The sequence below is a fragment of the Hippocampus zosterae genome, chromosome 15, assembly GCF_025434085.1.
Source record: "Hippocampus zosterae strain Florida chromosome 15, ASM2543408v3, whole genome shotgun sequence".
NCBI classification, from domain to species: domain Eukaryota; kingdom Metazoa; phylum Chordata; class Actinopteri; order Syngnathiformes; family Syngnathidae; genus Hippocampus; species Hippocampus zosterae.
The window spans coordinates 7,686,431-7,900,376 of NC_067465.1; the positions used below are offsets into that span (position 1 = coordinate 7,686,431).

A 213,946-nucleotide genomic window follows, 5' to 3' on the forward strand; every position below is an offset into this window, starting at 1 on the left:
ATACACACACATGCCTTGTCAAGCAGAACACACACACGCACACACACATGCAAAGACCGGAAGAAGGTGTACTTTGTGGAATTAACCCCCCCCTACCCCCCATATACCCCCACCGCCCACATGCACACTAACATGGTGGCGGGTGTGTGTGTGTGTGAGGGGGGGTGGGCACTTGTTCTCGGAGGGTCCGCGGCTGCAGAGTGGTGTCATTGTTGATGACAAGCATCCGTGAAGCTTCCTGTCTGTGATCTTGGTTGTCGTGGCGACAGCAGGCCCCAGTCAAATAGATTAGCTTTGATCTTGAGGACGGAAAGGCAAAAAGAGGAATCCTTCAATTGGCAGCATTGGTCCACATCAAATGGACCGCTGGCACGACGCTGTGGCCGAGTCTGGAAAAGTCTTAAAGCAGCACTTTGGATCCACTTACACCAACATACTTTTTATTGGACTACATCAGAGCGCGCACACACACACACACACACACACATAAAAGGGGGAGGAAAGCAAGAACGTTTCCTCTAGACCAGGTGGGGGGCAAATTGTATTATGATACGGAATTGTACGACACTAAATACAAAGGGAAGAAAAATATATTGTATTATAGCGATATTTCCCCCAAAAATATAAGATAACAACTGACTGGATAACAATCGAGATATTATCATGATACAGCAATTGTCATGAATCAATATTTTAGAAGAATTCCATAAAAGAATATCAGCACATTTTGTGACTATGTGGCAATTATGATACCACGATTAGATGATAATCAATATACAGTTTTGGACTAAAGTCACAAAGCAATATCATGTTTCCCAACAATGAGGACATAATCATGAAACGGTGAATTTATTTTTATTTAGGGACCCCCTCCCCCCGTCCCCAGAGAAATCGATTCCGATACGGCTTCTGCGTACGTACACGCACACACAGACATTCATTCTTTAGTGCGTTTGCTGTCATCATATATCCTGCAGTGGCACATGTAGGAATGCGAATGATCTCTGCGGAATATCCGCCTCTTGAAGCGGTTCAAACAAAATGGGGACCAGAAGACGATCACAACAGAAGAAAAGCATTAGCGGGAAGCTAATCGGATTGGTGGACGTTCAAGCGTTAATGTGCTGCAGCTTTTGTTTGTGATGGGTGGGGGTCGGGGGGGGAGACGAGCGAGGTATGCGACACACATGCATGCAAAATGTTCATGTCACATGTCCGTGAGTGTGCAGGCTCCCTGGACATGAAATAAAACTTCAAAGATTAATATATACTGTATATATAAAACAGAAATGGAGCTACGATCAGTCATCTCCTCTACACGGATGACATAAAGCTGTATGCTAAGAGCGAAAGGGACATAGACTCCCTGATCTACACAACCAGGATCTACAGCAGTGACATCGGGATGTCATTCGGACTTGAGAAATGTAGTCGGATGGTGACTAAGAGAGGAAAGGTAGTCCGCACTGAAGGGGTCTCACTCCCTGAAGGAACAATAGCAGACATTAAGGAACGCTACAAGTATCTCGGTATACCACAAGCCAATGGCAACCTCGAACTGGCCAACAAGGAAAGCGGCTACGGCCGAATACCTCCAGCGAGTGAGGCAAGTCCTAAGAAGCCAGCTCGATGGCAAGAATAAGACCCGGGCAATAAACAGCTATGCCCTGCCAGTGATCAGATACCCTGCAGGAATAATAAGGTGGCCAACGGAAGAGATTCAGACCACGGATGTTAAGACCCGAAAGCTCCTAACTATGCATGGAGGGTTCCATCCCAAATCCAGCACCCTGAGACTGTACGCAAGCCGAAAGGAAGGAGGCCGGGGACTAGCGAGTGTGAGAGCCACTGTCCAGGATGAAACATCCAACCTCCATGAATACATCAAGGAGAAGGCTCCAACGGTTGACGTACTCAGAGAATGTCTCAGACAATGGGGAACAGAGGATGAGGTGCTGGAAGAGGGACCATCATGGGAGGACACGCCCCTACACGGGATGTACCACCGGACCATAACTGAAGTGGCTGATCTCAAGAAGTCCTATCAGTGGCTAGAGAGGGCTGGCCTGAAGGACAGCACAGAGGCACTCATCCTGGCTGCTCAGGAGCAGGCCTTGAGCACCAGAGCCATTGAGGCCCAGATATACCACACCAGACACGACCCAAGGTGTAGGTTGTGCAAAGAGGCACCTGAGACGATCCAACACATAACTGCAAGGGTGTAAGATGCTGGCAGGGAAAGCCTACATGGAACGCCATAACCAGGTGGCTGGCATAGTCTACCGAAACATCTGTGCGGAGTATGGACTGCAAACCCCAAGGTCAAAATGGGAAACACCTGCGAAGGTGGTGGAGAATGACCGAGCCAAGATCCTGTGGGACTTCCAGATCCAGACTGACAAGATGGTAATGGCGAACCAACCAGATATCGTGATCATAGATAAAGGGCAGAGGAAAGCCGTTGTAGTGGGTGTAGCGATCCCAAGTGATGGAAACATCAGGAAGAAGGAACATGAGAAACTCGAGAAATACCAAGGGCTCAGAGAAGACCTGGAGAGAGCCTGGAAGGTAAAGGTGACAGTCGTGCCTGTGGTGGTCGGAGGACTCGGGGCAGTGACCCACAAACTGGATGAGTGGTTGCAACAGATCCCGGGAACAACATCGGACATCTCAGTCCAGAAATGTGCAGTGCTGGGAACAGCAAGGATACTGCGCAGAACCCTCAAGCTTCCTGGCCTCTGGCAGAGGACCCGAGCTGAATGAGGGACGGACACCAGCCGAGGAGTGAGACGAGGAATTATATATAATAACACAAAATCTTATATACTGTATATAGTGTGCAATGACTGTATCGTGATGCTAGCGGTATCAATGGAAAAATCATTATTAAAATTCCCAAATTGACTCTGCATTACTGAAGTCAGGCAAGTAAACTATCAGTGACGAAATTTTCCATCCGTGTCCAAATATTACAAAGTGCTACTTCAATCTGCAACCAGAACATCCACGGATGAAGTTTTTCTGGTAACTTGTTGAGCTGAGCGTTAAAGTTAAGACGGGTCGGGTATCAAATGTGACCGCGTACCCCGACACCTCATCGGCTTTCCAAACATTCCCGCGGCTGCGCGTCCTGGCGCGGCCTTGCCCGTCATCTGGCGGAAGGAGCGCGTCCAAGTCGTCGTCAGACACTTGTCTCATCCTCTCAAAGCCTCCGCGCGCCCAAGCTCATTTGTAGGGACGCTAATGAACTGCGTGACCTCACCCGCCATTTTTTGGGGGGGTCACTCAAAGGTGGTGTGACAGACACACACGAACGCACGCACATCGGGGTCTTTTTGTCATTTGTCATCCTTTGTTCACTCGTGCGGCCGCCTTCCAAGTCTTTGCGATGCGATTCAATGAGACACATGCGGCAAAGGTTAAATCCTCTCTGGCTGTGTTTGTCTGTACTTTCTTAGCTTAGAATCAGAGCTACAAAACACCCGCATACGACTCACATTAATTTGTGGCCAACAATGTTGACAAGATACAAAACTTTCCCAGTGGGGGGAAAAAATAATAATAGAAAAGTAGTTCACATGTTGCGGAGTCAAACATAAAAAAAGACAAGTTAATCACCATGTAGACAATTAGGCACGTTTTCACCCTTAAGGAAATTGCTGCAGCCGAGTTGGATGAGTGGTAAGAGTGTCTGCCTCACAGATCTGAAGTTCTGGGTTGGAATCTTAACTGATTTCTGTGGCTTTAAAGCACTTTTTTTTTAAACAAAATACACAAATCCAAACAATACAAACGTATTACAATAAAAAAACTACTAGTCAAAAATATTACAAATATATTGCTGAATACACACACAAAATATTTTCCTAAATTAATAAAATGGGTACAAATATTAGACAGAAATGTAAAAAAATCTAGGTTATGACATATCCAAATATAAGTTAAAAAATATAAAGTGTGTCTACGTGTGTGTGTGTGTGGGCGGGGGTCAGGAGGGGTCAGGAGGGGTATGTAGGGAAAGCACTTTCTTGGCCACTTTTCTTGGAGTTGCACCACAATGTTTTCACGTTGACTAAAAATGACATCACATAGCTTAAGGCTCAGTTAACAACCAAACACGACCCACCTGTTTGCCGGACTTTGTCATGTGACATTCGCAAAGTGAACCCTTCCGCACTGTGATGTCATTTCCAGTCAACAGCAAGGTGAAATAGCAGCCCCCCTAGATGGATTAAAAAAATGATGAAATAAAAATAAAGAGGTGTACTGATCGGTTTTAGAGTCCACAAACGCAATCTTAATCTGAATGCTGTGTTTGGACTAGAGCGAGCGCATACAACATTTCCCAATTGCCAATTTGCCCCAGTGAACGTTGAAAAGTAAAGCAAGGCACAATTTGAAAAGTGGCACAAAACAGGCTCAACACTTTTCAATATGTTTATCGTTTTTGTCATCTGACTTTTTCTCCTTTCAAAAGGTCACACGGGGGGGGGCGGGGGGGGGGGTCAGTCATGGCAGCGTCATCCCGGGGGGAATTTCATTAAGCGCGACGAGACCGACAGACCTCCTTCGTGGCTGAGAGTGAGAACACCTGGGAGGGAGGACAACGGCGTGCACTGTGCCTGGAGCCCCTCCTGCACTTATCTCAACATTGACGAGGAGGTGAGCGAAGAATGCGAGGACAAACCAAAAAGGAGATTGCATGTGTATACAAATACTTGGGTTTATTTTATAAATCCCTCTCACTTGAAGCAAATTGGAATTGGAGCTAAGCTTGTTTACTTTTGATGCTATTGCACATTTCCTCTGAGTTGAGAAACATTATGTCAGGCTGGTTGCAATTCTTTTTTTAATTTTGTTTTTTTTTTTGTGAATGTGTATTTGTCCATTTATGTTATGTATCTTTTTGTTCAAATTAGTTTTTCTAATTGGGGGGAATCACATTTGATGTTTTAAATATTTTATTTTGAATCATTTGCGAATTGTTTTGTGAAACATTTTTTCATCAATAAAGCTTACCGCTGCAACTTGTGCATCAGTTCCATTCCTCAAGAGTCGACTTTCTCCATCTTTGCTGCCCATCACGCTATGATACCATTCGCCACAATGCAAATCACTTGATTACACGCGCAAGCTCATGTTTGCTTCTTGCACCATTTCGAATCTGCTTTGGTCAAACCGAATATTTGAGGGATGCGGTGGATGATCACAGGAGACGATGCGCTGCTCGGCAAGGTGAAAAGTGCAGGCTTTGGTGCACATGGAATTGTTTGTCTATACTTGTTGATATAGATTTACTGTATATGTGCATGTATACATGGATGTGAGAGAGGGATGAATGTAATTAAAGTTGTGTATGTGTGTGTGTATTTTTTTTTTAATTAGACGCTGTTCTTTTCTGGGAAGTCTGTGGCGGAGCTGGGTGGAGCCTCAGTGGAGACAGGAGGCTTGTGGTCGGGCCGAGGGAACCACGCCGGTCTCAGTAATGGAAACCGTGTGTGTGTGTGTGCATGCCTGACAGACACACACATACTCACACACACCCATGCAAAAACATATGCATACATTCTAATAAGGTGAAAAGGAGCTCATCCTAGCATGTCTGAATTTTTTTTTTTGCCCGCATGGTAAAAGGCAAGAATTCACACAAAGATAAGAGGACAAGAGTACTCGCACAAAACCACAGGGTCTCAAACAAACTCATGCGGGACAAGAATTTGTGTGCACCAATGCCCTCGATGTATTTCTATCAACCACACACACACACAGGTACTGTACTGTCGGGTCACAACAAAAACAAAAAGACCAGAACACACACCAACAAACTCAGTTACACAGACTGATGATGAAAAGAATGGGTGTTCAATTGCACAATTGATTTACCGCTCTGGCATAAATTTTGCCACACCACAATAAACCCAACAGAAGTTGAACAGAACAGAACACTTGGAACAGAAGTGAAGTTGGGGTGTTGTCGATATACACAAAAAACATCTACAACGCTCATCCGTTTGAACGTGGGGTGTCCGTCGATTTAAACAATTAGTCGTGATTAATCGCATGAGTTCCAGGTTTCATTGTAAAGTGCCCTCCCTGAACAGACAGTTGTGAATTTCCATTGGATGACAATCACGTTCATTTCACTCCGACGACGGAGCCCTGCAAAACTGACTGTGGATGACTACTGTGTCCCACTACTGTTGGACTATTGTCCCGATCTGATCAAAAGTAATCAACAATATTTACGTTTATTAGCATACTGGCGTTTGCGAAGAAAAGGCGAAACTGACTGCCAGGATGGTCAGCCGCATTTTTAGCACAAATGTCGGAGCACTTCAGATGAAATGTGACTTTTTTTTTTTTAAAGAAGGCAGTAAGAGATTCACGAATGCTTTGTCATCACTGAACCAAAGAGAGTAGTTAATTGTTTTTTTCATTGTTTACAGTCACTTCTCACCTTCAATGAAGCACTCCTCTTTTTCTCTGTTTCTATCTTCATTTTATGATTACTTTCAGAGCGGCCTTCAGCCTAAACATAATCTTCGTGCTTTCATGCACCAAACTGGTTGATTTCTTCTTCGTCCGTGTCTTCCAGCCATTTAACCAATGTACTATCGGTGTGTTATATGAATGTGTGCCACACACTGCCACTAAGAGGCCAAAGTGGGGAAAAAACGGAAGAGCACAGTTCACAGACACGCACAGGGCGCGCAAAACCAATTAAGGGCTGTTCGTGAAACGTGCGTTTAAAAAAATAAAATAAAATGAATGTCGATCAAAGGATTTTTTGTGACACCTCCAGGTTGAACATTAAATAATATCCGTTTTGTAGTGTATTCATATAGATTGAAAATATTTGCAAACAATTGTGATCTGTTTTGTTTCCAGCAAATTTATCGTCCTGGCCCACCACCCTATTGGCCCCACCCTATGAGAGAAATGCAGGCCAATAAACACAGGCAATATATCTATCTTATGTGACACACTCGGAAGAAAAACTCACAATTTCAGCTCCACGACAGCTCATGTCGTCAAGAATGTGTGTATACGCACTCAACTTTGTACACGCTGTCACACACACATTGCGTGTGCTTGACCGCCGCACCCACACACACAATAAACAAAAAAATGCATTTACATCAGTGCCTTGACATACGAGTGTCATTCGTATCGCCATAGTCTCTCCCTGGCGACCAACTGGCCTCCTATTGCAAAGCAACCTATGTAAATGTTTGGCGCCTGGATGTTGTGAAGTGTGCTTCGGCCGTCTAGTGGCGGAGGTTTGAAGCGCATTGAATTTTCATCTCATCCCAATACAAAAAGAAAATTGGGAAAGTGACAGCTTCTATCTCGTAAAATAAATGATATCATGGCACTCGTGTGTAGAGGCACCGCTGTATATCAAATGGGGAAAATGTTAGAGTTTGAGGTTATACAACAATGAGACAGAAAGACAACAACACATACCCATTCACAAATACACGCACACAAACACGATCCACCTCCCTAACTGGCAACGAAGCGAACATTCGCATGCGTGTCCACACGCGATGGCTGTCACTGTCACAGAACGTCTCATTACAAAGAATGTGCACGAACCCAGAGCGTGCTCGTAAACAAGTACGCACGCACACGAGATAGAGCATTACGCATGCGTGCGCACGTATCCATGCGTGCGACGCATACATCTCTGTATTTCGCCTCACGCACGATATACCCTTGCTCATCGAATCCCGTTTGAGTCGTCTTTTTGAACGCAACCATTCGTGACGTTGTTTCCGCCCATAAAAGGATGACGATGGCGATGAAGGCCAATGTTAGGAAAGCTCAAAACAAATCCGGAAGTTTCCATTGTGTCGTCTTCCAGCGCGTCAGAATAAACGAAGGACTCCACCTAGCGTCGCCGCGAGACAACGGCCGAGCCTTCCGTGTTTAACTCCCAATGTGCGTGACCGATTCCCACGCCACAGAGCACAAGCTGGTCCTCGTGATTCATCATGCTTCTTCGACCAAACAGCAGCAGCCGGAAGTTTGACCAAAATAAAAGTCTGAATTCTGAAAACAAAAGCAAAATCAAGCTACAGATTTTATTTTAAAATGACAAATATATCATATTCAGGAGACAGTGACAGTAGTTTTTTTTTGTTGTTTTACTTCCAAACAAAAATAAATGACAAGTAATATTTAGATGTGTGTTGCAGTAAGTCATTAAATATACAAAAATATACTTGCATCATGTGGGTTGAGTTTCACCTGTCAGTTATATAAAATCATATTAGACTATAGTAAAACCTTTGGTGACGTGATTTTTTTCATTCCCTGATTAGCTTTTTAATTTACAGGAACAATTGAACCAAATAAAATAGCATGAGCGCACGGTTAAACATGAAGGCATACAAGGGCCATACTGAAAATGACAAGGAAGGCATAAAGCAAAAGAAATCTGTTAAATTATAGGAATTGGAATTTGGAGAAACAGTCATTTTAATCAAGAAAAAAAATACATAGGCAAACATTTTTTGATCAAGAAAAAAATTGTAGTTTACAAGAATATAGTCTTAATTTTTTTATCGCTCCAAGAATCAAGTGGTATTCTTTTCATGGTCAGTAGTAATTTTTGGGATTTCTGACAATTAATATACAAGAATAAAATATTTTTTCAACAAAAATGTCAGTAAAGTTTCATTGTTTTTCTTTTGTAAAGTTACACAAAGTAGTTGGGGAGGGGTAAATCACATTAAGACTTCATTCTGGTAGAAGTACAGCTTGTTTTGTCACGAAATCACAACTTCAATCTGGTATTTGTCTTTTGACTTTCCTTTTGCGTGTGGCCTTAAACGCTTAAACGGTGCGCTCCGAACACAGCAACAAAAACACAGTAAACACATACAAAATGGTGTTTTATTGTCAAAGCGTCGGAGTGGGACAACGTTATTTATATTTAGATTCTTATATAAGTATGTGCATATTTCCTCATTGTGAACTCTAAGTTGTGCCACAAGCTAATTATGGTAAGTAAGCTACATTATATACAGACGTCCATCACTGACCGTTGACGCGTGTGTGTTACTGTATGACAGTAAATTCGTCAAAAGGCGACTTGACGCTTTGGTATTATCGCCGAGTGACAAACGCAGAAAACGGTCGCTTCGCTTTATCATACAGTGCGACCAATCCGTACTAACTAAACACATCCATTTAAAAAAAAAAACACCCACATGAATATATGCAACTCAAGTTAAAGGGGACAAACTATGAAAACATTTCACTTTCAAACTTTGTCTATTTTGATCCAAGGTCAGGAGACCTGAATCACGCCTGGGAACTCTTTTCCCCTCCAGTTATGTTGTCGGTCGAACTGACCTGTTAGGATCTGGAAGAAAAAAAAAAAAAGACAAGCTCATTCTGCAGGCCGTATGTTTTTCTTTTGATTTTTGAAAGAATGGGAAATGGAAAAAAAATGCATACAATTCATTCTGTTGCCATTACTTTACAGCAAAAAAAAAGAAAAGAAAAAAAAGCAGAGTAAAAAATTGTTAGCATAATGTTATAGTATGAGAACAAACAGTAGATCACATGGTTCCATTTGAAATCTAAAAAAAAGGAGGAATTATTCAGCTTTTTCCTATTCTTTAAAAATAAAACAATTTTGAACAGTTGTATTTTTTTGACCGTTTGAAAATCTAGATTTTTTTTTCTCTTTTAAACAGGATTCAAATGTATCCAGTTTATATACAAACACAGATTGTGGGCAAGTCTACACATGCGTGTTCAAATGTCAGGTTTGTGTGATATTAAAAAAGGCGAAAAGATTTCAAAGACCACCACTAATATGCCGTATAAATTCTAAACCTTGAAAACAATTAATCCACATAATGTTGCACAAGTGTGCACACCCTCTGAAAGGATTTTCATTTTTGTGACACGAGAGCTATGTCATGTTTCAAAGGCATCAGTCTTTGTTTTCAGTTGAATTGTACTTATAGGTTACATTCATCAAGTTCTGAAATGTACCCTGATCTCTTTTTTTTTAATATTACAAAAACCTGGCGATTGAACGGGTGTGCAGACTTTATTTAAACTGTATAATTCATTTAAAAAAACAATGCATATTATGATCCTTTTTCCTTTAAATTAGAAACATGAGAAAAGCAATTAAATTTGCATGGTATTATACCTTCTGATAATTATATGTGGAGAAGGTGACCGGTGTCCATGATCATCTAGAAATGAACGCGACAAGAAGGTTCAATTCTGGGGAGGGCGGGGGGTTGGGTCATAAAATGTATCCTCTAAACGCCTTGGTCATTGTTGGGCACCGTAAAACAAACAAAAGTAATTGAGACCATAATTCTAATGATGCTTTGTGAGAACAACTAAACATCGATTTTTTTCTTTTTTTTTTTTTACAAGTGGAAACCAAAAAAAACATCAAAGAAGAAGTAGTCTTTCGAGAATGCCATTCCTGGGCTTTTTTTCCCCGCAATGGTGTATGTCTGTCTCAGCAGTCAGAGTTGTGCGAGTGTGCGGCGGCCGCCGCCGCTTCCAGCTTCCAGTCCCGCTGGTCGTCAGCGGTGTGCTGCGAGGCGGCGGGGGACAGCGCCATCTGGCGTCGCGGGTTGCCACTGTGCATGGTGTTCCAGTGGCGCTTGAGGTCTGATGCCTTGATGAAGGCCTTGTCGCACGAGCCGCAGTTGAACGGCCGCTCGCCGCGGTGCTGCCGCTCGTGGTCCTTCAGGTGCGACTTGTGCTTGAAGGCCTTCTCGCACAGCTGGCAGGCGAAGGGTCGCTCGTTGCTGTGCACGCGCTCGTGCCGCTTCAGGTCGGGTCCACGGATGAACGCCTTGCCGCACACCACGCAGCGGTGCGGCTTGAATCCCGAATGGATCTTGAGGTGCTCCTTGAGATGGGCGGCCGTGGTGAAGGCCTTGGGGCAGTGCTCGCAGCCGTACGGCCGGTTGGCGGTGAGGAGCCGCTCCTTCTTGGCGCTGTGCTCCAGCGGCTTGGCGCCGGCGCCGGGCAGCGAGCCGTGGTCGCGGTGGCCGTAGAGGAGGTACTCCAGCTTCATGTCGCCGGAGGACGACGAGCCCCAGCCGTGCGCGTGCGGGTCCTTGCTCAATCCCGTGTTGTAGCCATGCGGCTGCGGCACGTGCGATCCCCCCGCGCCGCCCATGCCGTCCATGGCTGTGTCGTAGAAGCTGTTCTTGCGCACCTCTTCCATTGCCAGCTCCTTGAGTATGGCATCTTGCGCGCGCATGCCGTGGTCGCCGGGCGGCGCCTGGTTCTCGCGCGTCTTCATGTTGGTCAGCTCGCGCTTCTGCGAGCACAGGTTGTCCAGGAAGTTGATGCCCAGGATCTGGCCTGATGACATCATCATGTTGATGTCCTTCTTGCGAACGGCCAGTCGCGCCGTGTACATGTAGTTGAGTACCTCCTCGAAGATGTCTGAGCGGATGAAGTCCAGCTCTACGATGGAGTTGTCCTCATCTGTCTGCTTCTTGAACAGCTTCTTGAAGTAGTTGCTGCAGGCCGCCAAGACGCAGCGGTGAGCCCGGAACTCGATATTCTCCACCACCACCACCACGTCGCAGTGCTCACCTTCCATGCGCTGCTGGTTGAGCATCTTCAGGAAGGTCGCCTTGTGGTCGTAGTCGATGTAGCGTAACAATTCAGACATGGTGGTGAATGGGAGCAACCTGGAAATGAGTGTTCGGAGTGAATTTGAGTTGGACAAAATGTTTTACCTTTTCGCTAAATCCCACACAGTTGCCCCACAATACCCCCTATTTGTTCATCGCCATTTATATATTGATTGTTTTACACACGCCAAGACACTCGCATATCAGTCCCGCCTCTTACAGGCACATCCATTTACAAAGGCACTACACCACATTTATTTATTCAACACATCCGGTTTCAACACTAATGTGTGTTGTGTTTTTTTTTCTTAAATTTTACTTTTCATAAATGCGGGTTTTAATTAAGGTTAACAGTAGTATAACTTGAACATAATATTAGCATTTCTTTTCCCTCTGGATCCTCCTCCTTGTCCTGACTGGCATTATAATCTATCAATTTTGGCACCTCAACTTTCGTATTGATTGAATGAAGGTTAAGGGCTATCTTGGTCGCAGCATAAACGCCTTTTAAGAATCAGGAACATGTGTTTATGCTTGCAATTTGTTACTGTACAAAATGGTTTACAGTGTTTAAATAACTGCTCACTACACCCATAAATCTCTTTTATTTCGTCCCTGGCGGGTCCATTTCTATCTCCAGCTTCCGATCCTCTGTGCCCCCACTCTACAAGTCCATCCAGTCTCAACGTCTTCCACCTTCGTCTCCAAACCTTCCTAGTCTGAACTCGCTGCGGCTTCGTATCTTCAACACTGCCACCTCGAGCTTTGTTTCAAGATAACTCATAATGACCCAAAAATCACACTATCGAACCTTCCCTTTCATTTGTGATGGCGCTTTTCTATCACTGATCACCCGATATCCACCTCCCTCCCCGCCCCCCACCTCGCCCGGACTCTCTTTTTCGCCTCCCGTCCACTCTCCCCGTAGCTCTGAACGGTCGAGTCCAAGTACTTTAACTCCCGCATCGACTTCACCGGTAGTTCTCGTACAATGGTAAACAACGGCCTCCCTCGCATTGACACGCAAACAAAAATAAACAAGGTAAATATTCCGAGCGGGGAAACAAAACAAACATGCAAACCAAATAAAGTCAACGGCGACGAGTGCCAGGCACGAACAAAACGCACTTTAATTTCTATTCCGCGATGCGTTCAAGGCTTTCGACAGTGTGTCGGAGGCTCGCGTGAGAGGGAATATTTCACATTTCACTGCGCCCAGCCATTTTGACCAAGCACAAGCTCCGCTGGCATGTTGTTCACCGAGGAAGGAGGAGGAGATGGTGGTGGTGGTGAGGGGGGGGGGGTCGAGAAACGAGCGCGGAAACATAGAAGAGGTCGTACTCGAAACATAAACAACATTTCGATTCTACGAACACTTGACGGACCAAACGAAAATGATTCCTACCCGAAGCCCGAATGCGATTGCCCGTGTTGTCACGCAAGGCGAGTCGACGACGAATCCACACTAGCTGCTGCCGTCGTTTTTCCTCTTCCTCCTCTTTCTTGTTGTGACTGCCGCGCCGCACAGGAAATGCTGATGTACTCTACCGCCACTAAGCGCACCGGGGACGCTACTGCAGCCACACGTCGACTCGGACAAGTACAACTCACTCAATTGTGACCTAGACAGACAGGTGACTTTTCCAAGACAAAATTTAAAATATTTTATTTTTTTTGTTTTTTTTTCTTCAAGCCTTTGGCATGGAGAATGTCAAATTTGAATATGCTACATGTGCAACATACAGCACAGTTGAAATTACATTCCTCAGGAGAGGAGCCGCTGTGGGTGCCTGCGCCGCCATCAAAAGAACAGTTAACATAAAATGACAAAATAATACAACACAACACATAAGACACAGAAAGTCATGAAATCTTTAGCACTCTGCATACACTTTGTCGTTTGAAGCAGTTATAGATGAAAGACGAGCGTATCAAAGTGTCCTTTCACCAGTGGATCAAAGACGTCATGCTGAAAATATGCACACGTCTGCTACAAGCTAAGTTTGAAAGCGAACAAGAAGCTGTAGCGTCCATTGACGAAAAAGAGATTGGCTCACATCTCCTGTCACATGTAAATCCACTTCAATTCCAAGCCGCGACTCCCAGTTCCACATATGCATCGTCGCTCTGCGCTTACGCTCCTTTCTTCTCATCGTCGGCTCCACAAGTCGTCCATCCATCCGGCCGCAGACTGTCCAACAGCACCGACATTACCGTTGAACAAAGCGGGGCTGTGAAAAATGCTGCCCATTTCAGGCGCAAAAACACAAGCGCCACGGGGCTGTCCAGCAACGACAGATGGCGGCGACATTCCTCCCAATCAAAATCAGTGCTTGTATACGCGTGCTGCCGAGAAGGCGCAACCACCAAGCACAGATTCTTAATGTTTGTTAGAGCCCTGTAGTTGACCACAAAACGCCTTCTTCAAACCAAACTGGCAGACTTTTCAAGAATGGGTCCTTGAATTTTTCATACATTGTTATATTAGCTCGCAACATGGAATTGGGTGTACAAATTGAACTAGGCAACATTTGTTGTAACTTTCCAGGGCTTTGGGGGTTCATGTTTGAATCCCTGGCTGGCACGGTGGTTGAGTTCCTGGTTAGTCCGCCTCACAGTGCAGAGGTCATGCGTTCGATTCCAGGCCCTGGATTTCCTGTGTGGAGTTTGCACCTTCTACCCGTACCTGCGTGGGTTTTCTCCAGGTACTCGGGTTTCTCCTCACATTCCAAAAACAAACACGGTAGGTTCATTTAACACAATAAATTGTCCCAAGGTCTCATTGTGAGCGCATATGGTTGTTTGTGTATGTGTGCGTTGCGATTGGCTGGCAACCAGTTCAGCCAGCTCTAATTGAACCAGAACATTTATTGGTCGATTTAAGGGTCGAACACCTAAATTTTGCCGTTGAGCTTCTCGTTAGTGAACAGCAACTTGTGCACAAAGTATTGAAACATAAGTTGAGAGGTCACATCAAGTTTAGCTGTAAAGGTTTGAATGCATTTTAGGCGCATTCCGAAATTTCTCCCAAAAGATCCCAAACCTTTTGTGAGAGGTGTATTTTAGATCAGTGGTTAAAATAATGGATGGGTGGTTATTTCTTGTTGAACTGTTTTTTCAAGTAAAAGACCAGAGGCTTTACATTTTTGAGAATTGAGCGGCGGGCAAAATTAAAGGCTCTTTAAAGGCCCACGTGCCATAGGTTTCCCACCACAATGCGAGTCCCAGAAATGATCCATATCGCTCTTATTTCTGTTATGACGTGTTTTATTAACCGGAGAAGGAAACTGCAATTCAAAACAGAAACACGTCGGTGACATTTCTCAACCATCTGGAGTCAAAACGTATACTTGGCGACGGAGACGGGTAGCGCTACGAGGGGTTGGCGTAGAGCGGACACATTCAAAACCTGCACAGACTCATTCGCAACATTTCCTTGGCGTCTTGCTGATGAAAAGCCTTGTCAGAGCTTCAATGCGAACACACACAAAATAAAATACTGATATGATTGTTAAAAAAAAAGCATTTCAAGTAAAAATGACAAAAACAATAAAATCAACAATGAGAGATCAATAAACATGGCCCGTGTTTGTATTTAGTGGCATACCTGACGGAAAATCCATCGACAGGAAGGTTAAATAGTGCACACGCTGAACGTTTCTGCAGCCTCAGTGAGGAGTGATGGCTTTTACTTCATAAATAAAAAACAAAAAAAAGCTGGCTTCAATTACTTTCATTAAAATGCTTTAAAGTCATAAGGCAGTAAAAGCAACTTGCTTTAATGATTATTCTTACATAAAAAAAAAAATTGTACAGCTTTTTATGAGAACCTCACATGGGTGTCCGATGGTAAATATAATAATCATAATGCCATATTGAGTCCTTTGCGCATGCGTTCCATTTTTTTACTTTGCAGGTTGGATGGGTGCGACTAGCGGGCAAGCTGGAGGATGAGGAAGGGAGAGGAAGAGTTTCAGGTCCCACACTTGAATGTGGAATTCGGGGGTGACGCGGTTACTCCTGGAAAAGCAAAAGAAACCGCAGGTCAGTGCGCGAATGTCAGCGCAATGCCAATACGGCAGCCATTTGGGTCACAAATGGTGTGAACAATGCGGAAAATACTTTCCACAGGGAGTGCGCAAAATGGCCGCATCAGGGGTGAAGGTGATCTGGCATTTGGCTACAAGATCATAAGATGATGCCAGAGCCATCATCAGTTGTGGCGCGTCAACATTTAGCCGCTGACCCAGCAATATTTTCACCTCTGACATAATAACAGAGGCAGGGCGAGGTCTTGTGTTGAAGCGTGTTCCACAATGCCGGAACGAGGAAAATGTAACATGTAGCACTCACTTCTCCAGCCAAACTGTGTTGAAAGTAAAGTCAGCGTCACGGCAGATGCCGGAACTTCCTTACAATTCTTAATGCGGCAATTTTGCGGGCTCTCTGTGTGAAAGTGAATACTGACATAGTGTTGCACAGAACACCAGTGTCAAATTAGTACTTGAAATGCATTTTGTTAGTTCCACCAGGTCAGAACAAGATGGACACAACAAAGCACAACCTCCATAGTCAAACATCAATAAGGTCGAAACGTTATATTCTATAGTACAATCAGGTCATTGTGTTGATGGTTTTACTGTGGTTTTAACTTCTTTTACACTCGGCAACATGTGCTGAGAAGTAAAAAAACGAGATGCACATCAAAAATGTTTTTTTTTTTTTTTTGTCTTAATGCGACCAACACTAAATATCCTTTCCTATATTCCCCCAGGTATGCATTTGTTTCAATTTCCTTGATCGACCTTAGGAGGTTCCACTTTATGAGGTTTATAGCAGTGTTAAGCTTCTCAGGTCTTTGAAGTAAAAAACAAATCTATTCAGCAGAGATAGCACATGTGTCTGGGGCGCTGGGCAAAGGTGGCATCAAACCAATTTGTCATTTAGTATGAGGCGACTTAGCTCATGTTTGTTCATAATTAGATGGCAAAATCCATCAATGCGGGGGTTGAATTTCAAGTCGACATCAGCTCTTTGGCCATTCTTTGACCGCCCCGGCACCGTGTGTGCATCTATGCTCTGCAAAGAAAACTTTGAAGATCAGGTTAGTAGATCTATTTTGAAGTCAACAGACACTACTACACCGAGAGTAAGGCAGCAGAGACAAAAGGCAAACATTCCCATGTGTTGAGTCACACTAGCACACGCACGCACACTGGCTCATCCCAAACCAGCAACACATTTGAGATTGTTGCTGTATTCATGGTTCAGGAAAGTTGCACTCCAAAAAAACCGATGGGTCAAAATGGGACTGAGTGGGGTCCACACATATTGGGTTCAAATGAAACATGTTCTCCGTTCTCCCTCCCAGTTAGCAAAAGCCTGATTATCGGATATCTGAAGATTATCCCGAGCGCTAATCCTGTGGTGTGGGCTATGTTATGAGCAACTTTATTTCTGTCCATGAGCTGCTGGGAAAATGGTCAGCAATCATTAATGTTAAACCTGTTCAATATTCACGATCGGAAATCCTTACGTTTAGTTAAAATGGTACAGAGTATGTGCTGACTCCAGTTTAAAATTGAGTTTGAATGTGACTGGTTGATTCTGGAGCTGCCCCCGTCTGATCATTTAACTCATTCAGTACCAGCCAATTCTAGACCAAGTCTGAAAAGACGTTTAAAAACGTCTTTGGGAGTGAATGAGTTAAATTAGGGCCGATCACGTAATTTCCATCTGACCGGCTGAAAAATGTAAACGTTTTCTTATTTTTGGGGCCAACAGCTGGCTTCATGCGTTGGTGTATGCATCTGCTCAGTGCTTTGTCGTGGACAGCACCTAGGTCCCTAAAATGTATTCTGAGGGAGAAAGATATGGCCACATCTGCACCTTATTTAGAAAAAAAGAGGCGCAGAGTGAAATGTGCAAATGATACATTTGAATAACTTTGGATTCAAAGTATTTTAATATGTGCAAGAATATGACTAGTAGTATACAACTGAATATTTTGTGACCGACAAACTTGTGCCGGTTGCATTTGAAGAGGCCAAAGAATGTTTGTAGATGAGCAGAGTAGGAAACAGATTTCCTCAAGCGTAAAGGGTTAAAAGCAATGCCGTCTTTGACTCCATTTTCCTGCACCGGAGTTTCCGAGACAGCTTTTGGCCGACTGAGGCACGCCCGTGTGTGTTTCAGATCAGATTCTGCTGAATGTCGGAATGTTTGCAGGAGCCGGTCGAGCAGGTATTTTATCTCTCAGAAACTGCTGGTGCCTCTTTTGGCAAAGCCACACAATCTATGTCAAGAAATCAGTACTTTCAAACTTCTTTCATGTTTATATGAACAAAAAAAGTCATTTGGACTCGATGCTTAAATTGCGAGTCAAGTGTTCCGCGGTGTGCGGCGTTCTATGCGTTCTATTCGTGTCTAGCCGGGGGAGCGTTTCCACCGCATGGGGCTGCATGAGAAAGACAGCGGCATTAGTGGAGAGGGATTGTCGGGCTTGTCGTTACAAGTTTGAGAGCGTAATATCCCTTGTGTGCGTGCGCCCCGCCTGACCTCTTTCTATCCCGGCATCAACAACAAAATGCGTTAGCATAGAAGCGCTATGAAAAAAAATAAAAGGAAGAGTGCGACTGCTGGGTGATGGGAGAAAAAGCGGGCATGCCAGAAGCGGGGAGCAGGACTGCACTGGCTGGCTTACCTGGGTCAGTCCTCCCCCTCGTCTGGCGTGATCTCTGTCTCTTTATGTACCACTACTTTGGTCACTGACATGTCAGGGTGCTGCTCTTTAGCCTCCTTTATGGCCTGAGCCAGAGCCTACATTCGCACGGGTGCAGTGCCGCAAGGGAGGAATCACCAGGAGGGCGGCAGAGAACGGTGGGTGGGGTAAGGTGAGGGGGTTGGAGGGGGGGGGGGGGGTAGAGCAGGGATAGGAAGTCTCTGTTATCCAAATTTTAAAATCAAAAGTGAACAAATTCATTGGTTTCGAGGCTGCATGCTCTGCCCCTTCGATTGCAAGTGGCTCAAATTGGGCTCCTGAGAAGGACTGAAGGCTTCATTCAAAAGCCGTGACATCAATCCAACAAAAATGAGCATTTTAAAGGACAATACCTCATCATGGTCGATGTCGGAGTCTCCCGTGATGACGATCCTTTTCTCGATTCTTGTTTCTGAAATGCCTCCTTTTACAGTCTGACAGATTAGAGAAAAAAAAAACTATTTATTGAACTACATTACATCACAAAACACTAAAGTCAGTCATTTTACTCGATGCTGAATGTCAATAATGAAGTCTGACCTTAGTGATGTGCGTAGTGGTGGTGGTGCTGGTGGTTTCCGAGGTGATCGTCTGGGCGCTCAGCAACACGCCGGGGTCTGTGTCGCCATTCATGTCGCCCTGTTGACAAAGTAAGGGACAAATTTCGAGACGCAACCCGGGCCAAGTTTGAAGGCTAAACAGCGAAAGCTACGAGCCAGCAGCATTTCATCATGGACGATCGCAATTAGCACGGACCACTCCAGATTCATATGTGATGGTCTTAGTCTCTGTATGAACCACGGGCATCTCTTTGGTGCAGACCACGTCCTCTTCCGTACACTGCCGGACAAAAAAAAATCATCACCATCTGAGCTCTAGGTGGCGACGCAGCAACAGCCTATTTCTACATCGCGATTCTTAACCTTGTTACCGAATCCAACCCGTTCATATGCACGTTCACCGAACCCTTCATTAGTGAAAAATAAAAATGGGATTTTTTTTTGACAAATTCAAGACATTTGTAAAAAGCACATTTATTAAAAACAGAAAAAAGTAAATAACATTTCAAGACATAAGTATACGTTTTAAAAAAAAAATTATGACTATCACGACAGTCACTCGGTTACGACTGAGCAAAGTAAATTTCCTGCAGCACTGATTGGGCAAGCAATGTCATGTGATCATCCGCAGCCAGCCGGCGTGTCATAACTAATTGACATCTTGAGTCAGTTGTGTCTTAACCTCTATGGCAGAGGCTTCGTCGAACCCCTGAGAGCAATTCACCGAACCCCGAGGGTTTGATCGAACCCAGGTTAAGAACCAGTGCTTTAGAGCCTGGATTTTGGCCTTTTATTCTGATTTAACACCATTATTAATTTGTGCGTTGCGATCTTTGTTTTGGATACTCACTGCAGATTTTTCCGTCGCTGTGTCCATCTCCATGACAACAGGTTTCTTCTGCTCCGAGTCAGGTGATGCCTGTCAATGAAAATGACGATTGTGTGATTGAAGTGATTTGCATCATCAAAGTGGATGATGCATTCAGAACACACTGGGAAAAAAATGACTTCAATATCTGAAAAAAGTTGTAATTTCATGAAGTCAAAAGTTTAAAGTAAAGATGAATCATTTTATAATGTTTTTTTTAAAAAACAAGTCATAATTATATATATATATATATATATTTTTTCACGACTAAAATAAGAATACACATTTTGAGGGTAAAGCAACAACTTCACAAGAAAAAAGTCAAGACAAAACTTAGTCTGCTCGATTCTATGAGAATAAATGATAATGACAAATTGTACTTCATGGAAAATTAGGAAAAAGTCAAATTGTCATGACTGAAGTTATATTGCAACAAAAATTAGCAATTTGAAGTGCTTACAATAACTTTTTTTGTGAATGTCATCCTTTGGGGGTTGCAATTTTTCAACTGAATGGATGACAGATTAACATGACTATTTGTAAAAAAAAAAAGTAATGTTAATAAATAGTTAAGTGAGATTACCCCCTGTAACTTTAATAAAAGAAATGTAATCCAAAAGAAAAACTGAATTTACAAGAAAAAAAAGTTAATTTTTATGAGAATTTTTTTTAACCAAGTTTTTTTATTTTTATATAGCAGTAATTGAAACAGAATAAAGTCATAATATTCTGGGTCACAGCCTCTTTTATTGGGCTCTTTACTTCGGGAAGAGATTCTTTTTTCAACACCAGCGTGTCAAATAAAAACACCTGCTCATTTCCACGCATCACCCGCGAGGGAGATGAGATGCATTTTGACGACAACACATTGGGCAAAACACATCAACGTCAGCTCGCGACCGACCAACAAAGTGTGGTCACCTTTTCGGAAGTCACAGAAGAAGAAACCCATCCGAGAGTTGACTGGCAAAGACAAGACGAAGGATACGAAGAAAGAAGGAAGAGACAGTTGAGATGGAATATCAGAGCAATGAGAGGAGACAAGAGACGGGTGGGGGAGAGAACTGAGGAAGTTTATGGTGGATTGTATGAAATAGCAGAACTAAGCACTGTTTGATTTGTGTCTTCTTGCAGGTAGAAAACATTGTTATACAATGTTTTCAGGGACAAGGAGAGGCGAGGTGGGAGAAAAGCTGCAGTGGTGGCTGTGGGCCAGGTGGCGCCATTGAGTACGTCAGAGTGCTGCTTCACTAAATAAATAAATAAAAGTAAAACTGAAGGGGGGGAATTGTTGCAGCACAGTGAAAGCGTGTCCCACCTGACCGCCCTGCCGTTTGTTTTCTATCTCGGCTGTGGGAGCAGCTGCTAACTAGGCAAGTCCAGGCGTTTTGAGCCAACCCAAAACAAAAACAAGCAAAGGAAATTGGTGACGTGAAGGTAAACGGTGGATGTTAAGGGACGAGATGGCGAGTTAGCCATGCACAGCACCGGATAAAATTCTTATTTTTATCATTGTTATTATTAGTAGGAGGCTGTGTTGGCTGCTGCCGGGGGCAGGGGAGGGAATGAGTGGATGTTTTTCATACAGTTACCACTGCTAGGGGCGCGGTCTCCGAGAGCGTTATCGGAGCCATGTCGGGCTTTGGTTGCTCAAAGGTCTTTGTCACCTCCTCCGTCAACACTCTGAAGACCTCCGACTCTTCCGCTCTCGCCACCTCCGACACCCACGAGGCCATGGCCTTCTTGGGCGAGCCTTTGACCTGAGACATGTCCTCAAGCAGTGCCTCCATCTTGGTTATGGGGAGCTTTTCCATCTCTTCTTTCACTTGTGTTTCCACCTCGGCCTCCTTCAAGATGATGAGCATGCCCCTTTTGTCGGTGATGGCCTGGGACACTTCCTCCCTTACGGAGCCCGGGCTCATCCTAGCCGCGGACTTCTCAGAAAACTCTTCTTGGGAGTCGGGGGTTTTCTCCTCCGCTGAGAAAACGTCATCATCCAGAGCGCCCAATGGGCTAATCCCCTTCGGCCCTGTTGGGGGCGCTCTGTCCACTAGGGTACTATCTGCAGGGCAATTCAGCAGATATTTCGCCGCCTGGGGAGACACTTGCCTTATTGGAAATGCTATTGAGAAAAACAAGGCATCTCTGCAGCTAAATACTTTTAAAGATCTACCTCGAACACATTTAAAGGAGCGTTTTTTTTTCTTGTTTGAAACATGTCTGTCATATGATTGTCTGCTTGAGAGGGATGAAATTTCATCTGTGCTGTATGTTGCATATACTGCACATTTGACAATAAAGTTGTACTTGACTTGATATTGGAGCTATTGTCTGTAAAATATGTAAACTAAAAAATAAAAAGATTGCGGCAAAACTTGGCAGCTTCCTGTTAGCTGTATGCAATTACTTCAAAGATTTTTTTAAAATTATTTTGATCTGATAGAACTTGTGTTTTTTGCATATTATTGAAATCATAGGGTATGAAATAGTGAACACCGAAACATTATATTTTTTACGCACCGTCCCATTGAGAATTTGAAAGAGCACACGAAAGCTTTTACATGTCACTTTGGAAAACAATTCGGGGGAATCGATGTGCATTTAAGTCTTCAAATAATGCTGGACATCCATGTCTTGACACAGTTCCGCTGCCGACCCCCCCAACCCCCCATTTTTCATACACAACGAAGAGGAGAAGGAACGTAACGGAGCCAAAGAGAAGAAGACAGTGCCAGCTTTGCAGAAAAACAATGCAAAAAGAAAAAATAAGTCAGGAAAACAAATATGAGCAAAACATCACCTCAGTGGCTTTAGGCTCCGCCTTTGTCTCGTCTCTAGTGCCGGGCTCCTGATCTTCTTCCTGCAGAAAAGGGGGGGGGGGGGGGGGGGGGGGGAAGGTGAGACATAAATAAACACTTGGGGATCCCGGAAACTCAAAGTGTCATTTTCAGACTGACAAGTCTGGTGTCAGTGATTAGGAAATAGTCCAGAAATAATGCCGCAGTGAGGACAAAAAGAGATCAATAAAAAAAGATGGGAACCATCGAGAAATGTCATCAAGCCGCTGGTGCTAAAGACTCGTTGGATTTAATATGCAGCGCTCTAACCCCTGTCTGTTATCCAAGTGCCTGTATTCTCATTCCATGTGCACCAACATCAAATATATTGCTCCAGACACACACTCCTCGCTTTAAACACACACGTCATTATTATTCATCCCGTGCTTACATCCTGCAGGTCCAGAGGTTCTATCATGGGCGGCTCGTCCATTCGGGGCGAGCGCGCCGGGGATGAGGAGAGCCTCCGCTCCCACTCGGTGAGGCCTGGGACGCCGGTGTCCGTCTCCAGGAAGGAGCGCTTCATCTCGGTGATGTTGGTCTGGTGCTTGACCATCTCGGCGGGGGGCTCTTTGTCCTAAGTGTGTGTGGCCAGGTGACCATAATAAGAGGGGTAAGGGCCGGGACCGAGCAGCATTGCCATGCTTCAAGTATGTCAAGTCATCTTGCAAATGTTTTAAAAAAAAATGGGGATGGGGAAAAACAAAACAACAAAATAATAAAAAGGGAGTCAAAATGGAACCTGAGTGAAGATGCTTTGTAAGCTACTCATGAAATACAGTGAAACCTCCCAATGTTGACCACAATTAGTAATGTTAGCCATTGCCCCAATTTAAAAAAAAAACAAATTGGAATTTCCAGTTTGTTTATATTTTGCAACCAAAACAAAAGCTGCAATTTTACCAGGGTAAAAGAAACTAAAGGCTAGTTTGTGAGAATAGTTTTCTTGACAAAATAATTGTTACAAGTTTGATTTTTTTTTTTATGATAAAGAGTTTTGTGAAGTGAAGTTTACAGGAAACACGTAATTTTAAGAATTGATGTATATTTTTCACATGAAAATTTCTGACAAAGTTCATTTGTAATTTTATGTAAATACAGTTGAATGAAAAAGTAAGAAAACCCTTTGGATTTACCAGGAATTCGGAGCAGACTGTGCTTGTCCATTGTTTTGACTTAAATGAAGATCAAAACAATGCAGAAATCCATTTCATTCCAAAGTGTTCATACTTTTACTTACAACTGGATGTTGAATTAAATCATTTTAAAAGAATGACATTCATTTAAAAAAATTAAAAATAAAATGCACATTTTACGGCAGATAATTATACGGGGAGGGAGGGACGTTGTAATTCCTGCTTAGAAAAGCCCATAAAATTAAAAATGTAAACCCTGTGAAATTATTGAGTAAAATACAGTACATTACGAGTAACATCAGACCCAAATCGGATCTTTTTTGCATTTATCTCTACAATCAACCAGACTTCAGGCCATTTAACCTCAGAACTTCTATGCATTTTTCAGAGTTGAATTTTCCCAAAAACAACTGACTTCCAGATTGTACAACTTCAGCGTAGAGGTTCCGCTGTAGTGTGAAACCAAGAGTATAAATTCAACAAAAAGCAGCCACAATGCATTCAAACTCAGACTCGATGCGATAATAAATCACATGCAATGAGTCACAGAGCAACAGACAAAACACTCCCAACTCCTGTTAGCATTATAACGAAAGATTAAGTTCCTGCCGTTTCATCTCTGAATGCTCACAGGAGCAACTCGAGATGCTCGTATCCACAATAGGGAATCTGAGACACTGCACACAACAATGCTAGAAATTAGTACTGGTAGGATGAATATGATTTTCTTACCAACCTCCAGCATCAGATTACTGTGCTTGACAAATACGTTTTCCCCTTTCACTGGTCTTACAACACTACACTGCGGGGGGGACAAATAGTAGTTGATGGTTTCAGACTCTGGGAGGTACAGCATGACTACAAACCAAACATGGATGTAAAAAACCTGCAATCAGGAAGCCCGTTTCATTGACCAAAAACGAGACAAGTCAACTGAGTCGACTGGTACGGAAGAAGCCGAAGTGTGGGGAAAGATCATGAATTCAGGCAGTGAAGTGTGTGGCGCAGTGGCAGCAGGCAGCGGAGAGACGCGGCGCGGCGTTACCTGCGTGGGCATCTCAGAGTCGTCGTCTGCATCCGACTGGAGAGCGAGTGAGGAAATAGTGACGGGATCAAACGGGAGGTGGTAAATGGTGGTGACAAGATAGGAAAAGCAGGATATGGGAATAGGTGGCAAGAAAGGTGGTCGAAGAGAGGAAAGTCAGTGCCCGCGACGTTTTCGTGAGAAACTGTGCATTGATGAATTGTGCAGTGGAGAAGTAATGAGGCCACACTGAAGAAAAAAGAAAAAGGTACGAAACGCCACCATTTTTACCAGATCTAGCCTCAAAAACAACTCATCGTTTTCTCACAAAGTTACGACGATCTCATTAATTACACCTCACTTTTTTTTCTCTAAAATTGACACCATGATTTCCCCCCCCCCACATGGTACCACAACTTTTCTGATAACGTTATTCACTTAATAAATGTGTTTCTTGTAATCCGACGATGCAATTATCCAACTTCAATCTGCTAACACTGAATGTTTCTCTCACAATATTACAACTATTTTCAAACAAAAGTCCCAGTTTTTGTTTCCCAAAAATTGTGATTTTTTTTTCAAGTCACCCCCCCGAATACATTTTTTCCACTCACAATATATCAACACCATTCACAACTAAATTAGGGATAATAAATTGAATCTACTGTATTATTTTTTTTATCATGAACATTAGTTTTTATTTTCAGTGTGGCCCTTTGCAGTTATCGTGTGGCGGGACTTATAACCAGTCTAAAAATATTTCACGTGCATTAAAATCCATAAACGTCAACTAAAATGCAACATTACAACAACAACAGTACATGGCTTATTCATGCGCAGTGTTCCCCCGCCTCTCTCGACATACAGACCTCCGTGGCAGTTATATCTCCATCGAAGGCAAAGTCAGTTTGTTCGCTGTCTGTCTGCTTTGTCAAAGCCACGGAAAGCATTCCGAGCGGCAAAAAAAGGAGGAATACAAACAGAACAGCACCCCAACATTGTAAAAAGCATTTTGAAACGACACGCGCGTCTTCAGCCTTTATAACGACAGATGGAAACAAAATGGAAATGCAGTTTGCTCTTCCGAGTCAGACAAACGCTCCAGAGAAGGTTGGCAAAACGGCAGCGAAAGAAAATTCAAAGAAGAGCAAATAAAAAAAACACTGTAGCAAGCAGAACAAACTCGGAGGAAGCAGAGACCTTCAGTCAGTCAATTTATGTGGCGGGATTGAAAACCTGACTTCCAAGGCTCTCCTCTCCGTGCATATTTGACACTTCTCTGCATTACATCACGGAGATCATGTGAGATCCAAGGGCTTGCTCTTAGCTTGGCACTGCTTACCGTCGGGGAAAATTACTATTTCAATCCGGAGCAATGCAGAGAGTCAAGAATAATGGAAGTGTTTTCATGCGGTCTATAAGGAAAGGAGTCATGGATCGGAACAATGACACAGAGACGGACGGTTAGGCACAAAGCTGTGTGTTTAAATGGGATTTAGCCAGGGATTAGTAACTAAGCATAGGGTACTCAAAAGGGGACATATTATGGAAAAGTGACTTTTTGATGTTTGTGTAAGAAGTCTTTGGAGTGTATGCCCATCCATCAGGTGTGAAACCCTCAAAGACAGAATAGGCAAACAGATTAGAATTCAGCGCAGATTAATTTGTTAGGCTATGATAAGAGAAAAAAGCTCGGTCATAAATGGAGGAGTCCCTTTTGCTCGCTTTTTGTCTTCACATTTTGAACCGTGGCCTTCACGCAAATAGTGGCCACTTGCCTCGTGGCAATGCCTTAGCTTTGCTCTGGTTGTCATGATAACAAATGACACACACACACACACCATTTTGGCAAGAATATGTTCAGCAACACTAAAAAGAAGAAAAAAAAATAGTGCCTGATAATTCTTGATCCTACGGGTATGGACACAAAAGCGTGTCACAGTCATAAGTTAAGACATTTGGGAAATGTTTTAAAAACTGAAATCGCATAATATGTCTCCTTTAAAGTAAAAAAAAAGCTGGCCCCGAGTGTCTATCTCTCTTGTCAGGCCAGTCAAACATGAAATGGTGACTTCTCTGGATGACGATGAGCGATGGAGAATGTGAGGTTCTGAAAGTAGGACAGACACTGGGACACCACAAGTCTCCAGGTCGGCTCTGGACTGGCGAAAACAGCAGAGCGCCGTACGGGACAGGCGCCAAAGGGCTTCAACTCTTACACACCTCCTCTTCCTCTGAACTGTCATAGTCATGGTAGCCCTGGGCTATGCAGGCGGTCAGCGAGGCTGCCTTGGGCTCCAGGTAGCAGAGGCACAGCGCCAAGGGGAAGGAAAGAGTGAGGGCGTAGGGCACAGAGAAGGAGGTGGAGAGCAGAAAGAAGAAGATGAAGAGGAAGCAGGGGATGAGCGACGGGGACTTGATGGGCAAAAAGTTCTGCGCGCACTCTGGCAGGAAGCGCATCTCCGACAGGTCGGGGAAGCTGAGGTACCCGTCCTCGTCCAGGACAGCTGACAGGTCGGGCAGGTGCAGCGAGAAAGAGAAGAGCGTGCCGCCGCGCACCCCGCCTCTCTGCTCCAGCCGCTGCTTGCGGGCCGACAGCAGAAGCGCCCGCTCCGCCAGCAGGGCCGCTTGCCGATCCGAGCGGGCCTGCTGGCGGCGACGGCCGGCGCTGTCCTTCACTGGGCTCACCGAGGAGGCCCGCTTGCGCGTGTTTTCCCTGCACCGTCGCCGCACTTTTGTTGATGACACGGGGGATGAGGGGAGTGAGAGCTCAGAGCCAAGCGGGCTGGTGGTTAAGGCACAAGGGGAGCACTAATGGATGGAGAGGACGCGCGGGTGCGCGTGAGCGTGAGTGGCGATGGGGAAAGGAGGCCAATACGCATGAGCACACATGAGTAAAAGTGTGGGGTTAAAAGGAAGGACAGGAGGAAAAAGCAAATTAGTAAAGCATAGAGAGGATGAAAAGCAAAATCTAAACTAGAAGCACGTGGGTTATTTTCATCAGCCACAAGGAAATCTCAAAACGGAAATGGATTTCAAAGTTGTGGAATATAAACACTACCGCGGCCTCTAAACGCTTCTTTGTCTCATGGCGCCGAACCTGCTGCATGACGGTGATTTACCTTTGCTTCTTGTCTGAGCGGCGTCAGGGTGCCGGCGGCGGCTTCAGTCGTATCCGCACGGGCATCCTCCCGCTCCGCCTTCTCTTCCTCTGCCTTCTTCTCGGTAGTCACCGTGGTGATGATGTCTCCCCTGGCGTTGGCGGCGATGCCGCTGTCCTTCATCAGAGTATCGTGATTCTCGGTGATGGGCGCTGGAACGGGCAGAAAGACGGATGAGATCTGGAAGGTTGTGGGCATTTTGTTATCCTAAAGGAAACAGCATAGTGGTGAAAGCTCAGCAGCTCACGCGACACCAGTTTCCCTTACTCACGATTTCTTAGGCATCTCTATTATGAGTTAGACCCATATAAAAAAGCTCCAAAACCTATTCCTGAAAAGACACATGGAATTTGGAATTTGCCTTTGAAGCAACCATTTAACTCATCCACTCCCAAAGACGTTTTTAAACGTCTTTTCAGACTTGGGCCAGAATTGGTTGGTACTGAGTACTGGTAATGAGTTAAAGGCATTCTGAAAGAAGCCATTTTGGCTATTTCCAGCCCCACTTCAAAGACCACTAGACTTTGTCCGATTTGAACCACCTGAACTGGACAGATGTGCGATAACTGCATCATTTTTCTTTTTGTCTTGAGTGTGGACAAAGCAAGGCGACAAAGTCTGAAGACCCGCCGCAAGTCTCATGCGATGACCCTACCTCCGTCCAAGCTGCGTGACATGTTGTAACGTTTGCTGGCGGAGCGCTCGAAGAAGGGCGCAGGACGAATGATCTGCGAGCTGGCCCTGCGAGTCTGCGCCTGCGTCCTGCCGCTGTAGCGGAACTTGGAGCCGAGGGTGAGGAACTTCTTTGGGGGCGCCTCAGGTGACACCAACCTGTTAAAAGTTACACGTTACAAATCAAAGCCATAGTAAGGTGGAAAGGATTTGGTTGAGTGCTTAAAAATTGTCTTCGAGTGACCAGGATGTGTCGAATTGCTTGCAAGTTTTACCTGAAGAAGGTGTGGTGTTCAACACAGACCTTCCACAGCCGTTTGGCAGCACGGTGGTTGGGAAGCTTGAAGCCGATGGTACTTTCAAATTGCTCAAACTTGAAACCAAAAATCAGATGGACTAAAACAAGTGAAAAGCGTCTTATTGTAGAAGTGATAAGAGTTCTTTACCTCGCCGGGCCGGATTTTGATGTAGAAGTTGTTCCTCTTGTAGGAGATCTTGAGGATTTTGGGCCAGGCGAAACGGTTGATACGCAGCCTGTCCCTGTAGATGAGGAGACCACTGGCACACACTCCTAACATAATCTCCACGCCTTCCGAGTCCTAAGAACAAACACACCAGAGGACAATAAAGGACACACAGTACCACACCATGTATAGGACAGCACTGACTGTTATCAGGATGAAGCAGGCAGGTGGCGAGTGGAATCAAGCAAATGGTTCTGCTACCTCAAAAGTAGGACCGGAGGGGTGCCTAAGCAAGAATGGCGGATGACATTATGCTCTCAGGTGGAAGCCATTTGCTAGGGGAGAGCCGATCCAAAGCGGGAAGTCTTACAGGGATATTGAAAAGTGTGTTCAACCACATGCACATGTGGAAACTGCACACGCGTACACACAATAGGCAGCCGCTTACCTCTCCCTCGGCACGAGCCAAGCCTTGATAGAGACGCCCTACCAACTTTGCATTCGGTGAGAGAGGAGACAAAAGAGGTAGGCCGGTCTCATACGCTGTGTAACTTCTTGTCATTTATTCAACAGGATAATACTGGACCGGACATTGACAGTCAGCAACGACGCTCACTCGGTCTCATCAAGACTAATTTATCGACTCGGGTCGTCTTGATATAAATCCGCGAATGTAACAATCTCTCGCTCGGCTGTACTTGACAGGTCTAAGAGATCCACGTATGATGGCATGGTCTCAAAAGATGCCAACTCGGCTCCTCGCAAGCCAAAGTAGAAGAGGTGAAATGATGAGTCAGCAGTGCAGCAGCGGTGGCGGTGGTGGTGATGGCGCAAGTGAGGCATCGCAGTGGCAGCCATGACTGCTGATAGTGTGCATCAAATGCATTTGTCTCAAGTTGCCTTGAATTAATCATCATGTATAATCAAGACAGAAACACACATTACTCAAACCAATTACCCGTTTCCACTCATCAGGGAAAAAAACCCTGAAATGAACCATCACTCCAGTAAGTTAGGCACCACCCAGTCTTCCATGTTTCTTGACATGTCGCCACAATAGTGTTTAACTTGAAATTAATTGGACAGAATTATTACTATTAACGTTGTCTGATATTATTCTCAAAAAGCTCTGACCCATTCACCCCCCGCTGCAGTTGAGTAAGTAAAACAAAAATTCATGAGCCCCCTCCAGTTGTGCACAGAGACTAAAGCAAACCTAAGACTATAATCGAAGCATTCTGGTTACCTTGGCGTGGTGGAGATCCACACCGTACATGGAGAGTTTCTTTGCATTTTCCAAGAAATGCATTTCGGCTTCAGCCGGAGTCATCCCCCTGATTGAACGACAAGAGCACACACGAGGAATATTGAAGAAAGGACTGTGAAAAGCAGATAACACTGGAGAATTCAATCAATTTCAACAGGAAGCGGACCTAATTCGGTTGTATCACATAAACTCCAAAGTGAATCAATTTCCTCTTGTTGTGTTTGTGGATGTTTTCAGTTGAATCTCCACCAAGCAGCTGTGACTACATCCATTTTTAGTACGGGCAGGCCTTTTGTGAGAGCCTCACACTGACTGCTCCTGTGCTGCGGCCTCGACTGGACCAAATTACTCACAAATCGTTGCGATGCAGAAGGAATATGAGACTAAGATGCACAACAGATGCCCCCCCGCCCCCATTTGTGGAAAGACGCAAATCCATTTATAAGGAAGGTGTGGTGCCTTCCTGAGCGTTATCACAGATGCTAAAAAAAACAACAACAGCTTAACTTAAAATAGTCAATTCCTAAGAAATCGCATTGGACTAGTTTACTAATTCCAACAATTCCTCATATAGTGGCTTACATACTTGTTTTTTATTCAACTAAGTGCTAGGTATTTCTTGAAAATAAATCATATAATGGAGAGAGGCTTTATTTATACAAAAACAACCCAAACAGAGGTACAATGAGGAACTGATTAAAAACTCATTCAGTCCCAAACACGTTTTTAAACGTCTTTTCAGACTTAGTCCAGAATTGGGTGGTACTGAATGACTTAATCAAAATTATAACTTTTGGGGAATCTGATTCACTGATTAACCGACATAATCACCGGTAGTTGCAGCCCTATAATTTACCATCAAATAAAATTTCCTCCCTGACTGAAGGAGGCGTCTATTTGCGGTGCTGCATTTAGTTATTCACGTGGCCGTTATTAGAGGAAATACGGCATTTTGCAGCTCTTTTCTACTGGTCCCAGTATAGGCAAACGTATCATTGGACCTGAGATTGCATTTGCATTTACCAAAACAAATGGAGAAAGGTCATTCTAGCCAACTTTACAAGGTAAAAAAAATAGGCATCAGAAGAGTGGCGATGATTCATTTACTGTAAGTGGGCACTCTTTCAGAAAATACTTGATGACGGCTCTTTTGTCACCTAGCTCACAAGACTTACTTGTAGGACTTGTGGAGCTCCATGACTTTCTCCTCCAGCTCTTTGGTCTGGTTGGGTGCGAAGCGTAGTTCGCTGATGTAGTCGCTGCCCAGCTCCTCCGGATCAAAGTCGCCCAGCTCCGACTGTGCGGTGTACGAGCCCAGAACAGTGTGGGTGGCGAAGGAACAAGGGAGACGGCCTGAAACGACGTCATCTCGAAGCTGCAGGCACAGGTAGTACCTACGAGGATGGAGACAACGGGATTAGAATGTCACTTAAAAAGAAATGAGATTCTTATCATGCTGTGCCAGTGACAATCAAAGAAAATGTCCACCAAAAAAAAAAAAAAAAGAAACAAGCCAATACACCTTGTGATATCCTCGGTCAGCTGGGAGGGGTCCGGAGGATAAAACTTCACGTTAAAAGCAAAGTTCCAGGGGCCGGCTGAGAAGCAGAAGGAAGTTTGGATAGATTTTATCGAGCAGCATTTACAGTCTTCATCTGCTTGTCCCAGTAATACATGAGTTGTGCTATTGGAACCTGAGTTGTGTTATTGTTTTGGAAAATGAGTCATGAAAAGCATTGTATTAGATATACATAAAGACACATACTCCTGATCTGCTTCTTCAGGTCCTTAGTCGGATCCAGCCAATTCTGCCATAGACAGAGAGGAAAAATAAATATTTCAAGTTCTATTTTTGAAACGGAACCGACACATGGGTCTTGACATTCACGGTTGTCACAATACCTTTTGTTTCTCCACATCTCTGTACGTAATGCCAAAGTAGTCCTTCTCCAACAGATTAAGGTGATCGCAGACTTTGTCAAAGAGAAATTGGCCTTTGACCCGCTTCTGTGAGGGGAGAGCAAACATGTAACTGACGTCTAAAGTCAACCGATGAGTGCAGTGATCCCTGGCCGCTCCGAGCATCAAATTTTGCGGCTTAAGTGTTTCACGTTTGCTTGTTTTTTTAAATACCAAAATTAAGCTAAGGTGCGCTCCAACCCCGCCGAAGCAATGTATACCGACTGTGGGGGAGAATGTAAGGCCGCTTGTCGGCAACGGGAGGTTGGTTCGCAGCCTTGACTGTGTTGGGAGTCTTATTTTGAAGGTCTCACAATTTTTTTTTTCTCAGCGGCAAATCCCACCTTGCAGTTGTCATCTTTTGCCGGGGGGGGGGGGGGGGGTGTCTGGTTCCCATCAACAGTGACGAATAAGGGATTCCTGTATACATATTTCATCTTACTACGCCATCAAACAGGACCTTCGATGCGGGTTAAGCGGGACCCATATATACCGATAAAGTGAGCATTTTCTTCTCTTTCCGATCAAAGTCAGCGATGGCCCGATTACCGGATGTCTTTGAAAGGTTTCAGGTTAGTCTTTTGAAGGCCATGGATAAACCTGTGGCGAGGGGTGTGTTTAGAGGGATTTTCCACATTGATCTGCTGAGTCAGGATTGACATTCCTAAAAGTTAAACCAGTTTAAATATTTACGAGATTTAATTCCTTATGCGGATGGTGAAGACCGAATTAGTCCGAGCCGGGTCTCCATGAATGTGCGGCGAGACGTAACAATAGTAAATCAGGAAACATGTACATCTATACGGTTGTCTCATTGTAGCACAGTCAGTTGAGCCATTAGCTTAGCACCACTCACTCTGCTGAGAACTGTGCAGCGTTCCCGTGTAATTGTGTAAGAGCCACAGGAACAATTGGTGGGAGATTTAATTCCACCAGGATGTCTCAGAGTATTGGCAGAGTCTTGTCAGACTAATGGTTGCTGCTGCTGCTGCTGCGGCATTGACGGCACTGCTCAACACTTTTAACCCACACACCGCACTGGCATTGCCTTCACGCCCACACAAGGGTTTTTCAAGAGCTACTTTTGTTGAATATTTTCCTATCACAGTGTTTAATTTACATAAACCACACCAAGTTTCGCTGCCCATGACATGGCAACAGGCCGGGCACAGATCCAGAGCTACATTCAAACGAAGGCTATAGTCCAGCATGCGGAAGACACTGTCTAAAACACTCTCGCAAAGAGGTACCGTCATGCAGAAACGCATGCCTCTTGGGATAGTCGAATCTCAGAAACTTCGTTCCACATTTCCTAAACCTTTGTAGAGAACGTCGTCGGGCTAACATTGTTGGTCATGAATTATCTAAGCTAAAGTTGCATTATAGAGGCAACTCTTCTGATTATTTTAAGTATTTAAACACCCTTTTATTTCCAGGCCATCGTGCTTAGATTAGAATGTTCCGAAGCATTAAAAAAAATAAAATAAATAATCCAAAAAGGTCCACATGCATTCACCGAAGCCAAAGTAAGCAGAGCTGCACTAAATTTTGTTGGCTGGATGGCTTAGTGTTAACAAACAGCATTGGATTCTGACAATTGGCCCACATGATTGCTTGCTTACATGTGGAGTGTTTGATGATTTGTCCATTCATACCAAATACACACAATAGAGTGTATGAAATACTGTTTCCATGTGTAAAAAATGCTTTTATTGTCATTATAAGCACTATAAATTGTAAATCAAAGGAAAAGACTATAAATTCATTTGCGTCCCTAACTCCATACAGCGGGTCTCACCTCCACATTCAAAGTGTAGTCAGAACCGTCCAGCAGTGTCACCTTGCATTGCATGATCTTCACCTTCTTCACTCCTTTTAAAGGAGACCTGGAGAGACGACTGGTGGATGACTGGCGGGATTCTTGGTCGTCTTCTTGCGTCTCCTGATGGGTGAAGATCATACATATTTCAGTTTCTCAAAATTAACACACATAAAAAAAAAACAACAACAAATTCTAGCAGGGGTAAACTGAAATCATGAAAATGTGTCACATTGTATAGAACAAGGGTCACCAGTTCGGTAGCCGTCAATGACCACATGACTAGCTCAAGGACTTTTTCTACAAATAGATCACCAATGAAAATGTAAACACTGGCTTGCCTGTTCATATCTATCCATTCCCAAATTTTTGTGAGAAATTGTTAACATGATCAGTGTCTTCAGAATAAGTTAAAATATTTTATAGTCATAAAAATATTCACTGTAACTTGAGAAAATTTGCTTTTTCAAAAATATGTATCAAAGTGGTAGCGCTTTGCATCAATCAGTCCCCAAGAAGTAGCTCTCATATTCAAAAAGGCTAGTGACCCCTGGTTGTTTAAAAAAAATAATATATTTAATGTTTCTATCAAATTACTATTTGGATAATACAAACGTTTTAAACGTGCATACGAGCAAAACGGGACTGTTTCATAGATGACTGCAGAGGGGAAAAACTGCGTTTGAAGGTGATTTGAGGAAGAGGGTGACACATCTCATGGCATGTTATCGTTTTTAGCTGAATTAATGACTTTAAATTGCGAAGAACAATGATTGGCGAACAGAAACACGATCCAACTTCCACTTTCATGGAGACGTCTTAAACTAACCACCAGTTCTGTCACATGTCTGCCAGCTAAAAATAGAGCGCGCTTCTCCAAATGAGTTCCTGTCTCTACATGATAATCAAACACTATTCACAGACGCTTTCAATTGTAGGTCCAGGCAAAAACGTCTGGATCAATCACATAAAACTACAGAGGCCTAAAGAAAAAAAAAAAAGGTTTGTATCAAACTTGGATTATGTAAGTATTATAAGCCTGTGTTCATTCATATTCAAGGCATGAAAGCAACTGTTCCATAATTCCGTCCTGGCAAGAAAAGCCACATAGCTTGGGTCAGTGGGTTTGAGCATCAACACTTTTTTTTTGCATTCAGCACTTAAAATTGGGACACTGACCAAAGTCATGCCGTCATCATTCTTGTATTTTTGCTCAATCTTCAGCCAAAATATGACACAAAAAGGGAACAGCTGCATTCTCATAGCAAACGCTGTTAAGCCACAGATGTACAACATGTTCACACATTTGTGCAGCTGCTCTTAACATGAGCTCATGATTGAATTAATATAGTCAGATGATTGGAAGAAAGTATACAAAGGGGTGGAAATTTTGTAGAAACGCTCTCGAAAATGTTGGTACCTTTTTGGTAATGATTATTCACAAAGCATTGTTGTTGTTTTTTAAAATGTAACATATACAAATATAAGTCAATACGCGAGCAAACAAATGTTATCTTTTTTAAATAAAAATGTGTGAGAGCAACAAACAAAAACATTATTTTTGATGCATTTTTAAGTTGTGATATTTACAATATAGACATGCTCATGCCCATATTATGATAAAATACAAAAACACTTTGGGAATTAATTGTACAGGAACTAACTAGAAATGTTTTGTAAATCTTACATTTTTAGTTTAAATTGGAATACATATGTAAAACACAACAAGCATAACTTTGTGAAATGTTTGTAAAAAAATTAAATAAAATAAAAAAAGATAATGCTATGACATTGTAGTCCATTTATATTATTCACTTTATAGACTCCTGTTTGAGTTTGAAAACATTTGAATTTGAAATGTTGTAACTCCAGTTAGTTTGCATTTGCACCGCGCGGAAAAATACTTCTGGATTTGTTCGCCAGTCTTCTAACAATGTTGCTAGGTAGAATTGAGAGGTGGCTGGGTTTGTAGGGAATCCCAACAACCACGAAATGCACTCAGGTAACTTCTTGATTGTTCCTTAGCAGGTAAAAATTCTATTAATACGTGAATCGCAGTACTAAAGTGTGTACCCAAAGTCATCATTTACCAGTGGAAAGCGAACACCTCCCCTCTTTGTCATGTGTTCCTCTGCCTCTGCTCCAGGCAGAGAATGATGACTTTTCCCCACACAAAGGCACAATTGACTCAGGCTGCACCGCCGGGATTTACGAGCAAGATATGATAGAAGTCGGCCATATGACCTGTTCTTTCCTGGCCGGCGTGCTGTGTCCCACGGCGGCCGGAAGCTGCTCAGGCAGGTTCTGAGGCGTAGCGGGTTCAGCGGCTTTCGGGTTCTCGCTGGGAGTCTCTGTGCTCTCCTCTTGCTGCTGCTGCTGCTTGGCCTCAGAGTCTGCGCCTGATTCGGTTGTCATGGTAAATTACGCTGGAGCGGAAGAAGAAGAGGATGAGTCAGCTGACTACTTAAGGGGTACGGCGCACTCCATTTGTTTCAGCTCTGTTAACCGAACAGAAATTCGAGATACAAGCAAAGATTTCGAGATAGGGCTGGAGAATGAACAGGTGATATGAATAACCCATGATAGATGTTTAGTACTGCTTTGTTGTTTGTTCGTTTCTACTTCCTGTTTTGGTTCTTGTCACCTGGACTGACTAACAGTTTGTAAACAAAAACACTTCCATTTAGAAATTGTGATGGATGTTCAACATTTGAGTTCACCTGTGGTTTTATTTTGGCGGGTTTTTATAATCCCCATTTTGGTTCACATTTCAGTTGGTTTGGTAGGAAACCAGAGCCGGTATTGACTAACATTTTGTGAACAAAAGGACTTCGATTTTGATACTTCTGATTTCGGAGTGCCATTTGTTTGTGCCGTTTGACACGAAACGACTACATGAGCTTCTTGCACAAACAGTCGGCGGGGCGCCCTGCCATAAACTTGTCGCTTGTGATGAAATCGTGTTCCATGTGTGCATTTAGTTTTGTCTTACATGACAGCAGTTGAGTTGATTTTATACTTTTATACCCATGTTAAAAATGTGGTATGTGAAGTTGAGGACATTTTGTGAGATCTCACAAAGCTATCTCGGGATTGAAGGGTAGGTCAAAAAAGAAAACCGCACGCGTTATGTCCCACGGGTCCTAATCTGAGCTAATGAGAGGAAACAAATGACGGCACGTTTTGCCAAACAAGAGTGACAGATCGTATTTGGTGCTCTGGGGCCCTACTGGTATTAGCTAACCCACGGGCTGTGCTCGAGAGATCAGAGGGCATGTGTGTAAGATTTGTGGGTGTCTTGCTGTTGCGGGGGTTGCTAGTGGTGGACGATTACCATTCTGCGGCCGCCCTTCTCTTACTCCCTTCGGCTCTATTTATAGGGCTCTGTTTATTCCACGCTCGGGAGGATGTCGGGGACACCGGATCAACAAAGGCAGCACTGTCGTGTGAGGTATTCCCCCGAAAAATGCTTTGCACCAAAGATCAAACTCAAAAGGATCACGAGATTGCAAAACATAGCGCTAAATAAAGAAGCAAAACTAAAAGTGGCCCCCACGACTGCTTTTTACATTAACAACGCTGCCATATGTTTGAATGCAATAGGCATAAACCTTTCACGTTTCAGGCTTCCCGCACGGGTCCATATGTCATTCAGAACCTGGACCAAAATGTAAGGAGCCTGGCTGCACAGAGAGATTACATGATTACAATAACGCTGTGATTCAACAATAATCAAGGACGCCACTTGATATCAGCGTGCAAAAATATCTTTGCTCAAAACAGAAACAATCTAACAACTCCAAACTGTAACGATATTACGTACTGCACAATTGCTGGTACTGAATCGGCTGTTTACTCGGGTTCCCATTTCTGGACTTCAGCTTTGAATTATTTAGTGCAAAAGTACATAAATGACTTCAAATGTGAACTAGAAATAAGTATACAGGAATAATGAAAGAATAACTTGAGATCAGAGAATAATATTGTGAAAATCATAAACGGTGGTACAAAAATCTCTGTTGAAAGAAGTGACCACGTGATTAACAAAGTACTTTATATTGACATATTGATAGTGATACTAACCCCACTGGTGTCAGTATTTCTTTTTCATGCGATAAAGAGACTAAACAGAACCCAACATGAGCTCACACTTTAACAGCCTCTTTAACTCCCAAACTAAAGCACATTACACATGTATATCAATGTCAAGGGCTACCAAGACAAAATGAACTCCTAAAATGAACGGTAAGGAATTTCAAAGCGGCTGTAAATCCCGCCTCAGGGCATTTATAGCAATTCTGAAATTGCTTTCCCTGAGTGGATTTAACTTTGGTCCTTCCAAACATGCTGATTGGGTTGCTTTCAAATACCAAGACGATGTATCACACCGCAAGGTTGCAAGGAGTTGATTAATAACATATCATTTACAAGCTTCTGCAGCAGGAAGTGATCAAGTCACATGATCCAAATGGTAGGGCAGCGAACCTTTGCCTTCCACAAACTATGAGGATAGAGAAAAGTGGATCTCAGCATGACAGAAATGTGGAGGAAGAATAGGTTCAGTCACACAACCCAACAAAGCACACAAGTCATCTTGTGCGTGGACCACTACAGGCATTATGCGTAAAAGAAAGATGCCTTGACCAGCCATTTTAAGATGGTATAAAGAGAGGAAGGCGATCCAATTCAATCACAACAAAAGTCACTGCAGTCTTATGCTTTGACAAGGCACTTTTAAGAAATTGCTTGTGTGTTGAAATCAAAGCTCAGCGTTTATCGCATTTAGAATTTCAGCATGTCCAGATAGCCATTGGAGTGTTCAACAAATGCCAGCTTTGCTTCATTTGCTGTTTATTTGCGCGCATATCACTTGATAGCTCGTACAGCATACTTCCTCTTTACATTCTTATGACTTGTGATTTTTGGCATCTTTTTTCAACACCAGAATTGATTTTTCTTTAGTAAACTACATTTCAAACTATTCAAATAAGAGTCAAGTTAAGTAGGCAAAAATCAAAAGCACAATAAAAGCGCTCACATGTCTCCCCTACATATACAAAGCATGAAGTTTTCACCAGGGTCCAAAATAATCCCAACGATGGAAATATTCAAATATATCAGATATTTGAAATTGCAGAATTTGCGAAATTTACGATCAGCATTCACTTTCACCTACATCAATTTCTTGTATAATGACTTTTACTTTGCTTTCTGCATCTTTCATTTTTATTGCTTTTATCCTCTTTTCGAGCATTAAAGCTTTTCTTCACTCCTTGGTCTGCAAAGGTACGTTTTTGTAGCCATTTTAGCAATGCAACGTTCGTGCTGCGTCTGAAACCAACAATAACAAATACATCTTGTACTACTGCGCATGTGTAAACCACTGTGGTGTTTGCTATTGCCATTTCGGAGCCAAGCAGTAGGAGTCACTGTAGGCTGAGGTTGGATTAGACTTTTGCGGAAGGCTTGTTTTCGTTATAGTCAATCTCGTTGCGAGGCAAGGGCAGAGAAAAAGCTTTCGTATAACTCAACAGGGGGATTTTTCATTGTAGGGGGAGCAGAAAAGTGGGAATGGGTTTAATGCATGAAGATGTTGTCACACTAGGGGGTATTTTCACCCTTGTAGGTTTCGTTGTAGATGAGTTTCACTGTATCTCCCAACAGTGTAGGTTTATGTACAGTGTATGGCTACTTTACATCGGTGCCACTGAACGTGTCAGTGCTAGTGAATGGATGGACATTTTGAAAGTTCCATTTGAGATCACCTCACATATGCACAGGATGAGGCATAGCCATCTGCGCCGAGTGCCATTAGCCCGTGTACAACACAGCTGGGCCCCCGCCCCCCACACTCCTCACTCCCAAGCACCCCGAGGCGCGCGGGGTTTGCATCGCCGGCGTTTTTCTGACACATCACTCCAGCTGAATGGCAAGCCGGCCCCTACCCGACATGGCCGCTGGGGCCTGACAGCTGCCACGCACAATCCTAGCCACTGTAACAGGAAACCATGTTGCTGGGTCTGGACGTTCGGATTAAGAGTTTCCAGATCCCTAAAGTGCTTTTAAGTGGCCTGAATTGCAAACAGAAGGGAGGGCTGCACGATTTGATTAGTTTGGTCCAAAACGACCTGTTTTCTTCTCTGTAGTCATGAGACTATCACACAATCTCTATTTAAACCCAGTTAATGTCTTTTTACATTGAATTTGAGATAGTCAACTATTCTCCATCTCTAATTGCGATGCTGGTCAACTTCAGATTATAATGAGACGAGACAGAATTTAACAGCGGGACCGGATGATTCCAGATTTAGGAACGTAACGCGAAACGCGTAACACCAAACGGAATGAAAACATACGCGGCCATTTGAATGGGTCAGATAGTTATAGAAAAAAAACATGTACCACACCGCACTGTACTGTGCCTTACTTAAATGTCAACAGTGCAGTATATGTTAGCTATACCCATTGAAGTGGACAGTGGGCACTTGTGACATCAATTTTAGTCGACAGCAGATGGCAGTACAGGACAAAATCTCAGTCTAACCTAAACGTGGCAGAGCAAGGATTGAGATCTGGGGATGGTTAAGAGGGATAAAAAAACTCCACAACAGTCTGCCTCGGTTATGGTGATCCGTGACTATTTCATGTACAGTAAGTCTCGGTCCATAATCAATTCCACTCTAAGAAGTGTCACAAAAACAACGATGTCTTTTGCAAGCATGTTGGCAGTCAAATTCAAAAGTTGACTCGAAGGCATTTTTAAAAATGTACAACTTTGGGGAGTGTTCAACGGATTGCATTTCGGCTTCCTTTCCAAGAGGACATGTGTAAAACATTGCGGGGCTACGCTTTCAAAATCCTGCTGCTTAGAGCGATGCGTCGTACCGGCCTTAACAATTCCAGCTATCCAAACAAGCCATGCTTTCGTCTTCAGCGTCTTCTGCCAGGACACTCAAGTCGGCTCTCAATCCAAGCGAAACCGTATTTCACACACGAAAAGTACAAGATCGTCCAAAACTCCCTCATTCCCTTTTTGCATGCGCAACAAAATACCACCATACAAATATCGGCAAGTCGGCAAAGGGGCTCTTGCGGCTGCCTCGCCAAACTTGCTTTGGTCTATCTTTGAGACAACCCAACTTTAAAATGGAAACTACAAAGTGGCAAGCTTTGATCATTCACACAACGCTAGCTCGCTGCAGTAACAACATCACAACACGTCACTCACACCACGTCCTCACCTGCAGTGATAAAGTGGGCCAGGCCATTTGGTCCCTCTTTATGTTGGAAATGCAAAAAGAAATGCATACAGTGCAGAACTCAATTGTTTGGTGGAAAAGGGGTTTACTGTACCTCCCAATAAAGCAGTTTCTTGTGTTTCTTGGGAGGCTGGTACAAATGACTGACATTTAAATTCCTTTCAAGATTGGAAAATGAGTTGTTATAAGAGTACACTGGCCAAAGATCAGCCGGTCACAGAACAAATGAAACTTGTAAGTCAAGGAACTATTGTATTAGAATATAAATAGTTTAACAGTTTATGCATCATGATGTAATGCTTCACTGGCCATTATGATTGTGCTCATTCTCATGTACACTGGACATACAACTATTGTTTTTTTCCGCAGAGGATAAAGAATGCATGCTAGTGAGAATTGTTATATCGTCTGCCTACATGTATGCCTGTACCAGTTGCTTGTTGTCAAATACTACGGCAACCTAACTAATACTTTAGTTCGCCGGTCTATGGCATTTCCATTGCACATTAAGTCTAATCCTCAACCACTATTTAGTTCTTGAAGCTGAAAATTTCTCTTCCCACTCTGGACGAACCCCCCCAATACCCAAGTCATATCAAAAACAAAAAATAAATCTAAAATTGAGGTAACACTGTATAAGGAGTCAATCCGATGAGACTTAATTATCCTAAAAGTTGAGCACATCATTCCTTTTGGTTTAGCCACAAAATGAGAATCCACAGACATACTCATTAAGCAGATGAATGGAAAACAAAGCCTACAATGTTGAACATCAACAGGCCAGTGTGCATTTGTCCACTGACTCGAGATCAGCTCCTGGGAGGATGCGAGGATGCAAAAGCAGCCATACCGAGTGAGTGTCACCCTGACCACGCCTACCCGCACTGCAGATCACAAACAGCCCCACAAAATGTGTGCCGTCCTGGCAGCCGATAACCTTGCACATTACACCCCCCCCTCACACACACACACGCGCGCACACACACATTTACACACACTACCACGCCGAACCACCACTGGAGACGTCATTTTGAATCAAAGTTGCTGTCGCCAGTTGTTTTCTTTCACTTATTTTTCTTTCGCCTCGAGGCTACATCAAACAAGCTAGCTCACCTTTTAACGTACAGCCTTGTAGCTTTAGCCACACATCAACTTTAGCCTCTTGTGCTAACGTTTAGACAGCAAAATGACTTATTTGAACGCGGCTCTCCTGACAGAAACGTCACTGTGTGTCACCAACGTATGTCCACGACCGTGAAAGCGGCGCATCTGACGTGACGACGAGCACCCCTCCCCCTATTTACCGTGACGAAACATACCAAAAAATGTGACAAAACTGTTTTCATTACCAGAACCGTTCCTCGCTGGGCTGGTTACGCGGGTTGCATACGCCGTGCGTAGGCTTGTGTACCCTGACAGCTCCGCCGATCTACCGCCGTTCGCTCTCCCTCCGCCCTCAGTTGCGTCCGTGCCGCCCCGAGGAGAATTGTGGGAAATCGAGGCGCACGTACGCACACACTGGCGTTGCGTGCGCACGCTCACGCGCGCTGTTTCCCACTCTTGTGCGCGCGCACGCACGCACGCACGCGCAATTAATGGACGAGGCTGATTTTTATTGGGAATGATCCAGCACTGTTCAAAAGGAAATGCGTGACGTCACCAAGTGGCCTCTCGTCAAACGGTGCGTTGAGTGGGCACAACAGTGGAATATGCACTATAAATGTGGTCATTTTCATAATCAAAAATGTAACATATAATCAGCAAGAATTCCTGTCATATTTGTTGTGTTAATTTTTCCTCATTTTTTTAACTTGATAAATGCAACATTGATTGATCGAGAATAATGAAATAAAGACGGGTAAAATAAACTGAATAAACAGAAGGTCAGAGCCAAGATTCAAACCGGGACTGCAAAAATGTGAGGCAGACATGTGAAACCTCTATACGGTTCACCGTGCTGCTGACCAGAAGTTCCAGTGCAACAATACATATCACACAAAATTTTTACTCTGCGTCCAAATATCACAAATATCAGATTTCATGTCAGCATGTCAGTGTTTTGCTTGTTGATAGAAAACCTTCAGAAGTTCACTTGCAAAAATAACGTCTATATACAAAATATCGTCATTTGTAGATCATTCAGAGTAGCTTTTAAGATATGTATGACATTCTGGGCCTGTGGAGTCAACGCTGGCAAATGTAAGTAAACCACAGGCACACAACTCGGCCAAACTAAAAGCAGTCATCAATCACTGCTGCGTCCCTGGAGGTGTCAGGCAATGAGGTTGACCACAGCTCTCGACGAGAGTGCCTCCATCACGCCCATGCATTATGCCTTTACCATTCAACATAAATTTAGACTGGGTGATTGATTGTTTCCCCTCCCCTCCCCTATGTTTGACAGCGCCTAACTTCTTTTTACACTTGTGTGGCCACAAAGAATGTAACGTACACTACTAGTTATGCGATTATAGCCGGAGGAAACCCACACAGGCATGGGGAGAACATGCAAACTCCACAAAGAAAGAATTGAACTCTGCACCTCTGCACTGTGAGGTGGACATGCTAACCAGCCGTCCACCGTGTGGAGGTTTTTATTAATTATTATTATTAAAACCAGGCATGAGAGTAAAAAATGAGGCGATTCGGAATCAAGGCAAAATAATCTCGAAAGGTTTACTTGCATCTATGCTTTAAACATTTAGTCAAATTTTTTTAAGTGCACCAAAAAAAGGTTTTGTTTGAATTGACTCAATTTTATTTCATCAGGGGGTTTCACAAAATCAAATAATCTGGATGCAGACACACACTTAAAAAAAAAAAAAAGTTTCTGGATGCAGATATTTTATTTCGTGCACCCACCTGACGAACTAAAATTCAGTAACTTGAACACACTTTTTTTTTCAGTGTGTAATTAATTACCATATTGTGTGACACTGCTGACGCAAAATTAACCGCACTACTTAGCTGCAACCAGCAGAAGTGCCGTTGATACAGTCTTGCTTTCTAAATGTCACCGGATTCTTGTGATGAGCGCGTGCATGAAACACGACAATATTGCATCATTAGAAACTCATGGAAGCTCATCTACATGTAAGTTTCATAAATAAAGCAAACCACTCAAAGTGCTACTGATGAACTTCAAAGACACACTCAGAAAATCAAAGAGGTGCGACAAAAATCCTATGTCGAGTACACAAACGCATCGCCATCATCGTCTGCTGCTGGCCAGAACATGTGCACGATGTCACACAAATACACACAGAGCATGTTTTTAATGAGGTTGCTCCCTCTGGGTGTTTTTGTGCCTTTTTGCCTCCTGCCTCCCAGAGGGAACCTGACCAAACTGGGTCAAATGTTTGACTTTTATTTCATTTAATTGCTGACATGTTGCGTGCCAGCACATACTTATGTCGAACACATTACCGCTCCACTTTAGAGCACAACTTCAGTGAACAGCAACAAAGACGTGCTCGAAATAGGTGATTCCTAAGCAGCCGCCGAGCTAATTGTAGCATGCATCATAAAGCAAGGAGAGTGCGAGAAAGAACTAGAAATGCACAGTTGTACAAAGATATGAACACAATGCAGGGGCTGAGTGGGACTCAACTTCAGTCTTGGAGTTTCAGGACTCAGACCAGCCCACTTTAACCTTTATTAGTGTATCAATCTGAACTATCTTAATATTCTCTCTAATGATATTTATATGGTATTTGATCAGAAATCTAATTTACAATTGCAATCACGATCGGTGTTGAATTGAATAAGAAGGGGAACAAAATTGGTTAAAATGGGCAAAATGATATATGAGGATAAATGATATACATAACACATTTTACAGTTAACAAGGCAGACAACCGCCGATACAATTAAGGGAGTGAGCACTGCACTTCCTGTTTGTGTTTTTATTTTGAAACCTATTCACGTCCTTCTGGCTTAATACTTGGCAGATTCATGCTAACTTTATGACAGCTACAGTAATCGGAGGAGATGTGTTTTTATTTTGAAACCTATATACGTCACTTCTGGTTTAATACTTAGCTGGTTGTTGCTAACCCTATGACAGCTCCAGTAATCGGAGGAGACTTACCCATCATGCTTTGTTGCCGTTACAAGTAACACTTGTGCCTGTGCTGTGCTACGCCTCTTTAACGTGTTATTTTCGCTTGTGAGTAAAGCCGATAACCCAAAATCTTAATAAATATGATGGGATATTTCTCTACGTGATTCAGATTTAGTAGCAATCACAAAATAAATGTCATTGTCGCATCTCTGTTTGAAGGCAAGAATTCAACTAAAATGTTGCTCAATGAAACTGGCATCAAACGTTACCGTCATATTCAATTTCGTGGCAATCTTGAGGACAACATTGTCTTCGAAGGACCCCTTGAAATGGCCAAAATGTCATTAAAATGGTCGCTTCCAATCAAAAAGGCGTGTCATCAAACTTCACCCACAGGCAATGATGAAATTCTTGAAAATACAAGTGATAACACTTGTAATAAAGTACACGTGTCAGCTGCGTTTATGTGCGGCGTGACTATGGTGGGGGGGGGGGGTATGTGAGGAGATCACTGCCTCGTCACACATGCTGGCTCAGCACAACGACACAGGACATGTGACGTTCGGACTCTGTTAGCTTATGTGGCTGCTTAAGTCGTCATTTTTTTTGTTTTACTCTGCATACACACGCTTCCCTGTTCCTGTTCCTGCGTTGCTGTTCAGCAGCCAACCTTGACCTAGTTTAACCCCGAACCAGTCATTTTTACGGCAAAGTCTTGGTGCCGATCAACCGATCCATGTGGACAACATCACACTGAATAACAGATGACACAACCTGGTTAAACAATTTCACGAATGAACCGGTCGCAGTTTCCTTTCAAAACCATCACACCAGACCACCAAATCCATCCCCCATGACAAAAATGTGCCCAATTTCACCCATGTCAACAACACCAACAATACAATTAAGATAAGATAAGATAAGATAAGATATCCTTTATTTGTCCCACAATTGCACCCTATTGTCACCTAATCACAACTGATCACAATGCCTGTTCGCAACGAACCTGATTGCACATCCCACATGACCCACTTTTGACCAAATAATGGGCCGCACCCCCCTGTCAAGCACCACCGATCACACACCATGTTAAAAACGGATCGCACTTTCACATCACTGACTCGATGGTGAGCACCCAATTAAAACCCATCCGTGTTGAGAACCGACGACGACAAGTTTGGACCCCAAACAAACAATCTCACCCACTTGACAACAAACAACTGCACCCCCACATCACCAACTCTGTGCCATACAGTCGATCACACCCCGGCCACAACCATTCGCAACACCTCCGAATAAAAATTTTACAACAAAGGACCGACTGTGCACTGCTGTGGATGAGTTCTCTGCACATCAAATCACACCCGCCTGGCCACAACATTGTGTCACACTGAACACCCGATCCCACACCCCCGCATTAACTTCACATCTAATAATCAATCGCACCCCCCACGCCAAGAACTATGTGCCAAAAAACAGATCTCACCCTGATACCAACTTCATACCGATCACACTGAACACCCGACCACAACCATCTCGTTGACGATTTTGGGCCAAACTACTGGTCAAGTTAATTCTCCAAAAACCCTTTGTGAGCGACGACTGATAGAAATTAATCTGTTGTGGCAAAGAACAGATCGCACTCTTGTCTACAACTACAGTATTTATTTATAATGTCCAAGGTCATCTTCCTCCTTTTTGTACACAATAGCATTTTTTTGGGGGGAGGAGACTCTGAGTGTCATTGAGCTTGGAGTCTGGAGCTTGAACTGGATGAACTCCAAACAAGTTGGCTCCCAGTCTGCTTGTTTGTATTCTACTTCCCAATTAGTCAAAACTACTGCCCCCTGCTGTCCAGCTCCATTCAGTAAGGCAGGTCAGCGAGCACACAAATGGCAACATTAAAACCTGATTTGGATGCGACAAACTGGGCCAAAGGTCCTGCGGCATCCCCCTGCCGCTTCGGGGGAACGGAATGTGAACACACAGTCAGCATAAGGAAAGCGTGTCTTATCACAAAGGGTTATAAAGAATGTTTTTGCAACCTTTGGAAAGTGACCCGCTCATGAGTGGGATTGTCAAGGAAGCAGTTTTGAAGGAAAGGGCGGTGCTGAAAAACTGAATGAGTCCTCGGAATCATTTGATTTTCAATCAAGGTTACGGTTATGGAGGAGTCAAGCCACCAAGTGTATCACTACATCAGCGACTATTCAAAAACACTTACAAATAATCATACTTATTGTCCTTTTCCGTTAACATGTAAGACAATAAAAATCTTAACTGAAACTCAAAAAATATAAAGCTCGAAGTTTTTCGTGAAATCAAAGACAATTCTAATCTTAAAAAAAAGCCAGACAGTTTTGAGTCTAACATGGACATACCTGTCAACTCATACGGTTTAGCCATAGGTCATACGGATTTTGTGGTGAATCTTACGTATATGGCCTTATCACACAAATCATACGGATTCTGAAAATTTCCGTTTTTTTTTTCTGATTTGGAGTTGGTGAAAAAAGTAACGCAGGAATACAACTCTGAACACAGTAATGCCACTAAGAAGAATTAACATTAACATTAACACAAACATTAACCAGACATTGTGTTATGGAGATCTACAATAAATATCATTGAAAATTTCGTGGGATTTTTTTCTGCCGTTATTTTGACTTATAAAATGCTTTGGTATATTATCAGGATTTTTTGCTCCTTATAAGGATTTTTTTTTGTAGTTTATACGGGTTGGCGCTCCGAAAAGTTGACAGGTATGCATGGAGCTAGCTTACTTTTTACATCAGAGAAAATTGAAATTCTTCAATGAACTAAGCATTGTTTTTTGTGTTTGTTTGTTTTTTTTTTTTAAACATAAACAGCAGCTGTGTCCAAATTAGGCCGCGTCCTCGGAAGTAACCTTCGCACGCTGGGGTGTAGCCTCCGGGGACCGCATAAACAGTGGCGAATTTGAACAAGCCTTACTAATTTAAACTCATCTGCGAGTGTGTTCTTCGGGAGCGGAAATGCAGTCTGTCACTTACTAGTGATTCATCGCAAACCTCCGATCAGCAGCTAGCGTCAGCGGGCGAGATGGGTCGTGGGGTGGAGGGGGGGGGTGGACTTTACTGATTCTGAATGGACTGCCGTGCTAATGTCATTGCCAAGTCAGCGTAGAAGAAGTGCAGAGCGACGCAGGCTGCGAATGTGTGCTCCGAAACTGCCTTCATCTCCATGGAAACCAAAGCCAGATTTGAAGGCTATGTGAACTGGACCACGGTGTGCGGTCGAGGCGGACCGGAAGTTACGTCGTGTGGCCGACAAGTTCGGCCTTTGGGGGGACGCAATTTACTAATTCGGACACACCCACTACTGTGCATTCTTCAAGATTAAGCAGGGATAGTTATGAATCTTTAATTTTTTTTTTAATTCCAAAAACTATTTAGAGAACCTTGGTTAGTTTCTCAACATCCAAAGTCTTAGAACAACAAAACCCATGTTGGTAAACTTCAAAAGATTTTTTAATCTTCAGTGAATCAAAAAGTTTTTTGTTAACATTCAAAGAGAGTAGTGTGTCAAACTCAAGGCCCGGGGGCCAGATCCGGGCCCACAACATCATTTTATGTGGCCTGGAAAGGCAAATCATGTTCATTGACTTCATGTTTCTTGCAAATTGTCTTCAGTTTGTATGTTGCACATGCAGAGCATTTGACAATAAAGTTGTACTTGACTTGACTTCACAACACTGACATATGAGATACTGGAATTTTTTTTTGTTCAGAATCCTTTTTTAAAATAAACGGAAGCATCGTTGAACACACAACTTACTGGCTTCTGATTTCAAAAATTCTTATCCATCGATTAGTTGTATAAGTGATAACATCAGGTGATCATACATTTATATGGGTTCACAGTCATAACGGCCCTCCAAGGGAAACCATAGATACAGTGTGGCACCACTGGTTTGGAGTCTCTGTTGGAATACTTCTCATATTTTGTTAAAATGTACTTTTTAAATCATCACAGACATCTATGAGGAGCTAAAAAACTTTTGGTAAACATCAGAGAAAAGTTTGATACTTCCAAAAAATAAACGCGTGTCAAATTAAAATTACCCAATCCCAGGCTAATCATCATTCGCGCTATAAATAAATTACTAGCATTGTCAAGTTCCGTAAATGGCCAAACTTTTTATATCACCGTCAAGTGATCAGACCTACGCAAGTGGTGAGATAACGCCTCTCGCAAACGGCTTATCTCACCACTCGCCAGGATTGAGTCATAAGCGTTATCTCCCGCTGGCATTGAAGGCATCCCGCACACCAGTTTGACTTCGGACTGCTTCCCATTCACATTTCCAATCCGCCCAGTGGTGTGATCAGGATGACAAACTGTTGATCACTTCATTAGGTATGCCTGCGCTATTCACGACTATTTTGACCAATTTATGTCATTAACGTATGAATAACAATTATAATAATGATACATCATTATTAATAGTAAAAATAGTCAATTTGGTAGGTGGCACTGTAGACGACTGGTTAGCACGATTGCTTCACAGGTTCATGTTTCGATTCCAGGCTCTGGCATTCCTGTGTAGAATTTGCATATTCTCCCTGTGCCTGCATGGGTTTTCTCCGGGTGTTCCATTCAATAACCTTTATTTTGTGTGCTGCGCTACACCTCCTCATTTTCCTTCTCCTCCACCTCCAGCACAATGGCAGACGTATTGATCGTGACCTGACGTGACAGCGGTATTGATCGGCATTCCCGAGATGAGCGGTGAGAGACAGGCAGATCGCCTTCAATGCTGACAACATCGCAGCAAAGTGAAAGTCTGTAGACACCCGGTGGTTAAAATGCGACAAAATACTGCACTGCAGGCCAAAATGGGAACCAGGGAATTCCCTGATTTCAGTCCCCGTAATTATAAAACTCCCTGTGTCTCAGTGGACTCCTTGGGAACGGGGAAAAAAATACTTTAATCCACCTTTGCTTCCGTCGCCTTCATTTTCTCTGTGCTTCATTTCTTGTTTAAACATGAAATGTGCTACATTTGTTTTTACACTTGTATGAGTGTAAAAACGGGTTTCAAACCCGTGCCCCGATTTGAAACCCAACAGCAGCGATGGACAACTGGCGGCCTGTGTCCACACCTGGAGTGGCCCTCGATTAATTTTTGAAAACAAAAATAGCAGAGCAGTTTTAAATTGTATTAACAATGACCACGAGATTGAAACCCTGACTTCAAACCCTATTGTGAAAACCTAACCCTGGATTCAAATACCAACCTGGCTTAAAAGTCAACTTTTTGAAACCCTAAGCCTTGCTAGAAAACCAAACCCTACTTTGAAATGGTAACCTTTGTTAGAAAGCCTACTTATGGCTTGGGACTGTTTTTAGAAATTGTAACTCTGATTTGAAACACTTAAACGTGTTTAAAATCATAACACGAAACCCTGATGCGAAATCCAAGTAATGGCTTGAAATCCTACTCTGAAACCCTAACCCTACTTTGAAACCCTAATTTTGGTTTCAAACTAACACTGGCTGGAAGTTTTCATTTGAAACTTTAACCCTGAATTGAAACACTAAATTGAAAAGCTTAACCCAATTGAAACCTTAACTCGAGCTTGGCACTCTAATTTGAAACCTTCGCCCTCACCAAACCATTCATTGAAACCCTAATTATGTGATGATAGGCAGACAAACTAAGAAAAAGTCTCCCCCACCGGCACACCGTAACTCAAAACTCAAATTGTCCACTGGCGAATACTCAAAGAGAAACGAGCTTGACAGAGCACAGCCGGGATGGGTGCCACAATAACTCTCACGGAATTTGCACCTCTTTTATCTCTCTGGCCCTGTACATTCACCTTCATCGGTTACTTCACTCATAAACTAGCAGAAGGTCCACGTGTCCATGGACACATCGCCCAGCAATAAAAAAAAAGTGCAGTCAGTCAATAACTTTCTTACTTTTGATCCATTCACAGTTTCTATGGTAGCCAGCGGAAACACACACGCTGAGCAAACATCCCATTTCCACAGGAAACATCTGATCAAGAATGTGTGTGTGTGTGTGTCTGAGAGAGAGAGACAGAGACCGAGAGAGAGCGAGAGAAAAAACAAAAAACGTCCACTCAGTACTGTCAGTCACCAAAGTATTTAAAAAAACAACGTATTAGACACTAGAAAGTGATGTTAATATTTGTTTCTCCAACAAATATTCATGGGTCAATATGACAACATTTTACATTTTACATTTCATTTTAAAAAAATCCCCTGAACTAGTTGCCAGCCACTCGCAGGACACATATAGACAAATAACCATTCACTCTCACAATTATACCTAGGGACTACTGTGTTACATTAACCTACTATGCATGTTTTTGGAATGTGGGAGGAAATTGGAGTACCCGGAGAAAACCCACACAGGCATGGGGAGAACATCCAAACTCCACAAAGGAAAGCCAGGACCTGCCTGGAATCGAACCCATGACTTCTGTGCTGCGAGGCAGACGTCCTAACCAGTCGGTCATCTATCTATCTATCTATCTATCTATCTATCTATCTATCTATCTATCTATCTATCTATCTATCTATCTATCTATCTATCCCTATAGATACTCTCTTATATCATAACATCAGAAAAAGTTTTTCACCCGTTACTTTTTATGAATGTTTAACACTGCATGGCCTCGTAAAATTGTATATGGCCACCTGTTGACATGGCGTGACAAGTGCCTATATGTTCGAGTCTATTTTGCTCCTGTGAATAAATGAGGACTCACCATTTCACATTCCAGGAGGTCAGAAAGGGTGGGCCGGCGAGAGTGGGGATCGTAGGTCACATTATGCAGGAGAAGGCACAGCAACAGAAGCACACATTAAAAATGCAATCAGAATCAGATTGTGTATTCATGCCCCAAAGCAGAATGGTATAAAACAGCTAGTACAGCACCTCTACATGTACTATGATTTATGTGCATAAATTAAACAGACGAATAAAAATATAGTTTATACCTGACTCTTCCAAAAAAAAACCCCTCCGGGCTGTGTTGGGGTCTTCTGGCAGAAGAAAGGAGTAGGCACCTGTAAAGTCAGCTGCATTCACTTTACAGTCAGGAGGAACCAAGCCGGCCTTAACCACGCCCCCTCCTATTCTCAAAACGCCCCTCTGCGGTGCTCCAAAACAGGCACTCCCACCCCCCAGTCACAGCGGTACAACTATTTAAAGACGACTTGAAGGAGCGCTGCAAAAAAAGAAAGAAAATCCGCTGCAGATTTTGTCCACTAGAGGGCAGTCATGCTGCGAATGAGATACAGTATTCATACGCCGTGGAATAGGGAAAAAAATTCTCAGACACATTCATTCCATTTGCTGTTCTATGGTTGTGTGACACATTCAACAACAGTTAGCAAGTAATTTCATTGGCACAGTCAGTCCATGAATGATGATATGCAGTACATCAGAACTGAGACTTGAAGCATATCACTACGCCTCACAGGAATCAGCATGTATTGTATTGTATTGTTTTCTAGTACTATCCCCAAAATGTTTTAACTCTCCAAGTACCACGACCATGACTAATGTTAAAACACATTAGCGTAATTCACCAAAATGTCCATAAAAATGAGAGAGATTCTATTCTTAAAAAGTATTAATACTATTGTAACTAACTAAAGTTATGCGGTTTGAAGATTAACACTGCACTTGAACATAAAACCTGGACATAAATAGTTGATGAATTAAAATCTGTGTCCCACATTAAAAAAAACGTACCCACATAAATGTTGAACCACCCCCGCCCCGAGTTATTACAGATTAAATGCAAATGCACTTCAATTGGAAGTTAAAAACAACTGAACTGTACTGTACTTAGGCAGTGCTTCTTTCACATACCACTAGAGGTAACAGGCGGACAACTACTGTTCGTACCTCGACTGCACTAAGAATCTCTGTTCTAAACTGTTAATTTGGCCTACATCAACATGGGATTGTTAAAACTTAGCTTTGCAAAGGTGATCCATATTTCCAGAAATAACATTTCATTTGGAGTATGAATGTTTGCAGTGAGATAACTGCAAACCTCCGGGTGTGCTCATGTAATTAAATGACACATTCGTGGAAGAACAGGAGTGGACACTCTGCTATCATGCTAATGAGGCTAACAAGTACACACTCGCCACGTCAGGTGGCTTCCCTTTGCATTCCTTGAATCTATTGCAAATCTATTACAAAAAAAATCAAGTCTCTCAAACTTATTTTGTTATCTTTTAATGCTTTTCCATGATGCAAGTGAAACTATTTGGCGCAAACAATCTACTTCGCATTCGCTTGTGCACAATAGGACGCTAGTGTTAGGAGAAGAGGGGCCAAAAGGGGAGGGTTGGTGGGGATTGCAGTTGTAGTTCAAAAGTTTGTCCACCATGTAGTGAAGTGTGCAGAGAAGACGCCGTCCCCCTCACAGAGCTCCACGCTGGCTCCTAAATCAAGCGTCTACCTGAGTTTCATCTTGACAAGTGTAGACTTTTAAAGTTTGATGCTACAGGTGCTTCAGTCAGTCGCCTTCCAGTAACGTCTGTGCTTGTAACAAGCTACAGTCCGCCCCCCCGACCCTCAACTGCAATACCAAAATCAAAGGTAAAATCCAATCCTGCATTTTGTTTTAAAGTCCATTCAACAATCATTAGTATTGCTCTTGCTACATTGAAAAAATAGAAAACTCACATCTGAACGGTTGAGTTGTGGTGTGTGCAGAAAAGGAGGTGCCTTGCCCTTTCAATCTTCATGGTCTCGCTTCCGGAAAATATGAAGCAAAGACAGATTGTAGCTCCTTTCACACTGGCCATCTCTGCAGGCATTTTCTCGCTCTCCTCCGCGTCAAGTACAGTTGTGTCATCTGCGAATTTGCCAGCTTCGTAGTCTCAACGATTAGTGGAAAGGACCACCACTTTGTGTCCAAAGCCCGTTACACACTGCCCATATAAACTTTTTTCCCAGCTCACTGCTATTTGTGTAAGTTACTGGGATAATCATCAGGTGAGGTAAACCCACACTTCTGATGGCATTTGATGTAGTAGATGAGTGGCAGAATGGCAGCTATATGAAAAGGACTATCCCCTTGGGTTAAAATCTCTTTTAACACTGGCCATCTATGGTATTTTTGTTTTGTTTTGTTTTGTTCTGCTTACTATTCTGTATGTTGGGAACTAATGCTAAATGCACCGGTGTTGATGTCAACCGGAAATTAGTTGGTTTCAGAGACCTAAAGGTTCCACAAAGCCATTTATGTGTTGTCTTACCCACTTCAATCAGCTTTATTCTAAATTCGCTATTCTATGTTCAATGCATCTCAGATTGCAGTTGTCCCACAGATTTGTTGACTCCTGACATAGTATCGAAGGAAGCATTCCTTTGCGCGAACAGCCCCATTTACGATGCCGATCTCAGCTTTTTCCTGGCTTGCTGTCCTGCGTGTAGGCTACAGATGCTGGTGGGTTCACTTCAACTTGTGAATTTGTCGGCTCAACAGTTGGACAGTGTGAAAGAGGCTTTATGAGAGTTTTTAAGGGCTTTGAACACAGGTGCCTAACTCCGGTTCAAGAGGCGACCTGCCCTGCATGTTTTATATTTCTCCCTTCTCTAACAACTCTTAATTCACTTGACCAACTAATCAGCAAGCTCTGCAGGAGCCTGATAACAATCCTGATCATTTGATTCAGCTACATTGGAGAAGGGAAAACATTCTGGATAGTGACCCTCAAGGACACCTGCTGCTTCGAATTTGCTAGCTTTCAACAAAATATTTGAGCTATAACACCAGTTGTGTATAAGGATCAATACCCGAAACCCACTGGCCACACTCCCTTTTGTGGTGAAAGCAGTTGTATCTGTCTGATGCTAACCATGCATCTAATTATCTGAGGGTGTGAACCTACGGGGGCTATGTGGATATGGCCATATACCAGAGCTGAAGAAATGCCGTTTCAATGGTTAACAGTGTGAAAGGGGCTTCCAAGAGTTTCTCAGGATTCCTTTTAGGATTCTGTAGAAGTGCTGGGTATCGCTTGTCCCTTGCCTTCCTGAGCATCCTCGTCCACGGTTGCCACCGTGTCCGTCACTGCTACTTCCTGCTCGCCGTCCCTCTCGAAAGAAGTATCGGGTGCTTCGAAAGACTCGCCCCCAAGATCGCTTAGTTTGAAGTAGCCCTTACTGTTGGAGCGCTCCAGGCGGGGACAGCTGAAGCGCCTGACCCGCTCACTCTGGTGGCACACGGTCACCGACAGGCTGCAGCGACGCGCTGACCTCGGAGGGTCCGTGAGTGAGTTGAGGGACAGGCGTGAGCCCAGCGCCCTGTCGACCGGGGACGGTGGGAACAACTGGGGCGGCTCAGGGGCAGGTACGGCCTCGGGCAGAGGAATCGTCTTTTCTTCGTCACCCTGCGCTTCCTCGTGGTTATCCTGCGCCTCGATGACCACGTCTTCCTCCGCCTCGCAGTTATTGAGCTTGATGACCGGCAAGGTGAAGGCGTTGACCGAGGAGGTGACGATGGAGGTGGGGTCCCACTGGCGGGGCTGGGGGGCCTCTTCGCTGCCGTTGCTGTAGTCCTTGTAGATGCTGTACACTGTGTCAGTGAAGGTCTGTACGTCCTTGGACCAACTACGTGACGGACGCCGGAACACCTCGTCACTACCCAATGCGGCAGAGGAGGGCCAGGAACTGCGGCCCGGCAGGTGGCTCCCCGATGAACCCTCTGCGCTCTTGGACTGGGTGTAGTTTACCAAACCGTTGAGAGGTGAATACTCCTTGGAGCGAACGCTGTGCAGGTCTATAACCGTGGAGTAAATATCCCTCAGGTTGATGATTTTAGTCTTCTTGTCACGGTTCTCGTGAAGGACAGCATTGGCGCAGATGAAGAGGAAAATCCCGATGCCCATCACCAGTGGTCCAAAGACTTTGAGGTTGTCGGAGTACAGGTAGTTGTCGAGGAAGCCGCACAGAAAGCCGCAGTGGGCATGGGACGGAGCCAGGTTGCTGCCGTTGGAGTTGCTCTGGTTCAGCAGGTTGAGAGAATCTCGGCCCACATTGGAGGATGCGTTGGGGCTTTGGGAGTAACTCATCCTGCCATGGTGCACCCCCGTCCGGCGCCGTTCTTGATATTTCTCCTGGTTCTGGCTGGGCCAGTACCCTAGAACAGCCATGGAAATGCCCACCATGAGGACAAAAAGCCCGACGGCCGCTACCAGGCCAGCAGGTGAGCATAGGTTCAGTTTGCCTTTCACTACCACCACGTCATTCTTCTTCTTCTTCTTTGATTTCCGTTTCTTCTTGTTCTCGGCGCGGTTCTTGGAGCGCAGGGAATCCTGGCGCCGGTTCATACGCAGCAGGCCGCCGGTGGCAATCATGGTGGCGCTCGGGGAGCGGGCTTGTCACTCGACCTGGAGGGGGCGGCACAAAAGGCAGAACATGAGGTTCGACATCGAGCAGATGGCAGACGCTCGCTGTAAACTATAGATTATATGCGTAATCCTGATTTATCACAACGGATGGATGGATTAGCAAATGAGGTTCCGCCAGCAGATGTTCAGAGGGAACTATTGTTTATTATACTATATATATATATATTCTACTATGGGCGGCCCAGTAGCCCAGTGGTTAGCACATCAGCTTCAAAGTGCAGAGGTACCGGGTTCGATTCCAGCTCTGGACTCCCTGTGTGGAGTTTGCATGTTCTCCCCGGGCCTGCGTGGGTTTTCTCCGGGTGCTCCGGTTTCCTCCCACATTCCAAAAACATGCGTGGCAGGCTGATTGAACACTCTAAATTGTCCCTAGGTGTGAGTGTGAGTGCGAATGGTTGTTCGTTTCTGTGTGCCCTGCGATTGGCTGGCAACCGATTCAGGGTGTCCCCCGCCTACTGCCCGAAGTTAGCTGGGATAGGCTCCAGCACCCCCCGCGACCCTAGTGAGGATCAAGCGGTTCGGAAGATGAATGAATGAATGAATGAATGTATTTATCCATTATAATAAAAAGTAGAGAATAAAATGTGATTTGCTTTGGTCATCACTGAACTTCCCAGGAGCACAACACACTCAGACCAAAACTTGGCATTTACACAACCTTCTGGGCAGCATTCACATAATTATGCACATTTTGTCACTGACAAAGCGGTTACGACTCTGAAGCCCCATTTGTAAAATGATTATATATGAAGCAATCTTGATTCTTACAGCTGTTTTTTTTTGGAGTGACTTCCAATGTGCTTTTGCCCCATGGTGACTCACTCGCTCCACTGCCAAGTGATATTTTAAATTCCTAAATAATAAAGAGCAGTACTGTTTGCCATGAGAGATCATCAACTTGGCGGCGGGAAATGATCCAGTTTCATTTAATTGGTCCAAAATTATTTATTTATGACCAACTGTATATATCTTTGTCAATATCTCAATGCGAGCGACAACTGCCGACAGGCAAAACGATTCAGAGCTTTTCCACTAGAAGACAGAAGGTCCAATTAACCTGGGTAACCATTTGTTGCCAGTTATACAACGGAATGTGTTCAACGAAGCCGGCCCAGATTTTACACCGAGTAACTTCATTTGTGAGTAAAATGAGATGAGATCATTGATTTTGAAATGTGTTTTGAAAGGAAGGTTAGCCCTTCTTTTTTGGAGTAACATATTTGTCATTGCAATCCTTGAGAGAAGCATATCAGACAGTAGGTGGTAGTACTACTGGGTCACCTTCTGCTCGGTGCTTTTCACACAGAATGGGGGGGGGGAGCCTGTAAATTTCCCCATTGTGGGACGAATAAAGGACATCTTATCTTATCTTATCTAGCAACCAGTGAATAAAAAAAAAATCATGTAGACCACCATTTTTTAAATGTTTTACATCAAGTTCCACAAACAAAAATACCCGGTTCTCCAAACACTGCCATCGTGGCAATATTGAGTACATATGATAGATTGGGGAATATGGATGGGAGATTCCACAATTACTTATACCGATTCAGTAAACTGTTCCCGATACCGATACTGATGCTGATACTTCACAACATGTCGCGTAAGAAGAGGTGCTCATCACATGTGCTCCCATTACCCATTATCATCTTTGTCATCATAGTCCAATATCAGGAATGCCAGTATCGGCTTCTTGACCCACTCTTGTTTTGATCAACGCCATTGGCACAGGGACAGAAAGTAGGCTCGAGATTTCCGGCAACCATTGACACAAAGTCAACAAGTACAGCCTCAGGAAGCGCTTTAAAAGCGTATATCATGCAAAAATAGAACTGCAACTGTTTATTTTTAGCTTTAGTGGGCGAATCACTCCAGTTGGGTTTAACCTCCCCGGCGGTAAACGCACCACCTCAGCTATATTAGTCATCAAAAAGCCAATCTGATACCACTGGATCTATACGGCGAAAAGAGGGAACAAGGAGTGCTTGGCTGTCTGGCTGCTGCTACACGTCTATCTGTATGTTTATCTAAATATCCAAGTCGGGCCTTGGCAGCCGTGAGTGGATGTGATGTGTCCAGACAGGAGGCCAGCGGGAGTGTTAAGCCCACCTACGCCCTTTACGCCCTCCCACCCACCCACCTTCCTGCTCTCTGAGCGAATCAATCTCAGCACCAGGTTGCCTTGAGATCTCTCACACACACACACACACACACTGTATACCCTCACAGAACAATGCTCATATGTTATGGTTACGTCGCAACACTGTCGTATTGGAATTCGCGAGGTTAGGCCACATTATTAGGTACACAAGCACAACCTGATGCCATGTAAATATATATATATATATATATATATATATATATATATATATATATATATATATATATATATATATATATATATATATATATATACTTTTTTTTTTTACAGTGGTAATACTGCTCACTTTTGACCGGCGCTGTCATATATATTTGAGGCTTACTGGGTGTAGGAGGAAACCGTAGTGCCCGGAGAAAACTCACGCAGGCACGGACGGGGAGAACATCAAGTCAAGTCAAGTCAACTTTATTGTCAAATGTGCTCTATGTGCAACATACAGCACAGATGAAATTTCTTTCCTCTCAACCACAGGAGAGATAGGAGCCATGAACATGAGAACTCCACACGGTAAGGCCGCAGGCGGAATCGAACCCTGCACCTGCGCACTGTGAACCGGACATGCTAACCAGTCACCAGCCAGCTTTTCCTAATAAACATACTGTAATAATTGGAGACACACGCATGCACACGCATGCAGTTGTTTGTAGGGCAATAATAATTGCCACTGCCATGCATTTCCTGTGCCCATTCTAAAGACTGAGATCTGAGGACGCCTGCACCAGAAGGAACAGCACAATTTTCAATTCAAATTAAAATAAAAACATATTTTTTGTTTTTTTGTGCGCAGACTGGAACAGATTAATTGCACTTCCATTAATTTCTATGGGGAAAGATTATTTGAGAGTGTTTCGGGTTACGAGGGTGGTCAATGTGCGAATGAAAACGGCATCTACAATTTACAAAACGACAGAGATCGCTCAACTTTTTACCAATCGCCTCCTTCATATTGTGTCTTCTCCTATTTTGCCCATTCTCATCTGCTTACCACGTCGTCCATGGACAATAAGCGCACTTAGAGCAGCATCTCCGTGACATCTGTCAATCAAAATCTAATTTGTGAAGGCAAATTATTCACATTTGACCTCATCAGCTTGTGCAGGCAAATCTAATGGAGTGTCTCGTGCACACATGTAGGGGCGTAATTACTCTATATCAACCTTATCTGGTGATTACACCATCATAATTAATCTGGAGATGGGCAAACTACTATCTAGCTTCCCGAAATATGTATTCATGTTTTTTTTTAAATTGACTTGGGGGAGTTAAATGAAGGGGCATCTTTAGTGGGTGTGGACCGTTTTGCGTGTCTGCAACGCTGCTTGGTTCGGGTCGGGTCTATATGTTGGAAGACGATGAAGAAGAGGAGGAGGAAGAGGAGGAGGAGGGTCGGAGGGGGTCTTTAATTTAGCGCGATGTTGCACGCGTATGTTCCGTTGACATGTGTTTGTGTCTGTTTCCCCTCCGAATGTGCTGTATATCTGTGAGAGCGTGTGTGTGTCGAGCTGAAAATGTCCAGAACCGAGGCTCCAAGCACGACCGAATTTGGGAGCACAAGACGCGGCAAAATAAATAAATAAATAGATTTTAAAAAATAAAATTTAAAAAAAGCGCACACATCAGCTGCACGCGCGTGAAACATTAAATGCGTGATGAAAAGAACCGCGAAAAAAACAAAAAAAAGTTCGGCCGCATCGCTCGGAACCGCGGTGCATTCAAGGTCTTCCATAAATGCGGCACGGGCACTCCGATCCAACATGGTGTTTCTTTTAAAACCAAAAATAAAAATCATTTGAGTTGCAATTCGAGATGGATGTAAATCGGTTTTACCTGCTTAGAAATTGGGGACATCCTCAAAAGGTGGCATCATCGTCGATGTGCGCCACTTTGGTGGCGGTGGAGCTGCAAGGCAGAGAGAGAGAGAGAGAGAGAGAGAAAGGGGAATCGAAGAGGGAGCGAGGGAGAGAGAGATCCGTGCTCGCCACAATGGATGCGCCTCAAGCTCAAAGGCAAAAGGAAGCAAAGCAAGGCAAGGCAAGTCAGGCGAAGCAGGGGCGGGCCGAGCAGGAGAGGAGATGAGAGGAGCTGCTCTCCCTGATGCCCATTTGTCATCTTTGACTTTTACGTATGATGGCAAAAATCCATTGTTTTGTCTCAGCAAATGCACAGTTAGAAACTGTAACATTGATTTTGTGAATGCAAACACTTTGCCTTTCTTCTTTCTACCCACAATCTTGCTCCTGTAGAGTGTACATTTCCCAAATAAAGGATATCTTATCTTATTTGTTTATTTAAGAACTGATATAGCATTTATTTAGCACTGTGTTTCCATTATTATCATTCATTTCTTTATAAGCCGACAGTATATTTATCAATGTGTGTTTATGTTGGAGTCTGTTTGATATATCCTACTATCCCTTATAATAAAAAATCTTATTAAGATTGTTATTATTTTCATTGGGCGGCCTCGGTAGTTCAGTGGTTAGCACGTTGACTTCACAGTGCAGAGGTGCCGGGTTCAATTCCAGCTCCGACCACCCTGTGTTGGTTTTCTCCGGGTGCTCCGGTTTCCTCCCATATTCCAAAAACATGCATGGCAGACCACTCTAAATTGTCCCTAGGTGTGCGTATGTATGGTTGTTCGTGTCTGTGTGACCTGCGATTGGATGGCAATCGATTCAGGGTGTCCCCCACCTATTGCCCGAAGACAGCTGGAGTAGGCTCCAGCACCCCCCGCGACCCTAGTGAGGATGAAGCGGTTTGGAAAATGAATGAATGAATGATTTTCATGATTATTTTCATTGTTATTATTATCCTTTCAGCCATTTTCTAATCTGTGTATCCTCACAAGGGTCGCGGGGCGCTCTTTTCGAGCAGTAGGCAGGAGAGACGCTGAATTGGTTACCAGCCAATCACAGGGCACACATCGACGAACAAGCTTTCACCCTCACAGTCACACCTATGGACAATTTTAGAGCGTTTCATGAACCTGCCATGCATGTTTTTGGAATATGGGGAGAAACCGGAGTACCCGGAGAAAACCCACACAGGCACGGGGAGAACATGCAAACTCCACACAGGAAGGCCGGATATAACTGAGATTGATGGTCAGCCATATTCAACACGAGTGAAGAATTATGGGAAATTGACTGACAGGTTCTATCATTTATGAGTCAATAAAGTGGGAAAAAAATCAATTCTCAGGACACTGCAACACCCCGAACTGGTCGCCAGTCAGTTGCAGGGCACATATAGAGAAAAACAAGCATTCACACCCACATCCACACCGTCACTGAGTGGGAACCGCTTCTAGGCTGCCCACACACAAGTCAGGCGAGTGTAACACTACATCATCAGTGAGATTTAGCAACACATGTAGACTACTTGCAAGAATCTCGATCCTATGCAAAAGGAGGAAAATCATTGAAGATTGACACACTTCTGTTTGTCTGGATGAGCAGCAGAATCAATTCAATTGAAACATTAAATACACAAACCGTTTAATTAGTTGACAATCTATTTATTTATGGGATTGTTTTTTTTGTCATTTGGTACTCGGTCGCACAGTAAGAATACATAACTTGCATTACTTTCGTTTTGACTCTGAAAGATGTTTTATTTTGAAAAATTACCGGATCCTCTGTTACATCCGTCAACAATGTCACTTTTGACGCAGGTCAAGGCACACTTCTCAGTCACATGATACCTTACTGCTAAAATGAAACCCGGGAGCTAGCATAGCAAAATGAATAAAAAAAACAAACGTCTTTGCGAAGGGGAAAAATCCCTCGCCAGGAGACAGAAGAAGGCTAAATTTAATAGACAGTATAAGGAGTCCTACGTAAAATGCGGATTTATCTCAACAGGAGATTCCCACTCACCAACCCTTCTCTGCGTAACACGTGGCGATGGTGAGTCGCATTTTTCATGCACTTTGTATTTACGGCGTATCTTATTTTGAAAGAACGTTTAAACATTACCATAGCGACCAGAGAGTGTTGCGGCCAGATAGGACCTTCCTCGTGTTTATTATTATGTTTCGAAAATACCACCGTTTTCATGCGGGTCATATCATATTATTTTGTTGTATTTATCCGTCACACCTTAAAGGCCGGCTCCTGAAAATATCGTCTGACATTAAACCGGTCCGTGGGACAAAAAAGGTTGGGGACCGCTGTTCTAGACTAAAATATAGAATGGCATTCCAGTTCACTTCAGTGGAAAAATAGGATTGAGATACCAAATCCACACCCATCACACATCATGTATCATAACGGGACATGTCTGCTCCTTGCCGCATTCCGTTTTTTTTCCTCTCTAACCCAATTACTGCCCTGCTCCATTTCCAGCCGTGCTCGCCTGCTGTCAGAGACGCATGGCTGCCCCCGACCAACCTCCCCCAAAACGTCTACCTCCCTCCGTGGCCCGCATCGCTCGACTGGCCCCCTCCGTGCATCTCATGAAGCCGGACGGATGGAACTCGCAAGGACTTGAGGTGTTTGATTTACGAGCAGGTTACACAGCGAGCACAGACTGCATGCGGCGATGAAGGTCAAGCCTATTGAAGCGCTTTGGTGAAGCTACTCGCAGACATTTATGCTGGCCTCGCGGGATTTGTTGACACATCCAGGAATGCGGCACACTGGGAAATAATCACTGGGAGGCTGGCGTTGACTTATCCGACTGCCGCTGGAGCGGATGAAATAAATCCACAGTGTGAGACGCATGTGACAATTAAAAGTTCCTTCCCCGGCGAAGGCCTTACTTTCTAGGCCGGCTCAGGTGAATGTAATTACACCAGGACGTCTCGCTAGTAAATTATTCAAAGTCATTACGACAAGTGGGAAAAGTCCACAGAGTCAAGTAGTCCTGTTCTCTTTGCGACTCCCCAACGCAGATTCCACTATCAGTATTACATCACAAGGCGCCAAGGACCAATTCATGGTAGGAAAGATTTTTTTATTTTTGGCAAGCCCGCAACCAATCGTTAACAGCCAGGGTTGGGGTTGCAGACGTATATTTTCGCCACTAATGTAATCGCGAAGGATGTTGGGGGGGGGGGGGGCAACGGTGCTCACACATATTGTAGATTAAGCCGTATAAACTGTACATATGTATATTAGTGCTGTCATGTGATTAAGTTTTTTTTAAAATGAATAATCACATAATTTTTCATAATTGTGGTTAATCACATTGTTCTACTTCTATGAAGCTTGTAACAAATATTTTAGTTTTCTAAAACCTTGAAATTAATGATCAACTAGAAAGTATTGGGAGATTCAAAAACTGTTCTAATCTTCTTCCCCGATCCTTGAATGCAATTCTCCTGCAAAACGCAACAGCTGAAGAAAACGATCAAAACTGACTGACAGCATTACTGGCATGTTACTTGTACAGTATTTTTCTCAGAGGAACAAATTTTCAAAACTTCTCACATTCAGGTTCAATTCTGAACATAAACAGAACACTCCAGCAGCTTTGATTTCTCTCTCTCTCTCTCTCTCTCTCTCTCTCTCTCTCTCTCTCTCTCTCTCTCTCTCTCTCTCTCTTTTAACTGCCCAAATATGACTTTTCTTGTAAAACTGAATGTAAAAGTCTATCCATCTTAGTGAAGTATGCTGTGGGGAAGAGATGGTGCTTAAAAACCACACAAGCGATATCATGATTTTTTTGATCAGAAGAGTGCTTCAGAAATTGGGAGGCTGAGTCTGTATTTTTGTAATTGGGGACGGAGATTGGGCTAGAGAGCGCATCCAACTTTTGCGAGAATTCTCCATAAAAGCTGAGTTTGCGCGGACTAATTAGAATCCTCATCAGCAGGATTCTCTTGGCCATGTTTGTGTTTCGTTTTCTTTGAGTGCAGCGAGGCCACAGTTGTGCAATCAGGGAATTATTCTCGCCTGGCCGCCAAGACGCCAGTGGAAACAAAAAAAATAGAGTCTTCTTTCATCTCTATATAATATAGGTCATCTCTTCAGGGATAAACAACAAACATCAAATGAGACGGGGGGGGGGCAAACTTTTCCTCATGTATTGTATGTGGGCAACATGGTGAATGCGTGCTTTGTGCTTTCTGCCTCTCTTCATAAATTACAAGTTTTAAACTGGCTATACCAGTTTGCATGTCAATAATGATGGCGACAATAGTCAAATAAACAATTTTGCATGTACATTTAATTAAAAAAAATGTTAGCTGGCAAAATAATTGTATTAATGCATCATAAACAATTATATTTTAAAACGGAAATTGATTATTTTATGATTCAAAATAGTTATTTTTAACCTGAAATAACTAAAAAACATAACGCATCGATTAAAATAAATAAATAAACAAATATATATATAGTTTTGATATTTCCTACATATTGCACATGTATACTACATTTAAAAAAAAGTCCCATTGTGATAAATAAAGGAGATGCTTTTATCAAGAATTACGTCATTTTTTAAGAGAAAATTCAATTAAAGAGAAGCTTTTGGGGGAAATTTTCTGGTCATATTTTTGGTAAGTCTAAAAAAACCCACACAAATTCTAAAAACATGCATATTAGGCACATCAAAGCCTCTGAATTGACTGTAGTTGCTGATGCTGGTCTGTCTCTACATGCGCCCCGTGAATGACTGATGACCAGTCCAGGGTATGCCCCGCCCCTCAGCCCAAGTCAACTGGGACAGTAACCAGGTCACTTGTGACCAAATGTAGATAAGCACTAGAGAAAATGGATGAATACATTTTCCAAATGTCTTCCTTTCTCTTTTCTGTTGCCTTTGGAAGAGGAGATGGGTGCTGGGTTACCATGGCAACCGTTTCACAATGCTCGGCAAACTACCTCAGAACACGTTGCCTTTTTATCTGGGCCTCGGGGCGTAAGTGACGGTTGATGAGGGGATGGGGGGGGGGTTATTTCTCTTGCTCCTCAACATGCACACTGTGCAAAACAAACAAAAAAAAGCACAGTGGAGATTAGGCGGGAAAAGTGATGATGTAGGGGAAATGTCGGATTGACACAATCTGCTGCTGAATTTACATACAGTATTTTTGACGGCTTGCGCGGGAAGTTGGCCAGGAAGCCTGTCTTTGTAAGTGTGTGTGTATGCTCATATTGGAAAAGGCCCAATAAGCAGAAAACAGAGCAAGATCAGGCCCTGGCTAGGTGGGGGGGGGGGGGGGGGGGGCTGTGTGGAGGAGTTGGCTGCCATGGATACGGCGTCACCTGAGCAGGTTAACTTGTTGCTAGCTCTGACCTTTGGTAGCCTTGCACCTGTATCCTTTCGCACGCTTTTGAATTGAACCTCATGGTATCAAATTAAACTGTATGGACTCATATGGAATTATATACAATTAATTTGTAGCATACCAATTTGTACTGAATTCATCAAATGGTGTCGAATTGACTTTTAATGCAGCAAACTGCATTAAACAGAACTGTGTCGTATCAAATGGAATTGTATGGCATCTTCTTGTAAACTGTATTGTACTGAAACTGCTTCCTACCAAATCAAATTTGTTGGTATCTACTCGTAAGCCTGCACCTGGATGGTATCAAATTCTAATCTAACACACCCTACTGAATGTAACTGGTTTGTAGCACATTGAGCCCAATCAGATAACTTATGAAACATTTAGTCAGTAAAGGTTTTGTATATCATTGAATAGGCTAAAAGTGAAGTCACATTGCACCATGTGGTATCACATTGCATCGTACTGTATCGCCGTATCATCTGTTTCTCAAGTGAACATGAATCGCAAATGAGAGCCACATATCTTATTTGATAGATTTGTGATGAGTTTTTTTGGCCGTTTACGTCGCGGCGGTCGACCTGACACAGACTCTTGATTGCTTTTATGCGTAGCAGCTTTTAAGCTGTGGCTCATCTTTTCACATGCTAATAACTTCATCAACATTAAAGCTCACCAGTGTTATTAACCTTCACGAGTGGAAGGACACTGAAATTGCTAGGAGATACTGTCGCGAGAGAGAGCCTTTGTCAGTGTTTGACAAGTAGTACACATGGTAATACTGTCCAGAGTCTCAAAAAGCTCATGGCAGTGGACGGCGAGCAGCAGAAGGCAGTGATGTAATGCTGCGCTTGAGCATATCCGCCACAGTGGCAGCACACAATACCTATCGACTATCTGTCATCTACGCACCTTCATGGGGTCACGGGAGGGTCGATGCTTTCACTGGCAAACGTTAGGACAGGAAACACATATATTTATATGCTATTGAATTGTGTTTACTTGGTATGGTATTGAATTGAAGAGTATGATATCAATGATAACGAACCGTATCAGAAAGTAACTACATATATTGTATTTCCCTGTATTGGATTTCAAATGAATGTATCAAATTCAACTGTATAGTTGAAGGGACTGGTATCGAACAATAATATATCATATCAAAATCAAGTGCATGGTATCTACTTGTATTGAACTCTGACTATTGAATTTAATCGACTTAACTGAACCAGACGGTATTGAGCTAAGTGTATGACACTCCATGTACCACTTGAATTGTATGGTATAAAATCGTATCGGGAGTAAGTGTACTTTCTATAAATTTGAAGTATATGGTATTAGCTGTATGGTACAGAATTGAAATGCACGGTATCAAAATGTATCACACTGAACGGTATCAGACCAAATTAACTGCATGGAAATTACTTGTGTCTTATTGAACTCTACGGTACTGAAATGCGTCAAATTAAACCGTATGTCCAGGGATGCTACTTTTCCCCACGCTGGGAGGAAGACAAATAGTGGTGGCGGGAGGGACAAATCAACAAAAACAAAGGAAGGTGACCGTTAGCTGGCACGGGCCCAAATGCCGATTCATCACCTTTCGCACCGCCCTCAAGAACGCAAACCAAGCAAGCAGGCGACGCGTGTCTGGCGGGGGGAATGAGCGATGGGCTGCGTCGCCTCCACTGCATAGGGAGACAACAACATTGTTTCTCGGCACTTGACGACAGCGATGCGTTGTAAATGTTCCGAGGGCACTAAGTGGCCTCATAAACACTTTTTGTTTGCAACATGACTTTCTTTGTAGTTCCGGCTTGTTTGCCAAAAATAAGGCAGTGTTATAAATGACCAGGCTACATTGTGGTTATCTACTAGTGCAGATATCAGGTTGATAAAACATCCGCTAGCCCTTTAAAGAACCATATTTGCAAACAAATTGGGCTGCGACAAGAAAAATCTGACAGTGTTACAGAACTCACTGGAATAATACTGTCCCAAAAAAAGAATCCTTAGATTTACACAAAATACAATCATTGAATTCTATTTTATATAATTTATAGATAAAACATGTGATGGAATTGTTTGTGTGTGTATGTGTGTGTGTGCATGTGTGAAATATTCACAACTACAAAAAAAAGTACAAAAAATGTCTTGCAATCTACCTCAATAATTGACGAATTAAATTTGAATTTTAGAGCAATCTAGAGAGAGACACGATTCTAAATGAGAAAAAAAGCCACATTATAAATTATTTGCCGATAAACTCCTTACACAACATGAAAACTAATATATCAATCACTTACAAAAACATTGAAAACATATTCTGAAAACATATATGAAAAGTATGCCCTCAAAAAGGCCTCACCTGTAATAATAATAATAATAATAATAATAATAAATAATAATAAACACCTTCTGTCTATCAAACACATGATCAAAAATAATAGAAGAACAAGAAGCTGCGCATGGAAAAATAAATTAAATCATATTTTAAAAGACAGACACAAACCGAAAACGAATGACTGTAGCATGACTAATATAGATGCATCATAAGTGTGATCACAAAGTAAAGTAAATCCTAATCTTTGTCCATGCAAGTAATGACAAACCGAAATAAAATATAACAATAAAATGTTTCAGAGCATTCCCTGGGTCAACTTTTCATAAGGAACAACGGTGTTGTGAGAGGCTCATGAATGCGCCATGGTGGTCATGCGGGTCACTTGCATGCCGGCAAGTTTCAGGCAACTGAACAAGCAAACGCGCTTCCGCATCGCCACCTCGCCCGATTGCACTTCCTTTCCTTTGAAGGCCGCTTGCCAGATCAAGAAACAGACTCCTCAATGCCCACCGTGATGGATCTATCGGTCGAAACGCAACGCTTGTCGCCCTGGCAACAGATGAATACACGCGGTCCTCGCCGGATGAGGGGTGGGGGGGGCACTGCTGGTTCACCCATCAGAAAAAGCTCGGCGAGGCTGCCATGGCAACAGACTGATCACACGTAAGGGAGGAAGAGAAGGCTGGCTACCACGGCAACGTGGAGGGCCGGGCAGGAAGTGACATGAGCTTCGACCAAGGACTTTGACCCCGGTTGTACTGCCGCCACGGACAAAGCGATGGAGAGAGATGCGTAGAATACGATTGCGGCAAGTGGCGACATCTCTTGTTGCTAGGCAGAACTTTTGAAAAATAGAAGGGGGAGGGGGGAAAAAATGCTACGCTAACACTCCTTGTCCTTTTTCTGCCACATTGGGCAGCGCAGTCCTGTGCCCCAGATTGCAAGAAAAGGACCAAAAAAATGTCTCTGTCGGAGAAAAATGACCAATCTAGATTATTTAGATGAGCATTAAAACCAATTAAATATTCAATGTTTTTTTAAATTATAAAAAAGATTCACAAATGTCATACAATTTTTGAATAAATAAAATACTAAAAATGAAGATGATCACTGATAAACATCTAATTAAAAATACACATATAAAAATGATTTAAATATTTGAAAATGTTATGAAAGATTGAAACAAATGAAATATTAAAAAATGAATAAATCAACACTACCTTGAATAAACACCTGATTAAAAATGTTTACATATAAATCTAAATTTAAAAAAATGCAATGCATTGAAAATGATCTGTCAACTTAAACTGACCTCTAATAGAAATCTGGCTAAAATAAAATCATAAATACACTTTAAATTTGATGTTAAGAACGCCTTTTTGCAAAGACCCTCTCTCTCTGTCTCCGAGTACATCAACAAGCCATTTTGAATCTTGCCTCCCGTGGGGCAAAAGAATTGATTTTACAGACATGTGAGCACTTGATGCGCTTCTTGTACATCTGCACCGCATGAGTGATCCCACTCCCGGCTGCCAATCGCTTGATGGCAAGACTGTCGGCCAAAGCGAAGACCACGGAATCATTGGAAGGCGGCGACCGGCACCTGCGACCGCCGTCTGCCCAAAAGAGAAACCTGGTCTTTGGGGAATCAGGCGATGCTATTTGCAGGTTAGGCTAGATCATGTGACCAGTCCAAATGCGGAAAATTGGGGCAGTAAAATAAAAATCCAGCTTGTCATGATAATCCACAAGAAAGAATGGCATCACACATTACATACATGATCTAGAATGTGATCTCATTATATAAACGTGTCATTATGGTGTGGGGTTGGGTTTGGGGGTGGCGGGGGGGGGTGTGTCTCTGCTCGTGAAATAAACAATCTAAATAATCTATACTGTTAAAAAAAAAATCGAAGGCACCCCATGTATCATGCGTCTCATATACTAAATGGGATGTTCCACGATTGAAATAAAAAACCCGAAAAAACAATCCAAAGAATAAGAAAAAGAAAAAGAACTCGACAGCAGGTAATGTGATGTCTCCTAGGGTCATTACTGCCAATTTGCAGACTAAAAATAAAGATAACAACTAGAAATAATCCATAAAGTAAAAAAAAAAAAACTCCCTTTCATGCACATGGATACGCTCATTAGTTATTCATCATAACATCTACCACGCACAATAGAAATAAACATGACTAGAAATAATCTATAAAGTAAAAAAAAACGGCAATGCAAAAATTGGACAGTACGTGCCATGCAAGAAATGCGACGCTTCCGTTTGTCAGTCATTCATAACAACCACCTTGCAACATAGCAATAAACATCAATGGAGATTTCAAAGAAGAAATAAATCATTGGCAGCCAATGTACGTGCTGCATCTTTAACGTGATGCCTGATGATAACAACTTGCACGATCAAAATTTAAACCTTATGAGAAATAATCCATTTAGTAAACCTGACAAGTCCCTTATGGCTCTCACGAGTTATTTATCATCACCACCACTTTAGCCCAATAGAAATCAACATAAGAGTGTGTGTGCGTGTATGTGTGTGTGCGCACACCAAAATGAAAAGCATCGTAAGCCACTTCGTCCTTGATCGCTCAATTATTCATGTCTAGATTCATTGCGTTGGAGAGGAGAGGGCGCGTGTGGAAATATCCTGTTGTGCCCATGAAATTGCACAAACTCATTCGAAACACCTCACTTTCATTGTCAGCCTCTTTGCATATTTGAGGGTAAATGCAAATGAGGCCGTGGAGACTCAATGCACCTGATGATCTTAATTTGACTCAATGCTGTAAGATCATGAAAAATTCAGCCATTGAAGTCATGCCGGCTATTTTGGGAGAAAGTGGATTGTTGCAATGGCAGGGGAAGGGGAAGCTGTCACCTTTGTGTGTATGTTTCGGTTCTATGGTTGTCATCGCAGAACCTAGTATTGTATTTCAGCAATTAATTGAGTATTCAGATAAATATGGATTTGCATTTGTAAACAACAATGCCACACGTGAGATGCAGGTATTCACCAGCTCCACTTGATATCGGTGACTTTGAATGTGTATGGCTACAAAAGGCGGGGTCAGGAATGGTGAGTGATGTGGGTGTCAAGGATTTCAATTAAAAATGACAGTTGGCTGGTTGTTTAGCTCTGATTAGTCACTGTCGGAGTTCCATTTCCTGTTCGGTGGTTATCATCATACTTCAAACCACCCTCGCAAAGACCACGTTTTCATGCTCACTGATCTGAAGTTTTGTGAGGATTGCAGATTAAGTCATGGTTTATATATATATACATATATATGTATGTATAATCTATGTATTTTTGACCTGTTAATTAGTTGGATCCAAGATCGACTTCCTGTTCAATGGTTATTGTCATAATTGCAACATGGATCCAAACTGATGTGGTCACTAAGCTGGAGTCTCCCAAGCTTTGATCAATGACACAACATGAATTGCTTTTTTTTTTAACCTGTATGTATTTTTACAATTTAGTAATGAGTTCAATAGTCTGTTCCATGGTTACCGTCACACAATAAAAATAATTTCTGAAATTAATCCAAATTTCCATTCTCGCTGAACTGCAGTCCTGTGATAATTACAAACGTGATGACGGGTTGAATTCCAATTTCTTGAATCCTTATATTTTTCCAATTTGTTGGTTCTGTTATCAGCGTCCAGTTGTTAACTTCACACTTGTGGTTATGAAGCGAAATTGACGTGCTTGAGATTTGCAAACAAACTGGAACGCTTCCCGTGCAGAAGCATCCATTTGTTTCCTGGGTACCGGTATCTTGTGGACGTACAGGCTCAGGCAACATTTTGTCTTTTGCCCCTTCTATCAACACTTTCCTCCTCCTCTTTTTTGCATTTTGCTTCCTTCCTGCTCGTCATCTTCCCTTGGGTTCAGTGTGCGCGCATAATGATTCTCAAAGCAGGTCAGCTATGAAAAATGAAAGACATCCGCGCGGCAGCATCCCCGGGAGCGGATTGGATTTAGACAAATGCGAGAAGTTTCAAGTTAGCGCAACAAAGTAAATCAAGTCGTCGGTGAGCATGAAATTAGAAAATGGCCGCTCATTAGCAGCATTCGGTGCAGCAGCCGCATCCTTTGCATTAATACACACGCTTCATTAAGCACTCCGCCCAATAAAACTGGAATAGCATTGTAGTGTGGGGTTGTACTGCCCTCTTGTGGTGGAATGGCTCACATCGGCTTCCACATTTCTTTTCCAAATGTAAATTAAGCCAGTAAATACACAAACATTAATATATTATCTCAGAATAAATGAATAAATAAATAAGTTATAAAAGTCAAAGAATAATGATAAAAGCCCTCAAATCCTGAAATGTAATTAGAAAAATATGAATAAAACATAATTCAAACAACCTAAAGATCTTCAAAGCAAAACTCGGTTGTTTCAAAGTTTCTCAAATAGTTGAGTTGAAGAAAAAATGCAATAATGAAATTAAATAAATCATAATATATAAATCATAAATCGTGTGCAGTCCCAAAATTGTCCAACAGATGCCCGTATCACGCCATCTTCCACACGCCGACAAAAAAAAGACACGTGACACGCTTCATGTTAGAGAACATGTTATAGAAGTTTTTCTCTTTACAAGCAGTTATACAGGAAGCTCAAAAGAAAACACACGATACGGTCCGTAAACCCAAAACTATGAAAACATATGATTGTCACTCACTTACTGCCAGTCACAAATAAAGTTGAGAAATAATAAATAATCTACAGAAATCTGTACAATATGCACACAAAGAGAAAAGAGAGTAGCTTTGGGTCCCCCGTACAATGAAAAGAAGCGGACGTACACGAGTCGCGACTTCACAGCAACATTCAGCCACTTATTTTTCCTTTTGCTTCTTTTTATTTTGACCTTTTAATCAATTCATGGGAGCTTGAAAAAAGCAGAAAAGGGGGGCAACATAATAATAAGAAAAGAAGGACATTTCATTATTTACATGCGGAACAACCTGTTCCCATTCCATAAATGTTTGGTGCTTGTTGTCTGGTCGGGATCAAGGCAACAAGCGCGGGACAATGAGGAGAGGAGCAAACCAGTGTGTAAGTGCGTGTGTGTGTGTGTGTGTGTGTGTGTGTGTGTGTGTCGGCTTGCTGCCGAACAACACATTTGGCACGTCGGACACGTCGTCAAAGTCTTTGGAGTGTCACTCTCCGAATTAGCCGGAATTCAAGTATTCCAGGGCCACTTCGTAGCAGAACTTGTACTGCTCCTGCAATGGGGAGAAGGCGTTGAGAGGGAGTTGAAAATCAACAGGGTTCTTCAACCGGTCGACACAACATGGTCACTGAATGTGTCATTACAATTTCTGTGTTTAAAACGAACGGGCCACTATCTTAATGCTAATGCTAATTAGTCTCCGTCGCAATGCCTCTTAAACCTTTAAGCAACAAATTGAATGGTGGTTCATGTACAACATGGAGGCAGACAATATATCAAGACTCACGACCATATACTCTTTATCCTCTGCATAGAATAACTCATTTTAGTCCTGCACGAGCAGTGTATTACTTTCAACAGGAAAAATATTCCTCGTTGAATAACGACAACGCTCTCCTCTTCTCAGTAGATGAAAGCAGGGAAATACGTAAAGAATGTGCATTAAATAATATATGAGAATGTAATCATAACATCCGAATTGAGTTAGCAAATACGCAAATACATTTTGGTAGCAACACGGTAATAATGCACTCCTAACAATAAAATACACCTCAAAGAATAAATATTTGTACTTACAGACATTGCGTCTTAAAAGATGCAATTCACAGAGAAAAACGTTCGGTCAGCCATGTTTTTCAGTATCGGTGGCTGGTATCGGCAGTATTCATGAGCCTTGATACATTGCAATAAGGTTGGTACCAGTTGTCAGGGTGCGCGTCAGGTGTATTAAAAATCCAAAGGGAAATGAAATAAATGAAATGATGAAGATGAGTTTCAAGTCACATTATGGCGCGGCAGCTGCTCTGATAATGTTGATTGCTGCAAATCAAGAGGTTTCCCGCCGTCACTGCCCTAATTTAAAAGTGTGGAGTTGGGGGGCGGGGGCCTCACCAGCAGGTCCACCATGTTGGGCTTGTTGTTCCTCAATGTCTTGACAGCATGAAAGACGTCAACGGCACGCTGGTGCTGCAGCATCTCGCACACGATACTGATGGCGCAAAAGGTCCCGCTGCGCCCGCCGCCGTTCCTAACAGAGAATTCGTCAGTTCCACGTTCAAACTGCCGCCGTTGGAAAACTTGAACGATGTCCTGTAACATTTTCGGCACGGCCGATCGTCATTGTTGCCCAGTGTGAAAAGAAGAAAAATATAAATGTAAAGGGAAATTATATTAAATTCGCGAATTAAATTCACTTGATAAAATTTGATTTACCAATGGTAAGAGAGATATTAATTAAATTAATTAAAAACCAATGGTCATTATTTTCTTATTATTGTTGCCTGTTATATACTACATAATTACTTCTATATCTATATGTATATAGACATAAAATTTGTTTTCTGTTAATTATATACAGTACAGTATTTTTTTATTGCAATAAATTAATTGATTTAATTTGAAGTCGTGTGTTTATTATTTTATAATACTATAATACATTTGTATTATGGTTATATCTTCCTTATCGTTACATGTCACTTGGATAGTGCAGGTGCAGTAAACGTGTACGGCCACTAGATAGCGCCGTTTCCTCTCTAACCTGATGCTGTGAGTTGATGAACTTACAAACAGTGAACCACAGTGCGTCCCTCGCCGCCATCGTATTCGTCCTGCCACTTGTCCACCTGCCGGATGAGCTTGAGGAAGGAGCGTTTGGACATGGGCGTGTCTCGGTACATGGGCCAGCCCAGGAACTGGAACTGCTGCACCATGCGGTAGCCGTCCTGAGGCTGACCAGGCCGAAATAGCAAAAAAGAAGACGGGTCAGAACCACAAAGCAGGTGTGAGTGTTGGGCTGCTTGTAGACCCCGAGGGGCGGGGCCCCAAGTGGGAGAGACAGTATTTTTTTGTGATTTTGGTCATGTGACATTCTCAAGCTGAGGCCCTTGGACTCAGTGATGTCAATTTCAGGCGACAGCAGATGGCAGCACAAGGCAAAATGGACGCCCTCTGATTGAATTTGATGGATGTTTCTGTTTCATTCATAATCTACAAAGATAATCAAAATCAGAATGCTGTGTTTATGCAATTGCTGTGTTTCGAATGCAAGCGTACAGAACATATTGTCAAGTAAAATTTTAACATGACTTCCCTTTTAAAATTAAATTTTAGGCCCGTCACACGACTGAAGTGGACTATTATGAAAAAAAAGTGGACAGTTGGTGGACTCTTCCCCATATGCCAAGCAAGGCATATTATCTGTTTTTCAGGCTCCACAGATAACAAACCGTTTCATTAAAAACAATTTTTTTTTCATTGAACCACAAAAACATGGCGCAATTGTCAAGGAGGGAGCGTATGAACACAAAGAAAGAAAACGGGTCATAATAAAGGTTTTGAGAACTGCAATTTGCGGAACAGTGCAATATCGGAGCATTTTTAACAATACCAAGTGCTGGATAAATGTACAATATCTGCACCATCACGATACTGGTATCAAAATCAGTGCATTCCTAATATGGACCAATAATTACGATTCGTCTCGCAGGCCCCACTTCAGCTCAGGATGCTAGGCAATTGTCTAAGTTGCCTGACTTGTTAGGTCAAGTGCGTGCGTGTGTGTGTGTGTGTATACGTGTGTGTGTGTGAGAGAAATGCGAAGGCTAAGTGCGTAGTCCCTCCTGGGAGACGAACATTGATGGATGAGCACGGTTACTGCGGGAGACTCGCAGTTAAGCAATCAGCAAAGATCCAGACGATCTAAATCGCACCCAGACACGTCGATCAATATCTGCTGTCAGCGATCGCCATGTGATTGGATGGGCCCGGACGCAGCACACACACACAGAACGTTTGGTGTCATCAAAGCTTTTAAACAGTGGTCGCGTGTGAAGTCAGCTTTCGCCGTTGTTGATGGACATGGAAGTGGAAAAAGAGGTTTGAAACTATTTTGGGGGATTTCGTTATTTGGTCATTTCATCTGCACAATCAACTGGATTAAGGATTCAATTTAGAAAAGAAAAAAAAACACGAAAATTCGAAGAAAAAAAATGTGATGTTTTTCCAAGTAAAAAAATACATCTTGAAAGTATTTTTTCAAGGGAAAAAAAACCATGAGCAAGCGACCGGGATGTCCCCGTCAAAGAACAGAAGGCCTCGGCCTCTGCACAGCTTGAACAGACAAATGGTGGCGTCTGAGTGGGACGTGTGAGGTGTGTACGGGCAGAATAACTTGCTGGGAGAAGAAAACAAGCTCATTGGAAAGCCGGCAAAAAGACACGAGAGAGAAAAAAAACGAGCAACTTTTCTTGCACTTACCCGTGCTGCATTGTAGATGCGGAATATTCTGCTGATGATGTCCTCTTCCAGGTCGGCGGACACAAATTCCACCTGGATGGGGCCGTGACGGTGGACGCCGTTTTCGGGCCAATACTGCGGGCACAACTGCAAACAAACGCAACACGAAGCGAGTCGAGACATTCGTCAGACAAACTTGCTAGCCTCCAAACGGAGAGTTTTAGTGACGAGGTTCAATTTGTGAAAAAAATACGTAACGTCGAGTGAAACTGACGTCACATTGTCCCCGATTCGTCTCGCGGCCGTCATGGCTCACCCGTCACCTATTTTCTGGGTCTGGTCACATGACTTTGGCAATGTGATCCCATGGGCTCATTTCAACAGAAATGGGCGGTCCTTAAAGTTGATTTTGCTGCTTAATTCGTATTCTACAAACGCAATAATAATCCTTTTTTTTCATCATTCATTCATTCATCTTCCTAACCGCTTGATCCTCACTAGGATCGCGGGGGGTACTGGAGCCTATCCCAGCTGTCTCCGGGCAGTAGGCGGGGGACACCCTGAATCGGTTGCCAGCCAATCACAGGGCACACAGAGACGAACAACCATTCGCACTCACACTCACACCTAGGGAGAATTTAGAGTGTTCAATCAGCCTGCCACGCATGTTTTTGGAATGTGGGAGGAAACCGGAGCACCCGGAGAAAACCCACGCAGGCCCGGGGAGAACATGCAAACTCCACACAGGGAGGCCGGAGCTGGAATCGAACCCGGTACCTCTGCACTGTGAAGCCGACGTGCTAACCACTGGACTACCGGGCCGCGCAATAATAATCCGAATACAATATTTAACCCTTTCATGCACCCTATAACCTGATAACATGATAAGCTGTCCACTGTAGTAACCGCTGTCCTTGAAAGAGTTAAACTAGTGGGGGGGGACATATAACCTACTGTTGCAAAAATAACTTTGGACTTATTTTTATTTAAAAAAAAAAAGACCTCAAATGAAGGCATCAGTCATATTTGAAGTCAAATTAGGCTTCCATCGCTTCCCAGAGTGTGTGTAGGTTGGGTGTGTGTATCCCACTTGTGGATCACTTACACGCGAACGGCCAATACTCGGTCACACGGCGGCGAACAAACAAGAGAAAACAAGCCCACTTGAGAAGAGTTGACAAGGCACCCACTCCCAAGCGCGGGTATAATGTGTGTGTGCGTGTGTGTGTGTGTGTGTGAGAGAGAGACAGACACGAATACAGACAGTGATGGTGAACACAGTACGTTGCCTCGCCGCCATCGACAGCTACACTTCCTGCCTTTCCACATTGGTGGGCTACAGTGAGAATATTGAATGAAGGATATATTCCCCCCCCCCCCCCACCTGCCACCTCTGTTTCACTCAGGGAGAGAGGAAGACACGAGGAGGAAGAGTGGGAGGAACGCTGGGCTTTGATGGGCGGGTGTTATGACAGAGCCTCGGGCTGAGAAATATGGAGAGCGACCAGAGTTGCTCGTTCAGCTCATTGACAACACACGCACACGCGCACACCGCTATTTTCCCACAGTGCACTGCTACACAACATGCCGAGGCCTCCGCTGGGACCACGTTTCCAAACTTCGCAAAATGTATTTTGACCTTTTCAGATTTTAAGACCAATTTTACTGTCTTACATAATCAACATTTTTATATGTATCTCCCCTCATTCAATATCAAAATCATATTCAAACATTTAAAATTATTCAACAATTTTGACATTAAAAATGAAGGCCCAGACTAAAAATTAACGTTAAAATTCTCAAAAACAAAACAAAACAAAAAGTTCAAAAAATAAAATAACTATTCAAGCAATTAATTATAAATCATTCAAATATACTTGAATAAATTATAATTTATTAATGTATAATAAAGATTATAAATTAAATTGAAACCAAGCTTTTTATCTTCTCTTTTTATTTGATATCACAAAACCTTGGGGTGTGTAGATTTTTAATATCCACTTGACCTGATACCCCGTGGCTTTTTTTTTTTGCGTACCTGGGCGGGGTCGACGTCATTGAGCATGACGATCGAGGTGCAGTGATAGTCCAGCACCAGCCTCCAGAAGTCTTTGACCGTGTTGGGTAGAGGATGCTGCGTGACGATGAACGCCGACGGCTGCTTGTAGCTCTGCCGGGATTGGACGACGGCAACAGATAGACGTTTGAAAGATTTTGGATAAAGTTGGAAGCACACAAACGTTAGCGCATAATGTACAAACTCCATAATGCGGTGTTCAGTTGGAGGAGATGTGATGTTTCTCCAAAACACAGCAACCATCTGGCAGTCAAAGCTGACACGCCAGACGGTCGCTTTGACCAAAGCGACACGTAAGAAACAGAAATCTCTTTCCAGGCCATGACTTTTATCAAGTATCAAGTACAACTTTACTGTCAAATGCGCTGTATGTGCAACATACAGCTCAGATGAAATTTCTTCCCTCTCATAACATACAACAAGAGGAGCCGTTGCGGGTGCCCGCGCCGCCATTTTTAACCCATGCTATTCAGTTTGGGGCCATTATTGCATGCAAACTTTTCTTTAGCATTCGTTTCATGTCAACTGTTTTGATAAAACTGCGGCTAAAACCCATGCTAATGATTTTGTGGGCCACCCTCGTTGACAACCCTACATTATGATACTTTGAATGAAAGCCAAGGTCGGATCAAACTGCTGCTAACACACGAGCTACATTGTTTCAAAAGTCTTTGCTAGTCTTTACGTAAAACACATACCCCCCCCAAAAAGAAATGTCATTGCTGCTCGGTGCTAAATACTCATGCTAACCCTCCCGCGGCTACCAGTCCTTCGCATCGGTGAAAAAAAAAGTCACGTCTTACGTCCATGAGGGCGGCGTTGATGTAGTTAGAGCTCTCGCCGTCGATGGTGATGAGGAAGGGCAGACAGCGGTCGGGCGGCAACACGTCCATGCAACGGTTCTTCTCGTGGTTCCTCGGCAGCAGCGCGATGCTGCAGTCCTCCACCCTCAGCGTGGGTGTCACCATGTTCAACGTCTGGACCCACGGAAAGAAAAAAAAAATAACTAGCATGCTAACAGTGTGCTGTTATTGGGAATGTGACAATTTGGGCCTACCCGGAATTCTTCCTTGATGGGGCTGGAGTTGGTCTGCGGGTCAAGGCGGTTCATGTCGTAGTAGACGGAGCGAAACTGTCCGGCGGGGATGGTGGTGTCGCCGCACAGGCACGCTTCCAAGATGGCGTCGTGGATGAAGACGTACTGCTCCTGCGAGACAGGGCATCCTCATTGCGAAGCCGTCAGGGAATCGAGTACGGTACAGGATATGGCGCAACGATGCCCCTTTGGAGACCTTTCCATGAACCGACCACGTTGGTCGCCGTGCACATCCCCAGGCTGTTTACTCTGACTAATGTTTGTCTTTGGTTGCATTTTTTAAAGGTCACATGACATATTTTGCTGCGCTTGGTGATCACTGCAGGACCTACAGTACCGCCAATACTTTGACCTTTTAAGAACCCCCCCTGACCCAAATTCACACTGACAACCAACCCCGTTGCTAGTTTGCATTTTGAGTGTTCTGTTCAAGGCCACGCACCCACTTTTATATTCGACAGTTGGTGCACCCCCTCTACGCCCGTTTAAAAATGATAAAAACATGAAAATAGGGCAATTAAGGGATAAAGATGATTTTTTTGGGTTTGTTTTGAGGTATTCATTAATTAAACCAAATGTTTATTGTTGTACTTTTAGATGCAAATAAAGGACTGGGAGATGCAACAGGAATACAGTCAGAATTTTTAAGCATTCATACGTGATTGGTATTTTTTTTTTTTTTTATTGATTCATTCATATAATTCATTGATGATAATCAAGGAAAACAACAAATCAAGGGGACAGTACAAGAAAATCCAGCTTTTTAGGGTCATTTTTTGGGGGACGTATCATCTTTAGAGACGTCTTGTATCAAATTGAAATTTGAACCCAGAAATCCAAGCAAGCTTGTTTTGCACAGAGCATAAATGAGCATTCTCCTGATTACATTTACAAAATGTTCGAAACATGAAAAATCAGTTTTTAACCCTTTCAGGGACAGCAGTCACTACCGTGGACAACTTATCATGTTATCAGGTTACCTTTTATCATTATTGGTGCATGAAAGGGCAGATTTTTGATCGAACCTAATGAAGTGGCCCGTGACAATAGGACGCAAAACACGCAAAAGGGAGCAGGCTTCCTTTTCCTCGTGCAGCCATCAGTCAAGCCGCTGTCACGGTGACAGCGCTCGGGGCTTGATGGAAATCTGCTCTGAAGTGACATTTTCAGCCGACACCCGCTTGTCGTCTCCCGGTAAAATCTGCACGCACGCACAAGGTCGGTGATGAGCGGGACTCACAAAAAACGCGTGTCACTATTTAGCTAAACCTCATGTGGAATGCGACCTTTTGACCGTAGCGCAGTTGTCGCTGCGGCGCCCGAGCCGCAATCCACCGAGCGGTACATCGCTACAAACTAGCTAGCAGCCAATCACGGTAGGGCAGGCACACGAGTGACAAACACCTGCAAGGCTGAATAAAAAAAAAAGAAGACTTTTTTTGGTACACTTTGAAGGTCAGTGAACATGAGGAGTTAGTCAGCATGGGTGCAGGAGCCCCTCTGAAACGTTGGCCCATTAAGAACGGTGCTTGGTGATTCAGATTTTACTTTTATTTTTTTTAACATTTATATATATTGTTATTATTTCATACATTCAAACTTTATTCTACGATATTATATATTCTAAAACTCCTCAAACCTCAAAATAGATATATAAATCAATATACATTGATTAACAAAAATTTGTTAACAAAAAATTGTCTAAAAAACATTGAAAATGTTTTTTTCAATGTTTTGAAAAACATTGAAAATGTTTTTTAGACAATGCTATATATTATACATTATTAGTTTTTTTATTATATATTTTATTTTGTGATTTTTCTATACAACAAAAAAATTAAACATCACAAATAAGAAAAAAACAAATCAAAATCTTTGCGTGATTCTTCAAACATCAATTAGCAATTAAAACAAGTTATTCATTACAAAATAAAAAAAGCACTATAAGAAATAAAAGCTAAAAATTCAAATGCAAAATATTTTGCTTCAAACTCTGCGAATGCCAGTGAAGAAACGGAAAATGGTAGACGGGGGTTCACTTTGAAGGTCACTGAACTTGAAGAAAAAGTGAGTCGGGACGAGCGGCACTCGGGCAGCAGCGGCGCTGACACGTTTTGCCATTAAGAGCAACGACGCTTGCCGATTTAAAAGGGAATTACGAGCTAACGATGCGTTCAAGTGGTGCCAGATGGCCAACGTTCAGGAAAGTCGCCTTATAAGCCTCGAAAGCTCTTTTATGACAGCGGGACATGCCAAGCGAGCGTGAGGCGCAATAAACACTTTTTTTGTGAGGTGCGTTCAGGTAAAAATGGGAACCCACATTTATGTGATTTAAAAAAAAAATTCTGATGAGGTCATGAATTAATTATGTAAAATTGATCTGTCTCTTCCCTGTGGCCATTTCACATGTGAGGAACATGGAGGAGACGGTGGAAAAAGCTTTCACAATATTTTGTATTTAATACAGAGTAGTGATGAGTGGGTTCCTTCTGGTTTTCCCTGTTCTTTCTCTGCTATGTTGGGCAGCTGAGCCCATTGGCCCAAGTTGTCAATCAAGCCGTTCTGTGCATCACTCAACATAAAAAATAATATATATATATATATATATATATATATATATATATATATATATATATATATATATATATATATATATATATATATATATATACTCATTCATTCATCTTCCGAGCCGCTTGATCCTCACTAGGGTCGTGGGGGGTGCTGGAGCCTATCCCAGCTGTCTTCGGGCAGTAGGGGGGGGACACCCTGAATCGGTTGCCAGCCAATCGCAGGGCACACAGAAACGAACAACCATCCACGCTCACACTCACACCTAGGGACAATTTGGAGTGTTCAATCAGCCTGCCACGCATGTTTTTGGAATGTGGGAGGAAACCGGAGCACCCGGAGAAAACCCACGCAAGCCCGGGGACAACATGCAAACTCCACACAGGGCCGCTATATATACTCTCATGTATATATATATATATATATGGAAATGTGCCCCATGATTTCCACCTAGCAACAAGTGACATGTGAGACAAATGCCATTTCACAGCAGAAAAAGCTTTGACATTTTATCTTCAATGTATTATGAACATGACTGATATAGTCTCCTTTTTTAGAATAATTAAATGGCGCCTCATAAATTCTGTCCAGCAACAAGTGACAAGGCATTGAGCAGATATGGCAGCATTTCATTGTCAATGGTTCTGAGCAGGAACGTGGTGGCAATCGGAAATTTGGAGAAAATATGTTTCCCGAACGGCCGGTGTATTTCCGGGCTGGTCCCGGCCACTACCAACCCTCGTTCCCCCCCGTCGACGATTATGCCACAGTTTCAGCCCAAGATGGCCGAATCCCCACATACCCCTCTCCCTGGGTGCTTGAAGCCGCCTACCTCGGTCTGGACCATGTTGACCCGACGCGATCGTAGCTCCCGGACACAGTTATAGATGTCCACCACGCCTTCGCGCTCCGCCATGTCCAGCATGATGTCGATGACAATGAAGCAGCCCGTCCGACCGGCGCCGGCGCTGAGAAGTGAAGGAAAACTCAAAACATGAGCGTGAAATCGTTTTTTTGAAGGTGACCTGGTGGTACTGACTAATTGCTGGTTGACATACTTGTATAATTTCAACATTTTGTGAGACATTCACTTATACCAGAGCAGAAATAGCAGAAAGTTGCCTCTCAAGCAAGACAGAAGGAATGTACCTCGCATGAATGGACTTGTACATGTCCTACGGTCCAGTATTGATTGTTTTTTCAAACGCACACTTGAGTGTTAATTGGTGACTTTGCTCGGTGTACCTGCAGTGCACCACCATGGGCCCGGCATTGCTCAAAGTCTTGGACTTGACGCGGCGGATGAAGCCCAGCAGCCCCGTGGAGTGGTATGGCACGCCGTGATCCGGCCAGCCGGTGAAGTGGAACTGACGGATCTCCCGGATCTCGTGAGCGCCTCGCTGAAGAGACGGTGACGGACAGGCGGACACGCGTACATCGGGGCACCCGTTAAAAAAAAAAAAAAAATCAGGCCTGCAGTTGTGAGTAATTACACTGGTCAAGAGCAAATTTTAATCAGGGAAGACTTTGTGACCCTAAATTTTAAAAACGTCTTCAGCTTTTTCGATCACATCAGGTTTTGGAGATATTTTCATGTTTCATCTCTGAGTGGGTTAACAACAGGTGAGGGGCGGGGCCAATGTGGTCGTGCAGCATCAAGCGCAAGGTGGACTCTTTTTGGACTGTGGATTATTTATTCGCGTTCTGTTGATTTCGACTGTGCAAGTTGGCGTGAACCCTTGTCGGGGCGTCACCGTACCTTCTCCACGGCGAAGGTGCGGATGACGTACTCTGAGAGGAGTTCGGTCTCGATGAGCGTCACCTTGATGTCTCTGTAGATCTCCGTGTCGTCCGGCCAGTATTTACAACACTTCACCTAAAACAGACAAAGACGCACATAAATCGCATCTGATGAGCGCAGTAAAGCCGCACAGTGCGCCGGTTGTAAAACGGATAATTGGCACGACACGCCGCCGCCTGATGTCTCGGCTCTTCGGTCACGTCAGAATGAGCCGGGCGGCCCCCTTGTAAAACCCCATCAGCAAAGAGGGGGGAGGAGGAGCGAGGGCGTCTCCATTCGCACGTTATTGCTTCTCATCCGACGGTGCTTCGGCCATGGCGAAAATGAGTTAAATGGTACAGAACTTGAGCGGCCGGGGAGAGCGAGGACATGAAAAAATGCATGAGGGAAGGGAGGTGGCAGTCCAATAATGATGTGAAATAATAAACCCTGGGTTGTTAAGAACAGATTTCCCTGCAGGAATCTAAAACACTCCAGTGGAAATATTACTGGTATTAGCCATAATAAGAGTGCAGAGTTACCCGCCCTCCTCCTCCTCCTCCTCCTCTTCTTCAATTAAACTGTTGCTGGTGAGGGAGATGGAGAGATGACGAAGACCCGCGTTCACTGCTCCTCTGAGGAGCCCGTGAACTGGTTAGCGTTGAAATGAGAATTTGAGAGGACGCGCACACGCGCGCACACACACATACACGAACGCACGCACACGCACTAAAGTAGGGGGTGACTAAACCCTGCGTCGACGGCCACTTGCAGCCATTCAGATGTCGCAATGACCTGTTCCACTCGGTAACAATTGGCCTCATTAAAGGTTCCATCCTCCATCCGGACTGGATTATTTCCAGCCATTATGCTTGTTTCTATCCAGCAAGTTTGTAGTGGTTATGAGTGATAAGAGGACGGATTGCATAATGGTGCCATTTCCACATGTGACCAGAGTGTTTTAGATCATTATTTTGGGGTTTTTTTTGCGCTGTGGATTATCTCCAGGCATTTCGTTTATTTCTAATGTGCAAGGTGGCCGGTTATGGCGACTAACGGACAAGCACAGATCACGTCCCAGTAACTGAGAGGGTGTGTGGGTTTAGTTTGACATTTCCGAGTGACTCTCATATTTCCACTCATTATGTTTCTTTCTATTGAGCGTGTTGATTGTCACGAGTTGAGAGCAGCAGTCACAATTGCGTGACACGGATTCGTGTTTATTTGCGTTGTGCAAGCCGGCTGTTATCATTGACAACTAGACGAATGTTTCTGTTGCGAATTCTAAAGTGACTGGATTTTTTTTTTCCCCCTCGAATAAACGTGTCTATTTCTATTGTGCAAGGTGGCGGCTAACAGATTATTTCCTATGGGGTCAAAACTGCGGGAATGAAAGTGATATTTGCTTGCTTCTTCTAAATGAAAATCTGACTCTCTCATACATCAAGGTGCACCAGGACCCGCCTCCTTGTGCCGTGGAGTGTGTGCGGCAGGATTTCCCAAAATCCATCAGGCCAGCGCACCAAGCAGATGGCCCGTCGCGCTACGCTTCGGCAACTTTACGAGCAAGCCCGACTGTGCGGCGGCAGCCGCCATTGGCCGGGATCATAGAGCAGAAGCTCATGGGACCGCCGCGGGGCCGCAGAGGACGCCGCCCGATGCCGCTAAGCAGGTGTGCAAAAAGGTGAGGGGCGGGGCTCGGCGGGCGCGGAAGCGGCCTAATGAGGTACCAAGAGAGCGGCGGGCGGGCGCCGTGAATCATAGAGCAGCTCTGCTCCGCTGCAGAATCAGCAGAATGGGAAGAGGTGCACTTGTTTCTCAGCACCTTTCGGCCACCGGGCGCTTAAATTAACTGCTTTATGCCGCACTTCGACCCTGCTCAGCGAGCCAAGTGCAACACATTAAGGCCGGGGGATATAATAACACGGAGTGCAATATTTAAAGAATACCAATTGTTCTCCTCACTCAATGAGAACGCTCCCCGGCTGCCTTCAATTTGGTCACACCCACACCAGGAGCCCAGGAGGTGGGCACGTGACCAGAATTGGCAGTGAAGCATGCTTGCTACTCACCCGGCCGACTTCCACCAGGTTGGTCACCATGACGATGGCCGCCGTGTTCTCCTGCCACACCATCCGCCAGAAGTCCAACACCGTCTCCTGCATGGGGCCTGCAGATGCAGAAGAAACTCTAGGAAACCCACCACAAAAAACAAAAACAAAACAAACAAACAACCCCCCCTGCAATTTGCATATTTGTCCAGGAGATGGCAGTAACTGCAATTCATAGCATTTTTCCACCCCAATAACTTATCATGATTGAAGAATGTTTCTGGTACAACGATTAATGGATTAACTGCCAATCAATGGATGATCAAATAATTGGAAAACTACTTTGATAAACTATTAATTGTTTAGAACCTTCGTTTAATTTAAAACGGCCAAAACCCTCGGAATGTCAGCCTTTCAATAGGAAATATTCTCAGATTTCTGTTTTCCTCCATGAAAACAGACTTACTATCTTTTTGTGCTTTTTTTGTGTGTGCAGACATCAGCTTCTACTTTGGAAAACAATGTTCAACATATTTGCCAATTTTCTGAAATTTTACAGACCAAACCAGGACCTGAAATAATACTTAAGTTATCTATGTGTATTTTCTACACTGTCAATAAAAATTGAAATCATTTTCTGGTTTTCAACAAAGAGAAGGAAATTATATATTTTTAAATCCGATTCATTAATCAATCTCCAAAATCATCAACAGATTAATCAATGATTAAAAGCGCTCTATCGTGTAGTGTTTCATTCATTCTCGGCAAGACAGTTTCCATGTCATCAATTGTCAATGAATGAGGAGCTCACACTTTGGAATTATTCAGGTTAATTAGAATGATGATCATTAGTTTAATTGAATATGCGGGTTCGAAATTATTACAAATTAATTAGGGTATGCAAATCAAATCAATGCGCAAGGCCCCCAATCAACAGCAATTACCTGGAGAAATGAGTAAAATTACGCAAAGTTGATTATTAAAATGAACTGATTGTTTTACTTGTAGACAGCGTGCATATTAATTATATATGATGAGAACCGGGGGCAAAATGTGACACGAGATCGAAATAAACACACACCATCGTCCGACACGTTCTTGGCCAGGACCTTTTGTACAAACCAGTAACAGCTGTGAAATGTTGCTGCATGCTTTACATGGAGGGGGAAAGTCCCATTTGGTTGACAAATTCAACATATTGATGATTTTCATCCTTCCTGAAGGTCAACATAAGCAAGTATATTTAAAACTCATTCAGTACCAGCCAATTCTAGACCAAGTTTGAAAAGACGTTTAAAAACGTCTTTGGGAGTGAATGAGTTCATGTTATGATTTCAATTTGAAGTGCCTAATTTTTTTTTCATTACGCTCCGCCATTCAAAGCATGCAGCAATACTGTTATGCCTTGCTGTGTTTTCTACAAGGCTTTGATCTGTTTGCGTGCCACACCTCTTTTTTTTTGTGTACTTCATTGTCACATTCCAGTCTGTCAATTTTGTGTGATTTTTTTTTAAACTCCTGCTAGCGAGTGTGCTTTTGAAAACCAAATTGAACGGTTTTATTTTCAAAAGACAAGCGAGAGGTGACCTTGTGTTTTATTCTCACTTTTTTTTTAAACCCACATATGTAAAACAAACACCCTGTGCTCGTCTTCTTTTTTTTTTAACAACAAAAGAACTTTGGAAATCTGCAGCGTAGCACCCGACTACCTCCCACACTTCTATTGCCCGTGGGAGGGAGGACTAATAAGGAGTTTGGGCGACGAAGAAGCGAGACAGCTGGTGTGTAGGTAGCACACGAGCACTTGGCATTGTTAAATTATTGCAAAAAATCATCATCATCATTCAGTGTGGTTCTGGTGCCAAGTTGGGATGTGGAGGACTTTATTGTTCCATATGCGTGCGGGGACCGGTAGAGGAAGACTCTTTGATATCAACAACTCCGAATGAGATTTTATTTTAATATTATGAGACAAATGAAGTTACTCATACTCCTAATGTCTCGCGTGCGTTTTGAACTCTGTTGCTCATCAAAACCGCAGAACCGGTGTTAAGATCGCCTTGCAACAGAAAACGATCCCAACGGTCACCCGTGACCTCGGTTTCGAAGTGATATTTTTGGATTGAATAATTAATGGCTGAGTCCATTTGAACAGCACCGAGCAAGTCATGTGAACGGCGTCTCAGGTGCTTTAAAGCAGCAATAAAGATGAAGTGGACGATGACGTGGGGTCATGTGATTTTCAGGCTCGAGTCTGACATTTTTTTGGTGGGTCACATCACGATGGACAATGCCGTCAAATCCTTCCTTGAGGACTTTGACGGACACGTTGGAGCAGTATATTGGGCTTTGCTCAAGATTTATGAGCAGACAAAACCATTGAGTACATCCACTCCAGGTTCCAGGAACAGTGGAATGTGTGACCCACAAAAAAAAAAAAAAAAAATCCATGAGAATCCTGAGAAGATCCAGAGACATTTTGATCTAAGCGATCATTTCAAGATTTACGTGTGGTAGCAGCTCCGGAAATATTTTGAACAATTCAACCTGAGAAAACAGTTTTCCTCAGCAACATAAAATTTACAGGTAATCATAACATAACACCTATCATGAGAAAACCCACCAAAAAGGTTTCAAGAGGCTATGCCCGGAAAAAGGAATCTGGTTTGAAGAGATGCGAAATTGCGAGGATTTTGAGTTTTTATTGCGTGTGACCTTGGCATTGAGCCGAAGTTTGATGACTTTCTTTATTTCGGGTGAATTTTTCAGCAATAAAGTCAACCCCGCGCTTATGCAAGCACATTAGTGCCACTAATGAGACACGTGTGCCTATTTTGCTCTTTCTCAGTGGAGAACCTTGCCGACGGGCTGCTCGCTCACACTCTCTGAGATTGAAGCGGAAGAAGCGGAAACGTTTGAACGCTCGCTCGCTTGGGGAACGCCAAGGTAAGAGCGGCAAGTTTTTTTTTCTGCTAAGTTTGAAGATAACTTCCTCTCAACTGGGAGGGCTGTCGTTAGCATTGTGAGGGATGCTGCTACGTTTCTTTTTTTCGTCACAGGCAAGGAGATGTGACGGCGATGCAACTAACGGTAGCCGGCCTGGTACGGCAGTGACATGGATCAATAATTTTGAAAACACTAAACTGAACCACTGGCGGTCATTAACAATACAGCCGGCAGAACGTAGCAATAGCAATGCAGAGATGTTTCAATCATATTGGAGGAGATGGCACTTTTAATTCAGTTCGCTGCCTGACTTTAGTTGAAAAAAAATATTGTATCAGGTACACCCTGATTTAGCGGCCATCCAATTACAGATGAAATTTTTTAATTGCTCAGCACACACAATTACGCTCCACGACCATGTGTTGAATTTCTGGAATCCATATTACATATTTCAACTGAGAATAATATGCAGTCTTCTGGGAGTTACTCTTGGTTGTTCTGCAAAACTTGTTGGTGCCATGACCCGGATTTGAATATAAACACCTCTGGGCAGTCTAGAGCAGGGGTCACCAATGTGATGCCACCAGGTACCAGTTAGCCCCTGAGGACCAGATGAGTAGTTCGTGGACCCGTTCTAAAAATGAACATTGTGATTTCCTCGGAATCTTGTAGAAGTCAACGTTTGATAATATGAACATTCGAAGTAATTTTTAGACAGAAAAAAATGTTTCATCTTGATGTTTATCTGTTGCCTTATTGTGAGAACTCAGCATCGTCAGTGACGTCATATCAATGAATATCGGTCATTATTAATAACAACATATAATAATACCATCAATAATGGTGATTAAAAATTTCACCAAAGTAAAAGTTTCAAACAAGCATTTCTTGGATTTAATGCAAATGTATTGTTCTCAACAGTTAAAACTGAATAGTGCTTAAGCAGTGACTCTTTTGCATTCCACTCGAGGGAGCCACACTTTGAGAATCACTGGAACGCTCCAAATTTGTGCTGATTTGAGGCATTTTGTCGATACTTCCAGTCCATCATCCTGGTCGATGGATGAAACCGATACAAAAGAAAGAAAAAAAAAAGGTGGTGATGTGGTGCTTGAAAGGATCCTCACCACATAAAAATGGAACAAGGTGAGAGAAATTTACTGTGGCGGGTAAATGAGCCGCAGTACGAATACATCAAAATACGTAATGAGCAGGAGAGCTCGGGCAATGAGGACTTTTTAATAGAGTGACAGCTGCTGCACCTGTCGTCATCACCTTGACGCCGCCGAGGGACTCGTCGGTGGCCCCCGAAAGCTAATGAGCGACGCTCTTGGCAATTATTTGGCATTGAGGTTTGTCGCCCCTTTTTGACGTTTTGCTTCTGTGTCAGGCTTCCTCATCGCCAATGAATTCCTAAAATGAGATTGCTATATTTCTCCCGCAGAGTACAAATGTCTGCATTTGTGTTGGAGGCAAAAAAAGACAAACTAACGAGCAAAATAAGTCGGGCTTGAATGAAAAGTGCTCGACATTTTGCCATTCCAATTTCATGCACTCCATAATTACTTTGAGTTTTGATTTCTAGAGCCCATTTCGGCAGTCAGCTAGATTTTTTTATTTTTAATTTAAAAATGTCCCCACTCCAAACCTTACTCAGATCCTTTTCATTTTTCGTTTAGAGTTCTACATCAGCCCATTTAGGCAGCAACCTAGTCTGACGCCAATTCAACGTGTCGTTCTTTGCATTCTTTTAGCTCAAAATGTTCCCATATCAAATTCATAGCAATGAACAACTTGTCAGACCCTGATTGAAAAGTGCCTTCCGCCATGTTTTTTTTTCTTCTTCTAACTCAAAATGTTGCCGCAACAAACTTGAGCCCTACAATTTCACTTTCTGTATGTCCGCCGTGAATTAAAAGCTCAATATTTTTCTGTGACAAAATGTCGCCTTTCGTTTTAGTCTAACAAATCTGTTAAGGCAGCCAACTAGCCAGGCCCGAATGAAAACTTTTTGGTTGACAGCTATTTCAGGCAGCACACTCGCCGTGTTGTTCTTCTTCTTTCAGCTCAACTTCCCCGCCCGCATTCGATTTGTACACCAGGCAGTTCAGGTGGAAAACCACTCGTGCCAACACCACATGTCATGTGATCGGCCAAATCTCTCAAGCCATCAAAAAAATCGATAAATTGATCCCGAGGAGACGGATTAGTCACGTACGTGTGTTCGGCAGGACAGTCGGCGTGATGCGAGCACGTCTGGTAAGCAAACAGAGGCTCGGCTTTAATTGAGACGCTGAGGAGTAGCGGCGCCGCGCTAATGAACAGCTAATTATGCAACTCCCAGCACCCCCCGAGCAGCTTGTGAATGCATTAAGGCCTTCTCTTCGCTCAACAACAAATGAAAAACAACAACAACAAAAAAACCCGCCTCACTTTTTTTTCTGTATTTTTTTGACTTCTTTTTTTTTTTATTATTAAAGTAGTGTGGCGCAAACATCCAAAAGTGGCACGCAACCCAGCACTGGCTACATGAGGGACTAAATTGGTAACAATTGAGCACCAGTCAATGGTTAATCTCCAGGGTGGCGCTAAGTGCTCGTCGCCTTGCAAAACCACCAGCCGGAGGAGGAACACAGTGACAAAATGTGCCCGCACATGTCAGATAATCCATTTTATTTATTTATTTATTTATCGTTCATCCCCCCCCACCCCCCAGCCCGATTAATTGCTCCTGCCACGCAAATGGAAGAAAGAGCTTGACAAGGCATGCCGCAGCATCCCTGAGTGCTCATGCACAAGACGACCAAGCATATTTTCATATTTTAGATGGATTTAGATTTGCCTTTGGTTTCATCATAAACGTTTACGGCCACAAACTAGTCGGGTCTGAATCAAAAGTGCCCTCCGTCATGGTCAGCTCAAACTGGACCAATCATTCACTTGCCGTTTACTCGTTGGGTTGATTTGCGAAACAGCCCGTTTAGGCAGCAAACTAGTCGGGTCGGAATAAAAAAACTTCCAGCTTTGCTCATTTCACCTTTTAGCGCTAAAGTGTTCCAATGTGAAATCTTCACTCACTTCCTGTTTACCTTTGATTTTTACATTGGGCAGATGAGTCACTTTTAGCCTTTTTGTTTCAGCAGCGACCTAGTCGGGGATGAATTTAAAGGTAGCCTCAGCCATTCTATTATTATTACTGAAGCTCACATTGTTCCAACATCAAACTTACTTAACTTTTTTCTTTCTTGCATATGTTTGATTTCCAACAGCAGCCCGTTTAGTCAGAAAATTAGTTGGGCCAAATCAAAAAAGGCCTTTGACATGTCATGTAAAGAGCAAAATATTTGTGCACCAATCTTCATTCACTTCTTCTAAACCTTCGGCTTCTATTTTATTTCACTTTTTTAAGCCTGCTCTTTGAAACAGCACATTAGTCGGCTCTGAAGCGAAGGTCCCTTCTGTCGTGTTATTCTTTTTCATTTAGCTCAACACTTTTTAACACCAAACTACACTCATTGGTTTCACGTTTCGATTCTCAAGACAGCTTGTTTAGGCAGCACACTAGTGGATCAAAAGCACGGCAATGGTTATTTTATCCCATAAAGGCCAGACCCTACTTTGTTTATCTTCCACTTGTATCAGACGATACAAGCCGCTGACTAGTTGGGCATAAACCAAAGGGGCCCATTGCTATTTCAAATTCTTCCTTTTACATAAGATAAGATAAGATATCCTCTATTTGTCCCACACTGGGGAAATTTACATGTTTCAACACCAAACTTTATTGACTCTACTTCTTTGATTACTTTGTTTTGATTTCTAATGCAGCCCGTTTAGGCAGAAACTGAATCAGGCCTCAAACAGAAAACCCTCTTTTGTTATTTTCTTTCCTTTTAGCTTGAAATGATCCTGCCCTAAACTTTGCTCAACTCCCCTGACTTGCCGTTTCAATGTTTAAAACATTGAAGCAGTCCATGAGTCGGGCCTGAATCGAAAGTGGCCTCAGACAGGTTATTTTCCTTTTAACTCGTGATTGTTGTGCAACCAAACTTCACTCCCGTTCCATTTACAGTATGTATCGATTTTTGAAATTGGCCATTTAGGCATCATAACTGTCGGGCTTGAATCAAACATCGTCTTACCTTGAGTGGCAATGTAGTGATTTGGCCTGTGGTATCCCTGAAGAGAAAAAAAAAACATTAGAAAAACATTGTTTTGTTTTCATCTGGTAATACGTGCATTTGTGCAGACATGGCCAAGTACACACCTATCATGAATGTGTGCTTACACGCACACACACGTATACGCGCACCTCTGGAGCGAGGCGCCAAAGTGTCGATAATCCCTGCGATACGACTAAACAGCATCCCTCTTCACAACGAGTTTCCAGTCTGTGAGATTACGCTAATCCCTTCAAAATGCGCTCGCCCAATTCCTTGTCTTCTCCCCGGAGACGCCAGGCGGGAAACAAAACATCAGGAGGACTTAAAGGCTTCCTTCGCCCATCATCATCATCATCACCTTCCTCCCTCATATTCAATTGAGCCTGGACTCTGCCGAACGCACGCGGACGCAAAAAAAGTATGCCTCCCTTTCTCCCCCTCCATTTTTAATGATTTCTTTATCCTGTTTGTGCTTTCATGTGATGTCCTGTCAGGCGGCGTTGCCGCATTAGACACTTGTCAGGTGAGAAAATGGACGCCGAAGAAGAAGGTCATGAGTGGAATAAATCAGGTGTCGAAATGGGAATAAAACATGTTTCATGGTTTGTTTCTGTTTTCTTGCACTGCTGTGATCATTTACATGTTGTTTCTAGTATCGCCACGCATTTTTGCCAGTTATCAGCGCGGCCTGTCTGAAACGTTCAGCGGGCAGGAGCGTCCACCCGCAGGGCTTTATTTATTGTTGGGTTTTTTTCCTGACTGAATTAGCACATGTCTGCAACTGGGAGCTTCAAAGCCACAACTGTTACATGCATCTCACTTTTTCTACAAATAAACGCTGGAAGGAATGGACTAAATGTTCCATCAACCTGCCATGTATGTTTTTGATATGTGGGAAGAAACCGGAGCACCCAGCAGAAACCCACACAGGCATGGGGAGAACAAGCAAAAACTCCACACAGGAAGGCCGGAGGCATAATCAAACCCTGCAACTCTGCACTTTGAGGTGGACGTGCTAACCAGTCGACCACCATGCTGCCCACGGGTTAATGATGGCTACAATAAATTCTTCAAGATTGCACTAGTTGAACTAGGATTAATTTAAATCCCATTGAAAAAATTGTGCGGATTCAAATTAGACTACCATAACTCACCCACAAAATTGGGCAGGTTAAAACAAGACCACCATTAACGCCAGCCGTGTTCGCCAAAAGTTGCAATACATAAGACGGTCTAAAATTGTTCGAGTTCAAATAGGACTACCTTAAATTCCGCAAAACTCATTAATCTCGTAACCAATATTAGCAGAAATAGCCCGCATGCTGAGATGTTGAAGGAATTTATTTATTTATTGTGGCAAAATATGGCTTAGGCCATTATTTTAAGAGGCCGACAAGATGCTAAAAGAAGGCTCATCGTGTAATTGCCCCCAAAATTCCACTGGTGAATGCTAATGCTAATCATGCTAATAAGTAGCCCATTTACACCAAAATATAAAAATGACCAACATGCTTGATTTAAGCCGAGTGCTTTTGCATTTACTACTACGTATGCTAATATGCAATCAGAGCGCGGATGCTGTTTCTTAGCCTAATGTTTACCGGTATATTGACTCGCTTACTACCCAGCCCTTGCTAAGACCATCATCATTATCATCTGGAGGCTTCGACGCAATAACAAAAGCAGCGGGGGATGTTGCATGCACAGGTTTTTTATTACCACGTTCTGACGAGTTAAAGAGTAAAAAAAAAACAAACATACAAACAAAAAAACATCGTTAGCCATCTGTCTGCACTCTCTTCAATGTGCACGTGTTCTTGACTTTAAGTAGGCGCCGGCTTTGTATGGTGCAGCATAATGGACCATAAAACCAATAGCAGCCAAAGGTAAATAATTGAAGGTGCACCTTGCATTATGAATTGATGTGAGGAGAGCATAACAAGAAATTCCAAATGAGCACATCGGGCAAGTACATCACCAGGCTATTAGCGGCCCATCTTCCTCATGGCGGCGTTTGCGGGGGGAATCAGCTCATATAAGCCAGTTAGGATGCTCCGCAACACGCTTTTCATGTGTCTTTTTTAATGACTTTAACGGAGCATAAAAGCTGCGCCGAGACACTGGAGTGAAATACAAGTGCGGCTTAGCATGCAAGGGATGGCGCGGACAGATTGGAGAATCCTATGATTCTGTTCCAAATTGAACATGTGGATGTTGAAAGTACGCCTGGACAAGTCATGTACACTTCCCAACATAGGCTAAACTTGGCTGCCTCTACAACAAACAAAGCTCATCTCTCAGTGAAGATACAAACTGTGTACCTCCTTGAGACCAATTTTCTATTTGGAGAGGGATTTGGATTTCAGCGAATAGCTGCAGATCGGCTCCCCATGATTACTTTGTAAATACCGTATTTTCCACACTAAAAGGCGCACTGGATTATGAGGCACACCTTCAACGAATGGCCTATCTTGTAATTTTCATCATACATTGGGCGCACCGCATTATAAGACGCAATCTAAAATGCATCCACTAGATGGAGCTCCGCTCAAGGAAACACCAACAGAACGATCATATGTCAGTAAAACGTATTTAATAAAGCAGCGACACAGTTCACTTAACCCACAGCAAGTTATAACATTGACTCGTTAACGGCGAACTCTCGCCGCTGCTCTATTTCCGTGTTCAACTGCGTAACCTGCGTCGCCTTAAGTTTGAACTCTGCGTTGTCAACATGTCTCTAGCAAGGAGCCATTTTGGGATCGAAATATTACTTTAATGAACATACACAAGGCGCATCGGATTTTAAGGCACGCTGTGAGCTTTTAAGAAAATGGAAATGGCTTTTAGGTGCCTCCTTTTAGTGCGGAAATTACGATAGTAAACCGTAACTATGTGAGGGAACTCTGAACATTACATGGCATGTCGTACTAAAAATTACAGTGACTTTTGTGTTCCAGGTAAAGCCTCCGTGGAGGTCCTCTTCATTCCCCTCTTTAGTATCAAGCTCTTTTCCTAGCATGTGTTTGCTCTTTTTTTCTCTCGATATGAGTGCTGTCATCCTCTGATCTTTATTGCTCTTAATTTAACACACACACAGATAGAGCAGGTCGCTACAGTGTTTGTGTGTGTGTGTGACCAGTCCCGTTCCCTCAGGGGCCCCTGTGACGGCGGCGCCGGCACCCTCTCTGCCACCCCCAAGAGGAAGCGCGGTGACCTTTTTGTGTCGGTGGTGCTGGCTGGTGCATGTGTGTGCGTGTGTGTATGCGTGCGTGGGTGTACTTACATCAACGTAATTTGCATTAATGTAATCGGAGCTCTGTTCGCCCTCCAGGGCCTGCAGCCTGACACGCGAGTGATCATCTGGAAAAAGAGAGGAAGAAGAAAGCAGCCTGGAATTAATGACATTAACCAGGCCAAAACACGGTGAGGAGGAGGAGGAGGAGCAGGGGGAGGAGGAAGAGGAGACGTATGACTGACCGCCACTTTCCATGGTTTCAAAGCATCGTGGCCACCTATTGGGAAGCGGTTTTCTTGTCCGCGCTCAAGTTTGAGGCCTGCCGCGTGACGAGCAAAACCGGATCTGTCGTGCAGTCTTGCCAACCAGTTTTGTTATGTTGCTTGTAATGTCTTATTTGTTTTCAATGCATCTAATCCTGACAAATAAGGCCCGTACCATTTTGTAGGAATATCTACAAAATTCAACAAGCATTTTAGGTGAAGTAACTGCGGCAAGATAAATATGTAACCATGGAGCAGAAAGGTCAAAGCTGCTTTGGCCGTGCTGATAAAACTCTTTTGTTTCTTATTTCGCATCGCAAAGAGCGTGTCGCAATAAATCAGCCGGCAAGGAAAAAAAAAAAAAGAAAAATCCCGGGCGCGGAGGAGTTGTGGGGTACGCACATGCAATAATGTTGCCGTATCGGTTTTTCATGCGGTTCTCGTCTTTCTTCGCCGAGTCCCACGGCGCCGACTGTCCCTCGAAGAAGCGCTGCAAACAAAGACACAACAGCAGGAAGTGAAACGCGATGTTGGCATCGGGAAACACTTGAGTGCAAAAAGACAAAGAGAGGGCTTGTGAGATCATCAGTCAGTGGAAATTGTATGCTATAAATCGTATGGTATTGGGATTGCTTTTTAAAACATTGAATGTCTATCAGTGGTTTTTGAAGACTTTTTTGGGGACGGTGGTTCAAACCCCCCCCCCCCCCCAAAATGCCACGTGCATTTCAAAGGACGTCAATTATATACAGATTTTTGAGGAGTGTAGTCGGTAAACAAATAGCGGCTCCCTGAAGCGGATAAAAACCGATGGATTTTGTTGCTTAATTCATATTCCACAAACACAATATATCTCAAAATTCTGTCTTTAGACTAACAGGGGGCGACTAGAACATATTGTAAGGTAAATCTGTGACTTGACTACCCCTGCTCCCGCAAAATGGATGACAGCCAGAAGAACTTGCCGAAGTGCTGGGCATATACTTTGACCAAGATTTACTTGGGAATTCGCCCAAAGTAATGCTAATCGGAATCAGGCATCCTCGACAAAGGGTCGACACTAAATTCTGAAGCTTCTCCTTGCTAAGGCGGGAGAAAAAAAAGCATCAAAGCTTGAGGATGATTACGATGAATTCATCTCAAAAGCTTTATACTAGCACATTTGACATAGCACAGGTGTCGCACATGCGTGTGTGTGTGTGTGTGTGGGAGGGGGCGGGGTGGGGGGGTGAAGTGGGTTACTTGGTAAATGCCCTTTTTCTTGTGCATCGGCTTACATTTGCCATCTACTGCACATTTAACATGATTTCAAAACAACAACAATAACAGCAGTGGTCTTACCTCATTAATCTGATCCAAAGTTAAGGTACAAGAAAAAGCAGGGGTCAGAGAGAGATAAAAGTACAATGTTCAGTCAACGGGCGCCACACGCTCCAGTTCAGTCATCAGTAAAGAAGATGGGGGGAAAAAGGGCATTAACCCGAGGAGGACATGATGATGTCATGGTGGAGATGCAACATGCAAGCAGGGGGAACGGGTGGGGGCGTAAGAGTTTTTTTTTTACATGTGGCGGCGGCAACATGAAACCAAAACATGCGCCTGGAGGGATGCCCATGGCAGAACAATGATCCTCTTGGCAGAGGGGGTCACGTCTATTGTTGAACCCTCTAAAGGGTAATTTTCTGAAATATGCAAGGGGTTAAAAAAAAATATATATTTTTTGTACTTTTGTCGTTACTTTTTTGTCTTAATAGGTAATAAGTTTTATTGATGATACAGCAGTCATTCTTGCCTCAACCAAACGTGAGGGGGTGTACTTGTGAATGCTAAAACAAAACAACAGAATAAAAATGTTCAAAATATGACATACACAAGTTACATATTAGGACTGATTTTTATATATTAATAAATATTTCCAATTTTTTTGTCTTCAATTTATTGTTCATCTTAGTGTTGATATATTTAACTTACTATTATTCACTAGCCTAATCGCAACAATTGCATAGTTTTTTTTTTAATTTACTGACACAAGTTCAATTAAAAAACAAAAAAAAAATGTTCAAGCTAAATCTTTTTTTTCCCTGTATTCCGCATTTATCCAAGTCACGGTAAGCCGCAAAAGTGGACTCAAATCAACCTGACACTTTTTGTCCTTTGAATTTGCTGCGTTTTATCTTGTCTTCTCTATTTTGGTTATTTTAGTTACCGGTAATTTGTAGTTATTTGTTTGTAGGCTTTTAACACTTCCAGGCTGACACGAAAAGAGTCTATGAACTATGACAAGCCATAATAGAGCATATATTTAAGTCATCGGAAATGTTTTATATGGGCCTTGGCACTCTGGTTTTGTGAGGCTATCTTGATGTTGATTTTGGGGGAGATTGGATGATTTAAGACAGGTAAGGACACAGTTCTGCAAGGGGAAATGGGACGAAGGCAGCATTTGATACAAAAGTGCACAAACACTGATAACAACGAAGGAAAAAAAAACCCACAGACAACAAAAGACATAGTAAACATACTGAGCCAGGAGAAACATTAACAATTCATTCTAAAAGTGCAGCTACGAAAAAGTACGCAACACACAGAACACAGATGAAGAGAGGCGGACATGTTTTTAAAGTATGACCGCATGTCCAGAGACCCACACAAGGCTTTTTAAATAGGTATTGTATAAAATTATATTTTCTTTACTAATTGTCATTTAATAATCATTCAAGAATGGTCTTGAATTTTTTAATAGAATAGAGGTTTCTGTTGTTTTTTAAATTTTTTTTAAAAGAATTTATTTACATATTCATTAGAATAGCATTATGACTACAGTATTTTGATATTTTTTTTTAACAGAATAATGTTCAGGTGTCTTCATTGTTTTTCCCCACAAACTTTTTACTCAGATTTCTATAGCTTTTTTTTTTTTTTTTTTTTTCAAAAGGTGAACTTGCGCCAAAGAGTTACTTGGACCCGTTGTGTAACCAACCGGAAACATATATTCACAGTGAGTTTCCCGATGATTCCAAGGAACTGAGTGATTACCTCAAATTGTACACTGGGTATGGGATTTAAAAAGTCTCTGATAAAGGTCAGAGGCAGAGATGTCAAATCCAGGTCCAGAAAGTTAAAAACCCCGCGATAGCTTGGCTTTAACCGCAGATGCTTCCATGAAAGAGCTCACTTACCTGCCGGTTGCGGAGAAACCTGTGGCTAAAGCTAACCTGTCGCTAAAGGCAACCTGTGGCGAAAGCTAATCTGTGGCGAAAGCCAAACTGTGACAAGGCTTTTATTTTCTGGACCTGGTTTTGAGATTTCTAACTGCCTGTGTTTGTGTTTTATCCAGCCATTTATTCATGCAGGACACTTGCTTGATGATTCCGACTGGCTAATGTTTCTTATGGTGCCTTTTCCACAAATTACTATCTTCATGATGTGATAATTCCTTATTTTTAGTTTGTAAATCTTCATCAGCATACAATACCCCAAGACATCACTTTCTTCCTGATCCTGATTGGTTCATTGTTTTGCTACGTTTAGTCTTAAAAATGCTTTTAAAGATGCCGGTGGCCATGTGGACATGCGGGCTAGCTTTTGGGACAGCAGTCCACTGACCTCGTACTCCTCCTTGAAGCCGTAGCCCTCGGCGCATTTCATCTGCGTGATGTGCTGAAGCAGGTCGGCCACGCGGATGGCCGGGTGCAGCTGGCCGCTCTGGTACGGCACGTCCACCGCCTCGCGCTTCCTCAGCGAGTGCGACTGCACCAAGCTGCTGGTGTCGCTGCCCATGTTCTGGCTCTCGTCTGCTTCGCAAAGCAAAAGGGACAAGGCCCGCAAGTCAGCGCCAATGCGGTGAAAAGCAAAGCAGGGCGACTGGGTGACACGACGCTTGAAAGCGGTAAATGTTGTGACATTCCAGGTTGCTGCAGATGGCCGCTTATCTCATTTACTGCTCAGCATTATGTCACCAGCCTCCAGATTGACAAACAACTCTCCAAAAGTAGTAATCTGCATGTAATGGATGGTCACAACAACACAACGCCATTGAGTGGGAGGATGAGTCATGTGGTGGGAAGGTTTAGGCCCATCTGTTTCAGAACACATTTTACGAACCGAAAGCAATCGCGTCAGCATTTAGACTTTTTGGTTTAATGAAATATGTTTCACTACTATTCTTATAATGGGTTTCGTTTGGCCATGTATGACGACGACCGTATGAACCCTCGTGCGCTTTGGGTCACTTGAACTTCATGTTGTGTCGACATTGTTACATGTTCTGTTAAAAAGAAAATATGGTACCATTGCTTTGCTAGCGCGTTTCATTTGGGTGTGAATGAAGCTCGGTGTGGTCACACTTTTGGTTTGGTTTGAAACACTTGAAGTGCTGCTGTCAGTTCACTTGACCACCAGACAAGCTTTTAAGAAAAAAAAAAAACGCAGTTGCGTCACATAAATAGTCAAGTGTAAATCATGTGCATCACCTGAACCCTATTGTGGTTTTGGTTCAGTTCTGCTTGAAGGGGAAGTCAATCCCCAGAGTTTGTTTTGGTTCACCTTTTAAACCAGTCAGTGGCAGACGTGAGGCACAGATGTAGTTGGCGGGGAGGTGGAGGAGGTGGAGGTGGTGGTGGCGGTGGGGTGGGGGTGCACCCAAAAACATGGAGAAAGGGGAACTGGTGGAGTGGTAGTGGTGCAAAGGGGTTTTTGTGGGAAAGCATCACACAAAGACAACATTGATTCCACCCTAGCTGACCTGATCTTCCGCTAAAAAATAAAATAAAAATAAAGAAAAGAGCCCGGGAGGGAGGCGGAGATGAAAATGACGCTACCATATGGCACTCAGCTCATGCTGTGTTAATGTTGCTAATGACGGCATAGGATGGAGAGGACTTTTGTGGGTGGGGGTGTGAAATGCTAACAGTGGTCATGCAAGTGATGTCACAAAACGTCAGAAGCGCTCAATCGCATTCCGACAGAACAACGACCCCATTCCCCCAACCCCGGCCCACCCAGGGGCCCGCATGGGAGAACTTACCATTAATTGGCACTTTTTAGATAGCAGATACATAAGAGGTGACGGATGTGGGAAAAGAGAGTGCGAGGGAGAAAGGAGGAAGGAGAGAGAGAGCGAGAGAGAGAGAGAAAAAGGGCATAAGCAACAATCCAGCATGAGAACCTGTTACAGTGTTTGAATGCTACGCTATACATGGACCAGCTTCGGCCCAGTCAGGGTGGGAGGAGGTTGGGGGCTGACTGATGGATGGTGGGGCAATATAAATGACAAAAGTAAAAATAATCAAACGAGGGAATCGTGGATTTAAGGGAGGGGGGGAGGGGAGGAAAATGAATCAAACAAGGATATCGTGCATTTTAAAGAGGGAGAAGAAAATGTTGGCTTTGGGAAAGAGTGCCAGATAAATTTAGTAGGAATTTATTTAAAAGTGGAGCGTGTTTTGGGGTTGGATAGAGATACACACACACCAATAATTAGGTTGCTTGTCCTTTCCCGCTTTGAAAGATTTTTTAGGGGGCTGGGGGTCGCAAAATATTTTTTTGCCAAGCATATCGGACATATTTGGGGACAAAATGGCAGATTTGGGGTTGTGGGAATTGTGAATGGTGGCATCAGACAAAAATGAATGGCAAAGTTGAAGAATAACTAAAAAAAATGACCCTGCAATGCTATCAATTTTAAAATGATAGAATAATAATAATAATATTAGTAACCTGCCATTTTCTTTAATGGCAAAATATTTGTGCTTAGCATGTCAGCCATATTTGTGGAGCACGTCTTCAACGACTTAGCGACCTGCATATAATCATGAAGAGTTATTTGGACACTTCTATGACAAATAATGTTATTTATAATTTAAAGTGGAAGGAGTACCGTGAGCTTTGTGAAGTATGGTGTCAAATAATTTAGGTGGACTTTTTTAAAATCTTAGCATATACTGTATTTGCGGAAAATGGCGGGATGGGGATTTTTTGGAATTTTTAATGTCGGCTTTATCATATTTTTGTGGCAATTCATAAAAAAATGACAGCATTTTGGGGTTAAATGAAAGTAAATATCCCCTCTCAAATTACATTAACAAAATACTAAAAATAGCTTATCATGTCGCATCAATTCTGTTCACCAGCAACAGTGGTTAACTCCATTGTGCACTTGTTTGACAATTAAAATTATTTATATAACATTTTTATTTATTATTATTATTTTTTTATTCGACAATAAAGTTGTACTTGACTTTACTTAATAAAACATTTGAAATGGTGACAGTTTGAAGTGTGGAACACATTTTTTTTTCAAATTCTTGATGCCATTAATTTTCTTAATTACTTTGACAACTGTCACCGCTGCAACCTCGTGCCAATCGGGCCCCGTTCCACTTCATTAAAAACTAACGGCGGCATATGGCGGTGATGAAAGACGCCCCTTTAAGTTACGCGCGCTGTTAAACTCCCCGTCTCTTTCTTCTGGAGAACTCAAAAGTGTGGCGCGACGCCCCCAATTTGTCGTCGTGTGATGCGTTACGGGGGCCGCGTCGTTTTATCATTCCATTTCATCGGGAAGCGAGAAGCAAAACACAAACAAGTAGGCCGCCGAAGGCGCGGGCGACGATGACATTAAAAAGAATAATAGAATAGCTCGTTGTGTCGCGGGGTGTGAGGGGGTTGGGGGGGGGGGGGTTGTCTAAATGAAGAGGAGGGAGGGGAAGACATGGATGCTTTTGTTGAAGGGGAAGGTGGTAAGACTTGTTTCCGCCTCCCAAGCTGCATTTACTTGTGTCTAAAAAAAATTAAAATGCTAAAATGTTGACCTCGCCCAACCCCAGCCTCACACACCTGCCGGCCCACACGTCTGTCCATGCATATGACAGATCAAACACATATGTGACATCACACGCAGATGGGATGCAGCAAAGCCAGCTACCCCCCCTCCCCCGTCCACCAACACGGGAGAGACACTGGTTTGAGCGGGAAGGTGGGGATGAGAATGAGGACGGGCGAGCAGGCAGCTATGATGAAGGGGAGGATATTTGGAAGAAAATAAAAGAAAATCAGGAATAAGCTCAACAAAACTGAAATGATGGTGTGGGGGGAGGTGGGGTGGAGGGGGGAGAGGGGCTAAATCTGTGCTTTTCAGTCCTCAATTGTGTAAATGAGTCATTGCAGGTGTGACAACAAAGAAACAAGATTCACTGCCAATGGGCTAACTGTTGATGTTAAAGGTGTTGCGCAACATCTCGCCCTTATTCTGCAAGCGCAATGATCACTTCAGTGCCCGCGCTTCTTCTACTGGCATTTGTGTAGCGCACAACTTTCACCCACACTGTTATGACTTCTATCACTCTTACAGATGAGAATTTGAAATTTTGGTACAAATTTTAGCAAGCATCATGCAAGTTGATTTGCTTTTGCGGGCCACATAAAATGATGTGGCGGGCCAGATCTGGCCCCCGGGCCTTGAGTTTGACATCATGAATTAGTGAAACAGAGCAACAAAACCACTCGAAAAATTAATCGAAACAAACTGAAGTCAGAAAACAAAAGTCAAAACCAAATATAAATAAACAAACGATAACGAAAATCCTCAAATATTACAACACTGCACTGGATCGATGCTCAAAGTCGGCTAACCGATAATCAACATGTCTTCAGAATCTCGTCTTCCCATCAACCAATTTACACTGGACTCAAGACTAGCCCATATGCTATCGTCCCCAGACTATAACGCTCTGTGAACTGTTTTCATTTGTCAGCGTGGGGCCGAAAATAAGAAAATCGTGAATGAGGATAGCGGTTAGCCACTGATATATTTAGCTAGTCTTTAAAATACCGTGTACGCCCTTCCATCACGGGTTCCGGAGAAAAAAGCCAGAAGGAAGCTTGAGAGAAGTGAACAATTTTCTTGAAGAACAACAGCGAGATGTTGTCTGGCGTTTCGGTTGTGACGTCTAACACAGTACATAAAACGGGTCCTCAGTGTTATCTAGCAGCATGACGGAAAGGAATTCTCACCTAAAATGGCGGTCGGCACAAAGGGGTCTGAGGGCGTGAGTTTGAGGAGGAAACAAATAGTTGCAGTCAATATCAATCCAGAGTGAGTTTAGCTTAGCGTCTCTAGCGACAAATTCTGTGTGGGAAGGTTACCCGGGTAGAAGGCGCTGGTCGGGATGGACGTGCTCAGCGTGTTGGCTTTGGGCAGTGTGAAAGAGGAGGGCGATGATCCCGCTGCAAAAAAAACACAGTGGGATTTATGAGAAAATTGTCAAAACAAAACAAAACATTAAAAATAGGAAACGTTTAAATGCTTCATGTTCCTTTTTCAGGCTTTTGTGTTGGACACCACCATCACGCTTTGTATGTGAGCATCTTTTTCAAGCTTTTTTTGTAGCGCTTTCTAGTTGTTATTCTTTGCCAAAGCCTGAACACTGTCAGGCTTTGTCACCGTTTGTGCATCTTTTTCAGGATTTTATTTCAAACCAAATCGGAGTAATGGACTGCTTAGATTGACCATAAATAATTTTCCATGACAAGGTGGTCACATGATGAGCTCTGGTTTGTGGTCTCATTAACTTTAATTTGGCGTTGGGTAACTTTTCCATCTTTTGAAGGATTTCAAAATGCATACGCCTTCAATGCAGCACGCGCTTATCTCACTTTGTATGACTCTGTGCATCTGTTGGAAGAATCTATGAGCAAAATTGTATCATGTTTAACGTTTCGGTTAATTTGGGCATGTCTGGACATGCTCAGCGCAGAGGTTTCGGCCGTTTGGGCGGAGGGCCTTTTTCTTGAGTAATCACGTCAAAGCAAGGGGGGCGAAGGCTAAATTCAATCACAGAGTGGGGGCGAAGGCTAAATTCAATCACAGAGTGGGAATAAACAAATTGGGAACAAAGAGTTGTTGAATACCAAAAGACGGTTTGGGAACAGCTGTCGCGCCCAGGTGGACATTAGTCATCAGCCAAGTCTGTGACTTGTGTATTCGGGTAGATCAGATCACTACCGGGGGGCGCGGTATGCTAATCTCTGGGGCAAAGTCTTTCTTGTATTTTGCAATAAAAGTTCGAACCAGCGGAGAGGGAGCGAGTGTGATCGCGGAGCAACAACCGTCGTTCGCTCTCAGAGGTCGCCTCCCGCCGATATTGAAGACAATTTTCCTGTGTGCCGAGTCGTTCCTTTAACTTTGTCCGAGAAAATCTCTGACAGCATCTTTTTCCGAATTTTGTTGAGCACAACACTGCCGGGATTGTCCATTCTGTGCTTCTTTCTCAGGCTTTCATGTTGCTCACCACTGTCTCACGTTGTCTTGCTCTGTGCTTCCTTTTCAGGCATTCGGTTTCGCACACTGCCATCGTGCTTTGTCACGCTCTGTGTGTATGTGTGTGTGTCACTTAGCATACCACTGTCCCTCTTTTGTCACGCTGTCATGTTGCGCTTCTAATTCAGGCTCGGTGCTTTACGGTATTTGAAAACATCCTAGAAGCTTGTTAGCCTCCGCCGTCAAGGTTGATTTGCTCATTTTAAGAAGTCAGCTAAGTGGCCACAGTCACCATCAAGTGAACATGTGGATTTCAAAAGGGCACGTATGTTCGAGATTAAGCACAAAAATAAAGTGGATGGCGGATCAAACTAAATTCCAGAGTCAATATGCTCAACGTTGAGACGCAAACACTGTTATTACGACTCGTGTCTAATCTATCACGTCTTAATCCCAAACAGCACTGTCACTTAAGGTCGCCGGCAGCGACGCCGATCATAAATCAGCCGTTTAAACCTGAAAAGCTAGCAGACAACAGATCTGCAGTCCGCCCCGACAGACAGTTAATCAAGGTCAGCGCATCATTGGGGCTCCTGCCTGGCAGGGGTGTGTGTGTGTGTGTGTGTGTCTGTCTATGTGTGCTGGAGGAGGGCTGCTCTGGTTGCTTAATCTGATGCTCAGGAGGCGGGATTATGGCGAGTGGAGCCCCCCAGGCGCCGATTTAGCCCAGCTGCCCATCAATGGAGGATTAAATGGACCCTGCGAGAAGCCGAAATGAAGAGGTCACCGCATTGTGATTGTGTGCGGGTGTCATAGTTTAAGGGGCAGAAGTGATTTGAAAAAGTGCATCCCTGTTCAAGGTGTTCATTTATGGAACAGAAATGAAAAGGTGTGAATCACTCGCTCTGCTTGGAAAAAAAATACGTTTAAATCCATAGTAGAACAAAATATATAAACATTCATTCATTTTCCGAACCGCTTTATCCTCATGAGGGTCGCGGCGGGTGCTGGAGCCTATCCCAGCTGTCTTCGGGGAGTAGGCGGGGGACACCCTGAACCGGTTGCCAGCCAATCGCAGGGCACACAGAGACAAACAACTATCCGCACTCACACTCACACCCAGGGACAATTTAGAGTGTTCAATCAGTCTGACATACATGTTTTTGGAATGTGGGAGGAAACCGGAATACCCGGAGAAAACCCACGCAAGCACGGGAAGAACATGCAAACCCCACACAGGAAGGCCGAATCCGGTACCTCTGCACTGTGAAGTCGACGTGCTAACCATACCGTCTAGTGGCAGTCTATATTGGGCCGCCCGATATATAAACAACTATACTATAATATAAAAAGAAGGACAGAGGGATAAGAGTCAACAATATTGGACTTTTTCTTCCCGTCGTACCTCGGCCATTGAGGGGGAGCGCGCACTCACTCCGCGCGTTGAGGGTGAGTGCGCACTCGCTGCGCGCGTTGACGGTGGTGAGAGCGCACTCGCTGCGCGCGTTGAGCGTGTGGCTGTGCGTGTCCATGAAGGAGAGTGCTTCGTCGCAGTTGGTGCCCTGCTCCGTGTAGCTCTTGTCCATGGAGTTGACCATCACCGTCATCTCCTGCCGAGTGCTGTTCAGCGTCTCTTTGCGCTTCTTGGCCAGTTTCCTTCAAAAAAAACAAAACAAAATCAAAGTAAAGGACTGCTCCCATTGACCCATAAAGTCATTTTTCATGAGAAGGCGGCTGACATCATGAGCTGCGGTTTGTGGTCACATTAACTCTTATGAGGCGTTAGATGACTTTCCCTCATCTTTAAGATCAACAAAAAATGCGTAAAGATATTGAAAGGGGTTGGACTTCCTGACCCAAATCCATCAGAGGTCATCATGATTGAACGTCCACCATCTTGGACATCATGGTGTGAACTCACAACATTATGTAGTGACCCACTTTGAGCCCTTTTTTTTCTCACTATTACAACTGCCATGCACTTATTCCCCCATAATGACCAAGTCCATATTTAATTCATATTTTAAAAAAATGTCGTGAGTTAGTTTTCTTTTTTACGTATCCTAAGCCTCGGATGTGTGAAAGCTCCAAATACTGTATATCTTTGTATGATCATAACAACTTGGTCAAGTGATTTATTTTATTCATCAATACAGTGGTGCCTCGGTTTTTGAGATTAATCCGTTACAGTAAATCGGAGTAAAACAGAATCGTACAAAAAAGAAAGCAATGTTTCCTATCAGATCATCCACCAAATTAGCTTCAAGTTAGCCTAATTCGGATCAATCCATCCCAGACATTCATAAACCAACAAAAAATACATTTATGGAGAATAACTGTAGTTTTGCATATAGATAAGTGTGAAATTAATACGAATAACGAATCAAGCGGATGTTTTCCTTTAAGACTTGATGGCGTATGGAATGCAGGAGGAGGAAAGTAAGCGAGTTTGTTTCCTGAGGTTTTTTTTTCCCTTGGATTCTATTGTGTTTCTGAACTTCTTTATCAAACGGCCGGCACTCAGAACCTTCTGTTATATTGTGTAAAAAAAAGGGTTGAACACAAGGCAAGGCTCCTTCCTCAATGCGAGTTTTTACAAACAATTCAAGGCAACAATTAGCCAACATTCTGTCAAAAGTCAGGCCTTCAACTACTTTTGCTTGTTCAGTGAGTACAACCGCAAAATAAGCCAACTTGCAGACAAAGAAAGTGAGGTCAAACTGTGTTCTTATAGTGTGTGCTTTTATTTTGAAGGTCTGACATTTGACAGGATTTATCACCAATTTTGCCCCAACGTCAATACACCTTGGCGCTTCCACAGACTGCACATCAATTCCAGGATATCAATGGCCGAGTCAGGCATTTCTTTATATATATATATATATATTTTCAAACGGATGTATGAAAATTGGAACAAAATTTTGCTGAATATTTTTTTGTGAAAACTGAATCTTATGAAAATTAGGAAATAGGAAAAACAAGGTTCCATTGTAACTATATTGTAGTTATTATAGTAACGAATTAAGTTTTCTATTTATTCCATATTTGCTGTGCAAAAAACGGTTTCGATTTTATGTTGTTGTTTTTTTAATAGCAAAAGAAACTCTTAAAATTAAGAAGAAACTCTTTTAAAAAAGCAAACATGAAAGTAAATGTGACAAACTGTGTCTGCACTACATTTTGTATGCGCCATCCTGTCAATGATGGTTAAAAGTTAAAAAAAAAAAAAGGATGAGTAGACCCACCGAGAGCGAATAGAGGAGAGGGATCCCTTCCTTAATCATTGTCATTTCTTTTGTTGTATTTCTTCTTTTTAATTAGAAAGGCTGATTGTTTCCCTCTTTGATTTCAAGCCCTCAGCTCCTCTCTTTCTGAATATTTAAAAGTGTTTTTTTTTTCTTCTTAGCTAATCACACCACTCATACGTGGGAAACCTTAAAAAATGGAAAGTCATTCTAACTTCAAAATGTGGAATTTCTTTCCCCCCCTTTTTGACAGAGTAAAAGGGAGATTTCCCACCGGAGCATCTCTCTGAAGCAGAGGCTGACCTCAACTACGAAGGAAGAAGAGAATAGAAGAGCGTCCCCGCGGTGATTAATAAAACATGGAGTCAACGCTCCGTTATTCCACGAAACGGAGCCGAGATGCCGTCTGGAACGATCGCCTCGCCTTGATGACCCCTCCGCTGTGCTCTCCCGCTGCTTTTGTTGCCGCAAATCTCCTCTGTTTGTTCAATTTCCTGGCATATGGCGCCGTATGGGGAGACCCCCCACGGGCCCCCTTGCTCCAAGGGCCTCGGCGTGACGCTAATGGCGCGAGCCGTTTTCCTCGGCGAGCGAGAAATTGACAAAGATGTGACATTTTGACGCCGCCGGATGCGCTCACTCTTTTTAATCTCCAATTAAGTGAGCCAACAACAACAACAACAAAAAGGATGTCGTGGGTAAGTGCGGCGCAGGAGGAGGTGGCGAAAGAGCGCTTTCATAAAAAGCTAGTAGGCTTTACACAATCGGGATTTTGGAGTTAAAATAAAAAATAAACTTGATAACCAAATCGATGAGTGAATTGGACCAATCTATCTAATCTATTTTTAAAAATTATTTGTTTATTCTAAAGTCAACCACAGTTTATCATGGGAGATTGGGACCAGCTCGGTCCAAAAACTTTGATAAGGATTCAATACATGGAAAATGGAGGGGCGAAACCCAACACCTGCCCCAAAAAGCTCCAAATGATTGAAAAAAATTGGAAAATACTCTTGGCTGTATATGATGAGAAATATTGGATTATTGACAAGAGAGTATCCTCGTTGAGTAGGAGATTGTTTTGGGTGTAATGCCTCATTTTTCAGATCTCATCAATGATGTTGGTGATCAATGTGCCAAATCCACTATTTTGTGTAAAATGCGAAACATCTGCCGATCTTGCCTAACTGATCAGACCTGTGTAAAGTCTGGAAAATAGTACTGTAATATTGTACATGATAAAAAAAACATACAATGGTACACATTTACATTTAAGAATGAAAACAGTTTTTGCCATTATTTTTCCTGTAATACGTTGCTTGTCTTGATCATCTGAGGGCAAATATTACAACCACACATTGATCAACTCCACAGTAACCAGCAATAATATTAGTCATTCTTTTAATTACTGTATCTGTCTACATGTGTTGCTCCATAGTTTATGTTCCAATAAGCGTTGCTTACCCCTTTAATGTACCCTGTCACCTGATAACATGATAAGCTGTCCACTGTAGTAACCGCTGTCCCTGAAAGGGTTGAAGGGATATTTGTTGGCCCATCAATGGCGTTTTGCACTGTTAGCATTTTGCTAATAAAAAGACTATATGGTTGTTTCAGGGAGGGTATGTTCTTAGCGCCACGGGATGACGCCCAATTCAAATTAATGTTAAATCCGGTCTGTTTATATCATTGTTCATATTACAAAACCAAACATGACTTCTCATGTGAATGGAATATGTTCCTGAAGTGCATGCTCACAAAACGAAAAATGTCACATTATACCGCTGAGTGACATTCTCGTTTCGTTTCAGCATCTGCTACCAGTGGAAGAGGCGCGGGGCGGCGTGGCACAGATGAAGGGAAGCTGCTTGCTCGGCAGCGCGGCTGATGAAGATGAACGACGGCGCTAATGCTGTGCTAATTTATATGAGGGGGGAGTTTAATGATGGATGACTGGATTAACGCCTTTAATGTGCCACCAGAGATAAGTTGGAGAAAAGCGAGCAGTAAAATGTTTGCGCGACTTGATAAATGGGGACCATTCATCATGTCGCGATACCAACAACAAGAGCACTCAGATGAGCGTCAATCTGCGTCAGGGATCGTGAAATCCATGTGAGTGAACGGCAACGGTCTACGCGTAACGTTAGATCGTTTTTAACGCTGCCCATGCTCGCAATAAAAACTTCATACTACTTGAAAAGGCTGAAGTATGTGGTTGTGTAGGTGTTGCTGTTTTGGTTAGCGCTATAGAGATAAAGGGACTAACGAGTAGTAACCTGCCAGATGTTTATGTGAACTGCAAATTTGAGCAAATTAAATAATGACGACAGATAATCAACTAAGTCAACTCCCCCCCCAAAAAAAACAAACATCATTGTCATTGTATGTCATACAAATGCAATGCTAATGACAGGCTACTGTCAAACTAAACATCAACTAAAGATAACATGCTTTCTATTTAAAGCGCCCACAGCCTCCGCTACTTGAATGTAAGCAAACAACGGCACATTCAAATTTGCTGACGTCGGGTCGAAATATCCTCTTTCACAATTTGGGCAAATTAATGTTTTTCTTTTGGGGGGGGTGTCCACATGTGTGGGTGTTAATTTTACTGATTACTGACCAATCTAAAGTGTTTCAATGGCTTGCTCTCTTTAATGATTCAATGGTAGTGGTTGAACAAACATGCCGTTTTTTGGGGTGGGAGTGTCTCCTGAAAGTTTTTTGGCGGTACAAGGTTTCGGCCCGACGCCAGCAATATTATATAAAATTCCAGGTTCTGGTTTTAAAGAGGCTGGAAGATTCATGGCGTTTCCATTCATTTCAATGGTGAAAGATGATTTGAGATACAACTATTTTTAGTTCAGATGGTGGTCAGGTGACTCGTATCTCAAGTTACCACCGTCGTCAGTCACTTGTCTCATTGCGCTCATCAAGGAGCTACTTTTGAGACGTGTATACGATCAAGAACAACCAGTGGAAACTAAAACATTGCCAAAATCCATGCCGAGTAGCAGGGTTTTGAAGCTCCGCCTTGAAAGCGTCATTTCCTGCTGTCGCAGTTTCCCCCGTACGTTCAGTTGTGGGCTGAACTCCTGCAGCTCCGAGCCGCAGACACTGGCGCTAATGAGGCGCGACTGATGTCATCGCCCGTGGCGTTTTTTTATTTTGCCTCCGCAAACACCTCCGTGCACTCTCACGCTTGTCTACTGTTATCCATATACTTCGTATGACATATATTTTTCAACTCCACCAAGTAAAGTCTGTCTTGATTAGATTCGTTTTGGTTGTGTGCGAGTTCCAGTCATTTAATTTAGTCGACACGTGGTATTGATCACACCCTTGCCAAATTTTGAGATGTTTTTGAGCCCGTCATAAAAAATAAAATAAAATTTTAAAAAACAACATTAGAGTGCTTTTATGCGGATTATTTCCTTTTCAGTGCGCTCTCACTGTTTTATCTTTTTGGGTGTGGAACGGGCAAGTTCCGAGTGAATTCATCTTTTTATACGCACATTTAAAATCTGCAAATGAACTCTAGAAATAGAGAGACGATCTAGAAATAATCCACGCTAAAAATAAAATATTCATGCAATGTACAATAGGTGCCATGTACTTCTTGGATTGGGTCCTCTTGCCAGTTGTTCCAAGATAATGGCCATATTGTGCAATGTGAATAAAGAGAAAGATGAATCCAAAGGCAAAAAGCACGCTGTTAGATTGTGTCACACAATTCCAGTAATGCTGTTGTTGCACAATAGAAAGAAACAGAACGATTAAAAATAACCCTGCCTGTAAGAAAACAAGTCCACGGTCGTTCACAATGCGACACGTGCCCTGTAATTAACGTGATCACTCCTAGTCTTTCTCCAGTTATTTATGTTCAACAGAGGTACTTTCCTGATAAATAAGGTACCAAGTGTCGTTGTTCCTGTCCCCTTTCACGCCAAACCAAATACAGTGGTACCTCTACTTACAAAATTAATTGGTTCTGGAAGAGATTTATGAACTGGAAAATTTTGTAAGTAGCGTTTCCAATGTAAATATTCTAATCCGTTCCAAGCCCCCACAAAATTCAGACATAAATGTTTTCTAAAGCATACAAATGCATCAAAATACGTCACAAATATATGTTACAATTAGATCATTGTACAATAAATGAGAGTTGTGCATAATTTAAAAAACAAAGAACTTTTAACTGCGTCCTCATCGTTTTCTGCCCTCTTTAGTCCATGTTCTCTCTCAGAAGTGTTTTTTGCCGGTAAAGAACTGATCCAAGGACGTTTGCTTTTGTCGGATTTTAAGCCTTCAAAAATGTCCAAGGCAAACGTCAGCATAGTGAGCGGCTGCTGAACAATTTTTCTGGGTGAGTCACATTTACGTGAAACTATCGGAACACTTCATGGCCCGAGGGGCGAATAACAAGCATGCTGCAGAGACACATATCTATGTATTTCCACACATAGACACATACGGTAGAAGTCCCTCTGAGCCAATGGGATGCCAGGATGATGCTCGGTAACAGCCAATGGCTGCGCAGGTATAAGTATGTTGCGTTCAGGAAACTTTTTACCTTTCGTATCTTGAAATTTCTTTCGTAAAAAAAATATTTTCCTGTTGAGATGTTTCCCAACTTGAAAATTTCGTATGAATGCGCTAAATTTAATTCATGACCAGTAAAGATACCAAAAATTATGGATGGGTAAAGAACCAAAATGGCTCCCTTCCTCATGCTCCTATGAAACATAAGATGCCAAAAACAGTTTTTCAAACAAAAGGATCACCGTTTAACAGTTAATAAAGACGGCAACATCATAACATTGTTCATAACAAGAACTCAAGGCTTCCCCTCTAATAAACGGCTCCCTGCCACTGTCCCACAGGCTCGGGCCCCTTCCTTTCCAATTCCTCGTCCTGCCCGCTCATCATCATGCAGTGCTGCTACACCACTGGATCTGCCAGGCTGCTTGTACCAATTAGCGCGAGTCTTACTGCACGCTCGCCGCGCGCCGCCTTTAATGAAGGCGTTTGCTCACCCGCCTCGAGCGCGCTTGGTTTTCACACACACAGCGTTTAGCGCACCTCCCGTCTCCTGACGCTGTACTAGCAGTTGTTTATGACATGGTTATGTACGAGCGCCATAAAAAGAAAGCAAGGGCATAAGCTTGAACTTGCCGCTTGTGTTGGTGTCTTTAGCAGTCAGTTATTCTAAATTAACAGTATCAAGGGGTCTAAGAACATTGCAGCCACCTGAAAGTGGTAGAAAAGTCACAGATATCAAAATCACCTCCTTCCAGGGGGGTTTCTCAAAAAAGATGGCGTACTGCAAAAGGCCCCCGGGGCCGCAGTATGGTCATCCCTGATCTAAAGGAATCCTTACATTCAGATAAGCTTTAGGATCACTCTTCTTGGAAAGCAGTTAGTTTCGCTACTGTTTGCTCACGGGGCCTCGGCAGCCCTTGAACGTCCGACTGCCACGCTACCACGCCAATAACGCCCGTGAGCTGGGGGGCCGGCCAGCTGATTAAAGGCCACGCTTTTGACACCGCATATGAGGGCACATGTGAAGGCATGCCTAACGAGGATGCCGAGCGACTTCAGTTGGTTGCCACCTCTGGTGCCATTGGCTGAAGCGCATATTTTGTGACGGAGCCTTTGATGCGTGCGTAGAAATATTCGCGGGACTCATCAATGATACAGATGACTGCTTGCATGTAGGGAAGAAAGACGCTCCGCAGGATCCCCTAATAGCTAGTTTTCATTAATTAGGGATTAAAAGATTGATAAGAACAGCTGCCATAAGGCAAAAAGTGTCCATCTAATAAATTTGACAAGTAATGCGCTTGCTAGCATGCAGCTAAGACGCTCCCAGTGTAGGGAGCGTCTTAGCTACGACATGCTAGCTAGTTTAGTTTTTTTTTTCTAATTAAAGGTAACTAAAATGAATAAGAACAGATTTTCACAAGGCAATTTCATCAAATTAACCAGACTGTGCGATGCTAACATATATCTCCACGGTCTCATGTATTTGGTGATGGCCAGCATGCAGGGAAAACACACCCAGGGAAGGAAATATATTCCTTTTTTATTCATTTAAGAAACATGAACAAGAACTGACACGAATGTAAAATTTAGCATTTCATAAAATAAATATGACCGTCGAACGCTAATCACATAGATTCATCAAATGACTTGTAACATGACGGCCAGAATGTAGGTGAGATGCTAATCGTGAAGCGCCTGTAGCTATTTATTAATTATGCGTTGAACCGTGTTCCGCATGTACTGGCAAAAGTCTGTAGCTGAGAAACCAATGAAAACGTGGTTAAAAAAGTGACTGTTTTGAAAAAGTATTTTCACTGGCGGCCAGAACTATCCTGAAAAACATTTAGACTGGCGATGATGCCCCAGAAAGTTCGTCATTATTTATTATACCTAAAAAAGTTTGCATTTCATCCCGAAAAAATACCAGTCGCCGATGATAACAGCGCGCGTCTGCCATATGATGTGTCATGTAACTGCTATTATGCAGTGAATCTGCTTCCACGATAGCCTGTAGCAATTTTTTTTATGAATAAGGTGTGATCCTGACTGTAGTCACTTTTCAAAGTGTATACCGGTTTGCTGAAAATCCAATGTAAAGGTCGTTTATAAGGACATATTTTTCACAAGTGGTCCCCAGAACGGTCCTTAAAAAACACAAGTCCACTTTAAACTCTGGAGAATGGTCCGGAGGAGGACACAGTGATGTTTAAGAATTTGCCATCAACTCTTTCATGCACCCTGTAACCGGATAACATGATAAGCTTTCCAGTGTAGTAACCGCCGTGTCTAAAAGGGTTAAAATTGTGCTCTCCCTGGATGTTAACCGGCTATCAAAAAAAAGAGTTAAAACTGTCATGTTTTGAACAACAACCTCCATTGGCCACCCTTAAATTATTTTATTTTATTTTTTTTTTAGACGAGTCATGATGTTCCAGAAGAGGTTCTCTTGTAAATTCTTTAAATTATTAAGTCAATTTTAAAACACAAATGAGAGCCTTTCAGCCAATAAATGCACAGAATTTCATCCAATTCACTTCAGCAAGGCAACGTGAGCGACATGCCGAATGTATTATCTGCAGGTGCATTGTGGGATGTCCTTTTGAAGCGAGGCAGCCACCGTGCCATTTCTGCGATCACCGCAGATTAGCCACACACAAAAACAAAACAAAACAAAACCAAAAAAACCCCCGCTTCGCTGCACAACGTAAGCCTCTTCACCGCATTCGCTATTTTGGATTGTTTTGTGCCTGTATGTGACTTTTAAACTAGAAACTGGAAGAATAAAGTCACAAGTACACGTGCAGTAAGTCGGAGTGTGGTGGGGGGAAAAAGAAAATCAGGTAAGCCAAACAAAAACGCATGAGATGGGAAATGTGGTAGGATGACGTGGGGGGGGGAGGGGGGAAGAAGAACTGCATGCTAAGTATGCGAGAAGCGCTAAAGCGGCTAATCCTGAAATGAAGCGTGGCATGTCCAAGAACGTGAAATAAGGAGGGTGTGGTGCCACTAGCATGCGTGCGGCTCAGAGAGAAAGCATGGCGACGAACATGGACGCCGAGTTTGGTTACTTACAGGTAGTAAGTGTAGGAGTGATAGGTTCTTCTGCCGAGTGGGGTGGTGGTGGTGGTGGTGGTGGAGGTGACGGTGGTGGTGGTGGTGGTGTTGGTGGTGGTAGGTTTTAAGCAGTGGAGGACGAGGAGAGAAAGGGGAAAAGGACGGGGATGGAATGGAAAGAAAAAGTAAAAATAGATTAATGTTATTGGAACCAAAAAAAAAAAAGAAAAAAAAATCAGGCATGGTGGCAACACGAGGATGCTCGGCTTTGTGAGGTGAGCGCGATGATCGCCGCGCAAGTTCACCATTGTATCGCTATTTACCTGCCTTAGCTGTTCTTAAAAAAAAATGGATATCCACTTTCAACAAGGCGTAGACATTGTGCTGATGGTGTTCTTGATTTGATTAAATGGAAATAATAATGAGCAATTGTTCTTGTGTATTATTTAAAACACACTGTAAAAAACATAACTTGTATTCATTTACATTTCGGTGAATTGCCCCAACTTAAAATTTCTGAATTTTGTTGCCTTGAAATTTTGACTTCAACCATTTTTTAACAGTTTTTTGGGGGGTTTATGAGAACTGTTGTTCAAAACATCTGTTGTTCTAAACATCTGAGGATTGAGAATAGCAATGAGCATTTGACGAATCCCCTTAATCGATTCGATGAGCAAATTAATGATTGACTGTGATCACTTTTAAGATTTAAAATGCTGCATTTTGGACAAATCGCCATCTCGTTACGGATCTTCATTCATTAAAAACATGAATGAGAATGCCATGATTTCACCCAATCACGATATAAATCCAGCATATGATCCATTTTTACTTCTGAACATCAGTTGACTCCTTGCTAGCCTAAATGTATTATTTCTAGCATGTTGCTGAAGAACCAATTTAAAAAAAAAAGACGTCTCATCATGCTGTGCTTTTAACATGTCTCCTTTTGGCTTGCCAGAACCATCCTTCAAAACTTGCATGGCAGCGAAGGCATTACTTTTCTCGTGTACATTATTCCTTTTTTTTTTCCATGCAAACTGTCGGACGGAAATGTGATACACACATAATTCATAATAATAAAAAAGGTCCACATCTGACCTCCCGGGATGGAACTTAACGAGACGCTTGCATGTCACCGCACGCAACTTGGATTAGCCTCCCCGACACCCTGGATGGCCCGAGTTATTTGTGGCAAATTCTCCTGCCTCGGCTTCAATTGAGCCTAAGTGAAAACAATTACCGCTCGGATGGAAACCCGCACGAAAAAATGAAAACTCTTCATTAGCGGCCGACAAAACACAAATCAATGGACGGGTTCCATTTTTACCTGTCTTCTGCTATGTTTCAACCCATTTAGCGCAAAAGGAATAAAGAGTTCAAGCACAAGAGCAAAAAAAAATATTCTGTCCCTGTAGTACTACACCACAGATGTAATTTGGCAATTTAGATTGTCCGTGAGTAGTTTTCCTGCTTCCAGTTGGGGCTCATCAAGGTGAATTTTCTCATCGGAGATGGTGAAGCTCAAGTTCTGAAATTGGCCCAAAATGGCTGCTTTAATACAAAATGGCCGACTTTCTGTTAACTGTGGCTTTTTCGTGTGTTCTGTCATGATAGACACATCCAGCCAATTTTATGTCGATCAGGGAAACTTCTTGATGTACTTTCCATGGGGCGCAACTGAATTTCAGGGTGGTCAAAGATTTCAGGCATTTTAAGGTCCTCCTTACCTCTTTTCCAATGTATTTCGCCACATTTATGTCACCGTCATCATCAGAATTACAGAACATGAACAAATCTTCTGTCTCCGGCACAACGAGACGACACACATGGCAGCAGGATGGGAATAAAAAGTATAAACAGTCAGAGTGGAGGGGAAAAGACGCTTGCTATTTGCAGAGCTTTGCGTCTTATTATCGCAGCCATATGAGCAAGGGGCCTTATGTAAACGTACCCTTTAGCTACGCATCCATACACTTTCAGAATATTTTACAGACTGGATTTTTTTTTTTTTTTTACGGCTTATCTCCCTTGCAGGGCTTCTCAAGCTCCCCGTCGACGGCGTTTGTTGGCGGGTACGGCGTAAAGCGATTAATATTTTTTCAATGGGGCGTGACTGCCTGATTGAATTCATTCTTCACACCAAACAATGCATTCGCACAAGAAATGACCGCTTACCTTTTTTTCATGAGGAGCACCACGCCGAGGAATATGATGACAAAGAGCAGGATGCCGGCGATGACCCCGGCGATTTTCACCGTGTGGTCTGTCTGCTTTTCTGGTTCTACGGCATCGGGTTTGCGGGTGGCGGCGCCTGGCAGCCCCAAAAAACAACAACAACAAAAAAACTTAATTATATGAATTTGGTGGCACTAAACATGATCACCATGCTTGGGAAATTTTATGTTGCTCACGTAAACTTGCTCATTAAATTTTGCCATCATAGACATGACCAAAATGAACCTAAAATGGCCGCTTTGTAACCAAATAGCAAACCTCCCGTGTCATTTCGGGCATTATTTCTTTGAGACGTTCAGTAGGTCTCCTCATGACAGACATTAAAAGCAATGAGAACAGACCCTTCTTGGTGGAGGTAATAAATAAAAAGCAGATCTTGTTAAAATTCCGCTGGCTTCCCACTAGCTGCGCGAGTCGCTCGGAGAATCTCAATCCCACCGGGTGGGGGTTCGAGATGAGAATACAGACGAGCCTCTTCCACTTTCCCGACGAGCTCAAAGGGTGGATTTGTCACACGTTTGTGGTCAAGAAACCCCCGCATACCCCCACCCCACCCCTCAAAACCCTGATGTGTGTTATCAGCTCCATCTATTCGCATCTGATTGCTAAGATGTCAATGCAACCAATGGAATGACGAAAAAGAACAAAATCTATTGATAGCGTCGCACCGAAGAGAGAACAATATGTCAGTGGGATGGATATGCATCTTTTGCCTTGATAAGGAGAACACACCGAGTCACGATTGACTGACGTGACAATTCATCATTCTAAATTTAGGAACACCGATAATCAGGTGCAAGACACATTGCGTCTTATCACCTTAAAACTCTATTCCTCACGATTGAGTCTGGGCAATATCTGGGCCAAGACCGGCTGACACGTGGTGTTTTGGTTATTTCAGGCTTTTAGAAAAAAAGTATCTTTTGGGGTTTTATCTTTCCCCTCCCACTGGTCTGCCTCCAGCATCTTTTGTCAAGTGCGCTCGGAGAGTGCCGGCCGCAAACGTGATTAAGCGAGGGTGAACTTATCTCGCATTGAGCTTCGCGCAGAATGCGGCGAAAGGTTGCGCGTCTCCAAGAGGACAATACGAAGTTGCCGACATTTATCTAAGCCGCTATAAGGCTTTGAATATGTTTGCGGTTTTCAACATTAATGCGTGTTGACTGTTTCACCGGAGCACACAAGAGATGGTTAAAAATCGAAAATGCGATCTCATTTCAGCAATTTTGAAAGATATATAATGTCGCAAATAAATAGAATAACTTGTCTTGCGGGAAATTTTCCATTTTCACCTAACCGGGCTAATATTTTGTGTTTATTTATCACAAGGGTGCTTAAGAATTTTTTGTGCGTCTGCTTATAATGGAAAACAATCAGAACAGTTTTGTGAAATTGGAATCACTGGTCTAGGTCATCATTGTTCAATTTGAAACTTTTTTTTTCATGTGTATTGTTATAATAGACTTGTCCCACCTAATTTCATGTTGTGAAGTGAAACTGGCTTTGGGGGATGAATTAAAAAAATAATAGTAATCATAAGATTTGAAGCATTTTCATGGCTAATCCTGAAAATGACAATCATCTTCGACACCACGCTCTAAGGCAAAAGAGTTTCCCCAATTTAGCATTGCCCACCGGACGAGGATGCCTGCTTGGAATTGATGCTCAGTTGGAAGAATTCCTGAGGAAATGTTTGTCAAACTATGTGAGAGCCAGTATAGAGAATATTTCGGGGAAGGGGATCCTGCTATTTCATTCAGTGAAATAGCTTTCGAGGCAGAATTTCCCTCAAAGCGAATTTCCAGCCCACGTGACCAACATGAATGCAGGCTGCGCCATTTCTGACCTGTGAGCTGGTGGTCACCGGCCGCTGGGGCGATGCGGAGGTACGGCGTGGTCAGCTGAGTCACCAGAATGGCGGCTGAGCGTGACACGGGGTGAGTAGATCCACGATGCCATGCAGCGGGTAGAGAGAGGCACACACGCACACACACATGCATGTAAAAAGAGAAACCACAACTCACAACTCTGCTGAGTTGTCCGAATAATTTTGTCTATGCAATGTAAGGCTGCTGAAATGAACATTCTGTGGCAAATGGAAAATGTAGTTGTTCTCCTTCACAGCATTCCTTCTTTGGCATGGACGAGACAATTCTATTGATTTTTCATTTGACACACAACACAAAACAAACCAAATTGGCTGTGGGTCAAACGTTGCGTTTACTGTAGTTGGGAATTTCCGAATTAAATAGATGCAAGCATCCTTGAGAATTTGAATGATAGCTAACAGATGTGGGTTCAGGAATCATGAAAAATCCATTGGGCTCATGAACCGTGAAGGCACATAAAGCGGGTTGATAACTGCCAAAATATGAACCATGTCAATGATTGACTATCCTTGTGTCGACTACAAAAAAAATAAAAAATTGGAAGTGGTTCAACTTCTCCAATTGAAACATCTCTGCTCAAATGTGTTAATTTGTTAGAGGTGACCACGCGTAACATTTTAGAACGTGGTCCTACCTTTGGTAGCGACTCGGACGCAGTCGATTTTGGTCTCCTGTACAAAAGAAAGAAAAGAAGGTCAGAAAAAAGGGATTACAAAGGATGACAATAATGCATCTTAAGCAGAGTACATACAGTGACACTCACAATTCGCTCAGTGACTGCGACAAAGGCATGTACTTGAACAGGAAAACCTTTGATGCACATTAGCGCCAGCGAGCTAGCCGACAGCAACGTGTGTTTGGTTCCTGCGACAGACCTTGTGTATGAATATATAATAAATAGCTAGTTCGACCTCGGAAAGGTTTTGCCCTCACAGAGCAAGTGAGCGAGAGAGAGAAGTTTGTCAAACACTTGTGCTAAAAAAAAGAAAGGACACATGCAGGGACAAGGAGGTTTGTGAGCGACACAAAGGACACCGATGTTGTGTCCCTGAGCTGGGCCTGCCTGCTAAGGTTGACCAATGATGAGCCAGACACTCACCGGCCACTTGAATAGCCAAGCGCAAAACATTCTGTCCTTAAAATCAGAATTATAGCCCTTAATTGAAGTTGGTGCTTCATGGCGGAAAAAATAATCGCATATTACATCGCAGTGGAGGTTATTAAAAAAAATAAAAAGACTGATTTTGTATTTATTTATTTTTAATTGTCCCTGAATCAGTTGGTTTGTTGGTTGGTTTTGACACTCATTGACTGGTGCAGGAAAGGTTTGAGTATGCGTTGTATTCTGGAGTGCCAACTAGCTAATTGAATTCAACAGCAACGAACGTGCTGCCCCTGCTCAAGGAGGCCCGAGGTGGCACATTCTCATTCAGCTCTATCGACTGGCGTGCTCTGCAAATTGCTATCGAGCGGCAAGCGAGGAGGGTCGGTGGAGTGAGGGTCACGTAGCACCCACTTGAAGACAGGGGGCTGGCGACCTGTACGATCGCTTGGCTGGCTTTCCTACCGCCGCGCTCGCAAAGCCATGCGACGATTACCGGAAACCCAACCAATGCACTAAATTTAAGTCTGGGATTTGGCAATAAATCCAAAACGCAGACCCTGCTAGCTCTGGGTAGTATGGCTGAAGAGTGTATCACGATACAAATATTTCACATGAGGCGATAAATCTGCACAATATATCAATAAAATATTGTCACCGCAATAACGGCACAGGAAATATGCATATCGCTGCAGCAGCACATGTAGACAGACAATAGAGCAATATTCAAAGGCATCTATTATTTATCCTCTGTGAAGAACAAATAATTCTGCATATGACTGTGTCACTTACTTTAGTTGAGTGAAATCCTTTGTTTGTCTGCATGAGTAATTTAGACTGCCGCTCGGCGGACACACACACCAAAAGGTGCCGCAATGAATTCATCATGAAGTTCAAACTGTTTAATCCTACTATTCGATGGAATTATGTTCTTATTACAATGTGTTTTCATGAACTGCTATTTTCCCGTGGTCACTGGCACCAAGCATCTGTTTTGTCGCAAAATGTCGGTCCCACTGAGTGACTGTCGTTGACATCAATGCGTCTCACCCCGTTCGCAGTGCTGACGGCCTGGTAGTAGATGCTGTAGCTCTTCTGGGGCAGCAGCGGCGCATTCCAGTATCCGCTGTAGGTCCTGTTGTCGCCCACAGTGAAGGGTTGCGGCCCGTGGATGCTGCCGGCGGGGAACTGGGCGGCGAAGTAGTAATGCGAGTTGAGCTGCGTGGAGTTCTGGAAGTGGATAGGCACCGGGTAGCAGCGCAGGATCTCGGCCGTGCCCCGCACCCGTCTCGGACGCTCCTCCTCCACCACCATCTGGTAGGCACTGCGAAAACAGCGCAACACAGACACCAACATCTTCACATAGAGCAGGGGGAGGCAAGACAAAATGTTGAAAGATCCATAAAAACAAACAACAAATGTGTGGAGCCACAAAAAAATTAAAAGCCTTTTGAAGCCTTACAATGAAGGCAACACATGCTGTATGTATCTATTTTAGCTATATTAGCTGCTGTTCATCCTGTAGTGAGGCAATACCCAAACATTTTTACCGAAGATTTACTTTTCGATCTACTAGGGCGGCGCTAAAGAGCCGCATGGGGGTCCGACGTTGAGAGATCGGCATCCATGCATTCACATATTAGCGGGGAAGGGCGGTAGTTTTTAAAGGATAATAAATAAATATTATCATTCATTTAAAAAAAAAAAAAGGTTTAATTTTTCAAAAACTATTTTTATGGATTTTTATGAACTGCAACTACATGCGCATTTGCTACTTGGGATTTCTCCCAAATAACCCCAGTTGATAGATCCTGGACACATGAGCCTTCTTGCCTATGCCATACAAAGGGCCGGAACATGGTCTCAAAGTTGGACTATCACTTCACTGGCCCCTTAAGTTGCTCACGTGTGCAGTCCCTCTTTACCCTTTGTCCCGCCCGCCACTGTAATTAGAGGCATAACCCGCCTTCCTGACAGGATTAAATATTTCATCACATATCTAGCCACCGCTAAACAGGCAAGCCGCTGTAAACGTTGCCAATGGCGGCGCGAACGAGGGCCCTCGTGATTAAATGTCGGGTGAAAGCGTGCATGCTGTAAACGCTAAGGTGCACTTCATCATTCTCGCACCAACCGCAGGGAACAATTGATCATCTGCGCCGCGTGTTTGCCCGTGACCATCCGAGAGTACCTTAGCTAGCACATTCCGTTGATTTGATTCAAATCGGTCGCAGAAGCCTTTCAGCTATAAAGATTGATACAAATGCTTTAGTTGTGCGTCAGAATGCGAATATTGCATGCTATCAAACTGCCAACCGTAACAGAAGATTGAATCATTCGTAGCATTTAAGTTGTTGTTGTTGTCAAATAATGGACAAGTTCAAATGCCAAAGAAACTATTTTAGAATGTTCAGCCTGACAAAAAACAATAGGGCACCCTTATTCTGAAATCAATGCAGGTTAAGAAGGCGCTGCACATTTTGTTGTTGTAAATTACACTTGACTCGCCGCTAGTGCATAAATTATCTACAAGTGCATAAAAATGCCGAGGGATGTTTTTTGGAAAATGTAAATGCCGATTCAATAAATATGAGAATAGTTTCAGATCGTTAGATTTGAGAAAAACAATAGGGCACCTGAAGGAGGAGCTATATATTTTGTCTTTGATTCAATTTGACTCTCTAGAATGGATGCGGCTATTATACTTTTGAGCAATGAGTCCGACTTGTTTTTAAGTAATAACAAAAAAAAATGCTTAGAAATAAATTAGAAAATAGTTAAAAAAAAAAAAACAATAGCTCACCCATATTTCTAAATAAATAAACATTTAGAAGAGATTACATTTTGACTAGCTATAATGAAGGCTGCCTGAAAAGGTTGTCGTTTTTTTGTTTGTTTTCGTGACAGGCATTTTTGTTATTGCGGTTGTGAACATTCAAAAATCACAATTAAATAATTTCACAATTTTGGGCCCAATCACATTTCATCATAACACTCGGCGGAGGTTTCACACACAACACTGTCAAGTGGCACTGTTTCACAACACAAACACATTTTCATGCATGTAACATTTCCGCATTTAACATTTCGGTAGTCATGAAGCCGTAATCACGACCACGGCGCAAACATCGGCGGCAGCTGTGAGCGGACTCTTTGTCAGTCGGCAGCTTGCTGACCTCCGTCGGCACACCACACGCATAATAAACCAGACCGTCTACGAGACGAGCAAGTCTCTGGTCCGACCCCAGTTGGTCGACCCAGCGGACAAAGTGGTCTCTGTCAGACGTACAGAGGCTCCGCAGTAGTGATCCATTTGGATACACCCGAACGTAAGGAAGGGAAGGAGAAAATGCAAAGCAAATAGTAATACAAAGTTGCAGAGATAGTTGACATTCTTTTGACTTAGCAACGGTTGAGATCCTTCATGCAATATGACTATTATTTTTTTTAATACATGTGTTAAGGGAACATTTACTGTAGTGCCTACATGAAAAGTATTTCAAAAAACTATCCCTGCATCCATTTTTGGATCCGTTTATCCTCACAAGGGTCGTGGAGCGTACTGAAGCCTATCCCAGCTGTCTTCGGGCAGTTCGTGGGGGACACCCTGAACTGATTGCCAGCCAATCGCAGGGTACATCACACCTAGGGACAATTTAGAGTGTGCAATCAGCCTGCCATGAGTGTTTTTGCAATGTGGGAGGAAACTGGAGTACCCGGAGAAAACCCACGCAGGCCTGGAGAGAACATGCAAATTCCACACAGGAAGGCTGTTTAAAAAATAAAAATGCATCATGGAAAAAAAAAACATTCAAATAGAATTGTGCTGGGGTCAAATTATTTGAATTTGTATGATATAAAATACAAAACAAATCTGTTTGGACAAAGTAAGTATAACATATTGAAAACAGACTGCAATGCAAATAATATTAGCAGTAAATTGCTGCAACTGTTGGAATTCGTTAACGGGGAAAAAAAGTAAAACTATCTTAAAAATGTTGGAATCGCAATTAATCAGGATGCTTTTCAGTATGTTGGTGGCATCTGAGAGTTGCCTAAGGACTGTTGTAATTGAAAGTACGAATAAACCAAGGCGGCACGGAACAACCGGATGTTGTTCTTGTCAGCTAGCTTAAACCAAAAGACACATCAGTTGTGAAGGTTTGGCGAGGGAAATGAATTTCTACTCTTGCTCGAATGACTTCATCCAACGGCAGGCATATAACAACTCTTCCGAACAAAACAGCTGAAAAAGACGAAGTGAATCTGTACTTTCTGTTCCGCCTATCTGCATCTTGCAGGGCGGGAAGGGGGGGAAGACAGCTTCAAAAATAAAAATGAGGCTCCCGCAGGTGTCTTTCTCTGCTGCTCCATGCGCCATTTAATGCTAGAGCACAGGGAAAGCAGCTTTTCCTTTCCCGCGGCAAAGTCGAGCTCGCCAAAGGCTAGGAGGCTCTCAAGGTTAAGAACTCATGTCATGTGCAAATCTCAACCTGCTGCTTCGCGTCTGCGGCAGCTGCAGAGGCAAACGTACGATTTCGGAAGGATCAGGGACAATGATGACAAACCTTTTTCAGGAGTTTGTTTACATGGAAAAGCAACATTTTTGCAGGGGCTGGAGAATGCACATATTCTGCTTTTGTTTTTCAAAAATAATCACTGCTGTCATATTCATGTGATTTGCTTGCCATCGGCTCACAGTTGCAAAGGATGACTCACTTGGACAGGCCCAAGTCTGAGGACACAAACACAAGGATGCCGGAAGACATGAAAACAAACAAGCCTCATAGCGCCGTTTTTTCATAGTGAATTCTCCCCCAAAAAATCAAATTGGCACTCATATTAGCTGAGATGGGTCAAAATGATTAAAAATTGGGGGTCGTATGGCTAAATTACCTTGAAAGAGTTCAAGAAGTTCGCAAAATAGATTATTCAAGGCAAAATGGCTGACTTCCTGGTTCAAATTCAAGAGTAGGTTCTTGAGATTTTTTGTATTCTTCGTCCACCAGATTTTATGTTGATCGCTGACACGACAGGTGGGGCGGATTTTTTCCCCAACTTTCAGAGGGAGCATTAGAGAGTGAGTTTTCGGCATGGTGTCCAGGACCAAGATTTTCGCAATTAACAAACAAAAAAAAAGTTTTGTGGGTCAATTCATCAGTCCTTGCAGCCGACAAGAAGACCAGTTTCACCAATGAACATGACATTTGGTGGATGTGCATATCATAACAAAACTGAAGAAAATATCTCATGGACCCATGCCAGAAATTTAACAGGATTTCAGCTATTTTGGGGTCAACAGGTCAGGCAAACTTAAAGACCTTTGAAGTACTTTGGGGCTCATTTGGAAATGAGTCAAACGGAAGCGGGTATCTCCCCCCCCCCCCCACCCCCCCCCCATGCCTTCTAAGTTTGATCATTTTGACATCACTGCTAATTATTTCTTTCCTGATTACATTTCCTCATTTGCCATCGTTACTTTCCTGTGTGGCTGAAGAGGACCTAATAGTTAATAAAGCATTATAGCATAATTTTAAAAGCATCACGTGTATACGAATAGATTTATTTGATCTCAGCTCTTCACAGTGGCCTGACAGAGGCCCGAATGTTATGGCCACAACCTGCGCCGACACCAATTAGCCCCCCTCGCCTCTCTACGCAGCTCATCGCATAGATTTCCCCTCCGTGGACCCATTATGCCGGATTGACTCGCCATCGAGCGGACAGTGGCCACGGGAGTCAGATTTATTTTTCATGTGGGCTGATAACAGGGGCGCCGGCCTCTCCATCACCATTTTGACTCACGCGACTGCTAACGGGGGCTGATTTAAAGCGGCCGTAAACCAAACAACTCCGAAACAGTCATCGGTGCTGCTCACAAGGTGCGAGAAGACGATGATTTTTGTCACAGCTCTTAGTGCCTCCGGCAAAGAAAGTTATTGCTCATTTTAGGGGTGTCTCAAATCACTTGCCGTGCTCTAGTGCAGATAATCTGGTGCTACAGGGCAGGCGGGGGGTAGCTGGGGGGGGGGAGCACATTTGCAAATCAAAAGGAGTTTAGCATGATTCAGAATATTATTTTCAAAATATAGCAAGGTAAAAAACACATCTGTTAAGGAATTCTCTATCTCTCTCGCTCTCTCTCGATACATATATGTAATTTCAATTGGAAAGTAGGTTTTGATTTCAAAGATTTAATTGCATCTAATCATTCCACACAAATATAACGAGATGTTTTTTTAAACTGTCACATCACAGTGATTTTTTTAAATTTTATTTTTTTTAATCACCGAGCATACTCCGGTGCAGATTATCTGACGCTCCAGGGGACAACCCCCCCCCCCCCCCATCTCATTTGCAAAACCACACATCGTATTTGAAACATCTCCGCTGGCTGGAGGCAAAGGTGACGCCGGCAGAAGAGGTCTGATTTCGTGGCAGCAAAGATAAGCGGAGGCATCGCCAATCATTTATTGCCGCACAAGCTTGTAAACATTTATTTTGATGTGAGGTGGGTGGATTCTGGCCGCTGACGAACGGGGCAAACGATACAGCGACATTATTGATAGACAGTCGCCTTAATCCTCTTAAAGGAACACTGTCCCCTCTGGTGAGAAATGTTCCCGGAGATTAGCGTCCCAATCCAAGCGGTATGTATTTTACATATGATAGCAATTAGCTTCTTCTCGGATAATCTCCGCTATGACTCGAAATCCGGACGGAGTGGCGGATGCTTAACGGACAGTCATCATGGCGTTATCGTGTCATCTTCTAGCGGACTTCCTGCAAAACATTTCGAAGATGCCCGCCAGCGCTATCAGCTAAAATAACCAAATCAGCGTGTCACATGATCAAATCAAATATGCTTCTGCTGATTTTGCTGCTGCTGCTATAAACATCACCGCTCCCCCCCCCCCCCAAAAAGTGAACAAATCCCTCTCACTCATCTTCCCTGACGAGGGCTTTATAAGTGATTTCCTAAAGTGTTCCATTTCAGAATGGAATTAAACATCATCTGAATGAAAGACCTTTTCCAAAATCACATGCAAGGTCTTCTGTTTCACCGAGGTCATTTTCTGTTATTGGGTGTTTGTGAGTGTAACGCGCCCCCCCCCCCCCCACCCACCCATCCCGCCTACAATTAAAAAAAAATAAATCCGAGAGATCTTAAATCATCTTTGACATGTTTTGCCAAAAGAAAAAGGATCTAAAACAGATGAAACACTTTTACATCCCCTTCCTTCTCTGCAATCAGCCCGTTTTCAAGGGGTGGTTCTGTCTCATGAGCCAGAAATCATCCAGCTTGCCCTCTCCGACAGGGTCAACGCCGAGTCTATGTCTTTCCTCACCATGACAACGAGGGGCGACGTTAAGATTTGTAAAATTGTTTTATATTATGAACTTTGACAAATATATTTTAATTGCCTATTGATTTCAGAGAAAAATAATTTCTAGCTTTAAATCTGCACATTTTTAAAAATACTAAAATATTTATACACTATTTACATTTGGTTTTGCTGTCCGATGAGCTGGAGTTTGAATTTTTTTTGTTATATTTTTTTTGTTTTAGATTTTGTAAAAACCTGAAAAAAAAGTTCACATAAAAAAACAACAATGAGATCATTTGAAAAGAATAATAATTTGCATTTGAAAGAAACTACGCAAAGAATAACAACTGATCGTGACCGACGAGGTGTCAAAAATCTGCGGTGCACTCGCGTGTACACTCATACACTCAAAGAATATGCTTGAACAAAGATTATGAAGGTCTGAAATCAAGAAAAGAAGAAAAATGTTGGCATGATTCAGCTCAAGTTAGCCTCTCCAAAGAATTTTTAGAGGGTTGGCGGTAAACAAAAGCAGCAGCCTGCTTTGCTAATTAATGGAGGTTGCAATTCACCACGCGCTTTGTCATCATTTGAGCTTTGTAATTGGCCCGCCGAAGAGACGCCAGGCGGAGCGGGTCCTCCTGGACGGTACCTGCGAAGCGATTAAAAAGCCATCTTTCTTCCTGGGAAGGCACGCCTCGCTAAACACTGAAATTGTCACGACACGAAACTGCAACTTTGAGTCTCTTGAGTTTTGCTGCATCCCCAAGAGGGACTGTGCTGCTGGGCACTCATTTGTCACCCGGTCCCCGCAGCAAAGTCTGGTTCATCAGAGTTTAATGCCGAGCTAGGCTTACTCAAATTGTTGCCCACCGAGGACAGGTATCACTTTATGCTCACCTACACCTAAAAAAAAAAAAATGTGGAGCTTTCCTTTTTGTTTGTTTGTTTTTTAAATTTTATTTTAATGAGAGGTCCAGAGCACAAATGAAAAGACTTTTGGATCTTTTAAAAAATGGTTATCGCTGCATTCACATACAGAAGACCGACTAGAGCAAGTTCCATAGACTGATACCGTCTATTTTAAAAAATGATGAAGCAGGTATTTATCCTTCAGCAAACGAAAGTGATGACTTTGCTTAAGTCCCGCCACAGAGGCGCTAGCTAACAATGCCCTGTAAACGTTCCAACTAAACGAGTTCAAACGAGTTCCTCGGCCGCTCGGAAGCCCATCGAGGTTCAGGGTGAGACGCCCCGCTAACATAAAAGACTCGCAGAGGCGGGACATCCTGCAGCTAGCTTGCGCCGAGTTTTATTTCTGATCTTCAAAGCCAAAACGCTCGAAGCTCCAAGGACCAAGTCCTTTGATAATTTTCCTAGCGTCGTCATAACGCTCGCTAAAGTATTTGTAGGTGCTTTTACTGCCCTACCTGACTGGAGCACCTCTGCTCTGGGCGGGCTTCAGCAGGACAGTCACCGTGCTGTCTGTCTGGTTTAGCGATGTCTCCTGGTCGTACATTGGCATGGATGGAGCTAAGGGAGGAAGCCAAGATGGGTTTATATTAGTGCATAAGCATGAAAATAATCATTAAAACATCATACAATTTAATCTTGCGCTTCCGTGACTTGAACGGGGGTTGGAAACTCGCGCCATGACTTATTCAACAGGCCCATAGAAACTGACCTGAAATCTTGGTGGTGAACTGGGTGGCCACGGCGGGGCCGTAGCCCTTGGCTGTGCTGGCACGCAGTGTGAAGGAATACGTGGAGCCCGGGTGAAGGCCCGCAAAGGCGTGGGTGGTCTCGTTGCCCGCCTTGGCCACTTTGCCGCTCTGGTTGGAGAGGTCCAGCTCGGGGTCGAAGGAGCTCACCGCCTTGTAGGAGATCTATGAAGGAGATGAATATTCAGTGGGGAGAGTGTGCTGCTGCTGCTGCTGCTGCTGCTGCTGCTGCTGCTCCAGGGTCTGCGCTTGAAAACAGCTCCTACCATTCAGTCTGTTCTTGTGAGAATCTAGTCGGATTGAGAAAAAACAAACGAACACACAAAAAATCCGAGCAAAAAAACGCACTCCACTGCTTTGTGAATTTTCAACAGTTTATATAACATATTTATTTATCTTAATATTTAAGCATCCATCCATTTATTTGTAATCAAAGACAATTTAGTCTTCGCATGTTTCCATCCATCCAACCATTTTCCGCTTTATCCTCACAAGAGTCGCGGGGGGTGCAGGAGCCTATCCCAGCCGTCTTCGGGCAGTAGGCGGGGTACACCCTGAACCGGTCACCAGCCAATCGCAGGGGCACATAGACGAAAAACCATCCGCGCTCACACTCACACCTCGACTCAATTTAGAGTGCCCAATCAGCCTGCCATGCATGTTTTTGGATTGTGAGAGGAAACCGTAATACCCGGTGAAAACCCACGCAGGCCCAGGCAGAACATGCAAACTCCACACAGGAAGGCCAGAGCTGCGAATCCACGACCTCTGCAACTGTGAGGTCAACACGCTAACCACTGGACCACCGGGCCGCCAGAAATCAAGTATGTCTTTGCAGATGCCGTGAACAGGATTCGAACCAGGATCGTTCATACCCACCACAACGCTGGGTACGAACCACTACACGATGCACATTATATTGGACTACAAAATGGTGTCATTTTTAAAACTGCTCCAACTGTCAATCAAAACTTGAAAGGCTTCCTATATGGCGACAAAGTGTGGCTAATAAAGCCGGTGCCGCTAAGTGCTAAGCTGATCGCTCCCTGCTCATTTTTTCCCCCGCCATAAGTCATTGCTTTACCCGACTCGTTTATTTAGAGCATAAGTGGCGAGGTTACAGCCCATTTGTTCATCCCCCCTTCCCCCGACACCGCACGCGTCTAAGGTGTTGATGATGGCATACGTATTTATATTTTATGCATTTGAGATGCTTCATAAATCCCGAAACCCAGCGTTGAGGAAAAAAAAATTGTAAACCAATATTACGCGGAATGGGATTTGCCGACATGTTTTCCATTATTTCTGCTGTCACATTCATTAAGGACGTCGGGAGAGGCGGTGACGGGTAATTTCAAACTGAAACATGGCGATATGCGCTTGGGTGGCGCAGACAAAAGGATTTAAATGAGAGAAGGCTTCCGAGCATTTCCAAACTTGATGGACACAAATTATGAGGCGCTCCCAACTCCCTTTTGTGTGCCTTAATTGGAATGATAATGGAGCTTTTTCCTTTTTACGAGCGGCGCGTGTGGTGTTTTCTTGAAGTGGGGACTTGAGTTATTCTGAATGGATATTAGTGAAAGCACTTGCCTTAATGCCTCCCCGCAGAACCCACACAAAGAAAGCCACTGCCACTTGCAGGACGGCGAAACTCGTACCTGACAATCACGGCGCCGTTGGCGCCATAACTGGCCTCGTTTCGGGGATGTTGGGGAAACAAAAGCTTTTGACATTACGTTTGTGGCTGATTGAACTTTCAAACGCTGTGTGCAAGTCCGGAATATATGAACAACAGATCCGGGATTGTTACCAGGAACAATAGCCAGCAGGCTTGTATGTTATGGAAAAAAACCCGACAGAATACACATATGGAAATGGAAACTACCTCACTGAATAGAGATGGAAAGGTGAAAAGCCGCAATAATAGTCAGAGGCACTACCCTATTTTCCGCAGTAGAAGGCACACTCAAAAGCCTTCCATTTTCTGAAAAGCTCACAGCCCGCCTTAAAATCCGATGCGCCTTGTGTACGGTCATTGCGGTAATATTTGGACCCAAAAATGACTCCTTGCTCGAGACATGCTGATAGAGTTCAAACTTAAGGCGTTAGGGTTATGCAGTTGAACACGGAAATAGAGCAGCGGCAAGAGAGTTCAATGTTAACGAGTCAATGTTATAACTTGCTGTTGGTGAAGTGAATGTCGCCGCTTTATTAAGTAAGTTTTACTGACATTTGATCGTTCTGTTGGCCTTTCCTTGAGCGTAGCTCCATCAAGTGGATGCATTGTAGATTGCGTCTTATAATGCGGTGCGCCTAATGTATGAAAAAAAAAGCCATTCGTTGAAGGTGCGCCTCATAGTCCAGTGCGCCTTTTCGTGTAGAAAATACGGTACAGTGACTGCAGCACAAAAAGTTCTAAATCTATCAATAGCAACGGTATCTGCTCTAGCTATACATTCTGTTTACAGTATACGAATCACAAACCGCGCATGAATATTCGATACCATGCATACCCGGAGGTCGGTGTGAAAAGCACGAATCGGAAGCGCCGTACGTCGGAAGCGCGAAATATATGAATTTGCATCTTAATCAGAATAGTCAGCAGCATTATTGGCAGCAAGGAAATAAATGACTAAAATGGGGGTGAATTTACATGTACAATAATCATAATAATAATAATAATATACAAACAATGACGCTACGCGGATGTGAATGTGAAAAGAAGGCAGCAAAATCAGTTAGCTCGATTGTATGAAATTAAAAGCTGGTTTAACAGAGGGGGGTGGGGGGTTGCAAGTGAACAAATGAAGAAAAAAGCCTATTGTTTACGGGTAGTAGCAGTAAGTGGTGTGTTGTGAGAGCCGGGAGGCGGTTATGTTCCATAAAGTGGATCTCACACACACAAACACGGGCACGCACGGGAACACACTTCCCATTTACGTGTCGTATGAAATTTTAAAGAAGATAAACAGCCGAGAAGTGTCGCTCTTGAAGCCATTAAGCCAACCTGCTGCGTGTGGTGTATTTTTCTCTCTCCTTTTTATTTATTAATTTTTTTATGGACATTGTTTCTGCATCCACTCGACTAAACAAAGACCCCCATCGCCGCCGCCGCTCAATCCTCGTTCTTGTCCAATGAGAGGAGACCCCCGCTAACCCAGTCAAAATAACGTAGCGCGGTGAGCAAACACCGACCAGAGAGGGAATCAATCTGTGGGAAAGGCGGCGGAATTACTTCCCAAACCAAAGGCTTGGTTAAGATCAATCTGTGTGTGTGTCCGTGTGTGTGTGTGTGTGTATTTGCCTTGTGGAGGCGTGCACAAGGGTGGCGAGCGGTCATGAGTCAACATTGACTCGCCACCGCAGCCTCGGCGAGAGAGAAATCGTGCTTTCAATACTGTTAGTTCAAAGAGCGAAATGCGACTTGATACACAGTATTGTTTTTACTGTCAGTCACTTGTACGTGCGTCTTCATTTCACAGGTTCGGGTTGAAAGCGGTTCGCTTATATTTGGACTTGTATAAGCGCATTTTATATTCACGCATCACACTTGAGGGTGTCTTCTTGATTTCACATGTTATAACTGAGGGTTGATCACTTATTTTTACACTTGGACGTATGCCTCATTATTTATCTTATCTTATTGTTGCACAAGTACAAGAGTGTTTCTATCACACTTAAAAGACTGTCTCACTGTTTTTTAGCGACACAAGTGGTTAGAGTGTCTTATTGTTGTTAACGCCGAAGGATTGAGAATGGTGAGCTTATTTTTGCACTTGCACAAGAATGAATGCCGCCTTTGAAAATAAATTATTAAAAAAAGATTACTGAACTTTCATTATTAACTATAATTGTGTTTTATAAAACGCGTGGACTTGCCTCTTATTGATGATATTTTATTTGCGACAATAATAATACATGCGTTGGAGCCTAATTGGACAAAAATGAACTGAGATGAATTTTGGGGGATGTGCGGGTACCTCATACTGCGTGATGACGCCGTATGTCTGCGCCGGCTCTCGCCACGTAACCACAATCTTCTCCTCGTAGGCGCTGCCCTGGATGGAGTCCAGGGGAACGACGCCGGGCACTGCGGGGGACACCCACCCGCGGCACAGATTAGTGACACCGATGAATAAAAGTGGCATGCACTGGCTTCGCTGTGATTTATCCCGCCGTTGACAATCATCCAAAGAGCTTTTCAAGGACGTCCATTACGCAAATGGCCGACGGCCAAAGTCAAAGATATTTTAATGGGAATATTTCATGTCGTTGACAATAACGATACGCATGCTGCATGTCGTATGGCGGAGATGAGTGGCATGCGGGCGCACATAAATAAAAGGAGGCCGAGTGCCATCTCTGACGGGACGTTGACGGGGGTCCGTGACATTGTTGTAGATTTTTTCGCTAGCTACAAATTTTGATCCAATATGTTTATCAATGGGCTGCTTCTATAGAGGGGGTGTCAAACTCATTTCACATTGTGGGCCACATACGGACTCGCTAGATGTCAAGTGGGCCGAACCATTAACATTATACCATATTGTGCTATAAATCACCAAAATATCATCCATTTCCTTTGCTTTGGTATTAAGAAGCATTGATTGGCACTTTCCTATCATTTGCTGCGTTAGGTGTACTTCAGTGACAGACTGAGACTGCTGTTTTCCTCCCTAATCAAAACAATGTTGTCTTCTACTGTGATCAAAACAGTGCGCCCTCTAGCGGATAATCCACGAATAGCATTTTATTTAAAATATTCATTCTGTCTTTAATGCATTTTTTTTTCACTTTTAAATTATCCCGCAGGCCGGATCGAATCTCCTTGGGGGCCGGTTCCGGCCCGCGGGCTATGTTCTATAGTAATGCTGAAGGGAGGCGTGGCTAAAAAGTTTGGTTTTGAGCCACTAAATTAACAATCAAGTGTGCCTTGCTTGAGGTAGCTAATTTCTGGGACTCTTTTCAGGGGTGTGTCATCTCAGACAGGAAGTTGTACGTGGCTTCAAAAGTTGCACCAAAAAAAAAATAATAATTTAACTCCGCCGATTATCCAAACAGGCTCTCGAGCTCACCGTCTTCATCCGTCTGCACCTCCAGCTCGGCGCTCTCCTTGACGCCCTCTGGGTTGCGCAGCACCAGCTTGACGCTGAGGTTGGTGTAGGGCGTCAGGTTGTGGATGGTGTGCTGCGGGTCGCGGCCCTGTGCCTCATAGCACACCTCCTCGCGGGTCTCGTCTTTGCCGCCCACCCGCGAGCGGTACTGCGCCGTCAGGTTGTAGCTGTGGCAGCGCGTCACGTTGTAGCCTAGCGGCTCCCAGCGCACCGTCACCTGCTTGGATTGGACGTCCAGCACCTCCAGACGGCGCGGCCCGTGCATGGGCTCTGCGGGGACGAGATGGAGGGGAGAGTGTGAGGCCACATGCAGACAATCAATTAGGCCTCATGAAACGCCAGGTGGTGCGCATTAGTTTCGGCAAATGGATGATACGTATGCGACCGCACAGCCTCCGCCGCTGTTCTTTTCTCTTTTCTCAACGTTTTGGCACACAAATTTCATCCGTTTGAAGCCGATGCGTTTCCTGTTTCAAAGGCGCAGCGCAATGGGGAGCAAAGAGGCAAAGGCACATCCCGTCGCGGCGCTGCGTGCATGCCGACGCACCGGCAGCACCACCGCCGAGGCGCTGCTGCTGGTGCAAGGCCTCTGCAGGGGGGGCCCCGTCATCCCTTCAGAGAACGCCATCTTTTCAAATGGCAGGTGGCTATTAATGGCGCCTCGCAGAAACGGAATAGGTCACTCGGACTGGAGGTACATTATCACAAGGAGTGTGCCCCCCCCCTGACCCTCCACGATTCAATACGTTACATAGGGTGCAATAGGATTCATGGAGGGGTCATTGAATGCCTCCATTGGATTAAGTGGAATTATTCTTCGATTCAATATGGTATATGTACATACATTCATTCATTCATTTTCCGATCCGCTTTATCCTCACAAGGGTCGCGGGGGGTGCTGGAGCCTATCCCAGCTGTCTTCGGGTAGTAGGCGGGGGACACCCTGAACCAGTTGCCAGCCAATCACAGGGCACACAGAGACAAACAATCATCCACGCTCACGCTTACCACCGAGGGACAATTTAGAGTGTTCAATCAGCCTGCCATGCATGTTTTTGGAATGTGGGAGGAAACCGGAGTACCCAGAGAAAACCCACGCCGGCCCTGGGAGAACATGCAAACTCCACACAGGAAGGCCAGAGCCATGACCTCCGCATTGTGAGGTCGACACGCTAACCACTAGTCCACCGGGCCGCCCCATGTACATCCGTATATACATAAATACACAATGTGTGTGTGTGTTTGTGTGTCTTCTTGATCCAAATGCAAACCTAAGTCATGTGATGTTTGCATATAACCAAGAACATCACACGTCTGTAAAATGGCTGTTGCCACGTAAACATCAGTTTGGAAATCGATCACGTCACATGCACGTAAACAGTTGAGATGAGATCTTCAGTCAAAAGGATTTCTGGAGCAATGACAAAAAGTCTGCATGTCAATATTTAATGACAGTATGTAGATTCTGTGCCGATACTGGTATGGATATTTTGTCCCTCCACTATAGGACAGTACCAGTCACCCTTCCTTCCTGCTCCATCTCTTGCTATTAATTCCCAATGATAAGGAGTTGGTGTACCCTGGATGGGACACGACCCCCCCCCCCCCCCCCCCCCCCAAGCCATTCCTATCACCTCTAACCATTCTTGCTTTAGCCGCTGCCTTTTCCGTGGCTTTCCCCTCCATTCCTAATCCCTATTTTGCTGCCGTCCCGCCTCTCCGACAAGGATGTGAAGGCGGACGGCCTTGAGATAATGGGATCAATTTCCATTCCAGGTTAAATTTGCAGCCCATTTTCTCTGGAACTTAACACTTTAGCAGCTATTATGGAGGAGAGAGGGGCTCCATTTCGGCTCCCATTCGCCCCTGGAGATACGCAACCCTGGCGGCGGATCGGGTGGGCGGCCATGTTTAACATTCATAGGGTGTACCCGGGCGGTTGATTGTGTGGAGGAATCTACGCCAAAAAACACCTTCGGAAGGAACACTGCAACATCTGGAATGAGAAGTTACGAGACACGGAGAACATCGAGGGGAACGTTGGAGAAACGAGGTCATCACGTTAGCTCGGGAGGCGCTAACGCTCGAAGAAAGGCTGAGCGACAGACGCAACAGCTGCGAAGCGGCGGATGCGTTCCCTCCCGAAAGGGAAGATGAAACAGCTTCACAAACTACCACCCTGCGGGCGCTGTAGCAGCACAGTGACGGCGGTTCACGTTGAGCTGGAGCGCTGCAAACGTACCAGTCTGCATAGTGAAAAACATCTGTCTGGGGGGTTGGTGGGGGTGAATGTCTGAGCCAATGATTTTATGCATCAGTTTGAAAATTTGTTTGAAACTGAAGCGAAAGGCAATACTGCGAACAGTAACAGTAGCCTAAACTTTGCAAGATATTTGAGAAAGATCCGGATTGCGGTGGTTAAGCTAAAAGCTGATCAATTATGTTTCACTTCCGCCGTTTTCAGACGACACAAATGTAGCCCAATTTTGAGCCGACACAAGTGTCCCAGACAAACATGTCGTCTTATGGCCCGTTTTGAGTTGCCTTGATGCGTCGTAGCGCATGTATTGCGACATACTCAACGATTGGCATGTCAGGATTTTTTCCCCCCGTTTTACCGTATCGTGTGACATGACGGCGCCTTCCAACTTGTGAAGTTAGAGACTGAACGTGGCCCAACACAATCGTAATGTGGTGTATTGTGTAACGAAAGGGGGGGAAAGTATGGCTATCATTTATAATCATGCTACGTTGGCTAATTGCAAAGCTAAGGGTCTATTAGCAAACGTGGTGCCGAAACGACTACAGCTGCGTGTCCCACTGAATTTTAACCGGATCATGTGACGATTGGCTGGGGTCTGGTTGGAGACGGACTCACTTGTAGCGTCCAAGACGCCGAATCTGGGCTCGCTGACAGCGCGGCCATTGAGAATGGCAAAAATCGTGTCGACGCATGTCAAAAAAGTCGTAGTAAAATAGTTGAAAAAGTTTCATGCATCCATTTTCCGATCGGCTTATGTTTAGAAGGGTCGCGCGGGGGGGGGGGGGCCTGGAGCCTATCCCAGCTGTTTTTGGGCAGTAGGCGGGGGGACACCCTGAACCGGTTGCCAGCCAATCGCAGGGGGTCGAGAAGTTCTTAAACCTGCAAAATATTTTGCTGTAAATAGAAACTTTGCGGGCGGCCCGGTAGTCCAGTGGTTAGCACGTCGGCTTCACAGTGCAGAGGTACCGGGTTCGATTCCAGCTCCGGCCTCCCTGTGTGGAGTTTGCATGTTCTCCCCGGGCCTGCGTGGGTTTTCTCCGGGTGCTCCGGTTTCCTCCCACATTCCAAAAACATGCGTGGCAGGCTGATTGAACACTCTAAATTGTCCCTAGGTGTGAGTGTGAGTGCGAATGGTTGTTCGTTTCTGTGTGCCCTGCGATTGGCTGGCAACCGATTCAGGGTGTCCCCCGCCTACTGCCCGGAGACGGCTGGGATGGGCTCCAGCACCCCCCGCGACCCTAGTGAGGATCAAGCGGTACGGAAGATGAATGAATGAATGAATAGAAACTTTGCTCGCATTTATCAATTCACTTAATGTACTTTTAATGTGTTTGCAGCTTTAAAAACATCGGGTCACTCGTAACTCAAGGCACTTTTTCATTTAGGTTTTTTTTTTTTGCATTTTTCTTTATCGATTTGAAAAAAATCCCAATCATGATTTCATATTTCATCTAATATTTGAGCATTTTTTTCTTCAATTTCTCACTGTCAGCATGAAATATTGTCCTGTTATCTTTTAAGAAAGGGATGAAAATGAAACATATTTTTCAATCCGATTCATTGATGAATCGACAAAATAATAGACTCATCGATTATTAAAATAACGGTTAGTTGCGGCCTGTCGTGATTGTGTTGACATCATGCCGAGTGCCGTCGCACAAGTTGTTCAGAACACGGCTAATAGCTCTCTTGACACCGAAAAGCAAACGTTCAGCTCTTGTGATATTTTCTCCATGTCTGCAGTTTGTTGACACACGGGCCCATTTATCAGAGGCGTTCCACCTAGATGCAAGTGTGACACCCCGCACAAATCACGGAGCCCGGGCTTGTCGGCTTGAGATTCACACGTTGCCGCTTTCTTCCCTTTATTTATTTATTTACCGCCCTCTTCCTCAAAGCGTTAATTTGATTTGTGTGGCCGGCCACCGTGCAATTTTGCCGCCGTTAAGCGCGTCCCTTTTGGCCCGCCTGAGTGCAGCCTCCAGATAGTTCCGCAAATAAAGGGGCTTAAAACTTGCATTTTCTGCTCGACTCACCGCGATCAGACGCTTTTGAATTCCATTTTTTCCTTTGTTGCGTTTTACACTTTGACTCTTTTTCACTGCATGATAGCAAGCTCAAAGTGGCACTACTTCTTAAATTAGGCTAGTGGACAATTTTATATTGAGATTTATCAAATTGTTTTTAGTCATTTTTTTTTCTTTTTCTTTATTGTACTATTTTTTTTTCATTTTTATTTCCATCTATCTCCCCGGGACTGCGTGGGTTTTTTGCGGGTGCTCCGGTTTCCTCCCATATTCCAAAAACATGCGTGGCAGGCTGATTCAACACTCTAAATTGTCCCTAGGTGTGATTGGCTGGCAACCGATTCAGGGTATCCCCCGCCTACTGCCCGAAGACAGCTGGTATAGGCTCCAGCACCCCCCGCGACCTTAGGGAGGATCAAGCGGTTCGGAAGATGAATGAATTTTTTTAAACAGAATAATTGTGTATTTAAATTAGACAGCAAAAAAAAGGTGAATATTTTATATTACATGTACTTTGTTCCAGTTTATTGTAATTGATGTAATGTTCTATTTTGGTCAAATATTTATTCAAATTGGTTTCTGTTTTTGTGACTTGAAAAGTTCCATATATTTTGAGTAGTAGTAGTCTATTAGATCTTTCTGTTTGTCAAGGTATTTGTGTACTGTTTGTCTATTTTTGTCATTTTTCTAAATGGTATGTATTGTCATATGTCACCGAATATGCTTCAAAAATTTCCTCGCATGTGTACAATTTTGATTTACTTGAATACAGTATTTCTTGAATTAATTTCGGAATTGTTTACTTTTTGCAGGATTTACAACTTAGCAGTTTTATGGAGCACTTTCCAAAAAAAGAAACATTTTCAGCCGTTTTATCAGATTTTTGAAAAATTATTCAATAAATGATTCACTTCGTTTGTGAATTTCATTCATAATTTCATTTGAATTTTTGATTTCATTGTGGCCCTCACTATGTTCCTCCTTAGATCAAAGAAGCCACTTTTTATGGTTAGCATTTTGTGACCTAAAATATGATTTTTACCATTATACCCCAAATATATCGTAGTGTACCTTCGATATAATTTTCTAGTCAATTTTTGCATGAGCACATGCTGTAGCAAAACCCCCAGTGAATCTTCTTTCACATCCCATACAAGCCCCGAAGGCTTCATCGAAGTAAAAGTACAGTACTGACAATGCGAGTGGAATACATCCCAACATAGCCTGAATCGTATTTCTTCTGACAAAGACCACAAAGGTACAGACAAGAACATCTTCGGGTTTAGAAAATAGCCCCGGTGAACAAATGATATCACCGCCGCGCCGCTGAAAGAAGTGAATCATTTGAATTTGGCATTTACATTCCCCCTCCCTCATCGCTATCATCATCATCATTATGGTATGACATTTGAATCGCGTTTGTCACAAATTAGCGGCGCGTTAGCTCACCCTTGTCAAACAATTCCCCAACCGCGCAAGTTTGCGCACCTGTTTGAAAGCACGACAAAGCTTTAAATGTGATGACACAGGTAAAATTAAAATTGAAGAAGGAAAAAAAAAATCATTTCTTTCACGGATCTTTGCCGCTAGTGAACTTAAAGCGCTCTCAGCGTAGCATCTGGTTCTGCCTGGCTGTTGAACGGAAGAGCAATTAGCTTATCAGATCATCCTCGGGCGCCACAAGCACACAGAGTCTTTATCGGATCCGCATCGATTAAGGGCAGAGACGCCGTCGACTCCCAAACAAGGATGAGAACACTTTGCCGGTGATTAGACAACAGTGTGGAGTCGAGACAACAGCTCCGAGGCTAGTCGCTATCTTGTTGCTAGAGTAACGACGTGCTGTTTGCGTCTACTGAAATACGACACGATACAATGCAAAACAGAAGAGCAGAAATGTCTCTTTTGATATTTCTCCCTGCCGCGAATTAAAATAGATCAGAGTTTCTCGATTGATACTGTATTGTAACGGGACAGGATGTGATTCATTGCTTTCCATCAAGCGACGATAACAAGATATAACACGTGTATCGTTACTTTGATACGATATATTACCATACAAGGATTATGTACGACTGGAGTGTACTTATTAGTGACAACATAGCGATTGTTTGTTCCACTCCTGGCTAAAGATGAACAACATATGAAATGTGTGTATCAATACTGATAGGATATGTGAACTAGAAGACGAGTGTGCATGTGGCTTGCCGATGGGGAGGGAGAAAAGAAATTGGAGGGATTTTGCATCCTGGCAGGAGCAGAAAACATGTGGATGGGCAACATTAAATCTCTGTCAGTTTTTTTTTTTCCATCGCCTTTGGTGAATATGAATAAATGTTTAAAAAAAAAAACATCTAATGACCCCCACTCCCCCCAAAGAAAGGCTTTGCAGATTCTATTGCACTGCGGTGGTAGCAGCGGTGGCTATTGAGGTAATGACACGGCTTGAACACTCAGGAAATCCTTTTCATATCCCACAGAAGCGAGACACGATGATAGCCTGCGATAACCGACAATCAGAGCACCCATCACCTGTCTTCGAGTGCTCAAGAAGAGGCTCAGGCGGGTGGGGTAGGGGGGGTGACGAAATGGAAGTCACGAATGCTTACGTGGATGAAAATATCATATGATGTGATTTTCTTTCTTTTATGAAACAGTAACGTGATGCAAAGGTCGTTTTTTTTTAACTGGGGCCGAGACCAAATATCAACATTGGGGTGCATCATTTCATTTGTTAAGATACATCGAAGTGGGATAACTTATCCCAAATTCAGTGGTTGTACAATAGCGATACACAAGTACGGCTGCTCTGCTTACCGTATTTTTCTGCTTATAAGTTGCTAGTAGAAGTCGCACCAGTCAAAAAATGAAACAGAAAAAAACAAAAACGAAGGGCAACTTTTAGTTCTGAATCTGGAACTAAAAGTCACCAAAAAGTCTGAACACCCCCGTTTTACCGTATTGATACACAACCCCCATTTCCCCATTGCAGGATTCACTGAACTGTGTTTGATTGTCTCCCCCAAGGACAAGGTTTGTGTTGGCATCAATGGCAACAAGTGCAAGCCTTCATTCAGCCTGACAGGCGTGCATGTCTTCTAACAGATGGCATTTAGGAAGGCGGCGCATGTGTTCCTGCGCGGCTCTTACATCAGCCTCTACATCCATTACCAAGTCAAAGACAAATGCTCGGCGGTTCAGGGAGGGTGGGGGGTTGGGGGGGGCAGTACACCCCGCCCGCACACCTATATACAATATCCATATACACACAGAGGCTGGGCGGTACACCTTGAGGGCGGGGATAATCACCAGGATTTATTGAATGGTGCCAGCCGCTCCTCACTCTATCAAGTCCTTTTTTTATAGGCCCGCTGATAAATGACACTGCCACCCTGACTGAGGTTGGCGGAGGTGTTTGGAGGATGGGGGTGATGGGGGGGTGGGCCGGGGAGGTGGGGGCCTGAGCTATCTGATGAGCCGTCCCCCTCATTCCACTCACCACTAAACTGTGAAGGTGGCAATGGATGGCTGATTGTCTGCCTTCAAAACAATCGAAATGGACCTCAAGTCTTGTTTTGACACGACACGCGTCACCATATCAGTGACTTTGCGGCACAGGGATTATTCATCTATTTTGTCCCACCCCTATTTTGGGCTGAAAAATCAATCGAGATCAATCAAATGTATTAACACGACATTAATGTGAATCATTTATGGCGTTTTGCATTGTATGTTAGCACCTGAGCTAACTTTTTTTTTTTCAAGACAACACAATGTGGTTGTTTTAAATAGACAAAGTGTGGATCTCTTTGTTTGATGTTTACTTGGACAGGAAACGAAAACTTGACAGGGAGTGACATTAAACAGCTTGACGCCTCTGTTTTGCGCACGGCAACTTGTCAAACATCTCTCGGATACTCGCGGCAAACATCGATCACTTTTCACCAGGGTAAATATTTTCTGTCGTCATCCAGGATCGACACGGCATTCAATTTTAATTTTAACCCGAGGTGCTACATATTGATGTCATGCGAAATCTGGGCCTTTTTTAAGACATGAAAATCTACAAGTGAATACGCGGTTTAGTTGTACCGCACTTTCTGCTATCGAGGGGAAGAGCATTTTAGTGTTCTGCTGTCACTATACGTCACTGACATAGCTTTGATGAGCAAAGCTACATTATTTGTAGGAGATGATTTTTGGACTGATCAAGAAAACTCGGATCTTTTCCCGCAGCAACCCTGATAAACGAACAGCGGTTGCAAATCACTACCTTAGAGAATTGCTTCCATGACATTTTACAAATTAGCCAACAAAATTCCCATGTTGCACTGGGGCGGGTGGCGGGGCACGACACTCCTCACGTCATCATTTTTAAGAAGCTGCAACACTATTTTGGTGTCCGCGCAAAAATGAGATTTGGTTGCCTTCTCTCAGGCGCTGAAGGTCACGAGATTATTCATGTTTAGTCGGGACAGATCGGGATGGATGGCCCCAACCTGAGCCGCCCCGCGAAGCCCGTCGGCCGGGCCGCCAGTCAAACGGCGCAAGATGGATGACGCCGGCTGCCGAGGAAGCGGCTCTTGATCTCGTCCGGCTTCTCTCCCTGACAGGGCCTAGCGTCAGCCTCGGCTCCTAATTGAGCGGTTAGGACTGGCAGGGTGGGGTACGATACATCACAGCGGCCCAAGACAGGACGGGACGCTTCCTCGCTCTCCCTTTTGCTCATCTGGGACGCGCTAATGAAAATCTGCGGGGCCGCATCTGTCGCTTTGCAAATTGAGCAATGTTTGTCAGGACAAAAAAAGAAATAAAAAATAAATGGGACGCTTGAATGCCAGGGCAAGGACATCCAACATTCACTAAGCAGGGCGGCCTTGAGAGGTTTCACCTCTAAAGCGGGGGCCCGCGCCATTGTTGTCTGCCACTCTTCTTTTCTTCCCTTTCAAGGGTTTGCACGAGTATTTTATTCTTGTTATCCTCCTCGCTTAAGTGCACAGATTTCACAGCTTGCTAACGTTTTCCAAATGCCTCCATTTTTCAGCATTTGGCAATAGCACTCTCGCCTCCATTTTCCTGTGAAGTTTAACAAGCCCTCTCTCCACAAATGATCAGGCGGTGGCCCCGGCAAAGCAGCACCCGGGGTGGTAACTCACACTTTTTTCGGCAACACTGTCGAGGGGCCGTCGTCGCGTGGAGGAAACCATTTCCAGCCCCGAGCGAGGAGGCGTATTAAACTTTTAACAACATTGCAGTGGAGTTGTGTTGTTGAGTCCCAGTAGCGGCAAACATAAAACCTCACAAATACAAAATAGCTATATAATATACAGCGGTGTCTTCAGTGACCCAATTCGGTTTTTCAAGATACAGGCCATCGCCGTATGGTGACACTTGGGCAGATTGTAAACACTTCATCAAAAGAAGAGGCTTCAAGTTGTGTTATTGCCACTCCCGGTCGAAGTTTACAGTCAAACCAAAAGTGAATGATCTTGTGTATTTAACACAAACTCACAACTTCTTAAAGTCTGTTTAGCTTAATGCTAACAAACAATGCACAAAGCCATTGATGGGCTAACAGTTGTTAACTCATTCAATCCCAAAGACGTTTTTAAATGTCTTTTCAGACTTGGTGTAGAATTCGCTCCAAGTATACTTTTTAGGGGGGGGGGGGGGTTACCCCCACGCACACTTTTTGAGGAAAATGCAAACCGGAGATGTTTTATTGAAGTGTGGTTAAATTTACATTCCCCCAATGCAGTTCAGTAGGCGACAATTATCGGCCGCTTTTCGCTCTTTGCAGGTTGGCCATATCCCCAGCTGCGGCGAATAGCGAAGGTCCACGAGAATATTATTGCAGCTTACTTTGTGAGAGTCGATTTTTATACTGCCACCATATGCGGCCAAGACCACATGGAGCAGCGAAATGTCCGCTAATTTGAAGACAATAGGAAGCGTCGTTGAAAAACGTTTTGAAAGGCTTGAACTGTTTTACCGCGTGAACACGCAACACAAATGTTGACAAACTCATTGACTGATTTGGAGCAGAGAAAACGAACCGCAAGCGTGAAAGCAGCCAAAGTCTGCCTTGCCGTGTAAAGGTTGGAGATGAACTCCATCCATCTCCTTGTTGTCTGCCCGGTGAGACGTGTCTAATTAACGATGCCCTGAATGAAAAGCCTCCTCAACGCGTCGCGTCTGAGAGCACATGCATCCACGTACAATGTGGAGCGGCCATGTGACATCACGTTGGCGAGGTGAGTTGAAAAGACCCTCATAATTTATTGGCCCTGGCAACAAAAAAAAAAAAAAGCTGGCGAGATTGAGTTCTGTAGGAGGTTGTGGGAGGACGACAAAAGTCTCTTTTTTCTAACTATTATCAGCCAGTAAAGAAGTAGAAAGGAGAACTGGGCTCCTATAATGTCGGTTCTGCAAAAAGGCGATTTGCGCATAACTCAAGGACGCATCTTCAAACAAGCGGCAGAGGAGAGCAAACGGTATAGACTCTAGCCTTATTGTTACTTCCCTCCTCTTCAGACACCAACTCGTCTGTTGACTGGAAGCTGAGGGACCCAGGCAAGCACATGTACGACACTCAATGGATTAAGTTGTTGACATTTGCAATCCAGGGACCAGAAACACTTCAGCTGGTCTCAAAAACGTTTTTAAATGGTTTCTATGGAAGGTAACATTATGGGAAATATCACGTTTCTGTGCATACCTTGTTGTCAAACTCACAGTTGAACTCACTTGAATCAAGCTTTTCCTTTTAGGAAAGGGCAACATCAAGATAAGATAAGATAAGAGATCCTTTATTCGTCCCACAATGGGGAAATTTACAGCCTCCAGCAGGAAGAATGTATGTAGAAAGAAGAAAGGAGAAAGAAAAAAAAACAACAAACATCTTTCAATTAAATACAATATGAACACAAATGGATAAAAATTATTATTATTATTATGATTGTTATTTTTTATTCATCAGCCTGACAGCAGTCGGTAGGAACGAGCGTCGGTATCTCTCCTTCTTGCAGCGCGGGTGTAACAGTCTCTGGCTGAAGGAGCTACCAAGTGCTGTCAGGGCGGGCTGGAGGGGGTGGGAGGGACTGGCCATCATAGCTTTTAGCTTAGTTAGCATCCTTCTGTAATCAATAGTTGGTGTTCTTTTTAAGAAAGTTATGCACCTTTTAAACCTACGTGTAACATGTTTTTTTGGGGCGGGGGGTGGGGGTCAACGTCATTATTTTCGGAAAGAACGTCAGTTATCTGTTTTTTTTTCTTATGAGGAATTTTTGTTAGTGTGTCACACTGTCACACTGCCAAAAGCTTTATAACTAACTGTCACATCCGCTAGTCAAAGCCTGAGGTGCACAGTGTTTGTTTTCAGTTCTTACAAATACACATTTTGTTAGACCCCAGTTCTCTGCCTGGATGTTTCAAGTGGTTGTTTTTCATTAATTTATATGAAATCCTGATAGGAAGTGACATAAGTTGGGATTTGAAAAATAGATAGCATCAATGTTGTTTTGGCTAGTCCGGGAGCCTAAACATGCTAACATTTGAAAATGATTTTTTAAAAACCATTTGTCTGTCATTTGGCCAAGAATAAAATTGTAAACTACAAGGACAATTGTGGATTTACTGTGCAAACATTTAGGAACATCTCAAGCACATTTATGAGAATTACTAAAGAATGATTAAAGCCAACGACTAACCGAGTATGCACATTACATCTTTTTCAGGTCTGCCGTCAAGTAAGATGGTACACATTCTTGCTAGCTTCTTTCCAATCATGCTTGCTAAATAAAACTCATCACGGCAGCTGGTGTGTCAGCTCAACTCGGGAGCCACCGGAGAACTCAAGTAGCATTAATTTATTGGCACTCCTTGGTGCCATCTCCTCATATTTATAAATTCAAACAGAAGAGCTTCTCAAGGTCTTTAAATGTTTTCCATTCACCCCCTTTAATTATTCATGTGCTATCTGCTGTAATTTTTCAGATTTTTTTTTTTAACCACCCCTGCCTCTCCCGCCATGCTTTTTGCTAAATTATGGATGTTGCGCTCCCCTCGCTCGCTCGAAAGCTCTCATTCAGTCGGCTCGCGTCGCTCATAACATCTCCCCAAACAGGCCAGCCGACATGCGATTTATTCGCCGTTTTTCAGCCCCACCCATAAAAGCTTTATCTCAGATTTCACGCGTCTCCTGAGTGGGGAGGCGGTGAGCGCTTGGCAAAGTGCTTGATTTTGATTTACGCTCTTGACGGGGCGGATTGTTTTTTTGTAAATGACAGTACATGAAGAATTACACCGAGTGTGGTGTTTGTGTCGTGAAAAATAAGGATTTGTTGGCATCCCGAGTTTTTTGACTGTTGAAGATTTCACGCCTACATGAGTTACTTATGTTAGTCCTTAACTAGCTAGCCATCTCAGCTTTTGAACTGATTATGTACAACTTCACATGAGAAGTGAATATAAAAGGTTTTGACTGAGTGAAGATGCACTCAATGTCAACCAGAAAAGGCGATTTTTGACATACAGCTACCCCCACGGAAAAAGACTCTTTCCTTGTACTCAGCCTTGTGACCTCTTTTGTGGCAGTACACTACATCCACGCTGACTCCAAACACCTGCTCAGACTCCACATCTATCACGCCAGTGACTTTGCTCCCATCTGGCCGGGCCGCGCCACGTGGGAGTCGGCCTCATCTGCTTGTTTTGGGGTTTGGCGTCAAAGGCGATGTGGGAGGGAATTTGCTTTTTAATCAGGTTTCGGACCTCGCTCGGAGGGAGCGGATGGAGTTTGTGGTCAGTCACATCAAACTGGTGACTTCAACAAAACATCAGTATGTCACAAGTGTTTGACAAAGTGCTAACTAGCTAGTCATGAGAGCCATTGAACTGCAAATGGACGACCAGGCCCAAGACATCAGTGTACAACACAATTTTTTATTAGCTGCTAACTAACTAGCCACTTCGGAGATGTTAGCATACATCCCGTTTTTTTTTTGACTGAGTAAAGACAGAAAGCCATGAGTTTACTGCGCTAACTATTAAGCAGTTTGCCACTTCATGTAGGCTACAGCCTTGCGAGAAACGGCAGCATCTTTCGCAAAGTTTTAACAGAGTGGAGACAAAAACGGACTAGTTACATCCTTACATCAGCCTCTCATAGGTAGCCACTTTATGTATGACCTATAGCGAGACAACCCCGTACAAGTCTTTGCCAAATAATCAGACAAACATTCTCACAAAGTGACAGTTACAGGAATGTAAACTCACCGGCACATTTGGTCCGCGCCCTCAGCGGTGGTCCGGGTGCACCGGTGCCACCCTCCAGAGGCCTGGTGAGCAGAACGCTGATCTCGTATTCAGTGTCAGGGTCCAGGTGTCCGATTTTATGCGTGGTTTTGTCAACAGGCTGCAGGTCGTACATGGTGCCCGACACAGTGCGGTATTCAACCTCCCGGTCAACGATGGGGCCGTCGCCGTTGATGGAATTGGCGTTGAGTTGGATCCACAGGTAAGTGGCACCCACGGCGGTCAGCTGTGGCGGCGCGATGGGCACCGGAGGCTCTAGAGGGGTAAAAGGGTTTTAGTTGGATATTTGATGACCATCTTCACTCCATTCACCCTTTTTCACCAAAGGCATTTGTTACTATCCTACAACTATTTTATACTTCACACCAGACACTGAAAACATTCCTCCTTTGGAGTTAGTATTGGCTCTGGAAGACAGAATTAACAGAGGATGGATAGGTTGAACAGCAGTCAAATTTTAACCCAAGTCTGTCTTCTTTCGCCCCAGCGCTTTGAAAGGAATTCTTGTTGACCAATTTTAAACCTCGACAGGTAGTACCAGAACCAGAACAGGGGTAGGAGACTGGAAAACTGGGACAAAGGTGAAAAGTTTAACTCCTGACACACCCTTCTTGGGCCTTGTTGCGTTGAAAGCTATTTCTGCTGTCCAATTTAATACTTAACAGACACTGAAAAGCTTTCGCCCTTTGGAGGTAGGATCAGAATCTTAACGGGCTCGACACCGTCTGCCTGTTAGTGGATTCAGCTGTGCCGGGGCAAGGGTGGGTGCACCTTATGCTCACTTCTCCTTCCTTTTTGTGTCAAAATAGTTGGGTTTTTTAAAAAATATATATAGATTAAATGTTATACGCCACACCACACGCTGCCATTTAACGCCTTTGGAGCTCGTGTCAAAACCACAACAAAGGCGTGCCGCAACCAACGTGTAAAGGTATGCCGCAAAGCCGGAACTGGAGTGTCAAGTTCAAATTAATTTCTCCCACCCTGTTGTGATGGAAGCAATTACCGCTGCCGGACAATTATTTCAGCCATCACGGAAATATCAAACTCTGTCGGTTTTTGTGTGAAAGACGTGGTAGTAAACATATGACGACTTTGACAGTGACCTTTTCCTCCATCGCATTCCAAATATTTGTTTAATCTGTTTTAAACCTTATGGCATCTCGGCCTTAATGAGCCTTCTGCACATCCCAGCACAGGTTCTTTCATCTATTTCTGGCATTTTAATGTGCCAACATATCATATTCAATTTTCTAGACAACTATACATAATGTAGAGATTTTTTTTATCTCTTATTTTACGTAAATGTGAATCACCAAGAAAAAGTGTTCACCAGTCAGGCGATCGCTCATTATGCTGATGTTTGCCTTGGACATTTTCGAAGGATTGTTAAAAGCTGACAAAAGCAAACGTCCTTGGATCAATTTTTTACAAACCACTTCTGAGAGAGAACATGTACTGAAGAGGGCAAAAAAAACAATGAGGATGCAGTTAAAATTTAAATGACCATCATTTTTAATTATTTGCTCTATTCTGTTTTTACATTATGCAGAAACCTCATTTATTGATCAATAATCTAATTGTAACATGTATTTTTTTACGCATTTTGATGCATTTTTATCCTTCATAAAATATTTATGTCTGAATTTTGGGGGGCTCGGAACGGATTAGGGCATTTGCATGGAAAACGCGTCTTTACTTACAAAATTTTCAAGTCAAAATTTTTTTTTCCAGAACCAATTAATTCCGAAATAGAGGTACCACTGTATTTAATGTTCTGTACTGAACAATCAGTGCACCAAATTTACATTACATTTAATGTTCGACACAATTGAATGTCATATTTAAATTGCATTTAATGTTCTATAAAACTAATGAACTGCGTCTAACCGCGTCGTAAGAAATTGCATGCATTTTTTTTCCCAGGTCTCAACTCTCATTTGCATACTTAAAAATCTTCCACATCCTCGAGTAGAATCCTCGAGGATGATCTCCCACGGAGTCATCACAGAGTTTGGCCGGTGGAGGTTGTCCCTCATAGGAAGCAGATGGTTTGCTCACACTGACCTCAAGTCACGGGTCCCTAAACTGCGTCTAATCCAAGCTGTCCAACATCACCTCGAGCCAACCAGCTTAGGGAGCAGACTGTCGGAGGTGTTCGAGTCCGTCTTTGTTTTGGTGGGTTTTCGGGTCAGATGTCTTTACATGTCTGAGTCTTTTTAAACCACGCCATCCCTTTCAACATCCCAGACATAAATGGTGCAGGCCTTCTGCTCACATGCTTTCAAAAACAAATTTTAAATCGTTGGGTGTCGTCTCGATAATGCGCGATTGGCTCCTTGGGCGGGATTTGACAAAACCTTTAACAGACTCGCAAAAGAAAACAAGGCTAGGCGAGACGGTCGAATGAGTATCGCATGGTATAAATTGAACCCCAACGCGGGTCAAACCCCAAACTCCGGCTGCCTTTCCCAAATGTTTCCTGCCATCCTGACAGAGGTGCCGCAAGCTTTGTCCGCCGCTCCACAAAAGCGCAAGTAGCTTACGGTGATGAAAGCATGTAGGTGCACTAAGCCTGGCGTGTTGAAAATGACAGATTAACGGCGTGAAATACGCTCGGGCGCGAGCACACGTGAGGGGTATTAATGACTTGCTTTTTCGACCGCGCGTCGGCTTGGAGACGGCCGACGGTGGGCGTGCGACACGGGCGGCTAAACGCGGGGGTCGGCGAGCAGCTGCCGTCGCGATGTTTGACCACACGGCCGAGCGGAAAGGCGACAGCTGCGTCCTCCTCGAATGCAGCATCTGCGGACTAACAAATTCTTAGCCTACATACGTGTCGAATGTGTGAAAATAAACCATATTATGCGCAAGCTGGACGACGACTGCAGCGCAAATTTTACATTTCTCAGTGACATTGTTTGTGGTTATGAATCATTTTAAAGCAACTTTTATTGACATAATATGATTTTTTTTTAATGTCATCCTATTCCTGCATTTCACCCCCCCCCCAAAATTCACTGAATTCCAATAACAGTAGTAGTAGTAGTATGCAACAGTCGATGTGCAAAGCAGCTGTGTCACTGTCCTGTTGATTGATCGTAATAATAACAATATTATTATATTATTAAGTTATTATTATGTTATTATTATGTTATTATCCTGCTTTCATTTTTTTGAACCGAGAGCTGCCTCCTCTCTTGTTAAAATGGGAAAGGTCCTCGTTACGCTCCTAACCGAGCTGGAAAAGACAATCGATCGCCTCTGAGAAGACAACTGACGAATCTGGCTTCGATTTCGATTATGCCCCCCTGTCCCTGTTCTCGGTGGCTGTTCTCATTAGCGCCGACACGGGCCAGAATGCTCAGCTGGACTTCCGTGAACCCGAGGAAAAGGAGCCCGGGTCTAGACGGGGAGAATAATTATCGTCCCTTTCAGAATCACTACGGGAGAGCCTATCACCAGGATGGAAAAAGGGAGGAAGGTTCAAGCGGGCCGATCCATATGGCGCGCGTACTTCCACATAAAACTGGCATGAAAATCAGGAGTGATTATCAAGGATAATCAAGCGGTCATTCTCCTCCTGTTGACCAAGGCGGCGTATTGTAATGAGGCGGGATGAAAAATCCACACTCGCACTTAACTGTGGTCACTCCCATACACATTTAAGGGAGGATTTACAAGTCGGGGCGGCCCGGTAGTCCAGTGGTTAGCACGTCGGCTTCACAGTGCAGAGGTACCGGGTTCGATTCCAGCTCCGGCCTCCCTGCGTGGAGTTTGCATGTTCTCCCCGGGCCTGCGTGGGTTTTCTCCGGGTGCTCCGGTTTCCTCCCACATTCCAAAAACATGCGTGGCAGGCTGATTGAACACTCTAAATTGTCCCGAGGTGTGAGTGTGAGTGCGAATGGTTGTTCGTTTCTGTGTGCCCTGCGATTGGCTGGCAACTGATTCAGGGTGTCCCCCGCCTACTGCCCAAAGACAGCTGGGATAGGCTCCAGCACCCCCCGCGACCCTAGTGAGGACCAAGCGGCTCGGAAGATGAATGAATGAATGAATGAATTTACAAGTCGTGGCTCCAAGGAGTGAGGAGAGGTGGTGTGGTGTGGGAGGGGGGGGCTTGAAAAGATGACACTCGGATGCGTGAAAAGGCCGCCTTTTTCCTCCCTCGCAGAGATTTTAAAGGGGAAGACGCATTACGACCAGATCAAGTTAATGACATGAATATTTACGATTAAAGTGCTGTTTGGAGTGCAAAAGATGGAAAGGGGGGCGGGGGGTTGTATTTGGTGAGTGAGCCCTTCCCCCGATTCCGCGACACAGAACCCATCTCCTTCAATGTCGCGACTTGGAAAAGTATATACATCCCCACAAAAGACATGAATCTTGCTGGATTTTTTTATGAAGGAGCACTTTTTATCCGAAAAACAAAATCCTGAAAAATGAATATTTATTTGGCTATTGAAATCAGCACAACTAAAACCTGTGTCAAATTGAACCCTTTCATGAACTCTGTAACCCGTCAACATGATCAGCTGTCCACTGTCGTAGCCGCCGTCCCTGAAAGGCTTAACACCAAAACTGAAGAGGGGATCAATGAAATGATCACATTTGACAATGAGTATGAGCCTTAATGGAGACTTCTTATTACTTTTTCTTTTCTGATTGATTAAAAAATGATTTAGTAGATATAAACACATAACGGGGTAGGACTAGATACGTTTTTTTACTTCATCCTACTCCCTTGAACATAATAACTGTGTTGAATGAAGACTGATTTCTTTCTTTTACTTTTTTATCTACCTTATTTTCTGTCAAATTATTACTGTATATGTTTTATGTTCAATAAACAAACCAAACCAAAAAACCAAAACAAACGTTTAAACTGGACCAAAATCTCATGAAAGGATCAAATTCACACAAAGAATAAACCCATGCATGCATTTTGTACAAAATTCGACAAAACTCTCATCCGTACCCGATGCCTTTGTCATCTCCAAATCCTCACATCGAACACCGGTTTGTACCAAATTCTGCTAAAACCTCACCAGAGGTTAACTTTTTTTTTTCTAATTCGATTCTTGACATGGGAAGAAGGCTGATCTGGGTTAGAAGACATTATCTCCCTTCGCCCACTCTCTGTTCTGTCCATTCTAGCGTGATTGACAGAACTCGATCTGCAGCAGCAGGATTAAACCTATCAATCACATAAGGCTCGGAGACAAAAAAAGGAAAAAAAAGGGGTGTGGGTGAAGAGACAGGGCAGAGGGGGGGGGGGGGGGGTGGCGGGAAATCAAGGCAGTAAATTCAATTGAGAGCACACGGAGAAGATTGAGGTGAAGAAATATAGGAGGCCATTACTGGACGACTATAGGGGCTGTAAGGAAAGTGAGGCCTTGCAGCGAGAGACGACTCCATAAATTCATATCAAATGACTGCAGGAGTCAAACATCAGTGAGGCTACTGTAAACCCGCCGGCTGCTTGCCTTTGTGATCCTTTAAAGCGCCATTGTGCTCAGTCAAGGACGGCCCCCCATTTTACAGTGAAAAAGTCCTCCAGATAACAGATCACCATAAAAAAGAGAAGGAAAAAAAGGGCGGGGGCGGTTAAAAGTGCCCTAAAGTGTGTTTATGTAGCTTTTGCTTCTTGTTCATCTCCCTATGACTTTGCATGAAGGTCAGTGCAAGGCTCAATTTAAAGAGCACCCAAGTCCCACAGCGTCAACCAATGTAAAGCAGCAAATCGTTAGATGAAATGACACTAAATTTGGAAAAGGAGAATGAGATTTGGATAACGATAACATCCTCCCGACAGCATCATTCAAAATCCTACTAAATCCTCTCGATAAAGTTGACTTGGATTTATTTGGCGAACAATTTAGTACGAGCAACATTCAATTGCTGTTGTGCCCAATCCAGCTATTATTTTATTTGGTGTATGTTCAAATCTGGTGGCTGAGTGGTTAGCACGTCAAACTCACAATGCAAAGGTCGTGGGTTCGATCACGGCTCCGGAGTATGCATGTTCTCTATGTGCCTGCGTGGGTTTTCTCTGGGTACTCTGGTTTCCTCCCACATTCCAAAAACATGCACGGCAGGCGAATGCAACACTCCAAAATTGTCCTGAGGTGTGAGTGTGAGTGCGAATGGTTGTTCGTCTCTGTGTGTGCCCTGCGATTGGCTGATAACCGGTTCAGGGTCCACCCCGCCTACTGCCCGATGACGGCTGGGACAGGCTCCAGCACCCCCCGCGAGCCTTGTGAGGCTAAAGTGGATCGGAAAATGGATGGATGGATATTTACAGTCACCCAAATAATTTCATGTTTTCAAGAAACTATACTGGACATTGATGTGTGTGTGTGCAAAAATCCAACTCAATTCTTACCAGGGGAGACAATCAATCACATTCTCCTCTGTGAAAGTTGTCAAATCGGCCCTGAAGTGGCTGCTTGATAGCAAAAATTGCAATCTTTTGGGACATGGGTTCTTGAGACATTTTTTGCACAGCAAATTTCATGCTGCAGAAGCCGAAACTGTCATTGGGGGCTGAAATGGACAGAATAACACTCACGCTTTATGGTCAGCTCCCCGTAGTTGGACACGCCGACCCCTTTGTCCGAGTGGACGATGCATCGGTAGCGGCCCGAGTCACCTTTGGTGGTGTTCTCCACGTCAAAGGTGCCGATGAACCGACGGTTGTTCCAAGGCTTCGTGGCCTTCATCGGGGCCTCCCGTCCGCCCATTCCCTGTTTGAACACACGAATACGATTGGTTTCACCTCACACGTGATTTTTTTAAAAAACTTTTGTTTGTTTGTCTCAGTCCCAATCGTGAGTGATACATAAATCACACTGCAAGGCACGGAGAGGCAGTACCTTCTCTCCAGCTGTCACCCCTTACAGCGGGCAGATGGGATGGGGGTCGGGGGGGTAGCATTTGTTCATTAGAAACGTTTCTTCATCGCTGTCATCCGGCTGGGATTTGGCCTAATGCTTGTTTTTCAGCTTACGGTGCTAATGACGACGCATTTGTGAAAATGATGGAGTACCTGGCACGGGACCTTTAAGCCCGCTGATCACACGACTGACGTCGCATGTTAGCGTCACAGGCCCGAAAAGGCCGTGGCTGCCAGATGCACTACCTTTGTCGCTCGGATCAAGGTCGTCCGCGGGCTGCTGTGTGCCGGAAAAAGAAGGCACTCTCCACAGAGCCGGCGTCTATGTGGGTTAAGAGCATACGGCAGTGAGCTGACACCTGTAATCCCCTGTCTGCCAGCCAGCGGGCTACATCCAGGATGCAATGAAGCAATGTGTGAATGTCACAGCTTGAACTTTCGACTTGTCACTCAGATTTGGAGACGAAAAAAAAAAAAAAAGGATCTTGGAGGTTGTGTTTCAGTCGAAATTATAGGAACAAAGAAAGAGTTCAGACCAAAATGGAGGTAAGGTTAGAATGAATTTGGGTAATGTGAGATTGAATCAAGACCTCGACGGGAGCAATGTCAGGACCATGACAATGCGATACCAGGTAAAAAAACAAAATAAAATACGAGACCAAGGCAAGAGTAAAACAGAGCAAAGACGACGACAATGTCACACCAAGTAATGTGAGACCAAGTAAAGACCAACACAATATAAAATATATTACAAACTGAAACTAGGCCATGTGAGGCTAAATCGAGACCAAGATAGGCAGTGTCAGATACCAAGACCAGTTTATTCCGAGAAAAAGACGAAAACCAAGAAAATATGAGGCCGCATTAAAATGAAGACCAGGACGATGCGAGACAAAATCACAATGACGAGACTAAAACGTTGCACTGACTCATGACCGAAGCAGAGGAAATGTAAGACCATTTCACGCTTGAGACTGAGTACAAACTAAGACCAAGGCTCTGGTATGATGCACAAGTGAGACGAAAAGGATCACCTTGTGCAGGTAAATGAAGAAAAGCCTCACCTGAAGCCAGAGCCGGAAATTGTCTCGCTTGCGTCCGTTGACGGTGCAGTGAAAAGACGCCGTCTGTCCTGCGTTGACCTCCACTCCCTTTATCGTCAGAAAGTGTGGCGTGTTCACTGAGAAACACCAACAAAAAAGACATGAGTTTTAATTTACTAGGATAACATCACAAGCTCAAAAGTAATCATTCCGTATTAATCCACTGAGTTTTTGCTTGCCGATACATCTCCAAAGAGGAAGCATATTTCCTATTTGCTTCACTTTGCCACATCCAATATGGTTGCCCCGTCGACATACTCATGAAGGTGTGATTGTACATGTAATGTAAAGGATGTCTGTCATAGTACAGTTGTACCTCTATTTACGAAATGCATTTGTTCTGGAAGAAATTTCTTAAATTGAGAACCCAGAATTTTTATTTTTACCTTTCATACCTTGAAATTTATTTTGTAACAAGAGGCAATATTTTCCTGCTGAGGCCTTTCGTAACTTGAAATTTTCGTATGAGGAGACGTTCGTAAGTAGAGGCACCATTGTACTTGCTTGCGGTTGTCGCACAAGATGCCATCAGTCGTGCTCCACGAATGTATGGAGCAAACCTAAGTGCTGTTGGATGGTAGGCCCCCAGCGCACGCTTATTTCGGAGAGGGTGGACGAACTGCGCTTTAAAAGGACGAGGACGGACAAGAACGGAGGACGACTACTATATGATAAGGATGGCGAGAAGATGACGGATGCGCACGGATGCCGGACCGGCAAACTAGGGTAAAGGTCCCATTACAGTGGGTGTCCCTGTGGCGAGTCTCGCTGGTAAACAAGAGTTGAACAGGCAAAGCAGACTTAAATGGATGCCCGACTTACACTTTTGTATGTGCGACCTCATGAAAGTCAGAGGCCCGACTCGCTTTGTGAGGAAGAAGGCGACCACCTAAATCTCCAGAACGAGACACAAGACGCCGTTCTGCTGCTAATTGCATTGCCGCTTTACTTCCCCCGCACAGTGAGTTAATGATACCGCTTTTCCAAAAGCATTTTCATGTTGATCGTTAGCGATTACGGCTACGGGTAGGTAGGTAAAACTAAGCTTCAAGGCTAGTGACTAAGGTGATCATGAGGGCTACATGGATGAGGGTTCGGGATTTTAGGTTAGGTTTTGGTTTAAGGGGCAAGACATAGGAGCTTGGGTGCTGTGTTTGGTTAGAGCTTGTTTCAGGAATTTAAGTTCTGGGATTGTACTTGGTGTTTGGAATTAGTGTCACTGTGCTCCTAATCACAATAAAAAAAGGTCTGGAGCCCTGGGTGGGAGTTAGGGTGTGTTAGTATTCTCGTAAGTCAGCTGGCGTTGGTATTCAGGTGGATATTTTTGAGCAAGAAGCTCGAGCAAATTAGCGCTGCCGTTTCACTGAATCCCAGCACTGAATACAACAAAGCGTTCTTACAAAAAGCATTTTTCTTCATTCCAAACGGAGCTCATTATGATCAGCACATCGGATATTCCGCGGGACTTTTTTTTCTTTTTTTAATGTGGAACATTTTTGATGAGTGCAGGCAAAAAATAGGGCAATCTCGCCGAGCGACCTTGATTTGAAACGTAACCGAATCTCTTAAGACTGTGGGAGGAAAAAAAAATGTAATTCTATTGCTTTCATCGCTAAGAGTTCCACTTGTGCTTTTATATATATATATATATATATATATATACACATATATAAAAAAACCAACCTCATCCTTCAGCCACATCCTCTGTCAATCTAACCACCGCCCCCCACAAAAAGGTATTTTTCTTCATACATTTTAACCCTTTCAGGGACAGCGGTTACTACAGTGGACAGTTTACCATGTTACCGGGTTACAGGGTGCAAGAAAGGGTTAATGACAGGGGAGTGTCACGGCATAATCTTGGATATCCCTAACGGTGGGTTAATTAAAAAATAAATGCCTTCGTGGTTTTGCCTTCCAGTCAGCGGGAGAGGGGATTGCCCCGAAGAGGAACATTGATTCCACCTTAAGCCCCCCCCCCCCACCCTCCACCTCCCACACACACAAATTTAAACATTCATCACGTTGCAAAACGAGTCATCGATTGCCTTGGATGCATTCAAATGCAACACATATAGTTGTACGAATCCATCGTATTGACACAAGAGTTGTAGGAATTGGGCCACTTTCAAAATGGTTAACAGGTCATTAGCATTTAACAATCAGAGTGTGATACTTGCTGCTAGTGTCCGAAGGGCAGAGCAGAGTTCCAATCAATGGAGGAACTCATACAAGTTATTGATTTAGACTTTTAAGATCCGCACATACGCTGCTCAAACTTGGATGATTTCATGCGTTTTGAATGACGTTTGCAATGACTAAACGTGACATGACGGCTGCTGACGTACCTCAGTGTGACTTTTGCGCGGGACAGAGGGTGTGCTAACTCTAACCATGGGTTGAGTGGCTTAAAAAAATTAGGGAGACTTTTTATTTTAAGGTTCCCATCTGGACTAACAAGACTCAAAACGCACACAGATCCTGACAAGGCCTCCTAGTCCCAGAAGCAGCAACCCAAAATCTGCAGACGGAAAATCCCAAATATGCTCGTACTTGCAGTATACATCCGGAAATACTGAGAGGGATTTGAATGCCTGAGAGATGAGCCGCTTCACTGAAGATCCTTCAGGGATGAAAGAACGAAGATGGGTATTTGTTTTTCGTTCGACTTTCTTTCCGCAATCTCTCGCTCCGACATCCCAGAGCGAACCGTATGCTGGTAAATCTTAAGGGAGCTACAAGGAGAACGTTTTCCTGCTGTCCTTTGTTTGAAGAGTGGGCCTTGAAGAAAACAACAGTGTATATTTGGAAGGGTGTCATGCGAGGGACAATGGCTTTTTGATGATGTTTTATGATGGAGAAGAAGAAAAGGGGCGGACTCACTGCACTGATGGCCTTGGACCAGGACATCTTTGATGGCCAGCATGCCGTGCTGCCCAGAGGTTACGGCTTCGAACACGATCTGGGGAGCAGAGAGAAGACTCATACGGCAGGCAATAAAAATATACGTCGCTGTCTGAGTGCTCAGGAGAGGGAACGGATTGCATTCTTTTTGTAATATGTCCACGCTGATGTGCATTGTGACATGCAAGACGATTGTTTCTCTTTCTTTCCTTAATAGCTTTTACGTAATACGGTTTACGTTTGGGTTTGCTTGTCAAGCAAGGTCACCTTCCATCAGGTTAGTTAATCAGAGTTCCCTGACGCAAGACACATGCAAAGACATCATATGTGTTTACATTACAAATAGAATGACATTTTTTTTCGTTTCAAAAAAAAAATACCCCCGCGAAAAGCAATATGAGTGATTTGAATTGGAAAAAATAAAGTCATAAATCAATGTAAAACTCTGAGGGTGAGTGGTTAGGACTAGAGATTAAGATGAAGGGTAAATCGGAGGGATGCGTTTGTAGAGTTTAGGTGAGGGTTTAGGGCAGGGATGTCAAATTCATGGCCTGGGGGCCAGATCCGGCCCGCCACATCATTTCATGTGGCCCGCGAAAGTAAATCATCTGTGTCAACTTCCATGATCCTTGCTTAAATCAGTTTTGAACCCTCAAATTGTCATACGTAATAACTAACAGTGACATTTTGTAATAATTCTCTTACCCTGTTTACACTCACTACAGCAATAATTGAACAAATACTTGATTGACTAGTGAGTGACTCAAAACTAGTGAGTCACCATTTTTTTGTGTACAAGTTATAATGCGATTTGATAATTAAACATTATTTCAGTTTCACTGTCTTAACGGCCCTCCGAGGGAAGACGTAACTCCAAAGTGGCCCGTGACAAAAAACGAGTTTGACACCCCTGGTTTAGGGCAATAAGAGATGGGAGTTACATTTAAAGTTAAGTGGTTCAATTTTGGGCATACGGACTTCAGGGTCTTTCGGGTCTCATGGTGATGGTTTTGGTTTTATAGCAAGTTGGTAGAGTTAAAATTAGGGTTCAGGTAAAAAGTTTTGGCTAGTGCTAGCATTAGCGTTAGGATTCCGTTTAGGTGACGGTGAGAGGAGTTCGGGTTAAGGTTCCGGATTTGTATTTAGGATTTAGGTTCCTGATTTAGGGTTTGGGTCTATGTATTGGGGGCTAATTGCTAGCAAGTGGTTTAGCGACTGACTGTAGAATTTGGTGGTAGACTTTAGAGCTAGTGGAGAGGCTTTACAGGTTAGAGTAAAGGATTCGGGCTAGGAGTATAAAGTTACAGCTAAGGTTAAAGTTTTCAATTTAACCCTCATCTAAATTTCACAACTGAAAATCAACAAAGCCTTGTGGCGTCTGTCTAGTCACACATTTGCACAGCTGCTACGTCAAGTGTTGCTCCTCTATATGGCTCGCTATCTCAGTGACCAAACTTCCCAAGAAAGCACACCACATTTGCAAATTGGAACCCACGTGACCCCGTTCCGAGGCACAAGCTGTCGGCTAAACTACAAATGGTCCGCAGGCCTGGCTGAAGGCGTGTCTCTCCAGAATGTCAGAGTTATTTACTTGCCGGTCTACACTTGCGGTAAAAATGGAAACGGATTGTCCGCGCCTTGCCAATTTCAGGGTGGGGCGCACTGACGCCTTTACACTCCCTGCTACTACACATGTCCTGCATTCCATTAGTCCACGCGTACAAACGTTTTTATCAACCGGGCATGTTCTTGCATTACGACGACGCACTCAAAAGCTGCTCTGAGGCTTTGGCAAATTCATTTTGTAGCCTCCAAATACTAAAGCGGAGACGCGTACCGTTGTCATGGACGGGGGGGAGGCCGGATGCCTTCAGATAAGGCTGCCTAATTATTAATTCCGCGTCGAATGTGGAAGCGAATATCTGGGGCCGCCAATGATGGCCTCATTACGGGCTAATTTAAAGGAAATTAAAAGGCCGCGCACTTCACGCATTGCCATCAGACAAATGAACTGGACCCCGCCGCCTAATTGAAATCCTTTTGTTTGCGGAACAGACATCAGTCATCCCGTCTTAATAGCCGCGATATAATTGATTCCGGCGTCGACGATAGCGCCTGGCGTAATTGGGCCTGAACTCATATTCGCAAGGGGGATTGCGAGCCGCAAATGACGTTGCCTCCAAAAAGTTCAGCTCCCTCATTTGTCAAAGGGACGGGAGACTTGCCAACGCCACCGTCGCCCCACCCCCCGAGGGACGATGCTAAGTAGTACATTACATTGGCATTGATTAGCTCTGCCATTGACCCTACTGTATTGAAATCAAGACGGATGAGCACGTGGGGGTTTTCTTTTCCGCGACAAACGACGGCGCAACACACAAGCGAAACGAGTTTGAGATGATTGACAATTAAAAGTTTTCTGCATGACCCAGCGAATAGGTAGTTACCCAGGGCGTGATATCCGAAAAAGCCTTGCTGGTAATTAAATAATAATTACGAATCAGGTGGCTTCCCTTTGACAATTGTGTAGGTTACCAGGCAATTAAAGATACCTATAATTAGTGCCATGTTGTTAATTAGAGACGGTTTCAAGTTTTGTGGCCGCGGGTTGTGTGGAGATCATTATCCTTGCCGTTCCATCACGCGGCGTTTGCAGCAGACGCGGTTCATTTTTGATTCATAGTTTGGTCTACAAATAGTGGAAAATTGGGTCGAACAATTACTGTAATGTGATTGTTCCTTGCCAGTTCATCATGATAATTGCCGCCTTTCACATGAGAAGTATTCAACCCATTTAGTTTTTTTTCTTGTATTGGAACCTATTCTTGGCTCTCTAAAGCCATGGCTAATAAGAAGTTAGTAAGACTTTTCAAGACCAGATTTAGCGTAGATCACGGCGGACAAAGTTACGGCGATCCTTCGCCTGATGTGGATGTTTTTTGCCCTGCTGAATGACCTTAAAAAGCCCAGTCTACACGACAGGGATCTCACCGTGTCTTGCAAATTGCTATTTTTTTGCAAGCAAAGGCGATACATCATTTTTCCCCCCCTAAATCATCCGTGAGCTTTTCGTTTTTAGGGGAATTGTTGTAACATGAGTTTGAAATTACGTGAAGTGTTTTGGCATCAAATTTTGTGGTGTGACATATGCGCAATCTCAGAAGAACAGGTGAAAGCATTTCCCTCTGGAACAGGTACAGTAAATGACAGAAAGTTAAAGCTGGGGCACAGGACAACACCCCCGTAGCGATTTTAAACACCTACAATGTCTTTTGTCTGCATGACCCAGCGAATAGGTTAGTTTTGCACCATGGCCCTCAGTGGGGACTGAAATGACCCACTCCAACTCTTCATAATACCATCGCGTCACAAAATAAAACACGGTAAAAACACAAGTAAATTGCGGAACCAGCTTAGTCGGGGAACAAATATAACTCGTAAGTCAAAGCACAACTGTACATGCAGCTTGCTCTTATCTCAAGCTTCATTCCGGACGCATTTCACCAGACTGTGATTGCGTTAATTCGTCTCATAGGTCTGAGATCGCTGTAAGTAGTCAAAAGCTCTCAACAGTTGCCTCCCGCTCTCTCGTGTCCATGCACCTCTCATTAAGTCCCCTCTTCGATCTCGTGTTCAGCAGCGAGAAACTCAGCAGTGTCCCTTGTTAACCGAAAATATCAGGCCGCCTTTGGTTTTTCCCTCTTCACCACCGCCCACCCACCGCATAATGAAATAATTCACAGACGGAGCAGCCGGCCCCACCGTCTGGAGGTTCAGGGGTCTCTCTGCATCAATTAACATTTGGTGGGCTCGGGGAACAAGCCCGGCGAAAGACTAATAGGGAGGCGAGTGTGAAATCACCCTGCCCCGGCTGCCGGTGATGCGCACCGGTAAGTGAAAATGAGTTTCAGAAATAGGGCTGAGATGGAAGAGCGAGTGAACAGATTACCATGGATACAGAGATAGCCTCAGGAATCAATACGAGGTGTTTTCAATGGGACGCTATTGTTTGGGTCTCCTCAAAAGAAGCACTGTGTCTGGCTCGGTCTTGTTAAAAGGCTTTAATGACTTTGGCATTACCACAAAAGCCCTGTGCAATGGACTCATTTTTATTTATTTATTTTTTTATATCATATAAGAAAAATACACGAGTTTCCATACCTGGTAGTAGTTGGGCCAGTAGGTGCTGACCGCCAGCTCCACCTGACCCCAGGCGCGAGACGCCGGGGCAGAGACGTTCCACACGGGCATCCCCATGGGGCTGTTGTTCTCTTTGATGTAAACGTTAAGGTAGCCCGGATGGCTGTTGTCCCGACCGCCGATGTAGTAGTGGAAGATGACGCAGTGGGTGTCGTTCTCCCGCAGCTGCGGGGTTAGCAGTAAGGCCTTCTGCCCGGAAAAGCGTCCAGAGGTGTTGACCATCATGAAGGCTGCACCTGCAATGTCGATGACAAGGGAGGTGAAAACCTTGATCGGTCTTGGACAAACACCTTGTGTCCCTGATACTTGACGTTTGGTACAGCGCCAACCTTGTACATTTGTGTTATCGGACTTATTTTTAGGGGGATTGGGGGGGGGGGGGGGGGGTCATCCCATCAGCCAAGCACAAATTTGGTAATAATCAGACACTCCTTGGCCAAGATAACCATGGACTGGCCAAAACGCCAGAATTCTCAAATAGTTTTGGTTTGATTTTGAGATTTTTTTTGTGGGTCTTTTCATGATAAGCATGCCAAGATTTTTTTTTTGAGAGTCATTGTACTTCCCTGCCAGTGTTCTGTTCACATGCAACAGTGAACACCCCAAATTCTCCCAATCGGTCTAGTATAAGCAGTGAAAGGCTGGGCTGGTCACAATTGGATAAAATCTCGAGAAAAAAATTTGTCTTTGCTAGTGATTAAAATCACTCTTTCATGGCCACTTTAAAATAAAATAAATGTTCAGACTTCCAATGTCTTTTCAAGTAAGGCTTCTGGAGACCTTTTGTGGGTGCACACATGAGAAAGATGGTTACTATGACATGTTACTAAAAGAAACTGTCTCAGGGGTGTGTTTTATGTACATTTTGCATGCTCCAACCACACACATTGGCAAAACTTCCAATTCGCACAATTTTGCGCCACCCACCTGCCTAGTAAATGAAGTTTTGATTTGGTAGCACTTGGACAAAATCTCAAGTTCAAAAAAAATAAAGAGCAAGTTGCCAAAATCTGACCAAAATGCAAAATGGCAGACTTTCTGTGTCTGTTCAAGAATGGCTTCTTCTCACGATAGACACGCCTAAAAAATTTCGTGTTGCTAAGGAAACTGGTTAAATGGGGGGGTTTCTATTGCGAGGCAGCAAACATCGCTGCCATTATTCTACCCACACGTAACAATCAAAACCCCAAATTCTCCTAATTAAACATGACCCATCTGTCTCGTGCAAGCAGATTCGATTTGGTTTTAAGTGGACCAAATCTATAGGAAGAGTCCTTCCGAAGGACCTCTGGAAATGGCTAAAACGACTCAAAAAATGGCTTCTTCAAGCCAAACGGGGACGCCTTCTCTCTCTTGACATGCATCGTATCTTCAAACTTCAACTCATCTGCTCATGATATACATGTCAATTACATGTTGCTCGGGAAAACTGTCCTAAAGGCCGTAGGACGGGGTGGGTTGGGGGGCAGGAAATAAGTTGAAGACAGTCACTGTGACTGCCTTCTACAGCCTCCTCTCACTCCAGCTTCCTCGCGTAAACATGCCGGAACCCCCTCCACCCTCACCCGCACCCCACCGGCTCGTTATCTCAAGTCGGAGACAGATGGAATCGTCGAGCGTTACCGGCGCGGCACAACAAGACAAGCGGGGCGTGCTCGACTCATTGACTGAACAAATAGGCTATTGTGAGAGAGCGCCGGGTCGAGGCCGCCAATGCATTTGGTGTTATTTCGCCGGCGCTTTTAGCGCCCGGCGTACCCAAGCCTATCGCTGGATGTTGACTTGAAAGTCAACAGAGATTCTAAGCGTTCGGCTCCGCCTCACACACGCCTGGCATCGGCGTAAAAAAAAAAGGGCCGATGACAAAAAACGAATGCGTCGTCTTGTCAGTTTGCCAGCATAATACTTCTCACTTGTGTTTTATTGGCACCGCACGAGGGGCATTAGTTTAACTTTTAATATCCAACCCAAGCAATAAAAGCTAAATGGGGGCACGTATTGATTTCCCATCGCATCCTCCTGCTCGCTGGCTAAAGGAAAACAGTCCCCACGAATATCTTTCATCTTTAGGCCGGCCTGTTTTGTCTTCTTATTCACGGTAATAGTCGGAGAAGTCAATTTATCAAGAGATAAGAGCATTTTCTCATTAAGGCGCTCGGTTCTCGGGACGTCTCTGCAGACTGACGAACAAGCTTTCTGTATTTTGCTGTAATTGGAACAGCTGAGATGAGATCGTCCTTTCTTTGGTGCATGTACTGTAGATACAGTTGAAGTCACAAATGGCCATCAGTTGAAAGATAAAACCTAAATCTTCAGTTCACATCTGTAATCTTAGGTCTGGTAGTACGCCACTAAAAGCTTTTTGAAAATATGGCCCGAGAAACATGACTTGGAGTCAGGAAATCAACTCATTCACTCCCAAAGACGTTTTTAAACGTCTTTTCAGACTTACTGTACGGTCCTGAATGAGTTAAGAGCAATTTCTAACATGAGTTGACCCAAAAAACTCAAGACCCTATGACTGAAAAGAGAAAGTCTGCAATTTTTGTTTTCTTGATAAAGACCACGACTATTCACATTTGAGAGATTAGGTGCCCTTTAGCAAGGCAGCGGATATGGTGGGGGTATCACACCACTTGTCCAATCCGTCTTTGGTGGGCAGTTTGTCTATTTTTTCCATCACATTTGCTGCGGACAGCACGTAACTTGTTCGGGTTCTTGTTTTTTTTTGTTTTTTTTTGGTGGCCAGACTGCAGGGTGGGCTTTGCGAGCTGGAGGGTGGCTGGTTGAATGCCCAGAAGAGCAAAACCTCTAGGAACCACAATAATTGAAATTTGAGAGATGAGGTGCCCTTCAGCAAACCTCGACGACACACATCACTTGTGTGGACCCTCTTTAGCTGGCAATTTCAAGCGTGTGACCAGGACGTTTGTTGGCTGGACCCTCAGAAGAGTTAAGGAGTCACCAGGGACAACAATTATGGTCATTTGAGAGATGAGTTGCCCTTTTATAAGACAAGCTATTTCCTGGGGGCTTCACGGATTTTGCATGGTCCCTCCTTGGGCAGCAGTTTCAAGCATGGGGAACTGGAAGTTGGTTTGTCAGAGTTGAGCACCCAATCAGGACTACAGTTATGGGAATTTGAGAGACAGCTCTTCTTTTTCTCTAACGAGGTGTCCTGGAGCAAGGGGCCCCCACTTTTGCAAGGGCGTGGGGGTGGGGCGGGGCATTACATCACTCGTGCTGCCTCCTCATGTCGCTATGCCTCCCTGGGGTTCTGAGTATAAAATGTAATCACCTCAAAAACTATTAAAGATAATTATTCTTCTCTTCAGCGGATGCTCCATTTTAATGGGAATAAATAAATTGTGCTAATCAAGAATGTACGCTCTGCGCTGTTGGGCCACTTCCATCCCAACCGAACAAACTGCAAGGATGCTCCAGCTCCAGAGATGACCCAGAGCTGGAGTTAGTTTTTTTTTTTCTTTTTTTTATGGCGAGGTGTTTGATGAATAATTTATGTAACAGGTGCAGCGCAACTCTAGGGAAACGGCGAAGGTTGGGACCGGCCATCTGGCGTCGCGAAGGTTGGATCCGGATGCTAGCTAAGCATTTTTGAGCCTAAAACCGCAACGCCGGTAATCGGTCCCAATCAGCGAAGCCGCCCAAATTGCGATCGCCCCTTTGTTGCTTATTGTTGTCATTTGCGTTGAGTTTCTCTAAAAAGCGTCATTATTTCTGATCTAGCAAGCGGAGCTCCAACTGAGGCGTTACGGGTGTCCCCTGACACGCGATGGCGGCTGATGTTTCGTTAATAACGCTCGGCCATCTGCCACGAGGTGAGGTTTCAAGACATTTCGCCGACTTGATGAATTGTTGAGTCGCGGCTTGTGGTGCGGCGTGGAAACTCCAAGATGACACTTTAGCACGGCAGCAAATCACCTTTAGTATTTTAATTAGGGTGGAAAATATCACAGGCGCACGCACCCTTTGCAAACATTTTTTTTAATCATCCTCTTCATGAATAAATAATAATACAAAATAGGTGCACATACGAGTATTAAAAGCGTACTTTTGAATTAACAAGTAGTTGGGTCTGCGGTGTGTCTGGCCACCCGTAAGAGATGAAATTAACCATCAGTGTGAGTGCAAAGGGTTATTCCTCATGATGTGCCCTGTGATTGGCTGGCAGCCAGTCTAGGGTGTATCCCACTTGAAAATGGACAGATGAATAGTTTACTTAGCCAGTGATGGCTTTGTTTGAGCACTATTCATTTGAATAAAGAGGGGTGTCTCAGAGTCTATAGAAACCTCCAACAACACCACCGAGTCAGCAGTTGCCAAGCTCAGTTGAGCAGTCGGAAAAGTTACGTTGGCAAAACAAAGAACCTGTTAGGGCAACAAACTTGGCACATGGCAACCTGTCTTTTGGATCCTGATGTGCTGCAATTTTGAAACCTTGTGTATTGTGATTTAGTTGAATTGCAAATCGTGTTTCAACATTAATTATTATTATGTTCGAGATGCAAATTAGCTTTTTTTTTTTGTGTCACAATGCGATTTTTGGGATATTTCTCGGTGACTCTTTTCTGAATTTGCACGGTATTGTCCCATCGCACGGTATTTGACCCCTCATGTTTCAAAACTGGGCGGCCCGGTGGATGAGTGGTTAGCGTGTCTGCCTCATTGTGCGGAGGTGTAGCGTTCGATTCTGGCTCCGGCCTTCCTATGTGGAGTGGGCATGGTCTCCTCGTGCCTGCGTGGGTTTTCTCCGGGTACTCCGGTTTCCTCCCACATTCCAAAAACATTAATGGCAGGTTAATGGAATTAACCAACCAAAGTTAAAACTAATCCATATTTGACACTTGTGTACAGATAGTCATAAACGGCACAATATGATACGTCAAGGCATGGATTGACGTGGTTTCTCAAACAAATTCAACATCATGTATTTATTACATCATGACCGAAGAGGCTAGAAAAGCTCAAAAATTTACCAATAGATGATTGGGATGACAATCCAAAATGGATTCCACACAATTGACAGAATTCATAAGATTAGCAGTGATCAATGAGCCGAACCAACCAAAAAAAAAATCCTCCCTCGTCAAACTTCAAAGGCACACATTTCCCTTCAGTTTCTCACATTCATGCGCGAGGAGCGGCGACATTAACGTCAGTCTCATCTGAAGCAGGGACACTTCATTTTCTAATCTAATTCATTTTTCATCGCCCCCGCTGTGTGTTCTGCACCTCGTCATTGTAATGGAAGGTGAAGGTGGCCTACATTTGTAATAATAAGAAATCTGACGGTCCGAGTGGCGGAGTGAAGCAGCCTTGAGAGCATGCTTTATTTTTAATTGATCCTCAACACGCCACCATGAAAGGCAAAACTAAAAAAGATATCTAATAAAATTAAATGCATCTGCGCTGCATTAACACAGCTTCAACATAGTGTCTATCTTTTGCTTGCGTGTTTTTTTTTCTTTTCTTCGCTGGCTAATTAACTGGTGGTGGGTGTGCTGGGTCCACACAGTATGCGTGGTCGTGGGGGTGGAAGACTGAATAGGGAAGGTGACGGTGGTAGGATGGCGGCTAATTGACGGGTGTAAAAAAAAAACATACTTTTAATTTATTTTCATTTTTTTTCTTAAGTGAAATTCTTTTTCAAAAACGCCGTCTGGTAAGAAGTTGGGGAAATGACCAATCAACCACTGAGCCAAAAATTGGAATGACACCATAATTTGGGGGAAATTGCATCTCTCCAGACGCACACAACCCTTTGTCACACAAGACGACGGTCAACTTTAGAATTCTGTTGTGTTCTGTGCGTGTTTTGCTTTTTCTTTGGATTTTCGTGCCCTTTTTAAGATTGTCACTTTTCTAGATACCTCCACCATGACCGAACTGTGCAAAAATGGCATGACAGAAGTGATGCATCTTTTTTTTCTGTATTGATACCGTTTTGGTAGACAAGCATTAAATATTGATCATGTTCAACTAGAGCACGGTATACTTTTGATATTGCACTATAAAATTTATGTTCAGCAAACAGAACAAGGAATGAGGCCAAATAATCGATACGGCGATGCACTTCCTTCATTCATTTGCGATACAGTATCAATACGTGAGTCAAATGTGGTCCCGCTTGAACTGGGGTTGTGTAAAAAAAAAAACACCAAAAAAATCAATTTCACTGTCAAATGGGTTTTTTATTTATGATAAAATATTAATACTCATCAAACCTCAAAGTGACAAAATATCAACATTGAATTGCTCTGTATCATTTTTTGTGTTTGTTTTTGTTTTGTTTGTTTGCGACAGTATCTATGGGAGTTTTTATGCACATGAAAACGGGGCGCTCATATTGAATAACAAAGATCAAAAGATTTAACTGCAATGATCAACGTGTACTGATAGAAGAAGGTATTTCGTTGAATTTGGAGGCAAGTGATGCTCGCAGCAGAAGATATAATTTGCCATGATGACGAGCACTCATTATTTCTCCCGCACTCGGGTCCTGAACTCGGCAAAAATCATTAAGCGTGTGGTGGTGGGTGGCGGCGATGATGAGGAGGAGGGCTTGAATGAAAATGAAGGGGCGCTCTTTAAACCCTAAAAGCTTGCAGGTCTCATTTGCTCATAAAATTCAGAGAGGTCGCGGCGGCAGAAAAGCGCGCTTGCCACTCGGGAAATGTCAGTGAAGACGAGGCAGTCCTGCGTGCCAGCAATCAAAATGGCTCGAGTTGCTAATGTGGACCAACATGAAAGGTGGCCTGATGAAAAAGACGGCGTAGGCGCTCACCTCAAACCGTCAATCAGGACCACTGAGACAGCCTGCTTCCTTCATTCATGAGCAACAGTTCATAGCTCAGTGACATTCTAACGGTGGACTTTCCAAATCTGTTGAAGTCGTGCCCCTGTTTCAACATCCCGACAGAGATGTTGCGCTCCCTACCACAAAAAAGTAACTTAGAATTGAATAGAATGCCAGCACCAACCTCATATATACAATTCTTCCCTTCATGAGCTTTTGGTTTAAAATTTGACAGACAGTGAAAATCTCTTCAAAAAGATACAACGTATGCATCTTTTTTATTAGAAGCGGAAGCAAGTCGTATACGTGCAAGTCACAAGTCACGGTGGAATCAAATCAAGCAAGTCATGGGAGTTTGCCACCAAATTTCAGGCAAGTAAAGTTGTAAAGTGAAGTCATAAAATCTTGCCCAGTCACAACACATATTGGAATGAGGGGCAATGCCACATCAAAGATGGCGGCCACGCTCACAACCAGAAAAGTATATTACAAGTGGTGTGTATGTATTGATGGCAATGTTTAACTAATTACTTTTTTATTGGGAAAATTACACTTTCCATAGTGTCTAATCTGTGCCTTTATTGTGTTTTCCATTAAATGCAGAACCGACATGTCGTTAAAATAATGTTTACCCAGCTACCGGAGAGCTAAACTGTAGGGCTAACCTAGCTAGCTTAGGCTCACAGCTCACTCAGCTAGCTAGCCTGTGACTGGCAGATAAAAGGAGAATTATACCAGTCGACAGTATTATTACAGTTTTATGTTTATGTTCAAACTCAGCTTGTCGCAAATGTGAGTGATGTCATGCATGTTGTAATCACGACAGCCAAGATGGTGGTGCCCTCACACTGCTAAACGCAGTCTTCAATCTCGCTCCACTCTCATCTACAAACGGGTTGAATTAATATGTGCGACAAGAAGGAATAAAACGCTGCATCTCCTATATATGAAGTGTTAATGTGAAGGGGTGTTTTGATTGGAGAATTTTGTGGCGGGTGAAAATTGATGATTGCGCTGCATGGTTGAGTTCAGTTACAAAATGTAGTTCCCGAGCAGCCGGCACTTAGGCGAAATGGCTGACTGTTCAACTGCTGAGCAGCTCCTCAGACATGCTGCAAGCCATTCTCACATTAAGACAGATACAATGACATCATCAAGAAGCTTTACGCGATAGGTTGCATCTCAATCTATACCACACGGCAAATTTAGAGTCTGCACAGCCCTATTTTGTCCCACCCCTTGTTAATACTGATTGATATGTGATGCTCCATTTTTTTGTTATTTTAATGGCTTCAATTTACCATCTTAAAATACAGTCAGGCCAATTGCCCCTGCTGCTATCAATGTCTCATCAATGGCCCATTACACAAGAGAAGCTGCCGCAAGCGAGTTACCCGTCTGCGTCATTAGCCACGATGCATACCATGAAGTCGGAATATGCAAATAAGTCCTCCACAGTAACATTGCGGCGTGCAGTCTTAATCCTGTTTGTCCAAATCCAGTTTGCCGCCGCTCCTTATGCATGCACAAACATCTCAAATATCACAGCATGCGTCGCCACAAGCGAAATAATCCACAAATGTATCGAGATGACATAATTTGACGTTCCGTTTGGTCCTCTAATCGTATAATGGGCTTTCTCCTTAACCTTGCCAACCCTGCGGCGGGACCTCACACAAACTTGTGAATGGCTCTAAAAGCAATTAGTTTAGTTTGTGAAACGCAGTGCGCCCCCCTCGCCGCTTCCCACCCTCCTTGTCCTCATCCCGCAGTGGCAAATCCCATCTTTAGCTGATGTGATTTGAATTCTGATTCAATTCAGGATGCCCTTCCCGTCGTCCCTCCTTCCACTCTTTCACTTCAAAGTGCATTCGAAACAGCGGCAGACAACCTGTTGTAAGGGACAGCATGTTCCTTTGAGATTTGGGAGGGCTTTGTACGATAGGTTCATTACCCCCAAAAAAGTTTTTTTTAAAAGACTTTTTTCAGGGGGGGGGGGGGGGGTAAATGCTCTTTGTAGACAATACCTTTTAAATTAATTGTTTACATTATCCGTTGTTACATCCTGTTCACATTCAATTTGGTAGGCTTTTGTACAAAAGTAAATCAATGCAATTGGAAAGAAATTTTGTTACAATGTTGCTGAAGGGATAACGGTACAAATTTTTCTAGTAAAAAGTTCACGTGAAGTTTTCAAGCTGAGCCGTGATTGGTCAATACCCGAAGCCTGAGTACTTGTGATTTCGTGTTCAGCCGACAGCAAATGGCATAATGCATTTTTAATAGGTGTTCATTGTTACATGAAATATAATGATGATCGGCAAAATATTAACTTTGTACTGATGAAAATGGCGAAATTAGTAAGGTGTCCCTTAAAGGTATTTTCGTGACCTCTCTGAATTTTATGAGCAAATCAAGTAAAACAAAAAGCGTTTACATGTAAATAATAATAATAATAATAATGTGATTATAACAATTTATGTGCAAAAAAATCATTATGATCATCATGAACAATCCCTTTACTCAGACTAAGTCATTTAAAATTGTGAACACATAAAAAGTTACTTGAAATTAATGTCTTTATTTCTTAGAGAGCATATTAATAAATGTATATATTAGCAAAAAAGTATGAATTTTATGAAACTTTATGAACTAACAAATTAAGTGCCACTAAAAAAATTGGCAAGCTAATGTCAAACGCACTCCATAATGGGATGAGAATTTTCCAATCGTTTTCAATTTCAAAACCATTTTTTCCGTTGGGACAATACCATTTCATGTATTTTTTTCCCCATTCATTTACTCTGCCAGTTTACATCTTCCTAAATTGTGCCAGTCAGTCCGGTTGGTGTAAATTTAGCTTGTGCGGTGAATGCCATCATCCAAAAGAAATGGGGCATGTAATTCAGAATCAGAATCAGAATCAGAATCCTCTTTATTTGTCAAGCATGTAGAACACACAAGGAATTTGTCTCCGGTATAACACGCTGCACTAGTATCATCGTAAACAACCAAATCCGTCCTCTTGGTAATTTCCTTCGATGTGTTATTCTACTAATTGCCACATGTGACTGGCAAACGGCCTTGTTGATGCCTCCTTGCAGCTCTGATTACAAGCAGGGGCATCTACAGGATGACTCGGACCAATTCGAAGGCTGAACCCCCCCCCCCCCCCCCCCCCCTCTGCCCTTTAAGATTAAGATATCCTTTATTTGTCCCGCAATGGGGAAATTACAAATTTATTTATTTGGTTTGGCTCTTGAAGAGAGAGCGCCAGCTGACTCTCCAGAAACCGCTGCCTGGCCCTCCCGTGGGGCTCATTGCAGGGAATCACAAGCAAAAAGGCTGAGGAGGGTGGGGGGGGGGGGGGTCTCAAACTGAGATTAATTAGGGTTTGTGTATTATGCCGGGCACAATGGAAAGTGCGGCTCTGGCTTAATGACTAATTGTGTCGCTCGAAATATGTTGTGCGGCTGCAAATTGAACGTCCTCGTTGGGTCTTTTGTTTTGAAAGTGCAGCCTTGTGGGAGAGTGACACCTAAGATAGTAGTGCAGGACTGCTTGCAGAATGACATGTCATAAACACCAGAAATACTTCACACAGTAAATTTAAAAGAAAAGAAAACCAAATATACGGTGATCCCTCGCTATTTCGCAGGTCGTTTATCGCGGAGTCGGTGCATCGCGGATTTTTTCAAACATATTCATAAAAAAATAAATAACCTTTTTTTTCCATATACGTGTAGTACAATACTGTATATGTTGCTCTATGTGACTCGCTGTTCTTTTGCAGCTTCTCCCGGACTGTTTGTGGACTTTAAATTTTACTTCATTTTATTTTTTACCTGTATACGTTAATTGGTCGCTACTTTGCGTATTTTCGTTTATCGCGGGTGGGTTTGGTCCCCATTAACCGCGATAAATGAGGGATTACTGTATGTCCAACAACATGCACTGACACACACTTATCGTGCGCAATCGAAACACATTTATTTCAAATAAATATAAATATACACGGTTCATTAAAATAAAAGAAGTCCAAAGCCAAGCATGAGGAAGTGGACACATGTGAATCGGCCGTTGAGCATGAGGTTAAACTCCACTGCGCAAAACCTCTCCACTTGTATCAGCCACGTGGGCTCCCTATAGTGATATTTGAAATTATAATAAGACAATCAATTTTAATTATGTGAGCCCTTCCATCAGCCCGCACGCACGCTGGAATTAATTAGAATGCATTGTAGTCACCGGTTCTGCTTAAAATGCACAGACACTGCCAGACACCTGAGGAATAGCACTAATGGAACAGCAAAGTTTTCATGTTCGAACAAAGCATGTGATGGATGTTGTTTTGCTTGCCGAAGGATGGATTGCAGCGGGCCGAGATGATGTCGGCTGTAACCTCGGTGACACAGTCAATTAGCAGGGTGCTCGCTAATTTTGAGCGGACCCCACGTTTGCCGTGTGTGGCCAAACGCTAAAGAGAAATTACTTTCCAATTTTGATTAATGTCGGGGCACGGGAAAGCCGGGCGAAAGGTCGGAGCGCAATTGGGAAGAGGGTGACCTACAAATTAACACCACGCATGTGTTCTAAATTTAACGCTTAATTAAAATTTGGCGTCATTCATTCCTCTGCTCCACTTGCCAGTTAACAACCACGTCGCAAAAGAACAACTAAAAATGATCCACAATTTTTAAAAAAACATCTTAACATTAAAAAAAGTTGGCATGTGAACATACATTGGCTGGTTACCGATTTCAACGGTCACTTTTTGGGGTACTTGGTTAGCGCGATTATGGGGAAAAAGTATTCATCATGATTCTTTTGATAACGATTGAAATCAAAGGATCATTGATTTTTGGAGGCACAAAACAAGAAACTGTTTAAACGTAAACTTTTTTTTTTTTTTAGGAGAAATCAAATCCTTTGTAACATTGTCATTATGCAAGTTCCTTTTGGACAAAACACAATCTATAAAATGAGTTATTTCAACATTGAAAAAAAAGTCCAAATGTATACATCTCGTATGGTTATCTTGTATAAACACACAAAAGAGCATTGCCGTTTACGTGTTAGACACTTTTGCCACGGAACTGTTGTAACATTTAAATCATTTCAATAGATCACTCAAGTGCAAATTTTGAACTCAAGAATGCTCACTGGACAAAAAATGACTTTTAAAATGAGAATTTTAACAAGGTTTGATATAGATGCATCGTTTTTTTTAGGGTTATGTCAATTTTGTAATCTTTGAGTGTAATAATCATAGAACTCGGAACTCGAACTTGCGTGCTTCTTTTTTTCTGTCTTGGTCGAGGAAGGATATGCAAAAGAACTCGCAAAAAGTGGCCGCGAGAGCAGGTAATACTTCCAACACGAGGACACATTAACACAAGTGTCAGCCATCACTCTTCAAATTCAATGTCATTTTCATAAATGACTATGACGCTAGCTTGAACCGAAAGTCGGCGACTAGCTAAGTAGCTCGGCTAACATCAGCTTGTTTTCGCTCTTACTTCACATGGAGACGAGCACAAAACCAACATTTTATTTTAAAAAAAAAGGCCACTTCGTCACATCCGTCTTGTTTGAGTCCCATTCGATGACGTGTTCACAATACCCGTCTTGATGGATGCGATTGTAGCTCGGCAAATTGCTAGCCTCAATGCCCACCTTCCACGAAAGAAACGAACGTACAATGTGAAATAATCCAACACCTCAAGCGATTTAACAAGCCACTCTGTGCAGACTTGAGGCACCGCCCCATCGATCGAACCCGTCCTATTTCTTTTTTTTTTTTTTTCATTTCCACCGCGGCGTGATTAGCATGTTGCACTTTTTTTCTCAGCACTCAACCTGCCACATCAAATTGCCACCTTCCACTTTGTCCGCTCCGGAAAGGGATGGAGAAAATGCGGCGCGCCTCAATGCTGAAATGGTTTGACGCCCCGAAGGGGTGGCGCAAAAAGCCATCTCGCCTCCAATTGCCAACTTTGCTCTTAACCCGTACTTAGGAATCGCCGCAAAAAAATGTCCTCTCACAAGAGATTGTTATCCTGGCTCATGTCTGTGCATTGACAGGGGGGTTGTGGGGGGGTAATTGAATGCATCAGCGCTTGAAACGCTTTTTTTCACAATAATTGCTCGTAAATGTCGTGATTTGCCCACAACAGAGCCTTGAGAATTTGTCACATTTTGACGCAAAACATTTCTAGTCAGGAATTGATCATGAAAATTTGTGGTGGACAATTTAAGACCTCCCAGATTTTAGCGTCTCGTCCTGAGACTTACCGGTAGGTTTTCTTCTACGTGCAGGAAATGGGGGATTAGCAAACAATAAAAAGCATCTTCACTCATGGAAGCGCTTTTCACGCAGCGACCACCGTTTATGAAAAAATCGACTTTCATCTTCTGTTTTTAAGTCAACGCAGCTCTGCTTACCTTTTGGCTCTGACATGAAAGTAGGGGCGTCACACCTGACGTACGTGGGTGTTTGTGTATAATGTGGGTGTTTCTATATGATAGCACATCCGCATAGTCATGTTTTGAGTCGTCACCTGAAAGTGGCTCTGGATATTATCAGAGGTGGAGAAAATTTGGTTTGGGGTGCAGTTAGTATGTAAATTATCCCCAATTTTAACAGTGTCCCACTCCGTTGTGTTCTTTTTCTCTTCTTATCACAAGAATATAAACAAGAAGCTTTCCTGTATAGCCTAGCGAATGAAACCAACCAACTGGGATTTTTTTTTTTTAACCGGCTTACCTGAGGGCATCCACGGATCAGAAGAAGACTTCTCTCTGGTGTTCACCTGCTCCCAGTCCAAGTCGTCGTCTCTGCCTTGGCTGTAGCCGCATGCTGCCAGCGGTTTCGCAAAGTTACAGTCGCCTGCGACAAAGATAAGGAAGTCAAAAGCCGAAGAGAAATAAACACATCGACTCGATATAATGCAGAGTATTCCTGCTCAGGCACAGGCATAATGTACACTTCAATCTAGTTGTTGGGTAGCTATCACCTTGCCAAATAGGACTATACACAATGACCAAGAAAAAAAACAAAAAACAAACACCCTCTCGTCACAATATGTTCACTCAATGATCTATATGTCTTTAAGTTGGGGTTCAACAAAAAGGACAACCGTTCTGTTTGTTGTGAAATGCAGGAAAGTTAATCTTCACAACAGCGAAACATCAAATACTTCGTTCAGTCCAGATTTTTTCTGCCTGCGTGGGTTTTCTCCGGGTATTGCGGTTTCCTCCCACATTCCAAAAACATGCGTGGCAGGCTGATTGAACACTCTAAATTGTCCCTAGGTGTGAGTGTGAGTGCGAATGGTTGTTCGTCTCTGTGTGCCCTGCGATTGGCTGGCAACCGGTTCAGGGTGTCCCCTGCCTACTGCCTGGAGACGGCTGGGATAGGCTCCAGCACGCCCCGCGACCCTTGTGAGGATAAGCGAATGAGAAAATGGATGGATGGATGGAGTAAAAGTTGCTGTCGTCCTAAAAGGAGTCTAAACTGATTCAGTTTCCAATTCCTGCATCCACATTCCCTTTTTTTTTTTTTTTTTAAACGGCATTAATGCAGTGACGACAGAACACACATTGTACTCGTATGATCGATTCCTACAAACACTCTTTTATTCCGGGGACATTGAAGGCCACATGGTGTACTCGAGCTGGTTTTCCGGTCTGAAACAGGCGTTCAATAGATTTACAAATCGGCCCCTAAGAAACGCCACATTAATTCATCCAACTTTCCATCTTCCAGTTCCACGGTTGCTGTGAGACAGCAGGCCAAAACAATATGTCATCTCTTCTGACATTCTGCAGCATAAAGGCTACAAGATGATGGGCTTTTTTTCTTTTTTTGCGTGTTTTTTTTCCCTCCATGTTTTCCAATTCATCTCGGCGGTGACATTTTCAGTACAACGTGCAAATGAGTGGCGATCACAGGATAATTAATATCCAGCTGCATAGGGCAGCCACTAATGATTTATTTGCCAACGTGTCTGCTTTCGGCTGGCGGCGGCGGTGGGGGGTGTTGTCGGCAGACGTACGAAATGCCAAAGTATCAGAGGTAACGTGTTGAGGAATGGTCCAAAGGATTTTTTTTTGGGGGGGGGGGGGGGGGTCATTAAAGCAAAGGGCTGACTTTGTGCAAGCTAACTTTAGTTGGGTGTTGTTAGCTTGCTCCCAAAAGAAATATATGAAATCAGTATTTCAGGAACGGTCATGTTGAGAAAACCAGTAAAAAAAAAACAGCAACAAAAACATAACCCCCCTCCCCCCAACCTTGCCAAAAAACAGAATGGGAAAAAAAAACCAACGAAAAAAAACCGACATGGATATTATCGGTGGTGAGCATTCAATCGTGACAGAAGGTCCGTCAGTCTGTCACTGACGGACTCCTGTTTGGCTGGCGGACTGACGGAAAACGCCAACAGAAGGGATATTCGGCTCTCACCCGAACCATCGCTACCCCGAAAAACCAAAACGACCTTTGGTACATGATGTTTTGCGGCGCATGTTGGCAAGTAGTTCCGAAAGTGCGGAACATGCAGTAAAAAATTTTGACTGGCAAACTTGCAAATATGTTTGAACATACCCGTGGGTCAAATGCTAACAACAAAGCATTTCCCATAATTCTACGGGGTGTTGACTTGGAGAATGATGAACCGGCGAAATTTACCGACTGGTGCAACACAGCGGTGCAGTAGAAAAATTTGACAAAATTCAAAGTCCGTGAAACATCACTCGGAAAAAGTTTGCAAAATTCAATGAAAGGGTTAATACCTTTCCCAACTTCCTTTATTTCATTTAAGAAAAAAAAATCACCACCAAAATGTCCCCTGACACATCGACGGAAATTTTGATCAAAATCAAAGCAATTATTTCGAGAAATGTCAAATCCAGACAACAAAATTCACCATGGACATTACGAATTTCCCCTCCAACACCCTGACAAAATTTCAGTCCTTATCGATTAACAAAAGGGCATGTACATCATACTCATTCATTCATTCATCTTCCGAGCCGCTTGATCCTCACGAGGGTCGCAGGGGGTGCTGGAGCCTATCCCAGCTGTCTTCGGGGAGTAGGCGGGGGGGGACACCCTGAATCGGTTGCCAGCCAATCGCAGGGCACACAGAAACGAACAACCATCCGCACTCACACTCACACCTAGGGACAATTTGGAGTGTTTAATAGAGCGTCCAATCAGCCTGCCACGCATGTTTTTGGAATGTGGGAGGAAACCGGAGCACCCGGAGAAAACCCACGCAGGCCCGGGGAGAACATGCAAACTCCACACAGGGAGGCCGGAGCTGGAATCGAACCCGGTACCTCTGCACTGTGAAGCCGACGTGCTAACCACTGGACTACCGGGCCGCACATCATACTCAGTGTTTCAAATAAATACAAATGTATGCGATGCCAAGCTGCAAGCGGGAGGGCATTTGCGCGGTTCCTTGGCCGCAGCTTCACTGCCACTGGCTGGCTTCCATCAATATTTGCACTCGATATTTCCAAGATCCCCTCGCCTCCACCCCTCCCTGCGTCTCCCCAGGCCTCCCACCGTCCTCTCACAGCACGACCGCCTTCAAAAGAGGTGGCTTTTATCGGTTAAGGTTGATATTCGAAATCGATGGCGTCGGCCAGCAGTGAAATGTATTCCGACTCGGCGGGGAAAGACTAGGTTGAGATGGAGGGTGGGGGTGGGGGGGTAAAAGTCATCAAAAAGAATACGCACCAAAGCGGTTAAGTTTGACGGGTTGGGGTGGAGGGTGGGGGTTCTTTTGAAATAAACTCATCGCATTTAATAATGAATCAGAAAGGTGTCGCTCGTTGCCTTCAAAGGACATCACCGACAGTTGCGGGCTATGAATGATTCACTGGCCGTGCATATAAGAAAACGTCGCTTCATCAGACTTTATCTCTTTTGTGAGATGAAATAATATACAGTCGTACTGCGGTTCTCTCGTCAGGCGAATGTCGCCATGGTGGTCGGTCAAAAATAAGAACAATGAAATACTTCATCCCTTTCAGGCACAACGGTCACTACAGTGGACGGCTTATCATGTCGTCAGCTTACAGGATGCATGAAAGGGTTAGATCAGGGGTGCCCAAAGTTTTTGGACCGAAGATCGACTTTTCGATCAACCAACCTCCGGCGATCGACCCGTTACCGCTTATCGATCTACCGGTCGATCGCGATCGACGTAATGGGCACCCCTGGGTTAGATGCTGCCGTTTTGCTTCGCAACTGATTTTCAAATGCGCTTTGCCCCCCGTTAGCCATTAATGAGAGCATACCACACAAATATTCATGGCAAACAATCAAATTATTGGCAATGATTTTGATAGGTATGGTTTCTGGTCTGTATTGAGAAATTTACCAGAGCTGCTTCTTTATTGATCTGTCTTTCTGAATCGTGTCACCTGGAAATGACGCAAGCTTTCCGGCGGCCCCAATCCATCAGTGAAAACGGGGGGGCCTGGAGACGCGCCGCATGCAAATGAAGACATCAATCAATGCGATCGGAATGCCACATCCCCCAACCGGGCGGTTGATGTCGTCTCCGTTGCGCACCCGGCAGAAAACGGCAGCTCCCGCTGGATGTTCCGCAAAACAAATTTATACCCGCGCGACAACGCGCAGCAGTCTTTATATTCTAACACTGAGTACATTTCAAAGAAATCTATCCATCTTTCTCCCCGGACGGAGCCAGAGGCCACAATCAATACGTCAACCCCTGCGCGCCGCCGCCAATTTCTCCTAAAGATTTTTACCCCCCCAAGTCAAACTTAAAAGGATCTTTTGTTCCAGCACCTGTAAGAAAAAGTCGACTTTTTTTTTTTTTTTTTGCCCTGAAAGTTTGGCGCTGTGCTGCGGCTTGCTACAAAGAGGACAAACATGAAAGACATTTCAATGATGGATTTTTTTTATTTCTTTTTTTTTTTTTAATTTGCATGTGTGCGAATATTGTACATGTGCAACCTAAAATGATTGTGCCGCTTTGTAGCTAAGAGTTTGTTGTTTTTTTAAACCACCATGCTAAATCCTGGATGTCGATTAATATCTTCTCGAACAAGATTATTGAAAGTTATGACACATTAAAAAAAAAAACAACATCATGGGCATTACTAGTACCTTCTCTGTTGCGATATCAAAATCTATCCTCCCATGTGTTTTGGCTTTAGATTTTGTTTTAAAAAAAAATTGTAGCGGATGTTCAATATTTGTCTGCAAAAGACAAAACTAAACAAAAAGAAAGATGCTGGTCGGACACAAGGAAAAAAAGCCGTTGTCAAACTGCCAAGTCATGCATGGCAGCCCGTTGTCGTGCGTTCAAACAGATTCGATCTGATCGCTTCGCATTTGATATGCTAACTTTTTTTTTTCAAAACCACGACGAGCCGTCACTCAACGTGGAACTCCAGGTAAAACTAATTAGCATCATATCTGCAATTACCACCGCAGGCCTCCAAGAAATATCTCACGATGAAAATAGTCGTCACCGAAACACTATATTTGTCTTAATTGGTATGGAGTGGAGATGAATTTGAAGCGCTTTCTTGATAGTTCACTGGTGGGGGGGGTTCCAAAAAAAAAAATGTCATCCGTCAAAATGTGTGCGTATCCGAGTCGAAGGCTGCCTGTCATTGTCGGCTGCCGTTGAAGGCTGCGTGTGATGTGTTGCGCGACTGCAAAGTGCATTCATCAAGTTGATTGCAGCGATTTTGACGTGCACAACACGATGCTGAAGGGCTTCCTTCACAAGCATGAATTTCAACCGCTGCATTTTTTTGGGTGTTTTTTTTTTTTCAAAGAGGTCTCAAAACATTCCGCCGCGCCGATCGCTTTATTTTCACAAAAAAACGCCGCCGACAAGCCGGCCGCTTAGCTCGGCAGATTACCCGTGGAAATGTTCACTGCCGTCTTCTTTATTTCCACGGCGAATCGATGCGGCGAAAAGCGAGACGTGATTGATAATGATATTGAGATTGATTGTCTAAATCCCCCTCCCCGCAGTTCAAAGTCCCCAAACAGATAATATATATACATGCGATTCAGTGCAGAGATGACTCTTGGCAGGAGCTGCCAATAGATAAGTGAAATAGGGCCGGAGTGAAAAGGCCTATCAGTCCCTCAGGGGCTTAAGCTGCAGGATTCCGCAGCTCCGACGCCGGCCGCGGTAGAGGCAGATAGTCGACATTGGTTTTAAATTACCCGAGATTGCCTTTCGCTCTCGGTCTTCGGGGGCCACCGGCAGCAGGCGAGATGTTTGTTAAAACAAGTGTCGACTTGGAGGTGGATTGGGCCGACGGGCAGAGCCGGCCGGCCGCTTTCCGTGGCAGGTTGGAAGGCCGGTAATTGGCAGAATTGGCAGAGGTCTTTAAGGGAGGTCTTGCGGCAATGACATTTGCCATGAAGACTCAAGTGCGCTGATCAACATATTTTCTGCTCCTCGGGGGGGAAAAAGAGGGTTTTGATTTGATGCCTGCAGCCTCATCCAAATGTGGATGAAAAAACAGATATCTATATATATATATATTGCGCGTCGTCCCGCACGCGGTCTGTCCTTCCGTCTGTCCCTTTTCAAAACGTACCTACTTCACCGCGCCGATGCGCGCCGCCACTGCGCCGCTCAGGCAGTGGCTCACTACGATCGCGCGGGCATCTTAGCAAAAAAATGTTGTCTACCCACAAGCATTGCAATGAAATTGTTAGTTATTTAGTAGAGCTAAACATCTCTTTATTTTCGCGATAAGCAATGAAGATGAACAAAAAGTTGAACCAAGCAACAACACTTTTGTGGGCCGAAGGCCCACCTTACCAGCCTTCCGCAGGAACTAGCTGATGAGCTAGTATATATATAAAACCTCTACTTACGAATGTCTCGTAGCAGCTCCGAGTTTCCTAAACGCGACATACTTATAGCTGCTCTGCCATTGGCTATTACCTAGCATTTGCCCCACATTCCGTCCACCGTATGCGTCTATGCAGTGTCCTTGTCATGCATTCCTCGGGCCGTGAGGCATTCCGATAGTTTTACGGAAATGTGAAAAAGTGTTCACCAGTCGGGCGATCGCTCATTATGCTGAAGTTTGCCTTGGACATTTTCAAAGGATTGTTAAAAGCCGACAAAAGCAAACGTCCTTGGATCAGTTCTTTACAAAACACTTCTGAGAGAGAATATGGACTAAAGATGGAAAAAAAACCCCGATAAGGACGCAGTTCAAAGTTATTCCTTGTTTTTTACATGATGCACAACTCTCATTTATTGTGCAATAATCTAATTGTAACATGTATTTGTTACATATTTTGATGCATTTTTATGCTTTATAAAACATTTACATCTGAATTTTGGGGGCTTGGAACGGATTAGGGCATTTACATGGAAAACGCGTCTCTACTTACACAATTTTCTGTTCAGAAATTTCTTCCAGAACCAATTAAAACCTAAGTAGTGGTACGGCCGTATATAAAAAGCAACCTTGCCTAGTCTCTCATAACATATCTGATAATTACATTTTGGAGGTAAATTGCCCAACACTGTGGTTAAAAGAATCGTCGCCACGATCAGGAAGCCTATTGGACCTATTGGTACAAACGCATCTAGCCAATCACGTGAGAATGTCCTGCTGTCCGCCGAATGCGGACACGGAGATGCTTTACACCCAAAGTAGCCTGCGGCATCGATTCCCAACAGCGCTAAACTCAATACTCCGAGGCTGCGAGTCACCGAAACTTCCTCCACTTTCACATTTGATCCAGGTGCAGCCCGGCGTCAATCAATGCTGGGGAGGAAAAAGAAAAAGAAGGAGAAGTAGGAGAGAAAGGAAACTGGTTTCTGGTGAATAATAGATCCCGGAGTGGGAGATTTCAAGAAGACGGAAGAAGAAAGAGCTCTGTGCTAAATCCCCCCAACCCCCCGCACCCCTTAACTCCCCGACACCTCCTCCGCCCCCCGATTGACAAAAACATCCAGACCCGAAAGTCAATGACCCTTCAGTGTAAGGCACCTCAACACTCCCAAGCTCCACTTAATCAACACTCCTTTGAATTCTGCCCGAGCTGCGCTACAAACGGTGAAATGCTAACGTTGCTATCAGTAGCTTCGCTATCTCACCCCCCCCCCTGCCTTTTCCCCTCTTCCTTTTCTGTGTCATTCGCAGTCTAATTTGTCAGACAAGATGGTAACAATAGCGTAAATTAGTCCAGAGGGAGGAGTTCAAGCAAAAAGGAAAGAATTACCACGTTTGATCACGGCGAATAAACAAGACGATTCTTTTGTTTAGCGGAACAATCGCTAATAGTTATGTAGCAGAGTGAAGGGGGGTGAGGGGGGCGAAAGATTCAAGGTTGAAAGTCAAAGAAGTCGAAACGGCGAGGCTAATTAGAAAACGACAAGAATGGTGGAAACAATTTCTCTTGAGGGGAGAATCTGGGTTATCGTATGATCATCTGGAAACACCAGAAATTCCAACAATCTCCATTTGTGGCCTCGGTTATCGTCTTTAATTGACTTTACACCCAACGCTGTCCTCAATAGCTTGCAAACAACTGCGTGTTCATTATTTATTCATGTTTATTGTCACGCTGATGCCGAATGTAAATTTGACTGGTTTCATTCCATTACATATCTTTAGCTCACCTCCACATCTTCAAACATCACAAGCTAAGCTACAGTGTAGAATTCTGCAACAGTTAACCGACAGCTCCTCGATTATCGAATTCATCGATAGTCATTTTTGATAATCAATTAAAATTTTAGACTTCAGACCATGCTTCATTTAAAATTGTCCAAAAATCCTCCGAAATCCAACCTTGCGAAAGCTGCATGCGTTTTAGATGTTTCCCTCCTCTCACACACCTGATTCGGGACTGCCACAGATAGCGCTAACTACAGCTGAGAAGGATTTACTCAACATCAGAAATTTTGGGGTCTCAAGTATCAGCGGTGGGCAACCACAAGAATTCGATACCTTAAAATAAAACTGATATCGGCCCGATATCAATACCTCGCATCGGTGTTCACCCTAATTATGAGTGAGCCAGTTTTCGTTTCAAGGTGCGCACGGCAAGTTGACTGAAGAAAATATAAATGTCATTGATTCAAAGTCGACGCGACCATCGTCATTTTGTTGACTTCAAAAAAAATTTAAGTACTTTATGCATTGCTCCACTCCTAAAAGTACTGCTTGTTTTTATGTCATTGTTGACCAACGATTTATCGACACGTAGACTTTTTGTGCGACAGAGAACCCTGCTGACTACACTTGGCTGTTGTTCGCATTCACCTGTAAATAGTTAGAATTTTTACTGTAGATATTTTGGGATGTGGGATTCTTTCATATCATCCATGAGTAATGTCACTTTGTAAGACCAGAATTGACCCCATTGCCAGACAAATAAAAGGCTTTTTCGATTTTATCCCGATTGGGCTGCAGAGTCAACACATGCCCAGACAGGTGCCAGCTTGGGTCAAAGGGTAGGAAATGACGTCGCCTTGGCAGATGCAGCTGAGAAGATTTCAATCCCGACGAGAGAGCGCTCTCAAGAACCGCCGTCTTAGCGTACTCACCTGCCCACCTCAAACATGCTTTTTGTTTCTCGCGCTAAAGTGCCATAAATCATCTGGAGCCTTCGTCTTCATGGGTTCAACATTGGAAGCGCGAGGCGCCCTTTCAAATGGAGTCACTGTGCTCAACTCTTGACAACAGCTTCAAACTCTCTCTACCCGTTCCCTGACAACGTAGCAAAGCACAATTAAGACCTCTCAGACAGTCAAGCGGCATGAATAAATCACGCCGAAGAACAGAATTCCCCGAATCGCATTAATAGTATTAATTTTTTAATGCAATTATTGTTCAACGGGTGGTGACCTATTTTCTCTTTTAAGTGTCTTTTCAAACCCTCGCACATCATAGACCGGTTTGATTTACTGCGTGGTTGAAAAAAAAACTATCGCCAAATTTAAAGCAAACATAACATTGCGGAGTCACCACATGTTACACATTAAATCTGCGAACTTTGTTTTCGTTGCCTTGTTAGGGGCTCCTGTTTTGATTAGCAACAGAGTTTAAATTTGCATATGGGCGTGAACAACGTTGTGGAGCCACCACATGTCAGAGTCAACAAAAATGTGAAAGGTGATCTCTACATAACATAAGCTCACATTTTATACTCGACCCAGGGATTTTTTTTAACGAAACAAATATTTTACTTTGCGGTTATAATTTGCTTTTCGATAGGTGCTACTGCTTTGATTTAGCAACAGAGTTCGAATTTAAAACGTACGCACACAACATTGGTCCTTGTGAGTGACAAGTGGGATGGGAATCGTCTTAGTGGGACGGCAAATCGCCTTTGATCCTCATTGACAACATCTGTGCGCCACACCCGCGACAGAGTTCAAATAAGCTGGGCTTTTAATTTCGCTGCGTGAACTGAGCTGATAACGGTTACAAAAGAGACAAACGTCATTTTGAAGAAGGCAATTATTTGACATAAATGGTGGACAACAAACTGGTGGTACAGGTGTTTCACGCAACAGTGACACCCCATAACTCTATTGATTGATCACAAATACAATCAAAAGAAATCCCTGTTGCCTATCGCTACGACGACACAAAAATTCACATCGGAATTGATTCCCGGTGCTTGTGGGCAGCCTTGCGTCTGTCAAATCTAATCCTTCATGTCGGCGGAGAAAACGCAGCTGCAAAGGTCATGCCACGAATAATAATCATACATTTGAGGAAATCCGGCCAGGCGTCACTCCGAGAGCTCCTGCTTGGCCGTCTTGGAGGCCGTTTGGGCTTCTATCAGTTTGGCCAAAGGCGGCGAATCAATCACGGAATGAGGGAGAGCTGCCAAAGTGCTCTTTCACACCCTCGGCGTTTGCCGCTGTCATATATCACAACATCAAGGACATGAATAACGTCAATATAAAACACAGTGTAAACACACCAAATTATCCACTCGAGCATTGACATGATTCATGTTGTATCTCATCATTGGACTAAATGTTTTAATGTATCATGGTGAAAACAATTAATTTAAAAAAATACTGGTATCAGTTATAATGTCCTCGGATTCAGTTGGTATCGGATCACGATAAACAACTAGACGATCGATCGTTCTGAATTCATAAAAAGTGCCCCGAACAGAAAAAAAATGGTCCCTCTATCTGCTTAAAATTGAACTGCGATCATAGAATTTGATGACGCATCCTCCATTATTGTAAAGTATTGACATTGGCGATACTAGCCTCATATTTTGTCGGCATTGGATCATAAAAACACTTGAACGTTCATTCAGAGTTAGCAATTTGATGATGCATTAACCATTATTGAAAAGTAATGATCAGACTGTCGCAAGGCATTTTTACTTGAACTGGAAACTCGAAAACAGTCATGAAAATTCATTCACATTTATCACTTTGATGATGAATCCGCCTTAAATCAAATTTTTAAAAAAATTAAGTGTTAGTATCAGCGTTGGCCTTGTAGCTATCCTACTTGGATGACCCCCCCCCCCCCCAAAAAAACATAAGGTTCTGATAATTCTATTAGTTGCAACAAATGAAAAACTAGAAAGTGTCGGTATCTGCACAGTATAATAAATGAGGGCATCGGTATCGAGTCAAGTCATATCAGTATTGGGATCGGCGATACCGTCCACGTATATCCTTGGAATCCCACTTTGAGCTTTCACAAACAAAGTGTGAGAATGCGTCCTCTCTCGCTCACACAGGCGCCCTGTAAATATTATTAAACTTCAGTTCCTTCCTTGCTGACATGCACTAGCACCACACATGCTTTAGGGCAATCGGACCCGTGGCCAATTACTGGCTAGCACCACGACAGAGCCACTTAGACGGGCGTGTGACGGAACAAACCGCGACGACTCGTGACGGCAGCCGGGCTAAAAGAGACGACACGATATCGGTGTGATTCAACGCTCCCGACACGATCACGTCTTCTCCGTAACATGTAAGGAGACACAAGACAACAACAAGTCGGCAAATTTAACAGTCGCTCAGATTTTAAAAAAAGAAAAAGAAACAAGATGACGGCAAAAAATAGTATCTTTGCTCTTTTTTTTTTTGCAAGACGGTTTTAAACGCGCCGCTCGAGGAATCCGAAGCAATTTGTCAGGTTGACAGGAGTGTTGCAACAATTGCGTGAGGCCTGGCAGCGGGCCGCCAAATGGTTGAAGGTCTTTTTTTTTTTTTTTTTTTTTTTTTTTTTTTTAGTTAAGCCTTTTAACACGAGCATTTTACACGATACAAAATGGTGCCCTGGTAAATATTTGAATTTTCTAGGATTTTTGCGGAAAGAAAAGAAATAAAGTAACCTGCGTGTCATTCTAGCAGCTGCTGAGGAAACTCCAACTACCTGTACCGGTACATTGAGAGCATCCAGAAAGCATTCACAGCATTTTGTTGTTATTCCAACAACATTAAATAAAATCATTTGAAAATAAAAATGAGGAACAAAAAATACGATTTCATGTTGATGTAAGCTTGTCGGCAATTACAGCCTCAAGTCTTTTTTTTTGTATTTGACGCCACAAGCACACCTTATGGCAGTTTCCTCATTCCTCTTTACATAGATGGAAATGTTATTCATTAGTCTTTTTTTTGTCAATTTGTTCAAATGTAAATTTTTTAAAACCGGTTTTAGAGTGTAGAATTCTGAGGGTAAAAAAAAAAAAAGAATTGCACTTTAAGGCTATAACCTAAATGTGAAAGGGCTGGAGTTAGATTCGGATTTTTCAGTCTTGTACGGAGGTGCGCATATTAGGTAGGGGACAGAAAGTGTAAATGTCTCCCGTTTGAAACACTAATCCACTCGTCTGTCAACAAATAGTGCAGCTTAGCCTCTGGCTAGGAGACACGCGGCTCACATTTAGCATCATGTCAAACGAGCAAACCAAAGCCACAAATATCGGTCTTTTTTCACAATTCAGTCTGCTCAAACCCCCGCGACCTTAGTGAGGATCAAGCGGCTCGGAAGATGAATGAATGAATGAGTCTGCTCAAACCATTGCACTTGTCCGAATGGACAAACGACTCCACTTTCCTCAAAACAAAAGATTGAGATTTCATTTTAAATGTCACCGCAAAACACATCGCGTGTGTTATTTTGTTACCCGATTGTACCCAAGGCACCCGCCCGGTGAATCACTTCAGGAAAAAAAAAAAAACCCTCCGGGCTGATTTTCTTGCGTTAATAGGCCGACAATAGAGCTGGAACTACAACTTCCTGAATATATCACACTTTAGTCTACAATTCATTCCCATGTGAATTGTCTTTTTATTTATTTATTTAAACGCCCTGGACGAGACCTTAATGATGTGACCTGAAATGAGAGGAGGACAATGGACATGTGCCGGCTTGCCTTATCTCTTCCTCTGCACAACCGGTCTGCTTTATTGCAACCGTGCAACTGGGCCTTTTTCTTTGGAGGGGTGGTGGGGAGGGGGGGCAGAGACAGCATCAGCATGGCCTTCCAAATCAAAGCTTCACAAAAGGAAAGAAGAATGGGAGCCGGTGCAGAGTTATCTTCACCAATCTCGTATTTTTCTCCTCTTTATCCACCTGTCAACTGAGTGTCTGCATTTTCCACAGCGCTCCCTTGCCCGTCTTTAATTGAATTAGCTTGCGAGTTCTTCTTTGACCTTGACAACCTAAAGTTTCTTCTTCTGCCGTGACGGAGGTAAAACGGCAGAGCCCAAATGATTCTGTTTATTTTCTTTTATCTCTGGTCACATGCTATTCACCCCCCACCCCCATTCCCATGTTTCCTCGGTAAGGAGAGGGGGAGATTCGCTTTCAACGACACGCGCTGCGAATCGGAGCGACGTGTCGCGTCGTTCCGCTGACAAGTGACGACCGCCGATGCATCCGGGCCGGCTGCCAGCGCGCTGGGGTAGGAAAAGCCGGGGGCGAGGTGGAGGAGGAAGACGGGAAGGAGCGGGGGTGGGTGGGGGGTGGGGGGAGTCTTCAAGGAGACGAAGGTTTAGCAGTGACTGACTGCCTCCGTCAACAAAGTCTCCTCCGTGTCACGTGCAAAAGATGTGACAGTCGAGCCGCATTGATTTGCGGCCTAATGCATGTGACGGGCAGCGGTCATGTGAATCATCCGACAGTCGTGCCATATCCTACCATCCTTGATATGATACCAAAAAAATTAATAAAAAATGCCATGTCGCAAAAAAATGTCGGACAGCCAAGCTAAACAAAGATCCTCGCAGCTGGTGAATTGATATGTGAGCGCCAAAAGGGAAGAAATAAGTCAGTAATATAAGCATCAGTGGAACACTCCTTAGGAGGAGGGTGTCACATGACTTGACTCGAGTCACGTGAATTGCCTCGTGTCAGACTTCAGTCGATAATTTTCGATGAATGATGGATGAACGACTCGCCTGAACGTGGACCTGGTAGTCAAGAGACCATTTCACCTGGATTTAAGACACGTGACAAGTCTTGCACGTTTGCAGTTTAAATTTGCATTTTTAACACGCTCGCAGTTTTAGGTTGGATGACTTGATTCATGACTTCACCCATATACAGTAATGACCAGACTCCACTTTCGTGGGGACTCGACTCGCCTGATATTTTCAACAGTATTTTGTGACTTAAAGGTTAACGTTAACTTGATACTTGAGACTTGCACATATTTGGCCTACTCCCACATCTGCTCCTTAGTGTCACTCGAAATCATCTGAAAGTGGCACTCTATCACACTGTGCGTAACCCGCTTTCAATATTGAGACAAAATATAGAGGCATTATCGTAAAAATGACCATATGCAGCAAAAAAAGAACTAAAAAAATGCCGTCCATCTTGAAAAACAGTTCATATATAATTTCACAAGAATAGGATCTTGCAGTGGGTGGATACCAGCATATGTGTTGATATCGATCGATACCAGTCCAACCTATCAATCCCTTTGCTTCATTTTGCGCCACAATACAAAGATGCCAGGAACCCAGAAGAGTGATCCAAAGTAAATATCCTCACTGCTGAGAATTTGTGCACCTCAAATACCGGTATTGGCCAAGATCTTAAAATAAACCTGCTTTTTTTCTTCACATGAATCGTGTCTTTATTATATCATCCAAGGATTATAAACAAAGACACAAATTTAAGAAGATGTACTTTCTAAATAAAATTGTAAAGGTCTTTTTGGAAATTCCTCATGTTTTTTAGACTATTGTCGCACCCCCCCCCCCCCCCGCCCCCGCCACACACACACATCTGATTTGAGTCCAACCCTCAAGGTCACACAGGTAACTGAAACTTGACGTTCCCTCACTGGGACGAAAGCAAAACACACAGCGGTCATAAATAAACACTAATTGGTTGCTAATTTTCTTAGCCTTGCCTTGCTTGATTCAGCACCTTCGGGCACTGCAATGAATTATTCATAGACGTTCGCAAAACTGTTTCATGTAGACCCCTACGAGGCACCGCACATTCATTATGGTGTCACGTTGCGCGATTCCAGGCACCGATGGCTGCTATTAGAATAATATGCATATTGGTTCCTCTTCCTCTCTTTTCCCGCAGCGTTTGGCAGCTAGCAATAGCGCTTCCGCTGGCAGCTACTGTGAGGGATGCGGTGGCCCTCGTGGCTGACAAAACCTTCTTGTTTGTTAGGGGAGAGGGGATTAAATTGGTGGTGGTCGCGACGGCAGGGGGGTGGGCGGTTGGGGGGGGGGGGTGCACGGGACCCCGTAGGCACCATACACATGCCTGGTTGGGAGAGTGGCTAGTTATTGGTGGAGAATCAGGAAGTGAGCGTCGTACCCCTTTGACACTGCCATAAAACTGTGTTGGTGTGTGTGAAAGTAAAAAGACATGAAATGGGAAGACGGCCCATGAATTTCCTGGCTTTTGAGGTTGTATCAGAAGTGGTGACTCCTGACCTACGGTAATATCACAGGCGGAACAGAGAAGGTAGGAATCCTTCAAAGCTAGAATTTTCAGGCTTCCCATGTCATTGTTCTTTGTGAAAGGTCTATCAAAATGTTCAAGAAACACCAGCAAAAGGCAGCCGGATAGTGAGATCATAAATAAGCTGCCCCAGTTTGTTTTTTTTTACATACACATATGACTGTTATTACTGACAGCTTCACCACATTGTACTAAATGTCACCCACGAATGGCATAACGTTGCTAAATGGCAGGTGGCGCGGTGTGAGGTAATTGTCGTCCTGAGTTTTTGGTCTCCTCTGGAGACATTTCGTCCCTGCAGAGACACCATATCATGCCATATCCTCAGGCTGTGTCGACATTAAGGTAACAACAATATGAAATGATGTCACATGTACGGCACAGTAACTCGGGGAAGCGAATACAACCCCCTCACATTTTTTTTAATATTAACTTTTTTCTAAAAGCCAAAACTATCGAAATGACAAAAAATGTGAAGGAGTCAGTGTAAAACTTGAATGATGGACCAGGTTTACCATCTGAAACAGCCACAACTTGACCAGCTATCAAAACAAATCATAAGACATTTACGACATCTTTCGTCCTGGACCTTTTCATCCGTTACGACATCCTGCTTGAAACCCAAAATCTGGAATGAACCCGTAGTTTGAAATCTGAACTTAACTTACCTTAACTGAAACCCTAAGCCTGATTAAAAACGAACTCCAAATCCTCACCTTGGCTTACAAGCCTAACCTAAGATTGAAACCACAACCCAGGCTTGAAACTGAAAACCTGATTTAAAACCGGAATCTGAAACCCAAAACATGGCTTTGAAAAGCACACACCCCAAGCTTGAAACCCTAATTAAAAACCTGACTCTAACCTTGAGTTTAAACCCTAACCCTGGGTCAAACACCTCATTTGAAACCCTAACTCAAAACCCAAACTGTGGATTCAAAAACCAACTGTAAAACATTTTCTATGGCTTGAAGCCCATGTCAGCTCCACTTTAACACTAACACTGGTTAACCCTGATTTCAAACCAGAAACATGACCACGAAACCCGAACTTGAAACCTCAACCCTGGCTCGAAAACCTAACCTGAACGCCGAAACCAAAACCCCGGGCTTGAATCCTTAACTTCAAACCTGAAACTGTGAATTTAAACCCTAGAATAGACCAATGGATTTTTCATCCCATTCATTTTTTTATTTTCTTAACAAACAAGCCATCAGATGACAACAACGAAAGAAAGTATTTCCAGCTGCATTTCGAGCACCTTTTCTAGTTTGGGAAATTTCTAGAATTTTCAACAAATGTCGACTCTTCAAGTATCTTCCGGCAAGAATGTAATGTATGCTATTTCAGTAACGAGCAGTCCTTCAGAATTCTCTAAAGGGTCTTTTGTGCTGTCAATTACACGCACTTGAGCGTCGCTGGTTCTGCCAAACACTCGAAACAATCGGAAACCGCCGGTTTGATTGCGCGCAAAGTGCCGAATGGATTTATCCTCAGTCCAAATTGGATGACCCAAAGTGCGGCTGGCGATATTAGGCGGCGTTAGCGTCAACGCGGGGCCCGGTGAAGCGGAAGCCGGCCTGATGTTGGACCCCGGATGGAAAGTGAGGTCAGCTGATTAGCGGCAGGATTTGTCGCCTGGGTGTTGAAATTGCTGATTTAAGGAGGGTGTGTGTTCAAGAGCGCTGCTCTTAAGTTTTTTGATTGCGCGGAGAAAATTGCGGCTGAAAAATGAGAGCCATACACGAGATGGCGAGAAGCAAATCACAACATATTACAGAGAAGCCTTCAAGCAGATGTAAAGCCGAAAATTTTCTTTGTGCATTCGCTAGACTGGATTTTTCAAATTTAAATCAGCAATGCTAACCTCTGGGAACCTAAAAGCCCAACGCTGGCCTGAAGTTTAAAACCTTAATCCTGATTTGAAACCAAAATCTAAACATGAAAACCTCCTTTTAATCCTTAATTTGAAACCCTAACCCGTATTCACCACCCTAATTCGAAGCACAAACCTCGTCCGTAAATATCCATTTAAAATATGATCCCCGACTCAAAACCCTGAGTTTTAAACCTGGAGCCATACTTGAACTGTAATTGAAAACAAACACCAAGTCCCTTCCGGAGTTTGGGATAGACAGAAGTGGAGCAAGTGGGGTGAGACCTTAATAAGCGCGTGGCTGGCAGCAGCTTGGCATGCGGCCTTGCAAGCTAACGGCAGCAATGTCAACGCATGTCTGTCTCCCCGCAGGTTTTGAAGAAACATCAAGCACGCATGGCCGAGCGACTCCGCGGCTCTCCGCGTTGGAGGGCGAACCTTACAAGGCGTGACGGAGTAAAACGGAGCAATGAAAGTTAGTGATAAGCCACGGAAGATGTCGTCGATCCAGATGAGCAACACCGAAAAAATGAAATATCAGAGGAAATGTCAGCTCCGCCCACTGGATAAGAAACTTTGCCACCACAGCTGGCAAGTGAATGATTCCAAGGTATATCACATCATTGGCTGTTTCATATATCCATACTGTCACTTTACACATTTGCCCATTTCAAAGTCAAGTTCAACCCATCCCCTGGCTTGAATCCCTACCCCTGATTTGAATCCCTATTTTGCACTAATCTGCTACAAATCTAATGTCAAACCGTACCCCTATTGCAAACCCTGTTCTGGGCTTGAAAAACTTATTTTGAACACCTAACCCTGGCTTGAAACCTTAACCCTTTTTTGAAACCCTAGCCCAACCTGGTTACGCTAAACACAGCTTGAAACCCTACCTTGAATCTTCAACCGTGTCTTGAAACATTTTACTCAAAAACCTAAACCCTGTTTGAAACATGTCCTAACCCTGTCTTGAATCCCTTCTTTGAAGCTATAATCTGAGCATGATGGTGTAATTTTAAACCCTCTTCCTACTGGTAACCTCTACCGAGGCTTGAAACTTCACCTCTTATGTGAAAATCTTAATTCATAAGCCTGACTTGAAAGTCTAATTTGGTAAAAATTTAACCCGCGCTTTGGCTTCCAAATCAATTTTTGCAACCCGAATTTGAAACAATACCTTCCCATATGGAAACCCTAATCCTCGTTCAAAACCCTAACCTCGTTTTAAAACCTTAACCCTAACCCTGTCTTGTAAATCCAATTTGAAACAATACCCCTTGTTTGAACCAATTATTGTGACTTGAAATCCAAACCCTAATTTCAAACTATAACCCCCGCAACTGAGGCTTGAGATCCCGATTTCAACCCCTTCCTTGAAATTTGACTTTAAACTCTGATTCATTGCAGATATTTTTCTCCAGATCTGGTAGAGTCTTGATTCCCCATCAGAATTCTGTCACTTGAAACATGCGTCATAAAATCCAGTTTTAGAAGGACCATCCCATTCACAATGAACTCCCACCCTGCCGACAACGATTTGGACAGTGACAAAGAAACCGCAGACCCCTTTTGGTGTGGCCAAATTGCCTGTAATCTTCCTGACGCGTATGAAGCCTTTTGACACATCTTCAGGAAAATTGCCGAATTGTCATAAATGCGGTTCGCTCTTTAGCAGAGAATAGGCAAAGCGTCAACATTAGTCATCACTCACAGGGGTGCTAAAATGGACATTTGAACTAGCGGGGCTGGCCTTCAAAGTGAAACATCTCATTATCTCCCTGGCAATGAATGCGCATGAATGCATTAACCCAAAAAGTAATAATTAATAAGGCTAATCCTAATCCTTTTTTTTTTTTTTGAGTCAGGTGCCGCGGGACTCGCCGGGCCACCTTTGGGGATTACATCCAATTAAAAAAGTGCCGCTCAACCTCGACAAACAGAGCCCGCCTCCTTGTCGGGAAGCGGCGTTCCACCTCCACGTTTCATCTCGCGGATGAGAAAACTCACATATTTTCTTGTTGTCACTATTGACTGCGTCTCTAATTAAGCACTCGCACTTAATCTGGTATGGAAATGTCTTGTACCTTCTTTCATGTGTGCATGTAGAGCAGGCGAGGATCATAAACGCACACACTGAGCCACTTGAATGAACCTCACTTGATGTAAACGCAAGTCGGAGCGGGGCAGTGTATGCTTGGATGCGACGTGGGTGACCAGGCAGGATCTTAAGGGCCAAACAAGCTTAGCCAAAAACACACAACGGCAAGGAATGAAATATATTCCAGTCTCGGAAAATAAGTACGTCGGTTATAGGTAGCTAAAAGTAGTGTGTTGAACTTCCCAGTCCAAGAAAATAAACATGGCCGAAATTATTTACCCAAAAAAATTACAAAAATAAAACTCGTAACACTTATTGTTTTAGTGACACTGCATTACAAATAAGTCACGTGAGCCACGTGGGCCAATACTAGCTTGATTCCAGTGCTAATGCTATCTTAGTATTGATAGCGCTGCCATTTTGTAGAAGCTGTATATGGGTTCTCGGAGACTATTTGTCCATGACTTTGCACATTCACCATTCGTTCTGACAAGCCACGATGGACAGCCATTTTTAAGAATTGCGCTCATGCGGGTAAGTGAGGGAACGTCTTTGGTCAGAGACTCGAGAGGTGAGGGATAGGGAAGTGAGGCTACGTTCCAAATCTTGCTAGCAATTTTAACATGGCAAACTCTCCCTTAACAATGTTAACAACCTCCTCGGCGGAGATCATTCATTACCAATGTATAAGTGACTTTTTAACTGAATTGCACTTGATGTATTCCCCTCACGAACGTGCACTACAGGACATTTTTAAATCAAGCTTTAGGTTGACATCATTAGGCACAAACAGTTGCCGTCCGGCACCTGGCGCAACGTTCTGACGGTTGCCATGGAGTTTCTAACGCTCAAGGCTGCCTTGGCATTTACCTTACATGAAAACGGCAGATTTTTCACTGTTTTTTTTTCTTCTTTCGCTTCCTGTAATTATTAGTCCGAAAGACATTGGAACACTGACACATTGTTTGCACCTCAGCATGTACAAGCAGCAGTGGTTAGTGACAACATGTCGGCTTATTATCTTGGTTGCGACAGAAAGCGGTGGCGACTTGGAGGCCTCGGTGAAAGCACGGACGGGCCTGGCTAATTGGCGCCACCCTGGCGCTGGAGATTGATCTGGGTGATAACCAGACCAGCAGTCTGGACCTCTTACCAGTAAATTAAACCTGATCAAGTTCATTTATAGAATGACAAGAAGGGAGGAAGGAGGATCACAATCCACCAAATGTAAAGACTCCACGCCGGTCAAAAACAGGCCAAAAGGTGGGTGACAAAGTGGAATTGGTCAAAGCGAGGAAAAAAAACAACAATTATCCAAGCCTGAAAACATCAAAAGTCAAGCCGCCTCTTGCAAAGCTGTGCTTGCCACCTTCTCCAATACAATCGAATATCATCAAGTTATTGGCATATACTGTAAAATGTAAAACCATCTCCAAACATTGGGGGGGTTAGGATACAAATCCAGCCTCTCGTGTCCCCGGCCTCTTTGAGTAGATTCGGTTGCCTACCTCCAGCTGGAATCCTATTATGACTAATTCCACATTAAGATCGACGAGGAATGGCAATAAGTATTACGTGGTTAGCCCAGGGACTCGCTCAAAGACTTGGATGAGGAAAGGAAAAGATATATTTACATTCGAGTCAAGCCGAGCCTCCGGCGGCAGGTTAAATAGAGGGAGAAAAAAAAATATTCATAAGCGACTTCAAAACACTTTAGGTTTTTGGAGAGTACCAAGACAAAAAAAAAATGATGGCACTCTCAAATGGCTAGTTTAACTGGTTCATTCAGTTCTGATATCTGATATCTAGCAAAACAAAGTTAAGCCTGGAGGCAACGTGCATGAACACAAGACATTAAATTAAAATGTCTCAAAACTAGAAATAATTTAAAAAATATATAACAAGTAAACATGTATAAAAACAAAAACGAATACTATCAAATAAAAATTTAAAAATGGGATGAATGTAAAAATGTATACCATAATACAGTGAAACAATAATAATGTTAAACACATTAAGTAAAAAAAAAAAAAGGTAAATCAATCATGGCAAAAATACATAAAGCATGTTGAATAAAAAGATCAAACAAGTACACAAACCAAGACTATGCAAATTCACGCCTGAATAGCAAAAGAACTACGTGAGGTCACATTTTGGACCCTTTTCGTTTTTGTTTACGCAGATGCACGTTCCGTCGACAAACATTTTCAACTCTTTTTTTTTTTTTATGCTCGTTTCTTTTAGTCCCTCCCCGCTCACTCCGCACGTCACATCACTCCGTGGCCCTATAATTTCGCTGCGTGATTACAGGCCGGGAGCGCAGCACTGGGGCAAACCTCATCCTTCCCTGGTTATTGTTTGGCCGCGCAGCTGTTGGTCGCCGACGCAGTGAGCGTTCAAGGCAAGTGAGGGAGTGTTGGCGTTTTTGGCATCGCCTTGTTGTACTCAGCCAGGCTGACAAAAAATTAACTTGACACTGCCGGCGTTGACCACCAGCATGATGAAAGCAGCATTCGGGGATTCAAATAACTGCTCTCAAACGAATGTGACATCAGGCTAACGTGTAATCAAGAAGGTTGCCTTTCATTCAGCGTTGCCTCTCCCTGCGCTTTGTAATTCGGGATTGAGCCAAAAACCGATCATGGCAATCATAGGTACGAAGCTTCTGTTTCTTCATTACATAGATAACGATGTTTTCCACGTGGTTTATTTCCCATATTATTTTAGATTATCGCTCAATCAATATTTCAGCACATGAATTATTTCCCTTCAAGTATAATATTTTTATGACCGTGAGAAGCCAAAATCAAAATCACAGTTCAATTTCCATTCGTTGCTCAGCCCGAGCTACCAGTGTTGTAGTAATCAGAACAGCAATAGCCCAAGGGCGCAGCCGTGAAGCATTCCTTATTTAGAATGCAACAAAGGTATCAACACAAACAATACGATATATACACTAATGGCATTTTAATTCATTTCAATGTGCAATTTTGCAAGTAAATTGAGTTACGAGATTAATGACAGAACCAATTAAACTCGAAAGTAAAAAAAAAACACTTCAGTAGTAGTAAGAACAGCCATAGCTCTAGGGTAGAGCCTTGAGGCACTCCTTATTAGGACACAAGACGGTTAGCAACATAAAAAAATAGTATTCATCTGTATCCATATATACACTACTCATATGCAATTATTGAGCCACATAGTAGGCCGCACAAGCTGCGTGACACGCCGGAAGCAATAGCATGGAGTCCCTCCTTTGCAGATAAAACAGCTTCAACTCTTCTGACACTCTCCAAGATTTTGGGGGGTGTTTCAGTTTTGCCCTTCAGGCTTGACTGCAGTTGCTCCTGATAAAATTGTGCCAGAGATGGTTTGGAACTGTGCCGTTATTGAGCCGTTCAAGGGTGGGGGACTTATGCACACAGCATTCGACAACTTACCGCTGTCTGTCCACTTTGCCGTGGAATTACTGTGGTTGCTTTATCGGAACATCACAAACCATTTTCACAGACATCGCTGCGTGTTGTACATTTTGTTGCGCAAGCGGGTTTTCTATACATGTCTCTCTTAGCTTTTGACGATAAATAGCAAAGTATGATAACATGTTGATATAAAGGCGATGATGTTCTGAAAGTATGGCCTTTGTGTCGTTTCAAATTGAAAATCAGCATGATTGTAATCACCTGTTATTCACCCACGATGCATCCATCAGATTTAAGGCAATTAAATATCAATTTAATCATCGGTATATTTTCCAAGGTCGTCTGCGCTTTTTATTAAAGCAAAGTAGCCACAGTAGCGGAACAGCCAAGTATTCAAGAGCGCCTGTAATAAACCTGCTTTTCACATGCGCTGTTGACGGGACACAAACACAAATGTGGATATCGGATAGCAAAAGCAGCGAGACTTAATGTTGCAGCGTACTCTACCGTGAGCAATAACGACCCGACGCGAGACTGAATAAAACACCCAAAGGATCAAGTGAGAAGTAGAGTCGGCATTTATTTGCCAGTCATTTCAGATAGAATTTGGCAGAGAGGGACACTTCCACATCCTAAGTGCCTTTTCAGACAATCATTGCGGATTCATTTGTTTGTGGGATTTTTTTTTCTTTTTCGCTTCCAAAGGGCTCAATATTGACTATCTCCTTCTTCGTGGAAGGCGGGATAGTGACCACCCCGGTAAGCACGCCGTAACGCCACTAAAAGCATCCATGAAGAGACAGTCACACAGGGCACGAGGAACCCCGACAGAGAGCAAATAATCAGTCGTGTTGGTCGATTACGCTTCATGTGTGCCCTCTCATGAAAATGTAATTTTTTTTTCCGCCCTTCCTTTAATCTGATGCCCCACTGAGGCGCCATTCATCCTGGGGCATGACTTCATTATTGAACAGTTAAATGGTCAATAGGTGGCGCGCCGGGCGGCCTTTTTTGGCGCAAGGGCAAACAGCCCCGGTGCAAATGGCTGGCGGGCCAGCAAGATCCTAATGCATTAATGAGCGCGCGTGACGTGCGCTAATGTGATGGCAACAGATTCACGCTGACAGTAATGGAAGATTTTGCCCCTGGTTACACTCATAAGTGCACCCCCCCACCCCTCTTACACACACATACACAAGCCCAACAGCCCCTCCTCACCAAGCCCAGCGGATGGAGGGGGCGGAGTTCACCTTGCCTGCCGCCGGAGCCTTGACACATGCTTAATAAATAACAGGAGACAAGGTGGAACAAGCAGTAGCGGCACACCCCTGCCCGCCCGACATACACCCCCCCAAACCCCCCCTAGCGCCACTACTTGCACTGTGACTAGTTAACAGAAACACTGGCAGCTTTTTAGCAAGTCTCCTACCAACACAGATTGATTCAGCACAGCCGTTCCTAAATGTAAAAGCCACGCAGACCCTAAAACGTACCCCTCTCAGGCACACAAAAATGCGCAAACCTTCATTAGAAATGTCGATTTAAACAAACCCAGTTTGGGAGGTGGGGGGGGGGGGTTAATTAAACAAAAAAAAAATCTGAAGTCATACAACAGCATATACACCCACTACAACATCACAAAAAAAGAGATGGCGCACTCCCTCTCAAATGCACCAACCCTGAAAAAAACAAAAGTGAATTCGGAAAGGCAGAATTTTATTTAGGCCAAACAGATGAAACATCATACAACATTGCTAAGCCCCGCGCCTGCTAATTACTGAAAGCAGTTTTTCAAAAAAAGAGAGAGAATCTACTCTTTGTTTTGGTAGCTTCGTTGCTTATATTGAACATCATATTCTGTGGCACTTGACAGATCAGTCAAAAGGCTCGAAAGCGGCTCGCAATACGAGGAAGGAATCAAATGTCAGACAACAACCATTTCCAAAACTTTTGGAACAAGACACCCCCTTTGACAAACCCACGGAGATGCCGTACCCCTTTCATATTTTCATCCTCCTCCTCCTCCTGGTCATCATTAGTAATAAATAAAGTGAGGCTCGGGGCATTGGTTAGTGCACTTCTACTCAACAACCAAGCTACCTTACGATGCACACAGACGCCATTCGCCGCATACCGATTTATTTCCCCCCCCCCCCCCTTACACGTGTTGGCGCTATCGTACAATTTTTCCAAGCGTGCTTAGCAAACACACAAACAGTCCCCACACCGCTCGCTTCATTAGACGGCCCCTGTGTCGGCCCGCGTGCAATTCATTAGCTTTCACCCCCCCCTCCCCCGGTTCCTTCCTCCCTCCCCATTCCGTAATTAGAGCGCCTCTGTTTGTCCGGCATCTCTCACTCAGCCGCATCATCTCAAGGCCAATTACCATTCCGCGGCAACAGCTCCCTCATAACGCCGCCGCCACCGCCTCGAGAGTCGACTTCAAAACTATTACTGCCTCTCAAGAATGTAAATAAAATGGCAGGCAAATCAGCGGCTAATGATCGAATGTGGAGTGGCACCCGCGGGACCCGTGAGATAAGGACTGATGAGTTTGCGCCACGCTTGCTTGGAAGAGCTCAGGATGGGCCGCGCTTATTTTACACCACCGTGGCTATTTCTGGATGGGATATTTTTTTGAAGAAATGAAGTGAAAAAAAAAGTACAGAATCGGGACAACTTTCAAAATATACACGATTTGGGCGGACCTCATTTCCCATAATTGTAACGTTCTTTGCTCCTCGATGATTCAACCTCAACTTGGAAGCTGTTCTGTTCTCACACGGCCATATTAAGCAACCTCTGAATTGTCGACAGTGCACATCGAGGAGCAAGGATCGCACGTCAAAGAGCCTATTACAATTATAGAGTGGCCATGTGTTACGGCGGTGGTAATTCGGCCATACGCAGGTCCCGTTGATTTGCGACACACGTCAGTGACATGACATCCCCTTTAAATGGCGTCTTCACGAGGGGTTCTTTGGTCGGAGCCGCTAGGCTATAAACAGAAGAGTGAGAACCGAGGAGGTTTTGAAAAATGACTAAATGAGATCTGGCAAATCTTTCACGACTTGGTAGCAAAGGAGAACTTTTGACAAGGTTTCTGCCTAAACAGGCGGCGGTTGTGATGGAAATAGGAGGTAAACATAAAGTTAGCAAAGTTCGGTGTGGGACTGTATTATTTCTTTAGCGGTGCGGCCACTGGTTAGCACATCCGCCTCACAGTGCAGAGGTGCAAGCTTCGATTTCGGTTTTGGACTTCCTGTTTGGAGTTTGCATGTGCTCCCTGTGCGTGTTGTCTCTGGGTTCCATTTTTGAAATACTTGATTAGAGTACTTGGGACAAACAGTCCCACACCAACCCATGTTTATTTTCCCATTTATATCCATCTTGCAGCCTGTTTAGGCAGCAAACTGGTTGGGCCAGTGCTAATGGCGTACTCTGCTTTCAGCTGCCACATCGCAGTTATTTGTTTGGCAAATAGCCCCGGAACAAACTGTTTAATTCATGTTTGCATTTGTAATGTGGCCCGATAAGACACCAAACCGGCTGTCCCTTGTTTACTTTGCTTTTTGCCACCAGGTCATTAAATGTATTCGGCGAAATTGAGCTGCACCAAATTTGGCTTATTTCTTACTGGGATCACAACAGCAGCCCATTTAGGCGACACACTGGTTGTGTCTGTACAAGTTGCATGCTGTGCTTTCTGCTGTTGTGTGACACATTTTCTTTCCTTCTTTTTCTGAAAGAGGACCACACAAAACTTTGCTACATCTTCCTGGTGCGAACCCAACAGCTGCCCGTTTATGCAGAAATCTGGTTTGAGCCTGTACTCTTTACATACTGTTTTTTTCTCCTGCAAATTTGTGTTTTCTGAAATAGCCGCACGTCAACATTTGCTCGGTTCCCGTTTACTTCCTGTTCTGATTTTTACGCTAGACCATTCAGGCGTCAAACTAGGCGGGCCTTAACGAATAGGTTATTCTGCTTTTGGTACCAAAGTCAAGCCACAACTCAAGATTTAATCCTTTGTTTGGATTTGATAGCATTGCCCGTAATTTACGGCGTTTTTTTGCATCCAGCATTTCTAAAGCTTCCAAAGTAATCTGCCTCAAATCTGGTTTTTATTCTTTTTTTTATTGATATATTTCAAGTCAGAATACACTAGAATGGTGAATGTGCCCCCCCCCCAAAAAAAAGAAATACAGTCCTATTTGTCATTTAAGATGAAGGCATCAGACACTATATAATATGCAAATGTAACATATTTACGTCCCGAGTGCTTGTGTCGGGCTTCTCCAATACGTCCCCGCCAGTCGTCGCATCAAAAGACGCATTTAAATAGCAGCATTTAGCATTTGAGAAGTTCTTCAAATTTCTCCTCAGGAAGTGAAATCAACCGGTTACAATCAATCTCTTTTTTTTTTTCGAGTGAGGTAGGAGGAGGGGAGTCACACAACGAACGGCGCATTGGGGGAAAAAAAAAAAGCGCTTTTCCACCGCCTTCATTACCATCATAATAAAAGTGTCTGAGAAGCAAAGTTAGAGAAGAATGTCGACACCTCACTGTCTGCTTTGTACTATCATCAATCCTCCAACGTGGTTAGGATGGAAAAAAAAAATGGAAAAAAAATCATGCATATTTAAATTAATTCTGCGCCGGTGCCCACAAAAGGAAGCTGCCATCCGTCAGGACACCTTGCGGAAAAACTCTATTAAATCGGAGTCAGCTGGGAACCGGGATAAAAAAAAAATGAGTTGAGAACTAAATGATTGCTTCCAATTAAGTTGTTTATCTCGCCGAGAAACGTCTGTGCCGGTTCTCTTTGGTCCGAGTGCGTATGCCAATCAGGCCCGACTGAGTCACTCAGGAATGACGAGCCGCGGTCGGCACATGGCTCGTCGCGAGAATAAGGATGGGCAATGTAACAAAACACAAGAATGACTAGAAATTTTATGTTTCGGGTCCCAGGGGATATTCTATTCAGTATGAAGTTCATTAAATAAGAACTGCCTAAACGGGTTGCTGTACAGATGTGAACATGAAGCAAGCAAGAGAAGAAGGAAATTTGATGCAAGTAGATAGAACAATTAATTAAGGCCCAGCCAAGTGTGCCGCCTAAACGGGCTGCTGACGATCTATCGAAAAAGCAAAAGAAGCAATATTTGGTCAAAGAACATTTAGAACAAAGTTAAATATGACTACAAATCAATACTTGGCAGCAGAAAGCAAAGTGCACAGTTTTGACATGCCTGAATGAACAGGTTGCTGTAGACAAACCAATCGAAACGGGAAGTCACGGAAGAAAGATTTGGTGCAGGAATAATGGGAGTGAGGGGGGGTGGAGGCAAATGATTTCTACTACTTGACATAAGAAAGTACAATACACAATTGGTACAAAGTTAACCAGCGTTGCGCATTCACGCGCTCATGTGGATCAGATCAACCCATTAAGCGGGCAAAGTTTAGTGTAGGAGGAGCTGAGTAAAAATAGAGTCCGGAAAAGTCAAGTTTGGTCCTGGATCAATGTAAGGAAAAAAAGAAGATGGAAATTAAAGTGAAAGTCAAGTTAAAAAATGTCTACAGTACACGGTGCCGTATAAACCCAACCAGCCGGTCGCCTAAACAGGCTGTTGTACAGAAAGTACATGCCCAATGAGTCAGCTGCCTAAACAGGCAGTGAAACAGGAAGGACCCAGGAAGTGGCTTTCCCTATTTGACGGTATAAGGTATCCACTTTGTTGCCGAGGTTTTCTCTTGCAGAAACAATTATGGGGGCGACTCCGTGGACAGTGACAGAGACTACAAGTAGCGCTAAGCCGTTTGTTACACTGAAGTCAGAATGGCTCAATGCTTATTGTCCCGTGTAATGTCACAGAGGAATTTTGGGGTGCTAACACGGCAAGCCCAAGGCGTACTGTGTAGGAACTGATACACCTCCGAGCTTTTAATATTGCTCATCGAGTTCAGAAAGTAGCTAAGCATCGTCGCTGGCAATTTTTTTGCCATCCCCTACCATGCTACATTAGTAGGAAGCGGACTTGAAATGTTTTTTTTTTTGCTTTTAAGTTGCGACAACTAGCACTGCCACATTGTTTATGACTGTAAATGTCATAGAGAGTGAATCCATGCAGCCAGTTAAGATGTAAACAAAACGCCGGTTCGGGTTCAAACAAGAAGTTGCTCCGATGATTCATGCTCAGCCTCGTGGGGCGCAAGAATAAGGTGGATACAATTACGACAGGCCTGCCTGAAAAGGCTGCAGATGAAAATAGGATGGAACTACATTGAGAGCAAAGTTTACTGTGGAATTATTTAGCAAAAATGGTTTTCACTACTTGCTATCACAAAGCAGAAAACAATATTAGCGCATGTGCCAAATGCCTGCTGCCTAAACGGGCTGCAGTCAAGGCCAAAAAAAAGCAATTTCCCCCCCCCACATTCCTATCCCTAATAGAGACATCAGAGAAAAAAAACTCTCAGGAGTAAAAACAGTCGCCGTCGGTGTGTGGCGACGAAAACGCAGCCAGGCACAAGTGATTTATTGTTGTCTCCTTGCATCTTGGGAATCAAAAGACAAACATGGAGCTGGAGGGGGGGGGGGGCAGCAAAAGGTGAAATTTAAAGATGACTTCCAGGAGCTCAAACTAGGGAATAGGTCCTAGTGAACCAACATTGTGCGTGATCTGATTAGCACATGAGCTGTTAGCACGTCCCCTCCATAGCAAACACCCGAGCCTGCCGCGCGGCTAATCCGTCACCTCGCAGGGGAAAGAGTGAAACATTGATTTCTTCCTGGTTTACATATTTACACACACACACACACACACACACACACACACCATTAGGAGGGCGTTTATCGACAGTTCCAGCACCGCCAGAGCTCTCGCTAATAAATCTCTGCACTCTTACTCAAGTGGGAGAAGATGAAGAGGCACATTTATATTACATGACCAAATAAATAATCGATTTTAATAAAAAATATCATAGGATTTAACAAGACTTTGTTCAAAGTTTACTTCTGATCTGCATCTTCTGCATCCATTGATGCTGCATGCATGTGCAATACTGCCCTCTACAGCACCCCTGAGGTAGCGCTTGTTGTATTCAGTCAGCCAACTTTTAAATAAGAGCTTATATTTGTGAGTCTGGTCGATTAGGTCGGTCATTCATTAGTGCTCATCAGCGGTGGAACGGATTAATACCCTTTACTGGTGTCAATAAAAGTCCTTTGGGCACCATTACCATACCGCACATTTCTCCACTTCAAATACATTTTTAATTGAAGTTATGTGTTAGACCGGCAAAGCAAGCATAAACACAACATGCGAAACATTCGTTAACTTAATTGTGATTTCATGAAAAAAAAATGTTTTAGCTCGACTCGACTTTTACCTTCTTATTTTTGTAGGTGACACGGGAATCCCTTTCAGGTTAATCACATTAGACAAGGCAACTTATAAAGATAAAGTTAGACGTACACAAACAACTCGACCCCCGTCGCTGGTTACCGTACGCGGAGAGGTGATCGCACCTGTTCGGAATCTTTCATCTATCCTCGTGTTGACAAATCCTCGTTAGGAAAAAAAACAACAACATTGTTTTGGGCCACACGGAATGCCTCAGACGCGTTCGCTTACCTTTAAAAACTTCTCCCCGGGCGGATAGCAGCAGCGTGACGGTGGCGAACCACCAACCGACAACTTTATCCATGTCGACGGCGCCGAGGCAACCGCGGTGTTGGCAAAACAAAACTATTCGGCGCTTGTCTCACAACTTGCACGGCTCCTTCAAATATAAATGAAAAAACCTCCGTGGTCCTCCCTCTTTTTTTATATGACTTGTTTATAGGCAGGCTTTCGTCGCTCCAGTGCTGCTGCTTCTGCTCCTTTTTCTTTTCCTCCTCCTCTCTCCGCGTCCACATTCGTAGGAGGACCGCGAGTGAATCGATTGCACACTTGCGAGTGGATGGAGTGAGTGGTGCCTTGGCGGCTGTGTACCGGTCGCGTGGCCGGGAGAGGGCGTGTGTGAGTGGGGGTAGACGGAGAAGCGAACCGTGCCCTCACAACCTTCAAACTACTCCACCCTCCACTTCACGTTCAACTGACGCGGCTTGTTTGAACATTTGTTCACGCGTTACCAACCACATATCCTTATGTTACTTTTTTTTAAAACAAAACTACCACGTGTATACGGGTATTTTAAGGAGTCGTGTTGCTTCCGGTTCGATAGGCATGAATACACACCTGTGGTCGATCAACAAGCCGGAGAAAAATGAAAATGGACAACGTGTACAATAAATAAATGTGTCGTGGCTAATGAAGAATTTTATTATTATTATTATTTATTTTATTATTATTTATACGTGATAAAGTTTACTAAGTTAGGGTCATAATAGATACCATGAATTAGTATTAAAAGAATACCCCTCTGAAACGTTTCAATGAAAACTGAACATTCGCTTTGTAAAGGTGGACTTTTTAAACCAGCATATAATATTTTAGGTGTAATAGGTGTTGAAACATAGTTCACCCAGTGACTGAGGGAAACGGTTGGTTTTATTTGAGGTTTAAAGTATTAACAGAGGAGAAAACCTCAACTTTACGAGCATCAATGTTTGTCTTGATACCAAAGTCATGTGACGCTAGGCAGATATGATGTCGTTGTTCTGGCCGCCGCCTCTTTGTGCATTGTCATGTCTACGGCCCTTAAATGACAAGGAATGTACAAAAATACCAGCTGGAGCACAGTCGTCTGCTTTATGCGCCGCGATGACCAATATTCTGTGCAGTTGAATTACTGGTATTGACATAGACATCATACAAATCCATACTTCTTCATCATATTTCTCCCCAACAACAGTGACACAAATCCATTTCACAGACACGATGAGCTAAACGAGAGTGTTAGTTAACCTTGTGCTGTTTGTCAATAGGTGTCATGTGAGAAGGGTCCTTCTAAGTCTTGCGGAGGCAAAGGCACAGTTTCACTCCGTGAACAGGGATCCGTGCATTTTTATGATCCTCCTTGATTGACAAACGCTATGTGTGGCACTGATGAGTTGTCAAAAAAAGCCAATGATGATAAACTTTTTTTTTTTAAATAATTCTGTCATATGGTGCGTCCTTAATATGGTGCTTACTCCTTCCAATGCGCATGCTGGCCCTCGAAGGGAACAGGGCAACGTGAGACTGATTAATGTGAGACACCCTCTGTTTATATAACCAACAGAACAAATTTGTGGCCATATGAGTGAGTGAGTGAGAAAGAGAGAGAGAAAGAGAGAGAAACCCGACGACTTTGAAACATGTAATTACAAGTAGGTTCCAGCAGAGGTCACTTTTTTACAAGTGCCTTGTAAACTGGCGTTGAACTGACAATCAAGACCAGAGAATCCTGGACAGTTTTCACTTGATTTTTTTTTTCTCGAAACATTTACAGAAATGCATCAAACAATGATCTACAACCACAATAATACAATAAATAATCATAAGCATAGTTTCAATGACAGATTAGTTTCAAAAATTGGCAGAAAGTGACAGGAAATAACCAGGCAAGTAAGATTTTAATTCTTTCATTTTGATGTAATAACTCAAACAACTACCTCCTAAATTGCTTTATCATAATATGCTGATTTAAGCAGTGGTATCAGTGTGATTTGTACTTGTAATGCATATAATGATGCCCCACGAAAGATGTGATTTGCACAACAGGCTGTCCTCACAAGAATTTGGTGAGAGTTTGCACAAAAGGTCCTTAGTCAAGTCAGAAAAAGACTTTAAAGTCACGAGAACGTGTTGAGATGTAACAATTTGACGCCGCATCCATCTTCATGAATTAAAAAAAAGTATCGGCAATGCTGTTTTTCTATTAATTTGGTACCAGATCCGTTTCAAACCCAGCGGTATCCCATGACACGTTAAATTCCTTTTCTCATTTTAACTCATATTTATAATTAACTTCCCAGCACGAGTGTGTCACTGACATTTCCATTACATTTTGGAATCCCCCTCCGATCCATTTCTCACTGGAGGCATTTCTTGTCTGCTCCCTATTGCATAATTCCCCCCCACCCCCCACCCCTTCTCCTTTACTGTTCTTTCCACTGACCGATCTCGCTGACCTGCATGGAACAAGCCATGTATGCGTTACCCGCCTCGCCACCATCCGCTCTCCACTGATCAGCCTCCAAATGTGGACCCGTGAATTTCTGCCGCCTCCTTTTAACCCTTAACTGCGGATTACGCTGACACGCGCGCTCCGCATAGCGCGTGAGGCGGTTGTAAATAAACGGCTACAAACCGCCGACGGCTCTTCGGATCTATTTGTGTGCCGCAAGATGCCTTGTGATGTAATACTGATAGTGGAATCTGCGTTGAGGGGGGCCGGGGGGGTATGTGTTTTGAAGAGCGGGCGTCCATGTGTGCGGCGTGGCACCCGTTGATGGCGCCTCACGTAGGCTTGAGGTAGTTATACAGGGAGCTCAGTCCTCCTTGCAGTACCTCCTGAATGGGCTTGAGCAGGGGGTTATGGATAATATGGAGTCCCTTGTCCAGAGGATGGCAGGCGAGCCTCCTGAGCCCGATCAGCAGGTACATCTCCATTGGTACATTCTGCAGTTCGTTGAAGTCCACATTGAGGAGCTCTAAGGACTCCAGGAAGCACAGGGTCTTGGGCAGGGTGTGGATGCTGTTCCCCTCCACGATGAGGATCTTGAGGTTGACCAGGTCCTGGATCTGGTCGGCGATCGTTTCCAGGCGGTTGCAGGCCAGGTGGAGGAAAACCAGGCCCTTCATGCTGTAGACACAAGTCGGGATGTGGGCAATGCGGTTGTGGCTCAGGTTAAGCTTGGTCAGGCTGCACATGGCCGCCAAACTGCCCGGTAGACCGCTAATCTGGTTGTTGGCCAGGCTGAGAACTTCCAGGCAGGTGCAGGATCCCAGCTCCTCGGGCACCTCGCTGAGGCGGTTGCGACAGGCGAAGAGCACGCGCAGCTTCTTCAGTAAGCCGATTTCGGGCGGCAGGCTGGTCAGGTTGTTGCCCCACAGGTTGAGCACCACCAGGTTGTCCAACGCGCCGAGGGCCGGCGGAAGCGAGCGCAGGCAGTTCATCGATAGGTTGAGCTTCTGGAGCTCGCGCAGCTCCCACAACTCGGCCGGGGCGTCATCCAGCCCGCGCATGGCCAGGCTCAGGGTGCTGTAGCCAAAGTGCACCGTGGCGTGCCTGCGGATTCTCTCTGCGGCGGATGAAAGACTCGTCTGGTCGCTAGCGGTGCTCCTCCGACCTCCTTGGCTCACGCTCGCCTCGCTTAGCTCCTTGTTGGAGAAGCCATGAGACTGTTTCCCGCCCATAGTGAAAAAAAAGTCCGCATTTGATTCCCTTAACGCCGAGTTGTCGCTCTGCGGTCCTCATCGGCCATGGTATCGCCGAATCCTCCCTGAGCTAATATGGCACGGCGGGGGCCCTTGCGCGTGGTCTGCTCGTTACAGACAAAGTGCCTGTCTTACAGGGTTTCATTTCCCAGCTGGTCCTGTCATTTGTCAGGTCCACAGATAGAACCGCGGCCCCCTCCCACTCCACAAGTAGGGGGTTCCGTGTCAATGCCATGACCTCCGACTGAGACGTAGGGGGCACATCGGCTACATCTCAATTCACAAGCTTGTGTTGAACTGTCCACCCCCGTCCCTTAAAAAGAAAATAAAATAAATGAAGGCGCAACCAATGACCGAACGTCATCTCCTTTGTTTTCTAGTTGCGACTTAAATCTGACACCGAGGAGGCAGCGGTGAAAGTAACACTTCTCAGAGTCATTAATGGAGCCTCCTGTGCAGACACGCATGGCGTTTTTAAAACCTCAAGTACAAAAAGGACATGGAACATCCCACTAAGCTTCCCGGAAAAGGTTGACCGCATGGCTTCCGTTCGGTCCCTGAGGGGCAACTGTCATCGTCACAGCTTTCACACTTTTGGGGAAAGTTGACTCCACAGAGCCACCTCCACTTTGCAACATGAAATTCGGCGGGCATGTTGCTCATGAGAGAAAAGTTTCAGGAACACATTCCTGAAGAAAAAAAAAAGGAAGTCTGGCGTTTTTGTTTGAAGCGGCCACTTTAGGGGCCAAGAGACTGCTGCGAAATATGAGCCCTGGATAGAATTTTAATTGCATTTATTAATTTTTTTTGGTTTGAGATTTTACCAGCGCCCCCTACTGACACGATGCGGTAACGACACTTCTGACCTA

The 213,946-nt window shown here is 43.7% G+C and overlaps 5 protein-coding genes and 2 long non-coding RNA genes across 28 annotated transcripts; 2 read left to right on the top strand and 5 right to left on the bottom strand.

The window, feature by feature from the left end:
* Window positions 1-8,073: 8,073 nt before the first annotated feature.
* Window positions 8,074-13,184, bottom strand: LOC127616605 (zinc finger and BTB domain-containing protein 14-like). Its single transcript, XM_052088306.1, has 2 exons — window positions 13,045-13,184; window positions 8,074-11,696 (listed from the first exon to the last, which is right to left on the bottom strand). Exon 2 carries the CDS (start codon window positions 11,675-11,677, stop codon window positions 10,502-10,504), a length of 1,176 nt encoding a protein of 391 aa, XP_051944266.1. The 5' UTR covers window positions 11,678-11,696; window positions 13,045-13,184; the 3' UTR covers window positions 8,074-10,501.
* A 1,701-nt stretch (window positions 13,185-14,885) lies between these two features.
* Window positions 14,886-42,932, bottom strand: epb41l3b (erythrocyte membrane protein band 4.1-like 3b). 15 transcript variants are annotated; one of them, XM_052088262.1, is made up of 26 exons: window positions 42,775-42,932; window positions 36,411-36,592; window positions 34,146-34,289; window positions 32,291-32,395; window positions 32,154-32,196; window positions 31,911-31,986; window positions 31,564-31,782; window positions 30,368-30,455; window positions 29,570-29,614; window positions 29,104-29,256; window positions 28,933-29,030; window positions 28,641-28,816; window positions 27,947-28,137; window positions 27,048-27,635; window positions 25,694-25,747; window positions 24,846-24,881; window positions 23,056-23,241; window positions 22,628-22,687; window positions 21,420-21,920; window positions 20,749-20,790; window positions 19,810-19,878; window positions 19,156-19,239; window positions 18,940-19,038; window positions 18,753-18,833; window positions 18,343-18,458; window positions 14,886-15,659 (listed from the first exon to the last, which is right to left on the bottom strand). In XM_052088262.1, exons 2-25 carry the CDS (start codon window positions 36,579-36,581, stop codon window positions 18,348-18,350), a joined length of 3,420 nt encoding a protein of 1,139 aa, XP_051944222.1. In that variant the 5' UTR covers window positions 36,582-36,592; window positions 42,775-42,932; the 3' UTR covers window positions 14,886-15,659; window positions 18,343-18,347. The 15 variants fall into 15 exon arrangements, with proteins under 15 accessions (XP_051944222.1, XP_051944220.1, XP_051944221.1 ...); XM_052088260.1 differs by having other exon boundaries at window positions 25,694-25,750; XM_052088261.1 differs by lacking the exon at window positions 42,775-42,932 and adding an exon at window positions 42,539-42,699 and having other exon boundaries at window positions 25,694-25,750.
* Window positions 36,583-52,047, top strand: LOC127616644 (uncharacterized). The gene is made up of 3 exons (XR_007967146.1): window positions 36,583-36,729; window positions 37,547-37,617; window positions 50,190-52,047. It is a non-coding gene; the product is annotated as an uncharacterized LOC127616644 (long non-coding RNA).
* Window positions 52,048-53,741: 1,694 nt separating this feature from the next.
* Window positions 53,742-61,211, bottom strand: LOC127616602 (transmembrane protein 200A-like). The gene is made up of 2 exons (XM_052088301.1): window positions 60,931-61,211; window positions 53,742-56,921 (listed from the first exon to the last, which is right to left on the bottom strand). The coding sequence occupies exon 2, from the start codon at window positions 56,886-56,888 to the stop codon at window positions 55,521-55,523; it is 1,368 nt and encodes a 455-aa protein (XP_051944261.1). The 5' UTR covers window positions 56,889-56,921; window positions 60,931-61,211; the 3' UTR covers window positions 53,742-55,520.
* A 12,062-nt stretch (window positions 61,212-73,273) lies between these two features.
* Window positions 73,274-209,796, bottom strand: LOC127616583 (receptor-type tyrosine-protein phosphatase mu-like). Of its 8 annotated transcripts, none has more exons than XM_052088252.1 (34): window positions 209,346-209,796; window positions 179,100-179,222; window positions 165,478-165,752; window positions 161,296-161,374; window positions 158,374-158,489; window positions 156,986-157,160; window positions 150,379-150,672; window positions 136,774-137,082; window positions 135,679-135,788; window positions 131,659-131,860; window positions 131,405-131,507; window positions 123,697-123,970; window positions 122,179-122,215; window positions 121,502-121,576; window positions 119,596-119,731; window positions 117,436-117,465; window positions 107,976-108,226; window positions 105,457-105,537; window positions 105,325-105,351; window positions 100,918-101,108; window positions 97,714-97,801; window positions 97,097-97,173; window positions 93,790-93,826; window positions 86,723-86,820; window positions 84,630-84,746; window positions 84,116-84,270; window positions 83,703-83,838; window positions 80,261-80,404; window positions 80,007-80,180; window positions 79,165-79,296; window positions 77,148-77,273; window positions 75,456-75,619; window positions 74,784-74,919; window positions 73,274-73,944 (listed from the first exon to the last, which is right to left on the bottom strand). In XM_052088252.1, exons 1-34 carry the CDS (start codon window positions 209,416-209,418, stop codon window positions 73,891-73,893), a joined length of 4,599 nt encoding a protein of 1,532 aa, XP_051944212.1. In that variant the 5' UTR covers window positions 209,419-209,796; the 3' UTR covers window positions 73,274-73,890. The 8 variants fall into 8 exon arrangements, with proteins under 8 accessions (XP_051944212.1, XP_051944211.1, XP_051944210.1 ...); XM_052088251.1 differs by having other exon boundaries at window positions 80,261-80,410; window positions 100,918-101,105; window positions 209,346-209,792; XM_052088250.1 differs by having other exon boundaries at window positions 80,261-80,410; window positions 209,346-209,792.
* Window positions 192,155-200,080, top strand: LOC127616642 (uncharacterized). Its single transcript, XR_007967144.1, has 3 exons — window positions 192,155-192,275; window positions 196,554-196,791; window positions 198,050-200,080. It is a non-coding gene; the product is annotated as an uncharacterized LOC127616642 (long non-coding RNA).
* A 1,887-nt stretch (window positions 209,797-211,683) lies between the features above and the next one.
* LOC127616611 (leucine-rich repeat-containing protein 30) lies at window positions 211,684-213,216 on the bottom strand. Its single transcript, XM_052088313.1, has one exon. It carries the CDS (start codon window positions 213,054-213,056, stop codon window positions 212,157-212,159), a length of 900 nt encoding a protein of 299 aa, XP_051944273.1. The 5' UTR covers window positions 213,057-213,216; the 3' UTR covers window positions 211,684-212,156.
* Between the last annotated feature and the right edge of the window lie 730 nt (window positions 213,217-213,946).

What these genes read in the sequence shown, in the direction of transcription:
- LOC127616602 (XM_052088301.1), bottom strand. Translation starts at nt 56,888, where the DNA reads ATGATTGCCACCGGCGGCCTGCTGCGTATGAACCGGCGCCAGGATTCC.
- LOC127616605 (XM_052088306.1), bottom strand. Translation starts at nt 11,677, where the DNA reads ATGTCTGAATTGTTACGCTACATCGACTACGACCACAAGGCGACCTTC.
- epb41l3b (XM_052088260.1), bottom strand. Translation starts at nt 36,581, where the DNA reads ATGACAACCGAATCAGGCGCAGACTCTGAGGCCAAGCAGCAGCAGCAG. An exon ending in CCTGAAGAAGCAGATCAGGA is followed by an intron (nt 31,987 to 32,153) that starts GTATGTGTCTTT and finishes TCTGCTTCTCAG; the next exon opens with CCGGCCCCTGGAACTTTGCT. An exon ending in AGACCGCGCCCCTAGCAGTG is followed by an intron (nt 20,791 to 21,419) that starts GTAACTGTATGA and finishes TGTCTTTGCCAG; the next exon opens with TCAACTCTCGGATGGGTTTC.
- LOC127616611 (XM_052088313.1), bottom strand. Translation starts at nt 213,056, where the DNA reads ATGGGCGGGAAACAGTCTCATGGCTTCTCCAACAAGGAGCTAAGCGAG.
- LOC127616583 (XM_052088250.1), bottom strand. Translation starts at nt 209,418, where the DNA reads ATGGATAAAGTTGTCGGTTGGTGGTTCGCCACCGTCACGCTGCTGCTA. An exon ending in CGGTGACCACCAGCTCACAG is followed by an intron (nt 119,732 to 121,501) that starts GTCAGAAATGGC and finishes TGGGGCTGCCAG; the next exon opens with GCGCCGCCACCCGCAAACCC. An exon ending in GACCAGCGCCTTCTACCCGG is followed by an intron (nt 105,352 to 105,456) that starts GTAACCTTCCCA and finishes TCACGCCCTCAG; the next exon opens with ACCCCTTTGTGCCGACCGCC.